Source organism: Rhinoraja longicauda, chromosome 11 (assembly GCF_053455715.1).
Source record: "Rhinoraja longicauda isolate Sanriku21f chromosome 11, sRhiLon1.1, whole genome shotgun sequence".
Classification (NCBI taxonomy): Eukaryota; Metazoa; Chordata; class Chondrichthyes; order Rajiformes; family Arhynchobatidae; genus Rhinoraja; species Rhinoraja longicauda.
In genome coordinates, this window is record NC_135963.1 from 41,095,412 (window position 1) to 41,302,276 (window position 206,865).

The 206,865-nt window shown below is 40.7% G+C and overlaps 1 protein-coding gene across 2 annotated transcripts; it reads left to right on the plus strand.

Annotated features, from left to right (window-relative positions):
• Positions 1-3,851: 3,851 nt before the first annotated feature.
• Positions 3,852-192,008, plus strand: LOC144597825 (solute carrier family 53 member 1-like). Of its 2 annotated transcripts, XM_078407455.1 has the most exons (15): positions 3,852-4,089; positions 32,540-32,591; positions 108,118-108,219; positions 122,624-122,844; positions 127,552-127,701; positions 130,924-131,007; positions 133,954-134,035; positions 137,366-137,547; positions 138,130-138,309; positions 150,390-150,555; positions 153,299-153,493; positions 177,820-177,986; positions 180,265-180,404; positions 181,823-182,029; positions 184,444-192,008. In XM_078407455.1, exons 1-15 carry the CDS (start codon positions 4,021-4,023, stop codon positions 184,502-184,504), a joined length of 2,058 nt encoding a protein of 685 aa, XP_078263581.1. In that variant the 5' UTR covers positions 3,852-4,020; the 3' UTR covers positions 184,505-192,008. The 2 variants fall into 2 exon arrangements, with proteins under 2 accessions (XP_078263581.1, XP_078263582.1); XM_078407456.1 differs by lacking the exons at positions 177,820-177,986; positions 180,265-180,404; positions 181,823-182,029; positions 184,444-192,008 and adding an exon at positions 155,962-156,096.
• Positions 192,009-206,865: the final 14,857 nt, after the last annotated feature.

Genomic DNA, 206,865 nt, shown 5'->3' on the forward strand with positions numbered 1-206,865 from the left:
GATATTGAGATATCAATTACTCAATGTGTGAAAAATCTAACCCTCATTTCCCTTTCAAGACTCCTCTCTCTCACCTTAAATTTATGCCCTGTAGTTTTAGGCACTTCTACTATAAATTACAGTCTCTGGTTACTTACCCTATCTTGTATGTCTCCCATAATTATATCTGCCTCTATCATAACAGCCTCTCAGCTCTTTTGCTCCAAGGAAAACTAACCCTGCTTTCCAATCTTTTCTGATAATTCAAATCCTCCAATCCAGTCAATAAATAACCTTGTGATTATGAACAATGAATTCTCCAATTTTAGGTTGAACATTGACATTACTAAAAAACAAAGTGCTGGAGGAACTTAATGGGTCAGGCAGCAACTGTGGAGGGAATAGAAAAACCCCCATTTCAAGAGAAACCCTTCTTTAGATTGAATGGAGTTGGGGGAAGAAAGCTGGAAAAGGGATGTGGGTGTAGGGCAAAGCCTGGTAAGTGATAGGTACATATAGGGCAAAGATACTAGTGGAACAAGATAGACCACTCGACCCTAAAAACCGTAGTATGTCATGATGCCATTTTAATGGGCAGAAACTTGCAGAAACATTTTAAAAGAAAAATAACAAAAATCTGTGAATTGATAGATGAGATATATTCTGCATTTTAATGGTATCATCACACATACTGTTCCCCCAAAACACTGATTACACTGCGAGAGGCATAGCGAAAGGCAGGTTTTGCCTACTAAAATGGCTCCTTTGCTTACTACACTTCAGTATAGGCGATTTCAACGGAGTGGTCCATCTTGTTCCTCTAGTATCTTTGATATAGGGTGAGGTAGGTAATTGGCAGACCGATGGAGTGTCAGAGGTGAGAGGTAAAAAGGATGTCAGATACTGTAAGGAGGTGTAAATGTAAAGACAGAAGTAGGGATATGTATGGAAGGGGACTGGGAGGAGGGAAAAGAGAGGGATTTAGAGATATAGAGAAAAGAGAGGGATATATACAAGGGCGGCATGGTGGCTCAGCGGTAGAGTTGCTGCCTTACAGCGAATGCAGCGCCGGAGACTCAGGTTCGATCCTGACTACGGGCACTGTCTGTACGGAGTTTGTACATTCTCCCCGTGACCTGCGTGGGTTTTCTCCGAGATCTTCGGTTTCCTCCCACACTCCAAAGACGTACAGGTATGTAGGTTAATTGGCTGGGTAAAATGTAAAAATTGTCCCTAGTGTGTGTAGGATAGTGTTAATGTGTGGGGATTGCTGGGCGGCGCGAACTCGGTGGGCCGAAGGGCCTGTTTCCATGCTGTATCTCGAAATCTAAATCTAAATCTAAAATATGAGACTCAGGGATGGCGGATGAGGGTACAGAGGCGAGCAGGGTAACTAACATGGCGGGGAAATGTGCGTGGAACGAGGAATGACCTCTGGTCCTAGACTCTCCCACCAGTGGAAACATCTTTGTCACATCCACTCTATCTATGCCTTTCATTACTCTTTAAGTTTCAATGAGGTCTCCCAACAATCGTCTAAATTCCAGTGAGTAGAGGTAGTGCTGTTAGATTTGGTCTGGTGTAATGAAGAATAATTAATTTAAAAATTGTGGTTAAGGATTCCCTAGTGATTAGTTATCACAACATGGTAGAATTCTGGATACAGTTTGAGGGTGAGCACCCGTAGTCTATGACCAATGTCCTCAACATAAAATTTGGAACTTACAATTGGATCAATAGATTAAGCGATAGATCAGTGGATGAACAATGACAGATTTTTAAACAGCTAGTTGATTAAACTCAGCAGGAATTTATCTCAGTTAGAAAGAGGGGCTCCATGATTTACAATGGAGAAGGACATGGAAGCTAATGAGTTCAGGGGAGAGAAACTGTGATATTTTGGAATATATCAACACCGCCATCTTTGAGGTCATGAAACACATAATTGTGGATAAGTATCTTGGAGCTTGATTAGGTATAACCTAGGATGTAATGGGAATATGTGAGCTCCTTTACATCGGCAAGACCAAGCATAGACTAGGCGACCATTTTGTCAAACCCTTGCACCATGTGCCAAGGTCAGCAGAAGCTCCCGTTTGCTAACCATCTTAACTCCCTTCCCATTCCCATACCTTTCTGTTCTTGGCCTCCTCCATTGCCAGAGTGAGTCCAATTTTTAGGAGGTCCCCTAAATATCATCAGTTTCCAATGATTTCATCATTTGGAAAATCAATTCTCTTTATTTTGAGGCCGAAAATAAATGACCTCAAATTAACGTTCAACTTTATTTTCCACTCTTTTACCCTCTCACAAAACCTTTCAATATCCCTTTGTAAGTTTCTGCTTTAATCTGCATTGTTTATTGTGTTGCATCAGCAAACTTGAAAGATAATATGTTTTTAGATGAATCTCAGATAAATAAAAATTCAAGATCCCACAGCAGAGCCCATCAGTCACATTCTGCCAAATATAAACTTCATCCTTATTTACTATCTCCTACATTCCTGACCCGCAACATCACCTATTACCTAGTTCTCCGGAGATGCTGCCCGACCCACTGAGTTACTCCAGCACTTTGTGCCATTTTTTTGGTCAACTTACTGGAACAGTTACCTATTCACCTGGGTTTCTGAGGCATAGACATAATTTCAATTTAATTCAATTAATTAAATAGATCATTAATGTTGCCAGTGAAACAGCTTGATTGCTGTCAACCCCGATCTAGCTCATCAATACCTTTTAGAGAATAATTTATTTGTTTCTACCCAGTCCGAGGGGCTCCAATGTGGTTGACACGTAACTGCCCTCCTAAAGTGGACAATAATGCTTGTCTAGATCGTAAAGGGTCATCCTCTGAAATAATTTTATAAAAAAGAAAATAAGATATTTTTAGAATAATACATTTAATACACCTAATATATATAGCAAGTAATGTCTTACATCTCAAAGAGGAGTTGGAGAGATACCTGACCAACATTCATTCTTTTTCCAACAGGGACAAATACATTTGGTGCATTCTGACGATACTATTTCATTTTAAACATTTAAGAAATGGACATCAATTTCATATGTTGCCGTGAGGAAGTTAGTGGTGAGCCAACGGTTCTCATCTTTTCAGATGGACCCACGATGTTGTGGGTAGAGAGGTGCAGGAATTGGATCCAGTGATGAATTTAGTGTTGATATATTTGTCAGGATAGTGTGTGACTTGAAGGGGATCCTGTAGGTGGTGGTGTTCCCATGGACTTGCTGCCTGGCCCTCCAACATGATGGTGCATCTCTGAACGCTGCTCATTCATTTCCCACAACAAAATTAATTTCCATCGCCTGCTCCTCGTTCCTAGAAATTATTTTATCACGAAAACATAAGTGGCCTTTGTGTTTTCTATTTTCTCCACTTATTTTGCTGCATGATGCCCAAGGGAACTAAAGCTGTAGGCTGCCAAATGGGGCAATCTACAATTCAAACATTAAAAAAAACATATATATCACGGTATAATGTTTATCGCCCGAGGCTGACGAACCGCGGCTACTTTCCCGGAGCCGCCAGCGGCGTCCTAGTAACGGCTCGGGGTTCCACAGCGCGCGCGGGCCGATGACCGGCGCGAGGTGGCGGTACTGATCAGAGCCCGGAGGAGAATGTGGGCGGCGCCAGGCGGCAGCAGGTGTGATGCGCCGCCCGACGCTGTAGCGTTGCGTGCTGCTATTCTCTGCTTCTCCATCGGCGGTGACGCAGCGACGCTCTGCAGCGACCGGGAGGGGGCGCGGGCACCGATGCGCGCTCACGCTGGCTCTCTCTCGCCCTCCCCCCCCCCCCCGCCCAGCTAGACCGTGCGCGGCCCCTGATGTATGTATTGTCAGTAAGATGGCGGATCATTGGTAGATAGTCAGTGTCTGTGCGAGGGAGGGAGCAAGCAGCATTACCAACGACAACACGCAGAGCGAACCGGAATCTCGCTCAGTAATGCTCTTTAGTTAGCAGATGTCCCGAACTCACTGCTGGGATTTTTTAATTTTAAAGAGAGCAATCTTCCACTAATCATGAAATTTGCCGAACATTTATCAGCTCACATCACGCCGGAATGGCGCAAACAGTACATCCAGTACGAGGTGAGCACCGAACCGAGCCGAGCCGAGCCGGCAGGAGGTGGACGGGTTAATAGCACCGGGGACAGCTCGCTGGTTTGGGTTCGGGTTCGGGTGATGATTGGGGGGGGGTTGAGCGAAGGAGGAAGAGAGGAATAAACTGAAAGTGATGGAGGGAAAGTGCGAGGCAGGGAGAGAATAAAAAGAGGGGGCTGTGACAGAACCAGGGTACTGGCGAAGGGAATGTTGGCAGGCAGTGAGGATAGACGAATGCGGTGAATTTGAAAGGGAAGAGAGGAAGAACGTGATAGTGAAGAGCGAATACCGGGGTGATGGAGAGAATGCCAAGTGAGTGGGTGAGGCTGGTGAAGAGTCTGGGGCAAGGCTAATGGGCAGGGGCATATCATGTATTGGGATAGGCAAGTGTGAGTGTAGCGGCCAGGGGTGAGGGTGGCGATGCGATGTATAGGAGAAGTATGGGTGATGGTAATCAGTGGAGGTATTTATTCACAAAATGCTGGAGTAACTCAGCAGGTCAGGCAGCATCTCAGGAGAGAAGGAATGGGTGACGTTTCGGGTCGAGACCCTTCTTATTGGGGGTGCAAGTAATGGTGGGCAAGAATAATGGTGACAAGTAGAGGGGGGCAAACAGGCGTGGGTGAAAGTAATGTGATAAGTGGAGGAGAGAATAGGGACAGGAGAGCTGAGAGTTGTGGATGCGAGTGATATAGGAAATAAAGGGTGAAAAGGCATCTAAAGGATTACAAGGATGAAGGGGCAACAAATGGCAGATGTGAGTGTTGCAGAGAGAAATAGCACAGAAAGTCCATTTAGCCCACTGAGTCCAGGCCAATCATCAACTACCATTTATACTCATCTTGCATCAAAGATGAGGGGAATGAAAGTGGAAGGCAAGACTGATGAGCATGATTAGTAGGTCTTGACAGTTATAATCCTGATGGGTTGGTGTGCAAATGTAATGAGGGATGATGAGCAGACTGGGAGTGATAGGAGAATGATGGATGGGGGGTGTAAAGGGGAATAGGTCGATGTACGAGGATGCCAGGTAACGTTCAGGTGCATGGGTAATCTTGCATCGGCAGAAATGAAAGCGGATGATATCCTTTGTAATTACAATAATGTTATTATTCTGCTATATTATTCATTGTTTTGATATAGGTTAGAGAGAGTAGTTATTTTATAATGTGTAATATTTCTCAGTATTGCAATGTTATATTCTAACATCAACTGTGGTGCATCTGAGAGTTTTATTGCTTTGCTGGGATTTGAAGGAACAATTAAGGAAGAGATGGCTTTTTTATTTATAGTCTTTCAGAGTAACCCAAAATATTTTACAATCAATGAAGTACTTGAAATGCAGTCGCTGTCCTAATACATGAAATTGACGAAGAGTCTCTACAATAAGAAAAGGAAAACTGTTAACGCTGCAATTGTATTGAATGTAGTGTTATAGAGATGCTGTGGTTGATTTTTCCATCCCTAGTTGGAGGGATTCTGCCATAGTGCCACCTCTATTAACTGTGCTGTTATCTATATATATATATATATTATATAGCTAAAAGTCTAATCTTGTGTGTATAATATATATATATATATATTCCCAAAATACAGCCAAAATAGTACACGATAGCGCAACAATTTTAGGGGCACCTTACTCACCATTCGCCTGTATCAAGTTTCGTTCAAGTTATTGCACTCTAGTGTACTGTTTTGGCTGTATTTCGGACACATCCCTCATAAAATAAACATCGCCATTTTGATCTAATACTTCCGTGTTCATCTTGTCTCACAACGGGAACCCAACGGGTATCCGCATGTGTGCAGTTGGGGGAGGGTTGCTGGGCTTGGCAGCGGCGCAGCAGCGCCGGGAGACCGGGGCCTGTCCCGGCGTTCGCCGCACCTGACCTTCCTTCTGTGGTGCAGAGAGAAGGTCAAAGAAGATGGGCGCCAGCAGGACGAACGTGGGGCAGCGCCTTGCGGTCGCTCTCCTGCAGCTGGCCGCCCGGGGCCGGGGTGAGTGGCTCCATCTCCCCTTCCCCCTCACCCGGCCCCGGGGCTGTTACAACGGGAACCTAACGGGTCCACGGGTCGTGTTTCGCTCAAATTGTTGCACTATCGTGTGCCACTTTGGCTGCTTTCTGCCCAACCAATTGTTCAAGCTCTTTTGATTGCAACATGCGTCTTAATTTAGTTCAACAAAGAAACTGACAAGTTACTAAAGATCCTTTAGTAACAACAGGAACCCAACGGGTCCACAGGTATTCTTGTGTTGAGTAAATGAACATAATTTGTTTTCAGCACGCCTTTGTGTAATGCATGTAGTGACCCAGATACACTCCCGACCTCCGATATGTCTGTATGGAGTTTGTACATTCTCTCTATGACTACATGAGTTTTCTCAGGGGGCTCCAGTTTCCTCCCAAATCCTCAAAATGTGCAGGATGATAGGCTAATTGACCCCCATAAATTGTCGCCATTACTTAGATAAGTAGTCTAGTACAGTGAAAAACTGATGGGAATGTGAGGTTTAAGGTTGAGGTCAAATCAAAATGGGTGGTTGGCTCAATAGGCTGAAGGGCCTACTCTGTGCTGTATCTCCCTGTGACTCACTAACTTAAACACTAACCTACATTTATATGTAAATTAGGCATACCAGACGTAAACATTTAGAATTTAGCAAATTATATTATTGTTCTTCTCTTTCGTATGTCAACTACAACAATCAAAAGTGGCAATTGGTAAGGTAAGTCTCTAATTGGGAGTTATCAAGTTGGGATAGTGAGCAGGGAGGTCCTGTCACAGCACATTCCCTTGGGACATGCTTGTTGATCTGTACTTGACCACAAGGACAGAGGTCGGTGTCTGCAATGCCCCATCTTTTCATGTTGGCTGCGAAGCGACCAGCACCAGTTTGCAGCCTGTTCAGTTGAACCCAGGCCTTCCTGCGGAGGTTGATGCCTGGAGGGTATGGTGACCAGGTCTCAAAGTATGGCTGGAGTCCTGGGACAGCTAGTGCTGCATTGCTCACTGCATCCAGACTCTCCATGTATGGGCGCAGAGGCTTCCGTGAGCGCAACCGGCATGGGGCCTCCTTCTCATAAAGGATGTCATGCAGAAGGTGGTTAGGCTGAGCAGCTTTCTGATGCAGTCGTCCACAGATGTTATCACGACGGGCTTGGGGTGGTTGAATCCCAGAAAGAAATGGTAAATTACTCGGTGGGGTGCAGCAGATGCAGCCTGAGATGATCCTCATTGCTTCATGTAGGGGCACATCCAGTCTGTGAGTGCGAGTATTCTGCGGGTGCATATGCTAGGGCCATTACCGAAGTTTTCAGGATGCTGAAGGATACACCCCAATTTGTGCTGGCAAGGCGCCTGACTAAGGATACTTATTGTTCTATTATTGTTCTAATGCCAGGCTCACTTTAGTTTTCTGTCACCGTTCATAATTTCATTTTGCCTTAAAAAAAAAAAAATCTTTCTGCCACCTATTGTATTGTATTGAGTACACGGCAAAAAGAAAAATAGTAATACAGTGTAATAAAAAGTTTTGTATGAGGCAGATGGATAACTTGTATTTCCACACAAAATATTTGAAAATACGATAATTGGAAGCAGAATAATAGTCATTTAATGTTCCCTACAATTTTATTTCTTGATCATGGTGAGCTCAGCCAACAGAGCCAAGCATGTGCATCCAGCTTGTGTCCTGTTGCAATGGCTGTGACTTTTTACAAGGCTTAACATTGTCATTTTTCTCATGTAACACAGCCGAAATTTTGGTAGTTGGCATTCTATGAGAGTATACAAAGTCTAAGAAAACTGTTCTTTATGGAGATTATATTGCCAGTAAATTAGAGCAAATATTAATCGTTGATAGATGAAAGTCCATGTCAAATAGAGATAGGGAGAAACTGTTTACATCAAATACTGATTGGCCTGTTGATTTTTCAGTTTGCCATTAGCAACTAATCACCCTTTTCACCTTTCAATAGCTTCCTTTTCAGTCATTTAATCTCCTGCATTTCCTTGAATACAGACTATCTATTCCATTCTCACCTTCCTTCTTCTTTTGCATCTTAGATTTCATCATTTCTAACATTTCCTACTTCTGACATGAAGCATTCCTGCATTTTTGGTATTTCATTTCTTTATGTTCACCGATCAACTTTGCTGTGTGAATCTATAGGTGCTGTCTGTATGTTCTCCATGTGGGTTTTGATCAGAGTGAATTCCTCCGATGTACCAAAGATGTGCAGGTTTGTAGGTTAATTGGCTTCTGTAAATTGCCCATAGTGTGTAGGATGCAAAAGTGGGATGACATAGAACTTGTGTACGGGTGATTGGTGGTCAGTGTGGATTTGGTAGGCCATAGGGCCTATTTCCAAACTAAACTCAATCTTCTATGCCTTGCCCTGCCTTGCCTATTTAATTGTCTGTCCGAACGTTTCTTGGACATATTTTTATCTGATCCACCATGTCCTCTGGCAGAACGTTCCTACCAACCACTCTGTAAATTAAACCTGCCCAGATCCCCTGTAAAACTCCCACCTCAGGAGGGTCCTGACCTGAAACGTCACCTATCCTTTTTCTCCAGAGATGCTGCCTGACCCGTTGAGATACTCAAGCACTTTGTGTCTATCTTAAACAATGCCCTCTTGTTTTTGATATCCCCATTGGGGGAAAAAAACTTTTGACTATCTACCTAATCTGCCTCTCATAATTGGATCAGCCCTCAGCTGTGATAGATGAAACAGAGACAGGGATAAACTGTTTACATCAAGTACTGCGTGGCCTGTTGATTTTTCAGTTTGCCATTAGCAGCCTCTTTCCCCTTTCAAAAGGTTCCTTTTCAGTCATTCGATATCCTGCATTTCCTTGAACACAGACCATCTATCTCTGTAAGAAAATAATTGCAGATGCTGTACAAATCAAAGGTATTTATTCACAAAATGCTGGAGTAACTCAGCAGGTCAGGCAGCACCTCAGGAGAGAAGGAATGGGTGACATTTCGGGTCGAGTGAAGAGTCGGGTCGGCCCGAAACGTCACCCATTCCTTCTCTCCTGAGATGCTGCCTGACCTGCTGAGTTACTCCATCTCTTCTGTTATCTTAATACTGTCCTCTTGTTTTTGATACTGCTACCATGGGAAAAAAAAGCTTTTGACTATCTACCTAAATTATGTCTCTTAATTTGGTCAGCCCTCAGGCTCTTTAGCTCCATAGAAAACAAGTTTATCCAATCTCTTTTCATAACCTATGGCCTCGAACCTAGGCTACATCCTAGTGAAACTCTTTTGCACTCTCTCCAACACAATTGCACCATTGGCTTTATTTCACTTTAAAAAGCTCAAAGTGTTCCTGGCCGAGGTCTTTTTTTAACACTAACTGTCATATTTTGGACGTTTTACATTGAAAGCATTCTATACATGCTGTTGTCAAATTATACCACATATTAATCTGTATTATTCCAACCACGTGAATAGATTTCAAGTCTGATCTAGGGCTGAATAATTGAATATATAACCTGAGGAGCAGAATGACACCAAATTTTCACGTTTTTGATGACAGACGATAGTGGTTTACACAAAAGGAAACCCAGTATCATAATAATTACAGAGAGGAAGACGCCTTCGTAATTCACGAGGATCTGGGAAATGAGTGTTTAGGGATGCTATTACCACTGCTTAAAAATTACGCAAAGAGTATAGATGATGTCAGCAATTCTGAAAGCTAACTCTTGTGGTTTACTTGGCTGAATACTGAACTTGGATTATTGCCTAGAATCATCACACTGATGTTTTCTACTTTAACAAAACATTGGTGAATGTCAGAAGAAAACAATTTTTCACTATATTTTTCCACTATATGCACTTTATGTTGGATGCTGGAAGATTTTGGGATTTCCTTTTTGGTGATTGAGTATGCTGGACTCTATTCCTTGGAGCACAGGAGGATGAGAGGTGATCTTATAGAGGTGTATAAAATCACGAGAGGAATATAATGGGTAGATACAGAGTCTCTTGCCCGGAGTAGGTGAATCGAGGACCAGAGGACATAGGTTTAAGTTGAAGGGGAAAAGATTTAATAGGAATCTGAGGGGTAACTTTTTCACACAAAGGGTGGTGTATGGAATAAGCTGCCAGAGGAGGTAGTTGAGGCAGGGACTATCCAAACATTTAAGAAACAGGTAGACAGGTACATCAATAGTACAAGTTTGGAGGGATATGGACCAAATGCGGGCAGGTGGGCCTAGTGTAGATGGGACATGTTGGCCGGTGTTCGGGCAAATTGGGCCGAAGGGCCTGTTTCCACACTGTATCACTCTATGACTCTAAAAGCCTACCTCATTTTCCTCAATATCTTTGAATTCTTAGGGCCTCATGCTGTTGATTGTATGGTATTGTAATTAATTTATTAGCCAAGTATGTAAAAACATACCAGGAATTTGATTTGCCTTATAGTCATACCAAAAAGAGCAAAAAGACACACAACAACATAAAAATTAACATAAACGTCCGCACAGTGGATGTGGTGGAACAGCGCGTTGTGATGGAAGGCAATAACGTATTATCTTCCCTCCTTTTCTCCCACGGTCGGGGCAGTCGAACCATCCGCAGTCGGGGCAATCGAAGCTCCCGCAGCTGGCAATCGAAGCTCCCGCGTCGGGGCGGTCGAAGCTCCCGCGGTTGGAGCTCCTGAAGTCGATCCCTAAGCAAGGGACGGCGAGCTCCTCGATGTTCATGCTGCAGTGCAATTGGATGTTATGAAGTGCAACTTGGAGCTTAACACAAATCTCAATTATAGAGCAGCAAAAACAATATTTTTTATTTCAGTTAGCCTTAAATAATTTCTTCCATTGGCTCAAATATTTAATCAGAAATCACGGAAGGGTATTTTAACATTAATCCTTGGAGATGCTCAGTGAGACATTGTTTTGAATTCAGGTTCAAAGGTTCAAGAGTTTGAGCTTTTTAGCAAATTGTTTCATGTGTACAGTTTTCCATTGTTAAGTGAGATATTTCCCAACATTGTGAATGAGGCAGATAGTGATCAAGATCCACAATGAAGCTTGTGTTTATGATTTTGGCCGAATGCTACTTAGTGTGAGAGACAACAAACAAGCAATTTATTCAGCAATCCCCAATCTGTTATTGTTTAAACAAAATGCAGTATTTCTGTTTTTTTCTACCAAAATGGATAACTTTATATTGTTCCACATTCTAATCACATTCATTCAGTTTGTCACTATCCTCCTTCATGCCCCTTTGCACCCGCTTTGTAACTCATATTTCCATTTAATTTCATGTCATCCACAAATTTGAATTCAAATCTTCAGGTATTTTAATATACATTTTGAATGGGGTCGAGACACAAATCACACCATCAAAGCATGGAAACCCGAGAAGGATCTATTGATCCTTGCTGCACGTCCCGCTGAGCTACTCCAGCATTTTGTGTCTAACTATTGATCCATGCTCTGTTTTCTATTCCTACTCTTTGTTTTCTATAATCGTTGTAATCTAACAATTGGCTTCAGATTCTCAGCTAAAGAGAGGAAAAAAATAATTCTCCTCCTGCTGCTAATATTTATTAACTTGAACAGTATATTTTTGTTATGTTAGGTGAGAATATGGACAGGCTGAACACAGGAGCCCTCCATGGTTCCATAGCCCACAGCATTCACAGACTATGCTTATAGGTAAAGAATGGCCTCATGGAAGATTTAACAATGGTAGGGTTAGATTTTACCGTTGTCAGTGCCCGAAAATGAGTTTGAAAGAAATTTAAAATATGGAAATGGGTAATTAAATAAGGCCTTAAAGGAAACTATAGTGGATAATGGTTCTCTATATTGAAATCGCAACCTGAGATAGAGAACAATGTTAGATTGTTTTTCTTCATGTTTCCAAGATTTTTTTGTGTTGAGCATAATCGGGTACTTTTCAATAGGGGAAGAAATTATTTAGAAAATATTAAAGAAGCCATGTGTCACTTTTATTTCAATGCCACCGTGACTTGGAAGAGTATCACCATTCTTTCATATTGTGTAGATGTAAGTCTCGTAGCTCCTTATCCATCACATTCCATATCTCAGATATCTTGTCGAGATCCAGCCATTTGGATATCATTAGTGGTATCAAAACTCTAGCAGAGTGTATCACAGAATACTGGCAGATGGATTCTGATTTCATCATTTATCTTGGCTGTCTGTTTCCAATTATGTGTGGAATTAATTAGGGTCTTGAAATCAACTCATCCGGTCTCGAGAGAAATGTGGCCTCCTGATAGACCTGAAAACAAAGGGAAAAAAAGGAATGATGGTGAACACAAAACAAGTAGAATGGGAGAAATATCATTTGAGGTGCTTAATAGTTTAATGTTCGGAGCAAATTCTCTTCTCATAGCTGGCGCCAACTGTCATTAATGGGTCTATAAAAACTGCATTTGTTAATGTTTTATACTGACTTCATGGTAATATTAGATATAAAATTCAATTGATTTTTTTTTAACCTGATTCATTTGGAATTGTGACTAGATTGGAGGATCATCAACATCCGGTTTATAAAAGGTAGTTAAGCAAATAATTTGAAGTTAGTACGTTCCTTTTGGCCCTGTGTCCCCATGTTGATCGTAATGATTACGGTTATTTTTATTTTTATTGAGACTTGCTGCATCCCATTCTTGCTCTGTGGTCTTTTAGGTTAGGGCTCTTTAAGTGTTCTCCTTTCAAACATGATTAGAATCTCTTCAATCCACCACCTTTATAGGCAGTGATATTTTTTTTCCAACTCGCCTTTAATCCTAATAAAACCCCAAATCCAGTCAGTTTCTCCTCAAAACCTGAATTCTCTAATAAAAAACATAAACTGCTGAAGTAACTCAGCAGGTCAGGTAGCATCTCTGAAGATCAGACCGAAAAGCAGCCTGAAGATGGGTCTTGATCCGAAACATCATCTATTCATGATCTCTAGAGGTGCTGCCTGACCCGCTGAATTATTCCAACACTTAGTGTCTTCCTTGCACTTCATCAGATTGAATTCCATCTGCGCATGCAACCAGCTTTTTAATACTTGAGAGTGGCAACAAATATCTTCCTCAGCCTCAACTACACTGACAAATTTTGGTATCATTGACAAATTCCTTTATTGCAATCCCCACATTTGTTCAATTTATGAAAAACAAAGGATCTACCATTGAGCTAAGTGGAATTGTTTATCGAGAGCCTGATGCACTCTTGTTGACTACTGAAGATTTTACTATAGATTGTAATTTTCCATTGGATCTTACTTTCCCAATTAGTCTATATGTGTAGGACTTAATGTAATGTCTTTGCAAAAATTTATGTAGACTCAGTCCTAATTCAGCCGGTCAGGCAGTATCTCGGGAGAGGAATGGGTGACGTTTCGGGTTGAGACCCTTCTTCAGAGAATAAGCGAGTTCAGTATCTCGCTTCTTCAGACTTCTGAAGAACGGTCTCAACCCGAAACGTCACCCATTCCTTCTCTCCCGAGATGCTGCCTGACCCGCTGAGTTACTCCAGCATTTTGTGTCTGCCTTCGAACTGCATCTGCAGTTTTTTTTCCTAGAGTTTGAAGGGAGGTGGGCAGAAACAGTTTCCCGTTGCAAATTTACAGTTGTGACTGTCACACACATTCTGCATCCACTTATTCGGGTGATACGTGCTAATCCCACAGCCCAAAATTGCACAAAATCGCATGGCTTTGCCCAGTAACATATAAAACAAAATAAATAACAAAGTCAATCAAATGTTAATTCAAATAGGGTTCTGTAAGCATGTCCATTACATACCGGTACAAGTTACAATACAAAGAAAATTGTGCAAGTATATTGAACTAATTTATAAAATCTCAAGATTATTACAGAAAATTAGAATGTCAAATACTGATTAAAATTCTCCCATGTTATGGGAATTAGTCAGGAGACTCGTGACTAAGTTTTGTACTACACAACTTTACTTACACATGCACTTGCAGAACTCATTCAGAAGTTTATTGATAGTTATAGAAATCTCTAGAGGTGCTGCCTGACCCGCTGAATTTTATTTCATTCTCCCACCCCCCCTCCAAAACAAAAAACAATAAAAAATGCTTGTTATTCATTGTCAAGATCTCGCTCAACGAAGCATAACGCAATAGAACCAACAAAATCATCGTAGTTATGTACAAATTAACCATAAATACACCTAGTTAATAGTTTTGAAAGCAATATTTTCTTACCTTGAAGAAGCGAAACTGGAAAATACTGATGAAACACAGGTCTGTATACACGTAGCAGCTCAGCCGGCGAGAATATTTATCGCGAATGACCTGGGCGTGCACAGTCGAGATACCGAACTCGCTTATTCCAGAGGTGAGGTGGAATTATGCCCTTGACTTCAAGGCAATATTTGACTGAGTGTTGCATCAAGGAACCTTGGTAAAACTGAAGATGATGGGCTTCACAAGGAAAACACAGGAAAAGTAATGTCACACCTTGCACAAAGGAAGATGGTTATTTTAGGTCAATCATTCCCACAGTTGGAAAAACAGTTTCATGCAGGTTCCTTTTCAAATTTCAATGCCACCGTGACTTGGAAGAGTATCACCATTCTTTCATATTGTGTAGATGTAAGTCTCGTAGCTCCTTATCCATCACATTCCATATCTCAGATATCTTGTCGAGAAGAATTGTAGCATGTTTCATTAAGATTACGTGCCATCACCGTTACCAGGGCATTTAAGGCGGGAGCAGCACTGGTGCAGCGGTTCGGTCATGTTCATAAGTGGTAGGAGCAGAATTAGGCCATTCGGCCCATCAAGGTTACTACGCCATTCAATCAAGGCTGATCTATCTCTCCTTCCTAACCTCATTCTCCTGCCTGCTCCCCGTAGCCTCTGATACCCATACTAATCAAGAATCTATCTCTGCCTCAAAAATATCTATTGATGGCCTCCACTGCCTTCTGTGGCAAAGAATTCCACATATTCACCACCCTCTGACTAACAAAATTCCTTCTCGTCTCCTTCCTGAAAGGATGTCCTTTAATTCTGAGACCATGGCCTCTGGTCCTAGACTCTCCCACTAGTGGAAACATCCTCTCCACATGCACTCTATCCAAGCCTTTCATTATTCGATATGTTTCAATGAGGTGTCCCCCCCTCCCCCCATTCTTCTAAACTCCAACGAGTACTGGTCCAGTGTCGTCAAACCCTAAACTCGTCAAACGGCAGAGTTTTTCACAGTGTCAGAGACCTGAGGTCGATCCTGACTATGGGTGCTGTCTGTGTGGGCTTTGTACATTCTCCCTGTGGGGTTTCACTGGGTACTCTGGTTTCCTCTCACATTCCAAAGATGTGCAGGTTTGTAGGTTAATTGGCTTCAGTAAATTGTCCCTGGTGTGTAGGATAGAGCTAGTATACGGGTGATCACTGGTTGGCACAGACTTGGTGGGCCGAAGGGTCTGTTTCCAACACTATCACTAAACTAAACTATGAGTACTAAACTAAAGTGTCTAGCCAATGAACTTTGCAAACCAAATGAAAGCAAGCCTTCCCTTGGTATCGAGTGGATTCTGTTGATTTTGTTCATACTTTGGAAAATACACAAAATACATTTGATATGGTCACCATGCCTCCACAGTATTATGAATAGTATCAAAAGCATGTCAGGCTGGTAAGATAGAATAATTACGAAAAGTGGAGAGAGAGTAAAAACTAATCGTGCTATCTGTAGGAACAAACATGGAAGTTGAATTTAATAAAATGGGAACTCACTTGTATGTCGATGTGTCCATAAAATAGGAATTTGTAACTTTTACCCCACTTCAGACAGGCTGAGTCATCTACAGTTCCATGGATTTTGCCCTGGCTATATTCTCCGAGTAATCATCTCTATTATTCAGAGAGAAAAATCTGGTAGGGAGTGTGAATCACTCAATTGACTTCTTGTGCTACCTGCCTGGACCCCCCTGGAGAGCCTATCATTTACCTATATGTTTGTGTGTATATGTTTATGTGTGTACCATGCCCTCTGCACAGCCAAAATGGTACACGATAGCGCAACAATTTTAGGCCCACCCTACTAACCATTCCCCCGTGGTCTGAATAAATCCACTTTTGTTACTTTTTAAAAGCAATTTACCTAATAAACTTTAATAAATGCTCTCCCCCTGGGAGGACCAGCGGGAGGACCGGCGCCCGTCCCGGCGTGCCCCACGACTGACCTTCCACCCATGGTGCAGTGCGGCGGCAGACGATCCTCTAGATGCCCGTCCCCGCCGATCGTAGCCGAGCTGCAGGAGAGGCTTTGGCTCCATGCCCAGCCCACAGGAGAAATGGGGCTGAGGTCAGTGCCTTTTCCCTGTCCACTCTCGCCCACCCACAGCCCCGGGAGACATTCCCCGCCCGGCAAAGGATCCATGCCGTCGCTGCCATACCCCGCCGCAGATCGCATCCGAGCTGCAGGAGACGCTTCGGCTCCAGGCCCAGGCCGCAGGAGAAACAGGGCTGAGGTCAGTGTCTTTTCCCTGTCCCTCCTTGCCTGCCCACGGCCACGGGAGCACTCCCCGCTCGGCAACAGGTCCATGGTTGGGCCGAGGGTGAGGGGGGAGGGGAGGGGATGAGGGGAGGGAGGGGGAAGGGGTGAAGGTGATGGGGAGGAGGGGGTGCTGCACCAATGCAGGAGAGGTTTGGACCCAACGGGTCCACTTGGTCTAGTATATATATATAAGAACTAAAATTCCAAATATTCCTCTCAACTCTGCACTTTAAACCTGGCCGTTTTAATACTTGCATTATTCTTGTTCTTTTACTTAGCCCTTTTACTTATAATATCAATCAACATTTCTTAATCCCCACCATGCACTCAGTTCACAAGTCATGCATTCAGTTCATGGTTTCTGATATGTAGTTTTATTCATGCACAGAGCATTAGATTTTTTCTTGTCAATGGTGGAAAATTTTCAGTATGAATTAAAAATCCTTAGTTGAATATCAACTACCATGGAAACAAGTAATGTTTAAGTTCTTCATGTTTACTACATTCATTTGTTGGGCTATTGAATGAGCAAAAGACAACATCTCTACAGGAATCTGTGCAAGTATAATTACAAAAGGAGTGCCAATTATGATACAAGTTCTTCCCATTGATCATTACCACAATGAAAATAAAATCTTACATTTTTGGTCAACTGATGATTTTGTAGAATTGCTCACAGCTTTCCCAGAGCAGCCACAAGTAAACAGATTAAAAATATCAATGTTAAAGTTTACTGTGTGTAACATATCGGGATTATAACTGTGTTTGAATGTATCGCTTTTTGCAAACACGCATTTTTTTGTTTACATGATTTGACAGGCGCCTTTTTCCACATTTGACTGATTATAATTTGCCTATATAATCCAATTGCTCAATCAGTTCTGTTGAATTTCTTAGGGAACTTTCTGAAACTTTACAAAGTATGCCGAGCTCTGTTGTATAGACATGGAATTTTGCCATGCTGAAAAAATATTGTGTGTTTGTGCAGTTGACCGTGCAAAATCCTTTGTTTGACATCTGGGATTGTTGTCCAGATTGGGATAACTGCTCCACAGAGTAGATATGCAATAGCCTGACATTATTGTACTCCGAGCTTGTTGTCATACCTTACAGATAACATAAACTGTAGGGCATAGCTATAAGGTGAGAGGGAGAAAGTTGAATGGAGATGTGCGGGGCAAGTTTTTTTTCAGAGTAGTGAGGGCCTGCAACGCATTACCAGGGGTGGTGGTGGTGGTGGTGGTGGTGGTGGTGGTGGAGGCAGATATGATAGTGGCGTTTAAGAGGCTTTTACATGGGCACATGGAAGTGCAAGGAATAGAGAGATATGGATCATGTACAGGCAGATGAGATGAGTTTAACTTGGCTTCATGTTTAACACAAACATTGTGGGCCAAAGGGCCAAATGTTCTCTGTTTCATGTCAGACTCATCCAATATAATATTAAGCAACAAAATGTTGGAGGAATTCAACAGATTGGGCAGCATCTGTGAGCCAATGCTGCCTGACCTGTTGAATTCCACCGGCACTTTGTTTTTTCCTCAAGATTCTAGCATCTGCAGTCTCTTCTGTCTTCATAAATATAATCCTTGGGTATGTCCTTTCCCCTTAGTAGGACAATGTCACCAGAGGTTATGATGAACTTACAAAGGTTGGAACCCTGCAGTCCTCAAAATTGTCTCCCGAACTGTGGATGCTTTGAACTCTCAGGCCATCAGATCAAACATGGTAAAGAAGGTTTCTCCTAAATACCAGCTACAGTCTTCAATTATTAATGAATTGATAATCTTCTATATTAAATTACCATGGAGGAAGTACTGAAAGCAGAAACCAGAATATATTTTGGGTGGAGGTCTTCAATGTCCATTACCAAGAGAGGCTCAGCAACACCCATCACTGAATGAGCTAACCCAAAGGAAGTAGTTGTAAGATAGGGTGTATGGCTTGTAGTAGGTAAACTAAAGGACTATGCAAACTGATTCTCACCGGTGTGTTCAGCACAAATATACCTGTCCAAGTACACATTGGTTGTAGTCCTTGTGGAGATAAAATCTCACTTTCAAACCGAGGACACCCTCCATTATATTGTGCAGTAATGCAATTGTACTAAATGTACACTTGGAACACATCTATGTGTTCAAAACTGAGGGCCCACGAGTCACTATGGACCCATGCAGAAAAGTACACGGTAAAATAAATAACAAAGGTTAGAAGTCCGTGCTTATCTGACATGCTTATTGTCTTTTTTTCACTATCTAATTTTTGTCAGCTAATCCATCCATCTGTCAATTACCCCACTCCCTTACCTGTATTTCCGGTTGCTAAACACTTTAACTCCCCTTTCCATTCCCACACTGACCTTTATGTCCTGGGCCTCCTCCATTGTCAGACTGAGGCCAAACGCAAATTGATTTCTCTAATTTCAAGTAACCCTTGCAACCCCTCTCGCTCTATCCTTCCCCCACCTTAGTCATGTACTAGTTTCACTGTCGCCCTGGTGAGTTTCATGGTCTGTATAACTCATTTTCACCTATCCGACAGCTAACAATGGCCCGTTTCCTTTATCATCGTTACTTTTTTGCATATCTTTCATTCATTTATTTTCTATCTTTTTCACCGTCTATATATCTCCTTTCCCTTTCCCCTGACGAAGGGTCTCGACCCGAAAGGTCACCGATACCTTTTCTCCACAGATGCTATCTGATCCTCTGAGTTACTCCAGCATTTTGTGTTAATCTCCACTTATCACTTGCCAGGCTTTGTCCCACCCCTACCTGTCTTTTCTAATTTTCTCCCCCCTACTCCGGTCAGTCTGAAGAAGGATCCCGACCCAAAATGTCGTTTGTACATTTCCCTCAACAGATGTTAACTCGCTGAATTCCTCCAGCACTTTGTTTTTTTGCTCAAGATTCCAACATCTGCTGTTCATGCTGTCTCCAGGGTATTATAATTAGTTTTTCCTGATTGAGGAAGGGAAAGTGCGGACAGCTAAAATTTCAATTCCTGATTTCCATCCAGCAAATCAAAATGAATGGCCCATTGGGCACAGCCTTTGCTTTCTCCTTTAACCCTATATTGTTAATGTCTTCAAGGGTGTAGTGGTAGTAGTTACATGGTGAGCGAAATCATACACAAAAGTGACTTTCAAACATATTTGCACTGTAGTTTACGTTGCTGTAAAAGCATTTCTGAAAATGTTTTTTGTTTTTTGTATTGAATACTGCGAGAATAGATTTGTACCTGTTGTATTTTCTAGCCCTTATAAAGTCCTTTGGGATGAGAAAGGGACTGTTGCAGGGTGCAAAAACCCCACATCAGTGAGGAAAAATTAAAGGTAGCAATCAGTATAATTCTTGTGTAGGGTATCTCCTCATGATTAACACATCCTTCCAGATCTTATCAGTTGCAGCCAATTTAGCAGTCTCGCTTTTGCTTACGGTTTGTAACTCTTTCAGACACATACTTGATCTTTCTTGCTTTATTGCCAGCTTTTGAACCTGATGCATTGGAATTAATCTAAAACTATTGCTCCAGCTTTTTGTGTCTATCTTCGGTGTGAACCAGCGTCTGCAGTTCCTTCCTACACATGAAATAAGATCTGTTCTTTTATCACCTCTTTTTGATCTTCATTGTCTCTTGATTCCTGTCACGTTAATGATAAAATCCTTGTCTTCTTTTAACCTTTGGACTTTGATACACTCTATATTCTCCCACTCTGACTTGCTTCAAGTCTCCCTAATCATCTGGCTTTTATTGCCAACCATGAAATCAAATAATCTTATCGCCACAGTTTGGATTGTTCGTCCACCCAACTTTGTCAAAAGTTGCTGCCTTTTCCTTCTCCTTTAAAAGCTTCCTCAAGTCTACTTTAATTGAATATCAAAGAGGTGGGGTTTGAGAAAGTTTTTAAAGGAGAGGATACATGACATAAGCATTTTAGACCTCTTATTATATGTTGTAAAACTGTTATTGCCCTTTTATTATGTTAAATGAATTTTAAAAGTTGGAAAGAGTCATCCACTTGAATGGTGAGAAAATAATATATTAAAACAAAATAATCGAAGAAAACAAATTTTCCAAGGGACTTTTAAAAATATGCTGCTGATGTGCTCACGTGTATGAAATGGGACATTATATTTTGTATATAACCATCTTTTTGCACTGTTTCACAATAATACTCGTGCCTGCAAAATGCATGAGTCAGACTGTTTCAGTTACTATAAATTACATTAACAGCCTTCTGTAATGGTTAGGTGCCAGATATGTAGGGAAATTGCTCACAAAGTAAATTTTGATGAATGATCTCACTACTTTTTTTTTTTTTTTTTCTGTTTTATGCTGCATTGTTCAGAATTAAGCAACGTTGTTTTTCTGCTTTTGAGCCAAAGATCTTGCAACTCTGACATTTTTTCCTGAGTTATTCTGAGAAACAATTTGGAACCTGTTAAGTCTTGGTTCTGAGAATTTTCAGGGCAAGGTCCTAATAGATCAAGCATTGACTTAACACAATGGTCTGTCCACATCAACTAACCATTTTGCAAGCCAGTACTAACCTGAACCTGCAGAGGTGTTGGCAAAATATACCTTTCAAAAGACCTCATTGCAGCAGGAACACCATTGGATTAAAAGAACGTACTTGCATTTATATAACATGTTTTAGAAACTTAGATTATTCCGAAGCACTCTACAGGCAATTACATTTTGTGAAGTTGTAACTTTTATAATATAGGAGATGCTGCAGCCAATAAACACTCAGAAAACAGCACTGAGGTAGTGAACAAATATTTTCTCACGTGATGCTGTGGCAGAATGATAGGATCTTTTGCATTCACCTTAGAGAGCAAGCAGGGCCATGAATGAATGAATGAATAGGTTTATTGGCCAGGTATGTGCATATACAAGGAATGTGCCTTGTATATGTGCCTTGAATTAATATCACATCCAAGAGATGGATTGTGTTCTTTATCTCATCGTCACTGTGAAAGTCTCAGCCACTGTAAACGGCAATGATATAAATTGAAGAACAATTTGACTAACGAAGACTGTGACTTCACTTCCTTCCCATCAAACTTCCCACTTCATGTGTTACTTTGTGAGACAGAACTCATCTCTGTTTGATAGCATGACTGAGTTATAGTTTACCATGTGCATGAATAGTGTGCATGAAGCTTCTTGCCAGGACATTGTATATCATATTGCACCATCCAAAAAAGACCTCTGCCCCTCATGTTTTTTTAAGTAGACCAGTTAATTAAGCACAAATTATGTCAATATATATTCTTCATTGTAAATTAATGTTGCTCATATTAACCTTTTGCTCTGAAATGATTAGTTGGAAAACACATTTCCCATGTGCTTTAAAAGTTGAACTTCTAATTGTCTGTCTGTACGTATCTCGATATTTAAATGGAAGAAATATGAGATTCATTGGAGAATTTGGAATAAATTGGAATCAATTCTCCAAGCATTGTAAAATACAAATGGATGTGTGTATTCCAGGCACCCACCAACTTATCTGTGGCTAATAATGGAGTTAAATATTTCCACTTGTTTTAGGTTTTTAATGGGCTGTATTGTGTGGTAGACATTGAATGAACAAAGCGAGTCTTGGCAGTTGCCCACACACTTGGCAGTTGCCACATTGTGTTTGTACTTTGTGCACATTTGTTGTATTTGAATGTGCGAAGTATAAACAATAAAGTGGATGAGCTTGAGATTCAGTTAGATATTAGAAAGTATGATGTTGTGGGAATTACAGAGACATGGCTGCAAGAGGACCAGGACTGGGAGCTGAATATTCAGGGGTATACGACCTATTGAAAAGACAGACAGGTGGGCAGAGGGGGTGGGATCGCTCTGTTGGTAAGGAATGATATTCAGTCCCTTGCAAGGGGTGACATAGAATCAGAAGATGTAGAATCAGTATGGACAGAACTGAGGAATTGTAAGGGTTAAAAAGACCCTAATGGGAGTTATCTACAGGCCCCCAAACAGTAGCCTGGATATAGGGTGCAAGTTGAATCAAGAGTTAAAATTGGCATGTCACAAAGGTAATGCTACAGTGGTTAGGGGAGATTTCAACATGCCAACAAGATTTCAACAGACTGGGAAAATCCATTTGGTAATGGACCCCAAGAAAGGTTGTGGAGTGCCTCCGAGATGGATTCTTGGAGCAGCTTGTACTGGAGCCTACCAGGGAGAAGGCAGTTCTGGATTTAGTGTTGTGTAATGAACCGGATTTGATAAGGGAACTCAAGGTTAAAGAGCCATTAGGAGGTAGTGATCATAATATGATAAGTTTTAATCTACAATTTGAGAGGGAGAAGGGAAAATCGGAAGTGTCAGTATAGTAGTTGAGCAAGGGGGACCATGAAGGCATGAGGGAGGAGCTGGCCAGAGTTGACTGGAAAGAGACCCTAGCAGGGAAGACAGTGGAAAATCAATGGCAGGTATTTCTGGGAATAATACAGAAGATGCAGGATCAGTTCATTCCAAAGAGGAAGAAAGATTCTAAGGAGAGTAAGAGGTGACCGTGGCTGACAAGGGAAGTCAAGGACAGTATAAAAATAAAAGAGAAGTATAACATAGCAAAGATGAGCGGGAAGCCAGAGGATTGGGACTCTTAAAGAGCAACAGAAGATGACTAAAAAGGCGATACGGGGAGAAAAGATGAGGTAGGAAGGTAAGCTAGCCAAGAATATAAAGGAGGATAGTAAAAGCTTCTTTAGGTATGTGAAGAGACAAAAAATAGTTAGGACAAATGTGGATCCCTTGAAGACAGAAGCAGGTGAATTTATTATGGGGAACACGAAAATGGCAGACGAGTTGAACAGGTACTTTGGATCTGTCTTCACTAAGGAAGACACAAACAATCTCCCAGATGTACAAGTAGACAGAGATTCTAGTGGGACGTAGGAACTGAAGGAAATTCACATTAGGCAGGAAATGGTGTTTTGGTAGACTGATGGGACTGAAGGCGGATAAATCCCCAGGGCCTGATGGTCTGCATCCCAGGGTACTTAAGGAAGTGGCCCTAGAAATCGTGGACGCATTGGTGATCATTTTCCAATGTTCTATAGATTCAGGATCAGTTCCCGTGGATTGGAGGGTAGCTAATGATATCCCACTTAAGAAAGGAGGGAGAGAGAAAACGGGAAATTATAGACCAGTTAGCCTGACACCAGTGGTGGGGAAGATGCTGGGGTCAATTATAAAAGAAGAAATTGCAGAACATTTGGATAGCAGTAACAGGATCGTTCTGAGTCAGCATGGATTTACGAAGGGGAAGTCATGCTTGACTAATCCTCTGGAATTTTTTGAGGATGTAACTAGGAAAATGGACAAGGGAGAGCCAGTGGATATAGTGTACCTGGACTTTCAGAAAGCCTTTGATAAGGTCCCACATAGGAGATTAGTGGGCAAAATTAGAGCATATGGTATTGGGGGTAGGGAACTGACATGGATAGAAAATTGGTTGGCAGACAGGAAACAAAGAGTAGGGATTAACTGGTCCCTTTCAAAATGGCAGGCAGTGACTAGTGGGGTACCGCAAGGCTCGGTGCTGGGACTGCAGCTATTTACAATATACATTAATGACATAGATGAAGGGATTAAAAGTAACATTAACAAATTTGCAGATGACACAAAGCTAGGTGGCAGTGTGAGCTGTGAGGAGGATGCTATGAGGATGCAGGGTGACTTGGACAGGTTGTGTAAGTGGGCAGATGCATGGCAGATGCAATTTAATGTGGATAAATGTGAGGTTATCCACTTTGGTGGTAAGAACAGAAAGATAGATTATTATCTGAATGGTGTCAAATTAGGAAATGGGGAAGTACAAAGACATCTGGTTGTCCTTCTTCATCAGTTACTGAAAGTAAGCATGCAGGTACAGCAGGCAGTGAAGAAAGCTAATGGCATGTTGGCCTTCATGACAAGAGGAGTTGAGTATAGGAGCAAAGAGGTCCTTCTGCAGTTGTACAGGGCCCCAGTGAGACTGCACCTGGAGTACTGTGTGCTGTTTTGGTTTCCAAATTTGTGGAAGGACATTCTTGCTATTGAGGGAGTGCAGCGTAGGTTCACTAGGTTAATTCCCGGAATGGCGGGACTGTCATATGTTGAAAGACTGGAGCGACTAGGCTGGAATTTTGAAACATGAGAGGGGATCTTATTGAAACAAATAAAATTATTAAGGGATTGGATATGCTAGAGGCAGGAAACATGTTCCCAATGTTGGAGGAGTCCAGAACCAGGGGACACAGTTTAAGAATAAGGGGTAGGCCATTTAGAATGGAGACGAGGAAAAACTTTTTCACTCGGAGTTGTAAATCTGGAATTCTCTGTCTCAGAAGGCAGTGGAGGCCAATTCTCTGGATGCTTTCAAGAGAGAGTTAGATAGAGCTCTTAATGATAGCGGAGTCGGGGGGTATGGGGAGAGGGCAGGAACGGGGTACTGATTGTGAATGACCAGCCATGATCTCATTGAATGGCGGTGCTGGCAGAATGGCTTACTCCTGCACCTATTGTCTATTGTTGGCAGTGGCTTTTGAAGTGGATCTTGCAGTAATTGGAAAGTTAGGAGAATGAAATAGACAGTAATATTGACAAATGAAGAGGTAAAACTGCAGTAAAAAATATTGGATTGAAACATACTTACCTGTGGCTAGTGACATTCATTGCGATGAAACATCCTTGCATTGAGAATTTACCGAACAAATCTCTAATTGGCCAATTGTGTCTGTACCATATGGAGGAAAAACCAAATCTAATTCCATCTTGCAGTAGCCCTTCAAGTACATATTAATGCACTGTTTCAATATTTTGTGGGTTTTTGGCTTTCGATTCTCTCAGGAGGTGAATTCCAGGAGAGTTTTATTATCACACTAGCCCGAGTAGACCTGTTGGGCCCAAACCTCTCCTTCATTGGCCTAGCACCCTCTCCTCCCCCACTCACCCACTCCATTCCCCCTCAACCCCCCTTATCCCACTCACCCCCTCCCCCCTTCCACCCTTCCCCCTCCCCCCATTCACCCACTCCATCCCACCTCAACCCCACTTATCCCCCCTCCTCCCCTCCCCACTCACCCACTCCTGCATTGGTCTAGCACCCTCCCCTCCCCCACTCCCTTCCCCCCCCACTCACCCACTCCATTCCCCCTCAACCCCCCGTATCCACCCCTCCTCCCTTCCCCTCACTCACCCACTGCATCCCCCCTCAACCCCCCTTATCCCTCCGTCCCATCCCTCACCCACTCCATCCTCTCTTAACCTCCCTTAAAACTCCCCCAAAACCTCTCCTGCATTGGTCTAGCACCCTCCCCTCCCCCACTCCCCCCTTCCCCTCCCCCCCACTCACCCACTGCATCCCCTGTCAAACACCCTTGAGGTGGCGGCAGCTCGACGGTGACTGTCCCCTCATTCAGCGGCAGCTCGACGGCGACTGTCCCCTCATTCAGCGGCAGCGGCGGGGCGACAGCCATTGCTTTGAGCGGGAAGAACCCCCGGCGGACAGCCAGCGTGTTTTGAGCGGGAAGAGCCGGCGACCAATCAGAACGGTGGCGCTTCCACCACGTGGGTCCTGGAACAGCGACCAATCGGGCGTGCGGACCTGTTGGGTTCCCATTGTGACGTCGAACACGGCTGACGGGCAGGAGAAGTGGAGAAGTGGAAAAGGGATTTTTTTAAAGTTTAGAAAGTGATTTTTAAAGTTTAAAAAGTGAAAAATTTAACAGCCATTTGAACCGCAGGCGAATGGTAAATAAGGTGGGCCTAAAATTGTTGCGCTGTCGTGTACCGTTTTGGCTGTATTTCGGGTACGTACAATCAAACTAACAAAGTGACAAACAAACAAACAAGATCTGAGTTTTAGTAGTATAAATATAGATATATATACACATATATAGATATAATATAAATATATATATCTATATATATATATATATATATATTATACATATATATATTTATGTATGTATCTCCCAGACAGCACAATGAGATTCTTACTTGTAGCAGCACAACAGAATATATAAACATAGTACTCTATAAACTATACAATAAACAAGAAAAAAAAAATATATATACCATGCTCTTGATGAAATTAAACATTCATCACCTTCCCTTTACCAATTACTACAAATCTGTGCCTCCTGATTTTTGTCTCCTTTGCCAAGGGAAAGACTCTCTTCTATTTACTTTGTTTAAGCATTTCTAATTTTAATTGTTTGTCAGGAAATGTTGCCGACTTGGCTCATTCCATAATGCAGGCGTATGTGCTGAGGGGTTCACAAAAGCTTGATGCTGCCAACGCCAAGGCTCTGAGCAGGAAGACTACAGTCTAGGATGTTTGTGCTGCTGAACATCCGGGTGGGAACACCTCTCAAACAAGGGAACAGATATCACCTTAGGAGGTCTCAAGTGGCAAGGGTGATTTGTTTAAAGATAAGTGTGAACATTACTGAGTATGACGCTATTAATCATATACACAACGGGAATGCCTGAAGAGTTTTTGCACAGTTTTTGTTTGATATAAACATAGCACAAAAAGTAAGGAAATTTGTGTTTGGTAGATTATTTCTTTGTTGTAACAATGCTTCTTGGCAATAAATCTTATACCGTTGGAAAGCCTGTTTATTTCCCTTTTAAATGGTGCCACATTTGTAAGGAACATGCATTTGTGGGATGAGCAGCAGAGCTGAGTATGTGGGTTGCGCCCATGAAAAATCTGCCAAATCTTCTCTGCCAATGCCAAACAGCTTATTCTGCCATTGACTCTTGTTCGGTGTTGTTTGGTGGATTGGATGATTGAAGTCTGAAGAAACAAGACATATTGGCAATTTAACAATTTATTCATTTAATAAACAGGAGCTTCAGTAGCGTGTGGAAGAACCATACACAGCCACAACAGCCTGGCACCTCCTCCTCATGCTGGTCATCAGCCTGGTCACACACTGTTGTGGGATGGCATCCCATTCTTCAACCAGCATTTGTCGCAAGTCAGCCAACGTGGTTGTGTTGGTCACTCTGGCACGAACAGCACGCCCAAGCTGATCCCACAAGTGTTCAATGGGGTTGAGGTCAGGACTGCTGGCAGGCCATTCCATCCTCCCCACTCCCAAATTCTGGAGGTAGTCTCTGAGAAACCCTGCTCTGTGGGGGCGAGCATTGTCATCTTGGAGGAGAGAGTTCGGTCCCAGACTGTGGAGATATGGGATTGCCACTGGTTGCAGAATCTCATCTCGATATCTCTCTGCATTGAGATTGCCTCCAATGATGACAAGCCTCGTTTTTCCAGTGAGGGAAATGCCGCCCCACACCATCACACTGCCTCCACCAAAAGAAGTTACTCTATCGGTGCAGCAATCAGCATAGCGTTCTCCGCGTCTTCTCCACACTTTGACCCTATGATACAACTGCCGTAGGCAAAATCTGGACTCATCGCTGAACATAACGTTCCTCCACATGTTCAGGTTCCAGTGCACGTGTTGCCGACACCAGCGCAAACGGGCCTGACGGTGAAGGGCAGTCATGGCAGGCCTCCTGGCAGCCCTATGAGACCGGAGATCGGCTGCGTGCAGTCTGTTCCGAATTGTCTGGGCAGAGAGCCGTCGGCCATATCGTCCTGCAAACCTTGACTGCAAATCTGTAGAAGACAGCCTACGGTTCCTAAGTGCTGACAGGGTGAGGAAACGGTCTTCTTCAGGTGTCGTCTTTTTGGGACGCCCACTTCGCGGCCTGTCTCTGACATCCCCCGTTATATGGAACTTGGCCTTCACTTTGGAGATGGTACTAGGGCTCACTCCAAATAATGCCGCAACTTGGTTTTGCGGAACACCAGCTTGAAGTTGCCCTATCGCACGGGCCCTATCCAGATCAGTCAAACGTGGCATGCCGATTCTTGGAGCAGACACCTACTGACCACTGTAGCAGGGCCCATGCTCACAGATGCTGCCAATCAGGTGCCAATCAGGCACCTGATTGTCAGCACCTGGGGGTACCAGAAGCTCAAAACAAGAGTCAATAGCAACAACAGAATAAGCTGTTTGGCATTGGCAGAGAAGATTTGGCAAATTTTTCATGGGCGCAACCCATGTACTCAGCTCTGCTGCTCATCCTACAAATGCATGTTCCTTACAAATGTGCCACCATTTAAAAGGGAAATAAACAGGCTTTCCAACGGTATAAGATTTATTGCCAAGAAGCATTGTTACAACAAAGAAATAATCTACCAAACACAAATTTCCTTACTTTTTGTGCTATGTTTATATTCTTTATTCTGAATAAAGTTTATTAATTCAAATATTAATATACCTCAATTAAATCTCCCCTCATCTTCCTTTGTTCTAATGCAAACAACGTCCAATCTTTGGTCATAGCTGCAATTTTGAGTGGGGGGAGGGGAGGAGAGGGTGCTGCACCAATGCAGGAGAGGTTTGGCCCCAACGGGTCCACTTGGTCTAGTTACATTTAAATCTAAACCATCAACACAAAATGCCAAAAGCAAAGGACTGAATTATGAGCCCTGTGGAACCCCACTGATAATAACCTTCTGGACACACAATCGCCTATCAATTTGCTTGCTATTACTGAGCCAATTTTATATCCAATTTGCCACTCCCGCTTGGATCCTTTGGACTTTTACTTTTTCAATCAACTGGCCTTATGGGTCTGTGTCATGTAGATTACATCAAATACTTAATCTCATCAACCTTAAAGTAAATTCTAGAAATATTCAGCAGGATGGGCTACATTTGTATAAAGAGAAACAAAGTTAACATTTTAGTTTGAAGTCTGTTAAGTTTGTTTCTCCTACTACAGATGCTCTCTGACCTGCTGAGTATTTCCAGTATTGCTGTTTTCTATTTTAGATTTGCAGCACCTGAATTTCAAAATAACCTTGAATAATATAGTTAGAGTTAAAAAAGAAATTTGGGGAAGAATAAACCATACAACCTCTTGACCATGGAAAGACACAAAATGATGGAGTAACTCAGCAGGTCAGACAGCATCCCTGGGGAACATGGATCGGTGATGTTTTGGGTCGGGACCCTGGTCTGAAAAAGGGTCCTGACCAGAAATGTTGCCTGTCCATGTTATCTCTCAACAGAAAGCGATCCTGACCTGCTGAGTTACTCCATAATCTCCACCAGTAACTTTCCTCGCATAGATGTTAGACTTACTGATCTATAGTTCCCAAAATTTTTCATTGCTGCCCTTAAATAAAGGCATAATGTTAACCACGGTCCAGTCTTCCGGAACATCGCCCTTGTCTAATGACGATTCATACATGATGTCATATTCTATCAATGGTGACTTGATTAAGGGTAGTCACTCCTATTTCACTGCTAAAATATTGCTGCTTTGCACCCTTGTATGCTCGGGCTATGATGAGATCTAGAGGAATACAATAGCTCTGGCAAAATCCAAGAGGATATAGATGACTAAGTGCCTCTTAATAACATTGACAATGATTGATAATAGATTGATTGAGCAGTAATTAACTAAATAAGATTTATCCTTGTTTTATGAACTGAACGTACTTGGTGAATTTCTCCACATTTTCTGGTATGTGCCTGAGCTGTAACTGTTCTGGAAGAGCTTGACCAGAGGTGCAGCTAGTTCAGGAGCTATTGTCTTCAATACTACAGCAGTAATGTGGCCTCGTCCCTGGCCTTTGGTCTCCGCCATTTTTCTGTATCACGTGGAGTAAATTTAATTGTTTGGAGACTGACTTCTGTGATGATAGGATCTCAAAGGAAATGATGTGGATGAAAATGAAGTTATATAGAAGGCAGTATGTTCATTCTTGAAGCCATCTCCAAATGAAATTCTCATTCTGATAAAGATTGAATTTATTCACCTGAAAGTTCAAAAATTAACTCAATAGACTTAATGGATATTTTGCAAACTTACTTTGTTTGTAGGTACTGCAAAGCTACGTTATTATTTACTATCTGCCTATTCTGTCATCAAGTTTGTTCCTCTATCCTAAGGTGTCAATGAACATATGCATACATCAGGACAGTGCCTTGGTGTAGGGCCTCATCAAAAATCCCTTCTAAGTCAAAAACTCCATGACAGTGCAAAGCATAATGAAACTGATGTTTTCAACAAATCCTTGTTCCGTTATTTTGCTGAAGTTTTGAGAAAATATATTAATAAACTTTTTTTTGAGAGATATGTAATGACACTTGTCAGGAGTTGTTCCATTAAACCATGAAATATTGTTTCATTCTTGCATGCTTTTGATGAACATCATTCATTTGATTATGATTATATACACCAAAGCATTGATATCATATTCCCTTGCTTTCAAAATGATGTTATCACATTCCTGATTTAGACAATATTTTGTATTTCTTTCCATTAAATTCAAAAGGCTATGAATCTTGATGTACGTGGTTTTATGGGCTGCTACCAACATCACATGCAGACTTGGCAATGTCAGCAGGTTCTTAGACCACAGAAAATGACACGCGCATGCATTGTCACCCATACCCAGTGACCTAAATGTACTTTCCTATGGAGGACATAGAATAGCAGTTTGAACTCTGGTTGATTTTTGATCATTGCTTACATCATTTTTACCAGTTAGTTGAGATCAGCAATGTCACTATAGATTAGCAATGAAATATGGACATTTCTGACATTTAGTTACATAGAAAGGCAAGAGGAATAAAGACATCTGCTATATTGTTGGAAGCTCTTGAGATGGCCCTATTCTACCCCACATACTGACCAGTGTTTTCACGTATAAAACCTACTCTTGCCATTTCATACTCATAATCACCTACCATTTAAGGTGGCAAGAATGATGCAGATTGTGGAAGTGGGAGGATGAGATCAACTCTGATGAGATAAAAATAGATTTTCAGCTAGGAAGGGCCAAGATGTTGTTGGTAATCAAGTCAATTTTATTTGTATAGCACATTTAAAACAACCCACGTTGACCAAAGTGCTGTACATCAGTTCAGGTACTAAGAACGAAAATATAATGGCACACAAACATAACAGCACACACATAAACGGTTCACAGCGCCCCCTCAGAGGGCCTCAAACGCTAGGGAGTAGAAATAGGTTTTCAGCCTGGACTTAAAGGAGTCGATGGAGGGGGCAGTTCTGATGGGGAGAGGGATGCTGTTCCACAGTCTAGGAGCTGCAACCGCAAAAGCGCGGTCATGCCTGAGCTTAAACCTAGACTGAAGCAGATTGTGGGGGGGGAGGGCAGAGAATGATTGGGGAAATAACTGAGTTGTGAGTTCATTAGAGGGCTTATAGGGGGAAATTCAAGTGGGAGTTGTGGTGTTAGATGCAAGAGCTGGCATAGCAGGCCATTGGATAAGGAAAGATCTGCGCAGGAATGGGGGATGTCAGCAGAGACTGGTGATACATTATGAGTGAGGAAGGGACCAGATGTGGGGATAATATATTAACAAGGAATATAATTGTAGCACAAAATTTCCACTGCCAGACTTCCTAAATCGAATGTCATTGTACCTTCATTGGTACACGTGACAATAAAATACCTTTGAACCTATCAGTAGGCTCAGACAAAGACAGACCATCCCAGGGTGAAAACCTTTTCCAGTATTTGAGGCCAATGCTCTTCATGTGATGTTGAAGCACAGTAATAATGATGCAAATGGCATCGCCTGCTGGCTAAGTAATGAGTGTATGCAATTTGGCCTTTTTCTGCCTGTACATTATAGACTAAGATTTGGATAAAATTTGAATTTTAAAAGTGGGTTTAATTAAGAATTTCCAGCCATAATTCACTTCAGAGAAATTTAAAAGATGTTAAACTGTCCTAGTTTAGATGTCATTGGTATGATATATATTGTAACATTTATTGGAGTTAGATTTTCAATAATGTTTGTTTACATTTATAGCAGATAATTTATTTTAGTTTCACTTTGCAGGCTTTCAAAGAGATGCTGTATGCAGCCCAAGACCAAGCACCGTCTTTAGAAGGTAATGATTTTCATATAATTTTAACAATGAGCAACGATGGATTTCATTACTATTGACTACATAGTTTTATACATATATATATAGATAGATAGATGTGTGATGGTGATGCCATTCCATCAAAAAATATGGAATTGAGTGAACACATCAAATAGGGATGAGGAATGTGTCAGAGTTGAACAGAATTTATCTTACATAATTTAAGTTTTTTTCTATTCATAACAAAATAATTGTGATTTGTACTGTATTAATATGTTCACGCACAATTATTCCATCAGGTAGAAATAAATTCATAGCAAACAAATTTCTGTGGTTGGTAAGAAGGACGTTGATGTAGATAATGCAAATGTTGGCTTTGAATGGGGTGCCCAATAAATCAATTATGAGAGAATTGTCTTTTTACACTATATATTTATGTTTTGTAGCTGAAGGAAATAACCAGAATGTCAAAAATGCACTTGATATCAAATTAGTAGTTAAGAAGAAAGATTTTAAACTCTAGAGAAGCAGCAAATGCTAAATATTTTGGAGAGGTTGCAAAATGATTAATATCCACCTATATTCCTTTCTCTGGGTTCACTTATCCTTATCTCACACTTTTGTTTTCCTCTCCGGCCTTTGTTCAACAATCTGACAATCTGCTGCAATTGTACAGGGCATTGGTGAGACCACACCTGGAGTATTGCGTACAGTTTTGGTCTCCTAATCTGAGGAAATACATTCTTGCCATAGAGGGAGTACAGAGAAGGTTCACCTGATTGATTCCTGGGATGGCAGGACTTTCATATGAAGAAAGACTGGATAGACGGTTTGTACTCGCTGGAATTTAGAAGATTGAGGGGGGATCTTATAGAAACTTAGAAAATTCTTAAGGGGTTGGACAGGCTAGATGCAGGAAGATTGTTCCCGATGTTGGGGAAGACCAGAACAAGGGGTCACAGTTTAAGGATAAGGAGGAAGTCTTTTAGGACCGAGATGAGAACGTTTTTTTTCACACAGAGAGTGGTGAAACTGTGGAATTCTCTGCCACAGAAGGTAGTTGAGGCCAGTTCATTGGCTATATTTAAGAGGGAGTTAGATGTGGCCCTTGTGGCTAAAGGGATCAGGGGGTATGGAGAGAAGGCAGGTACGGGATACTGAGTTGGATGAACAGCCATGATCATAATGAATGGCGGTGCAGGCTCGAAGGGCCGAATGGCCTACTCCTACACCTATTTTCTATGTTTCTATGACATTCAGGGAGAGCTAGATAATTGGCTTGATGATACAATGCAGAGGGTGATAATGGAAGGGTTTTTTTGGACTGGAGGCCCTTGAGTCATGGTGTGCCTGGGCCCATAATTCATCATCCATGTCAATTATTTGGATGTGAATGTACAAGGCATTGTTAGTAAGTGTGCAGATGGCACAAAAATAGGCAGAATCATGGACAGTGAAGAAGGGCAAGAAATGTTACATGGAATTTAGTGTGGGGTGTTGCATTTTGTGAAGTAAAACCATACTCTTGGAGTATAATGTTTAGTTTAGATCAGTCAGTTATAGTAAAGATGCCATTGAGTGGAAAATAATGCAGAAACGATACATGAGGATGTTGCCAGGACTTGAGGGACTGAATTAAAGGGAGAAGTTGGGCAAGCTGGGATTTTATTAGTGGAGCATGGGAGATTGCACAGAGTGTATTTCCCATTGGTTGGAGAATGAAGAACAAAAGATTTGAGGTGATTAGGAACCCGAGGAGCAACTTTTCACACACAAGGTGATATGTGTATGGAACGAGTGGCTAGAGGAAATGGTTGAGGCAGGTATAATAAAACTTAAAATGCATTTGGACAGGGACGGCTAGGAAAGGGTTAGAGAGATATGGGTCAAATGTAGGCAAATGAACTTGCATAGATGGGCATCTTGATTGGCATGAAAGGTTGGGCCGATGGTCTACTTCCATGCTTTATGACTTTATAAGTCCAAAGTAGTGGAGATCATAGGCAGTGAACAAGGACAGCAGACTGGATCTAGGGTGACCTGGCCCAATGTTTCTGCTGGCTGCTACAGTGGCAATTCTCAGATTGAAGAAGACTTGCTTACACTCTACTTCGGTGTGCTTATTGTGGGATAAGGTCAAGGACAGAATCCTTATGGATGAATTCTACAAAATACTTTTTCTATGGATGTTGATTAGTGCTCTATCCTTAACAAGGTATTCTTCATTTGTGACTCTTAAGTTATAACAGTCATGACTGCACATTTGTCATTGATATCAGTGAATGGATGCACCTCCAGTACTCTATATCCATTGTGTGTTCATTCCTTCACCAGCTGTCTTTTGGACCTTCTGGAGAGCTGTTTTTTTTCCCCTTGAGTTGTGGTGGGATGTCTATTTTTTTTAAATGATCAAGTGTCTATATCATTCCTGTTTTACATAAAACATATTTTAGCAAAAAAAAAAATCTTTCACTGTAAAAGGAAGAACTTAGTAATAGTCAAAACATGAAATGACAGAATTTTGCTCTAAAATTGTAGAAACATTAGCATTCATGAAGAGGAAAGAAAGAAATGCATTTTCACAAGATAATATCAGATGATTGAACCCACCTTTGACCATGCAGTCAACACAAAACACTTTTGCTGGACTGCTTCTGTGCGTCACTGCACTAATCAGCTCTTTATTCCACTCTGGTCAAAGCTGAAAAGTCTGAGCTCTTTGATCTCTTCCCAGAAATATGTCTTAAGTGCCCTGCAGAATCATTCATTCTTTTCTTAAGAACCTTTCCTGATCAATATTTTATAAGTTAATTACACTTTGTGTAGCTCACCCCAACATGTTTTCTTAGTTCCAAATAATCTAATTTTAAACCATTACTTTAAACCTTTAGCTTAGATTGCAGGAATCTTTGCACGTGTGACATGGCTAGGTTGTAGGTTAATATCATCTTAAATTATACCAGAACACTCGTATCACACAAGTTTGTCTGCATCTGTTTTCAGCTATTAGAAAAGGAAACTGAAAAACAAAAATAAGACATAGACGTTTGAAATAATCTATAGGTCAGATAATATGTGTACAGTAAATTACATCTGTGTTGTAAGAAGGTATTGATGAATTAAGGTTCCCTTAAATGTTATAATGGCAGTTCCAATAGTTTAATATGGTTTAATTTGTATCTGCAGATGTACAAATATTTAACATGTTTCAATAATCATTGGTTGGTATTCATAGAATTGAACATGGGGAGGGCATTGTTCACCAAATTTTGCCATCTCTTTATAGAGTAATCTAGTTAGTCTCATTGTCCCCAATTTTTTCCTTTAAGTCTAAATTATTTATTCTCAATTTCCTAACCAGTATACTTCTATGGGTTTCTTTGCTTTTTAAATAAAAAAAGAAATATTCAGCAGTCAGCCTGCATCTGAGGAGAGGAAGAGAGGTAACATTTTAGTGTCAAAGAACTACACAAAAACCACAGAGAATAATTTTGGGTGGAGAACAGAAGAGATTAAATGATAAAAGGCATGATTAAACCAGATGAAAGAAGGTAATAAATGCAATTGATTGTCTGTGTGGAGTTTGCACGTTCTCCCTGTGACTAGGGTCACTAACAAACTAACTAGGTAACTAACAAACCCCCTGTGTGGGTTTCCTCTGGATGCTCTAGTTTCCTCCCACATCCCAAAGGTGTGTGGGTTTGTTAGTTAATTGACCTCTATAAATTGCCCCTAGTATGTAAGGACTGAATGCGAAAGGGGGATAACAGAGAACAAGTGTGTGCGTGATCGATGGTTACTAAGATGGTTACCATGGGCTGAAGGACTTGGTTCTATGCTGTATCTTTCAATCAATCAAGAAAAGAGAATGAAAAAAAATTATGAAGCACACTCTCAAAGCTTACCAGCATTGTTCCTGAAAATATTGGCACTTACCGGTTTTACCTTTGGGAAGATAGGCAAAGGAGTTTTGGCACTTATTCCCTTATCTTCCAATCTGCCTCTCTTTAGTCAAGACGGGTCCTCCGCTCCAAAATTGAGTTTGCCATGTTGCCTAGAATCTCATGGGATTTTGGGATGAATCCTTTGTTTAACAAACTCCAAATTTGAAACAAGTGTGATGGGGATGCTTGCAAATGAAGTAAAACATTCTCGGCCATTATGTTACAGCAGTGAAATTCTTAGCAAAATTATCATCAACTTACTCTCAGCAGTACAAGTCAATCATGTGAGTTGGATAAAATTATTATTTTCTAAAACTGCAGATTCTGGAAATCTAAAATAAAAAAAGAAAATGCACCTTTTGTTGGAAAAGAAACAGAACTTTGATAAAGGGTCTTCGACCTGAAACATTATCTCTGATTCTCTTTCCATAAATTCACTCTGATTTGCAACATTTTCAGTATTTACAATATTTTCAGTTTTTATGAGTTGGCAGATGCCCGAATAAATCTGTCTTTTATATTTGTAATGCCAGAGATTGCCAATGCACATATAGACAGGTTACTCCCAGTAAGAATCTGATTGCCTCCATGCTACCAAAAAGATAACTAAAATATTTTATGTGTAGGGAGAAACTGCAGATGCTGGTTTAAACTGAAGACAGACACAGAAAGCTGGAGTAACTCAGCAGATCAGGCAGCATCTCTGGAATAAAAAGAATAGGTGATGTTTCGGGTCGAGACCCTTCTTCAGACTGAGAGTAATGGAAAAGGGAATGAGTGATATAGGGGTACTTAGGAAAAATGAATGGAAGATTTGCAGAAAGCAACGATAATCAAGGAAACGTGGTCCATAATTGGCTCTGGGATGGGTGATATCGAGTTGATAACTGGAGAGCAGGAGAAATCACAGAGGGCGTGCAGCGAGAGAGAATGTTGCAGAACTCTCATCGGAGTGAGGAGAAGCTTAGTTTGATTTGAAGCTAATAGGAAAGGAATACCCTGCCTGATCTTGATACTAGACTGGGAAAAATCTTAATCAAGCTTGGGACAATCAGCTGAGCCATCCTGCATTTCATTTCCTTCTGGGGAGTTTCATGATGTGGCAGCAGCAACTTGAATGAACAATTTATCTAAAAACCAGTGAGCTTGGAGCATGAGGGGGTAAACATGTCAACGGAGCCTGTCACATTAAGTTGGAACATTGCTTCTCATCGAAAGATCAAGATAATTCAATGCTGGAAACATGAACAACAATGTGAAATTGAACAAGGAAACTATGATGTGTAGGAAGGAACTGCAGATGCTGGTTTAAACCGAAGATTGACACAAAAAGGTGGAGTAACTCAGCGGGACAGGCAGCATCTCTGGAGAGAAGGAATGGGTGATGTTTTGGGTCAAGACCCTTCAGACTGATCTCGATCCGAAACATCACCCATATCTTCTCTCCAGAGATGCTGCCTGTCCCGCTAGGAAATTATATTGTTCTGAATAAAATCAGTTGAGAGAAGATTAGGAACAATATTCAAAATGACAAACAGCAAATATGAATGATAATCTTATGGCAAGGGAGTATGCTTTCTTGCATACGTGCTTCATAAAGGATCTGAGAGTAACAGTATTAAGGAACTTTGAGTTCCAAGTTGTTAGCAATTCATTGTTACTTTCATTTGCCGTCAAAGGCATCTTTAAAATAACTGGAATATTCATTTGGCCTCGAGAGAGAACAATTAAAATATTGGGGTGACAGTGTATTTCTCCAATGTCAAGAGTGCATTTGGAGTTTTATAATTAGCATGCATTCCATTGAATACAAACATTTTATGGATAACTTTATGAATTTCAATGCAACAATTGCCTTTGGTGCAATACTTGCATTTTGCTGAGGAAAGTCTGAGCTTTCCCTATCACTCCACTAAATCAGATGTCCTAAATTATGTTCAGGTACTGAGGTGACATTTGAACTCGCAATCTGTTGAGAATGCTATTGTGCGACATTCAGACTGAGAACCCAATATGGGACAATAAAAGCATTAAACAGTAGCATTAAGCATTAAATCAGGATTTGAATGTAATTTAGGGTGTCAGCTTTATTGGCAAACCAAAGGAAAGCTATCGTTAGTAGTGTTGTTCAATCCGTCTGAAGAAGGGTCTCGACCCAAAACGTCACCCATTCCTTCTCTCCAAGATGCTGGCTGACCTACTGAGTTGCTCCAGCACTTTGCGATACCTTCGATTTGTACCAGCATCTGCAGTTATTTTCCTACACTTCCTGTTCAATCTGTGAGGTCGGAAACCAAATTTTCTCAGATGAATGCCAAAGATCACATGGCATTGTATTCTCCCGATTCAGTCCTCAAAATAAATCACCAGCTCAATGATCTGTTTTGTTGTTTGAATCCCAGAACACAAATTAATACCTTATTTGCCTGCATATTTGTGAATAACTTCAAAGTTATCTATTAAAATTATCAAGTGTGTGGAAAATCCTGCAAACGTACACATATTATATAAACATGATCTTTGTTCTTTTATATTTTCTGTGCCACTGGATGTTTACTGTTCTGTTGCAAACATGGCATTGGAAGGTCACCTACTTGTTCTAAAGTGGTTAAGAATGTAATCAAAGAGCTATAAATACCATCCATCGAGTGCTGCACTCCTTGGCATTCCACTTTTGACATACCGTTGATAGAATCATGATGTACTGTGGCTTCATACTTCCGGCTGGATGCAAGTAAGCTATTTGATGTAATTGAAATATCGTTATCGTAAATTTCTACAAATAGTTAAAGAGCATATAAATAGCACAATGAAAAAACAACACACTTTAACCCGCTTTGAACTTGTGAAAATGTGATTCTAATGTGATGATTTCAAATTGTCCTTGGCCCTAACTACTTACCACGAGTAGTACATCCAAACTATAATTCTATATTGACTATTCCTCACACTATGAGTGGACAAAGCAAAACAAGTTTTACATACTCTGCATTAAACTTGAATTCCAATGGCAGCAACAAAAAGAGAATTTCAATGGTATGAACGATATTTATTATGCAATGAATTAGTCTGCATCATATCAATATTTGATGAATGACATGACTTATTGCATTAGCGTTTTAGTCAACTCCAGGTCCGAGGAATCAAATCACCTTTAGTTTTACTTTGATATATGAAAATCATTTACTGACTTTAGTTGCACTTGCTATTGAGAATGCATGGTGAGAATGTAATCTGCAGAGATTCTACCTAGACCCAAATATTCAGGCTTCCATTATTCATCTTAATCTGATTCAACAGTACCAGGTTCATTGTTCAGGAAAGACCTGCAGATGCTGGTTTAAATCGAAGGTAGACACAAAATGCTGGAGTAACTCAGGCAGCATCTCTGGAGAGAAGGAATGGGTGACGTTTCGGGTCTTCAGTCTGAAGAAGTGTCTCGACCCGAAACGTCGCCCATTTCTTCTCTTCAGAGATGTTGCCTGTCCCGCTGAGTTGTTAATCGTTAAAGAAATTGCAGATACTGGAAATCTGAAACAAAAACACAAAATTTTGGGAAAACTCAGGGGGTGAGATAGCATGAATAAAAGAGAAACAATCAACGAAGTTCGCGGACCTGAAATGTTGACTGTTTCCCTGAAGAAAATCTGATGAAATGTTGACAATTTGCATCAGATTTATGCTTGTAATGTTTTTTCTACATCTAGTACCTCTGGGAGCTTGACAATTAGAGAGAGGAAACCTAGCTACTTCTATGACTAACCTGTGTGAAAGTTACAGCACTTCATTGATCTTCTTGGACTGTAATATATCAGAAGTTTGATTTATGTTAGATGTGCAAATTGCAAAGTTGATTTCTTTGGTGGGATTCAATTACACGTAATTACAATTGCAGTAATCTTTCTAGGTTTTAGCTTTGCACTAAATAATATTATCTGACTTTTTAATGGAATGGTATCAGTCTATAACTTTCCTCTGGTACGTCTTTAATTTAAGGTTGAAAGTAATATAGAAATCATATCTTCTTTGCAGGTTTTCAAGATGTCTGCTATGGGATATGTAACCTGTTTTTGAGATGTTAAATACTGGTGCAACGGAGTACGTTTAATAATAATATCCAAAAGTCTTGATAGGAGAATGTAATCTTAATTGCAGTTTTTTAAAATCAAAAAATACTTTATTCAAGAAATAAATATATACAAAACATGTTCCTTCCAAAATCTTCATCTGACATTCTCAGAGGCTATACATACATTCAATATACATTCAATACACCAATTACATAAAATTTCCCCCCACCCTTGCCACTCGTGTGGCCCATGGGCGTGGTTGCTGTTTTTGAAAAAAAAAAGTTTCATTTTCTCCTGAAATGAAAAGATTTACCCCCATGTATATGTATGCTTTTGCAGAGTGCGCTGTAATTTGTGGAAATTATTTATGGCCCCTGAAGGGGTTGGTAGATTGTGTGTTCAAAAGAAACCCTGCTGATAGTGACATTTGAATGCCAAATGTGCAGGTATTCCCCAAGGCATCTTTCCCCTTCAATTAGATGCTGGTTTGGTGCAGATGAAAGCATGCGTATAAATTATTCATGAAACGTATCTATTTGAATGGCTCATAAGAGATGATGTTTTTGAAAGTGCTATTCCCTTAATAATAGCTGCGTTCACCATAGTTATGCCTACGTCCTTAAAAAAATTGGTTGATTCCCCAAAATGTTCTGGACCATTTTTTTTCCATTTATTTTTTAGGGGGGCAGGGGTAAGACCAACAAGTATTGGCCTTGAGGAGGTAGTGGAGAGCAGTTGTCTTAATGCACTGTGTTTCTTCAGTTTGGAAGGGCTTGCAAGAAATCACCAGGTACAAGAGGAAACTGACTCCAGTTTGCAAAGACTGGATCTGTCCCCACCCACTCCTCCCCAAGCAGCAATTCACCCCTACTCAGAGACTGGCTGGAGTTTGCCAAGACTGGCCCTTCCCCCACCCCCACCCCTCTGCAATCACCAATTTGCACATCCTCACAGAATGACTCCAGTTTAACAATAGAAATTGCGGAGGTGGAGAGGCTATTCAGAAAACAGAAAAGCCGGAAATCTCCAGGACCGGACAATGTTTCCCACTCCACCCTCAAGCTCTGAGCCGAACAACTGGCACTGATCTACACAGACATTTTCAACCAGTCCCTGCAAACCTGCACTGTCTCTGCCTGCTTCAAGGTCTGCACTATTGTCACTGTACCCAAAAAGACAAGGATCACTGGTATTAATGACTACAGGACTGTCGCATTTACCTCTGTAGTCATGAAGACCTTTGAAAGACGTGCTGCCCCACCTGAAAAACATCACAAACCCCCTGCTGGACCCCCTGCAGTTTGCATATAGAGCCAATAGATCGGTGGACGACGCAGTCAATCTAGGCCTGCACTTCATCCTCCAGCACCTAGACCTATGCTAGGATTCTGTTTGTGGACTTTAGCTCTGCGTTTAACACCATTGTGCCAGAGCTACTACACTACAAACTCTCCCAGCTGACTGTGCCTGAACCCCTCTGTCAGTGGATCATCAACTTCCTGACGGACAGGAAGCAGCATGTGAGGTTGGGAAAGCACATCTCGTACCCGCAGACCCTCAGCATAGGAGCTCCGCAAGGCTGCGCACTCTCCCCTCTCCTTTACTCTCTCTACACCAACGACTGCACCTCCACAGACTCCTCTGTCAAGCTCCTCAAGTTTGTGGATGACATTACCCTGATTGGACTGATCCAGGATGGGGAGGAATCTGCCTACAGAGGGGAAGTGACACAGCTGGCATCCTGGTGCCATCGCAACAACCTGGAGCTCAATGCTCTCAAGATAGTGGAACTTTTGAAGAGATCGTCCTCCCCTCCCCCCACTCACCATCAACAACACCATAGTCACATCTGTGGAGTCATTTAAGTTCCTCGGAACCATCATCTCCAGGGACCTTAAATGGGAGGCCACCATCGGCTCCACAGTCAAAAAGGCCCAACAGAGGATGTACTTCCTGCGGCAACTGAAGCAATCTGCCACAGGCAATGATGGTCCAATTCTATTCTGCTATCATTGAGTCCGTCCTCACCTTCTCCATCATGGCTCAACATCCAAGAACGTACACACCACTGGAAATAAATGGGTCTACTGTGGATAGGGTGAGCAGCTTTAAATACGTGGGAGTCCACATCAAAGAGGATCTGACATGGACGACACACATTGCTGCACTGGTGGGTAAGGCAAAGCAGCGCCTTTACCACCTCAGACAGCTGAGGAAATTTAGAGTGTCTCTGAGGATCCTTCAATGCTTCTACTCTGGGGCTGTAGAGAGCATCCTGTCCGGCAACATCACAGTCTGGTTTGGGAACAGCTCTGCCCAGGACAGGAAGGCCCTGCAGAGAGTAGTGCGTTCGGCAGAACGCACCATGGGAACTACATTCGCCCCCCTGCAGGACCTATACATCAGGAGGTGCAGATCGAGAGCAAGCAAGATTATGAGGGACCCCTACCACCCTAGCAACGGACTGTTCCAGCTGCTACGGTCAGGCAAACGCCTCCGCTGTCATGCTGTGAAAACGGAGAGGATGAGACGGAGTTTCTTCCCACAGGCCATCAGGACTGTTAACTATTATAACTCCAGGGACTAAATTTTATTTTCTGTATTAATTTTAATTTATATGTTGTAATTGTAATTTTTTTTGCACAATCCGCAGGCATTGCCACTTTCATTTCCCTGCACATCATGTATGTTTATATGACAAATAAACTTAATTGACTTGGTCTGGTTTGGCTCAGCCACCAAGCATGACATCCGGAGGCTGCAACGGATCGTTTGCACAGCTGAGAAGGTTGTTGGCTGCAACCTTCCCCGCGTTGACGAACTGTACACTGCAAGGGCCAGGAAGCGAGCGGGCAAGATCATCTCTGACCCCTCTCACCCTGGCCACAAAATCTTTGAAGCACTTCCCTCTGGAAGGCGACTCCGGACTTTCAAAGCAGCCACAGCCAGACATAAAAACAGCTTTTTTCCACGAGTGATAGTTCTACTCAATAACCAAAGTTTGTAGTCTCTTTTTTGCTCTGGTTTATTTTCACCAACATGTTTAGACCATAATGTTGTATCCTTATTGTTTTGATGTGGTTATGCTTTATTCTTAATTGTTAACTGTATGTTTGTGTTGTCATTTGTGAGCGGAGCACCAAGGCACATTCCTTGTATATGCATACTTGGCCAATAAACGTATTAATTCATTCATTCATTCTTCTAGTGAAGATACTCCCACAATGTTGTTAAGAAGGATATTCCAGGATTTTCCACCCGTTGATTAGTACGGAGGTCAGAAGGTATGGGGAGAAGGCAGGGGAATGGGGTTAGAAGGGAGAGATAGATCAGCCATGATTGAGTGGCGGAGTAGACATGATGGGGCTAATGACCTAATTCTACTCCTATCACTTATGATCTTACGACCTATGATTTAATCCTAATGATGATGAAGAAATGGAGATATGTTTCCTAGCATCTTGTCAGAAAGAATGTTAGTGGTAGGGTTCCCATGGACCTGCTGCCCTTGTCCCCATTGGTGGTAGAGGTAGAGAAGTGCATGAGTGGGCCACGTGGGCCCTTAAAGCTGCTCTGCCATTATTTGAATAGCTGATCCGATTGTAACGTCAGCTGCCATGGACCTCCTGTAACCTTTCAGCCTCTAACTGCCAGCTGGTCAGATATTTTCTGTCACACAGAGGACTTTGGAGTCACGGTGAATATGAGCTTGCCATTTGTGATTGGTGAGTGGTTTGCCTAGTTTTTATATAGTCATCCTGTTGGAGTGGACCTCCGTGTCTCTGGAACAGTACATGGTGGCATTTAAATGCACCGTTGTGATATTTGAATAGTGAATCTATGATCATGAGCCATAGCAGTATTGCTGCCACTGTCTATACAAGGACAATCTCAGTCAAAGTATTCTGGTTGTGCTCTCTATGATGTTCTGTTAAGTTTTTAAACAAAGTTCACCAGTGGCTGCTATAAAGAAAAATAAAAACAATGTGTGAAAGAACGTTGTCAATGCAATCCAGATATTTGGGTGTCAGATGACTCTTATAAGGCTCAAGCATAAATTGTATTTTGCAAAAGAACACTTTAAATTCTTCACCATCATCTTTGTTGCTTAGATTGAACGTTGACTTTAAGGTCCCATAGCACTATAGTAATTACTATAGTAATTGCCCATAGCACTATAGTAATTCTCCAATCTGCTGGAGAAATTTGAATGAGCGGGATCAATGGAGGGAAATGGGGAGAAAGTATAAAGAGATAAAGGGGAGGGATGGGACAAGAGCAGGCAAGCGATAGATGAATCCGGGTGAGGGGAGATTGATTGGTAGATGGAGTCAGCTGGGGGTAGAGAAAGGTGGATGGAGCGACAGAGGCTGGGAAGTGACAGGTGGAGGCAAAACAAAGGCCTGCAGGAGATAGGAAAGGAAGGTGGAGTATGGAACCACATAAGGGAGCTGGAGTGGAAGATACAAACATGGGCTGGGGTTGGGGGGTTGGTGTGGGGGTTGACGGTGGGGGGGTGAGGGAGTTGATGGGGTGGGTGGAAGGGGGGGCTTGGGGACGGTGGGAGGGGGGTGATCCAATGGGAGGTGTATGGGGATGATGGACAGATTCAGTGGGTGGTTACCTGAAATTATCAAATTTGAAGACCATCTAGTTGATCAGTACCTTGTGTAAGAAAATAACTGCAGATGCTGGTACAAATCGAAGGTATTTATTCACAAAATGCTGGAGTAACTCAGCATGTCAGGCAGCATCTCAGGAGAGAAGGAATGGGCGACAGTTCGGGTCGGGACCCTTCTTCAGACTGATGGTCTCGACCCGAAACGTCGCCCATTCCTTCTCAGGACCTGCTGTCTGCTGAGTGCTGTCAGATTTCTCTGTCTTATTTCAATTTTCCACCATTTTCAGTTGTTTTGTCGGGTATTATTTGGTATTGGCTGTTTGATTCCAAGTTGAAGCACTGAAGATTCACATTTCAAAAAATGAAACACATTGGTGTGGATAAAATTTCTCTGTGTGTCACTTTAATTTACTGCTCGTTTTGACATTTTCTGTTACTTTAAATTGATTAAAGAGATTTTTTTAAAACATGGTAATATGATGAACATGCTAACTTCTTGTGCATGGATAACATTAACCTCAGTGAATTTGACTATTTAAATTCTTGATTTTAGCCAGTCCAGCATTGTTAGCAAGGTGGAGTTCTATTGCTGTCTGTCTTTCAGCACACAACACACTTCCCTCCCCTCCCCCCCACTCCATCCCCCTCAACCCCCCTCCCTCGCTCCCCCACCTCCCTCCTTCCCTAGCAGATAGATTTAAACTTTAAAATGTGAATAACTTAAAAAATATAACACCGATTTCAATGAAACTTCTTCCATTAGCACCAAAGGGATCACGGTGAGTAAGGTGGGCCTAAAATTGTCGCGCTATCGTGTACCGTTTTGGCTGTAGTTCAGGAACAAACAAACAAACGAGAATTTTCGTATATAGATTTTGCAAAATCAGTGAGAGCTTGTACTACACTGTGGCTGTAATTTCATTGTCATCTGGAGTTGGATCTTTGGCTGATTAACCCTTCAATAATGCACTGGTATAGTAACTGTTAATGCCATTATTATTCAATTTGCCGTTGTTTGTGGATTAAAAGCAGTTTTCCTGGTTTCCACGATTCAAAGAAGGCTGCAGTCATTGCACTGCTTATTATAGACAATAGGCAATAGGTGCAGGAGGAGGCCATTCGGCCCTTCGAGCCAGCACCGCCATTCAATGTGATCATGGCTGATCATTCTCAATCAGTACCCCGTTCCTGCCTTCTCCCCATACCCCCTGACTCCGCTCTATCTAGCTCTCTCTTGAATGCATTTAGAGAATTGGCCTCCACTGCCTTCTGAGGCAGAGAATTCCTCATTGTTGTGATTCATATATTAAGAAATTAACTTTATGTTTGCCCAAAAATAATTAATTCTCTATAAGATGGCAAGAACTGTTTGGGATTATATGAGAGCAGATAAATATTTTGTGAAATCTTCCAATATTATTCTTTACATAGTAATTAAATTAAATTATGATGAAAGATCAATACATGTAATTAAAATTACATTTTGCATATAGTAATAAAATATATAAACGTATGGAATGAGAGAATATCATACAATCTTTGAACTTCACTGAAAAATATAGTGACCCTGAATGTGCTCTTTTGCTGTGACCAAACCATATGATTGAACATTTGGGATTATGAGATTTAACAGAGTTATTGTTGTATTGATATTCCACCTTTCTTGTTTGACCAGCCTAAGGTAGAAATCACTTTTGACGAGAGGTTTATTTCAGTGGGTGCTGTGATGATGACTAGATGAGCAGAAAGAAACTACAGGCAAATTTAGATTGAATCTGTGGGGATGGAAATGTTGCCGAGGAGACCACTTGAGATCCACATGGATTGGAAATCGAAAGGTTTTGTATTTATGCAAAGGTGCAGAAATTCTGTTTCGCAATAACATAAGGTTTTGATGTTTAATGGAATGAAAATGATTAAAGACCAAAAGGCTACAACATATTAAATACAAGTTGTTTATTTCTTGATTATGAAATAAAGGAATAAAATAAACATTTAAAATTGAAACAGAAAATGATATGAGTGGGTGCAACTATGTATGAATGGAAACGTGGGTTTTTGGGTGTTGTTTGAAAAACATTTTAAAATAAAGCATGTCTTTCCTATTTCAATTTTGAAAAAATGTGCTGTGTATTTCCTTTTTTTTTCTCTTGAAACTAAGGACTCCTCAAACTGTCAGCACAGAACAATTTATATTATTTGTAAAATAAACATTTTATAGTATGTCACATATCTTTTTGCACAGTGTGCGTCCTTCATTTATAAATAATTCAACATTTCAATCTGGCTTTGTTAGAATGGCCTGAAGATATGTTATATTTCTGTAGCTGATCTAAAAATGTCCACTGTCTGAATTCAGAAATGAAATGAGATCTCACCTTTTCTCCAATGAGCAATTTTCTACAATTATAGATAATGGTTGGAAAAGAACCTTGATAATTGTGTGCACTGGTTTGAAGGACATGATTTGGTATTTACATTTTAGATGTTTTTACTGTCCAACAACAATGCTTACAATAAAAAGTATAGTACCAGCTTCAAAAACATTGGAACGATTTGTGATACAAGATCCAGGAATTTTGATTAGCTTTCAGCATGTATAGACGTCTCCAGCCTGGAGGCTCTTTATAATTTGTTTTCTTTTCATCTACCTTCATTCCCTTCCCCCATGAAGTCCATTCACACCTCAAGGTTCACTGGGAGAAATAATCAATTTCTGACACTGCATTGTTATTTCTTTGTTTGAATTCAATTCAAAGATCTAGCGCTGAATGTTGGAGTCACATAAAGATAAATATGAATATCATAGGAATATTTTGATATACATTTAGAAATAAAGCAGATGGTTTTAATCTAATCAAAAGATGTCTGTTGATGTCAGTTTTGCAGCATTTATTTCTTTTTTGGACTATTATTTTAGTAAATGCTATACTTAAAACATTGTATACATGGGATAATTCCTCATTGGGGCTGAACTATTTAGAAGTCCTAAAGGAGAAATTGTCAGCAGAATTTCTCTTATTTGTAATCTGATGCAATGATCTGAGTGCATATTCAGATAAAATGGCAAGCATTTGTGCAGCCATTTTGTATGGATGATATGAAAAGTAGCTATTTCAAACCCAAATGCATATTATTGAAGATCAATTCTACAGTGAGTATTATAAATATGCAAAATAAATGTACATTTGCAGTGAAAGTACAGTAATTATATAATATTGAAAAGTAAATATTAGAATTAGTGTGAGTTGTTATAAGGTGGATCTCTGGATATATGTTCCAGTACAGCCTTGGTTATATGAAGCTGAGAGTTAAAGTGCAAAGTGTGAAACCAGGCACAAAGCTCATAATCTGTTGTGCAGCAGTGATTCCTACCTTCCTGTGTGCTTTTGACACATAGACTATCTGCAGCAGGCATAAAACATTTGTGAGGTGCTATCAATGCTGTCACTGCAAAATCCTTAAATCACTAACTGGGTAAGCAAACCAACATTGGTGTTTTCCAGGCCACCATTCCCAGCAATGAGGCTCAAATTTTACTTTGTTTGCTCAGGCGGATAGTATACATTATTGGTATGCCCAGTACAAGGCTGTTGAAGCAGGGACTCTATTCCAAATTCCTATATTGTACCTATAACTCCTATACCAGGTGGATAGAGGAAACAATTCAAAGATGTCTTGAAGCCACCTTAAAAACATGCAACATCCCAAGCAATTTGTGGGAATATTTGGTCTATAGTTTTCAAAATGAAGAGGGATGTTTTAGGATAGCATTGAGAACATTGAGTTATGATGAGCATGCAGTAACCCAGTGTAAACGATGGAAAAGTACATTACTTTTCCCAAACTACCTTATCAAGCAGCTTTGTGCTTTATCTGTAGCCATTGCAGATATCAAAATGGCCACAGCAGCCACATTAAAACATAATAATAATAATAATAATTTTATTTGTCATACGTAGGTTGGCACAGGGTCAACGATACAATGAAATGTATTTGACAAGACAACGGGTCACCTCAGCAGTAATATTCCAAGGATAAATAAGATAAAAATTACATTAGTAAGGTAAAAAGACAATGTTAAAATAATCAACATATACGATGTGAAATGTGTTTGAGTTCAGAAGCCTGATGGCCTGATGGTAGAAACTTCTTAAGTCTGGTGGTACGCGTAGCCATACTCCTGTATCGTCTGCCTGACGGTAACAAGGAGAACAGCCTGCGCGCTGGGTGGCTGTGGTCCTTGATGATGCTGCGTGCCTTCCGCAGGCACCGCCGGTAGAAAATGTCCTGAATGGCCGGGAGACAGTTGCCAGTGATGTGCTGTGCCGTCTTCACCACTCTGTAGTGATTTGTGGCTGCGGGCAGAACAGTTCCTGTACCAGACTGTAATGCAGCCTGTCAGCAGGCTCTCGATGGTGCATCTGTAGAAGTTTGTGAGGATGCTGGCGTTCATGCCAAACTTCCTCAGTCTTCTCAGGAAAAAGAGCCGCTGGCGGGCCTTCTTTGTTATTGTGTTTGTGTGCAGTGTCCAGGAAAGGTCCTCAATGATGTGCACACCGAGGAACTTAAAGCTGCTGACCCTTTCAACCTCAGCATCACCGATGTGGATGGGGAGGTGTCCACTCCCCCGCTGTCTCCTGTAGTCCACGATCATCTCTTTAGTTGTGCTGACATTGAGAGAGAGGTTAAAACATGTAGAGCTGCAGACGACTACAGCATCATCTTAATCCGGAGGGTTTGTCTTAGCAAGAAGAACCTATTGCTGCAATAATTCTTGACTATGACTGCATCATTTGCCTTTTTAGTGGTCTTTCTACCTACTCTGGGTGTGCTAATTAAAATGCTCAACTATGATCATGTTTTATATTATGATATTATGCATAGTTTTCAATTGATACATGTATTGGGATGATTCCATCGGCAGATTTTGATACATTTAAATTTCCAAAATTGTGTATTCAATAGTTTTAAAGGACATTGAGGGTTTAAAAAAAAATCATTTTGTATGAGATGGTTTACAGTCTATTGGCCAACATTTCTTGTCTATCCCTAATTGTTCTTAAGATGTAGTGAGTTGCTTTTAACAGCTACTACTGTCCTTCTGGGGAAGGTACTCATATAATTGTGACGCTTTGGGCAGCATCTCTGGAGAGAAGGAATGGGTGACTTTTTGGGTCGAGGACCTTTCTTTAGACTGGTTAGGGATAAGGGAAACGAGAGATATAGACGGTGATGTGGAGAGATAAAGAACAATGAATGAAAGATATGCAAAAAAAGTAACAATGATAAAGGAAACAGGTAATTGTAAGCTGTTTGTAGGGTGAAAATGAGAAGCTAGTGTGATTTGGGTTGGGGAGGGATAGAGAGAAAGAGGGAATGCTGGAGCTACCTGAAGTGAGAGAAAACAATATTCATACCACTGGTAAGCTGCCCAAGTGAAATATGAGATGCTGTTCCTCCAATTTGCATTTAGCCTCGCTCTGACAATGGACAAGACCGAGGACAGAAAGGTCTGTGTGGGAATGGGAAGGAGAATTAAAGTGTCCAGCAACCGGGAGAACAGGTTGGTTCACGCGGGCTGAGCGAAGGTGTTCTGCGAAACGATCGGCCATTCTGCGATTGGTCTCGACGATGTATAAGAGTCCACATCTTGAACAACGGATACAGTAGATGAGGTTGGAGGAGGTGCAAGTGAACCTCTGCCGAACCTGAAAGGACTGTCGGGATCGCTGGACAAAGTCGATGGAGGAGTTATAGCGACATGTGTTGCATCTTCTGCGGTTGCAGGGGAAGTTACCTGGGGAGGGGATGGTTTGAGTGGGAAGGGATGAGTTAACCAGGGAGTTCAGGAGGGAACGGTCTCTGCGGAAGGCAGAAAGGGGTAGAGATGGGAAAATGTGGCTAGTGGTGGGATCCCGTTGGAGGTGGCGGAAATTTTGGAGGATTATGTGTTGTATGCGACAGCTGATGGGGTGGAAGGTAAGGACTAGAGGGACTCTGTCTCTGTTGCAACTAGGGGGAGGGGGAGCAAGGGCAGAGCTGTGGGTTAACGAGGAGACACGAGTGAGAGCCTCATCTATGATGGGAGATGGGAAACCCCCGCACACAAAAAGCTGGAGTCATGAATTAGGTGGAGAACACCTAATTTGTTTTAAATGGGTAACCCCCTGATTTTTCCCACAAGAAAAAACATCCAATCTTTCGTCCACTGTAGCCTAATTATCTGATTTTTTCCTCATATAACAATGACCCATCTATGGGTCCAATAAAACTTTACTGCACTGTTTTAATGCACATGTGATCTCACCAGTGCCCTTAATCATTGAAGCATTGTTTCCCTACTTATATTATTTCTATGTTCAATTCCCATAACAATTAAAACATTCAATAAACTTTCATAATTATGTTCTGTACCAGCATGTTAGCTTTTTGTAAATCACACACTAATTAACCAAATCCCCCTCCAACTTAAAGCAATCTCTCACAATTTAGAAAATATGCATTAATTATTCCTGGATTAATTAAAATGAATAATTTCACTTTTTTCACACTTATACTTCATTTGTCATATGTTTGCCCATTCAGAATTATTCTACAAGCCATGGAAGCACTCCTGATGTCCATGCTTACTTTTCCATCTGTCTTCATGTTATCAAGAAATTTTTCAACTACTTCTTCAGTACCTTCATTCAAGACAATTACATAAATTGTAAAGAGTTAAGACTCCTATTTCTGTTGTACATTACTCATTACACCTCACCAACAGAAAAAGACCCATTTATGTGTATAATCTATTTCCAGTTAGCAAACCAATCGTCTATCCACATCACCTCCTACAGCATAAGATTTTTGCTTCTTGAATAATCTCCAACACAGCACCTTTTCACATGCCTTTTGGAAATTTTAATTCACGACTTCTCTTTTATTCACAGCACATTACTTCTTCAAAGACTTCAAAAGATAGTCAACCATGGTTTTACTTTCACAAAGCCATATTAACTTTGTCTAGTTACCTTGAACTTCTCTGAGTGCTCGCCCATAATGCCTTTAATAGGTACTGTTCACAAGTTCTCTTTGTCAGATGTTGTTAAGTAACTTGTAGTCTTCTATCATCCCCTTTGAATCAAGGAGTAAAAAATTGCTGTTTTCAGACCAAATTAAATCTTTCCTAAATTGAGATAATTTTTGGAAAATTAAAATCAATGCATCACTATCTCATTAGCCAGTTCTTTTAAGACCCTAGAATAAATTTGTTCATTACCATTTCTCTAGGGAATGGTAATTTTCCTGAGGTCCTCTCCCAAACCATTTCCTGTATCCCAGTCTATAGGTGTATCCTCCAAATGAAAACTGTTGCAGAATATCTGTTCACTCCATTTATCTTCTGTATGTTTTCCAGTATTAATTTCTCAGGCTTACTTTCTATAAGCTTTGTTTTTTACACTTAATTTTCTTTTATTAATCTTACACTCAGTCTTTACTGTTTTTTTATTCTCTGTCCAATCATCTTCCATGCCATCTATCAATGTGCAGTTATCCAGTTCTTCCTTAAGCCGGATATTATAGTTAACTAACTATATTGAAAATGACTTGTGTTAATCAAATTACAATAGTTAATTATGGTCCTCTCATCTGAATATTTTTCTTTTTGGAATGTATTTATTCTGAATGATCACCACTGTATCTCGATTGACTGAATGCTTAAACTAATTTGCCACTTTGGCTAGATCTGTTTTCATGTTCACACAATTTATCTTTCTTCAGTTTAAAGTACATGTACTAGCCTCATTCCTCTCTTCCTCAAATTAAATATTAAATTAAGTTGCCTTCATGATACGGTCATTTTTAAATCTCGAGCGCATTGCCTTGTGATGGGTGGCTACTTGAGTGTTCTCTCCAGGCAAGTAGAGAATAATCCATTCTGCTTCTGAATTGTGACATAGATAATCTTTGTCAAGAGTAGTGTCACTCACTGCAAGACACCCCGGTCTCTGACCTGCCTTTGTAGCCAAAGTTTTATGTGGCTAACTCGTTCTGGTCAGTCATGATTTCCAGGATCTTGATGATGTGGATAGGTAGTGATAATGCCATTGAATGTCAATGGCAAGTTTTTTGATTATCCTTTATTGGGCATGGTCATTACCTGGATTTTGTCGAGCACAAACATTATTTGCTCCTTTATCAGCTCTTGCTGTGAATGTTTCATTTTCTGAGGAGTTGCAAATGCAATTGACATGGTGCAATTACCAGTGAACATGCCCACATGACTTTTTGATGGAAGAAAGGCCATTGATGGAGCAGCTCAAGTTTGTTGAATATTGCTCTGAAGTCCTCTCTTGCAATGATGCCTGGGGCTGGATTATTGATCTCCAACAACTGAACCATCTTCTTTTGATTAAGAGATGACTCCAAAAAATCTTTATAATTTATTGTACATTAACTTTTGTTTTATCAGGGTTCCTTGAAGACACAGTTCTTATAATTCTGTTATAAAATTCTGTTTCTGCTGACAGTCTTGTGTTGAATCAAGTGTCCAATTTACACTTATATTAGAGGAACATCACTGACAATTTGTGAACGTTATACTGACATTGTAACTGCAATGGCAACAAACAAGCATTCGTACCTTGCACAGTAGACTACCTGTCAAGATGCGAGGTGGTCAGTTTTAGTCAGATTTGTGGCTTATCTTTGATTTTTGGATTCTATGCTCTGAAACCCTTAGCTCTGTGGTTTCTCTGCAATCTCAAATTATCACACTGTTCCAAGGTTCATGAAGGAGTTAAATCCTATTTCCATTGCCATTTCCTTCCTATTCCATCTGAAATCCTCTAATCATATAGTAGCACATAAGTAATCCCGTAGAGGTCTGACCCACTTCATGCATTTTTGTCCTGGTGCAGCTGGGTACTCGTCGTTGCTATGCATGGGTCTCACAACCAAGTCTCACCACATAAATATTTCAGTCTTTATTTAAGTCTCGTGTTATCTCTTATTACTGTTATAACAGCCAGCTCTTCTGCTTGTTGTTGCAGCTTTGGATGCCATTGGAAATATCTTAGACTGGATCCATTGTTTTGTATCTTAATACAACCAGATACGTTGGCTACTTTGTAATCAGACTGTTGAAACCTTGAGCGTTCTTAAGCAAGCTCATTTCCCAGTTTATAGCTACTGCTTATTGAAACTAAAAAGCAGTTTTGATCCACATTTATATACCTGACTAGTTAATTCTGCATTTAATCAATTCTGGAGATTCTCTCCTTCAGCTACACCATTATCTATCTCCTTGCTTATAATTTCTTAATATTCTCAGAGATCTTCATAGACCATTAACCATTTCTTTTTGTGCAACTTTCAAAAATTGGTTCACTGAAAACACTCATCATTCTTTTATTGTGGAATGCGTGTTTTTAATCCTCTTACTACCACTGTGAGTATCCAGTTTAGATTTTATTCGTGTAGGAAAGAACTACAGATGCTGGTTTAAATCGAAGGTAGACACAAAATGCTGGAGTAACAGCGGGACAGGCAGCATCTCTGGAGAGAAGGAATGGGTGACTTATTGGGCCAAGACCCTTCTTCAGACTGATGTCAGGGCAGAGGGCGGTACAGAGATAAAATGTAGTCGGAGACAGTAAGACTGGTAGGAGAACTGAGAAGGGGAGGGGATGGAGAGAGAGGGAAAGCAGGGACTATTTAAAGTTAGAGGTCAATGTTCATACCGCTGGGGTTTTAGTTACCCAAGCAAAATATTAGGTGCTGTTCCTCCAATTTGTGCTGGGCCTCACTCTGACAATGGAGGAGGTCCAGGACAGAAAGGTCAGTGTGGGAATGGGAGGGGGAGTTAGTGCTTAGCAACCGGGAGATCAGGTAGGTTTAGGCGGGCTGAGCGGAGGTGTTCAGCGAAACAATTGCCAAGCCTGCGCTTGGTCTTGCCGATATACAGGACTCCACACCTGGAACAGCGGACACAGTAGATGAGGTTGGAGGAGGTGCAAGTGAACCTCTGCTTCACCTGAAAAGACTTCCGGGGTCCTTGGATGGAGTTGAGGGGGGAGGTAAAGGGACAGGTGTTGCATCTCCTGCAGTTGCAGGGGAAAGTACCTGGGGAGGGGGGTTGTTTGGGTGAGAAGGGACGAGTTGACCATAGAGATGCGGAGGGAACGATCTCTCCGGAAAGCAGAAAGGGGTGAAGATGGGAAGATGTGGCTAGTAATGGGATTGCGTTGGAGGTGGCAAAAATGTCGGAGGATTATGTGCTGTATGCGACGGCTGATGGGGTGGAAGGTGAGGACAAGGGGGACTCTGTCCTTATTACGAATGGGGGGGGAGGGGGAGCAAGAGCGGAACTGCGGGATATCGAGGAGACTCTAATGAGAGCCTCATCTATAATGGAAGAGGAGAACCCCCGTTCCCTAAAGAATGAGGACATCTCCGATGACCTGGTATGGAACACCTCATCCTGGCCACAGGGATAAACGGAAGAATTTGGAGTAGGGGATAGAGTCTTTACAGGAAGCAGGGTGGCAATAAGTGTAGTCTAGATAGCTATGGGAGTCAGTGGGTTTGTAATAGATGTCGGTTGACAGTCTGTCTCCTGTGATGGAGACGGTGAGATCTAGAAACGGTAGGGAGATGTCGGAGATGGACCAAGTGAATTTGAGTGCAGGATGGAAATTAGTCGTGAAGTTGATGAAGTCAGTGAGTTTGCATGGTAACACCGATGCAGTCGTCAATGTAGCAGAGGTAGAGTTCGGGGATAGGGCCAGTGTGCGCCTGGAACAGTGATTGTTTGACACACCTTACAAAGAGGCAGGCGTAGCTGGGGCCCATGCGAGTGCCCATAGCTACGCCTTGGATTTGGAGGAAGTGGGAGAAGTCGAAGGAGAAGTTGTTAAGGGTAAGGACCAGCTCATCTAGGTTTTAAAGCCCTCCGTTTCTTCGAAGGTCTTGAAGCCCTCCATTTCTTCCTCGACTCCAGAACCAGTCAATTTCCGTCTACTAACACTCTCATCCGCCTATCAGAGCTGGGAAGCTCCTGCCCAGATTTGACTTCCCAGAATGTAACATCTCACACTCGTCTCACTTAAATATAATTTGCCATTCCTTGGGCCACTTACCCAAGTGAACAAGATCCTGTTGTGATTCTTGATAAACTTCTTAACTCTCTACAATACCATCTATTTTAGTGTTGAGATGACACTAAAATAGATGGTATTGTAGAGTGAAGAAGGTTATCAAGAATGCCTTACTTTCACATTCTCATCCAAATCTCTGAAAAACAGCCATGGGTCGGTCCAGCATCGACCCCGGAAGCACACCACTAGTTACTGTCTGCCAGTTTTTGAAACAATGTTCCTCTGATTCCTCCCACCAACCAATTCTGTGTCCAATTAGCTAGCCCTCTCTAGATCCCATACGATCTACCCTCGAGAATAGCCCACAATGCCAAAAATTATGAGAGGCATTATGGAAATCCATGTAGACTATGTCCACTACCCTAGATAGACACATAATGCTGGAGTAACTCAGCGGGACAGCATCTCTGGAGAGAAGGAATGGGTTGTAGGGACATAGGGATTGGCCAGGTAATAGAACCCTCGGATTGGGTTACGGTCACGGGGTGAAGGAGCGCGGGGTATTTAAATGCTTGGCGCCAAATGTTAGTTTAGAGATTAGATTAGTGAGTGAAGTTAGTGTTCGTCCAGAAAGAAGTCTGTTGCGTTTGTCACGGGTTTTATACCAATAAAGTATTTGGATAATACCACTCGTCTGGACTGCACAAATAGTTTCACTTATTTTTGGTGCCCTAAGCTTGAATTTTCCAATATCCTTCCTATGCATGCTCCAATAGCAGGAGCCCTTGAAAATCTTAAATTGTGGAACAGTTCCAGGAATTTTGATATGATGGAATGCAAATATTAGCAAAAGGTATGAGAATGTAATACTATATTTATATTACAATGGTAACTTTGGAACCAATTTTAAGAGTCAAGAGCATCAAGGGTGTTTTATTGTCATATGTCCCAGTTAGAACAATGAAATTCTTACTTGCAGCAGCACAACCGAATATGTAAATATAATACACTATGATATAAATTTACATTATGATATCAAAGGCAATACATTTGCTTCTGGTAGAATGGACCATCAATAACAAGGGACTTTTATTTTCAGCCACTGGTTGCATTAACTTTAACAGCAAATGTAAATGGCTGTGGTACTTGTCCAGACTATCTTGTTTAGTTTGGATGGTAGACTCCAAATCTAGATGTTGCTAGCCTATAATTCTATAATTCATTCTATAAATGAAGTGTAGTACATAGACTGGAAAATACCTCAAAACTATAGAACATTCTTATCAAGCTGTTTCAATTCAGCCACAACATTGTCATACATTCATTAAGTCAAATTAAGAATTTTCCTATGTACTGGCAATGGAACAATGAAATTCTTACTTGCTTCAGCTTAACAGGGCCATTAATACAACAACATACAAATATACAATAATCTATAACACAATAAATTAATAATCAGTAATACTAGGTAACCAGACCATAATAGTGCAATACCGAAGTCCATAGCACAAAGAAAAGATTGTCCACAGTAGATCATATTGCTGAGATGTGTATGAAGGAACTGCAGATGCTGGTTTAAATTGAATATAGACACAAAATGCTGGAGTAACTCAGCAGGACAAGCAGCATCTCTGGAGAGAAGGAATGGGTGATGTTTCGGGTCGAGACCCTTTTTCAGACAGTGGGTTAGTGTTGTGCAGTGTTCAAGAGCCTTTTGGTTACTGAGAAGAAGCTATTCATGAACCTGGAGGTCAGTTAATGAAAGATCACAGCGGTATATCATTGGGATTTCACCAGAACTATTCATCTCCAGGCCTCACAGTGACAGTCAAATAATAGAGGTGAACCCAAAAGTGAAGCAACAGTGACAACAAGGTACAAATTTAACATGTAGTAGACGGGCGTGGACCCGTTGGATCCAAACTTCTCCTGAGTATTAGATCAAAGGGCCCCAACTGCGCAACGTGGACCCGTTGGGTTCCTATTGTGACGCAAGATGCCGTTTGCACCATCGCAAAGTCGAAATGTCTTAAGTCGAAGCATCATAAATCGGGGAGCATCTGTATTAGATCAGCGGACATTGAAATTGTTATTTGCACAATTTAACAGGCTCTTAAACGCAATATACAGATTTTATAAACTCTTGCAGTCAACCCTTGGTCTTACTGACATCGAGAGCAAGATTATCGTTCCATTCAGTCAGATTTAGAATCTCCCTCCTTTATTCGGACTAATTTTACCCTTTACTTGACTAACAACAACGCGACAGAGATGCAACAATGACACCTCCAATGCTCCAGAGAAAACAATTCAAGTTTGTCCAATCTCTCCTTATAGCTAATACCCTCTAATCGGGGCAGCATCCTGGTAAACCTCTCCTACATGTTCTAAGCTTCCACATCCTTCTTGTAATGGGACAGCGAGAACTGCACACAATGCTCAGAATGCAGCTTAACCACAGTTGTTTGAAGCTACAAAATAACTTCCTGACTCAATGCCCCATCAACCGATGAAGGCAAACATATCATATGCAGAAAACATTCCTAATAATTGCGATCTTGCCTTGCACAGCAGTCAAAGTTGCTGAAAGTTGATAATTTCAACCCAAGGACATCAACTAATTTGTTCCTCACAACTATTTTCAGCTGCTCCATCGATGACCTTCCCTAGTTAAAGTTAAAGGTGAGGATGTTTATTAATAATTACATAACATTCAGTTCTATTTGTAATTTCCAAGATATTGAATCAGTCTGTGCATATGTGCAGCAAAACTCGAGAGAATATCAGCACGAGTTATACATGACTACATGACATAATATTCTTGATGTGTATAACAGGTATAACAGGTATAACAGAGCTTTATTTGTCATTCGGCACCGAAGTACCGAACGAAACTACATAGCAGTCATAGAAAAAAAGAACACAAGACACATAACCCCAACACAAACGTCCATCACAGTGACTCCAAACACCCCCTCACTGTGATGGAGGCAACAAAACTTCCACTCTCTTCCCCACGCCCACGGACAGACAGCTCGTCCCCGACCGACCCGCACAGTCCCCGCACCGGGCGCTGAAACGTCCCGCGGCCGAACCGGGCGATGAAAGGCCCGCGACCAAGCCTTGTGCAGCTAAGTCCAGTGGCCGAGCCGCACCGGGCGATGTAAAGTCCCGTGGTCGAGCCGCACCAGCGATGTTAAGTCCCGTGGCCGAGCCGCACCGGGCGATGTTAAGTCCCGTGGTCGAGCCGCACCGGGCGATGTTAAGTCCCGTGGTCGAGCCGCACCGGGCGATGTTAAGTCCCGCAGTCGAGCCGCACCAGCGATGAAAAGACCCGCAGCCGAGCCGCACCGGGCGATGTTAAGTCCCGCAGCCGAGCTGCACCGGGCGATGTTAAGTCCCGCAGTCGAGCCGCACCAGCGATGTAAAGTCACGCGGCCGAGCCGCACCGGGCGATGTTAAGTCCCGCGGCCGAGCTGCACCGGGCACTGTTAAGTCCAGCGGCCAAGCCGCACCGGGCGATGTAAAGTCCAGCGGCCAAGCCGCACCGGGCGATGTTAGGCCCCGCAGCCGAGCCGCACCCCGCGCCGTGGGGAAGAGAAAAGTTCCGCCACCCCCGCCACCCCCCCCACCCACACATACACAACCAAAAAAATATATAAAAACCATCCCAACACCGACACACAACAAAAAAAAAAGGAAAAAAGACGAACAGACTGCTAGTGAGCCGCTGCCGTTAGGCGCCGCCACTTCCAACAAGACAATGCAGCCATTTACCACAGATGCCAGGCATTATCTTTGCCAAGTCTCCCACCACTGACATCTTGAGGCTCATTATTGATCAGAACTTTATTGAAGCAGGCTATTGATACAATGGTAAACAGCAATTGGGAACTGCGTATACGGTAGCACAATGCTCTAAGACCTCAAAGCCATTCCACCAGTTGGTTTAGTTTTAGTTTTGGTTTAGTTTATTGTCACTTGCACAGTGAAAAGCTAGTCAGTGGAAAGACGAGATTGGGTTACAATCAAATCGACTACAGTGTACATATACAGGATAAAGGGAATAATATGTAGGAATGAACTGCTAATGCTGGTATAAACTGAAGATAGACACAAAAAGCTGGAGTAACTTCCTATTCTTTTTGTGTCTATCTTCGGTCACCTATTCCTTTTCACCATAGATGCTGTCTGACCCGCTGAGTTACTCCAGCTTTTTGTGTCTCTAAAGGGAATAATGTTTCGTTCAAGTTTGTCCAGTAAAGTCTGATTTAAAGATAGCCCGAGGATCTCCTTTGAGGCAGATGATAGTTCAGGACTGCTCTCTAGTTAATGATAGGATGGTTCAGTAGTTACAAGGTTAGAATCAGGACAGTGATGAAAATGCTCCAAATGCCTCGCTGAATGCAATTCCATTAAGGGGCTTTACACAATCCAGAAAAAGTAGTTCAATTTATTTGCTCCCTCTATCATCAGTGCATCATGGCTACAGTATGTACCATCTATAAAATGCTTTACAGCAACTTGCAAGGCTGCTTCTTCTGTTTTCTATTTTCTGCTGCACAACCGCCAACAGCTGGGCTATTTCGTGCAGGTTTTTGTGCTATTTGTAACTGACTCGGGAATATATTGCCATTTCTACATATTGCTGTAAGCATTCTGAGACCAGGGCTGTGGAGCCGATACCCAAAACACCCGACTCCGGCTCCTTGATTTCTTGTGTATCCGACTCCGACTCCAGCAGCACCAAAATTGCTCCGACCACGACTCCGACTCCACAGCCCTGTCTATAACGTTATTCTGCAGAAGTTCAAGATATGGGCTCATCTCTCAAAGGCAGTTAAGGATGGATAGTAATTGACAACTGCATCAGATGAATGAATAAAGCAATAATGGGATTTATTACTGCTTAGTGAGCATAAAAAGGGAGGCTGTCTATTTTCATTCCAACAGTCAAATGAAAATGTAAATGATATCTTGACAAAAGCTAACCATTTTTACAAATGCACTACATAAAAAAAATTCTGTAATAAATTCCATTATTGATAAAGCAATGTTTATTGCCAGACTATCTTGCTAACGTGTCAGCAGTCTGAAGAAGGGTCTCAACCCAAAACGTCACTGAAAGGAAGCATGCAGGTACAGCAGGCAGTGAAGAAAGCCAATGGAATGTTGCCCTTCATAACAAGAGGAGTTGAGTATAGGAGCAAAGAGGTCCTTCTGCAGTTGTACAGGGCCCTAGTGAGACCTCACCTGGAGTACTGTGTGCAGTTTTGGTCTCCAAATTTGAGGAAGGATATTCTTGCTATTGAGGGCGCGCAGCGTAGGTTTACTAGGTTAATTCCGGGAATAGCGGGACTATCATATGTTGAAAGACTGGAGCGACTAGGCTTGTATACACTGGAATTTAGGATGGGAGGAGATCTTATCGAAACGTATAAGATTATTAAGGGGTTGGACACGTTAGAGGCAGGAAACATGTTCCCAATATTGGGGGAGACCAGAACCAGGGGCCACAGTTTAAGAATAAGGGGTAGGCCATTTAGAACGTAGATGAGGAAAAAACGTTTTCAGTCAGAGAGTTGTGAATCTGTGGAATTCTCTATTGGCAGTGGAGGCCAATTCTCTGAATGCATTCAAGAGAGAGCTAGATAGAACTCTTAAGGATAGCGGAGTCAGGGGGTATGGGGAGAAGGCAGGAACGGGGTACTGATTGAGAATGATCAGCCATGATCACATTGAATGGCGGTGCTGGCTCGAAGGGCCGAATGGCCTCCTCCTGCACCTATTGTCTATTGTCACCCATTCCTTTTCTCCAGAGATGCTGCCTGTTCTGCTGAGTTACTCCAACTTTTTGTGTCTATCTTGCTAAAGTGATTTGTTGGCCTGCTGTAAATGTTTTGTCAACTAGTTTATAATTATGATCATTAATTGGGATAATGATTACAAACCTTGACCTTCACATGCTTGTGTTTCTTAGAATTACTGATCTGGACTGAGGACTTTGCTGATGCTGTGGTTGATTTGATACTATTGCATGAATGTGGTTGAAACATCGCTATTCAGATATAGAACTTATTTGAGTATTTATACAGTCCCTGTTTTATATCTGTGCACTTTTAAACCATTGTGCATTAAATCTGTTTGATTAATAAGGCACAAGATTTAATTAAACATTTAACAGAGAATGGAATAAGTGGCATAAGTTAATTGTATGCTAAATAAACAATGAGTGATGGGCATAATGACACGTGCAGTGAAACTGAGTGAATTCTGCTGAAATCACCCTCTATATAATAACTTTCTTTATTCCTTTATGGATTCTTTAAAAAGACCCTTGGATACATCCATCCAAAGTTCTGGTAAAACTATCCTCCCTCCAGGAACAATGAAAACAACATCCTTGTTCTCACTTTCCAGTCTACCAATCTTCATGTATAATCAATTGCTTTCTGTTGCTTCTAGTATTATGCTACATTAGCTTTTGTTTCTCTTCCTCTTTGAACAAGCTAACCCTGGTACATCTATCTATTTCCAATAATGGGAACCACCTAAAGATATTTATCTTTTCTTTCCTATATAGCTCAGAGCCACATGAGTCTATTGTGCTTTGTCAAAAGTTTCTGTCTTTCGTCCCTTGTGCAATTTCTCACAACTTCCTCGCCAGAGAGAACAAGCTCAGTTGCTCTTGCCTGTCTGCATTATCAAAGTATCTTGTCTCTCAAATCAATTTTTTAAACCCCTCTGTATTCTATCCAAAGCTTCTACATCTTTGTTGGAGTGCGGTGTTCAGAACTGGACACAGTCCTCCATCTGTGTTGAACTTGTGCGTTTTTTGAGGGTTCGTTATGAAAGCGTTCCCCTGGTACTCCCATTGAACCAGCCTACGCATTCAATTGATTATACTTCATAATTTCTTTCTCCTCCATTATGATCCTGTCATCACTCATCGTCCCCTCTCCTCCCCTTTCTGTATTTGGCCAAGATGTCTCATTTTGTGATTCCTAATCTGCTGTTCCACACTTACCTCCCACTCCCCATCCCACAACACCTTCCCATTGCAACTGGATCAGATACTACAAGTGTCCAGCCAACTCTTACCTTTCTATCATCCAGGAACCCAAACTTGGTCATTACAGGTGAAATTGTGATTTACTTGCACTTTCAGTCAAATGTGCTGCATTCATGTTCACAGTATAGACTTCTGTACACAGAAGAACAAAATGATCACGTTGTAGAATACCTGCATTCAGTCTGCAAGAGTAATCTTGAGCATTAGAGTGATACAGTGTGGAAACAGACCCTTCGGCCCAACTTGCCCATATCGACCAACATGTCCCAGCTACACTAGTCCCACCTGCCAACATTTGGTTCATATCCCTCCAAACCTGTCCTATCCATATTCATCTTGGTAGTCACTTTAACTGTCAATCTCACTCCAATTCCCACCTTACTTGTCTGCGTCCTCCACTGCCATAGCGAGTCCCAACTTCGTGTAAGCTGCTCTCTGATTGTTTCTCATTATTGCGGTTTATATCCCTTTCTCACCTCATTTCTCCAAAACCCCTTCCTAATGATCAGTACTCTTACTCCTGCAAAAAAAAAAAATGGCTGTAAGAATTTAGTGGATCAGGTAACATCTATGGAGGGAAAAAGCTAGTCGATGTTTTGAATCAAGACCCTTCACCTGACTCTTCATCTTAATTATTTGCTCCAAATTCCGCATCTGCAGTCTCTTATATCTCCAGTCCTCATGCTCCTGACCAACTGGTTTACACAAGTTTCCATTTTGTCTTGCATCCCATTCCTCCCCTCAGTTTTGTTTTGCAAACTGTAAACTATCCACTCTTCTCCCGGTTCTGAGGTAGGATCAGTAACACAAAATGTAGAAACATAGAAAAATAGGTGCAGGAGCAGGCCATTCAGCCCTTCGAGCCAGCACCGCAAATTCAATATGATCATGTCTGTTCATCTAAAATCTGTACCCCGTTCCTCCTTTTTCCCCATATCCCTTGATTCCTTTAGCCCTAAGAGCTAAATCTAATGCTCTCTTGAAAACAGAACTACTTTCTCTTTCTACAGATGCTGTTTGATTGGCTGAGTTTTTCCAGCATTTTTAATTTTTGGTTCATTAAGACTTTCTTGGATCTGAAATGTATATCTGTGTTTATAAAACTCAGATCTCATATAAATCAAGAGGCACGAGAGTGTGAAAATGCTGGAATCTGATGTACACGTCATGCTGCTGGACTCAGTTAATGGCTCGGGTAACATCTGTGGAGGGAATGGACAGTCAACATTTTTAGTTTAGACCCTTCTTCTGGACTGATACCACTTTCCCTAGCTATCCTGAAACTTTCATCAAACTGTGCTCATACACCCCAAGACCCTTCTGTTTAGATAGACATTCAGAATGTCTGTCTGAATGTTAGACATGTTAACTTCTTGGTGTATCTTATCTCAGCAAAGGTTTCATTAAAAATCTGTAAGAAGGATCTGCCGATGCTGGTTTACACCAAAGATAGACAGACTCGGCAGGTCAGACAGCATCTCTAGAGAAAAGGAATAGGTGACGTTTCAGGTCAAGACCTGAAGGGTCTCGACCTGAAATGTCACCTATTCCTTTTCATTAGAAATCCTTTTGTTAGCTATACTTCCCCTAAACTAGAGCTAGAAAAATACCAACTGGAGTTCTCATTCCTGACAAAAAGACATAAAGTTTTGGAGATCAAATGGACATCAAATGTCTGGCAGATCTGGCTCAAATGTTGTCTGCACTTTAATAATCACTATTGTATTTTCCGATAAATAGTGGCCACTGATAGTACAGAGAGATAACTGGCATCAGTCGATCCGTTTGCTTCATTATTTTATGAAGGATGGTAGAGAACATAGAAATCTTTAAATGGAGAATTGTGGAGGTATTAGATTGGTTCATTCCCTGTGAATGTTCCCTGTGAATTTTAACTTGTATAATCTCACTGGTCAACTCTACTGGGTAAATACAGTAACAAAGTAATTGTTCAATAACAGATGCTACAACATGAATTAGTATCCTGTAGCATCTCATAACATGCCATTACATTTCCCACCACCTTAAAATTAAAAGCACAATATCAATTCCTTAGCTTGATAGAATCACTAAATTGTTTAAGGTCAAGTTTACCCTGTTACAAAAAATATTATTTGAATATGACATAGTCATACGGCAGTTAGAGATGCTGCCTCTAGCTTCAATGCTTAATAACTGATCTGTGGTGCTCTCTTTGGAGTTTACAAATTCTTCGTCTAACCATGTGAATATCCTTGGGTGTTCCAATTTCCTCCCATCTCCCCAAAATAATGCTGATTGTTAGTCAATTGGCTACGTGTAAATGTATTAGGTGGTTGATAAGAGAATGGGGGGAGGGGGCTGGTTGTTAATGGACATGAAAGAGGAAATTAGTTGCAGGGAAATAAGTGGGGATTGATGGAATGATCAGAGAGCTGGTATAGATTTGATGCGCTGGATAGTTTTGTGACATGAGGAAAACATGAGGAAATAAAAACAGAAAACACTCAGCAGGTCAGATTGAAAATTAAACAGAATGATGTTTCTGGTTGAATATATTTTGCTGAAACTAAGAAAGAAAAAAAATCAAGTCATCTTTAGGTTGCAGAGAGGTTGGGGGAGGGATGGATAGGACAATGGGAAAATTTCTGATCAGGCAAGGCAAATGTTGCCATGGTGATAAGCTGTTGATGAAACCATCTGGCTGATAGTTAATGAGAATCATTACAGGGGAACACAATCAAAAGAATGTATAACAGCAATGAATTGCAGTTTAAAAACAGTGGAAAATGCCCAGCAGATTAGGTAGTGTTGATGGGGATAGTAAAACTGAGTTTAATTTTATGGATGGATAACTTACAACAGAATTCCTAAACAAGCAATGTGAGTTACCTGAAATTGTTGAGTTTGAAATCAAGTCTGGAAGGATGTAACTTGCAAAAGAAGATCATGTATTATTCCTCAAGCTTACATTGGGGACTGTTATGACAGTGCAGGACGGCACAGATAGGTCAGCATGGTTATGCTCCTTACTTCCGAGCATATTTTTTCATATTTCAGATTTTCAACATCTGCTGTTCTTGTTTTTCATTTATTTCTGCACTAACTTTTCATTTTTGATTATAACAAAACTCAATGTGTGGCGTTATAAGTTTGAGGTTATGCTTGTTGCGATCCAGTGTCTTTGCAACGCTGTGTCTTGGTGATGACATTAATTAGCTTGATTTATTTACTCAATATTTCTCTGGAAGTTAAATTGTACTGTCTGCATGCTTCTTTTTCCCCAAACAACATAATTCAAGCTACATAATATGTCCATCTCTCTGAGTTTGAAGTACTATAATATTCAATTTGTGTATAGAATTTCTTCATGGGTGTTTTTGATTTCAGGTTTGAATTATATGGTTGTAATTGACTACGTAGTGTATTTTTCATATCAGTGGCTTAGCACATATTAAATCATTACCCTTTCCTTTTCTTAAAAAGGAAATACAGTTAGATTTTTATTCTGGGATTTATTTTTTACCATTTAATGGTGCAGTAATAGAAAAGGAAAGTAATTCCTTATGTATCATGCTAGTTCAGACAGCTGCAAGATTATAAATTGTCCATCAATGGGCTATGTTGTGGTTCCTTAATGTTTCATATTTGAATAGTCAAATTTAGTTTAATACTCTAGTTGTCTGGTAGTCATTTATTGCTAATAAAGCGTGTATAAGACACCATTTTGTGATAATGTTTTCCTCTAAGAGGTCACTGAGACTCATTTTATGTAAAAGATTTCTACTGCTTCACAAAATAGATCAATAATTGAAATCCTGGCACATTCGAGTGTGTCACTTCAACAGTGTTTTACTAATCACATTTAGTACAACCAATGGACACAGCCTTGATTAAAAGTAAAGCAGGAGCCCGACATTACAACCGGGCCATTATTCCTGGGGAATTAATGATGTAATAGCCCAAAATACCCTTTATTTTGCTTTTGTTTAATTTTCTACTTTTGAAATTATGGACATGGGAAGATGCCATTCCAGATATTTAGATGGCCTCATGTAAGCTGACCCTCTTTGTGTACGAAGCTAGAAAGCGAGATTTGGCAGAGTATTGAACTGTCAAGGGGTAGATTGGGGAAGGTTGGATCGCACCTGATCCTGTCATGACCCAAGATATAATGATCAGACGCTGGAATACTGATTAATTTCCCTGGGGCCACTAACCTTAAATTAGTATTCTCGCATTGCTTCAGCTCACATCATCTCACTCAGCAGAACCAAGGGTCAAATGTAAAAACACTTTGCTCCAGAGGAATCATTAAACTTCTGTGTTTAGCCAAAAACATGCTATAAGATCATGGCACAAAATTTGATAAGGACACCAAGTGCATGTACAAAATAAATTTAAAAAGGCAGCAAGATGAGATGGTGAAACCAAAAGTGATGGAATACAGAGTTATTCATACAGTGCCCTCAATGTTTGGGACAAAGACCCATCATTTATTTATTTGCCTCTGTACTCCACAATTTGAGATTGGTAATAGAAAAAAAGCACATGTGGTAAAAGTGCACATTGTCAGATTTTATTAAAGGGCATTTCTATACATTTTGGTTTCACCATGTAGAAATTACAGCTGTGTTTATACATAGTCCCCCCCATTTCAGGGCACCATAATGTTTGGGACACATGGCTTTACAGGCGCTTGTAATTGTTCAGGTGTGTTTAATTGCCTCCTTAATGCAGGTTCAAGAGAGCTCCCAGCACCCAGTCTTTCCTCCAGTCTTTCTATCACCTTTGGAAACTTTTATTGCTGTTTATCAAAATGAGGACCAAAGTTGTGCCGATGAAAGTCAAAGAAGCCATTATGAGACTGAGAAACAAGAATAAAACTGTTCGAGACATCAGCCAAACCTTAGGCTTACCAAAATCAACTGTTTGGAACATCATTAAGAAGAAACAGAGCACTGGTGAGCTCACTAATCGCAAAGGGACTGGCAGGCCAAGGAAGACCTCCACAGCTGATGACAGAAGAATTCTCTCTTAATAAAGAATAATCCCCAAACACCTGTCCGACAGATCAGAAACACTCTTCAGGAGTCAATTTTGGATTTGTCAATGACCACTGACCGCAGAAGACTTCATGAACAGAAATACAGAGGCTACACTGCAAGATGCAAACCACTGGTTAGCTGCAAAAATAGGATGGCCGGGTTACAGTTTACCAAGAAGTGCTTAAAAGAGCAACCACAGTTCTGGAAAAAGGTCGAGGATAGATGAGTCGAAGATTAACATATCAGAGTGATGGCAAGAGCAAAGTATGGAGGAGAGAAGGAACTGCCCAAGATCCAAAGCATATCGCCTCATCTGTGAAACACGGTGGTGGGGATGTTATGGCCTGGGCATGTATGGCTGGTGAAGGTACTGGCTCACTTATCTTCATTGATGGTACAACTGCTGATGGTAGTAGCATAATGAATTCTGAAGTGTATAAACACATCCTATCGGCTTAAGTTCAAACAAATGCCTCAAAACCCATTGGCCAGCGGTTCATTCTACAGCAAGACAATGATTCCAAATATAAAGCAACAAAGGAGTTTTTCAAAGTAAAAAAATTCTTGAGTGGCCAAGTCAATCACCCGATCTGAACCCAATTGAGCATGCCTTTTATATGCTGGAGAAAACTGAAGGGGACTAGCCCCCAAAACAAGCATAAGCTGAAGATGGCTGCAATACAGGCCTGGCAGAGCATCACCAGAGAAGACACCCAGCAACTGGTGATGTCCATGAATCGCAGACTTCAAGCAGTCATTGCATGCAAAGGATATGCAACAAAATACTAAACATGATTACTTTCTTTTACATGACATTGCTGTGTCCCAAACATTATGGTGCCCTGAAATGGGGGGACTATGTATAAACACAGCTGTAATTTCTACATGGTGAAACCAAAATGTATAAAAATGGCCTTTATTAAAAACTGACAATGTGCACTTTAACCACATGTGATTTTTTTTTTCTATTACAAATCTCAAATTGTGGAGCACAGAGGCAAATAAATAAATGAAGGGTCTTTACCCCAGACATTATGGAGGGCACTGTATGTGATTCTGTACCTTAACACTGTGCATCATCTTTGTTTAACATGCCTCTCCCCACTTCGGAGAAAAATATATTTGCAATAACTTTTAGGATTAAAAAAATGTACAAATATCTTTAGGGAATTTATGGGAAAATCAAAATGCATATTATATAAGACGATTTACGGTAGGTGCCAAAACACTGCAACGCAGATGGTTTGTCCTAACAAATTAGTTTCACTTTTCCTAAGTAGATTGTGCACCTGGTGCAAGTGTTAAAAAATAATACTGATTAAGCTATGGTCAGCTGTCATGTGCTCGCAGCATGCCACCAGTTGGATTTATTTGGATCTCAGTAATCTATATTCTATTTCTTGAGGTGACACACATACTGTGCCCAAGACACTCTTGTTGGATAAAGGAACTGGTGGAGTCAGACATACTTTCTTAGTTGTTAACTCCTACACCTGTTGTACGAGCTTGACTTGATTGTATGTATGTATCGTATTATTTGATCTGATTAGAAAGCATGCAAAATAAAGCTTTTCACTGTACCTTGGTACACATGACAATAATAAACCTTGACAAAGAGCATTTGCTTTGCCATGGATTTATCTATCAAATATTAAGCCGTTTGTCCAAGAGGTTAGTAGTGACATTTTTATACTCCTGACAGATGCAATTGTGGACATTTATAAAATTGTGAACATTAGAAGCATGCATCTGGAAAAAAACCACATAAATTTCCTTTAGGTAAATCTGTACTTTTCAACAATTTACTCACTTATTACTCTGTTATTATTGACATTATGATTTTAGACAACTTTTTTCAGCTAATTCATTATTGCCAAAAAATCTCAAAGTATAAAGTTGGGTAAATTCAGCACCAAAGAATGTAATATATTCTTGGCAGCATTGTGCTACTTAATTGGAATTTCAACAGTTTTTTTCCCTTTTTAAATTGATGTCCAAATTATGTAATTGGTTATTAGGCTTGCCATTCTATACAATCTGATGAATGTAATTAGTCCAATAATAGTTAGTATTCTGTGGGTCCTGTTATGCATTTTGTTTAATTAATTTTCTGATTTCTTACCATGGCTCCAAATCTGAACAGCTGGTTTATTGATATGTACCATTGCATTTAATCCTTCAGTATTGTGTTGCCTGTGGTGCAGTGTTTCATTGATAATCAGATGTCAGTTTTAAACTTTTTGACTTCAGTCAGCCTGATTTTGCTGCCGAGGATTAGGTTTAAGAAGAAATTTACTCCATGAATACAATTGAATCCTTGGTAACAACATGAATGGTTTATGTATTCGTTGGTACTATTATTGAAATTTGTAGGCAGGTTTACAGTTATTTTGCAGCTTTCCAATTAGAAATCGCCTCAGACAATTGGAAAACAGCCAACATTTCAGATACTGCCTAGACACCAATATTTAGTTTTTTGTTAATTAAAATCAGTTTTAGTTAGTAATTCAGCATGGAAACAGGCCCTTCGGCCCACTGAGTCCACATCGACTATTCACACTAGTTCTGTTATCCCACTTTCTCATCCACTCCCTATACACCAGGGGAAATTTACAGAGGCCTATTAACCTACAAACCCATGCATCTTTGGCATGTAGAGGGAAACCGGAGCACCCAGAAGAAACCACATATGGTCACAGGGAGAATGTGGAAACTCCACACAGTCAGCAGCTGAGGTCAGGATTGAACCTGGTCTCGCACTGAGAGGTAGCAACTCTATCAGCTATGCCACTATGTTGTGTCTATTGTAGCAATTTATAAATTATAGAATGATATGATTATTTATGACAGAGAAGTGGCCATTCATCCATTTTGAAAATAACTAACCAGATTAACCCTACCTTCAAGCACTAGATCTGTTGCCCTGCAGGTCATAGCTCTTCAGTTTCAAACCCACATAGTTTTTAAATGTGAAGGGATTTGTGACTCTTCCACCTTTCAGACCCCAACCACTTCCTATTTGAAAATATTTTTCCTCATCTCTGCTCTGTTCTTTCTATCAATTACTTTAAATCTCTGTCCACTGGTTTTTGCCCCCTTTGCTCTGGGAATAAAATGTTCTTCTACTTAGAACAAGGCCCCTCATACTTGTTATTATTCTCCACTTAGCTTCTATTCCAAAGAAAACAAATGTAACCTAATATTTCCCCACAGTTACACAGTTTTCAAGCCATCAATCATTTATATTATGTGATATATGTAACATTTTATATTGGCCTTAAGCTGTGGCCTAAATAGTCTTGTAGCGCAAAACACCTATTTGTGCTTCTACCTTTAAAATGTTTTTGATATAAGTTCCAAGAAATCATTGCTCCACCATAGATCTATTAGTCCTCCTGTTTATTGTGTATTCGCTTACCTCTTGCACCTCTGCAAATACAGTGACGGAGCTGGTAGAGCTGCTGCCTCTCAAACCCAGAGACCTGGGTTTGACCTTGACCTCAGATAAATCTGTGTGGAGTTTGCATGTTCTCTTTGTGATTGCTTGGGTTTCCCCCAGGTGCTCAGATTTCCTCCCACATCCCAAAGATGCACGGTTTAATTGACCTCTGCAAATTGCTCCTGGTGTGGACCGAGTGGGTGAGAAAGTAGGATAACATAGAAATAATGTGAATGGCTGATGGACTGAGCATGGAGTCGGTGGGCTGAAGGACCTGTTTCCATGCTGTATTCCATGCTCAGTCCATCGATATTCTACTGCAATCTAAAGTTTTCTTTTCACGATGAATTGTACAGCCAAATTTATTATAATGTAGATATTTAATTTAAGTTTATGTTAGTAACGTTTAAAATAAATGCTATGGAATCTTACTAGAGCAGCATTCCAGTCTCAAAAACACAACAACCATTAGTCTTCCTTTCCTGTCACAGAGCCATTTTTGATCAAACCGCTAATATATGTTGAAATATAAAAGTAGAATTTCAGGATGGTAAACCCACAGCTTTTTCTATTCAGAACTTCCACCAATAGAACAAATAAAATCAAGGTGAATATGACTGAACATAACAGTCATTTGACTAAGAGCGGTATAAATGAGCTTGGTAAAATTGAAATCGATGTCAAAGAAGAGAGAAAACATAACTTCCTATGGTGAGCGTCATTCCGTGTTACAGAAGACAATAGTTGTGATTAATGGAGGACAGTCAATTGAGCCCTGGAAATTACTGAAGGTAAAGCCTGAGAATCAACCATCTACACTTGCTTCATTAATGACCTTCCTTTCATTCAAATGTAGGAAGTGTGAATTGTTGATTGTATAATGTTCAATTTATTGACCATTCCTGATAAAACAAGGCTGTCCTTGGCTGCAAGCCGCAATCTTTAGTCAATGCTCTATCATGGCTTATAGTTGGCAAATAACATTTGTCCCATACATGCAGATTAATGCTGATTTTGAAAATGAGAGATTCTCATCATATACTTTTGAATTTAATGGTAATGCCACTATTAAATGTCCTGCACATATTTTCTGGATGTCAATTTTCACCAAAATCATTCTGCATATATTCTGTAGCCTACATTAGCAGATCAGAAACTAGGTATCCTGGAATGAGTGACTTCTCTTCAGACTTCCAAATAATTTTTCTACCATGTTTTAACCACAAATCAAAAATCTTTGCAAATTACTTTACAAACTGTCGGGCCCTGTGGGGTGTTGTGGAGCAGAGGAATCTAGGGGTACAAGTACATTGTTTCCTGAAAATGGCATTGCTGCTCGATAGGGTGGTGAAGAAGGCTTTTGGCATGCTGGCCTTCCTCAGACAGGGTATTAGGATGTTATATTGCAGTTGTACAAGATGTTGGTGATGCCGCACTTGGAGTATTGTGTTCAGTTTTGATCACCTTGCTTTAGGAAAGATGCCATTAAGCCGGAATGGGTGCAGAGAAGATTTATTGGAAGGTTGCTGGGTCTCAAGGGCAATGGCTGTAGAAAGAAGTTAGGCAGGTTAGAACTTTATTCCTTGGAATGCAGGAGGCTGAAGGGTGATGTTATAGAGGTGTATAAAATAATGAGGAGAATAGATAGGGTGAATGCAAGCAGTCTTTTGCCCAGCATAGAGGAATCAAGAACTAGAGGGCATAGTTTTAAAATGGGAGGGAAAAGATTTAATAGGAATCTGAGGGTCAATGTTTTCCACACAAAGGGTGGTGGGTATATTGAACGAGCTGCCAGAGGAAGTTGTTGAGGGAGGTACAATAACAACATTTAAAAGGCATTTAGATGGGTATATGGATAGGAAAGGTTTAGGGGGGATACGTGACAAATGCAGGAAAATGGGCCGTCTTGATCAGTATGCATGAGTTGGGCTGAAGGGCCTGTTTCAAGGCTGTATGACTCTATGACATTTGGAATGTTGTAGTTTTTATTGTTTATTTACTCCATGCCAAAAAAGGTGCCTTTTATGCCAATTCCCTTGCTGTGAATAACTCAGAGTAAAACTTGTGGTGAATTTTATTAAGTCTTGCTTAAGTACGTGATAGGGAATGGGCTCCATTGGGATCACTACATTAGAACAAATCAAAATAGGACGTACAGGGTAAATGGTAGGGAATTGAGGAATGCAGTGGAACAGAGGGATCTGGGAATAACTGTGCATTGTTCCCTGAAGGTGGAATCTCATGTGGATAGGGTGGTGAAGAAGGCGTTTGGTATGCATGCCTTTATAAATCAGAGCATCGAGTATAGAAGTTGGGATGTAATGTTGAAATTGTACAGGGCATTGGTGAGGCCGAATCTGGAGTATGGTGTGCAGTTCTGGTCGCCAAATTATAGGAAGGATGTCGACAAAATGGAGAGGGTACAGAGGAGATTTACTAGAATGTTGCCTGGGTTTCAGCACTTAGGCTACAGAGAGAGGTTGAACAGGTTGGGTCTTTATTCTTTGGAGCGTAGAAGGTTGAGGGGGGACTTGATAGAGGTTTTTAAAATGTTGAGAGGGACGGACAGAGTTGACGTGGGTAGGCTTTTCCCTTTGAGAGTGGGGAAGATTCCAACAAGGGGACATAGCTTCAGAATTGAGGGACAAAGGTTTAGGGGTAACATGAGGGGGAACTTCTTTACTCAGAGGGTTGTGGCTGTATGGAATGGGCTTCCGGTGGAAGTGGTGGAGGCTGGCTCGATTTTATTATTTAAGAGTAAATTGGATAGGTATATGGATAGGAGGGGATTGGAGGGTTATGGTCTGAGTGCAGGTAGATGAGACTAGGTCAGGGAGAATGGTCGGCGTGGACTGGTAGGGCCGGACAGGCCTGTTTCCATGCTGTAGTTGTTATATGTTATATGTTATATAATGTGTATTGATGGGGCAGCCAAAATGACAGGCAGATATCCAGGCATAATGACAAGATAGATAGAAGTTGCACCAGATGCTCAAAACAATACATTGCTTTGTATGCAGAGAAGAAGATCAATATTGAATATCCATATTGAATATCCAAAGCTCAGTGAACATACATTCAGAGCCCTACTGCCATTCCATTCTTCTCACCTTTGCAAAAGTGGATTTTCAGCAATCACTGCAACTAAAGCAGACCGAGTATTGGAAAGACATTTGAGTATTTTTGTCTAACATTGATCCCTGGATTGAAAGGCTTTTTTTTGTGGAGAAAGACAGGCGGAAACTTGAGTGGATCATTGACTGATTGGGCTGAATGCCCTATTTCTGTGCCATTTACCCAAGTAATTCTGTATTTTGGTACCATGGAAAGTGTGGATACCCAACCGATAACATTTTGGTGAGTAATTATAGGAATGGTCGGCATAATTTTGGGAATCAACATCTAATTCTTCAGCATCATATTACGCTTGGGCTGCTTACAATGGTATGAATATTGATTTCTTTAACTTCAAGTAAGCCGTGCATCCACCCTCTATCCGTCCCTCTCCCACCCAAGTTGTTGCTCTAGCTTCAGTCATCTGGTTGAGTCTCATTGTAACTCATTTTCACCTAGGCCATAGCTAACAACGGCCTGTTCCTTTTATCATCATTACATTTTTGCATATCTTTCTTTCATTTGTTCTATATTTCTCTTTTTCACCGTCTATATCTCTTTTTTCCCTGACTCTTAGTCTGAAGAAGGGTCTTGACCCAAAAAGTAACCGATTCCTTCTCGCCAGAGATTTTGTGTCTATCTAATTCTAGGACACTGGAGAGGAAAGGGAGATTGGAAGAAGGACACTAGTTTTTGTGAAGAGATTCAAATCTCCCATTATTACTGAATTACGTTTTGTACAAGAATTTTGTTAATTCCCAACTACTGTTCTGGTTAGTCCTGACCTGTATCTAGGGAGGGAGGGTATACCTACAAATAATTTCCACTCATGTTTTCTGTCACTTTAAAAAAAAAATCTTTACTCGTACTTATTTTGTTTGTTATTTTGAAAAGTAATCTAGCATATTTGGTTTTCAATCCGTCACTTTTCAACCACATTTGTTTGTTCAATATTATTGCAAACATTTTTATCTCCATTACTGTGTGTCTTGTATAAATCCTTCATGCACCCACATTGTACACCATTAATTTGAATCTTTATGATTTTATGATTTGTCTTTAATATTGATACAGTCCCAGTTACACTGTCACACTTTACTTATCATTACACAAATATTTACCTGCACGGGGTTTTGAACGTATAAAATTCCCCCACCTGAGCATCTTTCCCTCCCAAGTTTTAATATTTGGACTAATGCAAATGATGAAGTATAAAGCAAATGCAAGTATTTTTATACTTATCTGTGATTCCTAATGTACCAAACGGAAAAGGGTATTAATTGCATTCTGATATTGTGCTGTGGGAATAAGGGGAAGTAGAGATGAGATAGATCAGTCGTAATCTTATTGAATGGCGGAGACTGCAACAGTCTACAACCTCTTCCATACGGTCTTCAGTAATTTGTTGATTGGGAGTAAACAGGCCAATTGAATATTAATTTATCCTTTATCATCCTCTTGAAGGCAGTCGACAATAAAGTTTCAAGTGAAGATCATTGCATTAAGAGCCATTTCTTTGCAATCGCAGTCACTTCCAATCTTGTTCCTACGTTGGATAGGCAGGAAAATTACCCAATCATTTTCTTTTTGCCTGACGATAGCAAAGTCACTATATATGGCCTTCATTAAATTGACAAAGCAGAGAAGACTGCACAAGAAGTGATTGTATTAGATTGACACAAATGGCATTGCTGTACTTAACAGCAACAAATATATGCCAGCAGAGATAGCGTGGTTTACTTCTGCAGCACTGAACTGATTATAATTAATCTACAATAGGCTAGTGAAGCATCTTTGGCCACGTAGTTGTTTACACATGGATTATGGCTTTAGAAATAACCTTGCAGCATAAGTGAATGTGGAGCACTGAACTGAGAACAGTACTCATTCACGTTATCTTATGTCGAAACCATATGCTTTCAGTCTGTATCTAACCAATCATTTGAAATCAGATCACAAATAACTGAGAAATCCTCCCAAACCAATTCGTTTTTCAAAAATATAGGTAATCAAATCTCCTCTAACCCGAAAAAATACTGCACTGAATAACCAAAACAGAATCAATCAGCTCTACTTCCATAATAGAGCAATTATATTGTGCAACCCAGAAAGTAATTATTTATTTAACTAACAATAGCCAGGTGTCTATTAATAATTACACTTTAATTGGAAGTGAACATAGATTAATTCCAAACTTTCATTTGGAATGAAATAATTATATTATTATGTAATAATTCTAATTCTAGTGACCTTTTGGATTCCCTGGGGAAAATTTATTTATTCTATCTATGACCCTCATCTATATACTAAAACTCTCGTTTGTTTGTTTGTTTGTTCCTGAACTACAGCCAAAACGATACACGATAGTGTGACAATTCTAGGCCCACCCTACTCACCATCACCCCTTTGGTGGTAATGGAAGAAGTTTCAGTGAAATCGGTGTTATATTTTTTAAGTTATTCACATTTTAAAGTTTAAATCTATCTCAGAGGGAGGGGGAGAGGATAAGGGGGTTGTGGGGGGGAGGGGAAGGGGGAGGGGTGGAGGAGGGAAGAGAGAGGGGGAGAAGGGGGGAGAAGGGGGGGAGAGGGTGCTGTACCAATGCAGGAGAGGTTTGGGCCCAACGGGTCCACTTGGTCTAGTAATTGTGTAAACCTCAAGAAGATTGACCCTCAGCCGATCACTCCCATGAAATGAGTCCCAACCTATCCGGTCTCTCCTTATAACCTAAGCACTCCTGCCCCACCAACATTCCTGTGAATCTTTTCTGTGCCCTCTTGCTTAATCACATCCTTGCCGGTTTCTCTGAGAATCTTCTAAACTTTGATTCATTTATCTTTAAATTTTCTAAATAACCCAGCGGCCATAAGCCAATCTTACTCAGTCTGCCTTTATTGGACAGTCCGATCATCTCAGGAATCAATCTAGTGAACCTAAGCTGTACAACTCCCAAGTATCATGTCTTCATTCGGACTGCAGCTTAGCAATTCCAGATGGAGCCATCAACTTTCACGTTACATGTGCAACAAGATTCCCTTGCAATTCTTGAGAGTATTTCCATGTTGTTTTTGGAATTATATCAAATAATAGTACTGCTGCAAGTTGCAAGTATTGATGGAAAGACCATTTTTAGCGCAACAAATCTGTAGTTGCAGACAGTATGAAGCTATTATTTGTATTTCTGTGTTTAAAATCTTTATATCTGAATTACGAATGGGAGGATTTAAGGCACCTATTGGATGCAATGTCTACCTGAACAGGCAGTCTGGATTTGTTTTAAGGTATTACTTAAAAAATGGTGCCCCTGACTTTGTGTGGTAAAATGGAGCAGCAGAAGATCTGCTGGAGGGGCAGCATGTTTGGGTGGGAAAGACTGATTCAGAGTTTCTACCCAAAACATTGACCATTCCTTTCCACCCACAAATGCTTCTCAATGCACTGAGTTCCTTCAGCAGGTTGTTTGTTGCTTCCGGATTCCAGTATCTGCAGTCTCTGTGTTTCCCTTGTGCTAAAATGGACTAAAGTGCAAAATCCCTAGTCACTGACAGTGTGCTAATCCTGAATCCAATTTGCATTATTAAATGGTGTTTATTTCTATCTCTGTTTACATTCTTGCAAGGGTTCAAATGTTTTTGCTTTTAGAAGGGGGGAAAAGACTGCTAATGTGCTTGCTGTCAGATCCACATTGGAAAGTAACACTTTAAGGGCACCTTCACCCCATGCAGTTTCACAGTGAATGTAAGTTAAGCATCTACAATTACTTGTAACGTATTAGCGCATGGGGTACATTAAAAGACTGCATGTAGTGAAATGCCATAGCCAGCTGCAATGGTAATATTTGGTATTTTCTTTGTTAATCAGGTTTGGTGATCACCAAGATTGATGTTTATCTTTGTTGAAAGCATTATGACAGCTGACATCAACCGAGTAAATAAGTTAGAGTAATTAACGTCCCATTTGCCCAAGTCTTCTTAACCTATCGCAGCTTTTTCTATGCAAATACAGGAGTTCCGGTAACTTTTAGCTTCTGCTCTTCCAATGTCCAAGCCTCAAGTATTCCTAAGGCAGACACAAAGTGCTGGGGTAACTCAGTGGGACAGGCAGCATCTCTGGAGCGAAGGAATAGGTGACGTTTCGGCTCGAGACCCTTCTTCAGACTGAGAGTCAGGGGAGGGGAAGATACAGAGATAAGGAAGTATAAGGTGTGAGAACGAGACATCAAAGGGGGGGTGGAGATCAAGGAAAATGTAGAATAGATCACTGTTAGCTAGAAGAAGGTAACAACAAAGCAAACAGAGATAAAATAATGTAATCGGGAACAGTCAGACTAGTCGGGGAACTGGGAAGGGGAGGGATGGAGAGAGAGGGAAACCAAGGGCTACTTGAAGTTAGAGAAGTCAATATTCATACCGCTGGGGTGTAAGCTGCCCAAGCGAAATATGAGGTGCTGTTCTTCCAATTTGCACTGGGCCTCACTCTGACAACGGAGGAGGCCCAGGACAGAAAGGTCAGTGTGAGAACAGGAGGGAGGGTTAAGTGTTGAGGAATTGGGAGATCAGGTAGGTTTAGGCGGACTGAGCGGAGGTGTTAAGCGAAACGACCGCTGAGCCTGCACTTGGTCTCATCGTTATATAGGAGTCTACACCTGGAACAGCGGATGCAGTAGATGAGGTTGGAGGAGGTGCAAGTGAACTTCCGCCTCACCTGAAAAGACTCTTGAGGTCCTTGGACGGAGTTGAGGGGGGAGGTAAAGGGACAGGTGTTGCATCTTCTGCGGTTGCAGGGGAAAGTACCTGGGGAGGATATAGTTTGGGTGGGAAGGGGCGAGTTAACCAGGGAGTTGCAGAGGGAACGATCTCTACGGAAAGAGGAAAGGTGTGGAGATGGGAAGATATGGCTAGTGGTGGGATCGCGTTGGAGGTGGCAAAAATGTCAGAGGATTATGTGCTGTACGCGACGGCTGATGGGGTGAAAGGTGAGGATTCGGGGGACTCTGTCCCTGTTGTGACTGGGACGAGGGGAGCAAGAGAGGAGTTGCGGGATATCAAGGAGACACCAGTGAGGGTCTCATCTATGATGGATTCCTTTCAGGTTTAATGTCTTTCAGTTTAACAAGGACATTATAGGCCAAATGGCCTCTTGCATTTTCTATGATTCCATACTGCTGCTATCTTTTGTGCTAGGTGTGATCCTTGATCCTAAGTTGTACCAGGATTTCTTGATGTTATGTTCACTTATATGGTGCCTTCTCATGATGACTTGTTGCTTTAGACTTTAGAGATGCAGCACGGAAAGAGGCCCTTCAGCCCACTGAGTCTGTGCCAACCAACGACCACCCCATACACTAACACTCTATTTAGTGTTTGAGATTAATTGCCCTATACATTGGGGAGACCAAACCTCGGTTGACTGACCACTTTCCAATCACTTTGCAAAAATGAACTTCCAGTGGTTTATTGTTTTTTCATCCTTCTCTGACCTCCTGCTCCAATTTAAGCTCAATGAATAGCATTTCGTCTTTCAGTTATATATTTTACAACCTTCCATAGGCCAACAAGGAATTCTAGTTCCAAATCATGAGCACTGTCCCCATTTTTGGGCTGCAGCTGTTCATAGCAGTTCTGCAATTCATAACATATTTTCAATTTCTTTATACCTTTCTTGTGTTTCCATTCCATTTGCCAAATCATTTTGCATCCTATGTCATTTTAATTTTCCTTTTCTATTGCATCCCATAACAGCCTTTCTTCATAATCTACAATGTCTTAAATGGAAGAACAGTTTAATAAAACTTTGAAGGAATGGCGTTGTCTCCTTATTTCCTTTTAATGATTCAATGATACTTTATTGTGACATATACCTAGCTAGGTACAGAAATGCTTTGTTTTGCATGCAACCCGGTAAAATCATATAGCAAACTTCACAAAGGCAGTACACAAATGTCACCACATTTGGTGCCGACAAAGTTACAACTGTTCACCGAACAGCCCTATCTACTACCCGCTGTTGCTTGTGGCAGCAGGGCCTCTTCCCCCCCTCCCCCCCCCCCCCCCCCCCTGCTGGATCCTCCCAGTCTGTCAAATTAAAGAAAAACCCTTGCCTGTATTCACCTATCACTTGCCATACTTTGTCCCAACCCCACCTTTTTTTCCAGCTTTCTCTCCCTCACTACAATCAGTGTGAAGAAGGGTCCCAACCTGAAAAATCATGTATCCATGTCCTCCAGAGATGCTGCTTGACCAGCTAAGTTACTCCAGCACTTTGTGTTCTACTGAGGTTGTTTTTCTTTGTAACAAAATATATTATCCCTGTGACTATGTGGGTTTTCTCCGGATACTCCAGTTTTCTCCCACACTCGAAGGACGTGCAGGTTTTTAGGATAATTGGCTTCGGTAAGTTGTAAAATTGTCCCTCAAGTGTGTAGGTTAATGTAAAGGTGATCGCTGGTCGGCACGGACTTGGTGGTGGGCCGAAGGGCCTGTTTCCGCACTGTATCTCTAAAGTTTAAAGTTGGAGGTTTAAAATACGTTTTGCTTTTAATTCCCCCTTTTGATGTATGGCTAATATTTTCACCTACCTCCAACGCTACTCCAGGTCTCTGTTCCCTTACCACGGGAGAGGCTGTATATTGCTTGTTGTCGCAAGTGAAGTAATTAACTCAGCAGAGACTATGAAACGTCATTTTGGAAATCTTATTTGGAAGCTCTGGTTGTATTGAGTTGCATATTCTTGTTTATCAATGATCTCTATAAAAAGAAAGTAATTCAATATTAGGGCATTACAGAAAAGGAGGTGGAAATCAAATTGTATCTGCAAACTTAATTTCATGGTGTTTTATAACAGTTGCATTATGTTTCATCCATCACAATTATATTTACATTTACAGACATTTGTCTGCACTGTATCCTGGACTATTTCCGCAGTCCCTCTATTATAACAAGTTGCGCAGTAATCAGGTGCAATTTCATTTGGCATCAGTAATCTTTGTTACTCATTACTCGACCGCTTGAGCTGCAGGGAGAGATTGAGCCAGCTTGGAGTGCAGGAGGCTAAGGAGTAATCTTATAGAGGTGTATAAAATGATGAGGCGAATTGATAGGGTGATTGCACAGAGTCTTTTACCCAAGGTATACGAATCAAGAGCAAGAGGACATAGGTTTAAAGTAAGAGGCAAAATATTTAATAGGAACTAGAGGGGTATTTTTTCTCACCACCCCATCCCCGGGCACGTTCCCCTGCAACCGCAGGAGATGCAACACCTGTCCCTTTACCTCCCCCCTCAACTCCATCCAAGGACCCAAACAGTCTTTCCAGGTGAGACAAAGGTTCACCTGCACCTCCTCCAACCACATCTATTGTATCCGCTGCTCTAGATGTCAACTTCTTTACATCAGCGAAACCAAACGCAGGCTCGGCGATCGTTACGCTCAACACCTTCGCTCAGTCCGTCTTAACCAACCTGATCTCCCGGTGGCTGAGCACTTCAACCCCCCCTCCCACTCCCAGTCTGTCCTTTCTGTCATGGGCCTCCTTTAGTGCCATAGTGAGGCCCACCGGAAATTGGAGGAACAGCACCTCATATTTCGCTTGGGCAGCTTGCAGCCCAGCGGTATGAACATTGACTTCTCCAACTTTAGATAGTTCCTCTGTCCCTCTCTTCCCCCCCCTCCTCCCTCCCCCTTCCCAGTTCTCCCTCTAACTTCCTGTCTCCACCTATATCCTTCCTTTGTCCCGCCCCCCTGACATCAGTCTGAAGAAGGGTCTCGACCTGAAACGTCACCCATTCCTTCTCTCCTGAGATGCTGCCTGACCTGCTGAGTTACTCCAGCATTTTGTGTTTTAAGACAGAATCATTCTCAGTGAATACCAATTTCAAATATGGCATTGTGTAGAAAGGAACTGCAGATGCTGGTATAAACCGAAGATAGACACAAAATGCTGGAGTAACTCAGCATGACAGGCATTATCTCTGGAGACAAGGAATGGGTTGATGTTTCGTGTCTCGACCAGCATTTTGCGTCTAATCCTTGATCATTATTTTGTATGTGGTTTTGACCATTATTTTTGATAGAATGGAATGCATTAGACTTTCACAGCAGACTATTTTTTGCACAGTTGGCATCACTTCAAGCAGACAAAATACTGTATCACCAAAAAAAACAATGGCTTTTTTCATCCTCCCCATTCTGTTCAGTAAGTTAAGGACACCGAGCCCTATACCATCCATCTAATTTCATAAACCAGAGATTGTACAGTGTGCTTTAATTGTTTATTTGGTTCACTAAGAAAGAAAGGAGCTATTTTTTTCCATTCAAGTTTTAATCTCTTGTGGAAACAAGAAGTCGTGCTGGCTGTTAAATAACCGGTCATCAGACAAAGGCTATGATATTTGTCAAAGGCTGGAAAGTAGTTTAAGGTTTAAAAGACAGATAAGGCTTGATTTTGTTACCTGTCTGCTAATAAATGCACACAAAAAATAGTGTGATTTGAAACTGCAATATCTATTTAATGCAAATGTAACACCATCCTATGTATTTATCAGATATCGTGCCAGATTGAACTGATTTTTCTCTGTGAGAATTTTTCAGTTGATATTATTTGGCAGAGGATGTGAACCATTTAATTTAACTTGTGTTACAATAATGTGTATTAAATGCTGCTCGAGACCATTTTGTAAAATTCATAATATCTGTGCTCTTATTCTTATTGCGAATGGCAGCAGCACTGAGTGAAATAATTAAGTTAAATACAGCTGCGAATTGTCATTCTTGGCGGATTTATTTTTCTTCCCAGATTCCATTAACTGTATTCTTTGTCGAACTGTGGGCAGTGAGCGCGGGGTCTCTGTATGCATCTGCATTCAGAATTTGCTTTCTCTTTCGTTTGCTTTATTGCATCGGGATCTTTATGCGATAACATTGAGCTGTTGCTTTGACATCTTAACTTCTGAAATATTCAGTTAATCTCAGTGTTTTCCAAAGTGGAAATATTGTTGTCCAACATTTCTGAAGGGCATATGTAAAGGTATTACCCCATTCTGTCTTTAAAAAAAAAAAATCAAATGATGCCTCATATTAATAGAAGAATTGTGGTCTGGAGAACAAAGAAATTTAACAGGAGAAAAACATGTTTTCAAGCTAGCTAGTGGATCATTGATTTTTTTTCAAGTCATTTGAATATGTCGTCTCAGAGATGTTGATTTTTTTTTAATAGGATAAAGGATGGAAAAGTGCCCAGAAATAATAATGGAAGGGCTTGCACTAACCGCTAATAGATAGGCTACAAGTTCCTATCCTTCTGCAGATTTTACATAAAATTTTGTTAAACTGCCAAGATACACAATGATACACAATTCTGTTTCTGTTCAAAAGCTGCAATTTCTGAATTTTCTGTCCTTTTTTTTTAAACATCCAAGTCCATTTTTTAATTGGAAATGTTGATTTGTAGTGTAGTTTTACTGGGGTCAGCAGACTGCATGTACCACTCCCCAATGGCCATTTCATTTCTTATTTTACTTTAATCTGTTTCACTATCTAATATGCAAGTTTACACACATTGATAATGATAGCTAAAGCACAGGTGAGTATGCTCATCCCTCGAGTAATAATAATAATAATAATAAGCATTTATTTTATATAGCGCCTTATCAGGTGCTCAAAGCGCTTTACAAAAACAATCAACATAAAAACAAACAGACAAACTATCCTAACGGAAAAGCGGCGAATAAACAACGCCAGCGTCCTCTCACGTCAGGGTCCGGCAGTAGACAACAAAAAGCACAGGACACACAGATACAATTTTTACACAAACAGCCATCACAGTGATTGCTCTAGGCACACCCTCACTGTGATGGAAGGCAAAGTCTTATCTCCTCCTCATTCTTCTCCCGTGGTGCCACGAGGTGATCGAGGTTCCCAACTTTTTGAAGCCCCCACCGGGCGATGGAAAGTCCCAGGGCCGAGCCGAGCAGGCCGATGAAAGTCCTGAGCCCCCACTGGGCGATGGAAAGTCCCAGGGCCGAGCCGAGCAGGCCGATGAAAGTCCTGAGCCCCCACCGGGCGATGGAAAGTGCTGCGGCCGAGCCACGCAGGGTGATGAAGGGCCTGCGAGCGGGTCGATCATACCTCGCGCTTCGGGGCGGTCGAAGCTGCTACGGCTGGAGCTCCCAAAAACCGGCCGCCAGCCAGGGACCTGCGAACTCCCGATGTTGCGGTCTGCAGGGCCCACGGCCGAAGCCTCCGAGATGGTAAGTCCAGGCCCTGCGACCGGAGTCTTCAAGGTCGATCCCAGCTGGAGGCCGCCGACTCCACGATGTTAGGCCGTAGCGCGAACGGAGATACGACACGGTAAAGGTCGCATCTCCGTTGAGGAAGAGATTAGAAAAAAGGTTTCCCCCAACCCCCCCACCACCCCCCCACATACACAGAGTTAAAAATAGAACAAAACGTACATTAAACGATGACAATAGACAAAAAACAAAAAAAAGACAGAGAGACTGCCGGTGAGCCGCAGCTGCAGAACTGTAATGTTGTGTAAATCGTAGTGTTCACAATAATAGGTCTCTGCCATAATCTTTTGCACCCAAACCATGAGTGTCAATTTTCTACCTTTTCAGTCATTCAAATTCTTTTTCACTCACATTTTTTTTGTTCGCTGTTATTTTCCGTTACACACACACATTCTCTATTCAGGCATCCAAGAAGCATGGAGACAATGGAGAGATCAGGGTAACAGCCTAATGGGACAGACACAAAATGCTGGAGTAACTCAGCGGGACAGGCAGCATCTCTGGAGAGAAGGGATGGGTGACGTTTCGGGTCGAGACCCTTCTTTAGACTGAATAATAGGATAGCCTACCTGGGGATCAGTGCATAAGGCTCACGCTATTTTTTAAGAGTTGTAGAGTTATACAGCATGGAAACTGGCCCTTAATTGCACGAATAAGTAATCAATATTACTTAACTTAAATTTGTCTAGTCCACAGTCAGTTGCATTTTTTTGAGGCTCATTGTACATGTTAGGCAGGGTCTTGTTAATAATAAATGGAATGGAATAGAAATCTGCATCTCACTTGCCTATACATACTTTTGATGCACTTTCCCAATGTATCTATTGGGAAAAGCTAACCACCGGAAACAAGTTGTAATTTTCATAGTTTCAAAGCAATTGTGTGTCATCAGAGTTCCCAGACACAATTTACCTTAATGCCTGTTGAATGTCTCTCAGTGTTATTGGATAGATTACATTGCTCAATTCCTCAGTTGTACAATTTCATAAATAAGGATATAATCAAGCAGGAATAACATTAATAATTAGCATGCTCGTGCTGACTGTCATCTTTAATGAAATCCTCAAATCCCCAATGAAATCTACAGCAGTATCATTGTACTTCTAGGCTTTGTTGATTCATTACCATGAAAATTTTTCCTAAAGTATCTTATGGCTTCTCAGTTACATTTCTTGCAGGCTTGGTCTGCACTGAGTTTACTTTAGTATTGTAGTGAATATATATACTCCGAGTTCATTAATCAATCGGTGAACTCCAAAGATGTACAGGTACGTAGGTTAATTGACTTGGTAAATGTAAAAATTGTCCCTAGTGGGTATAGGATAGTGTTAATGTGCAGGGATCTCTGGTCGGCGCAGACTCGGTGGGCCGAAAGGGGCCTGTTTCCGCGCTGTATCTCTAAACTAAAATAAACTAAACTAAACAGTGGATGTTAAAATAGAACTGCGGAAAGAACTTCTGAATTTCATTCCTGACTGAAGATGGTTGTGAATGTCTTTCACATTTATTTGCTGGACTCCTATCACTGAAAATGAGGTTATGGTTGAACATTCCCTTCCTGTTATTAGTGAAATTGTCTGCTAGCATTTATAACTGGATGTAGAAAGGCTGTAGAACTTAAAACTGATCCCAAAGTTGAGCCATTACTTAACTGTGCCTATAGCATTCTGCATGCAGCCCTATGAGGTGGGTATCGTGGCCATTTTTTCTGTTGCCTCATTAAAGAATTCCATAAACCTAACCAGGTTTTGCTTTGCCAATAACAAGTGCAAGCTGGCACTCCTTATTTTATTCATGAATTTCCAATGAAAGTTATTTTATCACTGATTGTTTCCAGTACTTTCAACTCCATTGATAGGTTCTTGGTTCTTGCTCCTCCAAAATATTCCAAATGGAATTTAAACTGGAGGTGGCGGAGTATGGACTTAAGCAAGAAGGGCTACTTTGAGAAGAGAGCTACCTTAAATTTAGTTGCGTTTGGTTGAGTAACTATAGTAGGGTGAAGACTATTCCATGCTTTAATTGTGCGAGGGAAGAATGAATTGCTATACACATCTGTTTTGGTAACTGGTATCTCGAATTGAATCGTGTGCCCTCATCTGCTCCTGATAGGTTTGGGTTTGGTGTAGATTTGGTCATCTATGTCGAGCTGACGATTTAACATTTTGTAAAAACAGGTCAAACGGTGGGCTTTACCTCTATCTTGGAGCGGGTTCCACCCCAATGAATTGAGAAGTTTGGTAACACTCGCTTCTCTCTCTCATAGGTATTTGTAACAAATCGAGCTGCCTGTCTTTGGACATGTTCGATGGAAGAAATGTTTCTATTTGTGTATGGATCCCATGCAGCGACTGCGTAGTCCAAATGAGCTCTAACAAGATTAACAAGGTTGATTGGCATGTGGGTTTTTTAGCTTGACCATGAAATCATACAATCATTGTACCATGGGAGGCTACATTCAATCAATCCCATCCCCTTGCTCTTCCCACAGTAGCATCAGAGATTGAACCTGGGTGGCTGGAGCTGAGAGTCACCATTGTGCTGCTCAGAATTAATTTACATCAGCTGAGCAATCACTACACAATCAATTCTGAGGCTTTATTCTTGAGTGGCATTGTGGCACAGAAGTTAGTTCTCCTCTCAGCTTCAAATTCCCTGAATCGATCTGACCTTGGCCGCCTTCCGTGCAGAGTTTGCATGCTCTCTCCGTAACTCTGTGGATATACTACTACTCATGCTCAGGTTTCCTCCTACCTCCACAAACAGTGCTGGTAGGTTGCTTGGCTATTTCAAATTACCTTTGGTTAGGTTACCTCTGGCAAATGGCAAAAATAATTATAAAAAGGACTTTGATTGATGTATGAGGGAGAATGAGTTGCTCGGATGTTGGCAAATAAGAAAAGCAAAAGGACATTGGCAAGTATGATGTTGTGGCAATTACAAGACATGGCTTCAAGAGGACCAGGGCTGGGAGATGAATATTCAGGGGTAGACGTCTGATCGAAAAGACAGACAGGTTGGCAGAGGGGGTGGGGTCGCTCTGTTGGTAAGGGATGATATTCAGTCCCTTGCAAGGGGTGACATAGAATCGGGAGATGTAGAGTTAGTATGGATAGAACTGAGGAGTTGTAAGGGTAAAAAGACCCTAATGGGATTATCTACAGGCCCCCAAACAGTAGCCTGGACATAGGGTGCAAGTTGAATCAAGAGTTAAAATTGGCATGTCGCAAATGTAATGCTACGGTGGTTATGGGAGATTTCGACATGCAGATAGACTGGGAAAATCAGGGGAAGGTGCTAGAGTCAATTATAAAAGAAGAAATTGCGGAGCATTTGGATAGCAGTAACAGGATCGTTCCGAGTCAGCATGGATTTACGAAGGGAAAATCATGCTTCTGGAATTTTTTGAGGATGTAGTGTAATTAGGAAAATGGACAGGGGAGTGCCAGTGGATGTAGTGTACCTGGACTTTCAGAAAGCCTTCGACAAGGTCCCACATAGGAGATTAGTGGGCAAAGTTAGAGCACATGGTAGGGTACTGACATGGATAGAAAATTGGTTGACAGACAGGAAACAAAGAGTAGGGATAAATAGCACCCTTTCAGAATGGCAGGCAATGACTAGTGGGGTACCGCAAGGCTCAGTGCTGGGACCGCAGCTATTTACAATATACATCAATGACTTAGATGAAGGGATTAAAAATAACATTAGCAAATTTGCAGGTGACTCAAATTTGGGTGGCAGTGTAAACTGTGAGGAAGATGCTATGAGGTTGCAGGGTGACTTGGACAGGTTGTGTGAGTGGGCAGATGTATGGCAGATGCAGTTTAATGTGGATAAATGTGAGGTTATCCACTTTGGTGGTAAGAACAGGAAGGCAGATTATTATCTGAATGGTGTCAAGTTAGGAAAAGGGGACGTACAACGAGATCTGGGTGTCCTAGTTCATCAGTCACTGAAAGGAAGCATGCAGGTACAGCAGGCAGTGAAGAAAGCCAATGGAATGTTGGCCTTCATAACGAGGAGTTGAGTATAGGGGCAAAGAGGTCCTTCTGCAGTTGTACAGGGCCCTAGTGAGACCACACCTGGAGTATTGTGTGCAGTTTTGGTCTCCAAACTTGAAGGACATTCTTGCTATGGAGGGAGTGCAGCGTAGGCTCACGAGGTTAATTCCCAGACTGTCGTACGTTGAAAGACTGGAGCGACTGGGCTTGTATGCTCTGGAATTTAGAAGGATGAGAGGGGATCTTATTGAAACATATAAGATTATTAAGGGATTGGACACGCTAGAGGCAGGAAACATGTTCCCGATGTTGGGGAAGTCCCGAACCAGGGGCCACAGTTTAACAATAAGGGCTAGGCCATTTAGAACGGAGATGAGGAAAAACGTTTTCACTCAGAGAGTTGTGAAGCTGTGGAATTCTTTGCCTCAGAAGGCAGTGGAGGCCAATTCTCTGGATGCTTTCAAGAGTGAGTTAAATAGAGCTCTTAATGATAGCGGAGTCAAGGGATATGGGGAGAAGGCAGGAACGGGGTACTGATTGTGGATGATCAGCCATGATCACGGTGAATGGTGGTGCTGGCTCGAAGGACCGAATGACCTACTCCTGCACCTATTTTCTATTGTCTATATAGTCTATTGACATGGATTGCTCCCCTGGGAACCAGCATGCATGTAATGAAGCGGATGGCCTTATTTGTTGTTAAAACTATAAAATAACGTGTGTGTTCTGCGTTATAAAAATGCTTGTTATCCTTTATTAATGATCTCAACTGGAAACATCTGGTGACATCAAATTAATGTAAACTGACTGAAGTGATAAACTTTAATGAGTGTGTGACTTGTTTAGCATTTTTCAACTGTTTATATCCTAAGGGAAATATTTTATACCTAACACTAACCCAGGAATTGTTTCACATCATTTGTGTGATCTATTTCCAGTAATTAAAAGGCATAAAATATGCTGTTTTGACCACATTCCCACCACAAATAAAATCATATTATCTTTGTTTCCTTGCCTCCTGAAAATAGGATAGAAGTAAGATAGAAATATTAAAATGTTGCAATGTGACCAAGAGCTGCTGAATTCAAGAGTCAGTTACTTGCAAGTTATTTTGCCACAAATGAAATGCTTTGAGAGGTTGGTTAAGGCACAAATCACCTCCTGCCTCAGAGAGGACCTAGATTTGTTTCAATTTGTCTATTGCTATAACAGGTCAAGAGCAGGTGTTTTTTCACTGTCCTCATTCTGCTCTGGACCAACTGGATAACAAATGAATATATCAGGCTGCAGTCCTTCTCACCATCAAAAGCATTTGCATGAGATGCTGCCTCAAAAAAGCAGTAACGATCATCAAAGATCCTCACCATCCAAGCCACGCCTACTTCTTGCTCCTGCCATGAGGTTGCACACCACCAGGTTCCAGAACAGTTACTTTACTACATTAATCAGGTTTTTAGACTGACCTCACAGCCCTGATCTTCTCTCAGCAATGGAACACTACCGACTACCTCTTTCATTAGGTATAGTAACTGCACTGCCCATGACCACAGACCCTGCAGGGAGTTGTGGATGCAGCCCAGTTCATCACACAAACGGACCTCCTTTCCCATCGACTCCATCTACACCTAATGCTTGGGATAGTAGTCAACATAAACAAGGACCACTCATGCCCTGGTCATTCTCTCTTCTCCCCTCCCCCAACGGGCAGAAGGTATAACGCATACACCACCAGACTCAAGAACCGCCCTCTTTCCCGCTCTTCTCATACTCTTGAACGGACCTCTCCTAGGCAAAGGAAGAATCTCCAATCTACCTCCTTGCAGCACTTTTTCATCTGCATTTGACCAGTGACCAGTCATATTTGACCTCTGACCCTAAACAAACATTGCCAACATAACATATAAAAATTTCACTTGATAAACTTCGACATATATAAGTCATATATACAGTACAAAACAATATTCCTGTAATGCTTTCAGAATTAGAAGAGATATATTACACCGTTTTTCATATTTTTGGTCACACACGTGACTAAGAATGGCCCAATTGTGGACATTTCAGATTGAGGCCTTGCATCAGGACTAATTGCTTTCCTCTGACTGGTTGCTGCTCAACCTGCTGAGTTCCTTCTACAGTTTGCTTTTTTTGTTGCATGAATCTAAGTCTGTCTGCCCGTCTTTGAAGTGTCAACCAAAATTACATAGTAAAACCTTTGGTGGTGTGTGTACCCATGATCTTCACGTTCAGTAAAATGCTACTAGTATGACATACTTGATGCTGTTATTACTTGATCTCATTGTTATTAACACAATTTTTTTCATTGTAAATTGACTTTTTCATGTTACTGTATAATAATGTGTACATTACCACTTATTAATGTGAATATTTTAAATTGTTATGGCATGTAATTTCATTTAAGAAAACAATTGGTTATTTCTTCCGTAGCTAATGCAAGCATGAAAAGTATTTTAAATGTCTTGAATTCAGATCCTTGATCGGAAGCGTTTGTCCTTTGTTTTGCCTTGTGACTGCAATTTCCTTACTGTCACGCACACTAGGCTATGGTGTAGGACTTGAACCCATGACCTTCAGAATCAGTGTAGAGTTCTAACAGACCCAGACAAATGGATCTACTAATTATAGTAGTTCAGTCCCCTTTATATATGTAATTCTGTCTAATTTCTAAAATGCATAATAGACAATAGACAATAGACAATAGGTGCAGGAGTAGGCCATTCAGCCCTTCGAGCCAGCACCGCCATTCAATGCGATCATGGCTGATCACTCTCAATCAGTACCCTGTTCCTGCCTTCTCCCCATACCCCCTCACTCCGCTATCCTTTAGAGCTCTATCCAGCTCTCTCTTGAAAGCATCCAACGAACTGGCCTCCACTGCCTTCTGAGGCAGAGAATTCCACACCTTCACCACTCTCTGACTGAAAAAGTTCTTCCTCATCTCCGTTCTAAATGGCCTACCCCTTATTCTTAAACTGTGGCCCCTTGTTCTGGATTCCCCCAACATTGGGAACATGTTTCCTGCCTCTAATGTGTCCAATCCCCTAATTATCTTATATGTTTCAATAAGATCCCCCCTCATCCTTCTAAATTCCAGTGTATACAAGCCCAATCGCTCCAGCCTTTCAACATACGACAGTCCCGCCATTCCGGGAATTAACCTAGTGAACCTACGCTGCACGCCCTCCATAGCAAGAATATCCTTCCTCAAATTTGGAGACCAAAACTGCACACAGTACTCCAGGTGCGGTCTCACCAGGGCCCGGTACAACTGTAGAAGGACCTCTTTGCTCCTTTTTTAATGCATCTTTGAAAACAAAAGTATTGCAAGGATACGTGCAAAGCAGTTGTGAAGATAAATTGTATTGAATGAATGGTTTCTTTCTGTGCGGTAATGTTACATAATATTTGTGTAGGAGCCATTTGTGTTTATTAGCTGTCTTAGCATATTATATTATTTTATATCCTGCTGTATTATTTTTGGACACTTGGGGGTTGTTGTGAGATGAATACATATATATGGGCATATATGGACTAGAAGGAGCCAGAATTATGAGTATATCTGGGAATGTAGAGATGGGAGGGGTCAGTCACGAAGGAACTATGGCTAGATACAGTTCTTACTAGACCTATGACGGGAGAAATACAAATCTGTTTGTATCACTACTTCAATAAACGACTAATTAAACTAAACGTTGTGAAGATCTCTGTTGTTTTTTGCATCAAGAACGTTCACTCCACTCCTCCGTGAAATGGTGGCAAGCGGAGAGAACTTCAGTGGTAAAGACCGAAGTTGCCACTACAATTTGATTGAAACTTGTTTACTTCTTAATCACTGATTGGGTAGTGTCTTCCCATAGGAGGGCATGGTCAATGGCAGCTATTCTGGGCAGCTGGCTGAGGAAAAAATACCTCCAAGAAGATGCACTAAAAATAAAAAGGACATGGAGATGGAGAAATCAAACCTGTCCCTCAATGTCTTCTGTTCTTCGAAAAATAAACCCATTTTGTGTAAGAAATGTAGTTTGTGGTAGCGACTAATTAAAACTAAACATAACTAGATTTTGTTATTAAGTAAAGGGGATGATTTAAACACATAGGGCAATTATTGGAATTTAAATCACAAAGTTGCAGTTTAATATTAATGTGTTTTAGTACAGTTTTTAAAAATTCTGTACATTCCAAACCAGTTGACGAGAATATAACTCCAATACCTTGCTCATCGGTTTATTGTCATCCCACATATCATCCTTCTAACAAAGGTCATTGGGTAATGATTGAGAAGCATGATTAATTTTCCCTCAATCAATTAAAAATTCATAACTGCCATCCTGACGGAGACCTAACTCAACATTCAAATTCATGTCTTTCAGTCTTTGTATGTCTATGTCATGTTATTTTACGTAGTAATTTAAACTACAGCTAAACCACATCTTTATGAATTCTAGGAAAGATTACCAACATGTTGCTGCAGGTTATTAGTCACTTAGGTTATTAAGACATGATGTTGCAATACATGCATTTTAGTGATGAATAATTTATCACATTGCAAATTCTCCATGGTCTTCACACATTTATTCCAATTCAAATAGTGCATCAATGAACTAGGGGAGTTATTCTGTACCAACAATTTCCACAAATATATCTTTGAACAATAACAACAGATCATGCAACCTTCCTGAATTGTTAAAACAAGTCAAGTCAAGTCAAGTCAATTTTATTTGTATAGCACATTTAAAAACAACCCACGTTGACCAAAGTGCTGCACATCTGATTAGGAAAAAAAAAAAAGAAACATACAGTGGCAGGCAGCCAAACACAACGGCGCGGCCATCTTGAACAAAATGTTTAACTAAAGCAGAATGGTGTCCTGCGGCCGAGCCGCACCGGGCGCTAATTTAGCACCCAAATTAAAGACTTGGTTACGTTTCATGAGTGAGCAGGAGGAAAGATGAGCAAAGGGAAATTATTTTTGGAGGCAAGAGCTGAATATTTGTTTGGAAACCACCCTGTTGCCTGGCTTCAATGAATAATGAAAAGAAAGATGACTTGGATCTGAATTCTTCCATTTATGACCTTGAAGAATAACAGAACGTTTTACAACTAGTAAAGTGCTTATGAAGTGGAGTCACAGTTGTAATTTCGGAAACACTATACCAAATAATTTTAATAATTTTAAAATAATAACAAATTAGTGATATTGCTTGTGTGAATACCAGCCAGTAAAATGAAAAACTTCTCTGTTGTGCCTTAAAATAATGTTGCAGGGTACTGGATCTTTATCTTTCACCTGAGAGACAGAGATGTCATCTAGTGTAAGTTTTATTGTTATTAAATTCCGGAACATGTTGGTAGAGTAAATCAGAAAATGGTTACCAAACTCACTTTTTCAAATTTTATGTTTACATTATTTTCTATGAATGCATATGTAAAATACAAGAAACCCCCAAATTTTCATTTTAGTTCTTCCCTGAGCTATATTATATTAATTCCTTTAAATGTATAACTAGGTTGATATGTGTAACAATGAAGAACTGCACAATTAAGAACATTCTGGATATGGTGAAACGTTTTTTATAACTATAAAGTTATTTACCTCTGTAAATAAATGGATTGCAGTTGCCCCAGTAAAGTGGTAGTGCAATGATAAACACAGACTGGTATATTTGTTACCTTTACTTTGGGATATGGAAGCATGAATGCCTTAAGTGTTATTATCATTAGAACACAGTGCAAATCCTTCCAATAGGCTGAGCTGCTGCGATATTCAGATCAAGTCAACTACAAGTAACTGCAATTGTTTGGGGAATCATAAAGTACTTTCCTTCTAAGATTATATGTTGAGATAAAATACATTTCAGCTGTTTCATATATTTCGAATTTAAGCAAGACCTTTCCTGATCTGGCAGTTTTGGTGCTGGTAAATCTCATAGACTGATTTGGAACACCATAATCACAATGAAATATGTTTTCGAGACAGCAATACATTAACTTTGAATGTGACGTACAAATGTGTATAGCCACTTATGTCTATAGGCTTGTATACACTGGAATTTAGAAGGATGAGGGGGGATCTTATTGAAGCATATAAAATAATTAGGGGATTGGACACAGTAGAGGCAGGAAACATGTTCCCAATGTTGGGGGAGTCCAGAACAAGGGGCCACAGTTTAAGAATAAGGGGTAGGCCATTTAGAACGGAGATGAGGAAGAACTTTTTCAGTCAGAGAGTGGTGAAGGTGTGGAATTCTCTGCCTCAGAAGGCAGTGGAGGCCAGTTCGTTGGATGCTTTCAAGAGAGAGCTGGATAGAGCTCTTAAGGATAGCGGAGTGAGGGGGTATGGGGAGAAGGCAGGAACGGGGTACTGATTAAGAGTGATCAGCCATGATCGCATTGAATGGCGGTGCTGGCTCGAAGGGCTGAATGGCCTACTCCTGCACCTATTGTCTATTGTCTATTGCCAGTGGGATCTCCTAATCCTACTCGCATGAAGGGAGCAATTTGCTCATCTCTGCATACGTCCCCATGGATATTTGTTAAATTAAATGTACTGATTTGTGGGTGTCCAGGCAGATTTATCACTTGGCACATCAAACATGACCACTGGCAAATTTGCCTGTTTATCAATAAATGGGGTACTTGTCTACTCAAGAGAGTCAGCCCTCACAGCACCACTTTTTGGCATCCGGGGTCTTCATCCGTAGAAACTTCTAGACCATCTATATCAGGGGTGTCAAACTACCGGCCCGCGGGCCACATCCGGCCTGCGAAGTGGTCCAATCCGGCCCGCAGGATGATTTGTCACCTCCCCACTCCCCATCTCCTGGGGTGAGTGGAAGCTACGCCCATATGTGGCCATGCGGTGACACAGGCAGGAAGTGCCTGGGCTGCTGCCACAGAGACCGCCACCATGTACCTGAGACCCAGTTGAATGCGTGGATAGATGCTGGTGGGAGGTCGCCGCACTGTGAATGGGGCCGCAGCCAGCGATCCAAAATCTGAGCTGCTCTCCAGGGTGGGGGCTCTGGGTTTGGGTTAAGGTTAGGTGGGATGTGAAGACGTGCTGGTAGTTATACGGGAATAGGGAAGAGAAGGGGGAAGGTGGTGGTAAAGGAAGGGGAGGGGAAGCAGATGAGGGAAGGGGGGGTTTTAGGGATGAAAAAGGGAAGAGAGGGTGTCGAGGGAGGGGAGTGGGGGAGTATGTAGTAAAAAAAGGAAGTAAAGGGGGAGAGGAAGGGAGCAGATGAGAGAATGAATGGTGTTTAGGGACGATGGAAGGGAGGGGATTTAGAGACGAGGTAAGGAAAGAGAGAGGATAAAGTAAGGGAGGGCAGTGAGGGAAAAGTTGGAAGGAAGGAAGTGGGGATGAGAGAAGGGATAGGCTGAGGAATGGGAGAGGGCAGGTGAGGGTAGAGAAGGACATGAGAGGTGAGGGGAGAGGATGTGAAGGGAAGAAAGAAAGACATAAGGAGAAGGATGGGGAGCGATGAACAGACCATCTTTCACCAGGTAGCTGCTGTTTGGTTGTTCACCACCCAGCCAGCCCATTGTGGGCAAAACATAAACACTGTAGGAAGACTATAAGACAGCTGAGCAGAATTAGGCCATTTAGCCCATCAAGTCTACTTTGCCATTCAACCATGGCTGATCTATTTTCCCCCTCAACCACATTCTATTGTCTTCTTTCTCCCTGTAAAATAATCAAGACCTATCAATCTCTGCCTCAAAAATACCCATTGTCTTGGCCTCCACCTGCAGCAAAGAATTCCACAGATTCACCACCTATTCCTCCTCATCTCCATTTTGAATGTATGACCTTTTATTCTGATGCTGTGACTTCTGGTCCTAGACTCTCCTATTACTGGAAACATTATTTCCAAATCCACTCTATCTAGGGCCTAGATACCAATCATCAAAATAATGCTTGCTAGGTAATCTTTTTCATAAGAAATGACTCGTAAACTGAAACACTTTGTAGTTATAGCAGAGACTGAGACACATGAGAGCAGGTTGGTAAAACGAAGGCAATGAAAGCTGTGGGAGCACGCACATGCACAACTGATCCGGCCCGCATGAAGTCGCATTTTGCTCATTCCAGCCCGTGACCTAAAATGAGTTTGACACCCCTGAATTACTATGTCCAAACAAGGGTTTTTGAATAATCAGAGGTGCCTTTGCAGCAATGGCTGCCTCGCTGACAGTCTGTCTCCCTTCCTTCTTTGTTTGTTTGTATGTGTTAAATGTATGTTTTTAGTGTTCTTTAGCTTGTTTTATGTGGCAGGGTGTGTGGATTTGGGGAAACTTTTTCTAATCTCTTACCTAGACGGAGATGCAATTTTTTTTTCCGTATCGTGTCTCCGTCCGCACTGTGGCCTAACATCGAGGAGTTGGCGGCCTTTGCTGGAGACCGACGTCGAGAACGTGGGAGCCTGTGGACTTAACATCACGGAGCTCGTGATCCCTGTTAGGGGTTGACTTTGGGGCTCCAACCGTGGGAGCCTGCGGACTTTAACATCGCGGAGCTCACGGTCTCTGGTTAGAGACCGACCGGGAACTCCAAGCCGCAGGAACTTCAACTGCCCCGACGCTGGAGCTTCGACCGCCCCGACGCGGGGGCTTCGACCGCCGGCTGCGGGAGCTTCGATCTGCAGATGGTTCGACTGCCCCGACCATGGGAGAATAAAAGAGGAAGAAGATTGGACTTTATTGCCTTCCATCACAGTGAGGAACGTGAGGAATCCGCTGTGGTGGATGTTTATGTCAACTTTCATGTAATTGTGTGTCTTTTTTTAGTATGGCTGTACGGTAATTCGAATTTCACTTTAATTGGTACATGTGACAATAAACTGACCTTGAAGCAATATGGCCCAAACATAAATATGTACTTCTGCAAAGTTACTTGTCTACTCACAAAATGAAATGTTTAATTGATAAATCGTTAAAATGTATTTAATCATTAGGGTATTTTTGTGAGCAATTGTTTATCTTTATTATCTTTGTGTTAAAAAAAAAACAAAAGACAAAACCCAAAAGATGAATGAATACATTTATATCAACCAGGTTCAGTCTCCAAGTTGTTTAATTCAAAAGTCACAACAGTGGGATTGAGTTTTTCTTTTATACTGTCACCAGAGAAGTCTCAGCGTGATTCAAAATGTCAAAAAGCAACTTTTAAACTGGAAGACTTTTAAAGGTCTTCATATGTCCTAGAACCCAAAGGTTGCTGATGCAAATGTGTACACCAAGAATCGTCTTATGTTAAAGATGAAAATGTTAGGGTTTTTTTTGAGTGCCAGACTGTACTGTGTTATACATTGGAATTGCTCTCTGTTGGAATTGTTTACATGACTTTCTCATTTAGGTTGAAATATTGGGAGAAGATCATGACATGCACGGGTAGGAAAAAAACTGCAGATGCTGGTATAAATCGAAGGTAGACAAAAATGCTGGAGTAACTCAGCGGGCCAGGCAGCATCTCTGGAGAGAGGTCAAGTCAAGTCAATTTTATTTGTATAGCACATTTAAAAACAACCCACGTTGACCAAAGTGTTGTACAGAAGGAATGGGTGACATTTTGGGTCGAGACCCTTTAATGTCATTGACTTTAGAGACTCATGTTTGGACTCAGCTAAATTACCCTAACCCTAACTCTGGAGGATTTTGGATGCTAAGTTGTTGAGTTTATTCAAAACGGAGAGATTCATTGAAAGATATTAAGGAATCAATGGATTTTGAGATAGTGTAGGAAAATGAAGCTGAGTGAGACCTGCCATGGTGTTGATGCTGTGGTGCGCTCAAAGGGTCAGAAGACCTACTCCTGCTCTCAATTCCTATGTTCTTACAGCTCTTGCATGTATAAATAGACTGAAAATGCTGATCTGATATGCTTTGATTAATATTAACTGTAGTTACTAGTAAATACATTAAGTTGCTTCTATGCATTGAAAGTGTGATATCTATGGGCATTTATAAGGTTTTGCTGCTCCTTCTAACCCTAAAGGATTTAATTTTTTTATTAATAGGATAGTCAGGCAATCCGCAGATTGAATAAGGGTTTCTTTCCAAGAACTGTCTGGAACCCTATTTCTCCTTAAATCAGATATATCAATTTCTCTAAATATATGCATATCAAATTGCTCTACATATACTTGCTATAATGTTTCCAGTTCATTGAAAGTGCACCCTAACATTACCCATAATTAAACTACTGGAATATGTATGTATCCATTCAATGAATTGCACAAACATTTTATTATGAAATCAAAAAATGCTTTATAAATATGTGGGGCAATTTGTGTAAAGCTGAATTTCCTTAAATCAGATTGTTCATAATTTGGTGAGCCCCTTTTATGTAATCTACAAATAATTTGGATGGGGAAAATACCCAGTGGCTAACTTAATCTGGTTTTGGAGGTTTTTTGAATATCATGAGCATGTTAATTGTATATATTTAAAATAAATCATTTACCCCAAGATTCTTACACCTGAACATTTGGACATACAATACCTCATAATTTTTGTGATATCTCATGAAAACTGCCAATTTTTTTTCATATTTCCCCATATCTTGAAGTCTCCTCTTAGACTTTTTCAAAGGAGGAGGCCAGTTGACCTCTTGGGTCTCTGCCAGCTGTCGATAGATCTCGTCAGAATCAAACAAAAGCTGTCTCAAGAATCCCAACACAATTTCTGAGAGAGAGCAGTGATTATATGATTGATGTATACCTACAGAACAGAATTAAAATTTTATATATATATATATATATGCATTTTGTGCAGTATAAGGCAAATTCTTACCTTCATCCTACCATATGGAGAAATCACATGGTGTATTTATTTAATATATATAATTTTTTTCTACCACATGATTCCTAAAGAAGTTGAAAGATGAGCTTATACAGCAAATAGACCCAAAATGCTGGAGCAGCATCTCAGGAGCGAAGGAATGGGTGACGTTTCGGTTTGCTTCTTCAGTTGTCCATCATGGAAGCAGCCCCTTTTATCCAGCACGTTTATGCCAACCATCAATCTCCCCAATTCTCGTTGCCTCCAACCTACATGAGGTACACTTTACCCAGCCAAGTAACCTTTTGGGGATGGCAGAAGGAATTTGGAACAAAAGGGGTGAAAAGACACACGTGATCACCAGGATCATTTTGAACGATGAGGGGGAACCTCATGGAAACGTATACAGCAGTTCAACCTACCATTTCACATACGCAAACTTTGAGGAAAGTTGAAAAGAATGGTGATGTTTCCTATTGCAGAGAGTTAATGGATGGGAGGCTGGTTTGTGTGATGGCTGCGTCCATAATTCTCTGACAATTCTTTTTGCAGTCGTGGGAGAGCAGTTGCCGTACCCAGCTATGATGCATCCCGATAAGATGCTTTTGATGGTGCATTTGCAGAAATTATAAGAGTCATTGGAGTAATGCCTAATTTCCCTAGGTTTCTCAGGAATTAGAGAATCTGGTCCGGTTTCTTGGCCTGAGCATCAATGTGTTTGAACCAGGTCAAATTACTGGTGATGTTTACACCTCTTAATTTGATCCCCTTGATCATCTGCCACATCAACAACATAGATGCAGATTGAAGCATGCAATCCATCCTACTTCCTGAAGTCCATGACCAGCTCCTCCATTTTGATGACATTAACAGACAGGTTGTTCTCTTGACAACATGCTAAGTGCATTCTGTTTCTTTGCCTGCATTCCCAGTCATTATTGTTCAGTTGGGGAACACTCAAATTGACTTCTTTAGCATGCATGCCTCTGCACACTTACTGATGTGTACCCCAGACTAGTGCAGACAGAAAAATCTCCGATTGAGATGCTCAGCGGCATTCTGCATTGAAATCCTGATAGTGTTGTGGTAACATGTAGGAATTAATTGAGTGTGTCACGTGTCTCAGTGATAACTATATTGGTAATGTATACCCTGAGGAATTGCCCTTCAGAGGCATTGAGATAGGAACATGTGTCCCTGTGAACTCTGTGGGGACAGAATCTTTTGATACAAACGTTGAATCACAAATTTGCCTTGGCCACCTAGAACATTTAAAATACATAAATCACTACTCTGTTAAGCAGTTAAATAGAGCTCTATATATCTCAAAGATAGACACAAAAAAGCTTTTTTTGTCTATCTTTGGTTTAAACTAGCATCAGCAGTTCCCTACTCTATATATTTCAATCTGTGCAAACAGGCTCCAGAGAGTCCCGCACTTACCAACTGCCATTTGTTATTTACATGTGAATGACCATTTCAGTGGCATTGCTTTAGAGTATTACCCAGCTGAATTTTCAAGCAGCATGATGTGATCAGGAAATGGTCGCAATTGTGTCCCACCTTACAATCGTCTAGTCAACAAATCAAGTTTATTGTCATATGCACAAGTACAGGTACATTGAAAAGCTTGCTTTCAGCAATGTCACAGGCAGGTAGACTCAGACAGTGCACACTGTACACATGTTGTACACGACAGTGAAAAGAGAAAGACAGCAAAAGAAAACATCAGAACAAACACAGTGAGAAGCAGGTCTGTGGTAGTACAAGAGATGGTCCATAGTGTTAGGTTGCTGAGGTAAGATTGGGGTTGAGTACAGGTCGGTTCAAGAACCTGATGTAGGAAAGTAGTCATTCTTAGACCTAGTGCTGTGGGACTTAAGGCTTGTATATCTTTGGATATTGTTTTAACTTTGGTTTTATGAAGTGCCTTCAAACAATTTGTAGGAAAGAAATTGCAGATGCTGGTTTAAATCGAAGGTAGACACAAAATGCTGGAGTAACTCAGCGGGTCAGGCAGCATCTCTGGAGAGAAGGAATGGGTGATGTTTTGGGTCGAGACTCTTCTTCAGACTGATTCATAAAACCAAGTTATTTTTCTGTCTGTTTTGAGTTATTAAAATTGCTGGGAGCTCCCATAACAATCTGAAATAGATTGGCAGTGGCTTTGTTCTCAGGAACTGTGAATGGTAAAGCAATTGAAAATAATGTGCCGTTTATATGTTTTGGCAAGAATCCTTCTTTCAGATAACTGCATCAAATTGGTTCAAATTTGATTACAAACTGAGGTATATATATATAGTGGCCATAGTGAGATATATTATCTCAGCAAGTATCTAATATACCAGATACTGTCCTGGAGTTCTGACTGCCCCAGAGATCTGTTTTTCATTCTGCTTGATATTAGCGGCATTAGCGAGCACTAGGAAATGCAACTGGTCTGCAGCCCTTAATGTAAATTCTTACGAGATCTGCTCCGGGGTTAAAATAGATTGAAAGAGTTTACCAACTTCAGATAAAAAATGCTTGCAGACTATATAATTGAAATTTACCATTTCACAGTACTGGATCTATTGTAAAAGTACCAAAGTCAGGAGGTTTGGCATGTCCCCAATACCTCTCACCAACTTCGACAGATGCGCCGTAGTAAGCATTTTATCGGGATGCATCACAGCATGATTTGGGAACAGCTCCATCCAAGACTGGAAGAAATTGCTGAGACTTATGGATGCAGTCCAAATCATCATGCCAACCAACCTCCCTTCCGTTGACTTCATGTACACTTGATGCTGCCTCGACGAGGCCACCAGCATAATATAGGATGAGTCTCACCCAGGTCACTCCCTCTTCCTCCCACTCTCCCATCAGGCAAGAGGCACAGCTATGTGAAAACGTATACCTCCAGATTTAGTTTCTTCCCAGCTGTTATCAAGCAAATTAACCATCCTATCACCAACAAGAGAGCAGTCCTGACCTACCATCTACCTCATTGGAGACCCTCGGACTATCTTTAATCGCTGGACTTTATCTTGCACTAAACATTATTCCCTTTATCCTGCAACTGCACACTGTGGACAGATTGATTGTAATCATATATATTATTTCCGCTGACTGGATAGCAGCAATATAAAAGCTTTTCACTGTACCTCTGTACACGTGGCAATAAAACTAAACTAAATGATGGCTGCAAAGCAAGACCATTCATAAAACATTATTTCAAATCTCGGTGACAATAATCTAATTATTACAATTATTATTTGACCCATTTGTTTGAATGGATAATCATATGCCTCTTCTTGATTGATTAATTAAGATTTCTTGTTGACAACTCATTACGGAGCCCATTCAACATTTGTGTTTTTGGACAGTGAATTTTAATAGGCTCTTGGGTCTTTATGTATTGGCCCAATTACATTGAGAAGAGGGTATCTTGAACATACATGATGTGTTGAATTTCTTCTGTATTCTGAATAAACAAGAGACTGCTGATGCTGGGATCCGGAGCACAAAACAAATTACCAGAAGAATTCAATGAGTCAAGCAACATCGGTGGAGGCAAAGGGATAGTCAACATTTCATATTGAGACCATCCATCAAGACTCTGTCAACTTGTGGCTCTATTTTTGCCCTACTAATTCCGATAAATATTAGCTAAGAATGTTATGAGGCCAAGACAGTTTCTGGGTCCTTGAATTTTTAACCGTAGAATATTAAACAATGACAAAGAAATGAGAATAATTATTAAGGGGATAAAAAGCAATGAGAATCAGCATTATTGCCGAGGAAAAAAAATGTAAGAGAAAGAATTTAAACTTTTGAACGCTATTTTAAAGGAACAAAACCTTCCATAGTTTCCTTTTCTTGTCTGTGTTGATTGGTGAGAGACTGTGATGTTTCTGAAATATTATCCTTGTGAATAAGAAACATATACCTTGTTAAATAATAACACTTAACTTTCTGTAGCAATTCACAGTTCATTTGTTAGCTCTTCCTGTAAACAAGTAGAGGATGAATAAACAAAATGCAGACACCTTGTATTTTATGCATGCTTGATTTATGCATTTTTAGAATAATGTGATTGTCTAATTATTACTGGTTTAATTCACGCACTACTATTTTCGGAGTAATCCACTCAAATTTATGCATGGCATGCGGTGGCTGACATAAGTTTGATTTATGCGCTTTTTGATTTACGCGTTATTTCTCAAGCGTGTAACACCCCCCCCCCCCCCTCGTACAATATGAGGTGCCTATACTGGCATGTACATGAAGCTTACCATTGTTTTGGCAACAACATTTGGGTTGATTTATTTTTGTAGCTTGCAAATCTATTTTCCACAGTTAATCGGTTTGCAGCATGTTTGCATGCAAAGGAGTTTATGTTTATGTTTGAGATTAGAATTGATTTCAAGTGAAGTTGAATTCATTGTCAAAGGCATGAGTACAGGGAGGGTATAGGTACACCAATTATCATGCTTCACAGAGACAGACAACAAACAAAAAAACATAAGTCATGCATAAGTTACACATAAATTACACTTAGAGACAGTGGGGGGAAAAAGATTGCAAAAAACAATCCATTAATGCCAAACACAATTCCGAACAAGTCTATGGTACTCCACTGTTGTGTTAGCGATGGAGGTTTGTGCAGGTTAGTTCAAGACCTGGTGGTTGTAGGGAAACAGGTGTTTCTGAAGCTGGTGGTGTGAGAATTCAGGCCTCTGAACCTCCTGCCCAATGTTAACCTCGAGAAAAGAGCACGGCCCAGATGGTAGGCCCAGCCTCCTTGATTCAGAACCTCACGTAGATCTCTCGATTGTGGGGCGTGCTATTCCTGTGATGAACCGGGCTGGGCCCACCACTCTCTGCATCCTCCTATATTCCTGGGCATTGTCATTGCTATACCATTGCCATGATCCAACCAGTCAGGATACATTAATCATTTTAATAAATGTGCAATCTTTCAAAGAGGGTTAATAAATGTCTTCTGAAGAGTGGCAAATGAATACTGATTGCAAATTTAGACCTTTCACTTGTAAATTGGCAGATGCTGACCTTGAAGATATGATTCCTATGCATTCATTTTTGTTGTAAAGTCAGCCTTGGGCATAAACATACTTGAATATTCAGAACTTGCAATGCATGTATTCTGGTTTTATTTGAACAATGTGTATCTTTTGGATGTGAATTACTTTAATTCAGGGAAAGGAAATGCAGGATGTTTTGTCAGTCAGATTTCTGTACTTATGGATTTGAAAAGAACATTTTATCTGTTAGTATTGAGTTATATTTAAACATTAAAAAGCCTTGAAGCACAGATCACCCAGAGAAGTTTACCACTGTGGATAAAGTCAAATAGAGAAGGAATGTAGTATTGTTTTTATTTAATTACTAATTTCGGAGTCTTGCAGAGATGATATTGAATTATTATATGAGGTTCAAGTTAGGAAGAACACCCTTCCATAGTCAATGCTGGTCCTTACATTTTAGTCAGGATTTCAAAATAAAAATTGAACATTAGTTTCTAAAATATAAAAATGTGAAAACATAGAACAAGATTTGGCCATTTTGTTCTTCAAATGTGCTTTACCTTTCAATGAGCTTGTGGCTGATCTGTGACCTAATTCTCTGTATCTGCTTATGCTGGATTTCCCTTAATAGCTTTGGTTAATAAAAATCCCGTTTCAGGTATAAAACAAATCTAGAGTCAATTCCCTTTGTGGGAGTGGTATTCCAAACGTTCAGCTTCTTTTGTCTGCAAGATTCCAAATTTAAATCTTGAAAGATGTGGCTCTTATTTTTCAATAGTTTCCCTAAATCCAATACTCCAAAACCAATAGATATAGTTTCTCACTATCCACCACATCACTTCTCCTGAACATCTGCAGAGTGCATGGCCCAGGCGGTAGGGATCCTCAATGATAGATGCCACCTTCTTGATGCAGCACCTCGTGTACTGCTTATTATGGTGTGGTGGGCTGAGCTGTACCCATGATGGACGGGGCCCAGTCCACCACTCTGTCATCCTCTTATATTCCTGGGCATTGTAATTGCCATAAGAAAAAAGAAAAGCAATTGTTATTTATTGAAAATCCAAAAAAATTGCAAATGCTCAATTTACAATGAAACAGAAAATGTGGTAAATACTCAGTAGGTCAAGGAAGAGAAGCATCTGCAGAGAGAAACAGAATTAAAGCTTTAGGTTAAAGATACCTTTCATCAGACAATTCACCCTCCTTTCTCTAAAATTCTATGAAGCCAAGTTAAAATGTCCTTTCCTTTTGCATCAGACCAGGAATGTATCATCTGAGACTCTGAGTTACTCCAGCATTTTGTGTCTTTCCTATCTGTTGTTTCTTGTAATTGTCGAATCAAATTAAGAGATCATTAGCAGGCTTTTGATATTGCTGGCAGTTGTTGAGAGGCTTTTGGACATTCTGATGTAGGTCATGGCATCTATTGGAGTCAACTGAGTACAAATAAAGCCCCAATGCTGGGCGATGTTGGCCGAAGAGAGAACTGTCCATTGTTTGCTTACCTTACCACTCTTGTCAGGATAAGAAAGTTTTAAATAGCGGCACATGGTCAGACACTTGCTGTAGTTCATTTTGTAGGTGGTACACACTGCAACCGAATTTCACCAGTAATGGAGGGAATTAATATTTAGGTTGGTGGATAGTGCACCAATCAAGTAGGCTGCTTTGGCCTTTGAGTGTCTAGACTGCCATTGGAGATTGGAAGTAGCCTGACAAGTGTGACAATTTATGAAAGCAAAATCCCATTAATTTGTAAAAAGAAATTTACGTGTTTACATTTGCTCATTCTGATTGGATTAATATATTCTAATCAGTAGTTAGCTGGCTTGGATTAACATATAAATGACTTTGTTCCATTACATTAGCAGTTGCATTGACACTCTTTATTTGTGCATATTAACATTTTCCAGTTAATTGCTTTAAATGGAGGTCTGTAGAAGGGTCTTGACCGAAAGCGTCACCCATTCCTACTCTACAGAGATGCTGCCTGTCCCACTGAGATACTCCAGCATTTTGTGCCTATCTTAGAGGATATAAATTAAAATTTTACGTATTGGCTGGACCAGTTAATTGCCTTGCCTTTTAAGAAGTTTCAGCATAAAAATAGGCAATAGAAAAGTTGTAGACAGTGTAATCGAATAGCACACACACTACAGCATCAATAAATATCAGTTTACGTTATTTACTGGGGGTTTAAAATCATCGCCAACTCCAATGAAGGAAAAATGGAGTAGGAGAGTGAAAAAATCTAGGGATGGAAGTGAGCAAATCATGAGCAGCAGCTAACAATGTTCTGGATCCCTGAATAAATGGGAGCACTTTTGTTTCTATGGCCTTAAAAGGGACATTAAAATACTGGAGAAAGTGTACAAAATTTTATACGCTTTTCCAGACGATTGCAGTTACCTGGAAAGAGTTAATAGTTTGAAGCTTTTTACTTTAGAAAAGAAAATTGGAGGTGATCTGCTTGAAGTCTACAAAATACTAAATGGGTTGGATGTGGCTAAAATACTTGTATGAGAACCTAAAGTCAACAGTAAATGTAGGGGCAAAACTCCCAATGGGAAAATGAGCAATTTCTTCATGTAATTATGGTTAGACCACAAAGCTTAGATTCACAACAAATGCCTGAGGCATATAACTTAGTCACTAACCTAAATAATACTTTACTTATTTGATAAAAAATAAAACAGTTTCTCCCAGCTATGCCATTTCCAAATATTCATTGTTTCCCACTGGAAGATGAGAAGAATTTTGTTTAGTTTATTGTCACGTGTACCGAGGTACAGAGAAAAGCTATAATAATGAAATAAGAGAATAATGAATAAGAGAAACACGATAATAATGATAGCTGATTCAGATATCAAAGGGCTATATCATTACAGTTCCATGCCACACATTTTCATCTGTAAAGAAAATGCAATGTCACCCAATTTACATAACAATAAAATTTTGCTTTTGCTGAATCTAGGAAATTATCATAAAAGCCTGAATTTGAAATATGTGTAAATAAACCTGGATTATCAGTAATATTCTTCTCTTTGTTTCCAGTTACAGATGAAGATACTGTTAAGAGATATTACGCCAGATTTGAAGAGAAATTCTTCCAGTGTTGCGAAAAGGAACTTGCCAAAATCAATACATTCTATTCAGGTAATGTTAAATGCTAAAGAAAAGTCAGTAATGTGTTGTTCACGTTTGTATCTTTTCAATAATTAGGAACAATTACAAATTACTTAACTGTAAGAAAATACTTTTCGTTATGTTATCTCACTAAAACGGCACAATGGTGGCAGCGGTAGAGTTGCTGCCACACGGCGCCAGAGACCCAGGTTCAATCCTGACTACAGAGTTTGTACGTTCTCCCTGTGACCGCGTGTGTTTTCTCCCAGTGTTCCGGTTTCCTCCCACATTCCAAAGATGTACAGGTTTGTAGGTTAATTGGCTTTGGTAAGTTGCAAAATTGTTCCTTTTATGTAGGGCACTGCCAGTATACTGGGTGATCGCTGGTTGGTGCAGACTCAGTGGGCCACAGAGCCTGTTTCCACATTGTACCTGTAAAGTCTATAAAGTCTAAAACATACTATTTTATGCCTCTCTTTATCTACCTTGTTGATGCATTTTTGATATTAGAATCATGACAAATCATGGAGTATGAGCTAGCATAGTTAAGTAAAGATCATCCAGCCTGCATCAAGAAAGTATGGTGCATATGTATCATTATATTTTCTATTTCGCCTAAAGCTATTTGATCTTTTGGGAGAAGTATGAAAATAATTTTCCTTGGCCAAATTTAAGAGGAATATTCAGGAAATAACTGACTCCAAGATTATTCAGGTTGTGAGTGGGTTTCTTTACAAAGTAATCTCTGCCCCAGTCTAAACCAGGCCCATTTCTTCTATAACAAACAGTAGTGAATCTGTAGAAAAAGCTTCCAGTTCATGCAAATTCCATGGAATTCTAAACATAGACCTGGCATGATACATGTTAAATTATGGGTGTTTTTAGAACTCCCTAACCTGTCATTCTGTGCCTTGCCAAAATCTTCATGTTTTCACCTTTCACATTCTGATAATCTTCAACCTGAAACATCAACTCTTTCTACATAAGCTGCCTGACTAGCTAAATATTTTCAGGATTTTCTGTTTTTATTTCAGAGACTATGTCCTCAACATCCACATTTAGATCACTAATATAGATAGTAAAGACTTTGGATATAGGCTGCCTCTTACTGTTTGCTTTCTTCTGCCATTGTAACATCTATCACTCCAAAGTCATTGTCCCAAACTATAAACTCTTAAATTTCACTCAAGCGTTTTCTTAATGTTCTGCACAAACACTATGTCAATGGGCATAATAAATGGAAGAAAAAAAGCAGCTTCAATAAATATACGTTTGAGTATTTATTTAATACATATTGATTAATAAGAATCTTTGAAAAGTAGATTGTTTCTTGGTCAAAACTTGGTATGGTGGAAGCGGCACTGAAAAGAGAAATACATTAGTAAAACTAGAAGAGTAGTGCTCCATCTGCTGGTAAACTGATTCCACTTTGATATATTAAACTGATCTCAGCTGAAGGCAGTAGCAATGTGTTAAAATCAGCGTAACTATTTTGACTTTAATTCCCTTCCCTACTCGCTTTTCAGCTTAAGGGGCCTATTAACAGTGACAAAGATAGATGATGTATATGTGGTACTAGACTGTCTGTACGATTGAGGAATAGAGGACCTGTGACGCTCCCATTGGGATACGGAGTTTGTAAGATGATAGAGGCTGGACATTCCAAGGAATCTAATTTTAAATGAGGTACAGACTCGCCGGAAATTTAGTAATTCAACATCTAATTCCATCCCAGAATTTTGAAGAAAGTCTTTTGAAGTATCTGTATAAGGTGAATTGTCAATCTACATGCTCCTGTCAGGGAAAACTATTATAGAAGGTAGAGTAAGAGTTCTGGGTGCTGCTCTGTACATATCTCTTTTTTTACTCAAATGTTGCTTGAGTCACGTTTTGATGAGATAGCTAGGGAAAATAGTATCAGATTGTGACAAATGTCATTACATTTTTCAAAACGATAAATGTTTCTGAGGATAGTGCAGTTGATGTTGTCTACATGGAGATCTTTGACAAAGGACCACATGGGATTCTCATCCAAAAGGATGAAAGCCCATGGAATCCAGGAAAGTTTGGCAGATTGGATCCAAAAATAGGTGAGATGATAAGACGCAGAGATTGATGGTGAAAGGCTATTTTTGGAATTGGAAGACTGTGACCAGTGGTACACTATAGGTATCAGTGCTAGGACCTTTGCTGCTTATTATATAAGTTAATGATCTGGATTCAAATGTATGAAAATAATTAGTAGGATTGGTGATACCGGTGATAATGAGGAAGATAATCTTCAGTTCTGGAATGAGTATAATGAGTTGGTGAAACAGGTGGAGTTTAGTCCTCAAGAGTATTTGATGGTGTTTTTTAGTAAGACTAAAAAGGCTAGAATATACAGAAAGAACCGTGGAAAGTACTGAGGAGTAGGTGGACCTTGATGGTAATGTTTTTAGGATCCCTGGATGTAGGTAAGGTGGTTAAGATAGCATCCTATATATAATCATATACTTGCCTTTATTAGGCAGGAGGGAGAATATAAGAGCAAAGCGATTATGGTGCAATCATAAAAAACATTAATTAGATCACAGAGACTATAAACTGGGTCTGTTACCTTTAGAGCACTGGAGACTGATTGAAATATGCAAAATTATGAGGAGCATTAATAGAGTACATACTGTGAACCTTTTCCTCTCAGCAGTGTTGTCAGTAAGAAGAAGGGTCTCGACCCGAAACGTCACCCATTCCTTCTCTCCCGAGATGCTGCCTGACCTGCTGAGTTACTCCAGCATTTTGTGAATAAATTGTCAGTAACCTTTACAGGTTTAAGGTAAAAAATAGGAGATTGGGAGGGATTTAAGGGAGAATCTTTTCACCCAAAAGGTGATTGAAATCTGGAACACATTGTCTGGGAGATGGTGTATCCCTGAACTCTCAGAATGTTCAAGAAGTATTTAGAGTAGCATATGAAATGTCATGGCACTGAAATACGGATGCGGGCCAAGAACTGGCAGGCCTCCTTCCCACCCCCAGAGTCAAGGTGGAAGATGTCAGCTACTCTGGGAGAGGAGGAGGAGGCGGGAATGAAGGGGAGGCGGACAAAGCGACAGCCAACAGGAAGAAGCAGTAAATCGTGAGAGTAGAGGGTGCCCCACGATGGCTGACCGCGTCCTGTTCGTGGTGGTGGCCTGAGGAAAGCGCTGTCGGCCAGGGGCTACAATGTGAGCTGCAACAACAGCAGCGTCAACCTTGTGGAAGATGCCAGTGACTCGGCCGGCACTTGCTCTCCACCGTCTCCATTGCTCTCACTCGCCTTCCCAGTGTCACACTAACAATGGCCGAAACTAGAAGAGCAGCGAGCCCAGGGGATGCTTTTATATCTATGAAGTGTGTGGGAAGTCTTTGCCATTCTCCTGTTGCAATAAGCAGGTTAATCAGAAAATGGTACCTCCTATTGTGAATTGTCTATGTAAGTGCGAGTTTATCTAGCTCACCTATTATGTAAATCAGGTGGGCCTGAAAATTGTAACTTAAGAATATGATGCCGTGAAATTGGATGCTTTTCAAATTAACTCATCGCTGCTTCAGATTGTGTGCTGTTCAAGTAGAGTCAAGTTGAATTTATTGTCATATGCACGGATGGTAATATGTGGGTACGATGGAAAACTTGCTTGTAGCAGAATCACAGGCACATAGACTCATACAACGCACAACATACATTATGCATAAATTACACATACTTTCTACAAGACAGTGAAAAGGAAAAGATTGCAAAAAACAAAACATTTTTGCAAAAATACGCAATTAAAAATCAAGTCCATAAGAGTGCAAGAGATGATCTGTTGTGTTCCATTGTTGAGGTAGCAATAGGGTTGTACTGCTCGGTTCAAGAACCTGATAGTTGTAGGAACCTGATAGTTGTCTTACATTTAATCCTATTAATTTCCTCCTTAGAAAGCGAATATGTCTGCTTATGTTCTCATCAAGTATATTCTGTGTCCCCAGTGGTTTGATGGCTCTTGCAGTGGCTGTTCTTCCTGAATGGTTCCAGTTAACAAGTGTTAAACTGCTAGAGAACTAAGTTTCCAGAATTAGTACTCCACTGCTATTTGGTAACATAAAATATGTGAGCTATATATCAGTGTTCAAGAGTTCTCTGTGCCAAGAGCTTTCTTCGTACCATCAAGTGCTGTACATTACTGAATTTACGCTGAATTTCCTTTTACCTAACAGATATTTTAAGGACCAAGATGTGTCATCTGTTACTTGGAAGTATTGTTTACGTTTTATATCATAAACTAAGGCCAGACAGAACCTGATATAATTCATGTTCCATACTTCAACTGGGTTTCCTCTCATTGACCTTTGAAACTTTTCCATTTGTTTTGGTTGAAGGAGAGATTTTGGCCAGGACACAGAAACCACCCCCTTTCCTTTCTTTAATTATTTTTTACATTCACATGAAAGAGCAACAATATTTCACCTTGAAAGCTGGAGTTTCTATTCTTCCAGTGTCAGAAAATAAAATCCCTACGGAGTGAAAATCAGTGCTGGAATGTACTCTTGATCCCCTTTCCTTTCTACCCAAAGGATTATGGAATCAGTTTTGTATTTGGCAGCAGATGCAGAGGAAATATCTTGGATTATAAGAAACACTGTTCAGGGACTCTGCAACAAAGGAATAAAACTGTTTTACTACTGGGATCTTTTATAAATGTAAATATCAGTTTAGTTATTAACTTTCACAACATTAAAGTAACTGTGGTTGGGCATGATAAGCTCAAATCTACTGGAGCAATCTTTACGAAGCTGGAAAATACAAATCAAAGAGCAAATTTTCTCTTGATGTAAATTTTCAAACACTTCATAAGTGTTCCTTGGCTTATCAATTTGCATTGCTAAATTGAGTTTTCATTTTTTCCAAAAATGGTGACTTTATTTTAAAGCCAGGCAATTTATTAAACATTTATGAACATATTAGAAAGAAGCCTTATGAAAGCCATCCTGGCATATCTTTGACACCATCTCCTTCAAAATCAGCTCAACTGAGAAATATAATAGTGACCCCTCTGCACCATTTTGCATTATTAACTGTCTATAGCGTGATGTTGGCTTCTAAATGAACAACACTTTTCAGTAACTGGCTGCTTAATTCAAAGAGATGCAGATTAAAGAGGCTGTTTCTTGTCTGAATTTAAACTTCTAGTCCTACTGTCATTACACCATCACTGTAAGAATATAATTGACTACTACTTTGATGTAAACTGCCTCTCAATTTCCAGGTATTTTCTCTTCAGTATCTTTAAATATGTTGTTGCCTCGCAACTCTGTGCCAGTTTTTGCTATAATTCTTTATTTAAATTTCTCTGGCTACCCTTCTCGCAACAGCAGCACAAAAACAGCCCTATTCAAATTCACAAAATTATTTTGATTTGACACTCTATGGTACGTTCTCCCTCATTGTCACCTTTGCAACTTAAAGTTTAAGCAGAAGCAAGGAACAACACATATTGCTTCTTATGTGTTGATCTTACTACCAACCTCCTCTATGTTTATCTCTGTGGAACAGCCTTTGGTTTCACTTTTGCTATATCAATCACAGGCAGATCATCTCCTGAAATGGTTTCTATTCCAACCATAAATCATTGCCTCTTCATTGTCTTTCCTTATTCTCTTCCTTTCCCCCTTTTTGTATACTGGCCTTTGACACAGCCATTAGATAATAGGTCAGCTGTCATATGTGTTAATGCTGTCCATCACCACTTCTTCACATCTATTCTTCTGTGCTCCCAGGTGACTTGAAAAATCGTCCGGATGTACATTGAAGAGATCAAAAGTGCAGGTTCCATCACAAGATCCATAATTATCAAATCAATTGCATCCTATTTACATAGCTCACCTAGACCATTTGTAATCTTAGCATATTGAGGTAAATTGTATACAGAATAATATATACAAAAATATTAAGATCTAAATACAAAATGAATAATTAGTATCATAGTCATAAAGCACGGAAACAGGCCATTTTTAACCTAACTTGACTCTGTCAACCAAGTGCCCATCTAAGCTACTCCTATTTCCTGCCTTTGACCAACACCCTCTAAAACAGGGGCCTCCAAACTTTCAGCATGAAGGCCACATTATATATTTGACACATTTTTGCAGGCCGTAGGAAAAAATAAAGAAATGTCAGTTTTATAAATTTAATGAACTCAAAAAAGAACTTGAGTACAACAAATGGAAGAAATTCAAATCATCTGGAGTACATGGCAGCTTCCAGCATACACTAGTAACACATGCAACACATACGTTCTTACCTTGAAAAAAATGCCAAAATGGTCAATGTTTGTGCTGTAAAAAAATGGGGAAGAAGCTGGAGGTTCAAGCGAAGGAAGAGGAACCGGGAGAAGGGCTACAAAGCAAGAAGCAGCTGGGAAGACATCTGGCCAGCCGGTGGGAGAAGGGGAAACGCGGCCGGGAAGGGAGGCAGGAGAGCAAAGCCGAGAAGGAGAGGGCCGCCGACTGGGGGGAGAAGAAGAAGAAGAAGAGGAGGTGGAGGAGGAAAGGACAGGGTTGAGAGAGCTGGGAGAGGAGCAACGGGAAGGAGCCGAGGGTCCTGGAGGGTCTGCAGGGGCAGAAGCAGTGAGCGCTGGAGTTCAGTGACCTGCCGGGGCCTGAGGGCGAAGGGCCCAGGGAGCCGTGCTCGACGGCCTTGGAGGAGGAGGAAGAGGAGGAGCACGACTCTGCTCGGCGGCCCCAGCCTCGAGGTATTGAGCGCCGTCGAAGTGGAAACGGAGATGGCAAGCGGGGAGAAGGGCTGGAGGGCCAGCATTGGCGACGAGGAGCCGAAGAGCCGCAGGAACCAAGGCGCGGAGCAGGGGCGCCGAGCTTCGATGAGCGAGGAGTGCATGAACGGGGATAGGTGTCGGGACACTTGAAGCGTCAGGAAGGTGCTGATGGGAGAAGATGGGGGAAAGCTGAGCTGCAGCACGGAGCGTGTTAAAATCTCTTGGCGGGCCAGATAAGATCTCTTGGCGGGCCAGATAAGATCTCTTGGCGGGCCAGATAAGATCTCTTGGCGGGTCGGATGTGGCCCAGGGGGCCATAGTTTGGAGACCCCTGTTCTAAAACATTCCTATACACGTATCTCTCCAAAATGTATTTTGGAATGTTGTTAATGTACACCTTAACCACGTTGTTTGGCAGTTCATTCTGTAAACATACAAATTATTCATTAATTTTTAAATTAAATATCTCAATATTATAAATTACTAGACTGGCGTGGACCCGTGGGTCCAAATCGCTCCTGCAGGCCCGGCAACTCTCTGTGAAAACCTCTCCTGTGGCCAGCAGCAGGAGAACTCTCCTCACCCCCCCCCCCCCCCTCATTGACCGTCACTAGTGTGGGTCCCGCCCCCCTCCGAGCGGCAACCCTCCCCCAACTGAGCACACGCGAATGCGGCAGCCATATTACGTAAGAATTGTGTAAGATGGCCGCCGCATCTGAGTGTGCAACTCTCCCCCAACTGATGGACCCCCTCGGCCCCTGCTCTGAACCACGGGAGGAAGGTCACGGGCGTCGGTCCTTCCGGCGGGGTGGGAGGGGGAGCGCATTTATTAAAGTTTCAGCTCGTCGGTTCAGCAGCCCCCCCCCCACCCCCCTCATTGGCCGCCATTCCCGTCACTCTGGCAAGTCCCATCCCCGACGGCCATCGCGGGCGGATCCCATTGCGACGTCGAACATGGCTGATGGGCAGAGCAGGTGGAAAAAGGAGGCCCCCCCCTCATTGGCCGCCACTCCCGTCACACGGGCAGGTCCCATTGTGATGTCGAACGCGGATGACAGCCAGCGGAAATAGAAAAGTGATTTTTTAAACTTTGAAAACGTGTTTTTTAAACTTTAAAAAGTGAAAAACTTAAAAAATATAGCAACCATTTGAACCACAAGACAATGGTGATTAAGATGGTACTAAAATTGTTGCGCTATCGTGTACCGTTTTGGCTGCAGTTCGGGAACATACTAAATCTAATATATATATATATATGTGTGTGTGTGTATACATGTGTATTCCATGTATGTATATATACAATATGAGAGTTTTAGTCATATAGATAGATAGATAGATAGATAGATAGATAGATAGATAGATAGATAGATAGATAGATAGATAGATAGATAGATAGATAGATAGATAGATAGATAGATAGATAGATAGATAGATAGATAGATAGATAGATAGATAGATAGATAGATAGATAGATAGATAGATAGATAGATAGATAGATAGATAGATAGATAGATAGATAGATAAGAGCAAATACTATTTGGTTTATGGAGCTCATTTGAGGCATATTACTCCCAAACATTTGAGCAAAAAAAAACAAACTGCTGGAAAAGTTAATCAGTATTTGTGGAAGTTAATGAACATAATGAATTCATTCCCTCCACAGATGCAGCCTTACTTTCAAATGTCTCAAATAAAGTTTGTGTTTGTGTTCCTGAGGACACTTCCAGGAAAGAGGTTTTAATTGACACTATAGACAAGAAAATTTATGATGGATCAGTGGGAATGAAATATAATCAAGATCAAATGGCATTTGTCATACAGGCTTACCCCTTGTGGCATGTGATGTAATTGAATCGCTCTTTACATCAGCTTTATGGCACACTCATCAATGTCTAATTCTGTTTTGGAATTAGAAATGTCATCCTTATCTGTTAAATGGAAGAGGAAATTTTAAGACCATAAGAATTGACAACAGATGTATTTCATTCAGCTCCTCAATCCTGCTCCGTCAATAAATCATATCACAGTTAATCTCTTGTCCACTTCCCTGTTCTTTCCCTATGACCATGTATTCCTTTACTAATTATAAATCTATCTGCCTCAAATGTACAAAAGCACTCTCCATCCACAACTCTCTCTGGCAAAGGGTTCCCAAGAGTCACTATCCTCTGATGCTCCTCAATTTTCAATGGCGATCTCCATCCCATGGTTTTGAAACCATGGACTCTGTTTCTGGAAACACCCTCTCAGCATTTAACCTGTTTAGCTCCCCGAGGATACACATTTCAGAAAGTTTTCCTCTTATTTTTCTAAACTCCATCGAATACACTCACATCCTGTTCAAGCTTTCCTCTTAGGATAATCCCTCCATACCTGGGATCATCCTAGTGGACCCTTTCTGAAGTGCCATCAGTAAAATAATAGCTTTACTGGAGGGACAATGGGGACAATCCAAATTGTTTAGAGTACTCAAGACATGGTCTCACTGGTACCTTGTGCAATTGTAGTCAGAATTCCCTTCTTTTTCACTCCAGGTTTCCTTGAAATAAAGGTCAATATCACTTTGCATCCTGCAATCGCAATTTTCTGTGTTTCATGCATAAGGACCCCTAACATTCCTTTGTGCAATAGTTTTCTGCAAATTTTTCTCTATTTAAATAATATTGTTCTTTTGTTCTTCATTCCAAATTATATGACTTTACATGTTCCCAATAACCTGGCTACTGCCATTCTCTTTATTACAAGATAGCTATAAATGACAGAATATTTTTCTGCCTCTTAGCTTGTCTGTCAGGAGTGAAAGAACGAAATTTCCAACATTTTGTCATTTACTGTTTTAAAAAAATCTTAGATTGTTACTGGCAAGTATTCGGCCACTCATTCCAAGTCACACTTTAAACCATAATGTCTTTCTGGTGTCTATCCTAAATTTTACTTTCATCTATACATCCCATTCTATTGAGATAACACAGCATGAAGCTTTGATTTAACTTCATGAACATCAGTCTACCCCACAACAGAAGGGAGGGAGTTGTGCCGTTTGATAGCCTCATGGAAGAACGATCTCCTGGATTGTTCTGGGCTGCATCTTGGTGGAACCAGTCTGTTGCTGAAGGTATTTCTCAGGTTGACTAGTGTGTCACTGAGGGGGTGAGCTGTATTGTCTAAGATGATCCGCAGTTTGAGGGACATCCTCCCCTCCAAGACCTCTCCCATGAATCCAACTCCACCCCCAGGACGGAGCCAGCCTTCCTGATGAGTTTGTTAATCCTATTGGTGTCCACGGCCTTCGCCCTGCTGTCCCAGTATACGACAGCGAAGATGGCGTGGCTACCACCGATTGGTAGAACATCTGCAGCATCTTGCTGCAGACATTGAGGGAGCAGAGCCTTCTCAAAAAGTACAGACGGCTCTGTCTCTTCTTGTATCGGTCCTCCCTCTCTCCAGACAGAACAGAATTCCATTAGTCCTCACCTATCATCCTATTTAATTCGTATCTAGCAAAATATCCTTCATTATTTCCAACAGCAGGATCTCATCATGCATTACATCTTCCCCTCCCCTGCCCTGGTCCACTCATTCTTCCCCACCCACCCCTCCTGACTGCAATTCAAGAGCCCTCTGTACTCTATTCCAAAACAGTTTACAAAACCAATTAGCCATTATTTGTTCATACTCGTACCAAACATATTTTTGCCTTTCTCAATTTCCTAGCTTCCAGAAATCTAGTTAACCTAAAAACTAAATTACTTTTGTTTAAATAATTGAGCATCTAAGGAGAATTATCAAATCAAATTAAGCAACAAGTTATAGTGCATTAATAATTAAATTTCATTCAGGGATTTATATTATAAAGTAATATTTTGTGTTTGCAATCTATGAATTGATAATATATTGAAAAGAGTTGAAAAGTAGATTTCTTTGAAAAGTAAGAACTAATACTCTGCTTTAAAAACAATTGTATGCATTTTATTCAGATGGTGGCTCTTTAACCGGAGTGAACTGTATGTTTATTATCTAATTTCCCTTTTTTTCAGATCATTGTTCAAATATTGTAGCCTTTCTCTTCACACCCATGTGGTACAGCATTTGTGTGAGAAAACCTGCATTTCCTCTTTCTCTCAAAATAATGCTGCCTAGACAATATTTAATGTAGGTTTGAAGTTTGCTTTGGTTCAAAGCTTTTTCACCGGCTTTTTTTTAAACCTATAGTTTTGTTTAAACCATAATTCCACTAATTCCAATAATGGCTAATTGATTCCTCCCATTAGATCCTCCCATTACTGTTCATTATTTTTTGCCTTTTGCCCCACCACAAAAAATAAATAAATAATGTGTGTGATGTGTGCAAAAAGTGCTTATTAAGCTTAACCCATCTGACCTCTTGCAGTCTTGTTCACATATCAGTGCACATTAGAATAAATGAAAATTTTGCAAAATCATTAACTAATATTGATATACTAGAGATAGATACAAAGTGCTGGAGTAACTCAGCGGGTCAGGCAGCATCTCTGGAGAAAAAGGATGGGTGACATTTTGGGTTGGGACCCTTCTTCAGAACCGAAACGTCACCTATTCCTTTTCTCCCGAGATGCTGTTTGATCCGCTGAGTTACTCCAGCTTTTTGTGTCTACCTTCATACCAGAAGCGTTCTTCCAAGTTTTAAACACTGTGCAGTTGATGCAGTGATGTAAATATATATATTTACTGAGGAATACATGCACTTCCTACTCTTGCCACGTGAGGCTGATTCTTGGCATCTGTGATCATTTTCCTCATGCATGGTATGCACTCTTTATTTTGTCTATACAAATGTACTGAAGGAGAATATCATTTTTTTATCTTTGAAAATAAGTGTTTTCATTGTTCCAGGTCTGGTGGATGCATGTGCCTTTCTTCTGCAGTGCAAAAAATACTATAAGATTCACTGGAGAGAGGTGTTTTAGGATGCGGATGTTAGGCCTTGTATAAACAACAAAGCAGAAGTTTGCAATACTTACCACGCCAGTCAGCAAAATAAATGAGAGTGCGATTCCTAGACCTTTTCATCTGATTTTCTCTTCAACAGCAAATCACCCTTTACAAAACTCTAATTAGATTTTGCTCCCCATCGTATTTTATACAGGGCATTTTATTTCTTCATTCAAAAATCTGCTGGATTATTTTCTTGAAAAACATGATAATTTTTTTAGTTTAACTCGATATGTTCTTCAGTTTCTGTGCCAGAACGAGTCCTAGTCTCTTGTATCCATAGACTATTTTCCCTGACACCATCCTCTTTAAACCTAATTGTATCTTCTCCAACTCCTTTACTTTTCCAAAACTGGGTATCCAAATCTGCAGTATTGGAACGACATCAAAACCAATTATTTATTTGTGATTTTTCCGTGTAATTCAGATCTTATGCTGATCCGTTTAGCTGAACAAAAGAAAGTGAGCGGGCATAGTATGCAGCAAAGGATTAAAGAATGTTTAAGGCACATTGACTTAGCTTTTTAGAAAATAAATTATTGAGAGAAAATTGTTTAGAAATTAGATTCAGAGAAGCAATTATTATTCTGACTTTTTTAAGTTTGTGAAAATAGCTAATGCTGGAATTTGACTTTTTAAAATAACACAAAGCTTGGAGAGAAGAGAGACCAACAAACCTAATAAAGTTGGAGAAACAAGGAAATGCAGATGCTGGTTTACAAAAACAGACAAAGTGCTGGAGTAACTCAGCGGGTCAGGCAGCATGTCTAAGAACCTGGATAGGTGACATTTAGGGTTGGGACCCTTCTTTTACCCCGATACCTCCTCCCTCACATCCATCCAGATGAGACAGAGGTTCACATGCACCTCCTCTAATCTCATCTACTGATATTCGGTGTTCCCGATGTAGTCTCCTTTACATCAGCAAGACCAAGCAGAGAGCAATCGTTTCACTCAGTCCATCAAGGTCTTTTGGATGACCTCGTTGGTAACCATTTTAACTCCTCTTCACATTCTCATACTGACATTTCCGTTCTGGGCGGCCTCCATCATCAATGAGCCCACATGCAAAGTAGAGGAACGGCACCTCATTATGCTTGGGTAACCTACAATCCAACAAGATTAGAATTGAATTCTCCAATTATGGGTAACTAACCAACCCCCCCCATTCTTTCCTGTGCCCCACCTGGACTCCCATCCATTTCTGCCCTATTCCTTCCTCTGGATTCACAATTTGTAACTCTCACTTTCTTTTTCTCTCTTTATATGAATGACTATTGCAGGGGATCAATGGCACTGTTGCCTCAATCACGTTGCCTTTTTTTGTCTATTGAGTGCAAGTTGCCGGATCAATACGTTGCTGCTAACACTTTCTCATTGTAGTTTCCTTTCATGTTTTTTTTCTTCCCCTTGGTTCCATAGGTAAAAGTCATCAAATGCGGAGTGTAGTGTTGCCTGCCTATGATTGCAGACGATAACATTGATCCTGTCCTCATCCAGCATCTTATGGGTGCACTACTGAATATTAGAAACAGGAGTGAGCCACTCAGCTCCTAGAGCCTTCTCTGCAATTTCACAGCTAATTGATTGTACAGCCTTAATGCAGCATCACCATCTGTCTGTGGTAGTCTTTTACCTCCTTACTTATCAAGGATTTATCCAATTCTGGCAGAGACTCTGCTTCTATTGCCTTTTGAAAAAGTAAGTTTCAAAGATTAACACCCCTGTGAGAAAAACATTTCTTTGAAGAACTGTAAAAAATTACTTTGAAAAACTAATAGACTGCTGGTAGAGCTGCTGCCTCACAGAGCTAGAGACTTGGGTTCGATCCTGATCTCGGGTGCTGTCTCTGTGGAGTTGCCACGTTCACCCTGTGCCCACGTGGGTTTGCTCTGGGTGCTTTGGTTCCCTCCGACATCCCAAGCACGCATGGGTTTGCAGGTGAATAGGCCTCTGTAAATTGCCCCGAGTGGATGAGAAAATGGTATAACATAGAACTCGTGTGAACAGATGATCGATGGTCATCATTGACTCGCTGGGTGAAGTGCCTGTTTCCATGCTGTATCTAAACTAAACAGCATGTACTGTGAACAATGGAGAATCAGATGGATTTCCATAAAGCATTTGATAGGGTTATTGAATAAAGAAAATACCATGATGTAGGAGGTCATAATGTTGGTGTGAATAGTAAATTGAATAGTTAATAGGACATGGAGAGCAGCTCGTCCTATAATTGGCAAGATGCAACAAAGAGGGATTGGTGCTGGGACCTTATCTTTTTACAATATACATAAACTTGTAGACACAATGAACTGCAGATGCTGGAATCTTGTATGGTACAGAAAGTGCTGAAGTAACTTGGTGGGTCTGGAGGACATGGATAGGTGATGTTTTCGGTTGGGACCCTTCCTTCTTCAGACATAAACTTGGAAAAAAAGCTTTCCCCGATTCCCTTCTCCTGTCTAATGGAACTTGGAGGATTTTGGAAACTTAAAACTAACACAGCAACCATTGATACACCATTGCTTTTGAGATGCTGGGATGAAGATTCATAGTGTCTGGAGACTTTTCACCACTCGAGCGAGGGGTTACAAAGGGATTGCAGTTTACACAAATAAAAGGCAGTATCTAAATGAAGGAGCCTATGTTCAGAAATGATATGCTAATGCAATAATGCATCTGACTTACAGAAAAGCTTGCCGAAGCTCAGCGTAGGTTCGCTACACTCCAGAATGAGCTGCAGTCAACACTTGAAGTGCAGATGGACCGCACCACGTTCTCCAATTTGCGGCAACGGAGGATTGTGGTCCCTCTCTCCCATAAGGATCGTGTGCATCATAGGAACATTCGTGACCTGAAGTTAGCCTTCAGTGAGTTCTACCTCAGCCTGATCCTACTTCAAAACTACCAGGTAAGGGAGGGTTGCCAACCTTGTGGACAATAAAATATCTTCAGGCTGTAAAGTAAATCAACGTTTGTAATCTGAACTGTAATTTTAAACCTGCTTAGGTAATGTTTTTTCTTGGCCGTTTACGGCTTCTGATAATAACGATAGGGTAATGGATGACTGTATATAAGATCATCTTATGTCAGCTTTTCAAGTTGCAAAATAACTTGCTGTATTTAGTAGAGTCCTTTATAATCCTGGTTGATCGGTATGTCAGTGGAAAATGACTTCAGGGGCATGAAAATTTCTACATGCCATAAATTTCCTGTGTTTCCAAGAAGGCAAAATGAAGGAACACTTGTAGGCAATCAGTTCTTCAAGCCTGTTAAATGATGGATGATCTCTATCGTAATTCCACGTGCATGCCTTAATTCATTTCTCCTCCTATCCTTGCCAAGAAAATTCTATCCTATCTTTGCCAAGAAAATTCTATCACTCAGTTTGTAGATTTTGATTTGACCCTTGGCTTTGGTTGCATGCTAGTGCTGCACAGGTGGATTTAAACTAAATAGTGGGTGGGGGGGTCAACATTGTGGTAGCGTATGTGTGCAGTTAATGGGAAAGAGAGTGCAGGAAAGGTCGCGTTTAAACTAATATGGCAGGTGGATGAGAACTTTATAATATGGCAGGGAGACAGAGGGCTGTAAAATGAGGGCTGAAGCAAAAGGTAGAAGGGAGAAAAGATAAACAAACCTGAATGCTTTGTGCCTTAATGCGAGGAGCATTCGTAATAAGGTGGATGAATTGAATGCTCAGTTAGTTGTTAACGGATATGATATAGGTGTGTTTTACAATTACAGTGCATGTTTGCATCTTATTTAATCAATCCAAGTTCACTTTGATTTGATTTGTTTCAGTTGATAATGTACCAGTTATCTGGAGGATTTAAGTTTTATCTTCCTCAGAACAGGCTCTGAGCAAGCAATCTACATGTTTTCCAAAAGCATGGATGTGTTAATCTCGAATTGTAATTAATCATTTGTTTAGTTTTCTGACTCATGTGCATGCTAGCATGGTTATCTTATTCTTCATTACCTCACTCCACACATTTGATTAGGATGCAAGAAGGTAGTGTTAACATAAAATGATGGGTTTAGCAGTAATTGAAAGGTTTTAATATTTCAAATTGGCCCATGACTTGCTGAATAAAACCAAGGGAAATATAAGCACTTATTATAATGGTGTGCTGTGACAAAAGCCAGATATTATGCCCTTCAGCAGTAGCATGTGCTTTTGTTCCATGTTGTGTACACATATTATTTCAAAAATTTACATATTCCAGAAAGCTTTTAGAATCTAACATGTAATTTCTCTTGAGAGAATAGAATATATGTTCTGGTGCAAGATAATGTGCAGCCATAGCAAGTAAGTAGAAAGGCAAACGGAACGTGGGATTTTATTGCAAGAATCTTTGAGGACAAAAGTACTTTTTATAGGTACATTAAAAAATGCAGGTACTAGTGACAATATAAGACCACTCAAGGATCATGGGGATAGCTTAACAGTCATTGGAGGATAACAATTTAGGAGGGTAACAAGAGAGGAGCCCATGAGATTAGAGGCAAGGCACTAGCATGGATAGTAGATTGGCTGACTGGCAGAAGACAAAGAGTGGGAATAAAGGGGGCCTTTTCTGGTTGGCTGCCAGTGACTAGTGGTGTTGCATAGGGGTTGACGTTGAGTCCGTTACTTTTCACATTATATGTTAATGATCTGGATGATGGAATTGATAACTTTGTGGCCAAGTTTGCGGATGATATGAAGATAGGTGGAGGGACAGGTAATGTTGAGGGAGCAGGGATTCTGCAGAAGGAATTGGACAGGTTGGGAGAGTGGGCAAAGAAGTGGCAAATGGAATTCTGCATAGCAAAGTGTACGGTCATGCACTTTGGTATGAGGAATAAAGGCCTGGATTATTTTCGAAAAGGGAAAGACATTCAGTAATTGGAGATGCTAAAGGACTTGGGAGTGCTGCTGCAGGATTTTCAAAGGGTTAATTTGCAAATTGAGTTGGTAGTAAAGAAGGTAAATGTAATGTTAGCATTCATTTTAAAAGGACTAGAATACGAAAGCAAGCATATAATGCTGAGGGTTTATAAGGTGCTGATCAGACCACATTTGGAATATTGTAAGCAGTTTAGGGCCCCATATCTGAAGAAGCATCTACTGGCATTGGAGAGGGACTAGAGGAGATTTACAAGAAAGGTTCTGGGGATGATTGGGTTACCGCACAAGGGACATTTGACAGCTCTGTGCCTGTACTCACCGGAGTTTAACAAGATGAGGGGGGGCTCATTGAATCGTAAAAAAACAAGATCATGTGGATGTGGAGAGGATGTTTCCAGTAGTGGCACAGGATACTATGACTCTAGTGGCAGAGCGTAAGACCATAGGACACAGCCTCAGAATAAAAAGATGTATCTTTAGAATGGAGATGAGGAGGAATTTCTTTAGTCAGACGGTGGTGAATCTGTGGAATCTGGTTGAGGCCAGGTCATGGAGTATTTTTAAAAATTAGATTGATAGGTTCTTAATTAGTAAGGGTGTCAAAGGGTGCAGGGAGAAGGCAGGAAAATAGGGTTGAGAAGAAAAGTAGTTCAGCCATGATCGAATGGCAGGGCAGACTCGATGGGCTGAATGGCCTAATGCTACTCATGTCTTATCTTGAAAAGCTATGATCTTCTATACAAGAACGTAAAGAAACATTAGAAATCTACTGTTTAGTTTATTTAGTTTAGAGATACAGCTCGGAAACAGGCCTTTCGGCTCATCGAGTCCGCATATTAAAACTATCCTGCACACACTTTTACATTTTACACTTATACCAAGCCAATTAACCTACAAACCTGTACATCTTTGTATTCCTTATCATTTAGTAGATTAAGAGGTGATTTGATTAAACATTTTTCAATATCCAGGGGTATTTAATTTAGTTTAGTTTAGAAATACAGCGTGGAAACAAGCCCTTCAGCCCATTGAGTCCGTGCCAACCAGCGGTGCTCATACATTAACACTATCCTGCACACTAGGGACAAATTACAATCTTTACCGAAGCAAATTAACCGACAAACCTGGACATTTGTCGGATCTGAATCAAATATGCTACTTGAAAAGGCACTGGAAGCAAAATTAGATGTAGATTTTGTATGCAAAGGAAAGAATTTCCAACACTATAGAGAAATATTGTGGAATTCGACTGCTCAGTAGCTCTTTCAAAGATTGAAAGGCCAAATGGCCTGGGTTTACTGCATGATCCTAGTAAATCACTAAATACGAGTGTAATAGTCAAAGGAGGATGTTATAATGCACACTATTCACATTGTGCTTTGTACTATGTCTAATTTTGATCACTGAGATACAAGAGTCACATTCAAACAAGATGTGCAGAGAAGAATCACGAGGCTAAACCCATGTCATGGGTCTGAATTAAGAAGCAAATATATTTTTAAAATTAATGTGAGGCCATGTTGAAGACAGGTCAGTAGATTCTAAATAGTGGGGAAAAGGTAAGTCTGAGCCATTATTTCATAAGAGTTTGCAATTGTTGGGCAAATGGTCACAGGTTAAATTAGGTCAATGGGAGATTTAAGACAAATCAGGAAGTTGTTTTTACTAGTGTAATATCACAAACAACAGATTAATGGATATTTAATGGAGCCACAAATCATGGAGTAATTTTAAATCCAATTGGCTCTATCCAATTGGATGATGGTGTGACTTGGATGGAATAACCTTTTCGTACTGTGATGTTATATTTTTCTCAATAATTATGTATTTGCATATTTTGTAAATATTTTGAATAATTTCTTCCCCATTTAGCTATTTATTTATTAATGTTTTATATGCCGTTGAAAATAGTGACCTAATTTATTTTTGCAAAAGACTGGTGTTCTTCCCTGAGTTTGTTCAGTTTTTAAAAAAAGAATCCTTCTGTTGCAGATCATATTTAATCCCATTTGCTATAAATCGTAATACAGATTTTTGAGCATTATCAGGTCCAACGATTGCACAAAGATTCTCAGTTTAAAAGCCCGACTGGTGCAAAATCAAATAAAATGTAGGCTTTCTTTTGAAATGGCAGTCTGTTCTGTGAACTCGTGCAGCTGCATTGAGCAGAGGCAGATTCTTTTTTATTCATGTAATGTTTGGATGATGGTGGCAATAAGATCAAAAGCTGAGTGTTACTCATGGAAATTAAATTGAGCAATGGTGTGCGAGTGATTGGTGAATAATTTGAGCAATATAGTTAGGAATGTCATTGATAATACCACTGATCATATAAAGCATTAGGAATGTGCGCAGACCTTCAGTCCCATCCATCTATTCTGTCATTCAGTTAGACCATGAGAGATACCTGTACCTCAATGTAATTTAATTACTTTCACTCCTTATTCTGTTCTTATTGAATAAAATCAAGTGAACTGATTATTGACTCACAGTTTAAACATATCTTAAATGAATGTCTAAGAAAATGTAACTCTTTGGGCACACTGCAGAGTATGAACCGCTAAGTGAATACGAGCAGTATAGTAAGGTTCCATGCAAAAGGACCTAGCATTACTTTTCAGCATACTGTCCAAGAAATCTCAACAAGGCAGTGAAATGTGTGACAAAAAAAACAGTGTGCATTACTACACCACATACTAAAAATTACCTCCTCTTATCTCTCAGAATCTGAATTTCACTGGTTTCCGAAAGATTCTGAAGAAGCATGACAAGATGCTGGAGACAGGTCGTGGGGCTGACTGGCGAGTAGTGCATGTAGAGGTGGCTCCGTTCTACACCTGCAAGAAAATCACTCAGCTGATCAGTGAAACAGAGGTAAGAAACACAGAGCATTCCACACAATAGAAAAAAACAAGGAATCTATCTGAAAATGGTCTGCTCACGGTTTGTAGCATTCATGTTTATGTCTCTACCCTCGCAAATAATTTCCCATTATGTTCCATAGCCGGTGACTTATTCTGCTGAATCTCCTTAACAAGCCATTTTGTTGGGCTTTGTCACTTCACTGCAAGTTAAGGATAAGGGCATGAAGTAGAAATCTCCAGCCAGCAAGCCATTCATTGCATAATAATATCACAAAAAGAATGAAACAGTATAACAGTCCACTAATCTGTACTTATTGGATTCTAGTTTCATGTGCATCTGGGGATTTGTGTATCAATTATGACACCTGTCCCACACTCTCATAATAGTGCTAGATAGTTGTACTCACCGAATTATCCCTGAAAGCCAACGTGCCAAATCAATCTTTGACAATCTCTGGATATGTCTTGTCATATCAGCAGGGCAGACCCACAGGAGGTCGTAGAACAGTGGTATACAGATGGTTGAGAGTACCCTGAAATGAATGACTCCAGATATCTGACGGCTCATAATGCATGGTCAAACACAAGCAAGGAATTAACTTTTTCCTCCAGCTGCTAAAGCTGAAGATCTGTCCAGAGGCCAGCACATTGATGCAATCTCAAATAATGCTCATCAAAGCCTCCACCTCCTTAGAAGATTGAGGAAATTCAGTATGCCCCCAAATACTCTATCCAACCTCTTTAGGTGTGCAAGCAGACTGACTGGTTTCATCACTGCCTGGTTTGGCAGCTCGAACGGCCAGGAACAAAGGAGACAATAGAGGATGATGCCCGATACATCAGATACTGATCTCCCAACCTTTGAACGGATCGATAGGAAGTGCTGCTTCATAAAAGCAGCCAATATCATCACACTCTTATTTCGGGATTATAATCAGGAAGAAGGTACTGGAGTTTGAAAACCATCACCACCAAGTTCAAGAACTGCATCTACCCAGCACCCATCCAGCTCTTGAACACTACGCAACACTAACCTCAACAATATGATCTACTATGGTCTCTGTCTTTGGTTGCACAACAGGCTTTGTTTTTTGTACTATTGTGGTTACCTATTGTGTATTATGACAGTTGTTTTTTTGGTTATTATATACTTACCTTTGTGTTATTACATTTATGGGCCACCAGCCTGGAACTCTCAACACAAAACCAATGTGAAGAAAACAATCCACTTGATTAGCACCCAACCCACTGCCCTGAATATTTATTATTTCCACCACTTGAGCACTGTGGTTGTATTGTGTACCATTTACAAAATGTACGGTATTTGCTTCCCTGGGATACTCCAGTAGATATTAACAAGTCAGCATATTAAACTGCAAAAGAGATCAAGAGCAGTAAGTTTATAAGAAAGCCACTACTTCAGGTTCCCCAGCAGGTCGCATACCATCCTAATGAAGATATCTGTCTGTTCTTTAGTTGCTGCTGGATCAAAATCCTGGCAATTCATCCCAAGCAACACTGACACAGTATTTTCACCAGGACTGTGACATTTTGGGATACTGGCTCATTACCATCATCCCAAAGGGAATTAAGATGAGAATCAAATGCTGGCTTTTGCATTGACTCTCACATCCCATAAATGTATTGAACAAAAAAAAGTCTAATTTCAGTTCTGCCTCATGTACAGTGCCCTCCATAATGTTTGGGACAAAGACCCATCATTTATTTATTTTCCTCTGTACTCCACAATTTGAGATTTGTAATAGAAAAAAATCACACGTGGTTAAAGTGCACATTGTCAGATTTTAATAAAGACCATTTTTATACATTTTGGTTTCACCATGTAGAAATTACAGCAGTGTTTATGCATAGTCCCCCATTTCAGGGCACCATAATGTTTGGGGCACAGCAATATCATGTAAATGAAAGTGGTCATGTTAGTATTTTGTTGCATATCCTTTGCATGCAATGACTGCTTGAAGTCTGCGATTCACGCACATCACCGGTTGCTGGGTGTCTTCTCTGGCGATGCTCTGCCAGGCCTGTATTGCAGCCATCTTTAGCTTATGCTTGTTTTGGAGGCTAGTCCCCTTCAGTTTTCCCTTCAGCATATAAAAGGCATGCTCAATTGGGTTCAGATCGGGTGATTGACTTGGCCACTCAAGAATTTACCATTTTTTAAGCTTTAAAAAACTCTTTTGTTGCTTTAGCAGTATGTTTGGGATCATTGTCTTGCTGCAGAATGAACCGCCGCCCAATGAATTTTGAGGCATTTGTTTGAATTTGAGCAGATCAGATGTGTCTATACACTTCAGAATTCATTGTGCTACTACCATCAGCAGTTGTATCATCAACGAAGATAAGTGAGCCAGTACCTTCAACAGCCAAACATGCCCAGGCCATAACACCCCACCACCGTGTTTCACAGATGAGGTGGTATGCTTTGGATCTTGGGCAGTTCCTTCTCTCCTCCATACTTTGCTCTTGCCATCACTCTGATATAACTTAATCTTCATCTCATCTATCCACAAGACCTTTTTCCAGAACTGTGGTGCTCTTTTAAGTACTTCTTAGCAAACTGTAACCTGGCCATCTTATTTTTGCGGCTAACCAGTGGTTTGCATCTTGCAGTGTAGCCTCTATTTCTGTTTATGAAGTCTTCTGTGGACAGTGGTCATTGACAAATCCACACCTGACTCCTGAAGAGTGTTTCTGATCTGTCGGACAGGTGTTTGGGGATTTTTCTTTATTATAGAGAGAATTCTTCTGTCATCAGCTGTGGAGGTCTTCCTTGGCCTGCCAGTCTCTTTGCAATTAGTAAGCTCACCAGTGCTCTCTTCTTATTGATGTTCCAAACAGTTGATGGTGAAACCAAAATGGCCTTTAACAAAACCTGACAATGTGCACTTTAACCGCATGTTATTTTTTTTCTATTATAAATCTCAAATTGTGAAGTATAGAGGCAAATAAATAAATGATGGGTCTTTGTCCCAAACATTATGGAGGGCACTGTAGCTAACTATCATGTAACTGTTCATTTCTTGGATTAGCAGCTGATTATTTATAAAGCAACCAGGGCCAGGCAATAGACATGTCTCCATTATCACAAAATAACAAAAAAATTCAACAGAAAAGTAACTTTGAATGAGGTGGCTCAGAAGACCTATTCTTACCAATTTTATTTGATATGTACCAGTAAGGCTATTTAAATCTCTATTTTATTCCTTTTTAGGCCCTTGTTACAGCAGAATTGGAAGGAGGTGACAGGCAGAAAGCCATGAAGAGATTGCGAGTGCCACCCCTGGGAGCTGCTCAGGTTAGTTGTGGTTGAATCAGAAGTATGTCACCTTTCATTTGTTGTATTGATTCTTGTTGTGAAAGCTGGTTCTTTGTGATATAGTTGATTGTGTGTGTGCATCTTCAGCATTTTCAGTCACTGAAAGTAAGCATGCAGTTACAGCAGGCAGTGAAGAAAGCTAATGGCATGTTGGCCTTCATAACAAGAGGAGTTGAGTATAGGAGCAAAGAGGTCCTTCTACAGTTCTACAGGGCCCTAGTGAGACCACACCTGGAGTATTGTGTGCAGTTTTGGTCTCCAAATTTAAGGAAGGACATTCTTGCTATTGAGGGAGTGAAGCGTAGGTTCACGAGGTTAATTCCTGGGATGGCGGGACTGTCGTATGTTGAAAGACTGGAGCGACTGGACTTGTATACACTGGAATTTAGGATGAGAGGGGATCTTATTGAAACATATAAGATTATTAAGGGATTGGACACGCTTGAGGTAGGAAACATGTTGCCAATGTTAGGGGAGTCCAGAACCAGGGGCCACAGTTTAAGGTGTAGGTCATTTAGAACAGACATGAGGAAAAGCTTTTTCACTCAGTTGTGAATCTGTGGAATTCTCTGCCTCAGAAGGCAGTGGAGGCCAATTCTCTGGATGCTTTCAAGAGAGAGTTAGATAGAGTTCTTAAAGAAAGCGGAGTCAAAGGATATGGGGAGAAGGCAGGAACGAGGTACTGATTGTAGATGATCAGCCATGATCACAGTGAATAAAGGGCTAAATGGCCTACTCCTGCAGCTATTGTCTATTGGTACGTGCTCAGCATAATAATGGCTCTTACCAGCACACATACTCCAGGTCTTTTGTCGGCCATTTCAGGTGCAAAGAAAATCCCATTGTTCAAATATGTATCTCACCAATAAATTGGGGCAAGGCAATTCACAACAGTTATCAGATAGTATTTACCATAAGTAACTAAACTTGTTGAAGGTGGCAGCTTGTAAAGCAAATGTTTCAGGTGATGGTTTTGTGAGAGAATTTAAGAAAGCAATTCTAGAGCTTGGAAACTCACCAGCTGAAAACAAAGCTGCCAGCTGTGGAACATCAGAAATCATAACCGCATAACATGGCAGAAATAGAGAAACAGAGATCTCTGAGATTTCTCGGGCTGGACTGAGTTGCAGAAAAAGAACAGATAAGATCAGGACACAATAATATGACTTCTTGAATGAGAATGTAAGGTAGCCTTGTACATTGTATTGAAAGTGGAAAGCAAAAAACTGCAGATGCTGGAAATATGAAATAAAAATGAAGTTTAGTAAATATTTAGCAGATCAGGCAGCATCTGTAGAGAGAGAAAACTACAATAAACTTTTCAGGTCAAAGTCTCTTCATTAACAGTTCTAATGAAGGGTCATTGTCATGAAATGTTAATTCTGTCGCTTCTCAGAACAGTGTTTAGATTATGGAACCAATAACCAGAAATTTAGACTACTGATCAGGCGATATGAATTTAAATTACATAATTTTAATTTAAGGTTTTTTTAAACATTAATCTGGAATAAACCTACCAGATTGTTGGAAAACTCCACCTGGCTGATTTGTGCCCAGGAGAGACAAAATCTGCCATTCTTACTAGGCTTAGCCAAAGTTAACTTCAAAACAGTTTCCCCCCCACTTAAAAACAAACAGGTAACCACCCAGCTTGTAGTATTAGGAATGGGATGATAAATGATGGCTTTGCTGATAATGACCACATTTGATTAATACATTTAAAAAATGAATTGTTGGCAGACTATGAGCCAGTGCAGATCAATGATGGATACTTTTTCCTTTAACTCTACTACTAAGCCATTCAACTTGTGGATGGTATACACTGAATAAAATAAATATTTTTCCATTTAGCATCAACGGTCACAATTTTGGTGGTAATTTGGTGTTGAGTCCTTGTTTCATTTGCAAGTGGATTGACAATGCTCTAAATGTATTCACATTTTGTTTTTTTAACCAATAAACAAGTACACAGAAATTCAAGTAACTAGAGGTAATGTAATCAGAAGAAAAAACAGAAAATGCTAGAAACACCTTGTGAATCGATTAGTTGTGAGGTAGCATCTTCATCAGAACTGAGAAAAAGAGAAAACAATTTGGTTTCAAGTTGCAGAGAGGATGGGAGAGGGATAGATAAAACAAAGGAAATATCTTTGATTAGGTAAGGCAAGGGTTTCCATCAGGATAAACTGGAAACGAGGTTGTGGTTGATGGGTTAATGGGAGAGAATCTGAACAAAGGAACATCAAAGCTATGAAATTGGGGCAATTAGAGAGTTCATTAAATAATTAAATACAGAGCAGTAGAATATGCCCAGCAAGACTGGCTGTGTATCTGATGTTTACAATATGGTGTCTGCATTCTATATTCTGCATTGGAGAAGAGAAATGCAAATTGTATGACCACTTTGAGGAACATCTGCACTCAGTCGGCAGGAACAACCCTTCAACTTCAATTCTCCACCCCACTCCGATAGCTGCATTCTATTCGCCAATGCTGCATGGATACTCTGCAGAAGGTGAAACACTGGTTGAAGATCCACACATTCTTATCTTTTTTTGTCTCTCATGATGATGTGGGCGTCTTTGAAAAAATTCTGTGATACTTGCAGAGTATACTGTAGAGTGATGTTGGGCTTCCACTTGTAATATAATTCATGGCCAATTTAAACCTATTCTTCCAAAGAATAAATTTAATTAGTCGTCAGAAATAACTCATGGATGTCAAAAGTACAGCGATGGTCTAAGTAATGCATTCTATTATGTAAATTCTTATGCCAGGTGCAACAACCATCTGCCTGCTAAATGGTGCAAAGACGTGAATTATTAGTTTAGAACATCTGGAATTATTTGCCAGTTTAATAAAGTATTATTCCGAAGTAGTTTTTTTCCTGATTTCTCAACCCTCGTTGTTTCTTTTATTTTACAGCCAGCCCCTGCCTGGACCATATTCAGGGTGGGAATGTACTTCGGAATTTTTGTTGTGCTGCTTGCTGCTTTGGTGCTCATAGGTAAATATCAGGAACATCTCTGCACTAATTTTCTGTATTGAAATGTATTCTTAGTTTAGTTTAGAGATACAGCGTGGAAACAGGCCCCCTCGGCCCGCCCAGTCCACTCATTAGTGACCCCGCTCATTAGCACTATTCTACACACACTCAGGACAATTTACACTTACACCAAGCCAATTAACCTACAAACTTGTACGTCTTTGGAGTGTGGGAGGAAACCGAAGATCTCGCAGAAAACCCACTCAGTCACGGGGAGAATGTACAAACCCCGTGCAGACAGCACCCGTGGTCAGGATTGAACCCGGTTCTACTGACACTGTAGGGCAGCAACTCCACCTCTGCGCCACCGTGCCACTCTTATTCTGTATTAAGATTTTGTGCTTCTCCGTACTGAAGTGCCAATGCCACAAACTGCTATTCCACACGTTGCAAGCCCTAAAGATTTTCAAGAAATGGATAACAGTTTAGTATTTTTAAATTGTAGATCGTTGCCCTGATCTTATTTATATTTGCATGATAGTTTCTCGAGCAGAAATAGAGTAATAAGCAAGGGAAGGTTCAGTAATTCCCTGTGCTTTGTCATGATTTATCCTTGGTTACGGTGATGCCTAGGCTCTGATACAATGCAGTGAGTCAGTTCTGTGATTATAATGTGGCTGTTTTTCTCCACCCTTATACAAAGGAAGCTTTGTGTATCAAAAGACTAATCTATGATGTTCATTTCATTGTCTCACATATTAAATGCAAGAGTTAAATAATAATTCAGAATGTGCATGGATATGTCAGATAAATTGCCACTGATATTATCCCATGTGATAACAACTCCATATCTACTGGCTCCATATCTGCGTGTGAATGCAGAAATATGGAGTCTTTTGTAGGCAGTTCACCACTGGGCACCAGACTACACCCTCAATTTCAGGTCTCTTTATGAAGTTCAGCTGATGAGCACTTTGGGTAAATGTGTTCTCTAATTGCTATTTACATTTGGTAAAGAATCCTGCTTTGTCAAAGGAAATAGAGTTATCTCCCCTTGATTTCAATGGAAAAGATTAACTGCATGAACCCCTAAGGGTGTTGATAATATAATAAAGCCTTTGGTGTAAATAAAGCCTTGGTGTAAAACTACTCATTTATTTTTTCTTCCTTAAAGTATCTAATGCCAAATTTAATGTCAATTTAACTTTTCTGGAATCATGGAAAGGGTTTAAAAAAAATTCTTGTAAGGATTTTTTGTGTGTTTAAAGTCTTTCAATGATGCTGGTTTTCTATTTTTCAAGTTTTTTTTATTGAGAAACAATTTTGAATTCTTTTTCTGCATTTCTCTAAAACAGTCCGGGGACATGATTGTGTTAACTATCAAAGTTATTATTTCCCTTTTTGTGTCTGCCCCACATAATCACATTGCTGTGAGGGAGGCCACAGCAACACAGCACTTCCTTATCCAGTATTTTTTCCAGCAGTTTCTGGAGATTTCTGCTGGGAAGCTGAGTAAGATAACTCTGAATATACATCAGAAGTGTAAGGTGAGCCAGGAGTGCTCATCCGTGACTGCAAAGCTCAGATTAAACTAAATATGCTGAGCCCAATTCCCTTGTCAATATTAAAACAATTGTGGAAGTAGTGTATGGTGGGTTAAACTGGTGGTGGTGAGGGAATGGTTGCCCTCAAAACAGCAATACCAGAGAGAGGAATGTTGATCAAGATTCTTATTTGACACTGCTAACCAGTCAGCTGTGACTTGGCAGTTGTGTGGACTTAAAGTTGAAACAAGTTCAGGCTTGAGTTTGTGCTGAGCAAGCCAAACAGGCTGCCAAGATTTAATAGGTGAGGATCATCATCTTTCCCTGCTATCTTCATTTAATCTCAATAAAAAATGACTGAATCTGGTCTAAATTTTGTTGTTTATGCATTATATATGAGGTTTCTGAATAAAAAGTCATCAAAAGATTGTAACATGAAGAAAAATGATATGGTCTCTGAAATTAAAATTGCACATATTCTGTTCTGGGTGCGCTGCACCCTGTCATTTGTTATCTCTTGATCATGTAGACAGTTATAAAGAGTTATTGTTGGATGATAGTAAGGAGAGTAGAGTTCATAATCCAGCTAATGATACAGAATTTAATTAACCCTAGAAGACATTGCAAATAAATGCAACAAGAAAGTAATGCTTTCAATTGGAATTAAATGAAGAATAAAGAGCGAATATAACTAACTCCTCTCAAAAAGAGGGGATTAAGAAAATGTTTTGATAGTTAATCTAGAAACCGTGGTGCAGCTGAACCAAGGGTGAAATTTCCACATTTGGACAGACTGGGCACCAAACAGTGACTGGAGTGGATGTTGATGTCATTAAAATGGAGAATGAACTGACATGGTAGTATTTAAATTGAATCAGAGGGATTCACATCAATCACGGCTGGGTTAAAGAGTGGGATGTGATTCATAATAAAAATGGCTTTTGGACGAAAATGATGCATTGATTTTGGAATTCATACTGTCAGACTTCATAAAAGGTTTTACATTTTGCCAATGACAAATCAGAGTTCAAAAATAGAGGGCTGAAATATTCCAAAATAGACAAAAGGACCATCAATGGTGTAGCAAGCCACTTAAACATTGTGGTAGTCATTAACCAAAATAAACTTTCCAAAGTGATATAAGAGACATCTGGTCAGTTAGCAATGTATTTAGTGCCACCTTGCTAAGGGATAATGTTGATCCAAGTACTTTGTATGGGAAGGAAAGAATCTGAAGAGTCTGGGAAAATAACAAAGCGAAGAAAATGTTGGAAATGTGCAACTTCAGGGAAGTCAAAGACAGAAGTCTTAAAAGGTTAGAAAAGGTGATCTTAATTACAATCTTGTATCTGTTGGCAATAAATACGGCCAAATAAAGACAGGATTGTTCCTAGCGCAATAGGGGCTGTGATGTATTTTCCATGAAAAATACTAGTCCTTTCCAAGAAGGCCAGCTAGCAACAAGTAAGGGACAATATTGACTGAGAAGCAAGTCATTTGTGGCTTGATGTACACTGTTTCTCTGTATTCTTCTCCATAAACTTGATGGGTACCTTAATCAAAGGGAGTTTATAAAGTCTCTTTTATCTTTGATTGTCACTGTAACATCTATAAACTTGCTTTTCTGTTATTTCTAAATACTTTTATGTTCTATTTCATTTAATGTATTCTAAGTCATAGCTGTCAAGCATTCATTCCTGATAACGAAGAGATGTGTTATATATTGATTCGTATAGCTTAATGTGAAAAGAGCAAGTGATGGCATCTCATTGGTTCTGCCTTAACAACCATTTTCTCAATCTTTCAGCCAGATCAAAAGAGGGAAACATTTGGCCTTTGGTGCGTATTTATCGTGGTGGATTCCTTCTCATCGAGTTTCTCTTTCTTCTTGGCATCAACACATATGGCTGGCGGCAAGCTGGAGTGAATCACGTGCTGATCTTTGAGCTCAATCCTAGAAGCAATCTCTCTCACCAGCATCTCTTTGAGGTTAGATACTCCAGCTGTGATTGGAAGGATTGCAGTGAGCATTATCTGGTAACTGGTTGGGGACAATTTAAAACAAATTGCAAATCTCTCCATTTTCAACGTTTCTTCTGTTGTGCAGCGCTTCAAGCCCGTAATCATAGAGTTTACAATAACCTTATTTAATGCACGCAAGTTGGAGATTATTGATATTGCACTTTTTGTTCATTGATCCCTGACATACCTGCTAATGCTACAAAAATTGTCTGGGAGAAGCAAAACTGGAGCAGGTGACAAATCATGCAAATTCGCTAGTTTATATTTAAACTTTGTCAAATCATCCTCGAATCTGCATAATAATTGTATTGATAAAGCCTTCTTTCTGGCTGCTTACCTTTTGAAGATTATCTAACTCTTGCCATACACAGTCCCAGTAACTCAAGTCCATCGACACCTTGGGGTTATATTGAATTATATTGCCATGTTAATTGGATTATATTGAAGTATATTTACTGGAGGAGAATCATTCTACTGTTGTGTAAGTATTTTACACAGTTTAAAGTGTAAAGTAAATATTATATAGTTATAAACTCTGTCTTTTTGCAGATTGCTGGATTCCTTGGAGTTCTTTGGGGCTTGAGTTTATTCATCAGTTTGTATGTGCCATACAGTTTAATTCCAATGCCATTCAACCCTCTCGTACTTTATGGCTTCATGTTCCTGTTTCTGATCAATCCTACAAAAACCTGCTACTACAAATCTAGGTTCTGGCTCTTAAAACTCTTGGTAAGTTTTCTTCTCAACTTGTGCTTTATCTTTCTATAGTGGGAAGAATGTTTATGTTTAACAATGATTATATTGAAACCCCCAGAAATAAAATTATTTCATTCTAAACAATGTGTTTTGTAAGTTATGGAGTATAAATTGATTGATGCTGAAAATCAGGAAAAATAAATAAATGTTAGAGATATTCAGTAGGTAGGGCAGCATCTGTGGAGAGAGAAACAAAGTCCGTGTTTTGAGTTAATGACTGTTGCAGAGAGGGATTGGTGGAAAGAACAAAGGGAATGCTTCGGGTAGAGTGAAACAAACATTTTAACGCCATCTGAGAAAGGATGATGAATGCCTGTTATTCACAGCTGTTTTTAGAAGAGTGCAAAGTGATGGAAATGAATAACAGGTATAACAGAGCTTTATTTGTCGTTCGGTACCGAAGTACCGAACGAAACTACATAGCAGTCATAGAAAAAAAAAAGAACACAAGACACATAACCCCAACACAAACGTCCATCACAGTGACTCCAAACACCCCCTCACTGTGATGGAGGCAACAAAACTTCCCCTCTCTTCCCCACGCCCACGGACAGACAGCTCGTCCCCGACCGACCCGCACAGTCCCCGCACCGGGCGCTGAAACGTCTCGCGGCCGAACCGGGCGATGAAAGGCCCGCGACCAAGCCTTGCGCAGCTAAGTCCCACAGCCGAGCCGCACCAGCGGTGAAAAGTCCCGCAGCCGAGCCGCACCGTGCGGTGTTAAGTCCCGCAGCCGAGTTGCACCGGGCGGTGTTAGGCCCCGCAGCCGAGCTGCACCGGGCGGTGTTAAGCCCCGCAGCCGAGCTGCACCGGGCGGTGTTAAGCCCCGCAGCCGAGCTGCACCGGGCGATGTAAAGTCCCGCAGCCGAGTTGCACCGGGCGGTGTTAAGTCCCGCAGCCGAGCTGCACCGGGCGGTGTTAAGCCCCGCAGCCGAGTTGCACCGGGCGGTGTTAAGCCCCGCAGCCGAGCTGCACCGGGCGGTGTTAAGCCCCGCAGCCGAGTTGCACCGGGCGGTGTTAAGCCCCGCAGCCGAGTTGCACCGGGCGGTGTTAAGCCCCGCAGCCGAGCTGCACCGGGCGGTGTTAAGCCCCGCAGCCGAGCTGCACCGGGCGATGTTAAGCCCCGCAGCCGAGCTGCACCGGGCGATGTAAGTCTAGCGGCCAAGCCGCACCGGGATGTAAAGTCCAGCGGCCGAGCCGCACCGGGGGATGTTAGGCCCCGCAGCCGAGCCGCACCGGGGGATGTTAGGCCCCGCAGCCGAGCCGCACCCCGCGCCGTGAGGAAGAGAAAAGTTCCCCACACCCACCCACCCACACCCACCCCCCACACACCACCACCCCCTCCCACACATACACAACCAAAAAAATATATATAAAAATCATCCCAACACCGACACTCAACAAAAAAAAGACGGACAGACTGCTAGTCAGCCGCTGCCGTTAGGCGCCGCCAATGAATGCAGTGGAGTGAGAAAACAATGTTGGCAGTGTGAAATGCAGAAATCAACCATGACAAATTAACAAGATTCAAGAGTTTACGGCACAAATAGAAACAAATGAGTTTGATTTAATAGAAAGCCAAGTACTAGAAAGCCATTAACTTTCTTCCCGGCCTGCATGCTTACTTTCAGTGACTAATGTACAAGCACACCCGAGTCTCGTTGCACCTCCCCTTTTCCTAATCTGACACCATTCAGATAATAATCTGCCTTCCTGTTCTTGCCACCAAAGTGGATAACCTCACATTTATCCACATTATATTGCATCTGCCATGCATCTGCCAACTCACCCAACCTATCCAAGTCACCCTGCAGCCTCAAAGCATCCTCCTCGCATCTCACACTGCCACCCACAATTGTGTCAGCCTCAAATTTGGAGATGGTACATTTAATTCTCTCGACTAATTCGTTAATATATATATTGTAAATAACTGGGGTCCCAGCACCTAGCCTTGTGGCACCCCACTAGTCACTGCCTGCCATTCTGGAAAGGACCTGTTAATTCCTACTTTTTGCTTCATGTCTGCCAACCAGTTCTCTATCCATGTCAATACCCTACCCCCAATACCACGTGCTTTAATTTTGCACACTAATGCTTGTGTGAGACCTTGTCAAAAGCTTTTTGAAAGTCCAGATACACCACATCCACTGGCTCTCGCTTATCCATTCTACTTGTTACGTCCTCTACAAATTCCAGAAGATTAATCCAGCATGATTTCCTCTTCATAAATCCATGCTGACGTTGACCGATCCTGTCACTGCTTTCCAAATGCACTGCTATGACATCTTTAATAACTCAAGCATCTTCCCCACTACTGATATGGCTAACTGGTCTTTTATTCCCCGTTTTCTCTCTCCTTTCTTAAAAAGTGGAGATACATTGGCTATCTTCCAGTCCACATGAACTGATCCAGAGTCGAGAAAACATTGGAAAATGATCCAATGCATCCACGATTTCTAGGGCCACATCCTTGAGTACCCTGGGATGCAATTTACCTAACACAATTTCCTGACTAATGTGGGTTCCCTTCAGTTCCTCACTCCCACTAGATCCTCAGTCCCCTAGTATTTCTGGGAGATTGTTTGTGTCTTCCTTAGTGAAGACAGATCCAAAGTACTCATTTAACTGTTCTGCTATTTCCTTGTTTCCCATTATGAATTCACCTGTCTCTGATTGTAAGGGACCAACATTTGTCTTCACTAATCTTTTCTTTTTTACATATCAAAAGAAGCTTTTACTGTCAGTTTTTATATTCCCAACAAGCTTGCTTTCATGCTCTTTTTTCCCCCTCTTAATTAATCCCTTTGTCCTCCTCAGTTGAGTTCGAAATTTCTCCCAGTCCTCCGGTTTGCTGCTTCCTCTGGCCAATTTATATGCCTCTTCCTTGGCTTTAACACTATCCTTGATTTCCTTCGTTAGCCACAGTTGAGCCGCCTTCCCCGTTATCCAGCATTGCAAAAGGATAATCGAAAAGGACAATGTGATCGGGTAACATTGTCAATCAAGGGTGATGATGAGTAATCGTATGATGCAGTGAATCAATTTGTTTGGATGGAAATAGTGAATAGTAAGAGAATAAAGTCACAGGTGGGAGTAGTCTGTCAGGCACCAGAGTGTTGCCTCTCAATGGGACAAACCATGAATGGGGAAATATCAAAGGTATGTAAGAAGGTAAATGTAATTATCATGGGTGATTTTAATCTGTTCATTGATTAGACATTAAATTGGCACAGTTACCATGGAAGAGGAATTCATGTAGTGTATTGATGGTTGGTCCTTTGAGCAATATGTTTCAGTGTCTACCCAGCTGTTATAGATTTTGTCACGTGCAATGAGTTAAGATGGATAAGCGAGCTTGTGTTTGAGATCTTTGAGGGAGTCGTGATCACCGTATGTGGAATTCCAGGTAGTGTTTGAGCGAGAACACCTTGGGTCCAAAATCAATATCCTTAATTTAAATACGATAAAATACAATAGAACTTTATTTATCCCAGGAGGGAAATTGATCAATAAGGCCATTCACAAAGATAAGAAGATTTAAAAACTCTTAGTTGCTACAAATTGCAAAATGTCGCTCTTCTAATGCATTGAGAAATTGTAATGTTGCATTTAATTTCCTTGCAGCATTAATGGTATAGTTATCAACAATTTTTTCAAGGATAATGATTGCAATGGACAATAAATTAAAACAGAGATATAATTTTCTTATATAAAATGCAACATGCCATAAAATTATTCTTTACTGTTTTACAACAACATGCATTTGATACAATTTTACAATATACCAATCTAATTAAGCTATATAATCTTCTTTCGTGTCCATCATCCATGTTTCAAATGTTGACATCGCTGTTATCGTCCGACCTGAAAAGGAAGCAAAAGGCGACAATCAGTGGGAGCCATCACTTGTTGCAATAGATGATGGTGGTAACAGAATTTGCTCAGGACACTTCCAGTTTCCAGCCCCGCGACATGGGCGCTTCTGCTATGGGGCCAGCTATATAACAATACACAAATAAAACCTTACCTCACTGATGCATTTTATCCACTCAGTGATTATTTTAATGGTTGTGCGGGGCTTTATTCAGCGGAGATATTTTTAACATATACTAAAGCAAAACAATGTATTTATTCAGCCCTCAGGAAATCTTCACATTGCTTATGCAAAGGTGTTCTGTCTAATGCAGTTTAAAAAATATTCTTTGGAATCATAATTTTTTTTTTTGTATCTCATTAGAAATATTTGAAATTTGATGGAGTTAGATTTCCTAAATTGATGCACATCTAATTTTAATGCAGGTGGGTTTTCCACAGGGCATACTGTATTTTAAAGAAATACTTCAAAAGCTGCATTTGATGCTTCAATAAATGCCAAAGATATGGGTGATTTTCTTCTTTTGTTCATTCTGAAGGAATCAGTGGGGGATTTAAATTGATTCATTAGCCAGCCTTTAGCACAGTTCATCCTGTTTCTCCCACACACCACACAAATTGTTTGCTTTTCATCTTTTTCCCTTCTAGTTCTCACTCATTCCCTCTTGTTCTGCTCTCTGTTTCTCTCATTTTTTTTCTTTCCCTCTGACTTTCTCATCCAAAACTCTCTATTGTTCACATCTTATTATGTGCATGCCCCTTTCGCTATGTCCCCTAAAATTGTCCATGTTCTATTTCTTTCCTTTCTATCTTGTTTTCACCAATTCTTTTTTTTCTGAAAGCTCTCTATTTCTGACCCTCCTCCTTCATAAGCAGCCCACTCTTTTGCACAACCTCCCTGTTCCTTTCATTTCTTTCCCCACATTAGACCATTCTACCTGTTTTTGTCACTTTCCTATTTTACATTCCCGCTTTCGTGCCACCTCCTTCCATTTATACCTCCTGCCCAATTCCTGTGTGTCTCACCTCTTCTGCTCCATACTGCCTCTCCCCTACCCCATGCTGTACCTATCCCTGTATGCAACCCCTTCTTTCACTGTTTTTTCATCTTGTTATTTGTCAGTGTACCTATGTGTGCCAAATTATCTCTGCTCTCCTTTTGCTATTGCCCTCCTCATTTCTTTTTACTCCCTCATTCCATCCCTTTGTTCCTCCAATGTAATCCTCTCCTTTCTGCCCTTCTTTCACACTGTCACTCTGCCCATTTTCTCGCAGCCAATGTTCAAGCCTCATTTCACCATTCTTCTAGAATAGAAAATAGAATCAATGTCCTAAAATAATTATATTTAGCATGCATGAGTCAAATAGATTGCTGTGAAGAACTCTGCAGTGCTTATCTGACAATCGTCTTTTGAAACAGATAGTTTCAGTAATTATTTTGTATATGTGTTTAGTAAAACATAAACGTAAGTGGATAAAGTATTAATTTTCATGTGTACAGTAAATTCCGTAATGCAAATGGATATGATTTAGCCCTAAAATATATCACCTGTTATTATACGAAGCATTTCAGCTCTGAATATGTACGGTTGTGATACATTGACCCTCATCATATGCAGTTCTAAGCGACAACTGTTATTATTGCTCACTCTTGAGAAGAACCAGCCAGGATTTCAATTTATTAACCAAACAGGTATACTTAAAAGAAGCCAAGATTCAGTTGTGATACTGTCCATTATTAATTAAGTTAACGACACTTGCAATCAAGATTTAAAGATAAATGTAGATACAAAAACCTGGAGTAACTCAGCGGGACAGGCAACATCTCTGGAAAGAAGGAATGTGTGACTTTTCGGTCGAGACCCTTCTTCAGACTGGTTCGGGATAAGGGAAATGAGAGATAAAGAACAATGAATGAACGATGCAAAAAGTAACGATGATAAAGGAAACGGGCCATTGTTAGCTGTTTGTAGGGTGAAAATGAGAAGCGATTGCGACTGAGGCAGGGGAGGGATAGGGAGAGAAGGAATGCCAGGGTTACCTGAAGTGAGAGAAACTAATAGTCATACCACTGGGCTGTAAGCTGCCCAAGCGAAATATGAGATGCTGTTCCTCCAATTTGCGTTTAGCCTTACTCTGACAATGGAGGAGACAGAGGACAGAAAGGTTTTTGTAGGAATGGGAAGGAGAATTAAAGTGTCCAGCAACCGGGAGATCAGTCTGCGTTAGGTCTTGCCGATTTATAAGAGTCAACAACTTGAACAACTGATACAGTAGATGCGGTGGGAGGAGGTACAAGTGAATCTCTGCCAACCTGAAAGGACTGTCGGGGTCCCTGGACAGAGTCGAGGGAGGAGGTATAGCGACATTCTGCCGTTGCGGGGGAAGGTACCTGGGGAGGGGGTGGTTTGGATGGGAAGGGATGAGTTAACCAGAGAGTTGCAGAGGGAAACCGTCTCTGTGGAAGGCGGAAAGGGGTGGAGATGGGAAAATGTGGCTTGTGGTAGGATCCTGTTGGAGGCGGCGGAAATTTCAGAGGATTATATGTTGTAAAGATAAATGATACCACTTGTCCACTTGTAGCAATTGCCTGTGTTGCTGACATTAATTGTCTGTCCCAGTAGTATAATAATTGTGCCTGATGGCTTACACTAGGTTAGCGTTTCTCGACCAGGGTTCCCCGGAACACTAAGGTTCCGCTAGAGGTTCCGAGAGGAATAGCCGCTAATCATTTCAAACCAGATCCAATGCACTTTTTAAAAGTTGAGTATTGCATGCAAATCTGAAAAGATTTGGTGAAAATTCTCAGTTCAGTACAGGCCCGCCACCGATTTGCCAGCAACTGGTGGTCCAGCGCCTTCTTAAATACGGACAAAATTACGAGAGCCCACTTGAAATCCCCCCACCCTGGAAGTCTCCCCGAAAATGTAGCACCTAGGCTGTGCAAGGCAGCCAATCTCGACCTCATCGGGACTTCCATGGCCGATCGGTGGGTTGAATTTGCAACCTGCGGCCGAGGCTCTGGAACTCCAGCCCAGCTGGAGCCAGCAAATCTATCCCCATAGCCAATTTCCTTGGCTGGCTTTGTAGGCCGGTATCTCGGCCCCCCCCCCATCAGCCTGGGTGGACCGTCCCGGTACCGTTTTACCCCTCTCTGAGGTCGTGACCTCCTTAAAATGAATAAACCAGCAAAGTTCTGGAACCAAGAGTGCCAGAAAATCAGTGTTGGAACTGTAACCAGTAAATATTAAATTTAAGTGCAAGATTATATAATGATATTAATTAATTAAGAAAGAAATTAATAAAGATTTATAATAATTTTTATGTAGGTGTTCCCTGAGACCTGAAAATTATTTCAAGGGTTCTGCAAGGGTAAAATGGCTGAGAAACGCTGCACTTGGTTGTGATGTTGATGTTCATTCCCTCTGAGTTATAATCCTACATCCACATGTCTGCCCTGTTATCCTGTCTCTGTCAACTTATCTTTCAGTCACTTATCTATTGCCAGCTCATAAAAGCAGTGGGTTTTCGTTCATTGTTCAATTAATTAATAATTTCTTGCACCTCTTTTAAGCATCACAGTTCTAACAAAGCTTTAAATAATCTTTGCCTCCTTTAAATAAGCTTGCCTGTTGCTGGAGGTTTCTTGATGGGGAAACAGCCTATCTTAGTCAAACAGCCATTCTTTCTCTCTTTTATTTATTTATAACTATTTTAAGAACCAACTAAATTTTCTTTTTTACGTAGCGCCTTTGAGTTTTCTTCCTTTCATGTGCTCAAAGCAATGTACTGGCAATTAATCTTTAATTTCTGGAAACACTCTGGTACGATTGGTATCTCCAATATTAATCCTGGCCATAGAAGAGTGTGTAAACCTGAGATATTGCATTGCTTCTGGCCAACAGTTGAGGGCCTGCACATTTTGAGTAGTAATTGGAAGTGTCAATAATCTGTAAAACATTTAGAAAGGAACATTCTTGCAGGTGCTTTGGGGAAAAGAGATATACTGAAGTGATACAAAACCAACTGAGTAATTACTTTTTATAATTATTTTTCCAAAGAGCCACTGTGGCGTCTGGTTGAGAGCAAAAGTTGAAGTAGGTCACAGTGCACATTTGCAGATAATTGCTGGGACAGTAATTGCATGAATTTAATGCACTTTCTCTTGCTAAAACAGCACAACTAGTACAAAAGCTGATGAAACTCACTGCTGCATTTAGCCAGTGATGAATCACATAGAGGAACAAATGTGTTCAAATAGTGCTGTTTTTTTCACTGAAATGGACAGTTGTTGAATAGAATTACTGAAGAGCTGTCATTTTTATTGTTTTTCTTTCTTTCCCAGTTTTTGTCAGCTCCTCTGTGAAGCATTGACTTATCACTGGGATTTATTTTTTATTATCCTGTACCAACCCCAGAAGGTTATTGATCGCTGGAGCATCTTGACATTGAATGCCAGAAATCATAGCTGACCCCAGTCTATTCTTTACCAATTCCACATTTTCAGAGACTTTCCTGGGTAGTAAAGTTGACCTTTATTAGCTGGTGTACAACAGAAGCACAGTTTGCAAATGTTAAATGTATGTCGTGATCTCTGATGTTCTTCAAGGGTCATAAATGTCTTGGAATTCAGCATCTGAATGTGCTGAATGATAAGATCAATGACTGAAGTTGAGGTGACCTTGCTTCTGGGGTAACATGGCATTGGTTGAACAGTCGAGAGTAAAGTCAAGAGTGTTTAATTGTCAGAAGTACTAACAACAGAAAAATAAAATTCTTACTTGCAGCAACATAACAGCCCTGTGAACACAATACTCATAGACAATATATAATAAACAAAATAATTCAGTAAATTAATAACCCCAATACTAGTGCAAAATAAAAACCCGAAGTCCTTCATGAAACGAAAGACATAATTTATAAGTTGAGGTTATGGCTGTGTAGTTTTCAAAAGCCTGGTTGTTGTTGGGAAGAAGCTATTCTTGTACCTGGTAGTCACAGTTTCAGACATCTATAACCTTCTTCCCGATGGTAGGAGCAAAATGAGGGCATGGCCAGGGAGGTGTGGGTTTTTGATGATTCTGGCTGCCTTTTTGAGGCTCCTATAGATTCCTTCAATGGTGGGGAGGTCAGTACCCATGTTGGGCATATATCCATTTCCTGTCAGTGTTGGCATATGTCTTGTTAGTCATAAGGTGCAATGAAATCAAGAATACTCCTGTCAAGAATATATTCACACACAAGTTATTTTAAGGTGTTCTTTTCAGCACTGACTGATTCACTTTAAGTTCAGCTTACACCATTACACCACACAACTATACACGTCATGATTACTGGACCTCCTATCCACTTTCTAACCATTATCTGCTCTTGACGTCACAGGCTGTCCATTCAACATCTGTCTACAAGCCTTGTGCGGATGTATCTTTTCCAATCCAAGAATGCATTGCATTTGTGATTCATTAGTTCTTGGATCTTCTGATTATTCTTATCAAACTAGTCTTGCAGTTTTCTGCTAAAGAAGCCAGGAGTCTCTTCACAGGTGCTGATTATGGTGAACATCAGAGAGGTTCAATGAAGACGTTAGAAGCTGTAGATGCTGGAATCTTGAGTAAAACGAAGTGCTAGAGTAACTCACTGGATCAGGCAGCATCTCTGGAGGACATGGATAGGCAGTATTTTAGATTTGAACCCCAAATTGTCACCAGGGTTGAATGGAGAGAGGAGTCTACCATGTTCAGTTGACGTTAACAACGTAATTTGAAGAGGACGAATTTGCTTTGCAAAAATAATTGTTTGTCAAAGTATTCATTAATGCTAAGGCACTTTGTCATGGAAATTTCTAAGTAATTTAAGATCTACACCAATCCAAGTTCTTCCTATTCAGGTCGAATTTTATGGTGCTCACTTTCAGTGAAGTACCAGAATTTAAAAATCATGTGTTGTGAAATGTTAATGATGCATAATGCTGTGTAGCCAAATGAATCTAAGCAACTTATATCTTAATTGGAACAGACAAAATATCAGGAAGTAATTGCCCAGCTTTGACATGATGTTCCTCCCTTGTTTACATACAAAATCAGACAGGCCTAATCATTTTATACTAAAATATCACTTAAAGCTCAGTATTAATAAAGAGCCAATAAAGTTGCAGAAAAATATTCTCACAATTCTCAACCATGTGAGCAAGAACAGCTTCCCCTCTGTCTGAAATTGGACTTTGTCTCTGGATCTACTGCAGTATAATGCTGAGAACTACAGTCTGCATTCTATATATTTACCTTTGCACCATCTATTGTACTTCAGTTTGGCTTGATTGGATTTATGTATAGTATTATCTGATTTAATTGAAGAGCATGTAAACCAAAGCTTTACACTTTACCTCGGTACACATGAAAATAATAAACCTAAACCTGAAGTGCTTTAAGATGTTGTGACAGTATTGTTTCACAAACATTTTTTTAGTATTCAAATCAAGATTTGGCCAATTGGCCCCTTATCTCTGATCCACCATATGACTCACTGTTTACTTTTTGCACTATTATCCTTTGTCTTCGTGTTCATAATATCTAATTATTGAAATATTTTATATAAAGATTAGCGTTGTTCGCAGGAAAGTCACCTGTAGAAATAATATGAAAGAATAAATGGTAAATCTTGTGTAAAGCTACAAATTGCGTCAAACCATCTTTCTGTTGAAGTACGGTTAGAGTTTTGACAGAAGCCGTGTCTCAAAGAAACATAGAAAATAAGTGCAGGAGTAGGCTATTCGGCCCTTCAGAACCAGCACCGCCACGCAATATGATCATGGCTGATCATCAAAAATCAGTATCCCGCTCCGGCTTTTTCCTCATATCCCTTGATTCCCTTAGGCGTAAGAGCTAAATCCAACTCTCTTGAAAACATCCAGTGAACTTTCCCCCACTGCTTTCTGTGGCAGAGAATTCCACAGATTCACAACTCTGGGTGAAAAAGTTTTTCCCCATCTCAGTCGCAAATGGCCTATCCCTTATTCTTAAACTGTGACCCCTGGTTTTAGACTCTCCCAACATCGGGAAAAAAATTCCTGCATCTACTCTGTCCAATCCTCTAAGAATTTTATATGTTTCTATTAGATCCCTTCTCATCCTTCTAAGTTATAGCGAATACAAGCCCAGTCGACCCATTCTTTCATCATATGTCAGTCCCGCCATCCCGGGAATTAACCTGGTGAACCTACGCTGCACTCCCTCAATAGCAATAATGTCCTTCCTCAAATTAGGAGACCAAAATTGCACACCATACTCCATGTATGGTCTCACCAGGGCCCTGTGCAACTGCAGAAGGACCTCCTTGCTCCTAAACTCAAATCCTCTTGCAATGAAGGCCGACATGCTATTAGCTTTCTTCATTGCCTGTTCTATGCTTACTTTCAGTGACTGATGTACAAGCACACCCAGGTCTCGTTGCACCTCCCCTTCTAATCTGACACCATTCATATAACAGTCTCTGTTGACTCGTAAAAACAACTGAGTTCCCTTGGAGTGCACAGTCAAACCCTGTTCTGAATACAGCTGTAGAGAGGCATCTGGTCTGGGAAATATGGAATTCTGAATTTTGGTTAATTAAACCAGTATACATTTTGTGGGAAATGTTAAGTTGCCTATTGTTAGAATTCTGAAACATTTTACTTAAATGGTTCATTTTTCAGCTGAATCACAAACCACCTACAATAACCGGAAATAAACATTTAAGAAACTGCGTTCTTCGACCCATTAATAGCCAAGTGAGCACATCCAGTGAATCACTGAACCTTTAAATATAACAATGAGCTAAAAATTACTTGCTGTGGAAGGACTGTGGTTGAGGTTTTGCAATTTAAGAAATAAAAACTTGCCATTTGCTAACTTGTAAGAAAATTGATGAGTGATGAAATAATCTTTTATTGTCCAGACATTGTCAGAAAGTGATTTCTCTTAATTTTGGAGGAGAGTATCTCACCTCTTACTGAGGTTAATTTGCTAATCTCCTCTACTTAATTGCTTGTCCTTGCTTGTTTTGATTAAATGATTCATTGCGTCTTATTTAACATACTGGTGAAGACCAGAAGGTTGTGGACAGGTGTGGGAGGGTAGGGCAAGATGAAAGCTGTAGTTTTAAACTATTGCTGATGGGTATATTTTGTTCTCCTTTATCTGCAGTTCAGAGTCTTCACAGCTCCATTCCACAAAGTAGAGTTTGCTGATTTCTGGCTGGCTGACCAGTTGAACAGCCTGGCCACAATCCTGATGGATCTGGAGTACATGATCTGCTTTTACAGCTTTGAACTGGATTGGAGCACAGAAGATGCCCTCATTAAATCTTCAGGTAATCAACTACAGACATTAACCACAGTAGGACTCTACATTAGACAAATTTCTGCCTATACTATCTACACCTTAAAACCTAAGAAGGGCAAAGGCAGCATGTGCACAGGATTTATTTGCATTTGGAAAGGCATGTATAAGGAATTGTGTTAAGGCTTTGTGCATGGGAAATTGTATCTCACAAATTTGATTGAGTATTTTGAAGAGGTGACGAAGCAGGTTAATGAGGGCACAGCAGTAAGTATTATGTACATGGATTATTGCATGGCTGATGACAAGGTCCCACTTGGTAGGCTTGTCCGGAAAGTTAGATCACATGAGATTTACAGTGAACTAGTCAATTGGATAAAAGAATGGTAGGAGTCAGAAGGTCGTAATGGAGGGTTGTTGTTCAGATTGAAAACTTGTGACCAATGGTGTGTCACAAGGATTGGAACTGATGCCTCTGTGTTCATCAGACAGTAAATCCCTGGGGGGGATTTGGGGAGAGAAGGCCCATTTGGCAGAAGATGCCTGCAACCCACGACAGCTGGCATTATCATTCCCAGCCATCCCGCCTGTCTCCAAAGCGCTCGTACATATGGACAGGCTGCCATAGGTCAGGCATTTGTAACGCATATGTACAGGCTGCCGTAGGTCAGGCATTTGTAACCTGGAGAAAACCTGTATATATTAATGATTTGAATGTAGGTTACATGATAAGTATGTTTGTAGATAACAAAATAACACCAGAATTGATGCTGTAGTTAGCAGTGAAAAAGATTGCCTCAGTTCAGAAGAAAATATTAATCAATTGAGAAATAATGAGACAAAAGGGAGAAGCAATTTGGGACAGGGGAGGGGTGAGGGATTACAGGCATATGGAGTGAGGGTGAAAGTGGGTATGGCTGCTGGAAGGTGATAAGCAAAGGCTGCCATTGCTGGAATCTAATAAGTAAGGACGGTGTTAATGTGAGCCATTAGGGGGGAGGTGACTGGCAGAACCAGATGAGCCAGTGGGTGAAATGTGTATGACACAGGTGGAATGTGTATTGAATAAGTAGATGGAAACAGGAGGAAGAGGGGAACAAAAAAGATTGGGGTGGGATGCTGCCATATGTTTTTCAGTTCTTTTTGTGTGTGGAAAAAAGTTGCAGATACATGTGTTTTTCAGCAATGACACATCAGCAATGAATATTCCAAGCTTCCAATTGCATGCCATTTCAATTCCCTTTCCTATTCCCACATGGACATGTTCATCCTCGGTCTTCTCCAGGTCCTGAAATAAAAGATCTTAAGTCGTTGAGTTTATTGTCACACGCACAAGTACAGTGAGGTACTTCAGTGAAAATGTTGCAACCGCACCACATGCACAGAGACTCGGATAGCACGCAAAAACATAACGTTTATAGAAATTATGTATGCACTCTGAGAGATGGTAAAAATAAAAGACTGTGAAAAAATCAAGATATATCTGCAAAACACAATTAGAAAAAAAGTCCTTGGTAGTGCAAGATGTCGTCCACCGTTACCTGTTGTCAAGGTAGGATTATGGTTGTGGATCAGTTCAAGAACCTGATAGTTGTAGTCAAGAGTGTTTAATTGTTATATGTACTGACAATGGAACAAGGACATTCTTATTTGCAGCTGCATAACAGGCATGTACACACAATTCTCATAGATAACATATAATAAACAAAAAAATGCAATAAATTATTCACCCCAATATGAGTGCAAAATATTCCAAAGTTCTTCATGCAACCAAAGATAGTTCATAGTTCATAGTTACTGATAGCTGATAGTTACTGGGAAGAAATTATTCTTGAACCTGATGGTCACGGTTTCAGACTCGTATACCTTCTTCCTGATGGTAGGGAATATTACTGTTGTGACATCCATTGAGCCTGAGCTCAGAGAGAGAATGTGCACTTGCTCAAGGTGCTAGAGGGCTGTGATTGATTGTCTGTGAAGATTTTCCTGGTTGAAACAGCATCTTGAAGTGGTTATAGTGTTCTACCTCTGTCAATCTGTCAGTTGGTTCAGGGGGGGTTACTATTTGTCTGCCTTCGGCAGTATTCAGACTATCCTTTGTGCTAGGAAAGGCATGTTGAAGCGAATCTCCCTCATTTTTGCTTCTGCTATGAGTCAAGTGCTTGCGGATGAAAATCTATCGTTACCCCTTTAAACTTTATTAACATCAGTTTTAGGGAATCATCGAAGGGCAACATGATTAGAATTGTCCAATGCCTCAGTAAAGGTAATGCTGGATAAAAATATAAAAAAGTGCTGCCTTCAACTGTCATGAGTGAATATTTATGACATGAAGACCTGCATATCTGATGCAAAAAACATTAAGATGAATTAACTATTATTTCTATGCTGTCTTTCAAGAACTAAATAAACCCATTGTCCATACCTCACTTTCAGATTTATTTCAGTTATTATAATTTGGTTAAGATGGATACAAAAAGCTGGAGTAACTCAGGGGGACAGGCAGCATCTCTGGAGAGAAGGAATAGGTGATGTTTCGGGTTGAGACCCTTCTTCAGACTGATTAGGGATAACACATTATAATTTGGTTAAGCAGTTGTGACCTTTATGGGAAGAGCTTGTCCTTGAGGATTTTAAATCTTTTTTGTTTAATCTGGGCATAGATTGTGTTTTATTGGTATCCTGGTCAAAGTACAAATGGTGAAACTGGATGATTTGTAAATGGTCTTTTGCCAACTATTGCAGTTACTCTCATTCCCTTCTGCTTATTCCAGGCGATTATACATGCCACAGCTACTCCTATGGAGTAAGAGCCCTCATCCAGTGTCTGCCTGCATGGTTGCGCTTCATCCAGTGCCTTCGGCGCTACCGTGACACCAAGCGAGCGTTTCCTCATCTGGTCAATGCCGGAAAGTATTCTACAACATTCTTTGTAGTGACCTTTGCTGCTCTGTACAGTACACACAAAGGTAAGCTGCTAAGAAATTATTTCCACCATCCACTATATTGATGAATAAATAGCTTGAAACTAAACTGAAGATATTGATTTAAAAATGTAATTTGTGATAGTAAGGATCAAAATGTTTCACAGGAAAACGATTACTGAAATGATACATCTTTTTCAGCAATATAAAGAGACTCCATTTCAAATTTGCTATCTCCCCCCCCCCCCCCCTTCTCTCATTCAGCAACCTCCCACTGTTAAATCTACTTTCAATGTGAAGAAAAGCCTTTAATTTGGTGCCTGAGGGCAGATGGGATATGTATAGGTTTCCTTCATGGTTTATCCCCTGAGATCAGAATATGAGGGTTGTGTAAATGTATCATAAAACGCCAGAAGGCACTAGCTAATAAGAATATCCTGTTATTGTAGCGACAGCGACAGTACATTGCAAGCTTGTTAATCTCTGCAAAATCATACTTTTTCCAGTTCTTTGTTTCTTTCCATTGCCTAACCTGCAACATATCTCCTTTAGAGCTCTGAGATTTATTCTGCATTGTCTTTCCTTTCTCACAAACGTATCCCTTCATACTTTTCCTGTATTCAATTTTACCTGGCCTTTGTCTCCCCATTCAGCCAATATACCATCTTACAGACCTGTTTAATTAAATTTAAATTAAAACATTTAGAAATGTTACTTTTCATATTCACTTCTAAATCATTAATATAGATTAAAATAAAACTGTGCCTCAGCACTGATAGTGGGGAACATCTCCTGCCTACCATCCTCCTGTCTGAAAAATCTGTGGTTTACCATTATTATTTCCTTTCTGCTGTAAGCCAATTTCCTATCTGTGTTTTCATTTCAAGGGGTCAATTTAGCTCACCAGCCTTTTGTGTGAAAATTTATCAAATGCTTTTGAAAATCCACAGACAACTACTGCTTTCCTTTTGTCACTATTATTTAATTAAAAAATGTAACCGTTAGTCAAACATAATTTGTCATAAATAATGCTAACTCTCATTATTAAACCAAATTTCTGCAAGTGCCTTTTAAATTTTTTCACCTTTTATTGTTTATAATTTTTTTCCCCACACCCAGGAGATTTCTTGGTATGTCCTTGCATTCCTTTAGGTATAATTGTGTTACATTTATCAGCTTTCAGTTCTTTGGTGCTTTTCTGTACTTCTGGGTTAGAAGGTTAATGCTAAATTTACATGCAGTAACTGACAGGACATTTAGGAACCTTGATGTTCAGAGGGATCTTGTGGTGTAAGCCCATAGCTCCCTGAAAGTGGCAATACAAGTAGATTGGATTTTAAAGGAGGCATACCGATGGTTTCCTTCATCGGTTGGGGCATTGATTGTAAAAATAACCATTTTTATCCCAAGTTGGAAATGTCAAATATTAAAGGGTATAGCTTTGAGATGAGATGAGGAAAGTTTAAAAGAGATATGCAGGGCAAGTTTTTCTAACGCGGCGTGGTAGACATTTAAAACTCACTGCCTGGCATGGTGGTGGAAGCAGATACACTAATGGTATCGAAGTAGCTTTTACATAGGCACATTAATATGCAGGTAAATCAGGGATATGGATCATGTTCAGGCAGAAGAGATTAGTTTAATTTATCATCATGTATTGAGTTTTGTGTGCTGCCCTATGTTCTCAGCGTCAGGAAGTCATGTTGCAGCTGTATAACACGTAGGTTGGGCGCATCAGGAGTATTGTGTGGCGTTCTGATTGCCCCAATGCAAGAAGGATGTGAAGCCTTTGGAGAGGGTGCACCAAGATGTTGCCTCAATTAGAGAGTAATCACTTTTAGGAAAGGTAGAACAAACTTGTTTTCTCTGGAGCTTTGGAGGCTGAAGGGAGACCTGATAGAAGTATGTCAAATTATGGGAACCATAGATAAGGTAGATAATAGGTTCAATGTCAAATACTAAAGGGCATAGCTTTAAGTTGAGAGGAGGGAAGTTTAAAGTTAATGTGCAAGGCAAAGACTTTACATAAAAAGTGGTCAGTGCTTGTAACGTGCAGCCAGTGGGGTGGTGGCCGCAGACACAGTTATGATGGTTAACATTTAGACATACACGTGCACATGCAGGGATATGGATCATGTGCAGGCAAATGGGGTTAATTGAATCCGGTTTCTTGGTTGACACTGACATCGTGGGCCGAAGTGTCTGGTCCTGTGCTGTACTGTTCAATATTCTGTTCTATGTCTATACCAGCATCTCGTGGAGTTCTTGTCAGAAACATCACCTATCACTATATACTTAAAAAAATAATAACTAGCTACAAAGAGCTGCCTGAAAAAATCATCATGTTCAATGCCCACCTCCATATTCAACTTTAAAGCTGAAATAGGAAATGCTTCATTAGGTTGCTTTTAATGCTTCGAAAAAAAATGGTAAGATTAGCAGGTTAGGGTGATGGGCTGAATGGCCCCCTTTTCCATTTTAGTTTTTACAAACCTATGATTTGTTGGTTTCAGGGTGAAAGAAGTTTAAAGGAGAACGAAACAAAGATGAGCAGCAAACTCAATTTGAACCTAACCACAGCATGCATGCTTTATCTGAAATTGCCGTTTGCTTTGTTGCTCATGCATTACATCATTCCCATTTGTCGAAATCAAAAAGCTGTCACTCAGTTCTCCATGAGTGACCTTTATTTGCTGTAGACCTGAACCTGCACATCTCGTAAATGTGGCTAATAGCATTTAATTGCTTCATATAATGCTATCGCACTATGTTCAATTTTAAAAGATATCTATATTCATCTATAATGGTTCATCAAGCTTTAGAAGGGTTCATATTTTCAGGATTTCTATTCCACGACATGATCAAACAAGATTTTACATCATCACTTTTAAGTAAATTTGGCAGAAGATTTGCTTGTTCCAATTTTTGTAGCTTTGAAAAACAATAAGTTGTTAGATGTCGATGTCCAAGCAAAGAAAAATGCTTTATGTTGATAATTGTGATTTAAAACCAATAATACAAAGAACTGGGGTGTAATTCATGGCAAATTGTATTTGTAACTTTCTTCCAAAAATCCAAATAACAATAGCAAAAAAATAACAATTGTTACCTAAGTAAAATTCCATTTTCATTTCACAAGAATATATAGGGGTTAGTGTTTTGTGGGAACATTGGGCAGGCAGGGATTATTTTTTTATAGCACAAACCAGTGGCTTTACAAATTATGTCCAAGTCTCTTGTCTGTACGGTTATGCGCAATAACATGGAGTTGTCTGAACCCAAATTTCAATGGGCATATTCTATAATAAAAATATTGTCTGTGTTTCACCAAAAATAAATAAGTCAGCCCAGATGGATTTTAGGAGTGTGTGATAGAAAAATGTACATTGGTCTAAAAGGGCACCCAGATTTATTGGCATGGAGAACAGGAACTGTAGGAAAGAACTGCAGATGCCGGTTTAAATTGAAGGTAGATACAAAATGCTGGAGTAACTCAGTGGGACAGGCAGCATCTCTGGAGAGAAGGAAGGAAGGAATGGGTTAGGAAAGAACTGCAGATGCTGGAACTCTATGCCAGTTTAGTTTCTTGTACTCACATGTACTGAGGTACAGTGAAAAGCTTTGCATGAAGGACTATACATGAATTCAATCAAACCACCCACAGTGCACAGATAAAGAATAAAGAGTACAGTATTTTATGCAACATAAACTCCAATTAAAGTTAATTCATAGGTCTTCAATGAGGTAGATAGGAAGTCAGGACCACACTCTAACTGATGATAGGACCATTCAGTGGCTGATAACAGCTGTGAAGAAACTGGCACTAGATCTGGAGGTGTGCATTTTCAAACTTCTGTACCTCTTGCCTGATGGGAGAGGGGAGAAGAGAGAGTGACCTTGGTATGACTGGTCATTGTTATGCTGCAACCTTGCCGAGTCAGCGTGAAGTACAGATGGAAGGAAAGTTGGTTTGCGTGATGATCTGGGCTATGTTCACAACTCTACAATTTCTTAAGGTCTTGGTTGGAGTTGTTCCCAAACCAGGGTGTGATGCATCCCGAAAAATTGTTTTTGGCAGCATATCTGTAGAAGTTGGTGAACGTTGTTGGGGAACTCCTGAACTTCCTAAATCTTATAAGGAAGTAGAGGCATTGGTGTGCTTTTTTTTTGCCATAGCTTTGATATGGCTGGTCCAGGACAAATTGCTGGTGATATTTTTTCCTAGGAACTGGAAGCTTTCACCTACTTCAACTCCTTCAATGTATATTGGGGTGTGTGTACTGTTTCGCATCCTGAAGTCATTCACAATCTCCTTTGTCTTGCTGACATTGAGGGAGAGGTTGCTGTCTATTTTGCATTTTTAAATGTATGTTGAGAAACTTCTGGAATTTAGCATTAGAAATACAAGCTATTCCATTCCTTGTTTTGATCAGTACAACAAACTATCAATAGATAAGAAAGAATGATCCAGTATGTACGTCTAGTGATCATTATTGTATCAAAAATTGATCTGAAATGCAGAGCCTAAAATGAACAAAAGGCGAAAGATGATTTATTTAACATACAGAAAGCTTTTGGTTTCATCCTGATTTCTAGAGTGCCTGTTTTCCATACAAGCCACAAGCGAAGTTTCTGAAGTTAATGGGAAAGAAAGCTTTGGATTCCAACTCGGTTGTTCTTTCTGGGAAGCATGTATCATGAAGTCATGATTGATCACAGTTGTGGTGCTCCCCACAAATAAAACCGCAGGAAAAATTCTGCTCGAGTTAAAAGTAAGAAAATGAATGATGGACCATTGAATGCAAAATCACGTGCCTTATTTCAGGATAATCACAAAATGTTTGAAATACTCAACAGGTCAGGCCTCATCTGTTTGAAGAGAAACAGCATTAACATTTTGGGTCAAAGATCCCTATTTCCAGAGTTGAGAATACAGCCCTTGATCCAAAGCACATGAACTATGAGCACTGTTGCTTTTTTTTAAGTTGATAATTTATTAATGAATAATTGTGGAATGTGCATTCCCTACTTCAACTCTTTTTTATGTTGTTAATTGTTCTTTGTTCAATACTGTTTTCATCCATTATAATATGATTTCATCTCCACAGTACCCCCTTATAAGAAAGATTGCACTGTACAAGACCTTCAACAATGACACAGCTTTGTGTCAAATGCCTCATATAATATATATATAAAATTCTGCTGATTATATCTTAACTTGTACTGTCTCATTCATCTTTCTCCCTTGTATTTATTGAACTTTACTGGCCATTGGTCTGTTAATCGCTCAGTATTAAAATCCTCAAATTCAACTCTAATCATTTAATAGTCTTGCATCTCACCACCTCTACAATCTTTAACCTGAGATAGATTTAAGTCTGCATTTCTCCATTTTGGATTTCTTAACCATTACTAATTTAAGTAAAAGTAGACACAAAGTGCTGGAGTAACACAGCGGGTCAAGCAGCATCTCTGGAGAAAAAGGATGGGTGATGTTTCGGTTCAGGATTCATCTTCAGACCTTCTAACTAAAAATCTGAATCCAACTAAAGCAGATGGCCTATCCATTTTTTATGTAACTAGCCTTTCTCATACCTCCTCTTTATTAATTTTTAGCTCATCCAGAATCTCAGTTACATTTTCTTTTGTTCAGAATCCAGCAACATCATCTTCCTTGGTAAAAACTGATGTGAAAATATTTATTTATTACACTGCTTCAATTAGTAAGTTTACTTTATAGTTTTTGATCAACAAAACACCTCTTGCAACCCTTTTTCCTATTCATGTTATCAGATGATTATTATTAGATTCACTTTTCCATTTGCTGCCAATTTTTCTCATCCTATCTTCTTGACTCATTTCCTTTTTACTTCACATCTGAACTATCTGTAATCAGTCTGATTCTCATTTGCGTTAACAACAAGTCATCTGTTCTGCTTTTTCCTCTAGCTTTTTGGTCATCAAGAGAATTTTGGCTATAATTCATTCCCCATAGGATTGTAATTTAACCTAAACTTCTCTACCTTTAAAAGTCATCCATTGCTCAATTACAGTTTTCCCTGCCAAGATTTGATTCACTGTTTTCACTTGTTGACACTGGCACTTCTCCAATGTACTGTTTTTACCTCAGAGTGCTATTTTAAAGTTTATCATGTCACAGTCACTATTCCTAGATATCCCACTGCTGATACTTACTGCACTTGGCCTGGATCAACTCCCAGAACAGTGCAGACATGTCTCCTTCCTTGTTGGTCCTGAAACATACTTATCAGCAAAGTTATCTGTACTTGCTTAAGACATTCCCTTTTAGTTCTTTAAGCTATTGCTATATCAGTCAATGTTAGATAGAACATAATATACTGCAGCACAAGAACAACCCCCTTTGGTCCACGGTGTTTGTGTCAAATACACTGCCAAATTAAGCATCCCTTTTGTCTACAGTGATCCCTATCCCTCCATTCCTGCATATTAATGTACCTATCTAAAAGCCACTTAAATGCTTATCTGTTTCCACCGCCACGTTCCAGACACTTACCACACTCTGTGGGGAAAAAAACCCTGCATATCTATATACTAAAACTCTTGTTCGTTTGTTTGTTCCTGAACTACAGCCGGAACAGTACACGATAGCGGACAATTTTAGGCCCACCTTACCCACCGTTGTCCCTTTGGTGCTAAAGGAAGAAGTTTAATTGAAATTGGTGTTATATTTTTAAAGTTATTCACATTTTAATGTTTAAATCGATCTCCTAGGGAGGGAGGGATGGAGGGGTGGGGAGGGAGGGAGGGTGGGAGGGAGGAGGGGATAATGGGGGTTGGGGGGGAGGGGAAGGAGAGGGAGGGAGGGCCAGAATAACGTCCTTCCACCACTAGCCTCTGTCTCATGCCAAAGCCAGTTCTGAATTCAAACTACCAAGTCATAGATTCATACAGTGTGGAAGCAGGTCCTTGGCCCAACTTGCCCACACTGACCAACATGTTCCATCTACACTAGTCCCACCTGCCTGCATTTGGCCCATATCCCTCTAAACCCATCCTATCCATGTATATATAATATACACAACAATATACACGAGCAAATGGGACTAGTTTAGATGGGGCATCTTGGTCATCGTGGATGAGTTGGGCTGAAGGGCCTGTTTCCATGCTGTTTGTCTCTTTATAATTACTGAAGATTACTGGAGATTCTCACTATCAAACTGAAGTGAAATTCTGTCGTGCTAGGTTCACATTTCAAAGATAAATACAAAATGCTGGACAAACGCAGTTGGTCAGAGAGCATCTCTGGAGAAAATGGATGAGACTTTTCGGGTTGGGATCCTTCTTCAGACTGATTGCCGAGGGAAGTTCATTCATTCCCTTTCCCTAAACCCTGGCTGACCTTTCTCTGGTTTCTTTCCCCTTCAACCCCCAGCCCTTCCACCAAAAATCATTCAGAAAGCTTTACAGTTCACAACTATGTATTTCCCCTTTGAGCTCACACCTGTTTCTATCTAACAATCTGCCTATCAGGGAAGCCCCTTGCTTGGGGTGATCTATTGTCAGTTGTGATTTGTCCAGCCCCCTCTTCGCTTCCAGTTTTTTTTTTCTCTCCCGCTGCCCCCTGCATTCAGTCTGAAAATGGGTCCCAAATCGAAACGTCACCTATCCATTTTTTCCATCTTTAATCGGACTTTACTGGACTTTATCTTGGATTAAATGTTGTTCTCTTGATCATTTATCTGTACACCGTGGATGGCTCAATTTTAATCATGTGTAGTCTTTCTGCTGACTGGATAGCATGCAACAAAAGCTTTTCACTGTACCTCGGTATACATAATACTAAACTAAATTAAACTAGACTAAACCCACGAGTTACTCCAGAATTTTGTACCTATCTTTGGTACAAACCAACATCTGCACTTCCTTGTTAATAGTAGGAAGGAACTGCAGATGCTGGTTTAAACCGAAGATGGACACAAATAGCCAGAGTAACTCAACGGGCCAGGCAGCATCCCTGGAGAAAGGAAGAGGTGACGTTTTGGGTTGAGACCTGAGGAATATAGGTCTGAAGAAGGGTCTTGACCCAAAACGTCAACTATTCCTTGTCTACAGAGATGCTGTCTGACCCGCTGAGTTACTCCAGGTTTTGTGTCCATCTTTGGTTCCTTGTTATCACATTAGTTCATATTTTCCCTGTGGATCCATTACAAGGAGATCCTTACTTAATCCTGTCTCATTACATATGAGCAGATCTCAAAATGCTTGTTCCTTGAATGATTTCATGATGTTTTGTTCACAGAAACAGTCTTTTACATGCAGATGCCCTCATCATCAAGACTACTCTTGAGTATTTCATTTATTCTATCTACATGAAGCCTAAAGTCACCTTTGTAACTTCCTCACAAGCCCCCATTATTTATTGATTCATACTCTGTCATGCAGACATTATTAAGGGCCCTGTGACCCATTCCTACTGTTAACTTCTTTCCCTTGCTCTTTTTAGTTTTAACCAAACTAATTTTACATATTCACATTTCTTCTGAACCAAGATAACTTCTTACTAATTACTGATCTCATCCTTTATTAGCAAAGCTGCACCACCACCTTTTCCTTTTGACCTATTCTGCCAAAATGTCAAATAACCTGAAATAATTCGTTTGTGGCCTTGGTCCTCCTGCCACCACCTCTATCTAATTGTGATCACATCATACCCATTTATTTCTGGCATTGTCATCAGTTCTGGTTGCAGATGCTGTATGCATTCAAATACCCTTCCCTGCTTCTACCTGTTCCTCCATCTCACCTCTTCCCTAGCTCTCTCTACAGTTCCAGTTACTTAATTTGACAGGATGCTTGTTATAACTAACTGAAGTGAAGCTTTTTTTAACAAAATACTAGACAGGCGTGGATCCAAATGTCTCCTGTGGGCACTCCTGCGGGCGTGGCAACCCCCATTGGGTGCAAACCTCTCCTGCGGGCGCGGCAATCCTCCTCCAACTGACGATCCATGGACCCGTTGGCAGCTGGGAAGTGTCCCCCGGGGCCGTGGGCGGGCGAGGGCGGATAGAGGGAGCCACTCACGTCGGCCCCGGGCATCCATCGCGTCGGCCAGAGCGAGCAGTGGACCTGTTGGGTGGAAACATCTCCTGCAACGGCAGCTCGGTGGCGACGGTCATCTTGTTTGACCCTCTGCTACTGCGCTGCACCACGGGAGGAAGGTCGGGCGCGGGGCACTCCGGGACGGGAGCCGGTCCTCCTGGGGGCGGGGGAGGGAGCGCATTTAATAAAGTTTATTCAGTTCATTGTTTTTAAAAAGTAACAGTGATCACTGGCCGTCGCGGACTCTAAAGTCTAAACTCTAAAGAAATAGAATTGTTCTCTAATGGCAGAAAGCTATTCATTGTTTGTTGTCTCCATTTCAAAAACTAGATCACACTGTTTCATTCTGAGTAGGAAACGAAGCAAATCATTATCTCTTTGTAAGAAGCCAAAAGTATTTGGGGCATTTTAATTTGAATGATTCTGCTCACGCACCCTTGGCTCCTAGGGAGAAGATCATTTACTTGATTGGCAAACAGAATGATGCCTGTGTTTTTTGACATATTTTGCTTTTAATTTAGATTTGCATCTTTTCCTGTTTTATGAATAATACAATAAGCACATTCACCTCATTTCTGTTTATGGGACATGATACAATGTGTAATTTAGTGATCACATTTCACCCCCTCGCAATTCACTATAGATGTGTAGTTCATGCTTCCTGGACATTTGTGAAATGTGTGTTAAGTACTGGTCCTTTAATTTTTATGTAAATACCACTAAACATGCAAGATAATCATTCTGGGTCATCTTCAAATGCTTGAATTCCACATCAGCTCATCAAAAACCCACTTATTTTCACGTACAGCTATAAATTATTCCAACCAATTTTAAGAATTTCAGTCTGAAGAAGGGTCTCGACCCGAAACGTCACCCATTCCTTCTCTCCCGAGATGCTGCCTGGCCTGCTGAGTTACTCCAGCATTTTGTGAATAAATACCTTCGATTTGTACCAGCATCTGCAGTTATCTTCTTATATTAAGAATACCCTGGACTGTTTATGGAATTTACTTAATGTAAAGTAGAAATAATCAGAGCAAACCTTTTTTTTTGTCTGAAATACAATTTTCATTATAATTTAACATGTGATTTATGATAAAAAATGTAATTTAGGTGCTTTAAAGATCTCTGCTAGTGCATTATAGCCGCTGGTGCAGAAAGCATACATTGTTATTTAGTTGATTTGACAAGCAATGAAAATTATCATTGACGTAGCCTGTGTTGCTGTGAAGTGCCTGGGGTTAGAATGAAATGACTTTGAGTTTTGTATAATAAATGGAACAGCATGCCGGTGTACAATACCGTTGCCTAGGTTTTTTTCAGATACTAGTAGTGTGCAGGGGCATGAGAATAAGCCGGCAGTGATTGAGTTGTAATTGCTTCCTTGCGGTGATAACAGCTTCCAAAACCTGCTCTGAATGATAATGAGATCTATGGAGGGAAGGATGGAGAAAATGCCTGAATGAAGAGAAAAACAACAAAATGTGGACTGACAACTGAATGATCTTTCATTCCTTTTGTAAATGCTTTGCTGAAACAACAACTATAACCAGCAATTAAGGGTCTGGCTAGACACTGCTATTTCGACAATCGAAGTTGTGCCCCATTGCATTAAGTCGAGTCGGGATTATTGTCATATGCACAAGTACGAGATGGTGCAGGGATAATGAAAATTTTGCTTGCAGCAGCATCACAGGCACAGAGACTCAAATAACACCAAAAACATAAATTATGCAAGTCAGTGAAAAAAAAGACTGCAAAAATGAGACATTAGTGACAAATACAATGGGGAAAAAAAACAAGTTCATGGTTGTGCAAATGGTGGTCAATAGTGTTTCATTGTTGAAGTAGGATTAGGGTTGTGTGGGTCAGTTCAAGAGTCTAATGATTGTAGGAATATAGCTGCTCTTGGCTTGGTGTTGTGGGACTTCAGGCTTCTGTCTCCTGCTGATGGTAACAGTGATAAGAGGGCGTGGCCCAGATGGTGGGAATCAGAGATGTTAGATGCCGCCTTCTTGAGACAGCGCCATATCTAGGTGCTTTTGATGATGGGGAAGGCTCTATCCTTAATGGACCAGGCTGAGTCCTCAACCCTCTGCAGTTGTGTCCTGTCCATTGGAATTGTCGTATCGGACCATGATGCCACACGTCTGGATACTTCTTAAAATACATCCGCATTGATACTTCTACATTGTAGACGTTTGTTAGAATATTAATGAAAGGCCAAACCTCGTTAAACTTTTAAGGAAATAGAAGTGTTGGTACACTTCATCGCCCAGCACTTCTGGGTAGATATTATTACATCTATCTGCTGGGCCCAGGACAGGCCATATGAGATGTCAACGCCCAGGAATTTGAAGCTGCTAACTCTCTTTACTGATGACGCACCAATGAAAACTGGCATGTGATCTTCTGACTTCCTCTTCCTGAAGTCAACGATTCGTTCCTTGGTTTTGTTGAGTGAGAGTTTGTTGTTGCGGCACCACTCAGTCAGGTTTTCTATCTCTCCTGCACGCTGATTCATCACCATTGGTGATTTGGCCAACAACCCTAGTTTCAGCTGCAGATTTATAGATGGCATTGGTCCTGTGCATAGAAACGCAGTCATGGGTGCAAAGAGAGTAGAACAGGGAGCTATGTGCACAGTCTTGAGGAGCAAAGGGGGACACTGAAGCACTGACCAGCTCTTTGTTGTCTGTTTAGTCAAAACCGCACTCTTGTCTGTGTGAATATGTTGCTGTCATTTAGGAAAGATTTTTGTTATTTTCTTTTGTCACATCAAGGTTTGTGTTTTTATTTTTCCTATGGTGACTCTTGCAATTAGCATGTTAATAGCTAGGTAATCTGTTTTATTGAGGAACAAATATTGACCAGGGAGGAAAAGCATCCAGTAGATCTCTTAAATTGTATTTTGAGATTTTTTAGTTAAACCTTACAGAGCAGGCATTGCCTAAGTTTCAAATAACATCTGGAGCTTTTGTTATTCAACGCTGTAGTGGAATGTCAACCTAGATTTTGCCCTTTTGACTGAATCTTTAATCTGCCTCCAATCTGCACTATTTATTCAAAGGTTCATTGCTTCAAATACCAAAGCCTTATAGCTGACCAAAGTTGGAGCCCTGACATTTCAATTCTTTGGAGCCACTCTTCTATATACTGCTCAAAATTGTCACCAAATTTAAACCATCTCTTGAAATGACCATGCCTTTGCAGTCTTCCACTTCCTTTGTTCCCATAAATCTAATCTTGTCAGTACTTCATCACTTATACTGCAAATTTGTTTTGAATTTTGATTTCCCACTCGCATAAAATTGCCTAAACCCTTTCAGTTAAAATTAGCACCAGGAGCAGCTATGTTAATGCCAGAGATGGCTGTTACTTAAGTCCGAGTTGAGCCAGCCTGTTAAAAATTGTACCATTCTTTTTGGCTAAAAGGAAGTAATTTGTAAAACATCTGTGAGCACCTTTTAAACATCCTAATTTTTTAAATGTGATTGTCCTGTGCAGAACCACCAAAGATAATGTCATAGTCCTTCTTAGTGTTTGTTTTCCAGCAAAGTCTTCCTGATTGAGGGTATATATGCATCATACCTTGATCTCAAATCACTAATTCGTTCCTTGCGCAGTTTATTTATGATGCAGCCCTCGTACACAGAGATCAAAAATCAGCAAAGTTCCACACTCTTCAAAGCTGTCCAATGACCTTAACTTCAAAATGTTTGCATGAGCATTTAGATGGGAGAGATTCGATTTGATCTTAATGCAAACAACAGATCAGCACAGTTTAATAACCTTATGCTGTTTGCCGCAAGTCTTGCACTGACTTTAAAAATGTCCCAGCAAGAGTTGAGGAAGATTTTGAGGAGAGTGAGGTGAGGGCACAGTGAAAGAGAGCAAATCACAAATAGAGCATACATATCAAAAATCATAATCACGGGCAAACACCTTTTAAAATATTTTCACAAGCATTCAATTTCATTGCTTCTCTTATTCTGTTATATAAAAAAGTTATAATTTCTTACTGGAAATATATATGGCCTTGATGAGACTGTTCTGAAACATTGGATATAGATCCAAAGACCATACTAAGGAAGGATATACTTGCAAGAGAGGGAGCGCAGCAAAGCTTCACCAGATTGACTCTCAGAGATGTTACACAGATTGAACGTATGCTCTTGAGATTTTAGATGAGGATAATCTAATTGAAACCGACAAAAATATTATGAGACTTATCAGTGATGATCATCCCCCTTGCTGTGGTCTAGAACTAGAAAGTAGTCTCAGTATGGATCTGCCAAAATACAGAGTTAGTGAAGCAGAGAAATTACAAATCCTCACATGAATAGCAAAAACGATATGTCAAATGACAACTGAATGAATTCTATCTTAAGGCCTTGTTTTTTATATCCGAACAATAAATGAGTGAGTTAATATGCAGGAATTTTGAAAAATGAATAGGAAAAATCATTCTGATATTCAATTGCATGATATGTCAGTTTGCTCCATTGTCTTAAAGCTTAATGCAACGCATAGCCTTAATGAGATGCTTTCGTGCCAATTGCTCTTGATCCACTTATGCTTACTTATCGGGAATTGTTCATCCAAAGCAGTACATGTGTGTGCAGAGTAGGTGCTGACCCATCATTGACCAATAACATTTGTGGGAATTGAAATTTCTCAGCTGTTAAACAGATTTTGTCACATCAGTCAGAATGATTAATTTTAAATCATATTGCTGACTGAGTATAAGGTTTTCCTTCAGTGGATCCCCAATGCAAAGTGCATACCGCATCAGGCAGTGAAATTGGAACAACTTTTAATGATAAAATAACATCAGGTTAAAAATGTACAATGTTGTAAATGAACAAATTGCACAGCAACTTCAGAAGTACAGGGCTACGACATTGCTTAGTTTTAATTGTTTAGTTTATTATTGTCATGTGCAAAAGCTATATTGTGTGGTATCCAGTCAGTGAAAAAACTATACAGGATTACAGTCAAGCCGTCCACAGTGTACAGCTACAGGATAAAGGGTATAACATTTAGTGCAAGATAAAGTCCTGTAAAGTCTGATGAAAGATAGTTTGAAGGTCTAGATGGGAGGTCAAGACCGTTCTCTTAGCTGATGAGAGCACAGTTCATTTGCCTGATAACAGTTGGGAAGAAATTGTCTCAGAATGTGGGGGTATGCTTTTTCAAACTCCGCTACCTCTTGCCCGATGGGAGAGAAAAGGGAGTACCCAGGGTGAGACTGGTCCTTCCAACATGAGTTGTAAGTCTCTGGAACTTTTTTACACAACCTACTGACTAATTTACACAACCTACCATTGGCCTTCCAGCTATTTTTTAGAATTTACTGGATTTGCACATACCCATTTGTTACAGTAAGTTAAATTTGGTAGCAAAAAGCATAAGTACCCTTTTGACAATAAGATAACTCTTTGAGATGCCAGTTAACCTTTAACCCAACAAGGGATCAATCTATACAGCAGCATTCCTGCAGATGGTAACTAGCCACTAGAGATCTTTTAAGATGTGCAATATTTAGCTTTCCCTATTTTTTCATTGCCCCTTTTATGCCTTTCTCCCACTTCCCCCTAAATTATATCTGCTTTCCTCCTTAAAATATATATATTTTTTCTCCTGATTTACTTCTGATTTATCCTAATTCCCTCTTAATATCCTCCTTTTTATTTTGCAGTCCTCAATTCATGTGAAGGAGATAAACAGTTATAGCTATTATTCATTAAGACATTATTGCACCATTATCACTTACAGCAAGTTCGACTGCAAAAAATAATTGGGATGAAGGCTGCAGGAAAAAGTACAATGAATTTCAGAGGACAATGATCAATATACTTTATGGTTCTGTAAATGACGGCAGAGTAGTTTGTGGGTGGAAGTAATGTTATATAAAGCCACTGTCAGAAGACTTTGGTAAGTTGTTCTCCAGTTGACTGACTTACTGAATGATTGAATATGCTAAACAGACGACTCGTAGTCCTGTGTTCATACCTATTAATCCATATATACATTACTTGAGGAAACTAATTTAAGGAGTTATTTTTATTATATTGATTTAGAAAGGAAAAGAAAGAAAGTGAAAGATGAAATCAATAGAAATTTCCCCGCCACTGAAATCAATTTGTTCCCCAGGTGACATACATACTCTATATTAAACTCGCAGAAGATCGACCAGGAAATATCTTCACTGAATAATTATTCACTCCAAACTAGTTTGCATCTAATTTTCCTTACTGGAAATGATGCTTGCTGGTGGTTTGTATCGTATACTGGAAACATTCAACAGGTCAGGCAGCGTCTTTGGAAATGGAAACAGAGTTAACATCTCAGGTCGATATGGGAAGGTGAGGAAACAAGTTTGTTATGGATTGCAGGGTGATTATAGGAGGGATAATAGTGGCAAACTAGTTTCTAATCCTGTATGCTCGCCAGCATCTTCGGCTGAAATGGAAGTATTCCCGTTCTTTGGATGAGGACTTTTCCTCTGGTTTCGTTAGAATGCTACATTGCTTTGATGACAGCGATACTTTTGTTCATATAAATTCCAGTGATGCGAAACCACACATTTAAAGTTGATTTATTATTGCTGTGTTGAAGATGCAATAATTATTTGCTGCAGTATCACATGATGCAGGCCAATTATGATCTGATTGATTAGTGGAACAAGTTTGAGAGGCTGAGTAGACTACTGCTGTGCATTGGGAGAGATGCTGTAATTTCATTTACATGTTTATAAATCCTGTGTTTAATCTGCTTGGTTAATGTTGGCATTTATTTTACTACAATGGAAGGATAACAAAGTGAAGAAGCATCAACTTATCTTATATAAAAAAAGAATTTTGGAGATTTAGTTATTGGCCACTGATGGCATGGGGCGAACTAGCAAGTTATCCAAAGATTAATCCTGCATACATTTTCTCCACTTCATATTTATCCTGTTTTTCCTGAAGCCACTGACCTTCAACCAGGGTATCTTTTCATGGACACTGTAGCGGCCAGCTTCTCGTCTATCTCAATTAGCTCCCAAGCTGCCACTTGCATAGACCGGGCCAGCGATAAGCGTAATAACTCGAACAACTAATAACAGAGATCCTCCCAGACGTTTAATAGTTAGTCGTCTTTATTTGAAGGTACAATAAACATATTGGCATATCTCTTGTCATCGACTGGTTATTAATTGCTAGGTAAAATTCCATATCTTACCACAGTCTATGCGATCGTTACGAATTGCCAGATATAACTTCGACACAGTTTGTATTAATCTTCTAGTTAATAAAACTTACAGGCGATTACATCATGGCTGATAAATCTTTTGGCGGAGCTTCTAGCTGACCCTCTGTCAGCACCTCCCAGCTCACCCACTATCCCGCACATACCCAACTGCCCGTACTCTGGCTCCGCCCAGCCCCTACGTAAGCATTGCATTAACTCTATAGTGTCCAAACTACAGCAGAATACAAGGTAGTGATATTAATAAGCGAAAATAACTAATAACTGCAAAGTGGCTCCTACAGATACCGTTAGTTCTCTGGTCTAACATCCACACTAATCCAGCAGGCTGTGGCCTGATAATATACTTAGTACTCTGCTGAGATCAGGTAACTCATCACAGGTGAAGACTTAAGCCTTGGAATTCTGGACTGTGATTTTGTCCTTGTCCACTTAAGCCTTCCATTGTAAGTTGTTTTATCAGTCCAGATCCTTTCATGTAAAAAGATCCATATCTGGAAATTCCTTCCCTAAATCTTTTCAGCTTTCTTTTAGGAAATTTCTTAAAACCTATCCCCTTGACAAAGTGTTTTTAGAAGTCATATAATTATAAATTATTAAAAACATTTAAACTAACTTAATTCAAATAAAGCGCTCTGTTTACCTTTCCACCGGCAGCTGATTTCTCCCATTCATTTTAATGGGAATGCTGTATTTGAGCAGGCAACAGTGACCAGATTTCCCAGCTCCACCTGTGGAAAATCTATAGCAGTTGATACTCCGCTGGTGGACTCCACAGGCAACATAGGTGTCCTAGCATTTACCTTCTGTCAAGAGGGAAAAACTGCTCTGCACCTACATTCAGAAGTCACACAGGAATAGGCTACCCCTACCAGTAGTTGTGGACAGATCTTGCTTTTAGATGTATGATAAAATTAATATTAAGTATGCTATTATTTATGGCAAGGCGATTTAATTTGACATGATTAAGCCACTTTGACTGAACAATAACAAATAAAAAAATTGCTGTCATAATGTTTATGAAATCAAGTCAAATGTGCACAAAGATACCTTCTAATTGTCACCTGCCATTTTCCCGAAGTTTGTAAAACTGCAGAAAGTAGTAAGGCACAGAGTGCACCCTAGATTGGGGACTCAAGTGACAGCACCAAGAGTGGCATTGTCTGAGCTGGCCAAAGCATGTACAAGTTAACAGCCAGTCTAGTTTTGTGGTTTGCAGTGAGCAAACCAACACAAGGGACAAACCTATTTGACATCATATTGTGGCAAATACAATCTGCCCATGACAGAATTATTAGAAAGGACAGTCTTTATAGAGGAAATATCCTGTCTTTTATAGTGACAGCCTCCATTATATTAAATGACAATACAAATGTGTTAAATGGGACAGACTCAGAACAGATCTAGTGTCTCATTACTGCTTAATCATAGTGCACTGTGGGCCACAGTCACCAACACAAATGTACAGTGTATAAGCTTTATGGTCTGGCACATTCTTCATTCCAAAATCAAAATAAATGTCACAGACACTGGAATTCTGAAATAAAACTGGAAAATCTGGAGCTACTCTGCAATTTTGGCAATATCTGTGGAGGGAAGAGCACAGTTAATATTTCAGATTGATGCCCTTTCAATAGAACCACATGACCTAGCATGCCCATCATTCTACCAGTTGATAATATGTCAATCTTGTCATCTTTACCAAGCCATTCCAGCACAGTAACGACACTTGGCATCCATCCGGAAATGTGCAATTGTCCAGGAATGTCCGGCTCACAAAAACCAGAACAAATTCAATCTAGGTAAATGCAAATATTCTGCTCATTCATCGGCAATGGAAGGGATTCATCACCACTGCTGTCAAGCAGCACTTATTCAAAAGTAGCGTGGATATGAATGTCCATTTTTGAATTCATCTGAGCCATTTTACTCTAGATCTCATCACAGCCGTGGTCCAAGGCTGAATTCTAGACAAGAGTTGAGTGATTGTCCTTAACATCAAGGCAACCTTTGACTGAGTATGACAGCAAGAGGTTCTGATACACTTGAGAGCAATAGGCATCAGAGGGAAAACGCTCAAGTTTGGAGCCAACCTCATGCAAAGGAAGAGAGTTGTGAAGAAGGGTCTCGACCCGAAACGTCACCCATTCCTTCTCTCCCGAGATGCTGCCTGACCTGCTGAGTTACTCCAGCATTTTGTGAATAAATCGATTTGTACCAGCATCTGCAGTTATTTTCTTATACTACGTTGTGGTTGTTGCAGGTTAAATCATTCCAACTTTAGGGCATCACTGAAGGAGTTCCTTAGAGCAGTGTTCTACACCTGACTCTCTTCAACTGCTTCATCAATGACTTTATTTCCATCATAAGGTTAGAAGTGGGCATGCTCATTGATGGTTGCATAGTGTTTAATTCCATTTACAATTATTCAGCAATTGAAGTTGTCCATGCCAAAAGGTAGCAAGACTGAGACAAATCAGGCATGAATTAATAAATGGTAAGTAATATTTGCTCAAGAGCGACTCCAACCTCCTAAATCACCTAGGCCTGCTAATCAATAACATGGCCATCACCAGGTCCCTCACCATCAACATCTGACTGGAAACTCGCTGGATGCTCCATGTTAATGTATGGCTACAAAAGCAGGTCAGAGCTGGTTACTGGTATACATTGGCTGCAGTGCATTCCATCTACAAAAATGCCCAGAATGCGCTAACAGCATTCCCAACCTAAGGCCACGACATCAAGAGAACAGGGGCAGCAAGGTGCATGGAAATTCCACCAACTGCAGGTTTCTCACCTAGACTGACTCTTTATCACTTTTTTTTCATTGCTTCTAAATCTATTGCTTCTAAATCTTCCCAATAGAAGATTGTGGGAACAACTTCACCAGAAGACTGCAGTGGCTTGTGAAGTGTAGCTCAGTACAAATGACAATGGCTGAAAATTCTGGCCTTGCCCAATAAATATACCAAAAATAAATAATTTATTTAAATTTAAAATTATAATTTAAAAATTTTTTTTTAAAGATAAATACACCTAAAGTAAATCTGTCTCTTTTCCTCAACAGACTATCAGTGATTTATTACATTGTGTGTGTGTGTACTTTTTTGTTTGCATTCCTGCTTCTAAATTTAGGTCCATTTTCTTTTTTTAACTGTCTGTGCTGTGTGGCTTGATTTGTGAGCAGACACCCTCCTTCGAGTCCACATCTAAGTAGAAGAAAAATAAAATATGTTGTAAAGTCTGTCGCCTGTGGCTTGCCTCGGGCTGCCCTCTTCTGGTAAATCCATTGTAGGTTTTCCAAAGGTATTTTAGATTCATTTTCAAAATGCGGCACAGCTGACAAGACTAGGTTTTCTCGTGCATCCCCTAATGCTCTTACTGGATGGGTAAAATGGATTCTTTGTGAAATTTTACGATTTTTGTTTGTTGCTTTTCGTTAAATCTTTCATGGGATGTAGGCTTTACTGGCAAACCCACAGTTACTGTGTACTCCTGATTGCCAAAAAATGAGTGTTTGTTTTTCACCCTGAACCATTTCAAAAGCAGTTCATGGTCAAACAAATTGTGCAGCTGCAGTCAAATGTAATTCAGGTTCGGAAGAACAACAGCTATTTTTCCCTCAGAGATTTCATTCCCTGAAAGAGTAAGTGAACTGAATGGGCTGTTTCATAATAATTTGATAGTTTCATGGTTATCATCATTATTGTCATTAACCTTGTGTCTCCGACTAATTGAGTTTTTGGGATACAGCATGGAAACGGTCCTTTCAGCCCAATGAATCCAGAGATCACCAATACACCTGCTCTATCCTACACACTAGGGACGATTTACAGAAACCAATTAATCTAGAGACCTGCACATGCTTGGAGTGTGGGAGAAAACCAAAGCACCCAGAGAAAACCACACAGTCACAGGAAGACAGTACAAATTTTGTACAGACAGCACCTATAGTCAACGTCGAACCCGGGTCTCTGGCATTGTAAAGGGCTTGTCCCACTTAGGCGATTTTTTTAGGCGATTGCCGGCAACTGTCAAAGTCGTAGCAGATCGCCGAAATTTTCTTTTACCTGACGACAATGACCACGATAATGCCGAGTCAGGTTGAGATTACACCGTCTTTGGAAACATTGCGAAATTCCCACGCTGTCAATGCTTCTAATTTTCGCTGAAATCACTGACAAGTCAGTAAGTACTTGATAGTTTTGAAATATAACATCTTGCCCGGGTTACTTGAAAACCAAGCTTCACGGTAACAAGGCATAAACTGGATTGACTTCCAGTTTACTAATAGCAGTATTAATAAATGTAATTTAAAAAGTGGTTAAATGGATTTTTGTGAAAAGTGTGTGGGCATTCTTTGAAAATGTACAGGAGATGCATATCTGGTTTCTGGGTTGCATATCTGGGTTAGGAGCCTACTTTAAATGTAATCGCTGATGGCCATAAACATCGCAAAAATTCCCACGCTTGCCTGACCGTCAAACTGTCGCCTCCAATCTACCTGTCAAATGTCCTGACGGTAAATAAATTGGTTAAACACAAGTATTTTATGGTATCTTCAAATGACTTTACTTAATTTAATGTTACGTGCTTCTAAATGCATCTAAGATAACCTAGCATACCTGGGGACAGCATGCGACAGCGCCCGCAATAAGCAACGATACCTGGCGACAAGCCAGCTGTTGCCAAGAAATTTCACTCCGGATCAGCCGGAGTGAATTTTTCTCAGCGACGAGCCGAGATCCACTATGATTCTTTGAAGACTCCTCACAATCATGCCTGTGACACCCCGGCGAACTGTCGGCGACAGCCTAGACAGCCGGCAGTCGCTTTAAAATCGCCTAAGTGGGACAGGCCCTTAAGGCAGCAACTCTTCCACTGTGCCACTGTGCCGCCTTGGAATGCATTACAAATATTCCCAGATGCTGAAGTGGCATTAGCTGTTGTACCAGACCAGAACTAGCTCGCTGGATATTTTCTGTGTTAAACATGTTGAGGGACAATTACGATATATTTATGGTAGAGGTTCTTAAATGACATTTATGTACCATCTGATAACTAAAAATAAGGTAAAATCTCACTGTGAGAGTGATGATTTTTCACCTGTTTCACTCTCAATCTACTTGGAACAACATCTGCTGATCTTATCCAGTCCAGCCTATATGTTACTCCGAGTCAACAGCAATTGAATTTAAATTGATCTGACATGCCTGACAAGTTATAAAAATGTATCTAAGCTGCTTTGTTAAAATAGCATAAGGCACAAGCTGGTCAGATCACCAATACCCACGTATTTGTTGATTTAGGACATCAGAATGTTGCTCCCAGTTAATCCTGCCAATTCCTCTTCGCCAGGATCTAAGGGTTAGCAACAACCGGACATAACTAAACTCACAGAATCGCAACTTTTCTGACAATATTTCAAACTTCATGTTGTTGTTGTTCATCCTTCGGGTTCGAAGATGACCATGACTTCACTTTCAGTTGGAGGATTAGTGACTATGGGTCCGGAAGTGACTAGTGACTGCCCGGAAGGCAGGCCCACACGTAGGACACAAGTTGATGGATGCTGCAGTGGAAGTGGAGGTAGCCCGGGCCTTGCGCGCGGTGCGTTTCCTCTGGGCCTCTGCAGTGCATCTGTTCTCTGCTGCGCAGGCTCCTGTGGTGAGCTTGCTATGCCAGGTTGGACGGTCCAGAGCAAAAGACTCCCAAGTGCTGACGTTGATGTCCGTCTTTGAGGGACACTTTGAGGCAGTCCTTAAACCGTTTCTTCTGTCCTCCCACTGAGCCACTCTCCCCTCCTCCCCTACTCTCTCCTCCCCCCCTACTCTCCCCTCCCCCCCCCTACTCTCCCCTCCCCCCTACTCTCCCCTCCCCCCTACTCTCCCCTCCCCCCCTACTCTCCCCTCCCCCCCTACTCTCCCCTCCCCCTTACTCTCCCCTCCCCCTTACTCTCCCCTCCCCCCTACTCTCCCCTCCCCTACTCTCCCCTCCCCCTACTCTCCCCTCCCCCCTACTCTCCCCTCCCCCCTACTCTCCCCTCCCCCCTACTCTCCCCTCCTCCTACTCTCCCCTCCCCCTACTCTCCCCTCCCCCTACTCTCCCCTCCCCCCTACTCTCCCCTCCCCCCCTACTCTCCCCTCCCCCCTACTCTCCCCTCCCCCTACTCTCCCCTCCCCCCTACTCTCCCCTCCCCCCCTACTCTCCCCTCCCCCCTACTCTCCCCTCCCCCCTACTCTCCCCTCTCCCCTACTCTCTCCTCCCCCCTACTCTCCCCTCCCCCCTACTCTCCCCTCCCCCCTACTCTCCCCTCCCCCCTACCCTCCCCTCCCCCCTACTCTCCCCTCCCTCCCACTCTCCCCTCCCTCCCACTCTCCCCTCCCCCCCACTCTCCCTTCCCCCCCCCACTCTCCCCTCCCCCCCACTCTCCCCTCTCTTTGGCCTTCTCTCTGGTGCCACGTTCCTGGGGGGGGGGGCGGTTGGCAATTAAAGTCGTGCACACGCTGAGGACCGTTAAGAAATCGGTTCGAAGGGTAATTTTTAAACTTTAAAAATTCTCTATTTTAAAAATATAAGACCAATTTAAATGAAACGTTTCATTGACAATCGTCAGGACAATCAATGATGATTAAAATGGTGCTAAAATTGTGGCGCTCACATTTTTACCACTCTCAATATCTTCCCAAATTATAATAATTTCTCTAAAAGGGTAGTATTCCTTGCATTGATACATTAAAAAATAACCATAAAATTGAATACTGTTTGTAACTGAACCTGCCATAATGTTGAGCTACTATTCCATTGCCAGTATCTTGCGCAAGTTGCTGTTATTCACCTTTCAACCTGAGCAGTGACTTAAGCAATTGAGAACATGATAGCTGAGCATAATATTGTCTTCAGCTAATTTCTATGAGTGCGCTTGTTTGTGGCAAATTGATTATCTGTCATAACCGAGTTGCTCTTACTACTTCTTCCTTGGCCCAGGAACATTAAGACCTATTATAATATTCTAATCTAAATCATCTCCAATATAAGATTCACAAACGCATCAGAGACTTGGAATTGAAATTTCTGAATGCATAGCTCAGTGCAGTTGTTTAAACTATCTGAGCTTTAGGTACCATTGTGTAATGAAGAAGGTATGTTTTGTTCGCTTTTAGGCAAAAACAATCTGCCTGCAAAAGAAGGGGCTTGCATGACAAGATATTAATTGTCTTAATTGGGAAAGCATTGATGTTAGAAGGGACAACTATATTGTTTCATTGAGAAAAGGAAATCAGCTGTTCTGCGCAGTGAAGCTACTGTATTGTCCATTTATCCCACAACATAATGGCTAACATAAGTCAAAAGATTGCAATTAATGTTCCTCAGTTGTGACATTCTGATAATAAAACAGCAGTTAGACTGCAGCTTTTCAAAACATTGGGATTTAGAGTACTATGTACAATTCTGGTCACCGCACTTCTGGAAGAATGAAGGATCTTTGGAGAGAATGCAGTAGAGATTCACCGGGATGCTGCCTGGATTGGAGGGCTGTAGGTAGAAAAAGAGATTGGATTAGCTTGACTCATTCTCACTGTAACATAGGAAGCTGAGGCTTGTAGAGGTTTATACAATTATGAGGGGTAAAGATAGGAAAGTCAGTGTCTTTTAGCCCCGGGCATGGGAACCTAGAATGAGAGGACATAGGTTTAAGGTGAAAGGAGAGAAATTTAAAGGAGATGTGGAGGGCACATGTTTCACACAAGGGAGATAGTGATCTGGAAACACTGGTTGTGATAAATACAATTACATTGTTTAAAAGGCATTTGGACGGGTACCTATATGATTGTATGATTCTGAGTGTAGCAACTCACTGATGTCATTTTGCAGCTTCATTCCCTCTGTTAGAAATTATCATGAGAACGGAATTGCAGCAACATTCACAACTAGAGATTGTTTTTGCTGAGGTTTATACAAGTTAATGGAAATTCCGATTCTGCTTCATCACCTGGCAGAAAGTAATGCTGTTACTTGTGTCTGTCTTTCAGAACAGAAGCACGACGATGCAGTGGTGTTTTTCTACCTGTGGATCATCTTCTTATTGATCAGCTCATGTTATACTCTCACCTGGGACCTGAAGATGGACTGGGGTCTCTTCGACAAAAATGCTGGAGAGAACACCTTCTTGCGTGAGGAGATTGTCTATCCTCAGAAGGTATGTATTTGCTTCATTTACTTGGGTTGTGAAGGATATGATGTACCAAAATCCTGTGCAATTGCACTGTGACAGAGACGATATCTTCAAGGAGAAGGAAGAAAAATAGCTGGGGGGGGGGGGGAAATATAAGCAGAAATTGTTGGTTTCAGACAAATACTGGTCAAGCTTAAATTTAGTGACTTCCTATAGCCACTGAATAATTCTCCTTTCCATAATGATGCTGTTAATTTTAAACTGATCACATTCAGAGACCCTGTCCCATAGGTCCACAGCCCCTGTACTGATGAACATCCACATCATGATGGTGCCCAGAAGCTTTTGGATAGCTCCACTTTTAACATAATTGGGCTGCATGGTGACGCATCAGTAGAGTTGCTGCCTTACAGCGCCAGAGACCCAGGTTTGATCCTGATAGCGGGTGCTGTCTGTACGGAGTTTGAACATTCTCCCCGTGATCATGTGGGTTTTCTCCGGTTTCCTCCCATACTCCAAAGACATACAGGTTTGTAGGTTAATTGGCATTGGTTAAAAAAAATTGTGAATTGTCCCTGGTGTGTAGGATATTGCTAGTATATGGAGATCACTGGTCAGCATGGAGTCAGTGGGCCAAATGACCTGTTTATCTCTCTAAACTCTAAATGGTAGCAGCAGTGGCCCCAATGCAAAGAAGAGAGTGGTGAGTGGAACTAATTTTTGCCGTACAGTAGTGCAATGATAAAATCATTGCACATCCAGCTAGAGCTTTGAACCACTGACCGAAAATCAATAGTTAGAATCCCACCCAGGCAACTGGGGAATGTTAATTCAAGCAGCTAAATCTGGAAATAATCCTAACATCAGTAACAATAGGTATGATTGTTATCAAACCTATCTAATTCATGTTCCTTCAAGGAGGTAAATCTACCATCCTTATCTTAATGTGCCTAATATGTGACAAGGGATAAATGCAAGCTTTTGCAGTGACATCCAGATCAAGAATAGCTTAGTTACTGTCCGCTCTCAAGGTAACAAATGAGATGTACAAACTGTACAATTATGCAGTTTGCCATAGAGCAATTGTGTCCAACTGGAACCCCAAGTTAAATATGCATTCAAGAGAGAGCTCGATAGAGCTCTTAAGGATAGCGGAGTCAGGTGGTATGGGGAGAAGGCAGGAATGGGGTACTGATTGAGAATGATCAGCCATGATCACATTGAATGCGGTGCTGGCTCGAAGGGCCGAATGGCCTCCTCCTGCACCTATTGTCTATTGTCTATCCTGAGTCTGAAAGTTTGGGAAAGGCTATTTTGCTGAGGTTGGTTTAATGGTGATTACACCCTGATTCACCAAGACCCTTTAGCATCAGTAAGCTGAGCTCATTCCATGGAACTCTTCTGCACAAAATCAAACCATTTGTTTCAACAGGTCTGTGCTAAGTCTCACTATCTGGGAACTTGCTGTGTATAAATTGTTAGCTGAATTTTTTCACTACAGCAATAGGTAAACCATAATTATTTCATTCATCGCAAAATCCTTTGGATTGTGAAGGTTACTACATAAATGAAGTAGCAACTTTTAGAGCCTCAAATAAACTCCCTCTCTCCATATTCATCTCACTCTATTGCCATCTCTTTCTTTTTCCTTCTACCTTTCCCTCATTGCTGATTTCCAATGTAACATTAATTGTTTCAATTTTTCCAATATGTGGATGGGGTAAGGGGTGGGGGGGGGGAGGTAAAGATGACGCCACTGTTGGTACATATGGAAAGAAGTTGACATTCAGTTCCAAACCACATTACACTTTCTTATTAAAAGACACCCTGCATCTAATGTGTTCCATTACATCTACCAGCACAATCTCTCTGCATCTGCATGTAAGGGTGGCTTACTTTCATTCTTCCCACAGCCCTCCCTCCCCCCTCTCACTACCAATCTTTCCAGAGACATTCACCTGTTGTCTGCTCAAACATACTACTGAGAATAAACTTTCCATCTCATTTTTTTCTGGCTTGTGCTTTGTCATATTTTCTGTGCTGATGGTCATATTAAGTACTGGGAGATATTCTTCTCTTTGAAAAAGGCATCATATAGCATCTGCAGTTATTTTCTTACAATATAATTGCAAATGGTCATCATTTATTTAAAAAGTGTTTTCAAAGACAAGTAAGATTTCTGCTATCAGTCAACCTAAGAGCATGGGAGAAAAAGAAGGAAAATTGTTTATTCAGATAAGCAGTCGTGGACTTGTATCCCTCTAAGTATACTGAAGCATTGATATTTTGCTTTTATTTACAGATTTATTACTACTGTGCCATAGTAGAGGATGTCATTCTGCGATTTGCGTGGACATTGCAGATTTCAGTCACCTCAATGACCGCCTTGAGTTCAGCGGGAGACATAATTTCCACAGTGCTGGCCCCATTGGAAGTTTTCCGGTAACATTTATAGTCTTACTTTAATGAATAAAATGTTATAAAGTGAGAGTTGTAAGAGCCAGGCGCAGTTACATTGGAACCTAGTGATACCTCATCTGCTAAAGCATGTCCAGGTTAGAAAGATCTTCATTACCGACTATTTTGAATGGAATGGAAAGAATTTGCATTTCTTTTCTAACTCTTCGGCAGATATGCTTTGGGGACAGAAATTTGAAAACCCACACGTCCACAATATACTGTAGTTGAATGTCAGAAGTTAGAATAGAGAAGAGAACATGTGATTGATGCAAATTATAGTTGTGGGTAGTTTGAAACTATTGTTGCCCTACTGAATAAACCTATAAAAGTGTGAATATTTGGAAGCTCTGGTGGAGTGAAGACCTGAGATAATCAGACTAAGGTGGCTAGGACTCATCAGACATGTATTAATGTGTGATTCAGGCTATGTATGTATGCAGGTGGAAAAACATTAGAATGTAACACGGGTTGGAGATCTTGCAGTGTAACAAAGTGGAGAGGTGGGAATTAACAATTACAGGAGGAGTTGTGATGTAAATGTTTCCAGACACAAAAGGGCAAGTGGAAGAATTTGGTGCTGACATGGAGGGTGAATCAGCGAAAACAATAAAGAAGTCATGCGAGGTTGTTCTGGTGATGGAGACTTTGGAGGTGGCTGACTGGCTGAGAGAATGCATGTGCCAATATGTTTGTCAGCTGTGACAAGGATCAAAAACCAGCTCGGCAGGGCAAGACTGCACTTGCATGCCATGGAAGAGTGCACTTGCATGCTCACCACGAAAGGGAAGTGAAATGAGAATATGGACAGCTCAGTCTGCAAAGTGGTAGCAGTCTGGTGTCAGTGGAACAATAAACAGTGGAGAATGTAAGGGGCCTAAAAAATTAGTTGTTCAAACATCACAGAAATGCCAGCACATTGCAAGGTCAGGCACCAAGATAAGATCTGGAGGTGAACTCCATATACATTTGTACTGACCATCAATCTCCCATTTTGCACAAATCATACATTAATCACATTTTTAAAATTTTGAGCACATTCCTATAAGCAACCCCGGATTCTACCACTCACCTGCAGCAGCCAGTTAATCTATCAACATGCATGTCTTTGGGACACGGGAGTAAACTGGAACACCTGAGGGGAAATCTACATAGACACAGGGAGAATATGCAAACTCCACACAGTTACAGGGAGAAGTTGCAAACTCCACACAGAGCTCACTGGAGGTCAGGATTGAAGCCAAGTCTCGAGAATTGTGAGACAACGGTATCATTAACTGCGGCATTGTGGGTTCTTCCATGGTTACTGTGGCTTTATTTTTAATTCCAGGTTTACAAAAAAGACAATTGCTTTAGTCTAATTACAATGCACCTTGTTGATGTTGAGTTGTGTTTTACTGTAGCCGGTTTGTGTGGAACTTCTTCCGTCTGGAGAATGAGCATCTGAACAACTGTGGTGAATTCCGTGCCGTGCGTGATATCTCAGTGGCACCTCTCAATGCTGATGACCAGACCCTTTTGGAGCAGATGATGGACCTCGAGGATGGTGTGCGGAACCGCCAGAAAACTAAATTTTGGAAGCGTGCTTACAGCATCTCAATGCGCAAACCGTACGTACTGAAGCTGAGGAGACTCATTTCCAGTCACAGCCATAGGGCTTGTATATTTAAAATGGCACAGCATTGTTATGTAAGAATGTCAATACAATGTAATGTCACGAGAGATTGGTGTTTACCACAGCTGAAGCTTTTATGCTATAAGGAAGGAAGAAAGAAAAAAAAACTAGCAATGTACTAGAGCATACCAACTTTTACTTCTTAACTTTATTAACCAAAGCCAAAGCACTCCACATCTAATTATGTATTTCTGGTAACCCACAGCATTGTCCACCAGCCATAAATCTGACAGTGACCAGATAACCTTTCATAAATAAATGTAATGTGTAGGAAGGAACTGCAGATGCTAGTTTAAACCGAAGATAGACATTAAAAGCTGGAGTAACTCAGCGGCACAGGCAGCATCTCTGGAGAGAAGGAATTGGTGACATTTTAGGTCGAGACCCTTCTTCAGACTGAAAGTCACGGGAAAGGGAAACGAGAGATATAGGCGACGATGTGGAGAGATATGGAACAATGAATGAAAGATATGCAAAAAATAACGATGATAAAGGAAACAGGCCATTGTTATTCTTGAAAGAGCTTATCCTTCTGCCCTCTGGTGGTGTGGGCTGTGATGAAGTCAGCTAATGATGGCAAGGTGACACAAAGAGGACTGAGTGCTCGCCTTCACTGTAGCTCTCCTATCTGACCCAAAGCTCCACAGATAACACTTGTATGAAGTATGGCACCCATTCTCATCACAAGTCCTACAGTCCCATCACTTATTATTCCAAGCGCATTGCTTCCAGACCATCATCAATTGGACTTTCCATTTATTCAAAATGCTTCACAGTCTCCCACAACCTTCTATGTGTATACTCCACATCAATCCTTTTCCCTGCTCTATCAAGCATTGGTGATTTTTCACCACAATATTCTCATCTGTTGGTCCACCTTTGCCACCTTCTGACAGTTTCTTGTAAAACTATTATATCTTAAGGAAACTTCAGTTCCATATGCTTTTGATTCCTCTCAGCATAACTTTATTTAAGACCCTAGGGGGATTATGTTTGAAAAGAACACAATGTGTGACAGAGTGGCATAGTGGTAGAGTTGCGGCCTTAAAGCGCCAGAGACCTGGGTTCAATCCTGACTACGGGTACTGTCTGTAGAGAGTTTGGACGTTCTCCCTGTGACTGCGTGAGTTTTCTCCGGGTGCTCCGGTTTCCTCCTGCACTCCAAAGACGAAGAGGTTTGCAGGTTAATTGGCTTTGGTAAAAATTGTAAATTGTCCCCAAAGTAGAGGTTAGTGCTAGTGCATGGGATTGGCTGGTTGGCGCAGACTCGGTGGGCCGACGTGGCCTGTTTCCGCTAACAAAAGAAGATAGCCTTAGATCCAAAAAGGAGCAACCATTCTATTTTTAAAAAGGAGAGAAAAATCAGGGAACGTTAGACTGGTTAACATCAGTAATAAGGAAGCGTTTGTCGTAGGTGAGCGCATACAATAAGGATGAGCCTATAAAGGATGTGATAACAGACATTTAGAAAATATAAATGCGATTAGACAAAGTCAACATCAAATTATGAAAGGAAAATCATATTTGATAAACTTGCTGGCGGCTTTTGAGGATACTTCTGGTAGATTGGATGAAACCAGTGGATGTAGTGTATTTGGATTTTTGATAATTTCCCACATAAGAGGCTCGTGTACAATGAAGGAACATGAGACTGGGTGTAATATACTGGCATAGATTGAAAATTAGTTGTAATTCAGGAAACAGAATAAGAATACATACATTGGTGGGAGGGTGGTTTGTTCATGTTAGATTGTAAGCTGCTCAAGTGCTATAAGAGATGCTGATCTTCCAGTCTGTGTGTGGCCTCACTCTGGCAATGGAGGAGGTCCATGACGGAAAGGTCAATATGGGAAGTGGAGGGGCAAGTGAAGTGGCTCACAATCGGTAGCTTCTGTTGGCCCTAGCCATCAGAGAGCAAGTGTTCAGCAAAGAGAATGTCTAGTCTAGCGTGGTCTCGCAAAGTTTTCACTAGTGAAAGAATCCAGAACCAAGGGCTGTAAATGTAATGAGGTTTTAATTAAATCTAATGGCGAATTTAGGATTTTCTACAAAACTCTAATGGCAGCTCCCATATGTTATTATTAAAATGTTTTAAATAGATGCATTTCAGAATAAACAAGTTCAGTACATAAGGGAGAAAGGAATGGAAGGAGGTGCTTTTGGGATGAGATGAAATATACTGCCAGGAATTCGGTGTGCAGTGGAATCAGCAATATAGATAATCTGGCTTTTTTTGTGCTGTTAATCCCATGTAAAAGGGTTGCAAGTTCACCTTGTAGGAGGACGGCTAGGGTGAAATAGGTGATTTAATTAGTATTGTTTTAATGTTTGCCACTTTCTGACCCACAGAGTGAAATCCCGTGATGCAGCCGTGTTCATTGAAGACACAGATGACGAAGCGTTCACATGAAAATCATCAGCAAGCAGGCACTGTCCTTCACACGTTCCAGTTCTACCAGGCACTGAACACAATCTGCCATCGCATGTGGCAACAGACTTGATTCCATTTTTCTTCCTTTGTTTTAATATATTAATTTAAACCAATTCAAGAAGGTTGTAAAGAACAATTTTACAACAGACAGCAAAACATATCCACATGGATCAAATCAAATGGACAGACTCTGAGCTGGAAAATACCAATTTATTTTTTTGTTTCGTCTTGTATTATTTTTTCTCTCTCAGGCTCCATATAGCTAGGGCTGGTTATAGCTGGGTTCTTCAAATCTTTCTAACTAGCTCATGGCCCTGGTTGCACTTGCAGGGAAAGTGCACTTAATTGTACTTCCTACGTGAAGTTATGGTGTTTAAAAAACATTAATTTTGATATGCATTTGTTCTGTTCCTATTGGAAATGTTCATATTATTTATGAGAAAAACTTGTGCCCTGTACGTTGATGCAGAATTTAGTCTCAATGTTCGTTGAACTTTTAATTTTGTGTTTCGGTCAGTGATCAGATTTCCTGTTGCAAGGAAACAAAACATCTTTATTTAGGAGCACTTCAAAGCTTTCTAGGTGGCAGATTCCGCACAGCTATCAAATGCAGGAGTCCTGCATCCAACACAGATCAACAGGCTATGTTCCAAATGCTGCAAGATATCCACAACGGGCTGGTAAAAATAACTTTACAGGTGCCACAAACTATGTTTGAATTGTTTATAAATCATATCTAAAGCCAGTGGCATCAGGGGATGTTCAAAGAAAGATTTCTACTTTTAAAAGGTTTCTATCAATGAAACTTGCATATCCCTGAACCCATTGGCTTCAACCTTTCACATGAAATTCAGCATGTAATAATTCTTCTTTTTACCAAAGGTTGAATGATTCCCTCAGTGCATGGATGTAATCCTTCATCGATGGCATTTGGATATTGCTTTTCAATTGCTTGTGCCACTCCTGGAAGCTGCTAATCACCCAGCCTATTGTAGCGTTGGGAATGTTGACTTGCGTGAGGAACATTTTCCCATGAACGGTCAGTGCTGTCTTTCGTAAAGCTGCCCTTCCTCTCCATCCTTCAGAGATGTACCACATCTAATTCCTCCAATAATGTAGGCTGATGCCAGTGTAGATGATGCATTGCCCCTGACTAGTATATTTAATTAGAGCCCCCTGAAGATCTAGCTCATTTGTTCAAAGCCAAGACCAGCAGATAGATTTTAATATGATGTACTGATTTAAAGGGAGAGTCCTGTTACCTGTACCAATGGTCAGCTGTATATGTTAGGTTTGGATTCACCAATCACGTGTGCCACAGTGCAGGTTCATAAGAAGTTGTGTAGTGCTCAGTGACCGTGTTCTGAATTCATTCCAGCTACTTGATTTTAACAGAGATTTCTGTTTTTTTTAATATGGTTGATTTAGATTGGAACAGGTACCTTGTAATAATGATACTCTTCTGACATAGTCTTAAGTGGGCTCCATTGTAACAAAGGACACGTTCCTTGCTGTTTTATGAAGGAGTTAAAGGTAAGAGCACGCTTGGTCATGGTCCTCCATTCGGTTTTTGCTCTGTGTCAGAGCACTCAACGTGTTTGATGACCAAGCATGGTTAAAGTGGTTCACAATATGCTGGAGATGCAGGATGTTGTGGAATGGGGGAAGGCTCTCGATTAAAGCACTAGGTGTGCCTCACTTGGATGCAGGACTGCCTTCCAAAAATGCAAACCCAGCACATACACTTTTAGATAGAAGTTGAAGCATTTTGGTTTGGTAAATGAATCATTCATATACAGAATAATGGGGAAAATAATCACTTTCTAAATTTAATTCACTAGCACATTTCACCTTGTTTTGCAAGAGTAGTTTTTGTACAGAACTTCACATTCCTGTTGCCTTCTGTTAATAAAGTGCATGTAAAATGGATGCAATTCAATTACATTTTAACACCTACAAAGACAAAAGGGCTAAATTGCCCAAATGGAGTTCACTACCTGAGGAAACGAGTTGCAAGCAGTTCCACATTATAACCATAGGCACTCGGCTGCTCCTTTTATGTTATAGGATTGCTTCCAGTGAAAACCCTTAATGGTGCTACTCTCCATAATGACTGAATCTAATTGAAACGGGGCCTATTTGGGAGAGAGTCACAAGATGGATGTGGCCCTTCAGTACTGAACTAAGCTTCCTATTGTTCAACTGCATTGGGAATTCAGATAGGGGCAGGCATTATAAGTTCCATGAATGGTTAGACAGGACAATTGTCTAAGGTGTTTTTCTGCCTATAATGAGAAAGCACATGGGAAAACACATTGCTCATGGTTGTGTGCTGAGCAACCATTATAACAACGGCATTGCACTATCAAATCACAGTTTTGTTTGGATGAATCAATTACCGCGAATCAGTTATTATAGTTCCAAGTATTCATTATTTGATATTAAAACAGAAATGCCAAAACACACAGTGGATCAAGCAGCACCTGTGGAAAAAGAAACCGAGTTACGATTCAGTCTTTTGATCTGAAACATTCACTGCTTTTCATTCCACAGATGTTGCCTGGAGAGAATTAAGAGTTTCCGGAATTTTCTGTTTTTATTTCAGATTTCCAGCATCTGCAATTTTCTTTTTAATCACCCATTATCTGTCCTTGTTATATAGCAATTTGGATTCAATTCAGTTTCATAGCCTAATTATGAATGAGACTCCAATCAAATTGAAATGTATAAACAACATGAATATCAAGTCTATGCCAAAATCCCAAATATCTATATGGGAGCATGTTTCTTCGGTGATTTTTCTTTATCAGGGTAGATTTTGTGAAATGAAATTATGATGCAGAATGAATAGCTTACACAAAAATGATAATATATTGGTAATGCTTCATTCTGAACTAGATTTTCAGTGGCCCATTCTATGGTGCTTCCTTCTCTTCCCACTTGCAGCTAACAAAAAGCTAACCATACTTTGCAGACTCAGCTGCTGACAAGCCAACCCAACCCCATGCACAGCAGAAGTGAGCAGTTCTGAATCCGATGTTAGGCATGTACTAACATTGAGGTTTGAATGAACTGCTGCTTAGGTGAGAAGGGAGAGCTGTAGCTTGGGGTTGGGGCACCCACTCCATTGTCCTTCTACACCCTTGGCTCTTGTAGAAGGATTACATTTTGGGCAGCTTTCAGCAAGATCATGCTAAAAGCAAATCCCTGCTGTAATAATGGGCAAAGGCATGCACATGTAATAAATAGCAACATTTTAATACAGTTGTAGAAGATGCTGGCACAGGGTTGATTAAATCCAATTCACTAAATCTCGTTGAATCCGACCCATACATTGCGTAGAAAAAGTTAGGAACTTCAAGAAGCTTCCTTACAATATATCATAACACAGAATCAAATGAAACAGCATTGTTTTGCAAACAGCAAACAAATCATTGCTTTGTCCCATGACTTCCTGTCATCAACTATCATTTTACAATCAATATGTTCCCTGTAAACAGAACAGAGTGGTCACTATTATCAAAACACACTGGGGAAAGTCTAGAAAGGGAGGGTGATTTGGGGTATGTGATGTAATGTGTTTATCTAATATTTCTGGACAGGGTTACAAAATTGTGAAGAAAAAAAAATTCCCCTTGGTTCCTACTGCAGATGTCAATATGCATCCTAATCGTGGTGTCAGTACAGAAAAGTGAGACTCTCCAAGTAAAGTTCTGAAATTGCATTTATAAAACATCCATTCTTCCTCCTTAACTTGCAGCTGCTTCTTAGGCACCCCTTGAGGTTGAGAATTCTACCCAGGAGTCAGGGTAACTTTGACAGGTCAGGGTGGTGGGTAGTTTGTGAAATGGTGCACTCCACCTGCTCCTGTAGTTGGGGGCTTAAGCTTCCTAGTAACCTCCTAGACTCTTTTTTTAAGAGTCATATATGAGGGATTCCTATAACTTGGTGATGATATTACACTTTTTCAAGGAAACTTTGAAAACCCTCTCAAGATATCTTTTCTGCCCTCATGCAAATCTCTTTCCATGACAAAGCTCCAAGTAGACTTTAGCGTGAGCCGTGCAGACAATGCAGCCCACCCATTTAAGGAGTTGATCTGAACCTTAATGCTGGTATTGGCCCTTCTGTTGCAAAAACATTGAAGGTATCTCTCCAATGCTCAGAGGTGCTAACAGTATGTTTCCCACAATAACATAGATAATAGAATGACAGGAATGACTGGCTTCGTTCACAATGCAGCAGTGATCCCTGCCATCCTGTACAATACAGAAAGGTTATCAAAACAGTACAGCAGGCTGTGAACACAAATGCTCATACCTGCAATATAACAACAAAGGGGTGTGCAAAAGATGACTGCTTGACAATTCTGAGAGGAGCATAGTTACCTGCAGCAAGACAATCCCAGCTACCCCATTGACAATCGAGGCACATTCTGGAACTCGCGATGCTAGGGACCACAGTGTGAATTCAAGATAAGAGTCCAACCATGATGGATGACTACAGGAAAATAAGTCTGTTGTCCTCAATGTCCATGAGTTGCAAAGATGTATGGGCCACAGAAGTGTCCACATTTGAGATTATTTCAGGCCCCACCGATGCAGTAGATCATTACTTTGGAGGAAAAAGACCAATACTTTGGGTTAAAGATGTACAGTGAAATGAATTTGTTGCATTCCATACAGTGAATTTAATAAGCGTTTTCAGCCTGTATTCAACCAACAAAGCGATAACGTCTCTAATCATATAACATCCAAAATGTAACTCCACTAAACAATAATTACTTTTTCAGCTATTGTTTAGTATGTATTAAATAAAATAATGAACCAGAAGGCAATTATCAATGATTTGGAGAGGGCAGCATAAACCGACATACGGTTTCTCCGTCCCCGGCTGGGGGCCCAATCTCACCAGCAAAAATAAGACTTTGTTAACCTCCACCACAACATATTGTTGTGTGTTTTCACTGTCGCATCCACCAAGAGTTACATGGCACCAGGCATTGAAAAGCTGGTGGTAATATCAACTCCCTGCATATTTAGCAAATCCTGTCACCGACACAATAATCTACTGCATCTTTGACCAGAGGGGATCAAACTCCAGGATCAAACAAAATGTTGGCTCAGTGGTTCTGGTCACTCTCAATTGATGATACTCTATTTATTAATTCATTTGTCTGATTCACAGCATGTATTGTTAGCTCAGATTTGCATTTAGTAGATTTTCACAATGGCCCAACAAGCTGACCTCACAGCTAACCTCTGCAGCAAGCACAAATCATGGCATGACAGCATCGGCTCCAGACCAATCCTTTGTTCACAGGCACTTCTGATCCAGCTCCTGGGAGGTGAGGGAGAACAAGCTGCAGTGGCTTTTCTCCTTGCCTCTCTGCCTGGGCATCCTGCAACAATACTCCCATCCCCACCCTCCTTTGAAATTTGCATCTTGCTCAACTTTGTAAAGTAGCGATACAATTAAGATGCCTCAAGCAGTTGAGCCATTGGACATTGCATCCTGCCTTCAGGATGCTCAGCCTCAGATAGGTGGATATATATATTAATAATTAGTTCTAGGAGTTTTTAAAACTTTATAAGGAAATGTGGTGCTAATTACACCATGAGACTCATCAATACATATTCTTATAATTCACTTTCGTTAACAGTAGTTGGCACCTTAACTTAGTAAAGGCTTTGTAGGGAACAGTTCTAACCCAAGACTTGGTTATCAAGCACCCTTTGAAAGCAGGCACGACGTGGTTATGATGTGGAGAGAGGGAACATAGCCTAATGCCAAACTGATGAGTAGATCTGTCCACTGAGCCAAGTTCCGGTGCTTCTCATTCGATGGCTATGTTGTGAAGATGAGTCTGGCCTCGTGCTGGACCATTGTGCTGCACAAGTAACAAAAAGGCAAAATTTTATCTTGTAATGGACAGCTTGGAGGTTTATTCAATCTGGAGTCCTCTGGAGATACTGCCTCCGTCAGTCTACATTCAAGCTGGGCACTGGGTTTTTGTTTCTTGTCTTTGTTACCTTTGCTTTTAACAATAATGCAGATATCCCCAAAAATGTATTTCTTGCATCCATTTCTGTTGAAGAAGTTGTGGGATTTTGGATATGGACTTTGAATAATTTCTGGTGAGGCTGTCACTGGCTCCAGGGTCAGAGAGGCCAAGGAACACCCCCAAACCCAACCAATACAATCGCCTTTCAATTCTTAATCTCCTTAAATATGTTGACTTTATACCAGGCAAAAATATTTATGTGCATCAAAGCTTCACCGTGATGGGGCAGTTGAAGTTTCCAACAGTATTGTAACTTGATGGGGCATTTGAAGTCTTTGTGTGTCATTTTGCTCTGATCTGTTTAAAAGACTGAGACATAGGATAAGCAGAAGAATGGAGTGTTGTATAATTGTACTGTTTGGTGTCTGAATAACATGCAGATTCTGAATGTACAATCATATGTTAATATCTTATCAAGGTGAACACAGACAAATGAAGGAAGGTAGAGGCAGGGCAGCCTCATTCCACACAGAAGTCCAGTACTGTGCTACCAGGAGCTTGGTGGTAGTCTTCCAGGCAGTAGCTCACAGGTGCAAGTAGGAGAGGTGGACCTTGGAGTTTAAGTCTCAGGGCTCCCTTCTATTTCACCCAAGAGGCTGAAATCAATTATAAAATTTGGTATGGACCCAATTACAACCTCTGGGCAAAACCTCAATAATCGTCAATTAGGGAAAGTGACCAGATTTCTACATTAGAAAAATTAGTGTTTGCTGTCAGTGTGCATCCCTCGACCCCTTCTGTTGTTAACGCTGTCCCCTTTTTGTATTCAGATGTATTTATCAAGGAACCTCAACTTGATGGGTACACTGGACATGTCCCCTCACGTTCTCCTGCCACTTCCACATCACTGCAACATGATAACTGTTAGCTGCATTAGCACATGCATTGCACCATCAGGGCCTCGTTGCAGTGCCCAGGTTTAAAGCACAAGTGGTCTTGGAGATGGTTAAAACTGATACTATTTAAGACCATAGCTGGGAGCTGACCTTGTAGCTATCATCTTACTTGTGAAACAGTCTTTGTAACAGACCACATTCACACTTTTTGTAGGAGAATGTCCACACAGATTGTTATTTTTGAGAAGTAACTGGCACATCTTGGGTAGAAATAACTCCACTTTTTAAATGTTTATTTTAGGCTATCTGCAACATAGTTTGTCAAGTTGCAAAATTCACAATGGGAATCCTCATACTGCTTGAGTCTAGTTAGAATAAATAAATGAATGTAGGAAATTTACAGACCTGACATCTTACTTAGAGCTTTTCATAGTGCCACTCCTAAATAATATACAGTGCCCTCTATAATGTTTGGGACAAAGACCCATCATTTATTTATTTGCCTCTGTACTCCGCAATTTGAGATTTGGAATAGAAAAAAAAAATCACATGTGGTTATAGTGCACATTGTCAGATTTTATTAAACGCCATATTTATACATTTTGGTTTCACCATGTAGAAATTACAGCTGTGTTTATACATAGCCCCCCCCCCCCCCCACATTTCAGGGCACCATAATGTTTGGGACACAGCAATGTCATGTAAATGAAAGTAGTCTTGTTTAGTATTTTGTTGCATATCCTTTGCATGCAATGACTGCTTGAAGTCTGCGATTCATGGACATCACCAGTGCTGGGTGTCTTCTCTGGTGATGCTCTGCCAGGCCTGTATTGCAGCCATCTTTAGCTTCTGCTTGTTTTGGGGACTAGTCCCTTCAGTTTTCTCTTCAGCATATAAAAGGCTCAATTGGGTTCAGATCGGGTGATTGACTTGGTCACTGAAGAATTGACTATTTTTTTAGCTTTGAAAAACTCCTTTGTTGCTTTAGCAGTATGTTTGGGATCATTGTCTTGCTGTAGAATGAACTACCAGCCAATGAGTTTTGAGGCATTTGTTGGAGCTTGAGCAGATAGGATGTGTCTATACACTTCAGAATTAATTATGCTACTACCATCAGCAGTCATATCATCAATGAAGTGAGCCAGTACCTTCAGCAGCCATACATGCCAGGCCATCACACCCCCACCACCGTGTTTTACAGATGAGGTGGTATGCTTTGGACCTTGGGCAGTTCCTTCTCTCCTCCATACTTTGCTCTTGCCATCACTCTGATACAAGTTAATGATTGTCTCATCTGTCCACAATACCTTTTTCCAGAACTGTGGTTGCTCTTTTAAGCACTTCTTGGCAAACTAACCCGGCCATCCTATTTTTGCGGCTAACGAGTGGTTTGCATCTTGCAGTGTAGCCTCTATTTCTGTTCATGAAGTCTTCTGCGGACAGTGGTCATTGACAAATCCACACCTCACTCCTGAAGAGTGTTTCTGGTCTGTCGGACAGGTGTTTGGGGATTTTTCTTTATTATAGAGAGAATTCTTCTATCATCAGCTGTGGAGGTCTTCCTTGGCCTACCAATCTCTTTGTGATTAGTGATGTCTCTTAACAGTTTTATTCTTGTTTCTCAGTCTCATTATGGCTAATTTGACTTTCATTGGCACAACTTTGGTCCTCGTGTTGATAAACAGCAATAAAAGTTTCCAAAGGTGATGGAAAGACTGGAGGAAAGACTAGGTGCTGAGAGCTCTCTCATGCCTGCATTAAGGAGGCAATTAAACACGCCTGAGCAATTACAAACGCCTGTGAAGCCATGTGTCCCAAACATTATGGTGCCCTGAAATGGGGGGACTATGTATAAACACAGCTGTAATTTCTACATGGTGAATCCAAAATGTATAAAAATGGCATTTAACAAAATCTGACAATGTGCACTTTAACCACATGTGATTTTTTTCTATTCCAATTCTCAAATTGTGGAGTACAGAGGCAAATAAATAAATGATGGGTCTTTGTCCCAAGCATTATGGCGGGCACTGTAAGTCAAAAGCCAACAAACCAAACCTTGCTGCCATCACACAGTTAATTTGTATCGCACTGCTGGCTTTGATAGTTGTTCGTATCTGCCAGTCCTTGTACGCAATCCTAGGAGTCAAAAGAGATTGAACACTTTTTTTGAGCAAAATGATAGGTTAGATCTAATATATTTGGGCTCTTATTTAAATATATTATTTTAACATAGTTTAATTTTGATCAAATGAGAAATGGAATGAGATAATTATGATGTTTGGTCAATGCCAAAATAAAATTGCTCAAGAGTTAGAACATTGAATAATAATTTAAAAAAACAAAAAAATTGCTGAAAATGCACATAAGGTCACGTGGAGTGAGTGAGAAGTTAGTTCATTGATCTGAAACATTAACTCCTCCACGAATGCTCTGTCACCAACTGATGTTTTGCAGCATTTTCTGGTTATACTTGAGATTTTCAGCATCTGCAGTTTTGTTTTGCTTTTAAATCAATTAGACCATGGCATCTGAATTAACAAGTTTCACTCAATTGGGTTATTTTGAAGGACCCTTTTGCTTTTGTGATACAGTGTTTAATGGTCCAAGTATTTATCAATGCTCAGCTGAATCAGTCCCTCTTGTACATTACAAGTGTGACGACATTCCAAAATTACTTCATTGGATGGAAAACGTTTTGGGATATCCCAAAACTGTAAAAGACCCTTCACAAACATCTTTTATTTTATTTGCTACCAATTCTGAATTGTATGCGATTCTGGAGCAATTCTAGACCTCAAAAGATAAAGTTTGTATGCTCTTATATCGCTCAAATCACCTGGGGCTGGACACAGTTGATCACTGCTGTTCCTTTCACACTTTGGATATCAATCTGTTCTCTCCAGCTTTGGGCCCACTGTCGGATATTTGTTTGTGTTTTACCAAAATGTATGGAATTCTACATGAATAGGGTTCTTCTCTTCAGGGCTACTACCTGGCACATGCTGTGACACTACGTGTCAAATATTCACACAGGGATTTCATGTTGGAGTTCTGGAGCTTCCATCTCCTAACACAAATAATACTCAGGCAATTTAATGTCACTTATTCTGGTGAACATCTTAACTGGAGGGAGGACCCAAGCATTAAATGTGGTGATCCTTTTTGAAGTTTATGCCCCAACCACAAAAGCTTTTTTTAAAATCAGTAACAATATTTAATGATCATCAATCACCCTTCAAATGTCAAGTTGAACTGTTTTCCAATTTTATCACGTAGAATCTTTCAATAAAGACATTAAAAACTAATAAAATCAACAGAACAGCTCACAAAACTGGTATACTGGGCAGGAGATGGTATGTATTAATTCTGTTAATGATTTTTTTAATGTCATTTCAGATAAAGATCAGTTTGTTTTATTTCTCTGGGCAGACAGTTATGTCCATATAAGGCAACATATTATAAACGTCACTCTTCCCTGTGGGTTGAGTGTTTCTCTCATTCCTGTGATTTGGTCCCAGGATCACCATATTCTGGAACAGTTTGGCAACAACAGACCAAACTTCAAAGCCCACAAAAAGAACAGATATAAGAACAACACAGCAGTCCTTTATAGTGTTTTTTTATATATCTATATGTACGTATATTTGTATCCTTGGAAATTTTTTCCCATTTTGAAAGGACACGTTTCATGTTTGAAATGTACAGTAGCTTTTACCTGCCCTCAATACATTGGTAGTATAATGCTTACAAGTCCTGTTAATTAAATGAAGTGAATGTGGAATGTGAGTAATCCTATGGTGATGTTCTCTTTTCTTGCTCCCCTCATTGTTGCTGACTATTTGCTTGCAATTCCATAATGTAAAAGCAAAGCTTGCAATGCGGTCTTTGTAGTCTGTGGCGTGCCCTGTGGACAGTGCACATTGTGACAATTGATGTATGTGGAAGGTAGATACAAAATAGGTTACTGTGGTTTAAGTGTTGATCTTGGAGAAGGATGCATTTTCTCCATCTTCCTGTAATGGAATCGTTTGTAAAATGGTGACTGATTTTTCTGCTCTATATTCTGATGGTATCTGGTGATCTCGAGTTGTATTTCTGTACACGCCACGACCTTGTCATTGTTTAGTTTAATAAACAACTTTTTTTTTAATGGGGAACATTTGAAATATACAACTCCATTTTCTTTTACGTTACTCCATTCTGTGTTTCTTTGTGAAAACAGCAAGTTGATGTGATTTTAACAAATTACTTAACAAATGTACATTTACCTGATTTAAAATGTATCTAACTTTGGCATTGCTTTGGCACTGATGTATTGCTTTTGTTACTAGTTGTGTGTGCCAAAAGTTTTATAGGAATGGTGAACCCCAGCAAACTAGAACTAATTCCTCATCACTACTTGTTTATACATTTACATTAGCATCAGCAAATATCTGAGCTCCAATGAACAAGAAAGCAAACCCATGCAAGGCTATTCTTCGTACTGCCCAGGCATTCTTGCTGTGGGCAGAAGGGGGAGAGGGTTTAGAATTGTGAGAGGCTTTGGTGCCTTGAATTTACTGCCCATACTCTCCATGAAGAAAAATCACCTGTATCCCCAAATATTAATTAAGATCTAGTCCACAATTGGCTTGGGAATCAAACATGAGCAACTACTGCTGCAAATTGCTTGATTTGACATTGCCAATTCACCTTTCAGTCTACTGAAGGGAAGATGAGAATCGTGCAACATAAGGCTCCAGACCTCAGTGAAAATACCTTGGGAGTTCAGAATATTGATAAAGAGTACTCAAATTACATGGAGTTTGAAGCACAGAGCTATTGAGCCCTACAGCTGCAGATTGGCATCTCGCCAGCCCCAACCCATCAATACACCCTTCCACTCCTCACGCCATTACCCTCAAATAGAATTGACTTAAATTGTAAATAGTTAAAATAATTAAATGAGGACATTGTCACAAACCTATCCTCGTATTTCAAATGGATGTGTTCAATATCCGCACTGCTTAAATGGTGGGCACCAGAGGCCCTCAGTTGAATTATTTGTATGGGCTTAGTAAACGTGATCCAAGTAGGGAAGGCATTGCCATCAGTCTTGGGGATCTGCTTATCCAAGGTCTCTGCTGGAAGGCCCATGAGTTAAGGCATCATCAGAAGTGATCCCCATTTTATCTCACACATTGGCAGGGGCAGCAGGGAAAGCCTGTATCCTTCAAAGAATTCTGTTCTAAGAAGATGATCTTATTATACATTTGTCCCTTAAAGCTACCATTAAACAAAGTATTAACAATACGGTGTTCGTCCCCCAACCTTTAAAATCCAAAATAACCCTTCTGCTGGTTAGCTAACCAATTTGATAACATAAAACACTCAAGATTAATGTGGAAAATCTAAATGAATGATGTTGCTAGCCGATTGCTACTGACCAAACAGAAATGTAATATTAACAAAACCTGTCCCCTCCTTTCAGATATTTCTCGTCTCTGTCCATCTGTTCCTTCCACTGACTGAAAGGGCAGATGAGCCATGTGTTTTTTGGCCGAGCACCAAAGGTTCTGAGACTACTGTGCTGTGCGTGTGAGGCCTCCCGTATACCCTCACCTCAGCTGTCTTTATCCGGTTCACTAACTTCCTGGATTTATCCAACAGCTTAACAAGGTACTACAGATGCTGTGTGAATGCGCCTCAGTACCTCTGCAGAAGTTGCAATCTTTGATCCGGACCATACAATGGTTTATCTGCCTGACTTGGAGTTGTATACTGCATGTGTTCCCTTTGTTATCAGTGCACCGTGCTCTTTCAAATACCGTTTTCCACTCATAATTTTCTCCTTTTCCTTTTTTATAAAGATTAAGTTTTCTGTTTTGCCAAATTAATACCGCCCACCAGAGAATTTGTAAGGTCACAATGTAAGCGTGCTCGTGGGGTTTCTGTCGTACAGCTGTAATCAGTGTTTGTACAAAGTATCCATGAACAGAGATCAGTATTGACTGTAATGTACACAGATCGATGTTAAGACCACTTAGTTGATAGTTTGATTTATGATAATACTTATGTGGGTTTTATACTCCTCCCCCTCTCAATTCTTGGAACTGAAGACCTTTCTCGTCGGTTTCCATATATGTTCTCCTTACGCGGTGTTAGAAGTTTGGAGTGATTGTTTGATTTTTATTTGTAAATAATATGAGCTCTTTCCTAAGATGTGACATTTGTTTCACTTTTGATGTCAAATATTGGAAGATCTCTTTCACCTTCATTGTGTTAATCAAGTTTCCGAGCAGGGGGTGGCCAGAAAAGAATGTACACTTGCACAAATTAAATGGGGGTGTCAAAGTTGTTACGAGATGAAGATGATCATGATATGGTTTATATAACACAGCATTCTGACATTACTCGGACTGTTCCTGGTGCTGCTTGTTTTAAATAAGATTTGTCCTGATGTCATTGGTATTTATTTAATTAGTTGCTCGTTCATGTTAATGTTAAACTAGGAGGACTGTGTCTCTGGTCCAAATGTTCCCTCTTCGTCTCATGTGTTTATGATGAGAGAGGGTTTGGTTTTAATCTCGGTGTTAACCCTTGTGATTTTTTAAATTGTACCATCTCTGTATCTTATTCTGCTGAACAGGATTTTTACCATTGCGAATTGTTACCCGTTAGTACGGAAATAAAACTTTCCCCCTGAACCAGGAATTGGAATAATTGCCACAGAAACCCAGAGCTTTTCAGCTGGGTTGGTGAAGAGTCACTGTTTGTTTTTCAACGAGCAGGACTGTGACCCAAACACTAACCAGATCCTGCATTCCATCCCCCCCCCCCCCCCCCCCCATTCCCTACCCTAGTCGGCCTGTTCACATCCTTGTATCATTTCGTTATCACATCTTCCCCAGCCAACTAAGGCCCATTATGGACTCCACCCTTCCTTGGTCATCTGTTGCTGGCCCTGCTTTGTTCTGGCCTTTACCTACCACCAGTTCCCTCCCTTCTACTTTCAGTCTGAAGGAGGCCCCCGACCCAAAACATCACCCATCATTTTTCTCCAAAGATGCTGCCTCATCCACTGAGTTATTCCAGCACTATTTGTCTATCTCGCTATTGGTTAGCCTTTCTTTGTGAACAGTTTTGTGTACCTTATTTATATGAGGGTATATTGTCAGGGGAAACGGTTCAGATTCACTTAGATACCACAGGAATCTCAGGCTGGGGCCCTTAATGTCCTCCCACCATTCCCCTTGCCTCAAAGTGTACTGAGGGATAAGACATGCATTTGGAAAGATGTGGGTTGATTTGGGATAGTCAGCATGGTTTTGTTCATGGGATATCTTGTCTCACGAATTTGACTTAAGTTTTTTGAAGAGGGAACCAAGAAAATTGATGAGGCTAGGGTCATAAACTTAGTCTATATGGACTCTGATAAGGTTCCACGTCACAATCACAATAATACTTTATTAGCCAAGTATGTTTTGCAACATATGAGAAACTTCATTTGCCATTCAGTCGTAACAATAAAAAGCAACAGGGCAATCAAGCTCCTGCATGGGTGGGGGGTGGGTGATCTCAGCTCCCCTGCGCCGGCGATCGACCCCGGTTTGGGACCAGTCGAACCTCGTGCAGCTTGGAGCTCCCGACCAGTCTCAACCCGATTTAAGTCCGCAGGCCGCGTTGGAGTATCGATCCCAGGCAAGGAATTGGCTCAGATGTTAAGTCCACGCCCCCGCGGGGGCTCAAAGTCAGTCTCAGGCAAGGCCTCCAGCTCCACAATGTTAGGCCGCAGAGCGACCGGAGATGCAATCCGGAAAACAATCGCATCTCCGGCAAGGTAAGAGATGGAAAAAAAGTTTCCCCTGACCCCCTCTCCCACATAAAACAAATCAGAGAACATTAACACAAACTTTTAAAACTTACTAAAAATCACAAAAAGTGTTCGAAAAGGACAGACTGTAGGCGAGGCAGCCATCGTGCAGCGCCCCCTGGTGGTCTACTGCTCCCCTGGTGGTATGCTGCTCTAGAAGTTAGATTGCATAGGATTCAGTGAGAGCTCGCTAACTGTTTATAGAATTAGCTTCCTAGTAGGAAGCAGAGGGTGGTGGCGGAAGGTTACTTTTGAGAGTGGAGGCCCGTGACTAATGGTTTGCCTCGGGGATCGTTGCTAAGTCCATTTCTGTTTGACATCTATATCAACGATTAGGATGGAAACATTCAGGGCATGATTAGTAAGTTTGCAGATGATACTAAAATAGGTGGTTGACAAAGATGGTTATCAAGAATTACAGCAGGATCTTGATCAGTTGGGCAAGTGGGCCGAGAAATGGCAAATGGAGTTTTATTCTGGTAAGTGCGAGGTGTTACATTCTGGGAAGTCAAACATGGGCAGGCACTTCACAGTAGGATCTAGGGGAGTGTTGGGAGGGTAATGCTTGCATGTCAACAAACAGTAAGTAAGAATTGAACTTCAAGGACCAGAGACAGGATAAACTATCCACCTTGACCCAAACACTAACCAGACTTGCTATTGGTTGGTCATTCTTTGTTGAACAGTTGAATGGTTTTGTATTCCTTTGTTAAAGAAGAATATATTATCATTGGAGGTGTTTCAGAAAAGATTCACTAAGATAATCACAGGAATCTCAAGCCGGGACCCCTGAAGCCAACGACGCTGGTTTCCATAGCCTTTCCCCTGCCACTGACCACACCCCACTCCAAAATCATCTCTCTCTCCCCTCTCTCCTCCAAGTCCTCCTCCCTGAGCACTCCCATCCCTGTCCTCTCTGACCCTGTGTCTGGCCCCAGTCCCAACAGTTGCTGTGTCTTCACCATCTCCCCCTGATCTATCTCACCTTCCCAATGTTCAATGATCAGAGGCCTTATATGTGTATCCTTGCACCCACAACTCAATAAGTCCAAGCCTACCATGATGTCCAATTATTCCATCATCTTTGCCTCCATGTGTATTTCTCTGGCAAGGAGTCCTCACTTCACAATGATGACCCCCTTCTACTGTCTCCAACATTCCTCCTCATGCAATTCCACTGCCACCTTCTATAGACTGTTTCATCTCCAATTGACACCCTGCAGCATTAACTGTCTCAACTTCTCCACTCCCCCCAACCCACTTGAATCTCACCTCGCCTGAACCCGCAACCCTCTGCTCAATCAGTACGAACCCCAATATTGCTAAAGCCCGCTGACTAGGTCAGTGCCATTGTAGACAGGCAGACTGACCTGTACTGTGTTGAGGTCAGACGACAGCTCGTGGATACCTCCTTATACCTACCGCTTGATCGTGACCCCCTCCTTCAAACACCAGTTCACTGTTTTCCAAATCAGCACAGCACTTGCGGTAATCTCCCCTTCACAGCCTCCACTCTGATAGTTCTTCTATCCCCCATTGTCCATTGCTATCTCTTCCCCAAAATCCACAAAGAGGACTTCCTGGCAAGCCCATTGTTTCCTCCTACTAACCTGAACCATCTGAGTTCAAATCCCAACCAAAACAGTTTAAATTGAGTTCATTATATAAATTGAGACTAAAGAGCTAGTTGAAGCTATTGCTGTTTCAACTAGAAATCCATTTGCTTCACTATTAACTTTGGAGAAATGTTCTTTTTTACTTACTAGGTCTCCCTGTATGGGATGTGGTTAACTAGGCTGCCTTTGAAATGGCTAAGTAAGCAAATCAGTTGCTACAAAGAGAACCCAGATAAGAGTAGGAATAGGCCAGATAGCCTCCAAAATTCAATAAGATGGGGTTGATGGGCGGCACAGTGGCACAGAGGTAGAGTTGCTGCCTTGCAGCGCCAGAGACCCGGGTTCGATCCTGATTACGGGTGCTTCTCTAAAACTGTCTGATTCCCATAACTTTTGATTCCCTTAGATCGGCCAAACTCAACTCAAATATATTTAATGATGCAGCATCCTGTATCTTTGTGACAGAGAATTGAGAAGTTTTCTACCACTGGGAAATAAGAAATGCCTTTACATCATCATAAATAGCTCGGTTAGCCAGAGATGGGCAGTAATGCTCCCTCTACTGGAGAATCAGAGCTCTGCCATAGTGAACAACATTTGGACTAAGCACTGCAAGCAGCAAGGGCACAGCATGTACACTGGCTGGGAGACTTCAACTCCTACACACAAAGTGGCTTGATACCCCACCAAGCTGACGAAGTTGGCCATGTCTTGAAGCCAAGTTGGGACTGTGGCAGTTGGCAAACTACCACAAATGGCAAAACTATTCTATCTCATTCTTGCCAATCTAAAAATTACAGATGTATCAGTCCATGACTGTCAGCCATTAACCGATGGAATGACCATCACAGGCATTAACCAATAGTACCTCCCAAACCCATCATCTCTTTTATTCACAGAATATGGGAACACCACCATCTACAGATTCTTCTTCAAGTCAAGGGCCATGCTAGAGTACAGCACGGGAACAGACCCTTCAGCCTATAATGTTTGTGTCGAACGTGATGCCAACTTAAACCAATATCTCTGCCTGCATGTGATGCATATACGTCCATTCTCAGCATATACATATGCCTATCCAAAAGCCTCTAAAATGCCACGATCATACCACCAAAATCCCTGGCAGTGCATTCTAGGCACCCACCACTCTTCGTAAAATGAATTGCCCTGCACATTATCATTAAACTTTGCCCCTCCCACCTTAAAGCTTTGCCCCCTGGTCCTTGACATTTCCACCAGGGATACAGATTGACTGTCTTTCCTACTTATGTCGTTCAGAACGGATATGCAGGGAATGGAGAGATATGGATCACGCACAGGCAGAGATTACTTTAACTTGGCATCATGTTCTTTGTCGTATGTTCTATGTTGTGTCACAGGAAGAAAGTGGAAGCTTTGGAGAGGGTGGAGAAGAGGTTTACCAGGATACTGCCTGGATTAGTGGGTATTAACTATAAGGCAAGGTTGGACAAACTTGAATGGGTTTTCTCCAGAGTGTTGCAGACCGAGAGAAGACCTGATAGAAGTATAGAAAACCATTGACATGAGAAAGACGTGAAGGCTGGGGAACTGGAGCAGCACCTGTATGACCTCAGGATCGTCCGGGGATAGATAGAAGTTACAGTGAGGTGATCACGCTTAGGGTAGGAGTAGAAAGTAGATGAATAACCACCAGGAAAGGGAGTAGGCACAGAGTACTGGAGTTCCCTGTGGCCATTCCCCTCAACAACAAGGATGAGGTCCTGCAAAGTGAATAAAAGGGGGGGTTAGGCAGAAGATTAAAAAGCAGGACTTCAAGGATTGTAATTTATGGATTACTCCCAGTGCCCTGTTCTAGTGAGGGTAGGAATAGGAAGATAGGACAGATGAATGCATGGCTCAGGAGTTGGTACAGGGGCAGGGATTCAAATTTTAAACCATTGGGATCACTTCCGAGGCAGAGATGACCAGTACAAGAGTGACAGATTACAACTGAACTAAAGGGGAACCAATATCCTTGCAGGGAGGTTAGCGAATGCCACCCAGCAGGGTTTAAACTAAAGAGACAGACAGGTGGGAGCCAGAGTAACAGATCACAGAGTGGAAGGAGTGGTGGATCGGATAGTCAGCCAGAACCTTTTCCCCAGAATGGAAAAACCAAATAATAGAGCGAAAAGCTTTAAGGTAAGAGGGGCAACATTTAAAGGTGATGTGTAGGACAAGTTCTTTTTTACAGAGAGTAGTGAGTGCTGGAATGCATAGCTGGGGTGGTGGTTGAGGCAGACTTGGAGTAAGTATTGTGTTCAGTCTAGGAAAGATGCCATTAAGTTGAAAAGAGTGCAGAGAACATTTAGGAGGATGTTGCCAGGATGCGAGGGCCTGAGCTGTAAGGAGAGAGTGGGCAGGCCAAGAGTATATTACATGGAGCACAGGTGACTGAGAGATGATAATCATCACTCGTGCATTCATTACCTTTTTGTTAAAGCCGAGGATGCAAATCACCAGGTCTGTGAAATCTGTCCATCTTTAATAAATTTCTTCAAGGGAGTATTTTGCATACATTTAATACTTTAAATTCTTCACTATAATTCGACCTGTAGCTCCTCACTATTTTTATGGTTAGTGTCTTATGCATTGAATGTTTTCAAATACGCAGGACATGTTAAAATCCAAAGTGCCAACTCTTAACTTGCTCCCAGTGGTGATGGAAGGCTTAAGCACTCACCTCTGCTCCTCCGACGTTGAGAAAGGCTGGGCAGACACGCCATTGGGGTTTATCAAGTGGGCACCTACTTTCATCAACGTTTCGCTTTATTCTCCAATTTCTTTTAATTTGCATTATAACATCATCTCCCTTTGCCTCCAATAATACAACTTTTTCTCTTATTATTTCAGAGTCATAAAAATCTTACTTTTAAAAAAATCTCCTCTCTCATCAATTTTGCTCAGCCATTGCCAGTTCCTGAAAGCTCTTTCAATCCTTATGTTTACTTTTCTTGGCAACATAATTAGGATTTCCTTTTAATATAACATTGCAGTTTTAATCTCTTTGTTTATTTACTGGCAAACCAGTTAATCTAATTTCCCAGTTTTACTTAGCCAATGTTCCTTTCATACATTTTTAATGGGATTTAAGAGTCAAATTCAAGAATTTGGAATTAAATACAAGATTCTGTCATATTGTGATAACTTTTCTCTCAAGGATCCCTAAGAAATTACAACACAAGGTTTAAAATCTCCTGTGCCCCGGCAGATTCTTTAACATACTGCTTCAGAATTCAGTCTGAACTGCGTCCTGTCAATTCACGCTTCAAAATATTTTTGCCAGTTACGCTTTTCAGGCCTAAACTGGGTTACTAGCACCTGATCTATAGACACCCCTACATATGAACGAGCTGCCATTATATTATTAAATTCAGTAGTCCGATGTACAGACATACATTCGTTCCTACAAATGGCACAATTAGTATCCTCTCTCCCCATGTCATTCATTGCAATGCTGTAGATGTATAGTTATCACAGCAAGTGACCTTTGTGTATTTTCCAATTTTTGGACAAAATCGGCTTATGGAACCCATTAATTACTGAGGATGCCCTCTGTGATATCCATCTGAAAAACTAATCTCACAATTACTGAATTTGCTCCTCTTTTATTTCTTTGTTACTCCTTTCTCAAACAGTGTTGCTGTGGTTAGGCAAAATAAACAATCCCATGTAGACCATCTGTCAATGCATCTTCATTCATTTGGAATCCACCATCTCTTCTTCCAGGCCAAGATGTTTTTCAGTACTGCCCTTGAATCTGCCCTTATCATCAAACTTGTTGCATCACTTAATCCACCGTTCCTATCTTAGCCAAGGGTTTCAAACTTAAAACCTTAGAATATTTATTTTCCGATCGCACCAGCAATCACGCCTCTAAAATGGCTACTCAATAAAACAAATTTTACCCTGAACTTGTGCTATCAATAGACAATAGACAATAGGTGCAGGAGTACGCCATTCAGCCCTTCGAGCCAGCACCGCCATTCAATGCGATCATGGCTGATCACTCTCAATCAGTACCCCGTTCCTGCCTTCTCCCCATACCCCCTCACTCCGCTATCCTTAAGAGCTCTATCCAGCTCTCTCTTGAAAGCATCCAACGAACTGGCCTCCACTGCCTTCTGAGGCAGAGAATTCCACACCTTCACCACTCTGACTGAAAAAGTTCTTCCTCATCTCCGTTCTAAATGGCCTACCCCTTATTCTTAAACTGTGGCCCCTTGTTCTGGACTCCCCCAACATTGGGAACATGTTTCCTGCCTCTAATGTGTCCAATCCCCTAATTATCTTATATGTTTCAATAAGATCCCCCCTCATCCTTCTAAATTCCAGTGCATACAAGCCCAATCGCTCCAGCCTTTCAACATACGACAGTCCCACCATTCCGGGAATTAACCTAGTGAACCTACGCTGCACGCCCTCCATAGCAAGAATATCCTTCCTCAAATTTGGAGACCAAAACTGCACACAGTACTCCAGGTGCGGTCTCACCAGGGCCCGGTACAACTGTAGAAGGACCTCTTTGCTCCTATACTCAACTCCTCTTGTTATGAAGGCCAACATTCCATTGGCTTTCTTCACTGCCTGCTGTACCTGCATGCTTCCTTTCATTGACTGATGCACTATGACACCCAGATCTCGTTGAACTCCCGCTCCTCCTAACTTGACACCATTCAGATAATAATCTGCCTTTCTATTCTTACTTCCAAAGTGAATAACCTCACACTTATCTACATTAAACTGCATCTGCCATGTATCCGCCCACTCACACAACCTGTCCAAGTCACCCTGCAGCCTTATTGCATCTTCCTCACAATTCACACTACCCCCCAGCTTAGTATCATCTGCAAATTTGCTAATGGTACTTTTAATCCCTTCGTCTAAGTCATTAATGTATATCGTAAATAGCTGGGGTCCCAGCACCGAACCTTGCAGTACCCCACTGGTCACTGCCTCCCATTCCGAAAGGGACCCATTTATCCCCACTCTTTGCTTTCTGTCTTGTCAACCAATTTTCTATCCATGTCAGTACCCTACCCCCAATACCATGTGCCCTAATTTTGCCCACTAATCTCCTATGTGGGACCTTGTCGAAGGCTTTCTGAAAGTCGAGGTACACCACATCCACTGACTCTCCCCTGTCAATTTTCCTAGTTACATCCTCAAAAAATTCCAGTAGATTTGTCAAGCATGATTTCCCCTTCGTAAATCCATGCTGACTCGGAATGATCCTGTTACTGCTATCCAAATGCTCAGCAATTTCGTCTTTTATAATTGACTCCAGCATCTTCCCCACCACTGATGTCAGACTAACTGGTCTATAATTACCCGTTTTCTCTCTCCCTCCTTTCTTAAAAAGTGGGATAACATTTGCTATCCTCCAATCCACAGGAACTGATCCTGAATCTATAGAACATTGAAAAATGATCTCCAATGCTTCCACTATTTCTAGAGCCACCTCCTTAAGTACCCTGGGATGCAGACCATCAGGCCCTGGGGATTTATCAGCCTTCAGTCCCATCAGTCTACCCAAAACCATTTCCTGCCTAATGTGGATTTCCTTCAGTTCCTCCATCACCCTAGGTTCTCCGGCCCCTAGAACATTTGGGAGATTGTGTGTATCTTCCTCAGTGAAGACAGATCCAAAGTAACGGTTTAACTCGTCTGCCATTTCTTTGTTCCCCATAATAAATTCCCCTGCTTCTGTCTTCAAGGGACCCACATTTGCCTTGACTATTTTTTTCCTCTTCACGTACCTAAAAAAACTTTTCCTATCCTCCTTTATATTATTGGCTAGTTTACCCTATCAGTTTTATCAGTTGATTATTTTTGTTACAAAACATTTTATGCCTTTAATTTTATCTGTTACCATCTCCCCATGTTTTGGCCACATGTATGGATGCACGGTTACCATGTTGCAGCGCCTTCCTGGCACTCTATAGTTT

Bases quoted from the DNA above. Each gene is read 5' to 3' on its own strand.
- LOC144597825 (XM_078407455.1), top strand. From the start codon at position 4,021: ATGAAATTTGCCGAACATTTATCAGCTCACATCACGCCGGAATGGCGC. The intron at 32,592-108,117 runs GTAATGATTTTC...CTTTGTTTCCAG, and splicing joins CCAAGCACCGTCTTTAGAAG to TTACAGATGAAGATACTGTT. The intron at 108,220-122,623 runs GTAATGTTAAAT...TCTGACTTACAG, and splicing joins AATCAATACATTCTATTCAG to AAAAGCTTGCCGAAGCTCAG.